The sequence below is a fragment of the Anomaloglossus baeobatrachus genome, chromosome 5 (genome assembly GCF_048569485.1).
Source record: "Anomaloglossus baeobatrachus isolate aAnoBae1 chromosome 5, aAnoBae1.hap1, whole genome shotgun sequence".
NCBI lineage: Eukaryota > Metazoa > Chordata > Amphibia > Anura > Aromobatidae > Anomaloglossus > Anomaloglossus baeobatrachus.
In genome coordinates this window covers 538,730,322-539,018,679 of record NC_134357.1, presented here as the reverse complement: position 1 = coordinate 539,018,679, position 288,358 = coordinate 538,730,322, and the positions used below count along the sequence as shown (strand labels likewise).

The 288,358-nt window shown below is 47.7% G+C and overlaps 2 protein-coding genes across 2 annotated transcripts; both read right to left on the bottom strand.

The window, feature by feature from the left end:
• Positions 1 to 59,854: 59,854 nt before the first annotated feature.
• Positions 59,855 to 193,524, bottom strand: LOC142312933 (uncharacterized). Its single transcript, XM_075351920.1, has 15 exons — positions 193,270 to 193,524; positions 193,064 to 193,187; positions 192,883 to 192,980; positions 192,595 to 192,685; positions 184,977 to 186,225; positions 148,886 to 148,931; positions 148,666 to 148,820; positions 106,377 to 106,449; positions 106,068 to 106,247; positions 105,835 to 105,987; positions 91,636 to 91,815; positions 91,439 to 91,562; positions 91,250 to 91,347; positions 90,962 to 91,052; positions 59,855 to 62,987 (listed from the first exon to the last, which is right to left on the bottom strand). The coding sequence occupies exons 1-15, from the start codon at positions 193,522 to 193,524 to the stop codon at positions 61,039 to 61,041; spliced, it is 4,866 nt and encodes a 1,621-aa protein (XP_075208035.1). The 3' UTR covers positions 59,855 to 61,038.
• A 51,887-nt stretch (positions 193,525 to 245,411) lies between these two features.
• Positions 245,412 to 287,281, bottom strand: LOC142310444 (uncharacterized). The gene is made up of 7 exons (XM_075347969.1): positions 287,232 to 287,281; positions 262,764 to 262,898; positions 262,455 to 262,634; positions 262,250 to 262,373; positions 262,069 to 262,166; positions 261,781 to 261,871; positions 245,412 to 245,678 (listed from the first exon to the last, which is right to left on the bottom strand). The coding sequence occupies exons 2-7, from the start codon at positions 262,857 to 262,859 to the stop codon at positions 245,542 to 245,544; spliced, it is 726 nt and encodes a 241-aa protein (XP_075204084.1). The 5' UTR covers positions 262,860 to 262,898; positions 287,232 to 287,281; the 3' UTR covers positions 245,412 to 245,541.
• Between the last annotated feature and the right edge of the window lie 1,077 nt (positions 287,282 to 288,358).

The following is a 288,358-nucleotide window of genomic DNA, read 5'->3' as shown; positions in this document are numbered from 1 at the left end:
TGACAGCGCCACAAAGTCCGGGTCACATGCTCCGGTCACATGAAAGCATGTGACCGTCGTTTGTCGCGCTGCCACTGTACTATATACACTGTACTGGAGTGCGACGCATCCGCTAAACCAGTGAAAAGACGGATGTGTGAAACCGGGGTCCCTCTTGCAGACTCTCTCTTATTGCCAGCTGCAGCGTGTGCACAACACAGCGCATGTGATGAATATGAAAGTGTTTTGAAGCAGCTTCAACAAGATCATCTAATCCTAAAGTATCAATTTGCTGTTCTTCTGTTGTAATATCTGTTTGTTCCTCAGTTACATGAACAGCACTGTGGCCTTCTATCTCACACATACTGAATCCTAAATTTTCTTCTAGCTGTTGTTCATTACTCTCATTCATCAGTTTAATTGTACTTATGTTTGAAGCATTGTTCATTACAATGGCAAGAACCTGTTCCTTTTTGCATTCCTAATCTTGCAGACCTTTTTCCACTAAGGCCTGGAGAAACTGGCTGGTGTGATGAGCTTTAGTATCTTTACTGCCAGTGCTTTACTAACAATTTCTTTCTTGTCACAAAAATATCGAACATTGATGGCAAAATAATTCAGTGAAATGCAGTGACTCCGGCATCCAGCAAAGGCAATGGGTGAAAAGATAGGACATTCAGACACAGCGTTTTGTGAGGATCCTCACACAGAATGAGCAGTCAGTTTCTGGCGTTTTTCTAATCTGCTTTTGCTATTGAAAGCATTATTTATGAGCTCAAAAACCTTTCAGGTGATGCGGTTTTTTAAAAAGCTGATCTGCTTTTGCAGCTGAAAAACGTATCCTGAAAAAAACACAGCAAAAACGCTGTGTGTGAATGTAGCCTTAGATCAGGAATAGAACAGCCATTTATAGGACATTTCATAAGTTTCGTAAATTCCTATGAAAAAATATTCATCACACTCTGCATTGCACTACTGACCCCAATTTATTATATATTTTAGGAGTCAGAGTCGGTGCATTTTATACCGACTCCACCAAAATGAGCTCCGACTCTGACTCCACGACTCCGACTCCACAGCCCTGGATTTTACAATTGCAGACAGAGACTGCAGAACAGTATAAGTGACTATGCTCTAAGATTACAAGCAGCACTGCGGACCTTAAAGCATGTAGACCCCATCAGTGCCCAGGAAGGGAACAAGATGATGATTGAACAGGTCCTGTAGGGGTTACAATCAGTGGAGGACCGTAAACAGCTGTGCCTGTGGGCCCTGGAACATCCTGATGTGGACGATAAAAGCACTGCAACCACAGAGTCTGCCCCTCAGTCATGGCAAGTCAATACCTTACCTCTAACACTAGAACTACTGAGGTAGTCATTTTGACTACTTTGCACCATGTATTTCTATATAGATGTCACGAGTCCAGTAGTTCTAGTGTTAAGAGTGGAACCCTCCTTCTTAACCATTGTAGAGACTAATGGACAGGCTGCGACACCTATGTTCCCAAGTAAAGCAGCTAAATTAGGATGTGGCTATGATCCTAAAAGTGATGCAACACAAGCCAGAACCCAGGTCTTCAGAGAAAATTTAGCTAGCGACTGCCCTGAGGACGTCCCATGGATGCGAGGAAGGAGGACCCCATCATCTCGAGGGAGGAACAGTGACCGCTACGACTCGTCTGGACAACCCATCTGCCGGCGTTGCAACAAGACAGAACACTTTGCAAGAGCGTGTCCTTTAAACCAGCAAACCCTGGGGCCAAGGGCCAATCCCCAGGAATAAGATGACAAGGCCCAGCTGACTGGCGTGAAAGGTATATGGGAGGATGACCAGTCCTGTCCATCACATTGGACGGGATTCCCACAACTGCATTGTTGGACACCGGCTCACAAGTAACAACCATCCTGTATGTCCTTTACAAGAGATTCTGGTCTGATACTGAGCTCGCCAGTCCAGACTCAGGCCTCACCATTTATGCTGTTAATGGATTACCAGTGAATCAAATAGGGTTCAGGGAGGTAACCATAAAGGTGGGGAGGGTAGAGCTGAAGAGCCAAGGATTGATTGTAGTTGAAACTGATGCTAATGAGAAAAATCCACAGATGATTTTGGCTACAAATGTAATTGAAAATTGTCTGGCAGAAGTGCTGTTTTTACTCCAACAGATTACTGAAACTGCCAGCGCTGTGCAGCAGAGGGTACTGCAAAGAGAAATCAGAGCCCTCCTGTAGAGGCAACAGGTAAACCTATCTGGTGGGGAAATTGTTAATGTACGGGTGATAGACTCCTGCCCCATTGTCATACCCCCAAGAAGTGAAATGATGATATGGTGTCAGGCAGCAATAGGCCTCCAAGGACGAGATTACCAGGCAGTGGTGGAACCCATCTACTCAGAGAATTGGTCCACAATCCTGACAGCTCGGGGGGTGGTTGATGTACACAAAGGAAGATTACCCGTACGAGTGTTAAATTATGGGGAGGAGGAAACTAAATTGCCCAGGTACACTACCATTTCCAAACTGTGTTCTGTTAATGATGACTCCATCCAGGCAGTGGAACCCTTGACCCCATCAGAACTGGCAGAGGATGACAGTTCCCAGGAACAGTAAAGGGTACTTTATACGCTGCGATATCGGTACCGATATTGCTAGCGAGCGTACCCGCCCCCGTCGGTTGTGTGACACGGGCAAATCGCTGCCCGTGGCGCACAACATCACTAACACCCATCACACAGACTTACCTTCCCTGCGACGTCGCTCTGGCCGGCAATCCGCCACCTTTCTAAGGGGGCGGTTTGTGCGGCTTCACAGCGACATCACACGGCAGCCGTCCAATAGCAGAGGAAGGGCGTAGATGAGCCGTAACATGCCGCCCACCTCCCTCCTTCCTCATTGCCGGTGGACGGAGGTAAGGAGATGTTCATAGTTCCTGCGGTGTCACACATAGCGATGTGTGCTGCCGCAGGAACAACGAACAACATCGTACCTGCAGCAGCAACGATATTAAGGAAATGAACGACGTATCAACGAGCAACGATTTTTCACGTTTTTGCGCTTGTTGATCGTCGCTCATTGGTGTCACATGCTGCAATGTCGCTAACGGCGCCGGATGTGCGTCACTAACGACGTGACACCGACGATATATCGTTAGCGATGTCGCAGCGTGTAAAGCACCCTTTAGGGATTGGTGTCAGAAACTACATGTAGGCACTGATTCCACTCCTTCACACCAGAAATAGGGAGTTTATCGGGTAGCACAGGATTATGAACAGGTGTTCAGCAGGCATCCATTAGAATTCAGGAAGATAAAAGTGGTACAACACCGCATACCCAAGTGAGACCATCCCCCCATTAAAGAGAGATATAGACCTATACCACCAGCTCACTATCAGTGTGCCAAAGAAATGTTGCGGGACATGAGGGAGGCCGGGGTTATCAGAGACAGTTGTAGCCCCTGGGCAGCTCCACTGGTCCTAGTGAGAAAGAAGGATGGCACAATGAGGATGTGTGTGGATTATAGGCAAATAAACCGCATAACACAGAAGGATGCTTACCCATTACCCCGCATAGAAGATTCACTTGCTGCTAGAGATGAGCGAACCGGTCGCGGTTCGGCTCGAGGTTGGTTCGCCGAACGGACCTCCCGTTCGAGTTCGGTTCGTCGAACGTTCGACGAACCGAACTCGAACTGCATAGGAAACAATGGCAGGCAATCACAAACACAGAAAAACACCTAGAAAACACCCTCAAAGGTGTCCTAAAGGTGACAAACAACTCAAACACATTGGAAAGTGACAAGGACATATACTCATGCGAAAACAAAACAGCTGGACAAGGAAAAAGAGGAGGACACACAGATATAGGCATGGCACGCCCTTCTAAAATCATGTAAAACACCGCAAGGTGACTCCAAGCGGAGTCTCCCTTTTTTCCAAAAATTGGGCCACACACACACCCACCCCTTCAGTGGTAGCACTTGTGCCCCAGTTGCACACTTCACAGCTACATTTGCATCAAGCACATTGAAAAATACGCCATAATTAACCGTCCCCAGGATGACACCAGGGTAGGTAGCTAAGTCTTTCCTGATCCCAGCTCTGTTCATCTTGGCTTCTTTTAAAAACACATCAAGCAAGGGTTACTCCAAGCGGAGTCTCCCTTTTTTCCAAAAATTGGGCCCCACACACACCCACCCCTTCAGTGGCAGCAGTTGTGCCCTAGTTGTACACTTCACAGCTACATTTGCATCAAGCACATTCAAAAATACGCCATTCTTATCCATCCCCAGGATGACACCGGGGTAGGTAGCAAAGTCTTTGCTGACCCATGACTTGTTCATCTTGGCTTCTTTTAAAAACAATGTAAGCAAGGGTTACTCCAAGCGGAGTCTCCCTTTTTTCCAAAAATTGGGCCCCACACACCCACCCATTCAGTGGCAGCAGTTGTGCCCCAGTTGTACACTTCACAGCTACATTTTCATCAAGCACATTCAAAAATACGCCATTCTTATCCGTCCCCAGGATGACACCGGGGTAGGTAGCAAAGTCTTTGCTGACCCATGACTTGTTCATCTTGGCTTCTTTTAAAAACAATGTAAGCAAGGGTTACTCCAAGCGGAGTCTCCCTTTTTTCCAAAAATTGGGCCCCACACACACCCACCCCTTCAGTGGCAGCAGTTGTGCCCTAGTTGTACACTTCACAGCTACATTTGCATCAAGCACATTCAAAAATACGCCATTCTTATCCGTCCCCAGGATGACACCGGGGTAGGTAGCAAAGTCTTTCCTGATCCCAGCTCTGTTCATCTTGGCTTCTTTTAAAAACACATCAAGCAAGGGTTACTCCAAGCGGAGTCTCCCTTTTTTTCCAAAAATTGGGCCCCACACACCCACCCATTCAGTGGCAGCAGTTGTGCCCCAGTTGTACACTTCACAGCTACATTTGCATCAAGCACATTCAAAAATACGCCATTCTTATCCGTCCCCAGGATGACACCGGGGTAGGTAGCAAAGTCTTTCCTGATCCCAGCTCTGTTCATCTTGGCTTCTTTTAAAAACACATCAAGCAAGGGTTACTCCAAGCGGAGTCTCCCTTTTTTTCCAAAAATTGGGCCCCACATACCCACCCATTCAGTGGCAGCAGTTGTGCCCCAGTTGTACACTTCACAGCTACATTTGCATCAAGCACATTCAAAAATACGCCATTCTTATCCGTCCCCAGGATGACACCGGGGTAGGTAGCAAAGTCTTTCCTGATCCCAGCTCTGTTCATCTTGGCTTCTTTTAAAAACACATCAAGCAAGGGTTACTCCAAGCGGAGTCTCCCTTTTTTTCCAAAAATTGGGCCCCACACACCCACCCATTCAGTGGCAGCAGTTGTGCCCCAGTTGTACACTTCACAGCTACATTTGCATCAAGCACATTCAAAAATACGCCATTCTTATCCGTCCCCAGGATGACACCGGGGTAGGTAGCAAAGTCTTTCCTGATCCCAGCTCTGTTCATCTTGGCTTCTTTTAAAAACACATCAAGCAAGGGTTACTCCAAGCGGAGTCTCCCTTTTTTTCCAAAAATTGGGCCCCACACACCCACCCATTCAGTGGCAGCAGTTGTGCCCCAGTTGTACACTTCACAGCTACATTTGCATCAAGCACATTCAAAAATACGCCATTCTTATCCGTCCCCAGGATGACACCGGGGTAGGTAGCAAAGTCTTTCCTGATCCCAGCTCTGTTCATCTTGGCTTCTTTTAAAAACACATCAAGCAAGGGTTACTCCAAGCGGAGTCTCCCTTTTTTTCCAAAAATTGGGCCCCACACACCCACCCATTCAGTGGCAGCAGTTGTGCCCCAGTTGTACACTTCACAGCTACATTTGCATCAAGCACATTCAAAAATACGCCATTCTTATCCGTCCCCAGGATGACACCGGGGTAGGTAGCAAAGTCTTTCCTGATCCCAGCTCTGTTCATCTTGGCTTCTTTTAAAAACACATCAAGCAAGGGTTACTCCAAGCGGAGTCTCCCTTTTTTTCCAAAAATTGGGCCCCACACACCCACCCATTCAGTGGCAGCAGTTGTGCCCTAGTTGTACACTTCACAGCTACATTTGCATCAAGCACATTCAAAAATACGCCATTCTTATCCGTCCCCAGGATGACACCGGGGTAGGTAGCAAAGTCTTTGCTGACCCATGACTTGTTCATCTTGGCTTCTTTTAAAAACAATGTAAGCAAGGGTTACTCCAAGCGGAGTCTCCCTTTTTTCCAAAAATTGGGCCCCACACACCCACCCATTCAGTGGCAGCAGTTGTGCCCCAGTTGTACACTTCACAGCTAGATTTGCATCAAGCACATTCAAAAATACGTCATTCTTATCCGTCCCCAGGATGACACCGGGGTAGGTAGCAAAGTCTTTCCTGATCCCAGCTCTGTTCATCTTGGCTTCTTTTAAAAACAATGTAAGCAAGGGTTACTCCAAGCGGAGTCTCCCTTTTTTTCCAAAAATTGGGCCCCACACACCCACCCATTCAGTGGCAGCAGTTGTGCCCTAGTTGTACACTTCACAGCTACATTTGCATCAAGCACATTCAAAAATACGCCATTCTTATCCATCCCCAGGATGACACCGGGGTAGGTAGCAAAGTCTTTCCTGATCCCAGCTCTGTTCATCTTGGCTTCTTTTAAAAACACATCAAGCAAGGGTTACTCCAAGCGGAGTCTCCCTTTTTTTCCAAAAATTGGGCCCCACACACCCACCCATTCAGTGGCAGCAGTTGTGCCCCAGTTGTACACTTCACAGCTACATTTGCATCAAGCACATTCAAAAATACGCCATTCTTATCCGTCCCCAGGATGACACCGGGGTAGGTAGCAAAGTCTTTCCTGATCCCAGCTCTGTTCATCTTGGCTTCTTTTAAAAACACATCAAGCAAGGGTTACTCCAAGCGGAGTCTCCCTTTTTTTCCAAAAATTGGGCTTCACACACCCACCCATTCAGTGGCAGCAGTTGTGCCCCAGTTGTACACTTCACAGCTACATTTGCATCAAGCACATTCAAAAATACGCCATTCTTATCCGTCCCCAGGATGACACCGGGGTAGGTAGCAAAGTCTTTCCTGATCCCAGCTCTGTTCATCTTGGCTTCTTTTAAAAACACATCAAGCAAGGGTTACTCCAAGCGGAGTCTCCCTTTTTTTCCAAAAATTGGGCCCCACACACCCACCCATTCAGTGGCAGCAGTTGTGCCCCAGTTGTACACTTCACAGCTAGATTTGCATCAAGCACATTCAAAAATACGTCATTCTTATCCGTCCCCAGGATGACACCGGGGTAGGTAGCAAAGTCTTTCCTGATCCCAGCTCTGTTCATCTTGGCTTCTTTTAAAAACAATGTAAGCAAGGGTTACTCCAAGCGGAGTCTCCCTTTTTTTCCAAAAATTGGGCCCCACACACCCACCCATTCAGTGGCAGCAGTTGTGCCCCAGTTGTACACTTCACAGCTAGATTTGCATCAAGCACATTCAAAAATACGTCATTCTTATCCGTCCCCAGGATGACACCGGGGTAGGTAGCAAAGTCTTTCCTGATCCCAGCTCTGTTCATCTTGGCTTCTTTTAAAAACAATGTAAGCAAGGGTTACTCCAAGCGGAGTCTCCCTTTTTTTCAAAAAATTGGGCCCCACACACCCACCCATTCAGTGGCAGCACTTGTGCCCTAGTTGTACACTTCACAGCTAGATTTGCATCAAGCACATTCAAAATCCACAAGCATTTACTCTCCCCAGGATGACACAGGGGTTGTAAATTCCTTCTGGATCCATGACTTGTTCATTTTGATGAACGTCAGTCTGTCCACATTGTCACTGGACAGACGCGTGCGCTTATCTGTCAGCACACACCCAGCAGCACTGAAGACACGTTCAGAGACAACGCTGGCAGCTGGACACGACAAAATCTCCAAGGCGTAAGTTGCGAGCTCTGGCCATTTTTCTAGGTTTGAAGCCCAAAAGGAGCAAGGCTCCAGTTGCACAGTCATGGCATCGATGTTCATTTGGAGATACTCCTGTATCATCCTCTCCAGCCGTTGACTATGTGTCAGACTTGTTGTCTCTGGTGGCCTTGCAAAGGAGGGTCTAAAAAAATTATGAAAAGATTCCATAAAATTGCTGTTACCAGCACCAGATACGGTCCTACTGGTACGTGTAGACTGTTGAAGATGACGAGACCGTCCCATGTTTGTCAAGTTACAACTGGGAGATTCACTCCCTGCACCTGCACGGTTGTTTGGTGGAAAAGCAGATCTAAGATCGAGTAACAGCTTCTGCTGATACTCCTGCATACGTGCGTCCCTTTCTATGGCTGGAATTATGTCACAAAATTTGGACTTGTACCGGGGATCTAATAGTGTGGCAAGCCAGTAGTCATCATCACTTCTAATTTTGACAATACGAGGGTCATGTTGGAGGTAGTGCAACAAGAAGGCACTCATGTGTCTTGCGCAGCCATGTGGACCAAGTCCACGCTGTGTTTGTGGCATAGAGGTGCTAACCGTTCTTTCTTCCTCTGACATCTCCCCCCAACCTCTTTCAACTGAAATTTGACCAAGGTCTCCCTCATCTGCTGAGTCTTCCATGTCCATGGACAGTTCGTCCTCCATTTCTTCATGTCCTCCTGCACCTTCCTCAACATCTCGCCTGCTACCATGCGCCCTTGTTGATCCCTGTACCCCATGCTCCCATGCCTGGCGCCTTGGTGATGATGAACGTCTGGACCTTGGTGATGTTGTTGTGTCTTGCGCATATGAATCCTCCTGTAGCTCATCCCCTTCCTGTTGTCCCACCCCCTGACTCCGAATAGTGTTTAGCGTGTGTTCCAGCATGTAAATGACTGGAATCGTCATGCTGATAATGGCATTGTCAGCGCTAAACATATTCGTCGCCATGTCGAAACTGTGCAGAAGGGTGCATAGGTCCTTGATCTGAGACCACTCCATCAGGGTGATCTGCCCCACCCCTGCATCTCGTTGGCCCAGGCTATACGTCATGACGTATTGCACCAGGGCACGGCGGTGCTGCCACAGTCGCTGTAACATGTGGAGAGTTGAATTCCAGCGTGTCGCCACATCGCATTTCAGGCGATGAACCGGCAGGCCGAAAGACTTCTGGAGCGATGCAAATCGCTCAGCTGCGGCGCTTGAACGGCAGAAGTGAGCAGACAGTTTTCGTGCCCTGTTCAGAAGGCCATCTAGGCCGGGATACTGTGTTAAAAATTGCTGCACGACAAGGTTCAACACGTGAGCCATACAAGGTACGTGTGTCACCTTGCCCAGGCGAAGGGCCGCACCCAGGTTTGCAGCATTGTCGCACACGGCCTTACCAGGCTGCAGGTTGAGTGGAGACAACCATTTATTAAACTCGGACCGCAGAGCTGACCACAACTCCTCAGCTGTGTGACTCTTATTCCCAAGACATGTCAAGCTAAAGACCGCCTGATGCCGTTGCGCTCTGCTGCCAGCATAGTAATGAGGGGTGCGTGATTCCTTCTGCGCAGTGAGAACGCTGGTGGCCTGACCAGGCAGGCTTGGGGCGGAGGTGGAGGACCCAGATGAGGTGGAGGATGCAGAAGCAGTGGCGGAACTTGGACAGACAGAGGATTGACACACAAGTCGTGGGGACGGCAAGACTTGTGCAGCAGACCCTTCACCATCTATCACCATAGTTACCCAGTGCCCAGTCAGCGACATGTAACGTCCCTGTCCATGCTTACTGGTCCAAGTATCGGTGGTGAAATGCACCCGTTCACACACAGAGTTTCTCAAGGAAGCGGTGATGTTGTGTGCGACATGCTGGTGTAGCGCGGGCACACCTTTCTTAGAGAAGTAGTGGCGACTAGGCATCTGGTACTGGGGCACAGCGACAGACATAAGGTCTCTAAAATCCTGTGTGTCCACTAGGCGGAAAGGCAGCATTTCGGTAGCCAACAGCTTACAGAGGGATAGAGTCAACCTCTTAGCTTTGTCATGGGTCGGAGGAAGTGGCCTTTTATTTGACCACATCTGAGGGACAGAGATCTGGCTGCTGTGTGTAGACGGTGTTGAGTAGGGTGTCCCTGGAAAAATGCAGGTTTGTGAGGAAAGTGCAGGCGGAGACATGATGTTGCCTTCATCCAACGTTGGTGCTATCGATGTCTGAGAGAGCTGTACACACTCACTTGTTTCCCCTTCCAAACCAACTGACGACCTTACAAGCAAACTGCCTGTTGCGGTTACAGTGGTGGAAGTTTTGCGTGGAAAAACAGGTGTGACAGCTGTCCCCACAGTCCTAGAAGATGAAGAGCGCGCGGATGCACTGGAAGGGGCGGGCGGTGGATGGTTCGCTCCGCTAGGCCGCATTGCAGCACGGTGAGCTTCCCACCGGGACTTATGATATTTAGTCATGTGACGATTCATGGAAGAAGTTGTCAAACTGCTGAGGTTTTGACCTCTACTAACAGAATCATGACAAATGTTACATATCACATGAGTTGGGCGATCTTTTTCGATGTGAAAAAAGGACCAGGCTAGGCAAGGCTTAGAGGCCATGCGACCTGTTGATCCACCCCGAATAATGCTCATAGGCAGAGTGGTGGCTGAGGATGCAGTTGTAGACGTGCTACCAGTGCTCCGACTCTGTCCAGGAAGGCGCAAGGTAACTTCGTCGTCGGTTGCATCCTCCTCCACCGCCTCTGTTGACCTCCTCGAGTGCCTGACTGGGGGTTGACAGTAGGTGGGATCTAGAACGTCATCATCAATTGTTGTGTTTGCACTCCCCTCCCCCTCAGACCGAGCCTCTTCTTGCCCTGACCGAATATTTAAGTTGTCATCCCAATCGGGTATCTGCGTCTCATCTTCATCAGTATGTTCCTCATTGTCTATAACCACAGGTGTTACAGTTTGTGACAAAGGGTCAACATTATGCTCAGAAACTTGGTCCTCACGGCCTGAATCAGAGTCACAAAGGTTCTGGGCATCACTGCAGACCATTTCCTGTTCTGTACTCACTGTAGCTTGGGAGCAGACCTCTGATTCCCAGGCTATAGTGTGACTGAACAGCTCTGCAGACTCAGCCATCTCAGTTCCACCATACTGTGCAGGGCTGATGGAGACTTCAGAGCTGGGAGAAATCAAGTGTGATTGGGATGACAACTCAGAGGACTGGTGTTTTTTGGATGCGGTACTTGAAGTGGCTGAGAGGGCACTTGTTGGACCACTTGAGATCCATTCAAGCATTTTCCTTTTTTGCCCATCATCTACCTTTGTTCCTCTTGTTCGTGTCCGTAAAAAAGGGAGCACATCGGATTGTCCACAATAAGTAGTAGACATCTTACTTTTGCTAGTAGATGGTCTATCTGCAGCAGATGATAATGGAGCTTTGCCACCTTCCCCACTGACAAAACCTTTTTTGCCTTTTCCACCACGCCTCTTCCCCTTTCCACCAGCATCTGTCATTTTGCCACTCATGTTGATTGCGACAAGATTGTGGACTGAAAATGTGGTAGTAAAAATTGAGAGGTGGTGAAGATTGCAGTGTTGGTCTAGCTTTATTAACAGCAGAATAATAAAGAATAAATATCCCTGACAATGTAACTTAGTTATAATTAGTTGGAGTGTGCAACGCAGGCAGACGTGCTGCAAATGTCTTGGCACTAGTGGGACTAAAGCAAAGTCCAATAGCCACGTATAGGATGCCACTAGGTACACTGAGTGTTTGCTAGTATAATGGCTTAGTTATAATTAGTTGGAGTGTGCAACGCAGGCAGATGCGCTCTGCAAATGTCTTGGCACTAGTGGGACTATAGCAAAGTCCAATAGCCACGTATAGGATGCCACTAGGTACACTGAGTGTGTGCTAGTATAATGGCTTAGTTATAATTAGTTGGAGTGTGCAACGCAGGCAGATGCGTTCTGCAAATGTCTTGGCACTAGTGGGACTAAAGCAAAGTCCAATAGCCACGTATAGGATGCCACTAGGTACACTAAGTGTTTGCTAGTATAATGGCTTAGTTATAATTAGTTGGAGTGTGCAACGCAGGCAGATGCGCTCTGCAAATGTCTTGGCACTAGTGGGACTATAGCAAAGTCCAATAGCCACGTATAGGATGCCACTAGGTACACTGAGTGTTTGCTAGTATAATGGCTTAGTTATAATTAGTTGGAGTGTGCAACGCAGGCAGATGCGCTCTGCAAATGTCTTGGCACTAGTGGGACTATAGCAAAGTCCAATAGCCACGTATAGGATGCCACTAGGTACACTAAGTGTTTGCTAGTATAATGGCTTAGTTATAATTAGTTGGAGTGTGCAACGCAGGCAGATGCGCTCTGCAAATGTCTTGGCACTAGTGGGACTATAGCAAAGTCCAATAGCCACGTATAGGATGCCACTAGGTACACTGAGTGTGTGCTAGTATAATGGCTTAGTTATAATTAGTTGGAGTGTGCAACGCAGGCAGATGCGCTCTGCAAATGTCTTGGCACTAGTGGGACTATAGCAAAGTCCAATAGGCACGTATAGGATGCCACTAGGTACACTGAGTGTGTGCTAGTATAATGGCTTAGTTATAATTAGTTGGAGTGTGCAACGCAGGCAGATGCGTTCTGCAAATGTCTTGGCACTAGTGGGACTAAAGCAAAGTCCAATAGCCACGTATAGGATGCCACTAGGTACACTAAGTGTTTGCTAGTATAATGGCTTAGTTATAATTAGTTGGAGTGTGCAACGCAGGCAGATGCGCTCTGCAAATGTCTTGGCACTAGTGGGACTATAGCAAAGTCCAATAGCCACGTATAGGATGCCACTAGGTACACTGAGTGTGTGCTAGTATAATGGCTTAGTTATAATTAGTTGGAGTGTGCAATGCAGGCAGATGCGTTCTGCAAATGTCTTGGCACTAGTGGGACTAAAGCAAAGTCCAATAGCCACGTATAGGATGCCACTAGGTACACTGAGTGTGTGCTAGTATAATGGCTTAGTTATAATTAGTTGGAGTGTGCAACGCAGGCAGATGCGTTCTGCAAATGTCTTGGCACTAGTGGGACTATAGCAAAGTCCAATAGCCACGTATAGGATGCCACTAGGTACACTGAGTGTGTGCTAGTATAATGGCTTAGTTATAATTAGTTGGAGTGTGCAACGCAGGCAGATGCGCTCTGCAAATGTCTTGGCACTAGTGGGACTATAGCAAAGTCCAATAGCCACGTATAGGATGCCACTAGGTACACTGAGTGTGTGCTAGTATAATGGCTTAGTTATAATTAGTTGGAGTGTGCAACGCAGGCAGATGCGTTCTGCAAATGTCTTGGCACTAGTGGGACTATAGCAAAGTCCAATAGCCACGTATAGGATGCCACTAGGTACACTGAGTGTGTGCTAGTATAATGGCTTAGTTATAATTAGTTGGAGTGTGCAACGCAGGCAGATGCGCTCTGCAAATGTCTTGGCACTAGTGGGACTATAGCAAAGTCCAATAGCCACGTATAGGATGCCACTAGGTACACTGAGTGTGTGCTAGTATAATGGCTTAGTTATAATTAGTTGGAGTGTGCAACGCAGGCAGATGCATTCTGCAAATGTCTTGGCACTAGTGGGACTAAAGCAAAGTCCAATAGCCACGTATAGGATGCCACTAGGTACACTAAGTGTTTGCTAGTATAATGGCTTAGTTATAATTAGTTGGAGTGTGCAACGCAGGCAGATGCGCTCTGCAAATGTCTTGGCACTAGTGGGACTATAGCAAAGTCCAATAGCCACGTATAGGATGCCACTAGGTACACTGAGTGTGTGCTAGTATAATGGCTTAGTTATAATTAGTTGGAGTGTGCAACGCAGGCAGATGCGCTCTGCAAATGTCTTGGCACTAGTGGGACTATAGCAAAATCCAATAGCCACGTATAGGATGCCACTAGGTACACTGAGTGTGTGCTAGTATAATGGCTTAGTTATAATTAGTTGGAGTGTGCAACGCAGGCAGATGCGTTCTGCAAATGTCTTGGCAGTAGTGGGACTAAAGCAAAGTCCAATAGCCACGTATAGGATGCCACTAGGTACACTGAGTGTGTGCTAGTATAATGGCTTAGTTATAATTAGTTGGAGTGTGCAACGCAGGCAGATGCGTTCTGCAAATGTCTTGGCACTAGTGGGACTAAAGCAAAGTCCAATAGCCACGTATAGGATGCCACTAGGTACACTGAGTGTGTGCTAGTATAATGGCTTAGTTATAATTAGTTGGAGTGTGCAACGCAGGCAGATGCGTTCTGCAAATGTCTTGGCACTAGTGGGACTATAGCAAAGTCCAATAGCCACGTATAGGATGCCACTAGGTACACTGAGTGTGTGCTAGTATAATGGCTTAGTTATAATTAGTTGGAGTGTGCAACGCAGGCAGATGCGCTCTGCAAATGTCTTGGCACTAGTGGGACTATAGCAAAGTCCAATAGCCACGTATAGGATGCCACTAGGTACACTGAGTGTGTGCTAGTATAATGGCTTAGTTATAATTAGTTGGAGTGTGCAACGCAGGCAGATGCGTTCTGCAAATATCTTGGCACTAGTGGGACTATAGCAAAGTCCAATAGCCACGTATAGGATGCCACTAGGTACACTGAGTGTGTGCTAGTATAATGGCTTAGTTATAATTAGTTGGAGTGTGCAACGCAGGCAGATGCGCTCTGCAAATGTCTTGGCACTAGTGGGACTATAGCAAAGTCCAATAGCCACGTATAGGATGCCACTAGGTACACTGAGTGTGTGCTAGTATAATGGCTTAGTTATAATTAGTTGGAGTGTGCAACGCAGGCAGATGCGTTCTGCAAATGTCTTGGCACTAGTGGGACTAAAGCAAAGTCCAATAGCCACGTATAGGATGCCACTAGGTACACTAAGTGTTTGCTAGTATAATGGCTTAGTTATAATTAGTTGGAGTGTGCAACGCAGGCAGATGCGCTCTGCAAATGTCTTGGCACTAGTGGGACTATAGCAAAGTCCAATAGCCACGTATAGGATGCCACTAGGTACACTGAGTGTGTGCTAGTATAATGGCTTAGTTATAATTAGTTGGAGTGTGCAACGCAGGCAGATGCGCTCTGCAAATGTCTTGGCACTAGTGGGACTATAGCAAAGTCCAATAGCCACGTATAGGATGCCACTAGGTACACTGAGTGTGTGCTAGTATAATGGCTTAGTTATAATTAGTTGGAGTGTGCAACGCAGGCAGATGCGTTCTGCAAATGTCTTGGCACTAGTGGGACTAAAGCAAAGTCCAATAGCCACGTATAGGATGCCACTAGGTACACTAAGTGTTTGCTAGTATAATGGCTTAGTTATAATTAGTTGGAGTGTGCAACGCAGGCAGATGCGCTCTGCAAATGTCTTGGCACTAGTGGGACTATAGCAAAGTCCAATAGCCACGTATAGGATGCCACTAGGTACACTGAGTGTGTGCTAGTATAATGGCTTAGTTATAATTAGTTGGAGTGTGCAACGCAGGCAGATGCGCTCTGCAAATGTCTTGGCACTAGTGGGACTATAGCAAAGTCCAATAGCCACGTATAGGATGCCACTAGGTACACTGAGTGTGTGCTAGTATAATGGCTTAGTTATAATTAGTTGGAGTGTGCAACGCAGGCAGATGCGTTCTGCAAATGTCTTGGCAGTAGTGGGACTAAAGCAAAGTCCAATAGCCACGTATAGGATGCCACTAGGTACACTGAGTGTGTGCTAGTATAATGGCTTAGTTATAATTAGTTGGAGTGTGCAACGCAGGCAGATGCGTTCTGCAAATGTCTTGGCACTAGTGGGACTAAAGCAAAGTCCAATAGCCACGTATAGGATGCCACTAGGTACACTGAGTGTGTGCTAGTATAATGGCTTAGTTATAATTAGTTGGAGTGTGCAACGCAGGCAGATGAGTTCTGCAAATGTCTTGGCACTAGTGGGACTATAGCAAAGTCCAATAGCCACGTATAGGATGCCACTAGGTACACTGAGTGTGTGCTAGTATAATGGCTTAGTTATAATTAGTTGGAGTGTGCAACGCAGGCAGATGCGTTCTGCAAATGTCTTGGCACTAGTGGGACTATAGCAAAGTCCAATAGCCACGTATAGGATGCCACTAGGTACACTGAGTGTGTGCTAGTATAATGGCTTAGTTATAATTAGTTGGAGTGTGCAACGCAGGCAGATGCGCTCTGCAAATGTCTTGGCACTAGTGGGACTATAGCAAAGTCCAATAGCCACGTATAGGATGCCACTAGGTACACTGAGTGTGTGCTAGTATAATGGCTTAGTTATAATTAGTTGGAGTGTGCAACGCAGGCAGATGCGTTCTGCAAATGTCTTGGCACTAGTGGGACTAAAGCAAAGTCCAATAGCCACGTATAGGATGCCACTAGGTACACTAAGTGTTTGCTAGTATAATGGCTTAGTTATAATTAGTTGGAGTGTGCAACGCAGGCAGATGCGCTCTGCAAATGTCTTGGCACTAGTGGAACTATAGCAAAGTCCAATAGCCACGTATAGGATGCCACTAGGTACACTGAGTGTGTGCTAGTATAATGGCTTAGTTATAATTAGTTGGAGTGTGCAACGCAGGCAGATGCGCTCTGCAAATGTCTTGGCACTAGTGGGACTATAGCAAAGTCCAATAGCCACGTATAGGATGCCACTAGGTACACTGAGTGTGTGCTAGTATAATGGCTTAGTTATAATTAGTTGGAGTGTGCAACGCAGGCAGATGCGTTCTGCAAATGTCTTGGCAGTAGTGGGACTAAAGCAAAGTCCAATAGCCACGTATAGGATGCCACTAGGTACACTGAGTGTGTGCTAGTATAATGGCTTAGTTATAATTAGTTGGAGTGTGCAACGCAGGCAGATGCGTTCTGCAAATGTCTTGGCACTAGTGGGACTATAGCAAAGTCCAATAGCCACGTATAGGATGCCACTAGGTACACTGAGTGTGTGCTAGTATAATGGCTTAGTTATAATTAGTTGGAGTGTGCAACGCAGGCAGATGCGCTGTGCAAATGTCTTGGCACTAGTGGGACTATAGCAAAGTCCAATAGCCACGTATAGGATGCCACTAGGTACACTGAGTGTGTGCTAGTATAATGGCTTAGTTATAATTAGTTGGAGTGTGCAACGCAGGCAGATGCGTTCTGCAAATGTCTTGGCACTAGTGGGACTAAAGCAAAGTCCAATAGCCACGTATAGGATGCCACTAGGTACACTGAGTGTGTGCTAGTATAATGGCTTAGTTATAATTAGTTGGAGTGTGCAACGCAGGCAGATGCGCTCTGCAAATGTCTTGGCACTAGTGGGACTATAGCAAAGTCCAATAGCCACGTATAGGATGCCACTAGGTACACTGAGTGTGTGCTAGTATAATGGCTTAGTTATAATTAGTTGGAGTGTGCAACGCAGGCAGATGCGTTCTGCAAATGTCTTGGCACTAGTGGGACTATAGCAAAGTCCAATAGCCACGTATAGGATGCCACTAGGTACACTGAGTGTGTGCTAGTATAATGGCTTAGTTATAATTAGTTGGAGTGTGCAACGCAGGCAGATGCGCTCTGCAAATGTCTTGGCACTAGTGGGACTATAGCAAAGTCCAATAGCCACGTATAGGATGCCACTAGGTACACTGAGTGTGTGCTAGTATAATGGCTTAGTTATAATTAGTTGGAGTGTGCAACGCAGGCAGATGCGTTCTGCAAATGTCTTGGCACTAGTGGGACTAAAGCAAAGTCCAATAGCCACGTATAGGATGCCACTAGGTACACTGAGTGTGTGCTAGTATAATGGCTTAGTTATAATTAGTTGGAGTGTGCAACGCAGGCAGATGCGTTCTGCAAATGTCTTGGCACTAGTGGGACTATAGCAAAGTCCAATAGCCACGTATAGGATGCCACTAGGTACACTGAGTGTGTGCTAGTATAATGGCTTAGTTATAATTAGTTGGAGTGTGCAACGCAGGCAGATGCGCTCTGTAAATGTCTTGGCACTAGTGGGACTATAGCAAAGTCCAATAGCCACGTATAGGATGCCACTAGGTACACTGAGTGTGTGCTAGTATAATGGCTTAGTTATAATTAGTTGGAGTGTGCAACGCAGGCAGATGCGTTCTGCAAATGTCTTGGCAGTAGTGGGACTAAAGCAAAGTCCAATAGCCACGTATAGGATGCCACTAGGTACACTGAGTGTGTGCTAGTATAATGGCTTAGCTATAATTAGTTGGAGTGTGCAACGCAGGCAGATGCGTTCTGCAAATGTCTTGGCACTAGTGGGACTAAAGCAAAGTCCAATAGCCACGTATAGGATGCCACTAGGTACACTGAGTGTGTGCTAGTATAATGGCTTAGTTATAATTAGTTGGAGTGTGCAACGCAGGCAGATGCGTTCTGCAAATGTCTTGGCACTAGTGGGACTATAGCAAAGTCCAATAGCCACGTATAGGATGCCACTAGGTACACTGAGTGTGTGCTAGTATAATGGCTTAGTTATAATTAGTTGGAGTGTGCAACGCAGGCAGATGCGTTCTGCAAATGTCTTGGCACTAGTGGGACTATAGCAAAGTCCAATAGCCACGTATAGGATGCCACTAGGTACACTGAGTGTGTGCTAGTATAATGGCTTAGTTATAATTAGTTGGAGTGTGCAACGCAGGCAGATGCGCTCTGCAAATGTCTTGGCACTAGTGGGACTATAGCAAAGTCCAATAGCCACGTATAGGATGCCACTAGGTACACTGAGTGTGTGCTAGTATAATGGCTTAGTTATAATTAGTTGGAGTGTGCAACGCAGGCAGATGCGTTCTGCAAATGTCTTGGCACTAGTGGGACTAAAGCAAAGTCCAATAGCCACGTATAGGATGCCACTAGGTACACTAAGTGTTTGCTAGTATAATGGCTTAGTTATAATTAGTTGGAGTGTGCAACGCAGGCAGATGCGCTCTGCAAATGTCTTGGCACTAGTGGGACTATAGCAAAGTCCAATAGCCACGTATAGGATGCCACTAGGTACACTGAGTGTGTGCTAGTATAATGGCTTAGTTATAATTAGTTGGAGTGTGCAACGCAGGCAGATGCGCTCTGCAAATGTCTTGGCACTAGTGGGACTATAGCAAAGTCCAATAGCCACGTATAGGATGCCACTAGGTACACTGAGTGTGTGCTAGTATAATGGCTTAGTTATAATTAGTTGGAGTGTGCAACGCAGGCAGATGCGTTCTGCAAATGTCTTGGCAGTAGTGGGACTAAAGCAAAGTCCAATAGCCACGTATAGGATGCCACTAGGTACACTGAGTGTGTGCTAGTATAATGGCTTAGTTATAATTAGTTGGAGTGTGCAACGCAGGCAGATGCGTTCTGCAAATGTCTTGGCACTAGTGGGACTATAGCAAAGTCCAATAGCCACGTATAGGATGCCACTAGGTACACTGAGTGTGTGCTAGTATAATGGCTTAGTTATAATTAGTTGGAGTGTGCAACGCAGGCAGATGCGCTGTGCAAATGTCTTGGCACTAGTGGGACTATAGCAAAGTCCAATAGCCACGTATAGGATGCCACTAGGTACACTGAGTGTGTGCTAGTATAATGGCTTAGTTATAATTAGTTGGAGTGTGCAACGCAGGCAGATGCGTTCTGCAAATGTCTTGGCACTAGTGGGACTAAAGCAAAGTCCAATAGCCACGTATAGGATGCCACTAGGTACACTGAGTGTGTGCTAGTATAATGGCTTAGTTATAATTAGTTGGAGTGTGCAACGCAGGCAGATGCGCTCTGCAAATGTCTTGGCACTAGTGGGACTATAGCAAAGTCCAATAGCCACGTATAGGATGCCACTAGGTACACTGAGTGTGTGCTAGTATAATGGCTTAGTTATAATTAGTTGGAGTGTGCAACGCAGGCAGATGCGTTCTGCAAATGTCTTGGCACTAGTGGGACTATAGCAAAGTCCAATAGCCACGTATAGGATGCCACTAGGTACACTGAGTGTGTGCTAGTATAATGGCTTAGTTATAATTAGTTGGAGTGTGCAACGCAGGCAGATGCGCTCTGCAAATGTCTTGGCACTAGTGGGACTATAGCAAAGTCCAATAGCCACGTATAGGATGCCACTAGGTACACTGAGTGTGTGCTAGTATAATGGCTTAGTTATAATTAGTTGGAGTGTGCAACGCAGGCAGATGCGTTCTGCAAATGTCTTGGCACTAGTGGGACTAAAGCAAAGTCCAATAGCCACGTATAGGATGCCACTAGGTACACTGAGTGTGTGCTAGTATAATGGCTTAGTTATAATTAGTTGGAGTGTGCAACGCAGGCAGATGCGTTCTGCAAATGTCTTGGCACTAGTGGGACTATAGCAAAGTCCAATAGCCACGTATAGGATGCCACTAGGTACACTGAGTGTGTGCTAGTATAATGGCTTAGTTATAATTAGTTGGAGTGTGCAACGCAGGCAGATGCGCTCTGCAAATGTCTTGGCACTAGTGGGACTATAGCAAAGTCCAATAGCCACGTATAGGATGCCACTAGGTACACTAAGTGTTTGCTAGTATAATGGCTTAGTTATAATTAGTTGGAGTGTGCAACGCAGGCAGATGCGCTCTGCAAATGTCTTGGCACTAGTGGGACTATAGCAAAGTCCAATAGCCACGTATAGGATGCCACTAGGTACACTGAGTGTGTGCTAGTATAATGGCTTAGTTATAATTAGTTGGAGTGTGCAACGCAGGCAGATGCGTTCTGCAAATGTCTTGGCACTAGTGGGACTATAGCAAAGTCCAATAGCCACGTATAGGATGCCACTAGGTACACTGAGTGTGTGCTAGTATAATGGCTTAGTTATAATTAGTTGGAGTGTGCAACGCAGGCAGATGCGCTCTGCAAATGTCTTGGCACTAGTGGGACTATAGCAAAGTCCAATAGCCACGTATAGGATGCCACTAGGTACACTGAGTGTGTGCTAGTATAATGGCTTAGTTATAATTAGTTGGAGTGTGCAACGCAGGCAGATGCGTTCTGCAAATGTCTTGGCACTAGTGGGACTAAAGCAAAGTCCAATAGCCACGTATAGGATGCCACTAGGTACACTGAGTGTGTGCTAGTATAATGGCTTAGTTATAATTAGTTGGAGTGTGCAACGCAGGCAGATGCGCTCTGCAAATGTCTTGGCACTAGTGGGACTATAGCAAAGTCCAATAGCCACGTATAGGATGCCACTAGGTACACTAAGTGTTTGCTAGTATAATGGCTTAGTTATAATTAGTTGGAGTGTGCAACGCAGGCAGATGCGCTCTGCAAATGTCTTGGCACTAGTGGGACTATAGCAAAGTCCAATAGCCACGTATAGGATGCCACTAGGTACACTGAGTGTGTGCTAGTATAATGGCTTAGTTATAATTAGTTGGAGTGTGCAACGCAGGCAGATGCGCTCTGCAAATGTCTTGGCACTAGTGGGACTATAGCAAAGTCCAATAGCCACGTATAGGATGCCACTAGGTACACTGAGTGTGTGCTAGTATAATGGCTTAGTTATAATTAGTTGGAGTGTGCAACGCAGGCAGATGCGTTCTGCAAATGTCTTGGCACTAGTGGGACTAAAGCAAAGTCCAATAGCCACGTATAGGATGCCACTAGGTACACTAAGTGTTTGCTAGTATAATGGCTTAGTTATAATTAGTTGGAGTGTGCAACGCAGGCAGATGCGTTCTGCAAATGTCTTGGCACTAGTGGGACTAAAGCAAAGTCCAATAGCCACGTATAGGATGCCACTAGGTACACTAAGTGTTTGCTAGTATAATGGCTTAGTTATAATTAGTTGGAGTGTGCAACGCAGGCAGAGGCGCTCTGCAAATGTCTTGGCACTAGTGGGACTATAGCAAAGTCCAATAGCCACGTATAGGATGCCACTAGGTACACTGAGTGTTTGCTAGTATAATGGCTTAGTTATAATTAGTTGTAGTGTGCAATGCAGGCAGACGTGCTCTGCAAATGTCTTTGCACTAGTGGGACTATAGCAAAGTCCAATAGCCACAGATAGGATGCCACTAGGTACACTGAGTGTTTGCTAGTATAATGGCTTAGTTATGAGTTGGAGTGTGCAGAGGACAAGAGGGTACAGTGGCAGGATTGTGGTGCTCTGGGTAGAGGAATGGAAGCCTGCCTTTCTATTCCCTCCTAATGGTGAAATGCAGGGAGGAAATCCCTGACCTTGGCTGCACAGACGCTGGCGCTGTTTTCAGGACCTGTCACCTTAACTCTGACCCTGCCGGTTTGAGCCCTTAAAAGGACTGCTATAAAGTGCTCTCCCTATGCTGTCTAACGCTGTGTATGCAGCGCATACAGCTGTATCGGCTATAGGACTCAGGATGACGGAGCTGCGACAGTGATGTCTGACACCCAAGACGCAGAAGGCAGATAATGGCGTCCGTGAAGAAAATGTCCGGTTTTATAATGCAGGGACATGTGACATGCAGATCCTATCACACATGCCGTTGCTTCTCTGGCTCAAAGTCCACTTAGCTGTGTGTGTGTCTGTGATTGGCTGACATGCTGGCCCGCCCCACAAGACGCGCGCGCTTAGGGAAGGAAGACAAGAAAAAAAAAAAAAAAATGGCGATCGCCATTATAGAAACAGCAGTGATCTGAAGGCGCTGTTCACGCACACTATACACTGAAATGTGATAATAGTTTGATTCACAGAGTGACTTACACTATTACAGCAGAAACCAAGCTATGATTTAGCTGTTTTTTGGCTGCTAGAACCGTTCTCGAACGTTTCTAGAACTATCGAGCTTTTGCAAAAAGCTCGAGTTCTAGTTCGATCTAGAACATGCCCCAAAATCACTCGAGCCTAGAACTGGAGAACCACGAACCACGAACCGCGCTCAACTCTACTTGCTGCACTGAAAACTGCTAACTACTTTTCCACTCTAGATCTCACTAGTGGGTATTGGCAGGTCTCTGTGGCAGAAGAAGACTGGGAGAAGACTGCATTTGCAACACCAATGGGCCTGTGTGAGTTCAACAGCATGGCATTTGGACTCTGCAATCCACCAGGAACGTTCCAAAGGCTGATGGAGTGTTGTCTGGGACACCGCAACTTAGAGAGTGTGCTACTCTACATGGATGATGTCATAGTGTATTCAAAAACCTATGAAGAACATCTGAAACATCTGGCTGAAGGATTTGAAGCATTGTCAAAATATGAAATGAAGCTGAAACCTTCAAAATGCCATTTTCTGAAGCCAAAGGTCCAGTATCTCAGTCATGTGGTCAACGCAGAAGGGGTAGCACCAGACCCAGAAAAGATCACTGTCATCAAGAACTGGCCCAGACCAACCACCTTCAGAGAGGTACGCCAGTTCCTGGGCCTGGTAGGGTACTACAGGAGATTCATAAAGGGCTATAGGAAGATGGCAGCACCTTTGCAAGAACTCCTGGTAGGCCAGGCAAAGAAGGGCAAGACCACTGGTCCTCCATTTGAATGGGGTGAGAAAGAAGAAAACTCCTTCAGACAAATGAAGTGGGCACTGACTGGTGAAGAGATTCTGGCTTATCCTGATTACCATTTGTGCTGTATACTTATGCCAGCAACGTGGGATTGGGAGCAGTATTGTCCCAAGTGCAGAAGGGCAAGGAACGTGTGATTGCCTATGCAAGCAGGAAGCTCCGTCCTACTGAAAGGAACCCCGAAAACTACACTTCATTCAAGTTGGAATTCCTGGCACTAGTCTGGGCTATCACTGAACGGTTTAAGCATTACCTGGCGGCTGCCAAGTTCACTGTCTTCACAGACAATAACCCTCTAAAGGCCACTTTACACACAGAGATAAATCTTTGGCAGATCTGTGGTTGCAGTGAAATCATGGATATATTGTTCCATTTGTACACAGCCACAAACCTGGCACTGATTGTCCACAATTTCACTGCAACCACAGATCTGCCACAGATTTATCTCTGCGTGTAAAGTGGCCTTTACTCACCTCGATACCGCCAAGTGCACTAGAGCAACATTGGGTGCCCCGGTTGACAAACTATGGCTTCACCATCAAGTACCGGGCTGGTCGCAAGAACGCCAATGCGAATGCACTGTCAAGGATGCCTCACTTACCAGATGCGGGAGAAGATGTGGATGAACTAGAAGAAATAGAGTTGTCAGCTTTTCACCGCCACAGAACATCCCAATCCCAACAATCTTGCACCAAACGTCAAGAAGCGGTGCTGAACCCGTTACCTTAGCATGAGTGGAAGAAAACCCAGGATGGTGATCCAGCAGTCGGTTTGGTTAAAAAGCGGATAACCCAACCAGACTCATGCCTAGGTCCAGATGCCCCACTTGAAGCGCAACACCTATGGAAAGAGAGTAGCAGGCTGTTCATCCATCAAGACAAGCTGTATAGGTGTGTTACCAACCCCCTAAAACTCACGAGAGGGTGTGGCAAGTGGTGGTACCCAAGAGGGATGTCCAGATGGTGCTGGAGGCATATCATGATCAAGCAGGACACTTTGGATGGAATAAATTGGAGACACAGTTACATGAGAGGTTTTATTGGGTTGGCAGGAGAACCACCATAGAGAAATGGTGCAGAAATTGTGGTCCTTGCAACCTAAGGAGAAAAGACCGTGACAGCCAAAAAGCCCCGCTACAGTCAATTGTAACCAAGCAGCCATTGGAAATTGTAGCCCTGGACCATGTGAAGTTAACACCCAGTAGGAAAGGTTATACCTATGCTCTTACAATGGTAGACCATTATTCCAGGTTCCTAGTGGTAGTTCCTGTAAAGGACTGAACAGCACAAACTGCAGCAAGAACCTTCCAAGCCTACTTTTGTAGATCACCCAGACCAGGTACTAACAGATCAAGGCCCAGTATTTGAAGCTGAAGTATTCCAGGAATTCTGTAACTTATATGGATGTAAGAAAATTTGGACCATGCCCTATCATCCACAGACCAACAGCATGTGTGAGAAGATGAACCAGATAGTCATCAACCTGTTGAAGACCTTGCCATTGGAAGAAAGAAACATGTGGCCAGAAAATGTATCTGACTTAGTGCTTATGTATAACAACATCCCTGTGAGTTCCACTAACTGTACACCAGCATATCTCATGAGAGGAAGACCTAGAAGACTACCAGTTGATCTTGAGATGGGAATTGAAGTTCCTGAAATCAATTCACCAGATGCTGATTGGGACTCTAATCGCCAAGCACAATACAGAACAGTACAAGAGTGTGTAGAAAGAAAGTTAAACCAACATAGAGAGAAAGAAGAAAAGGATTACAACAAAAATGCACCAGCTGTTCCATTGACACCTGGAGAAATAGTTAAAAAAAAAAAAAGTGTTCATAAACTTGATGTCCAGTAGGAAGCAGAACTTTACACTGTACTATATTCTACTTTTGATAACAAGAATACCTGCTTAATTAGCAAAGATGGAGGAAAGACATCAGCAACAGTCTCAAGAGATCACCTAAAGAAATGTTCAGAACAAATGAAACCCAAAGAAGAAATTCCCTGTATACCTCAATTGAAAGACAAGAAAGACAAGGTGATTCATACAGTAATTGGAGACTTTCCTGAAAATTGGCCTCAGTACAATGGGGCCCATGATAATACCAGTAATTACTTTCCCACAACCAGATGTACAGGAAAGAAGGGAAGAACCTGTTCAAATTTAAAAAGCGTTACCTATGGTAGCGGAACCAGAGGAGCCTGTACATAGTGAACCTTTCAATCCTGCAGCGAGACTAAGGAGTCGCAGAAAATTACCCAGTCTACCCGCAACACTTCGGTCTACCCAGAGCATAGACACTAGAGGGATACTTACACCAGACACCAGAGTACAGCAGGGACAAGCTGAGACACTTGAGTTACGTTGGTCAAGTCGTAGCAACTTTGGTCAGCCCCAGCTCAGGTACAGAGAGTAAGTGCCAAAAAGGTATCTGTATGTGAATAGACTGTAAATAGTAGTGTACAGAAGGGTGGTGGAACTGGGCTCAGCCCCGTGGAACATTAAGTTACGAAAGTAAGTTTCTGTGGTTAGGAGCTAGAAATCAGGACTCCTAAGCCGAGACACCCATACGGATCCATAGAAAAATAAGAATGGTTATAAAAGTGTAAATGTTTATGTGATGTACTAGTTCTACAGAGACTTCCATGTTGATATATTAATATTATTGATAAAAATGGACGACAAGCTACTGAACTGGTAGTGGCAAAAACTTTCATGTAAATAGTAGCACCAGTTGTGCAAACCACCAGAGTAAAGGCCCTGTCACACACAGAGATAAATCTACAGCAGATCTGTGGTTGCAGTGAAATTGTGGACAATTAGTGCCAGGTTTGAGGCTGTGTACAAATGTAACAATATGTCCATGATTTCACTGCAACCACAGATCTGCCAAAGGTTTATCTCTGTGTGTGACGGGGGCTTAATACTGCAGCAAAGTCTTTTGAAGAGGACCCTAATACTGCTGCAAAGTCTTTCGAAGAGGACCCTTAAGGGTGCTTTATATGCTGCGACATCGCTAGCGCTCTCGTTAGCGATGTGACACGCCAGATCGCAGATAAGATTTGGCGAGATTGCACATAGGTCATTTTTGTAGCGCCTGTCACATGTGCGATCTCGGCAAATCGTATGTGCGATCTAGCGTGTTACATCGCTAACGAGATCACTAGCGATGTCGCAGCGTGTAAAACACCCTTTATTCTGCAACACAGTCTTTCGAAGAGGAGACCAGGGACTCTGGGTGACGGGTGGTGGAAACGGGTACCTCAATGTAAATATATTGTTTTTTACTGAAACATTTAAAGAAAGTGCCTCACTTGCAAGAGAAGAAAGTTTAAAAAGTTTCTGCATTAAAAATGTGGTAATTGTTTATGTTGCAGCCCGAGGACGTGCTGAGATTTATCAAGAGGGAATGTGGCGCCCCTGTCAAGTCAGGTGCCACAAGGTATTGCATCAAGTCATAGATGAAATGCTAACCTTGGCTTCCTGGAAAACCAATGCTGGTAACACCAAAACACACATAGTCATGACCATTTTTCCCTCCAGACTGGGTGACAGGCTGGAGACGGACCTGTGGATAGCCACATATGGTGGAGACTGATCCAAACCCACTAGTCAGAAACCAGGAAAGGGGGAGGGGCCAGACAGTGAGTGAGCAGTTGACAGTAGTCAGGCATGGAGTGAGGAGGCCTAACAAGAAGTGTGGAGTTACTGACAGAGTGAAAATGAGTACAGTCGCTGGGAGAGTACGGGTAGTATTCACAGGACCAGGCACCAGAGGGATGTAGAACCCTAGGTCAGACAGACGCTCCAAGCTCATCTGATAACTCTGCCCGGTGAGGAGATCTTCATGGTTCCTCACCAATGTGAGCGCCCGGAGCACAGCAGCAAAGGGAGAACCCAGGGAGCTGAGACAGAGGTCCAACCCAGACAAGGTTCACACTGCCTGCATTTGGGCCAAGACTGAGGGACCAGGAGGGGACCCTAAAATGCTACAGGCTAAAGGGACCCACAAACTAGAGACGGGTGCAAGTAAGAAAAGCTCACCAGGACACAGAGCCGGCACTGGGACAAAGGAATACCGAGGCCCCATTTGGGACAGACCAGTACCAGCCAGGCTGCTGCTCACCAAACCTGTAAGTAAAGACCAGTTAAACCGCAGCTCTGGTGTTGCCGGAGTTCTTCTCGTACCTGTTTACCCTATTTTCCTCTGGGGCTCAGCCCTACTTGCAGAGGGCCACTATGCCTAAGCTGCCAAATACCACCAGCCCAAATTGTGAGAGACTCTGCAGCAGCGGATTCCCTCACCTAGACGCACACCACAAGTGGTGTCATGAAATATTCCTTTATTTTTATTTTTACCTTTTAATCCCCTTTTTTTAAACGACCCCATCATGGAACCGGGCATCGGACAGTAACCGTGACGACATATCCCCTGAAATACTGGGCCCGGGACAGAGTACCCCATAGCCCTGGGGTGGGACAGCTTTATTTAAAAGTACAGCTCGTTACGCAAAAAACGAGCCCTCACATGGCAAGATTGATTGAAAAATAAAAAAGTTACGGCTCTCGGAAGAAGGAAGGCAAAAAACAAAAAAACGGTAAGAACAAAATCGGCTGGTCGTGAAGGGGTTAAATGTATAAAAATCATTAATGTCCATGAGCATATAGGGGACTTTTTCATATTCGCATTTCCAATATAGTACAAATGTATAAGTATGAAAATATATCACATAATTAGTGTCATAAATAATCAGCCCATGAAATATAAACAATGACCAAAAAATACTCCTAAAACCTGATAATTAAACCATAACTAGCAGGTAGTAAATGTTCTGTAAATCGCTGCGGTAATTCAAACCGTCCGGGTGATGTGCATTCAGGGCCAGGATCCAGAACGCGTCTCTCATCAAGAGTAAGCATCCCCAATCTCCTCCTCTAGGGGGCCTGAAAACCCTTTCTATCCCCTTCACTCTAGGACAGTGATGGCGAACCTTTGGCACGCGTGCCACCAGGGGCACGCAGAGCCCATTCTGCTGGCACGCGTGCTGTCGCCTGATCCTGCAGGTTTGATCTGCTGGTGTGATCGCTCCAGCAGATCAAATCTGTGTTGGAGCGGAGGAGAAATTTCTCCTCGCTCTGACACTCCTGCTCTCCCAGGCCGCAGGTGTGTTGCCTAGGAGACGGAGGAGCGTCAGTGAGCAGCGCCGGTGTAATGACGTATTCTGGCCGCGTGGGAACTGAGGAACCAGCGGCGCGCAGCGGGAGAGTGTGTGCAGGAAGGTAAGTTGTGTGTTGCTTTTTTTAAATTTTTTTTTATATAACTCGTGTGCGGCTGTGCCAAGGTGGGGATGGGAGGGCCAGCGCCAGCATGGGGTGGGGGAACGCACATGGCAGCGTGGGGTGGGGGTGGGGGAACGCACATGGCAGTGTGGGGTGGGAGTGGGGGAACACACATGGCAGCGTGGGTTGGGGGAACGCACATGGCAGCGTGGGGTGGGGGTGGGGGAACGCACATGGCAGCGTGGGGTGGGGGTGGGGGAACGCACATGGCAGCGTGGGGTGGGGGAACGCACATGGCAGCGTGGGGTGGGGGAACACACATGGCAGCGTGGGGTGGGGGTGGGGGAACGCACATGGCAGTGTGGGGCGGGGGAGGGGGAACACACATGCCAGCATGGGGGAGGGGCATGCATGCCAGGATGGGGAACAATGCATGCCAGGATGGAGGAAACATACATGCCAGGATGGAGGAAACATGCATGCCAGGATGGAGGAAACATGCATGCCAGGATGGGGAAACATACATGCCAGGATGGAGGAAACATGCCACGATAGGGTACATTTGCCAGGAAGGGGAACATTTGCCAGGAAGGGGAACATTTACCAGGAAGGGGTACATGCTAGGAAGGGGGACATTTACCTGGATGGGGGAACATTTACCAGGAAGGAGGTAAATTAACCAGGATTGGGAACATTTACCAGGATGGAGGACATTTACCAGGAATGGGGTACATGCCGGGATGGGGGAACATTTACAAGGATGGGCAATGTGTCAGGATGGGGTACATTTGCCAGCATGGGGGAACATGCCAGAATAAGGTACATTTACCAGGATGGGATACATTTACCAGGATGAGGTATATTTACCAGGATGGGGCCATGATGGGGACAAATATACCAGAATGTAGGAAATATATATCAGGATGGGGGACATGTTTACCAAGGAAGGACATAACTACATAATGAAAGGGGAGGATAGCAACTCGCACGTCTTTATGGGATTTCAAGATGTTCAGACTTTGAACAGACTTTGAAATGTAGATGTGGATTACAGGGTGAAATCTGATTGCTTTCCAGGCTAAAATCTCTGTCTAATATGCTGCAATTTTTTCCAGAAAGATCAATCCAACTGCTGTGTCTGGAAAGGGCAGGGGCTAAGCTCCAATGTGTGGTAAGCATGCATGAGCGTGATGCCCCCTGCTGAAGAGAAGACTGCAAAGGTAAGATTAAAATCAATTTTTTACATAATAGGATTGATTGGCACTTCGGAAAAAAAAATGGGTTTAGGGCTACAGTTTGGGCACTCGGCCTGTAAAAGGTTCGCCATGACTGCTCTAGGACCACTCAGGTTACCCCCGTGTACCTCAATAAATGCTTGGATAAGCCAGAAGTAAGATGTTGGGAGCTGCCAAAATCGAGACTAGATGTGGTAATGTGCTCAGACAACCTTTTTTTAATTGTACTTGTATTGCAACCTATATAATATACAGTAGATCGCAATCCACACACGTTGCCATACGGACAACGTGTGTGGTATTACAATTGATGTAACTTTTGATTATGTGTTTTTTCCCCAATTTTTATTTAAAAAAAATCAGTCTTATGAATGAAGCTGCACAAACCGCATCTACCTAGTCCACATTTATAGCAACCTTTATGTTTTAACCATGTCGGTTTCAATTTTGCACTACAGAAGGAGCTAGGTGACAGCAAGCTACCCATGTCTCTAGATTTAATGGCAATGCATCGGACGCCCCGGACAGTATTTTAGACAAAATTGTGTCCTGGCGTAAAATAGGGGAATATTTGTGAAACAGATAGGTAATATCTTTGTAATTCACACTAAAGGGTATGGGGAAAGTCAGAGGGGACGAAAGATTACAAGGACTGGAAATTGTTCTTTTTATCTTCCAATGACATCTTTTCATTTTTTCAGACTCCAAAAAACATAACTAAAGGAGTCCATACAGTTCCTTCTTGCCCTAGTTAGCTCCGCTACAGTCAAATTACAAATCATGTGGGGTTGATGATAACTATCAGCACGTAACAGTTACTGCTGATAGATTTCCTATACATGTGGACTGTATCCTACCTCTGGCAACCTCACCAGTCAAAAGGACATCCAAATACAGCGTTGTGGACCCATAATTCTCAATGGTAAATTGAAGATTCATATTGTTATTATCTATATATTGAATGAAATGGGAAAAGGTGGTACCGGGTGATACAGAGACAAACCCGTCCCAAATGAGGATAAGGTCATCTATGTATCTCCCGTACCACCTTCTAGATGACACAAAGAGATTATCCATGGTGTGAATGTATTTAGATTCCTACACGGCCATATAAAGATTCGCCAGAGAAGGGGAAAATTTGGCCCCCATGGGACAGCCGCATATCTATAAAAAAAATTGTCAAATTTGAAAAAAAAATATTTTTTCAGTAAAAACTCAACTGACATGACAATAAATTTTTCATGTCTGATGAATAAAGAGTCACATCCGAAAAAATAGAAACCAAAGCTTGCAGCACTGTCCCATGGGGGTGTAACACTTCTGCGGTACGTGGAAGCCCAAACCCCAGAATATCCGTGCCAGTAAGAACACCAGCACCTTCAGACCACATACACAACCCCGACACTAACCTGGGAGACTGCCTGGTAATATGTAAAAGGGGAGGGCACGGATTGGATGTAGCCACCCAGCCTGTAGGGAGAGACTCAGTGAGGTGGAGGGTCAAGTAGTCAGTTGGGAAGGTGGGAGGAAGTGGTGTTCAGACAGTCTGTCAGAGGAAGTGAAGGAGAGAGTTAAGTACTGGAAAGGGATCTGTAGAGACAACAAAGAACTGTAAAAGCAGTGAGAACTGTGGAGTACGGAACCAGGACTCCAGGCACCGTGGGTTACCTGTGGAAGCAGCAGACTCCAGGAACCAGGGCGGCCTGTGGAAGTTCGGAACCAAGGCTCACAGGACTCAGCACAAGGCGGGGTGCAGACCCTAGGACAGTGGGACACTTTATGATCAGTTGTTAACTATGCCGGGCAAGAAGATCTCCAGGGTCAATCGCAAACCTAAGAAAGCCTGAAGCACAAGGAGCAAAGAGGGGACCAGGGACTGAACCCCTTAAATAGTTCAGGCTGCCTGCATTAGGGCCCAGAGAGAAAAGAAGAAGGAACTTCCAAGTAGCTCCAGGCCACAGGAGTCCAATCACAACAAGTGTGCACAGCCATCCCAGGTCTAGCTGGCACAGAGAACAAGGGGAGTTGGTACACTTGGAACCGGCACCCGTGGTTCCAGTACCAAAGTAAACAAGGCAAGTTATACTGCAACTCTGGTGTGGACTGTTTCCTTGCATGCACTCACATAGACTGTTCCCCACTACAACCTCTATCATCCACTGCTGGGGCCTGTCCCTGCATGCCGAGGGCTCTAACCATCCAGGCTGTATCACTCCATCAGCCCCAGCAGAAACCTGCAGCGGCGGCTCCAAATAACCTGGCCACACACCGCAAGTGGCGTACACTCATGGCCAAAAGTTTTGAGAATGACACCAAAATTATATTTTAACATGATCTGTTGCCCTCTGTTGCAATCATATTATGAGTACCAAAAGGTTATATTGACAGTTAGAATGAGTTAATGCAGCAAGTCAATATTTGCAGTGTTGACCCTTCTTCTTCAGGACCTCTGCAATTCTCCCTGGCATGCTCTCAATCAACTTCTGGATCAAATCCTGACTGATAGCTGTCCATTCGTGCATAAGCAATGCTTGCATTTTGCCAGAATTTGTTGTTTTTTATTTGTCCACCCGTCTCTTGATGATTGCCCACAAGTTCTCAATGGGATTAAGATCTGGGGAGTTTCCAGGCCATGGACCTAAAATCTCTATGTTTTGTTCCATGAGCCATTTAGTGATCACCTTTGCTTTATGGCAAGGTGCTCCATCATGCTGGAAAAGGCATTGTTGGGCGCCAAACTGCTCTTGGACAGTTGGGAGAAGTTGCTCTTGGAGGACATTCTGGTACCATTCTTTATTCATGGCTGTGTTTTTAGGCAAGACTGTGAGTGAGCCGATTCCCTTGGCTTAGAAGCAACCCCAAACATGAATCGTTTCAGGATGCCTAACAGTTGGCATGAGACAAGACTGGTGGTAGCGCTCACCTCTTCTTCTCCTAATAAGCTGTTTTCCAGATGTCCCAAACAATCGAAAAGGGGATTCATCTGAGAAAATGACTTTACCCCAGTCCTCAGCAGTCCACTCCCTGTACCTTTTGCAGAATATCAGTTGGTCCCTAATGTTTTTTTTTCTGGAGAGAAGTGGCTTCTTTGCTGCCCTCCTTGAAACCAGGCCTTGCTCAAGCAGTCTCTGCCTCACAGTGCGTGCAGAAGCACTCACACCAGCCTGCTGCCATTGCTGAGCTAGCTCGGCACTGCTGGGTAGTCCGATCCCGCAGCTGAAACAGTTTTAAGATATGGTCCTGGCGTTTGCTGGTCCTTCTTGGGCGCCCTGGAGCCTTTTTGGCAACAATGGAAGCTCTCTCCTTGAAGTTCTTGATGATGCGATAGATTGTTGACTGAGGTGCAATCTTTGTAGCTGCGATACTCTTCCCTGTTAGGCCATTTTTGTGCAGAGCAATGATGGCTGTACGTGTTTCTTTAGAGATAACCATGGTTAACTGAAGAGAAACAATGATACCAAGCACCAGCCTCCTTTTTAAGTGTCCAGTGGTGTCATTCTTACTTAATCATGACTGATCGCCAGCCCTGTCCTCATCAACACCCACACCTGTGTTAATGGAACAATCACTAAAACAATGTTAGCTGCTCCTTTAAAGGCAAGAATGCAATGATGTTGTGTTTTGGGGGTTAAAGTTCATTTTCTTAGCCAATATTGAATTTGCAAGTAATTGCTGTTAAGCTGATCACTCTTTATGACATTCTGGAGTATATGCAAATTGCCATTAGAAAAACTTAAGCAGTAGACTTTGTAAAAATTAATATTTGTAGCATTCTCAAAACTTTTGGCCATGACTGTAGTCGACAAAAACTTTTATTATTTTCTTTTATTTTCCCCTTTTATTTTATTTTACCAAAACCCCCTTTTTCTTTCCTGAGGGACGGCACTTCAAGGGCCACGGTAACGGGCCGTGACCACGACTGACCCCACCGAGCACTACAGAGCCCGGGACTAAATACCTCACAGCCCTGGGGCTTCACAGAGGATACAAGAGTACAAAGAAATGACATTGCATGTAATCCACTCTGAGTTATTAGACCAATTCACATCCTGCAAACTGCTCAGGAGATGCTTAGTTTCCCTGACAAACCCAATTAAATTAGTGACCATTGGTTATAATTTGTTATCCACCCATTCAAATAATCTCTCATGCAAAGACCCAATTGAGGCTCACTTCATGGGTTATGACATTTTATTCTGCATAAATGATTTTTGAATAAAGAACAATAAATATTTTACAAGAAAGAATCTGGTGCCGGACTTTATCCTTTATTCTTTCCCCTGGAAATGTTTCTGTTTAGGCTTATGGATAACGAGGCTTTCTGCAATCACATGGCGGCGGCCGTCCCGCGCTAATCAGTCCCCAACCACCACAATTTCTCCCAATGTGCAGTCTCTGCCTTAGACAAGCACGTGTTCCGTAACATCATCCGTACCCTGACTTAAGTAATTAATAGGAAGGTCCACTTAACCACTGATACTTGGACAACTGCTTATTGCCAGGGATGCTATATTTTCTTGATGGCAAATTGAGTGAACTTTGTGGAGGCCGGAACTAAGTCGGACTCTGAGATGGTACACGTGTTAACGACACCTAGGATTCCAACAGGGTTCCCCCCAGCTCCTACACCAGTTCTTGCACCTTTTCCATCTTCGAATTGTTATCCCTATCAGTCGCAAGCTGGAAGCACTGCCTCGGTGAAGCGGCAACAGGCTCTGCCGAAACTGATATCTTTACGTGACAAACAACACACCGTCGGAGAGTTGTTGAAAGGTCTAACAGACCAGACAATTATGTGGTTCTGTGCTGAACCTCCAACCAGGCATGGTCGTGTGTGATAACGACAGTAACATGTTGGTGGCTCTGATACTTGCAAGCTGCCACACATACCAAACCTTGCACATGTGCTCAATATAGTGGATCAGCAATTTCTAAAAACATACCCTGATTTGCCTGAGATATTTGTCAAGGTGCACCGCATGTGCACCTATTTCCACAAGACACTCACAGCTGCTGCCAGGCTGGCAGTGCTGAAGCAGCACTTACAAGTGCCTGCTCACCAACTGGTTTGCAACCTGCCCGCACTCTGGAACTTAATATTACATATGTTGGCAAGGCTTTGTGAGCAGCTGAGGGCAGTAGTTGAACACCAGCTCCAAAAATGCCCGTTGGTGTTCCAGTCAGCTTTCACACATAAGAACCAACGAGTTGCCATGGATATCTGACATCTGGTTCTCCAAAATTTTGAGAAATCAACTAAGATGGAGAATGGCAATGATGCCATAATCAGCTAATCAGCGTAATCATCCCGCTTCTGTGTCTACTCAATCGCTGCTCACAATTGAAGAAGTTTTGCATGCAGACCAGGTCGAGAAGGAGAAAGAAAATACACAGGGTGTTACAGACCAGCCTCATGTCATCTTCTCAGGATGGATTGGGTGATAATGAGAAGGAGAACTAGAAATAGAAGATGGTTGCCTGTGCTACAGAGGATACTACCAACACCAGCTTCTCGTCTATTCAGCATGGATGGCTTGACGTGGAGGAGGAAGAGGATGAGAGGGAGGTGAAGGAGATGGAGACTCGTCCTTCTGTTGGAGACAGGGAAGTCTTTCCTGTGGGATATCTGACACACATGGCAGACTTTATGTCCGCTGCCTTTCCCATGACCCTCGTATTATATGCATTTTGACCAACACTGATTACTGGTTGTGCACCCACCTTGACACTCATTACAAGGAGAACTTTCCATCTCTCCTTTCTGCAGTGGAGAGGGCTACTAAAATGGTGCAATACCCAGGGCCAGATTAAGGTTGGTGGGGGCCCCTGGGCAGAAAATCTGGTAGGGGCCCAATATCGTCAACATTTTTAGCCATAACAGTAGAGCGTGAAATGTAGCATTTAAATATAAATCTAATGAGCATGTATCTTATCCTGTTCTGACACATTCAGATTTACAGTACTACAATACAGATACTGTACAATCCAGGATTGCTCACAGCAGTCACTTATACACAGAAAGTAGAGTTACTCACATATTTTTTATTGATCCCAATGTTAAGACAGCCAGGTCCAGGCTCCAGGTTTTTGTGGCCCCCGGGCGGAAGAGTCTCCGTGGGCCACATTCACACACAAACACGCACATACAGATGCATACACATACAGGTATACGTACATATACATATTTGAAAACAAAATCACAAAAATACATATAAACAGAAAAATCTATACAGTGTGTCCACCCATATCCTGTCCACCGCCATTAATTTGAGAACAGCGGCAGCTATAGGCATAGAAGTGGTGTCTAGGTATAGTATAGTAAAGTAGCCATGCGCTACACAATGAAACCACCTATTGCACCAACTGGTGGAAAACAACGGAGTTAGCATTTTTATCTCGAAAACGGAACGAGATAGAGAAAAAAAGTGAATTACAAAGTTGTAGGGCATCATCAATTCAATACGAATCGACACCTTGCATATAGAAATGCTATAATTAGAATGTGTAAAACTCACAAGGCTGCGGACGTGAAGCGATACCTCATGGAGACCTTGCTACAAGACATTGGGTATGGTGGCTGTGTGGAGTGGCCTCCACGCTCACCTGACCTGATTGGACTTCTTTCTGTCAGGCCACATCAAACAGCAGGTGTTTGCGACCCCTCCACCAACATTTCAGGACCTACGACGACGTATCAAAGATGCTTGTGCAAACTTGTCACCTACCATATTGCACAACGTGCAGCAAGATACAGTATGCTGTGCAGAGTCCAGATGTGCATTGCAGCTGACGGTGGCCACTTTGAGCATCAAAGTTAAATGAGCGCCATATGCGTGACCAGCATTCAATGTTTTGGGGGGTGGTAATGTGTTTCATATCATAGCATTTCTATATGCAAGGTGTCGATTCGTATTGAATTGATGATGCCCTACAATTCTTTAATTCACTTTTTTTCTCTATCTCGTTCCGATTTCAAGAAAAAAATGCTAACTCCGTTGTTTTCCACTAGGTGGCGCTATAGGTGGTTTCATTGCATAGCGCATAGCTACTTTACTATACCTAGACAACACTTCTATGGCTATAACTGCCGCCGTTCTCAAGTTAAGGTGGTGGATAGGATACAGGTGGACACACTGTATAGTGAAAGATATCTAATGTGCCAAAGCAATAAGGACTAAGTTGTGGTTGAACCATAAATCCATTTAGTGGTCCTATGATGTGTACGTCCTCATACATATTATACTCATAAGTAATTTATTTCACTCGACGCGTTTCCCCCTAAAACGGGTTCATCAGGATTGTTATGATATTAACTTATCTGACCAATAATGCCCTGTGACATGTTCACTGCACCCTGTTGCTGTCACAACTCACTTTCCCTGATCAGATTGTTTCTCCTGATCAGAGCGATGTTGAAGCAGTAGAAGCGATCAGGTAGTGCATTCATAATGTCCCCTAAGGGGATTTGTAAAGTCAGTACAAAAAAAAATGAAACAAAGTTTAAAATGCCCGATCTGTCACAATATAAAATCAATCTGATAACTAAAGGACGTATTGAGAAAAAAAATTCCAAACGGCAAAATACATTTTTTGAGTCAGCCCAACATTACAATGCAATAACAGGCAATGAAAACATTACATCTACGCAAAAATAAAAAAATGAAAAACATAGGAATGGTGAGTCCTTAGTACCGCAAGGAGAGGGGTAGAGAATCCCATCTTCAACAAGGAAGAGAACCAGCAAGGCAAAATCCAGAGGAAATAGTAAGGTATCTTGTGCTTAAAAATATTTTTAAAAATATTATTAATCTACTTTTAAAATGTCATTCCAGTTTTTTTAGGTAGAGCAAATAGGAAGATCTGTGCAATCTAGCAGCGACAACGTGGTTTCGGTGCTGTGTGCCTTAATCATAGTCTAATGTGCACTGTCTACTAGTTCCACTAAAATACTGCTAATGCTGCTTCAGTAGCAGCTTTAGCAGTATTTAGAGGAACTAGTAGACAGCGCTGAAACACGTTGTCACTGCTTCTTTTCTCTATCGCTTCATTGGGGGACACAGGAAACCATGGGACGTTCCAAAGCAGTCTCTGAGGGTGGGAAACCTTGAACGGTAATATTGTTTATTAGTTTACGTTGACTGCTGTTCGCAACACCTTTCTGCCTAAACTTGTGTCAGCTGATGAGTAGGTGTTTACTTTGTAGAACTTGGAAAAGGTGTGTAGAGAGGACCAAGTGGCCGCTTACCAGACCTGTAATGGGGAAGCTTGATGTCGGACAGCTTAGGAGACTCCCACTGCTCGTGTGGAGTGAGCCTTTACCCCTGAAGGGGGTGTTCTTTCTTTTATTCTGTATGACACTATGGCAGAACGCATCCACCTGGCGATGGTTGATTTTGAGGCAGCTAGGGCTTTGCGGTGTCCGCTGGGGATGACAAAAAGGGAGTCTGATTGTCTGAAGTCTTTGGTTCTGTTGAGGTATATGTGGATTGCTCTGACCAGGTCAAGTTTATTAAGTGCCATCTCTGTGGGATTAAAAGCAGCAGGGCAGAACAAGGGAAGGATCATTTCTTCGTTTAGGTGAAAGGAAGAGACGACCTTGGGAAGGAAGGAAGGTACCAGTCGTAGTAAGTTCTAACACTTGGCGTATGGACATAATTACTACTTTCCAAGATGGTATGAGCAGTGTTGTGGTATGAATAGACTCAAAAGGCGTTTTTTGTAGCGCATTGAGGACTAGATTAAGATCCCAAAGTTCTAATGGAGGATGATAAGGAGGCCTAGAATGGGACAAGGGCAAAAAGCTATGTTTCTCTGGAGAGTGCTGAGACTTGCCCTTTGAGGGAACTGAGACCTAGTCCTGAATCTAACTCTGACTGTAGAAAGGCTAGTAGGTTAGCCGAATGAATAAGGGAGCACCTTCTTTACCTCACACGAACTGAAAAAGGCTTTCCAGGTTCTGTGATAAATCGTTGATGTGGATTGTTTTCTTGCTTTTAAGATGGTTTGTATGACTGCATCTGATAACCCTAAGTCACTTAGAACGACGGCTTCAACAGCCATGCTATTAAATTGAGAAACTAAGAATTCTGATGGTAGATTCGACCTTGTGAGAGTAGGTCTTGACCATCTGGAAGTTTCATTGGACATTGGAGCGTCCACTAGCATATTGATGATTTCTGCGTACCAGGACCTTCTTGGCCAGTGTGGTGCTATCAGTATGATTGATACTGACTTTGCCTTGATCTTTTTTACTATCCTGGGAATTAGTGGAAGTGGAGGGAAGAGGTACGGTAGCTTGAACTGTGCCCACGATATTGCTAGGGAGTCTGACGTCACTGCAAGAGGGTCGGATGTTCTTGAGACAAAGCAAGGAACCTTGTTGCTGTTGTTTATGGATGCCATCAGGTCGATGTCTGGCTTGTTCCAATGTTGGCATATTTTGTTGAAGTCTAAAGGGTGTAGAGACCATTCTCCCGAAGCTAGACCCTTGTGGCTTAGGTAATTGGCAGCCCTGTTCTCTACGCCAGGGATGTGGATTGCTGAGATCTGTGGTACATGGTTTTCTGCCCAGGCTAATATCCTTGATACTTCTGCCATGACCTTCATTCTCCTTGTGCTTCCTTGGTGATTTATGTACGCTACTGCTGTGGCGTCTGCTTGAATGCGAATTGGTCTTTTTGATAGAAGTTTCTGCCAATGAAGGAGAGCTAAGTATATGGCTCGAATCTCTAGGATGTTGATTGAGAGCGAAGTTTCGTAAAGCCCTGTGCGCACTAAAAAAAGGAATTTTCTTAAGGAAATTCCGGAGGCTCAGTAAGATTTTCACACCTGCGGGAAAATACCGCACCGATATCCGCATAGAAATCCGCATGCGTTTTGCTGTGTTTTGCTGTGGATTTGTTGCGGATTTGGTGCGGAAATGCCGCAGCCAGCGTCGGACTGGCTACTGGAGGAATCTCCAGTAATACCAGGCCTGGCCGCGGTTACTTGCACTGAAGGTGGGAGCTCCGGAGTGCAGCCTAGACTAAACTGCGAGCGCCGAGTGATTGATTCCCTGGCGATTGCAGCCTAGACTAAACTGCGAGCGCCGAGTGATTGATTCCCCGGCGAATGCCGTTTAGTTCAGGCCGGGATGATCTCCGGAGCTCAGGTGACAGCTCTGCAGTGCAGCCCGGCCTCTCTACAGCTGTCACCTGAGCTCTGGAGATCAGCCCGACCTGAACTAAACTGCAATCGTCGGGGAAACAATCACTTGGCGCTCGCAATTTAGTCTACGCTGCACTCCGGAGCTCAGGTGACAGCTCCGGAGTTCAGTGCAGGTAACTGAATCCAGGCCTGGCATTACTGGAGATTCTTCCAGTAACCAGTCCCGCAGCTACCTGTGGAAAAGTGACATGCAATTGCTTTTGCTGCGGGAATACCGCAGCAAAACAGGCAGCTGTCAAAATCCGCTTAGTGTGCACTGCATTTTTTTTTCCCATAGGATTTGCTGGTGAATCACTGCAGAGATGTTATGAACATTTTCTGCAGCGAAACATGCAGCAAATCCGCGGGTAATACGCGGGAAATTCCGTCTAGAGCGCACAAGACCTTAATCTCCCAATGACCTTGAACAGTGAGGTTTTGAAAACTGCCCCCCAGCCTGATAGGCTGGCGTCTGTCATAATTAATAGCCAGTGACCTGGAAGTAACAAACGTCTATGTAGGATAAGTGGTGAGTGCAGCCACCATGTCAAGGACTGTTGTACCTGTGACGGTAGATGTATTGGTAGATCCAGTGATGGCATTGACTTGTTCAACAGAGACAAAAGGGCTATCTGTAGGGGTCTGCTGTGAAATTGGCTGAACGGAACTGCTTCAAAAGCAGCTACCATCTTTCATAATATCTTCATGCAAGTCCAAATGGGTACTGAGCTTGACTGTATGAGTAGGCATGTGTCCTGTTTCTCTTCTGTTAAGCCCGCTTTACACGCTACAATATATTGTACGATGTGTCGGCGGGGCCACGTCGTAAGTGACGCACATCCGGCATCGTAAGTTACATTGTAGCATGTAACAGCTACGTGCGATTGTTATTGAACGGTAAAACGTTCATCGCATAGACGTCGTTCATTTCCTAAAAATTGAACGTCAGGTTGTTCATCGTACCCGGGGTAGCACACATCGCAGTGTGTGACTCCCCGAGAACGATGAACAGATCTTACCTGCGTCCTGCGGCTTCCGCCGGCAATGCGGAATGAAGGAGGTGGGCAGGATGTTTACATACCGCTCATCTCCGCCCCTCCGCTTCTATTGGCCGGCTGCAGCGTGACGTCGATGTGACGCCGAACGTCCCTCCCACGCCAGGAAGTGGATGTTCGCCGCCCACAGCGAGGTCGTATGGATGGGTAAGTACGTGTGACGGGGGGTTATTCGATTGTGCGACACATTCAACAAATTGAGAGTGTCGCACATACGATGGGGGAGGGTACGATCGCATACGATATCGTATGCTTAATTGCAAGGTGTAAAGCGGGCTTAAGTAACACTCTGGCTCATACCATGTCAAATAACATGCCTAGAAATGTCAGACGTTGTTTAGGAATCATGGAGGATTGTTTCCTGTTGATTATCCAGGTTAGACGTGATAGAGTGATGGTGGTGATGTAGAGGCTTTTGAGACATGCTTGATGTGACGGTGCCTTGATTAGAATGTGGTCCAGGTAGGAGAGTAATATGATTCCCCTGGCTTGTAGAATGGCCATTGTTGCTGCCATGACCTTTGTAAAGACCCTTGAAGCAGTTGCAAGACGGAAGGGTAGTGCGATAAATTTAAAGTGTGCCTGGTCTACGGCAAAAGGCAGGAACCTTTAGTGTCTCTGATACATGGTGTGTGTAGATACACATCTTGGATATCTATTGAGCACATGAATTCTTGGGGCTTCATAAATGAGATTACTGCTTGAAGAGACTCCATCTTAAAGTGGCGTAGTCTAACTGATTGGTTTAGTACCTTGAGATCCAGAATAGGGCATACCGCTCCATCTGTCTATGGTACCACGAACAGGTTTGAATAAAAACCTGTGAAACCTTCCTGCGAGGGTACTGGACGATGACTCCTGCTTTTTGGAGAGTGGAGATGGCTGAGTAGTAACCCTGTATGAGGACTTTTGCTTTTGGTGCTCGGGATAACACAAAATGATGTTGTGATGGCAAGTTGAACTCTAGTTTGTTTCCGGAGGTGACAATTTCCTGGATCCATAAGTAACTGACTTCTGAAAGCCCCACCTCCTTGAAAAGCTGAAGTCGACTGCCCACTCTGAGATCTCTTTCCTGTTTTTGTCATGCGGTACTGAATTTATTGTTGTTGAATCTTGATGTTCACTGTCCGTTCTAACGTGGTCACTGTTTCCAGACTGGCGTTAGTTTGAATGAGGGCTTTTTATTTTTTTGGTGTGAAAAAGTCTTCTCCTAGCCACCATTTTTGTTGGGAAAGTGGCAAAAGGACCGAAATGTTGGGAATTTCCATCTGTTGGAAGGTGCTCGATGATCTGGTCAAGGTGGTCTCCAAACAGCCGGTCTCCAAGGAAGGGTAGACTGGTGATGCCTCTTTTAGATGGTGTTCGTGTTCCATGTTCCGAGCCATAGGACTCTGCAGATAGCTACCAAGTTGACCGCTGCTAAGGCAGAACAGCCAGCAATGTCGAGGGAAGCTGAAAGTAGATATTTTCCTGTATAAGCTATTTGGCTGGTGAGGTTTGCAAGTTCTTATGGTGGAGCTCCATTATTGATGCTATCTCAGAGGTGTTTGGACCATGCAGAGACAGATTTGGAGACCCAGGAAGATGAGAAGGCAGGGCCTAGGACTGTTCCTGCTGCCTCAAAGGTGGTTTTAGTTAAGGTCAGGGCCGCCATCAGGGCATTACTAGTGTGACTCCTGTATCGGGCTCGGTGAAAAGAGGGGGGCCCGGCTGACAGCCCGGGCTCCTCCCCTTTCATTCCTCTGCTCACCGGGCCCCATAGGCAGGGGGCGGGGACGTTGAACTGGCAGACATATCGCGGTGCAGCACCTGCAGTTGCACAGGGGCCCCAAGCGGGAGCGGGCCCCTAGAGCCTGAAAACGTTTTACCCCTTAGCGTCCTATGACGTACTGGGTACGTCATGGCTCCCTGGTACTTAAGGACCCATGACGTACCCAGTACCCAATACGTCGTGGCGAGATTGTGGCCCCGGAGCCCCGGTGGATGCGATCGCTGCAAACATCTTAGATTCGGGGAGGAGGGGCCCTCTGCCTGACCTCAGGAGGGGTGGTGTCTCCTCCCCAGACCTAAGGAGGCTGTGATTGGCTGACCAACGCCGCTCAGCCAATCACAGCCACTGTAATGTTTCAGCCATTGAAAATGGCTGAAATATTGAAATCCAGCCATCATCAGTGCAGCTGTAGCACTGATCATTGGCTGGAGCTGGGTGACCTCAGTTTCACCCGCCCCCAGCTGTGATTGGAGAGATTGGCCTTGTGACCGATCTCTCCAATCACTGTGGATTTGGGGCCGGAGACCGCTCCCCTCAGCTTCACTCCGGCATCTGTGGAAGCTGATGGGAGCGATCGGTAAGTTATAGACACTGTCTCCTTTCAGCCGCCGGCTATAGAAGTCACTGCCCCCCATCCACCGCCACTGAACCCATCTGCTTCCTCCCCTCCATCTGCCACCGCTCTCCCCCATCTGCCGCTGCCCCCCTCCCTCATCTGCTGCCCCCTCTCCCACCTCTCACCTTCCTCCACCTGCTATGATCCCCCCACCTGCTGTGAACCCCCACCTGCTGTGATCACCCCACCTGCTGTGATCCCCCCACCCGCTGTGTGATCCCCCCACCTGCTGTGAGACCCCCCACCTGCTGTGAGACCCCCACCTGCTGTAAGATCCCCCAGCTGCTGTGAGACCCCCCCAGCTGCTGTGATCCCCCCACCTGCTGTGTTCCCCCCCACCTGCTGTGACACCCTCCGGCTGTGATCCCTCCACGTGCTGCGATCCCCCACCTGCTGTGATCACCCCCCCACCTGCTGTGATCACCCCCCCACCTGCTGTGATAACCCCCCACCTGCTGTGATCACCTCCTCACCTGCTGTGGTCACCCCCACCTGCTGTGATCCCCCCACTATCTATCTATCTATCTATCTATCTATCTCTATTCCTCTATCTATTTATGATTCTGTCTATTTATCTATGATTCTGTCTATTTATCTCCTATCTGTAGCACCCACAGTGCATGGGTTAAATGTTACTCGTCGCCGGACCGGTGATGTCGGGTCAGGGATGTCACAGGTGGCCCTGCCCGGCTTCGTGGCCCCAAGGTGGACAATAAAAGGGGATTTGGATGATGGTGGGGAGTGATGAGGATGATAGTCTTGTGACGCCACCTGTGGTACGTGGCCAGGGATTAGCCGCCGCTGCTGTCGCTGTCCTTCGGGGCGGATGGTGTTGCAGCAAGGATGGTTCTGCTCCCCACAGGTGGAGTGAGGCCCCGGGGAGGATGATGAGAACAGTAGTGGCCACTGGCGCCGAAACGCGGGGCGACGGCAATCAAAAGGCTGAATCAGCTGCTGTGGTTCCAGCCGTGATGGGCCTCAGCCGATCCCGGATCCGTTGGAGGTTAGAACCAGTACGGTGGTCGATGGGCCCTTCCTTGTTGCGCCTTTAAAGATGGATCCCCATGGCCTGAAGCTGCTTGGGGACTCCGGCTTGTGTACTGTAGTGTTAGCTCCTGTCCCATGTGTAGGTGACGCGGGGCCGCTGTGGGACTTGACTGTAATCACGACTCCGGACCCTATGTGGAACTGTGCTCCGGGATCTCGTGGTGGTCAGAGGGACATGCAATCCCCCTGTCCTGCAGATTCTAGTGATACAACATGAAGTCTGTTCCACCCTAATGCTCTACACCCTGAACCGCACTGGTCCCGCTCCTGTTCTCTACTGCTGTAGAACACTCTAACTGTTGTGTAAGCTCCTAACTCCCCCTGGTGGCTGGTGCTCCCCCGGTTCCCTGTCACTAGTGGGTGGCTGCCGCATGTTTGGTGACTACCTTAAGACCTGACCCTAGCCCGGTCCCCAATGGGGAGGGCAACCTGGTTGTGTGTATGAGTCTCTGTTGTGGAACTTGTACCGACCTCCTCTGGATCCAAGATGAGTACTGCACCTTAAGTGAGGTGCAGTACCCTGTGGTGACTGAAGCCACAGGGGCGCCACATATCTATCTATCTATCTAGCCAACTATCTAGCCATCTATCTATCTGCTGAAAGAGCCTTAAAGTGAATCTGAGAGCAGCATAATGTAGAGACAGATATCCTGATTCCAGCGATGTGTCACTTACTGGGCTGTTTGCTTTCATTGTGATAAAATCAATGTTTTCTCTGCTGCAGATCTAGCAATTATACAGGCCTCATGAATATGCTGGACTACCTGCAGCATGACAAGTAGCCCTGTAATGATAATCTCATGCTGATTAACCCTAGAACGCATACCTGGGGCCTCGCAGGCCTGCTAGGTCATTTGTTTTCTATGGTAGATTGAATTGCTTGCGCGTTCTAGGGTTAACCAGTGATGTCATCAAAACTACACTAAGCAGCCCAATAAGTGACAATCGCTGGAATCAGGATCTCTTCCCCTGTTATGCTGCGCTCAGATTAGGTGTTAAAAACCTGGTGACAGATTCCCATTAAAGGGGTTGTTAGGTCTAAATCCACAAGTCAGCATTATTACAATTTGGTTTCAATTAGCTTAAAAACTGTATGTGACACATTCCCTTAAAGAAAAAAAATAGATATACAAAAAATAAATATATACCAAAGAAGTTAGATTAAAAAAAAAAGTTAGAGTAGGGCCCTGCCAAAAGAGTCTACCTTGTTGTGGTGGCAGGCTTAAAAAAATCTTTTGGCCGAAACAAAATCTGATGGCTGTGTGTGATATACAGTTTTCAATGTGAAGGGTTACTGTGTGATTGGTGAGGTTGTAGTGCAGAAGTGAAGTTTTTCCAAGAGTGGCGGTGGGACTGTGGAAGATTTGCGGGGTGGAGGCGGAGCTGGGGTGGAGCCTCAAGGGGGCCCCAAACTTTTGCCAGTATGGGGCCCTGAAATTCCTAGTGGCAGCCCTGGATAAGGTTTCCACTTGTCTATCAGTTGGTTCTTTGAGAGTAGCTCAGTCTGATAACGGGAGGATGATACACTGGTGGATCAACTGAAGGCGTTTTGGTCCATATTTTTAAGTCTCTGAAGCAAAGCGATACAGGATGCCCATTCACCCTTCGTTTGAATCGTCTGTCAGGTTGTCCCCATTCTCTATCTAGAAACAGAGGAAATTCCAGCGTCTCCAGGAGGATTGAAGAATATTTAAAAGTAAATTCTTTTTATTACATCCTTAAAAACATCCATCATAGATACAAAAAGAGGCACATGGGGACAGGACAGAGGATCTTTCCTACGCGTTTCTCAAAATAAACACACTTATTTTAACCTGTTTCAGGACGTGCATTGAATTTAAATAATTCCCTTTTGAGACTTTTTGCACATTCCATGATTAAGACCTTAACAGGTCAAAACGCGTAGGAAAGATCCTCTGTAATGTGCCCATGTGCCTCTTTTTATATTTATGATGGATGTTTTTAAGGATCTAATAAAAAGAATTTACGGTACCTTTAAATATTCTTCAATCCTCCTGGAGACGCTGGAATTTCCTCTGTTTCAAGGGATTTCCCACCTGGGTCAGGGCGTTTCCGTGTGCCGGTGGTGTGTTCTGGAGTGTAGAGGGGTGAGCTGAATTCCTTCTATATTTTCCATTCTCTATCTAGTACCTCTTGGAATTCTTTTTGACCTGAAAAGAGGACTGGTGTTGGTTTGTTTTTCCTGAGATAGACCTCTTTTCCTTAGGGGGATTAGTCTCTGTAATGTTTAAATGTTTGGTTAACAGCCTGAACTAGACTGTCAACCATATCTCTTATCTTTGAGGACTGATCTAAGTCAGAGTCTGACTCTGAATCCGATTCCTGACTGGACACGGATTCTTGAAATGTATGCATTTCTACTGTGGCTGATGGCCCCTCTGAAGAAGTGGATGGAAATGGTGAGGGAGATCTGGAGGGTGACGCGTTACAGTTTGTTTCCTAGAAAAACTGAGCCATCCAGTAACCTTGATTCGCCCTTAGAGGAGATCAGTGTTCCGGGACTGGTGTTTTGTAGAGGTAGCTTTTGCATAACCATAACCATGATCAGTGATACTCTGGTTAAGTTGGCTACAGACTGTGAAAGAGCTGAGGCCCACTCTGGAGTAGAGGACCCACTCTGAATTTGTCTGTTGGTGGGGGGCTGTAGGGGGGTTGAGCCAGTGGACTTAGTACAGGAGGGACAAAGGGATGTGTCTTGGCCAGATGGAAACCTGGATTTGTAGGCTGAGCAGGCGTAGTAGGAAACTATGGCTGTTTGGGGGGCCTATTTTCCCTTGTATTAGACATAGTGAGAGACAATGCAGTGAGCAGTAAGAAAATGCAGAAAGTAAATGCAGTGATGGAATGCAGAAAGTAGGTAGACTTTGAGGAGGAGGCCGTGCGTCGCTAGTGTAGCAGATCCTACCCAGATTCAGATGATGGATCCTGCTGCGGAGCGTGTCCCACATATGTCTGTGATAAGATCCAGCCAGGAAATAGGAGTAGCTGAACCGAGCAGGTGAGATTAAATTACTGGATGGCTGTATTGTGTGGATCTGCGGCTGTTCTCTACTGTGATTGGGCTGCACGCTGTAGGCTGAACTCTTATGAATCACGGGAAAAAGCAGGGCTGGCAAGGAAGGCGTGTCCAGCCTCTCTTACGCTGAGGAAGACCAAGACATGTGCTGGCCAAGATGGCTGCAGGGGGGGGCGTGTCCAATGTTTCCTACTGTGAGGAAAAATGAGACACGCGCTGGCCTAGATGGCTGCGTGGGGCGTGTCTTAAACTGGCCTGCATGGTTGTGCAGATGAACAGAGTGACATGTGCTGGGTAAGATGGCTGTGGGGGCATGTCTATAGTCCGGCGTGTGTGTATGTGCTGCGTTCTAACGCAGCGCCGTCCAAGTGTAGAATGGAAGGAAGGACTGGAGGACATGTGCCGGGTCTATGGCAGTGATCATACCGCTATGCGGTAGAAATTGAGAACTATCTTTGTGAGAGCGGTGTTTGCTGATGGTGCTAAGTATGTGCTCGGGTGAGTGGGAGCAGGAGCCCCTATGTCGAGGATGAGACAAGGAGGGTTAGAAGGCCAAGAACAGAAGCTTACCTTGTCTTCACAGTGTTAGGAGTACCTGGTCTGTTCCCCTGGAGCGCTTTCTTGTTGTCCTCTTCTGTCTCCTGGCCATGTGTCACTGTGGTGGGTGAGCGGGCTGGAGAATTGTGGATAGGATCGTTAGGTCACCCCATCCGAACCCTAAGCGCCGATGCATTAGGCTTATACAATCCTGCCTTCCAGACCTGGGACACAACAGTGAGACTGTTTCATCCTGTGCTCTCGGTCTCTAGGTAGGTTGACAGTGACTCATTACACTCTGTTTCCCTCACAAGACGCTTGCTTTCTGAAATAGAGAAGCATAGAGAATATTAATGCAAAAAAACGACAATTGTGGAAAAAAGTGGGGCTGATGAAAAAAACCCTGAGTCCACCTCCTCCTGACACTAAGCAAAAACTGAATAACTTCCTGCCACTAGGTGGGTATATATTGCTGAGGAGGAGTTAACTTTTATTTTTGCCTAGTGTCACCTCCTAGTGGCAGCAGCATATACATACAGTGCCTTGGGAAAATATTCTGCCCCCTTGAATTTTTCAGCCTTTTCCCACATTTCAGGCTTCAAACATAAAGTTAAAAATGTTAATGTTATGGTAAAGAATCAACAACAAGTGGGACACAATTGTGATGTTGAACGAAATGTATTGCTTATTTTAAACTTTAAAAAAAAAAAAAATGAAAAGTGGGGCGTGCAATATTATTCGTCCCCTTTACTTTCAGTGCAGCAAACTCACTCCAGAAGTTCATTGAGGATCTCTGAATGATCCAATGTTGTCCTAAATGACTGATGATGATAACTATAAGCAACCTGTGTGTAATCAAGTCTCCATATAAATGCACCTGCTCTGTAATAGTCTCAGTGTTCTGTTTAAAGCGCAGATAGCATCATGAAGACCAAGGAACACAACAGGCAGGTCCGCGATACTGTTGTGGAGAAGTTTAAAGCCGGATTTGGTTACAAGATTTCCAAAACTTTAAACATCCCAAGGAGCACTCTGCAAGTGATCATATTGAAATGGAAGAAGTATCATACCACTGGAAATCTACCAAGACCCGGCCGTCCATCTAAACTTTCATCTGAAACAAGGAGAAGACTGATCAGAGATGCAGCCAAGAGGCCCATGATCACTTTGGATGAACTGCAGAGATCTACAGCTGAGGTGGGAGAGTCTGTCCAGAGGACAACAATCAGTCGTACACTGCACAAATCTTGCCTTTATGGAAGTGTCGCGGGCGGGGGCGCAGGCCACGGCCAGTGGGGAGCTACACAAGGCGCTCGGATCCGGGATCGTGGCTGTGGCTCGAGTGGCAGCCGGATCCGGGGCTCGTGCAGCAGCCAGTCGCCCACAACGTAATAAAGGGGGTATTTACAGGGGAGAGTTCGTCAGTGACGCCATCCGTGGGTTGCGGTGATAGTTTGGTGACACCGCTGCTGCCTTGGTATGGGGGCACCCGGGGCTGATGGAGCGGGGCAGCAGGATTGTATCCCATCCACGGGTAGGGGAGGTGTTGTCTCGGGGCCCAGGTGTAGGTGGAGTGCAGTGCTGGGGCGCAGTCTGCAGGCTGGACCAGATGACACCGGTGTACTCACTGTTGTTGAATAAACCACACAAAGTCCAAGTAGTAAACCAAATGCCGGATACCGGTAGCCTCCGGAGGGTTGTGCTCGGGTCCCGCACACCGGTGAACAGATCAGTGGCCCTTCCTCCTGCACTTCTAGTTTTGTGTCTTGTGTGTTGACTAGTCCGCATGGAATGGGAAAAGTCCACTTCTGGTGTCTTTGCTGTGGGAGCTGTGGCCCGCGAGATCTGACCCTTGGGATCTTTGTAGGCACTTGCAGATGCCCTATCCCCCGCGTTGGGCTTCCGTCTTGCTCTATCTGGGCTACTCGTGGGACAAGATCTGGAACCTTGTCCCCTGCTAATTTACAAGGTGCTTGTAGCTGTCCTCGCCCTGGGGTCCAGGTACCCCGACTGTGCACGGCCTCCGGACCGGATTCCCGCTGTCGGCACCGCAGGGCTACAACCCTGCCCCGGTCCACTTAAGGTCTCCCACGACCAGATCTCCGTCGCCTGTGGCCCTGCTCTGCCGTCTGCCACCTAGTCGGCTCAGGTTGTCCGGTAGTCCGGGAGCTACAACCCCTGACTACCACTTCACTCCTCTCACTTCCACTGTCTCTGCTTAACTAACTGTCTTGTCACTGTGTTCCCTCCCCTTACACCTCAGAACCCTTAGGTGGGCGTCACCATCTGCCTGGCCCCGCCCACTGGTGTGTCCATATTGTCCTTGGGGGGGTGACTAGGCTTTGTGGCTGGTGTTGGACCAGTGTGGGGATGTTTTGGTAGGACAAGAAGGAGGGGATCCTGCATCTTGAAGATGGATGCAGTCTCTTGTGACAACCTGATTTTGTCAGGGCATCACAGAAGAGTGGCAAGGAGAAAGCTATTTCTCACAGATATCCATAAAAAGTGTTGTTTAAAGTTTGCCACAAGCCACCTGGGAGACACACCAAACATGTGGAAGAAGGTGCTCTGGTCAGATGGAACCAAAATCGAACTATTTGGGCACAATGCCAAATGATATATTTGGCATAAAAGCAACACAGCTCATCACCCTGAACACACCATTCCCACTGTCAAACATGGTGGTGGCAGCATCATGGTTTGGGTCTGCGTTTCTACAGCAGGGACAGGGAAGATGGTTAAAATTGATGGGAAGATGGATGGAGCCAAATAGAAGACCATTCTTGAAGAAAACCTGTTGGAGTCTGCAAAAGACCTGAGACTGGGACGGAGATTTGTCTTCCAACAAGACAATGATCCCAAACATAAAGAAAAATCTACAATGGAATGGTTCACAAATAAACATATCCAGGATGCTAGAATGGCCAAGTCAAAGTCCAAACCTGAATCCAATCGAGAATCTGTGTAAAGAGCTGAAAACTGCTGTTCACAAATGCTCTCCATCCCACCTCACTCAGCTCCAGCTATTTGCAAAGGAAGAATGGGCAAGAATTTCAGTCTCTCGATGTGCAAAACTGATAGACACATACCCCAAGTGACTTGCAGCTGTAATCGCAGCAAAAGGTGGCAACAGCGTCGGTCTGGCGTGCCGGGGAAACCCCCGGTAGGCCCCGACCTTGTTTTCAAACTAAGTTGTCCCCGTCAGCCTGCAGGGCCTCCCCGTCGGGTGTAGTACAATGACCTGCGGCCGCGGCTCCTTACACTGTCGGGCCGCCGACGCAGGTCTGTATGTGGCAGATTAGGATAGTTCCAGCAGCTAAAGGGCGTGCAGAGGGGGCGGTCCTGACCTGGAGGGGGCACCTGCAGCTTATAAGCTGCAGCGCGGCGCGGGCAGAACACAAGCTGCTTCAGAGAGGAAGACAATGCATCCTAGTGGTGGATCTGCCAGGACCTGCGATGACTCATGTCCATGTGACCGTGTGGGAGGAGCCGGGCAGGAGCTGCCGACCGAGCAAGAGAGCAAGATATACCCGAGGAAGATGTGTCCGGTGAGGGGGGCATGGAGAGTGACATATCATAGTATCATAGTTTTTAAGGTTGAAGGGAGACTCTAAGTCCATCTAGTTCAACCTGTAGCCTAACATGTTGATCCAGAGGAAGGCAAAAAAACCCCAATGTGGCAAACAAGTTCCAATGGGGAAAAAATTTCCTTCCTGACTCCACATCCGGCAATCAGACTAGTTCCCTGGATCAATACCCTGTCATAAAATCTAATATACATAACTGGTAATATTAAATTTTTCAAGAAAGGCATCCAGGCTCTGCTTAAATGTTAGTAGTGAATCACTCATTACAACATCATGCGGCAGAGAGTTCCATAGTCTCACTGCTCGTACAGTAAAGAATCCTCGTCTGTGATTATGATTAAACCTTCTTTCCTCAAGACGTAGCGGATGCCCCCGTGTTCCAGTCGCAGGCCTAGGTGTAAAAAGATCTTTGGAAAGGTCTCTGTACTGTCCCCTCATATATTTATACATTGTGATTAGATCCCCCCTAAGCCTTCGTTTTTCCAAACTAAATAACCCCAAGTTTAATAACCTGTCTTGGTATTGCAGCCCACCCATTCCTCTAATAATCTTGGTGGCTCTTCTCTGCACCCTCTCCAGTTCAGCTATGTCCTTCTTATATATCGGTGACCAGAATTGTACACAGTATTCTAAGTGCGGTCGCACTAGTGACTTGTACAGAGGTAGAACTATATTTTTTTCATGAACACTTATACCTCTTTTAATACATCCCATTATTTTATTAGCCCTGGCAGCAGCTGCCTGACACTGTCCACTAAAGTGAAGTTTACCATCCACCCATACACCCAAGTCTTTTTCTGTGTCTGTTTTACCCAGTGTTCTACAATTAAGTACATAATCATAAATGTTATTTCCTCTACCCAAGTGCATGACCTTACATTTATCTACATTAAACTTCAATTGCCACTTCTCAGCCCAATCCTCCAATTTACATAAATCTCCCTGTAATATAAAATTATCCTCCTCTGTATTGATTACCCTGCAGAGTTTAGTATCATCTGCAAATATTGAAATTCTACTCCGCATGCCCCCAACAAGGTCATTTATAAATATGTTGAAAAGAAGCGGGCCCAATACTGACCCCTGTGGTACCCCACTATGAACTGAGACCCAGTCCGAGTACGTACCATTAATAACCACCCTTTGTTTCCTATCACTGAGCCAGTTTTTAACCCAGTTACACATATTTTCCCCTATCCCCATTATTCTCATTTTATGTACCAACCTTTTGTGTGGCACCGTATCAAAAGCTTTTGAAAAGTCCATATACACAACATCCACTGCATTTCCCTGGTCCAGGCTTGAACTTACCTCTTCATAGAAGCTGATCAAATTAGTTTGACAGGATCGATCCCTCATAAACCCATGTTGATACTCTGTCATATGGTTATTTTTCTTGAGGTACTCCAGTATAGCATCTCTCAAGAAACCCTCAAGGATTTTAACAACCGTAGAGGTTAAACTTACCAGCCTATAATTTCCCGGCTCAGTTTTTGTCCCCTTTTTGAATATTGGCACCACATTTGCTATGCGCCAGTCCTGCGGTACCGACCCTGTTATTAAGGAATCTGAGAAGATTAAAAATAATGGTCTATCTATCACAGAACTCAATTCCTGTAGTACTCTGGGGTGTATGCCATCCGGGCCCGGAGATTTGTCAACCTTAGTGATTTCGAGGCGGCGGCGTACTTCCTGCTGGGTTAAGCATATGAGGGGTCTAGACTGTGACAGAGGGGTTGAAAGGGATACTGTGTGTGTGGAATATGGGGTTTCAGTGTGTTTCAGAGAGGGATAATTTGGGGTACAGCCAGCCTGTGTGAGATATGCAGGATATGAGGGAACTGGGTATGTGTGATTTGAGGGTGCAGGCATTAGTCCCTGCTGCGTGACGTGGGTGAAGTCCACACGGTAACCATATAGCAGTAGGGATTAGGAAAAGAGGGATAAGGAGCAGTCAGAGAATGGGATAGGATTGGGAAAGCTGGGTGCTGAGCTGAAAGAAAGGCGCTTTCTTAGGTGTAAAACACACGGTGAGAAAAACGGTACGAGTGGAGTACGATAAAACATCGCATTTCACTCGGACCAATATTAGCCTGTGTGTCAGCACACATGAGCAATTATTTTCTCAGCCGTAATCGGACCGAGAAAACAATCGCAGCATGCTGCGACTGTAATGCGATCCTTGTTTCTCTCGCACTCATTCAAGTGTATGGGGCGAGAGAAAAATCGCACTGCACTCGCAGTACACCAGTATACCGCGAGTGCAGGGTGAGAATGGCAATAGCTGGCAACGGAGAAGAGGGGGAGATAAATCCCTCCCCTCCTCAGCACTGGCCCTCGCCTCCTCAATGCTGGCCCACCCCCCGCAGCTGAGGTCCGCTCGCACGATCGGACCTCAGTCGCAGGCACACTCGCATGACACTTGGCTCTGCTGTACTGCCAGCGTGAGCAGAGTGCCATGCGAGGGGATCACAGTAATCCCCGTGTGGCCCCGTCCTAACTCGTTACCCAGCTTTTCTATATTTTGATATCCATCTTGTCCTCAGCTCCCAGCTTTCCTATTTACTAATATCATGGGAAAGCTGGGTGCTGAGCACAAGATGGTTATCAAAACATAGAAAAAGCTGGTGCTGAGGAAAAGAACCAAAGTGTCCAAAGTAATAATCCTGTACCCCAAGTGTCTTATCCTGTACCGAGTATCAAGTGTCATTATCCTGTACCCCCAGTGTCAGTGTCATTATCCTGTACCCTCAGTGTCATTATCCTGTACCCCAGTGTCAGTGTCATTATCCTGTGCCCCAGTGTCAGTATCCTGTACCTCCAGTGTCATTATCCTGTACCCCCAGTGTCAGTGTCATTATCCTGTACCCCAGTGTCATTATCCTGTACCCCCAGTGTCAGTGTCATTATCCTTTACCCCTAGTGTCAGTGTCATTATCCTGTACCCCCAGTGTCAGTGTCATTATCCTGTACCCCCAGTGTCAGTGTCATTATCCCGGACCCCCAGTGTCAGTGTCATTATCCTGTACCCCCAGTGTTAGGCCGGGGCCACACGGGGATTACTGATATCCCCTCGCATGACACTCGACTAACGCTGGCAGTACAGCAGGAGCAGAGTGTCATGCGAGTGTACAACCAAAACAAATGTATACAAGGAGTGTTCATGAAGAAAAACCAAAAAGAAAAAATACTAAGAACAATATTTATTAGGGTAAAATATTAAAAATGCTCAGAAATACAGAGCATAATAACTCTTATATTATAGAAAGTCTTTAATTAGTCACGTGAAGTGAGTGGGAGGACAGGAAGTGTACAAACCAGCTAGTGAGGGAAGGGGCTATTATAATCTCAGCGTTTTATAGGTGAGCCCTAGGTAGCATGGCTCCAAATCTTTGTAAAAATAAATTGATAGCCTATTGTCCTTAGGGATATATCGGATTGGTCTCTCCCTCCCTTATAGCTACCTACCAGCGGAGGTGCACCTGGCTTTGCGTCTCAGTCACCTGGGTCACTGTACCTAGAGGATGAATTGGGAATACCTACCAGACGACTTGCCTTCCATCTTTGGCCACTGATGTCTGCTTACGTCACGAAAATCAATTCTATTAAGATACAAAAACTTATGGATACTATGAAATCCTTGGTTCTTCTTTTCCCCTGATGAACCCCTAAGATAAGATTTTTAGGGGGGAAACGCGTCGGGATTCTGGACTGTTACCAGTGACCTCAGCAGATAAGTTCCCTGCTGGGATTATATGTTGTATTTCTATGCATCCTTGGTACATTGGTATCTTTATATCATCCTATTGGGATTTTTGACTGCTACCAGTTACTCCAGCAGATTAATTCCCTGCTGGGTGTATATGTTGTTATCTCTATACATCACTGGTATGCTGGTATCTTAACATTATCTTGTCTAACTGTGCTTAAAAATATATATGAGCAGTGAAAATTGGCTATTATAGCATTTAAGAGCATAGGAAAAAACTGTGTATGGATTCCCATTGTTTTGAGGCAATAACATATCATATATTAGTTCGTATTGCCTTTCTGTCCTTATTTAAGGATAAGTTGTATTATGGTCACTAATTCTCTTGGTGACCAATTTTTGACAATGACCTATTGACTACTGTGCACTTATATTCTTGGTGGTGGGTCTTATGCGACTTGCGGGTCAAAGGGACAGCTTAGGGAAAGCCGACGAGGAGCGGGGGGTACCCAATACTTTAAGGTGCACCTCCGCTGGTAGGTAGCTATAAGGGAGGGAGAGACCAATCCGATATATCCCTAAGGACAATAGGCTATCAATTTATTTTTACAAAGATTTGGAGCCATGCTACCTAGGGCTCACCTATAAAACGCTGAGATTATAATAGCCCCTTCCCTCACTAGCTGGTTTGTACACTTCCTGTCCTCCCACTCACTTCACGTGACTAATTAAAGACTTTCTATAATATAAGAGTTATTATGCTCTGTATTTCTGAGCATTTTTAATATTTTACCCTAATAAATATTGTTCTTAGGAGTATTTTTTCTTTTTGGTTTTTTTTGTCATGCGAGTGTCCCTGTGACTGAAGTCCGACTGTGCGAGCAGACCTCAGCTGCAGGGGGCGGGGTGGCGTTGCGGAGGAGAGGTCCAGTGCTGAGGAGGGGAGGGATTTATCTCCCCCTCTCCTCCATTGCCGGCTATTGCCATTCTCTCCTTGCACTCGCGGTACACCGGTGTAATGCGAGTGCAGTGCGATTTTTCTCTCGCCCCATAGAATTGAATGGGAGCGAGAGTCTCACATTACACCCTCAGCATGTAATGTCAGCCCTAATCAGACCGAGATTGTTTTCTCGGTCTGATTAGGGCTGAGAAAATAATCGCTCATGGGTGCTGACAGGTTAATATTGGTCCGAGTGGACTGCGATGTTTTATCGCACTCCACTCACACCGTTTTTCTCGACATGTGGCTTAGGCCTCAGTCCTCAGTATCCTGTACCCCCAGTGTTAGTGTCAGTATGTTAGGCTATATGTAATTACTCTTCAGGGGGGCCTCTATATCTGATGATAGTACAGGAGGGGGCTCTATATGTGATGATAGTACAGGAGGGGCCTCAATCTAAGTGTATGTAAAATAAAAAAAAAGCCTGATCTGCTTATAGAGCAGTATTGTTAGAATAGACAGGACTAGTAAAGGGTTTATCCACCATGTTAGACTGTGTGTGCACGTTGCGTTTTTTCTTATGTTTTTGTCGCGTTTTAAACTGCAGTGTTTCAATGACAAAGTGAATGCGTTTTGCTTCCCCAGCAAAGTCTATGAGAAGTCCAAAACGCAAAAAAAACGCAGGGAAAACGCATGCATTTTTACCTTGGTTTTTTGTCAAACACAGTGTTTATATTAGTAAAAAGTCTGCCAGAGGGTGCAGTTTTGTTGTCAAACCAGAACGCAGTGTGCACATATACCCTATAACTAATGTGGAAACCATAGTGCGGCTTTTCTAGGCCTCTGTCCCCACGGAATGACTGTCCACATCCAGTACAGACACTGGGGGCCGATCATTACTGATAATTATGTAATGTGTAAGGGTGGAAAGAGAAGAGAATTCACCAGTCTCCAAATAGAAGAGTGTATGGAGGGTAATGCTTCACACCTCCACATACTGACTCTACAGGCGATTTCCCTATATGGTGGATAGAGGGGAGCAGAGGTGGATTAATATTAGTAATCTTTTCCATCTGAAGATGCTGGATAACGTCCTGCTTCTCTTTGAATATTTATTTGGCTGATGGACTTGATGGTTTCCTAGGACAAGGAATGTCCGTGTGTAAGAAAAACTGCGACTGACTGTAAATAATAGATTCAATTATTAACTACAATAAATAAGATACTACAAGAAATCCTGTGATATATGCAGAGCACAATACAGGTCTCTTGTGCGCACTGTAGAGTTTGCTAAAAGGCGCACGTTATACTGAGAGAAGCCGAAAATGATCAAGTAATAAAAACGTTTATGGTAGCTATAGTGTAGGCCCCCAAAGTCAATTTCCCCGGTGGGCCCCTCACACCCCAGTCCGACCCTGGGTGGCGCTACAAAGAATTAACTTAAAGAGGATGAATAATATTTCACGCCCCACTTATCAGTTATTTATTTTTTAAAAAAGTTTAAAATACAGTGCCTACAAGTAGTATTCAACCCCCTGCAGATTTAGCAGTTTACACATTCGGAATTAACTTGGCATTGTGACATTTGGACTGTAGATCAGCCTGGAAGTGTGAAATGCACTGCAGCAAAAAAGAATGTTATTTCTTTTTTTTTTTTTTTAAATTGTGAAAAGTTTATTCAGAGGGTCATTTATTATTCAACCCCTCAAACCACCAGAATTCTGTTTGGTTCCCCTAAAGTATTAAGAAGTATTTCAGGCAAAAAGAACAATGAGCTTCACATGTTTGGATTAATTATCTCTTTTTCTAGCTTTTTCTGACTAATTAAGACCCTCCCCAAACTTGTGAACAGCACTCATACTTGGTCAACATGGGAAAGACAAAGGAGCATTCCAAGGCCATCAGAGACAAGATCGTGGAGGGTCACAAGGCTGGCAAGGGGTACAAAACCCTTTCCAAGGAGTTGGGCCTACCAGTCTCCACTGTTGGGAGCATCATCCGTAAGTGGAAGGCTTATGGAACTACTGTTAGCCTTCCACGGCCTGGACAGCCTTTGAAAGTTTCCACCCGTGCCGAGGCCAGGCTTGTCCGAAGAGTCAAGGCTAACCCAAGGACAACAAGGAAGGAGCTCTGGGAAGATCTCATGGCAGTGAGGACATTGGTTTCAGTCAATACCATAAGTAACGTACTCCACCGCAATGGTCTCCGTTCCAGACGAGCCCGTAAGGTACCTTTACTTTCAAAGCGTTATGTCAAGGCTCGTCTACAGTTTGCTCATGATCACTTGGAGGACTCTGAGACAGACTAGTTCAAGGTTCTCTGGTCTGATGAGACCAAGATCGAGATCTTTGGTGCCAACCACACACGTGACGTTTGGAGACTGGATGGCACTGCATACGACCCCAAAAATACCATCCCTACAGTCAAGCATGGTGGTGGCAGCATCATGCTGTGGGGCTGTTTTTCAGCCAAGGGGCCTGGCCATCTGGTCCGCATCCATGGGAAGATGGATAGCACGGCCTACCTGGAGATTTTGGCCAAGAACCTCCGCTCCTCCATCAAGGATCTTAAGATGGGTCGTCATTTCATCTTCCAACAAGACAACGACCCAAAGCACACAGCCAAGAAAACCAAGGCCTGGTTCAAGAGGGAAAAAATCAAGGTGTTGCAGTGGCCTAGTCAGTCTCCTGACCTTAACCCAATTGAAAACTTGTGGAAGGAGCTCAAGATTAAAGTCCACATGAGACACCCAAAGAACCTAGATAACTTGGAGAAGATCTGCATGGAGGAGTGGGCCAAGATAACTCCAGAGACCTGTGCCGGCCTGATCAGGTCTTATAAAAGACGATTATTAGCTATAATTTCAAACAAGGGTTATTCCACAAAATATTAAACCTAGGGGTTGAATAATAATTGACCCACACTTTTATGTTGAAAATTTATTAAAATTTAACTGAGCAACATAACTTGTTGGTTTGTAAGATTTATGCATCTGTTAATAAATCCTGCTCTTGTTTGAAGTTTGCAGGCTCTAACTTATTTGCATCTTATCAAACCTGCTAAATCTGCAGGGGGTTGAATACTACTTGTAGGCACTGTAAGTAATACATTTCGTTCAACTTCACAATTGTGTCCCACTTGTTGATTCTTCACCATAACATTAAAATTTTTATCTTTATGTTTGAAGCCTGAAACGTGGGAACAGGTTGAAAAATTAAAGGGGGCCAAATATTTTAACAATTGACCCCACACTAGCACCTCTAATGAAACCACACTCTAGCTGAGTGCACACCAATACCCTATAACTCTGAAAATATTTTAACAAGGCACTGTACCCATGGTTTCCTGTGTCCCCCAATGAAGCGATAAGAGAAAATGAAAACACTACGGGTCTCCGAAAATGACAACAAAAGCGCAAATTTTTTTTCAAAACATCTGAAATGTTTTTCAACACTTAGATACCAAACATGTATAGTTTTACATATATATCAATCTATCAACTCGTACTGACCTTGGGAATCATAGTGTCAAGTCAGGTTTACAGTGAGCATGGGGTAAAGGGGGAAAAAAAATTGCGCAATTGCACTTTTTTTTTTCCAATTTTACCGCTCTTGGAATTTTCCCCCAATTTTCAATACAATATGGGGCAGAATTAAGGGTGTCGTTAAAAAATACAACTTGTCCTGCACAAATCAAGCCCGCATATGGCTATATTGATAGAAAAAAATAATAAAAATTATTGCTCTTAGAAGAAGGGGAGGAAAAAACAAAAACTGATAACTGCCAGGGTGTGAAAGTGTTAAGCGGGCTTTACACGCTACGATATCCTTAATGACTTATCGTCGGGGTCACGGTGTTTGTGACGCACATCCGGCTTCATTAATGATATCGCAGTGTGTGACACTTATGAGCCACCTTAAACGATTGCAAAAGCGGTCAAAATAGTTTTCCGTGGAGAGGTCGTCCTGAAACAAAAAAACGTTTAATGCTTATTAGCGATGTTGATCCTCGTTCCTGCAGCAGCACACATCGCTGTGTGTGACACCACAGGAGCAACGAACATCTCCTTACATGCCTCCACCGGCAATGCGGAAGGAGGTGGGCAGGATGTTACGTCCCGCTCATCTCTGCCCCTCCGCTACTATTGGACGCCTGCGGTGTGACGTCGCTGTGACGCCGGATGAACTACCCCCTTAGAAAGGAGGCGGTTCGCCGGCCAGAGCGACATCGCAGAGCAGGTATGTGCGTGTGACGCTGCCGTAGCGATAATGTTCACTACGGCAGCGATCACCACATATCGACCATACGTCAGGGGCGGGTGCTATCGCGCTCGACATTGCCAGCAAATTCTAGCGATGTCGCAGCGTGTAAAGCCCGCTTTAAGCTGCAAATTGCATTCCCTTTCTTTTTTGCCTATTTGACTTTATGTTGACAGTCTCGGTCACATGTCTTCTTGTACAATTTGCACCTTTCCACGTGTTTGTTTTTTTTTTTTTGCAGCAACAAAATATGTTGTTCAAGTAGAACATTTCTGATCTTCTAGGTTTGACAAAGAATTATTCCCTGTGTGAGTTCTGTTATGTGTATTAAGATCTGATATATTTGTAAAACTATTTCCACATTCTAAACATGAATATGATTTCACCCCTATGTGAGTTATTTGATGTCTAACAAGACTTGATTTATATGTAAAACATTTCCCACATTCAGGACATGAATATGATTTCACCCCTGTGTGAATTATTTTATGTCCATCAAGAGTTGATTTCTTTGTACAACATTTCCCACATTCTGAACATGCATGTGGCTTCTCCCCTGTGTGAATTAATTTATGTCCATCAAGATTTGATTTCTTTGTAAAACGTTTCCCACATTCTGAACATGCATGTGGCTTCTCCCCTGTGTGAATTATTTTATGTTCATCAAGATTTGATTTCTTTGTAAAACGCTTCCCACATTCTGAACATGCATGTGGCTTCTCCCCTGTGTGAATTAATTTATGTCCATCAAGAGTTGATTGGTTTGTAAAACATTTCCCACATTCTAAACATGAATACGATTTCACCCCTGTGTGAATTATTTGATGTCTAACAAGACCTGATTTCTGTGTAAAACATTTCTCACATCCTGAACATGAATATGGTTTCACCCCTGTGTGTGTTATTTGATGTCTAACAAGACCTGATTTCTTTGTAAAACATTTCTCACATCCTGAACATGTATAGGGTTTCACCCCTGTGTGTGTTATTTGATGTCTAACAAGGTCTGATTTCTTTGTAAAACATTTCTCACATCCTGAACATGAATATGGTTTCACCCCTGTGTGTGTTATTTGATGTCTAACAAGACCTGATTTCTTTGTAAAACATTTCTCACATCCTGAACATGAATAGGGTTTCACCCCTGTGTGTGTTATTTGATGTCTAACAAGGTCTGATTTCTTTGTAAAACATTTCTCACATCCTGAACATGAATATGGTTTCACCCCTGTGTGTGTTATTTGATGTCCAACAAGGTCTGATTTCTTTCTAAAACGTTTCCCACATTCTGAACATGCATGTGGCTTCTCCCCTGTGTGAGTTTTTTTATGTCCATCAAGAGTTGATTTCTTTGTAAAACATTTCCCACATTCTGTACAGGCATGTGGCTTCTTCCCTGTGTGAATTATCCTATGAATAACAAGGATTGATTTCTGTTTAAAACATTTACCACATTCGGAACAAAAATATGGCTTCTCCCCTGTGTGTGTTCTATGATGATTCACAAGACTTTCTCTTATGGCAAAACATTTCCCACATTCTGAACATGAATACGGCTTCTCCCCTGTGTGACTTCTCTGATGTCTATCAAGATGTTGTTTCATTCTATAACATTTTCCACATTCAGAACATGGATATGGCTTCTCCCCTGTGTGAGTCCTCTTATGGATCAAACAAGCTGATCTGCGTTGAAAACATTTTCCACATTCAGAACATGAATACGGCTTCTCCCCTGTGTGAATTTTCTTATGGATATAACACCCTGATTGGTGTTTAAAACGTTTCCCACATTCTGGACATGAATATGGCGTTTCGCCTGTGTGCATTCTCTCATGTTGTACAAGCTTCGATTTCTGACTAAACCTTTTCCCACACTTTGAACATGAAAATTTTTTCTGTGTGTGAATTTTTTCATTCTTTGAAGAAAAGCTTTTTCCATATTCTGAACATGAAAGTGGCTTATTTTCTGCGAGATCATTTTGGTTTTGAACACTTCTTTTGTGATGCTTAGTTTTCTTACTAGTCTTTGATGAATTAAAAAATTGGACTTGTTTAACAGGATCAGATGATAGATCTTTGCTGTGGAGGGAGGCTGGTATATCTGGAATAATGGAATACACTTCTACTATATCTTGTGTTATTTCAACATCATTTGATTTAAAAATTGAAGACATCAGATGTCCTTGTGATCTCCTGTTACCATCATCTGCCAAGAGTAAAACCAATTATTATTTTCAAATAAAAATAACGTTAAAATACATACTTTCACAACATTTCTATATGAAATATTCATAGAAATTAGAAGACATTTTCAAATTTTCAATCTGACAATAGACCTCAAATCAAGAACCACTAGATTCTTAGAATAGGCAGCGCAGGAAGAAGTTAATAAGGTGCTATTGGAGAAAGTACCTAGGAAGCAGGCTTTTCAAAAAGAGAACTTTTATGCGGAGGGAGAAAAGGTGGAACATCTGTTGTCGGTGGTGATGGCAACCCAGAGACAATCATCCTTTGTGCATTGCATTCGCACCACAACGGGAGATTTGGTTACGAAGGGGGTAGATATTCTGGACACGTTCGCAGCCTTTTATGAGAAATTATATTCCACTAGAGGGGAGACGAGACAGAGCGACCTAGAGGCTTTCTTAGGTACAATGACATTACCCAAAATTACAGAGACAGAGAAACACAGTCTAGAGGGCCCGATCACACTTGAGGAGATAGAGAGAGCTTTGCATGGCATGGCAAATGAAAAAGCCCCGGGGGTAGATAATCTACCGGTGGAGGTATACAAATCTTTGGAAGAAATACTCTTACCCAATTTGCTGAGTGTCTTGTCGGAGGCAAGGGAGAGGGGGATACTGCCAGAGTCTATGAGGGAGGCGATAATAACAGTAATACCTAAAGAGGATAAGGATCCAAAACTCCCCGAATCATACAGGCCCATCTCACTGTTAACGATGGATGTAAAAATTTTGGCCAAAGTACTCTCTAATCGATTAACAGAAGTGATATCTACCCTAATTCACCAGGATCAGTCGGGTTTTATGCCTAATAGATCCACGGTAAAAAACATACGACGATTATACCTTAACATGCAACTGCCGGTGGACAATCCGGGACAGAGAGTAATAGCTTCATTAGATGCTCATAAAGCATTTGACGGTGTGGAATGGGGATACCTGTGGGGAGTGTTAAGACATATGGGATTTGGCCCTAATTTTATATCCTGGATACAGCTGTTATATGCTAGACCAGTAGCTAAAGTGAGGATTAATGGAATGTTGTCACACACGGTGGATCTACAAAGGGGTACTCGCCAAGGATGTCCTCTCTCGCCTCTCCTTTTTGCTCTGGCAGTGGAACCACTGGAGGCTGCTATACGGCAGAACAGAGACATAAAGGGATTTGTATATGGCCATATAGAAGAGAAGATAGCCTTCTATGCAGACGACATTCTATTGTTTCTGGGAGACCAAGGGGCATCGTTGAGCTGTGCCATGCAGGTGATCGAGCGGTACGGGGGGGATCTCTGGACTGACTATCAATTGGACCAAATCGAATCTGTTTCAGGTGGACGCGGGAGTGGATAGGTCGATCCTGGGTGATGAGGTCAACAGACTGCAGGTTGTGCACCAGTTTAGATATCTGGGCATTCAGGTATCCATGCCAATTGGGAATTACATTACTATTAATCTAGTCCCTTTGCTGAAGCAACTGCGAAGTAAGATAACTGCTTGGAATAAGCTTTATCAGTAATAGGACGGATTAATCTTATTAAAATGGTGCTTATGCCCAAGATACTCTATGTGTTGCACAATTCTCCTGTTTGGATCCCTCAGAGTCACTTTAAGGAGATTGATTCCATGTTCCGTGCTCTAATATGGAAGAACAAACAAGCCAGACTTAAACTCGAGACGCTACAGAGACCGAAGGATGAGGGGGCTAGCACTACCAAATCCGGGAATATATTATCTGGCAGCTCAAAGTCAACATTTCAGGGGATGGGCAGATTTAGGGGTGGTAGACCAAGCATCCAGACTGTTAGGGCATGTTCTGCATCGGAAGCCATTAGTGTTCGGACTGGAGGATGGATCATTTGGGAGAATAGGAAAAACGAGCCCCAAACTTAGCCTGATGAATAGAATATGGAGGAAGATCAAGCAAATAAGAGGGATTACAGCAATAACTGAATTCTCTCTGTTGTGGGACAATGAAAACTGCTCTGAGATATACAAGATAGGCAAAATTAAGGAATGGGCACGTAAAGGTATATGGGGCAAATTCTTAGCTAGGGACGTCTGAAATCGTTTACACAAATACAGGATGAATTTGTGATATCCCCACTTGGATGGTACCAGTACAAACGGTTGGTGCATGCAGTGGTGGCTCAGGGGGTTAAGCAATCATTGCTGGTACAAGCAGACCTAGTACTGAAATATGTGTGTAGTAGTGGACCCACAAGAGGAATCATATCTACTATATATAGGGACCTACTGCAAACATATTTGCTTGATCACCCTGTAAACATTAGGACTAAATGGGAGGCAGAGATAGACGGGATCACTGATGAGGTATGGGATAGTGTTTTGGAAAACATACCGAAATTATCAATGAGTGAACCAGCAAGATTATCCCACCTTTACGTGGTGCATAGGGCATATAGATCCCCGCTAATTATGTGTAAAATGGGATTGGAGGAGTAAGGCGGGCTTTGCACGTTGCGACATCGCAAGCCGATGCTGCGATGTCGCATGCGATAGTCCCCGCCCCCGTCGCAGCAGCGATATGTTGTGATTCCTGGCGTAGCGAACATTATCGCTACGCCAGCTTCACATGCACTCACCTGTCCTGCGACGTCGCTCTGGACGACGATCCGCCTCCTTCCTAAGGGGGCGGGTCGTACAACGTCACAGCGACGTCACACGGCAGGCGGCCAATCAAAGCGGAGGGGCGGAGATGAGCAGGATGTAAACATCCCGCCCACCTTCTTCCTTCCGTATAGCCGGCGGCAGCAGGTAAGGAGATGTTCTTCGCTCCTGCGGCTTCACACACAGCGATGTGTGCATCCGCAGGAACGAGGAACAACATCGTATCTGTCGCGGCAGCGTAATTATGAAAAAGTCGGAGCCTACACCGATGATATGATAACGACGCTTTTGCGCTCGTTAATCGTATCATCTAGGATTTACACACTACGATGTCGAAAGTGACGCCAGATGTGCGTCACTTTCGATTTGACCCCACCGACATCGCACGTGCGATGTTGCAACGTGCAAAGCTGCCCTAACTCCGACTGTCCTAGATGTAATGGAGAAGGTGCCGGCATTTTCCACATGATGTGGATGTGCCCCAGGTTGGCACCCTTTTGGATAACTGTTCTTAATAGAATAGAAGGAGCTTATAGATGTAAACTTCCCAGACAACCCCTGATATATCTTTTAGGTTACGTGGAAGAAATTAGAGTAGACAGCAATTTTAAAATAGTGATAGCCAGACTGCTGTATGCGGCAAGGAAAGTAATTGCCAAACACTGGATGCAGGGGGACCCACCGACTAGAGGGGAATTTGTCGCATATGTTAATCATATTGTTCGAATGGAGAGAAGCATATATGGGAAAAGGAAACAACTTGCACTTTTTGATAGATTGTGGAATCCGAGGCTGCAATATGGATAAATATTAGAGTTGGGAGATGTTGGACTAGGGGCAGAGATAGTTAGTTCTATACATTCCAATATATGCTATTGATGGGTTAAAATGTAAGATCTTTGATATTGATATAGGTAATATGTACGCTGAGGGGGAGGGGCAGGGGATGTTGGGGAGGGAAAGTTTATAGTTCTGCTCGTTATTGCTGAAAATATAAACACATGTTTTGTATACTTGGTGAAAAATAAGAATGTATCTGATTAAAAAAAAAAGAACCACTAGATTCTGATGTTAGGCCACTATCAATTTTCCAATTTTGTATTGAAGCCAGCATCTTCATAAGTTCATGTTTAAATTTGTTTGTCACTAGTAATTTGTAGTGAAATGCTCATAAGAGAATCATAAAGGGACCCATCAGTGCTATTATGTGGTGTCTGTCACAATCAATGATAGTTACAAGTCCATTTGTGAAGAACAGATGATCGTTCCCAAAGAAGCCATGGCTTTTAAGATAATGAAAAATTGTTAACCCAGTCTTACAGTAACTGCCCCACATAGAAGCAAGTGCTCACCTTTCTGACCAGACAAAATATTTGAAGTTCAACTTAATGTGGTAATAACTTTGGAATGTTTCTACGTATCCCAATGATTACTTGAATGTTTTGGGGTTTTTTTCAACTCATTTTAGTAGTATATTCAGATTGATAAAATTTGTACTTAATTAAAATATTGGGACTTTGGAAAAAAAATGAAAACTTAATTCTGGAATGCTTCTACATATCCCAGTAATCCTGAAATGCTACTTTTGGGACACATTTTACATTATGTTAATGGTAAATTTTATCTCATAAAAATTGTTACCCCCTTAATGACCAATGACTGACATAGCTGCGACACAAGGCCCTGTCACACACAGAGATAAATCTGCGGCAGATCTGTGGTTGCAGTGAAATTGGGGACAATCAGTGCCAGGTTTGTGGCTGTGTACAAATGGAATAATATGTCCATGATTTCACTGCAACCACAGCTCTGCCAAAGATTTATCTCTGTGTGTGACGGGGCCTACAGTCCCATCAGTGGAAAAATATAAAAGCTGTAGCTCTCAGAATACAGCAATGCAAAAACAATGCTTTTTCTATTAAATTGTTTATATTGTGTAAAAGTGACAAGAATAAAAAATATATAAATGTGTTATCATACCGACCTGAAGAATCAAGCTCTTATCACTTTACCAAAGGGTGACTAGCATAAAAAAAACCCTAATTTCTGAATTGCTGCTTTTTGTTCATGCTGCATCCCAAATTGGAATGGAAAGCAATAAATATATTATGTGCCAGTGAATGGTACCAATAAAAATGTCAATCCAGCATAAAACAAGCCCCCATGAGTCTTTGGCAAAAATATAGAAAGAAGGGAATTTTGTTTACTTACCGTAAATTCCTTTTCTTCTAGCTCCAATTGGGAGACCCAGACACTTGGGTGTATAGCTATGCCTCCGGAGGCCACACAAAGTATTACACTAAAAGTGTAAAGCCCCTCCCCTTCTGCCTATACACCCCCCGTGCCTCACGGGCTCCTCAGTTTTGGTGCAAAAGCAAGAAGGAGGAAAAAATTATAAATTGGTTTAAAGTAAATTCAATCCGAAGGAATATCGGAGAACTGAAACCATTCAACATGAACAACATGTGTACACAAAAAACAGGGGCGGGTGCTGGGTCTCCCAATTGGAGCTAGAAGAAAAGGAATTTACGGTAAGTAAACAAAATTCCCTTCTTCTTTGTCGCTCCATTGGGAGACCCAGACACTTGGGACGTCCAAAAGCAGTCCCTGGGTGGGTAAATAATACCTCATAATAGAGCCGTAAACGGCTCCGTCCTACAGGTGGGCAACCGCCGCCTGAAGGACTCGCCTACCTAGGCTGGCATCTGCCGCAGCATAGGTATGCACCTGATAGTGTTTCGTGAAAGTGTGCAGGCTCGACCAGGTAGCTGCCTGACACACCTGCTGAGCCGTAGCCTGGTGCCGCAAGGCCCAGGACGCTCCCACGGCCCTGGTAGAATGGGCCTTCAGCCCTGAGGGAACCGGAAGCCCCGAGGAACGATAAGCTTCGAGAATTGGTTCCTTAATCCACCGAGCCAGGGTCGATTTGGAAGCTTGTGTCCCTTTACGCTGGCCAGCGACAAGGACAAAGAGTGCATCCGAGCGGCGCAGGGGCGCCGTACGAGAAATGTAGAATCTGAGTGCTCTCACCAGATCTAACAAGTGCAAATCCTTTTCACATTGGTGAACTGGATGAGGACAAAAAGAGGGTAAGGAGATATCCTGATTGAGATGAAAAGGGGATACCACCTTAGGGAGAAATTCCGGAACCGGACGCAGAACCACCTTGTCCTGGTGAAACACCAGGAAAGGGGCTTTGCACGACAACGCTGCTAGCTCAGACACTCTCCGAAGTGAAGTGACTGCTACTAGGAAAACCACTTTATGCGAAAGGCGTGAGAGAGAAATATCCCTCATTGGCTCGAACGGTGGTTTCTGAAGAACCATCAGCACCCTGTTCAGATCCCAGGGTTCTAACGGACGCTTGTAAGGAGGGACGATGTGACAAACCCCCTGCAGGAACGTGCGTACCTGTGGAAGTCTGGCTAGGCGCTTCTGAAAAAACACAGAGAGCGCAGAGACTTGTCCCTTAAGGGAGCCGAGCGACAAACCCTTTTCCAATCCGGATTGAAGGAAGGACAGAAAAGTGGGCAAGGTAAATGGCCAGGGAGAAAAACCCTGAGCAGAGCACCACGACAGGAATATTTTCCACGTCCTGTGGTAGATCTTGGCGGACGTTGGTTTCCTAGCCTGTCTCATAGTGGCAATGACCTCTTGAGATAATCCTGAAGACGCTAGGATCCAGGACTCAATGGCCACACAGTCAGGTTGAGGGCCACAGAATTCAGATGGAAAAACGGCCCTTGAGACAGCAAGTCTGGTCGGTCTGGTAGTGCCCACGGTTGACCGACCGTGAGATGCCACAGATCTGGGTACCACGACCTCCTCGGCCAGTCTGGAGCGACGAGGATGGCGCGGCGGCAGTCGGCCCTGATCTTGCGTAACACTCTGGGCAACAGTGCCAGAGGAGGAAACACATAAGGGAGTTGAAACTGCGACCAATCCTGAACTAAGGCGTCTGCCGCCAGAGCTCTGTGATCTTGAGACCGTGCCATGAATGTCGGGACCTTGTTGTTGTGCCGGGACGCCATTAGGTCGACGTCCGGCATGCCCCAGCGGCAACATATCTCCTGAAACACGTCCGGGTGAAGGGACCATTCCCCTGCGTCCATGCCCTGGCGACTGAGAAAGTCTGCTTCCCAGTTTTCTACGCCCGGGATGTGAACTGCGGATATGGTGGAGGCTGTGGCTTCCACCCACAGCAGAATCCGCCGGACTTCCTGGAAGGCTTGCCGACTGCGTGTCCCGTCTTGGTGGTTGATGTATGCCACCGCTGTGGAGTTGTCCGACTGAATTCGGATCTGTTTGCCTTCCAGCCACGGCTGGAACGCCTTTAGGGCAAGATACACTGCCCTTATCTCCAGAACATTGATCTGAAGGGAGGACTCTGTCTGAGTCCAAGTACCCTGAGCCCTGTGGTGGAGAAAGACCGCTCCCCACCCTGACAGGCTCGCGTCCGTCGTGACCACCGCCCAGGATGGGGGCAGGAAGGATTTCCCCTTCGACAGAGAAGTGGGGAGAAGCCACCACTGAAGGGAAGCTTTGGCTGCCCGAGAAAGGGAGACGTTCCTGTCGAGGGACGTCGACTTCCTGTCCCATTTGCGGAGAATGTCCCATTGAAGTGGGCGCAGATGAAACTGCGCAAAAGGAACTGCCTCCATTGCTGCCACCATCTTCCCTAGGAAGTGCATGAGGCGCCTCAGGGGGTGTGACTGACCTTGAAGGAGAGATTGCACCCCTGTCTGTAGTGAACGCTGTTTGTTCAGCGGAAGCCTCACTATCGCTGAGAGAGTATGAAACTCCATGCCAAGATATGTCAGTGATTGGGCCGGTGTCAGATTTGACTTTGGAAAATTGATGATCCACCCGAAACTCTGGAGAGTGTCCAGAGCAATGTTCAGGCTGTGTTGGCATGCCCCTTGAGAGGGTGCCTTGACAAGTAGATCGTCTAAGTAAGGGATCACCGAGTGTCCCTGAGAGTGTAGGATTGCCACCACTGTTGCCATGACCTTGGTGAAGACCCGTGGGGCTGTCGCCAGGCCAAAAGGCAGTGCCACGAACTGAAGGTGTTCGTCCCCTATGGCGAAACGCAGGAAGCGCTGATGCTCTGGTGCAATCGGTACGTGGAGATAAGCATCTTTGATGTCGATTGATGCTAGGAAATCTCCTTGGGACATTGAGGCGATGACGGAGCGGAGCGATTCCATCCGGAACCGCCTGGTTCTCACATGCTTGTTGAGCAGTTTTAGGTCCAGAACGGGACGGAAGGATCCGTCCTTTTTTGGCACCACGAACAAGTTGGAGTAAAAACCGTGACCCCGTTGCTGAAGAGGAACAGGGATCACCACTCCTTCCGCCTTCAGGGTGCACACCGCCTGCAGAAGAGCCTCGGCTCTGTCGGGGGGCGGAGATGTTCTGAAGAAACGCGTCGGAGGACGAGAGCTGAACTCTATCCTGTATCCTTGAGATAGAATGTCTCTCACCCATCGGTCTTTTACTTGTGGCAGCCAGGCGTCGCAAAAGCGGGAGAGCCTGCCACCGACCGAGGATGCGCTTTGAGGAGGCCGAGAGTCATGAGGAGGCCGCTTTGGGAGCGGTTCCTCCGGCGGTCTTTTTAGGACGTGCCTTAGACCGCCATGAATCGGAGTTCCTCTGATCTTTTTGAGGCCTTTTGGACGAGGAAATTGAGACCTGCCCGCGGTCCGAAAGGACCGAAACCTCGATTGTACCTTCCGTGGTTGAGGTCTGTTTGGTTTGGACTGGGGTAAGGATGAATCCTTTCCCTTGGATTGTTTAATGATTTCATCCAATCGCTCACCAAACAAGCGGTCGCCAGACAATGGCAAACCGGTTAAGAATTTTTTGGAAGCAGAGTCTGCCTTCCATTCACGTAGCCACATGGCCCTGCGGAGTACCACCGAATTGGCGGATGCCACCGCCGTACGGCTCGCCGAGTCCAGGATAGCATTAATGGCGTAGGACGCAAACGCCGACGCCTGAGTGGTTAAGGACACCACTTGCGGGGCAGATGTACATGTTACTGCATTAATCTGCGCCTGACAAGCTGAAATAGCTTGGAGTGCCCATACGGCTGCAAATGCTGGAGCAAAAGACGCGCCGATAGCTTCATAGATGGATTTCAACCATAGTTCCATCTGTCTGTCAGTGGCATCTTTGAGTGAAGCCCCATCTTCCACTGCAACTATGGATCTAGCCGCCAGTCTGGAGATTGGAGGATCCACCTTAGGACACTGAGTCCAGCCCTTGACAACCTCGGGGGGGGAAGGGATAACGTGTGTCCTTAAGGCGCTTGGAAAAACGCTTGTCTGGACAGTCTCGGTTTTTCTGGATTGCCTCTCTGAAGTCAGAGTGATCCAGAAACATATTTAATGTACGCTTGGGAAACCTGAAACGGAATTTCTCCTGAGAAGCAGACTCCTCAATTGGAGGAGCTGGGGGAGAAATATCCAACACCTGATTGATGGTCGCTATAAGGTCATTCACTACTGCGTCACCTTCAGGTGTATCTAGGTTGAGAGCGGCTTCAGGATCAGAATCCTGATCTGATACCTCCGCTTCATCCTCCAGAGAGTCCTCCTGCTGGGACCCTGAACAGTGTGATGAAGTGGAGGGAATTTCCCAGCGACCCCGCTTGGGCGGCCTGGGACTGCGGTCCGTGTCAGAGACCTCACCCTGGGACCTATGGGTTACCCCAGGGGTACTTTGCTGTTCCAATTGAGGGGGACCAGGGGTCAAGGATTGGACAGTGCCCAGGGCCTGAATCACCGGTCTGGACTGCAATGCTTCCAGTATTTTAGCAGACCATTTATCCATACTCTCAGACAGTTTGTCAGCAAAGGCTGCAAACTCCGTCCCTGTCACCTGGACAGTGGTAGCAGGTGGTTCCACCTGGGCCACCAGTCGCAGAGGCTCCGGCTGAGTAAGTGCCACAGGGGCCGAGCATTGCACACAATGAGGGTCAGTGGAACCTGCCGGTAGTACAGCTGTACATGAGGTACAGGTTGCAAAGTACGCCTGTGCTTTGGCACCCTTGCTTTTTGCGGATGACATGTTGTCTCCTCTGAGAACAATCCAGGAGGGTATATAGCCAAAAATCAACAGAGCGACCGTACAGTGCAAATGTATAGCCTATAAGCCTATATATATATATACACTTCGGTACTCAGTGGGGCCAGCACCACAGGTGCTGCTTACCGACCGCTCAGAGCGGTTGTGTGATCACCAGATTCCCTGCCTGGGTCTCCCTGTGTTGTCTCTCCTCTCCAGCGTCTGAATCGCTGACAGGAATGGCTGCCGGCGTTCTGTGGGGAGGAGGGGACCGTGGGCGTGCCCAAGAAAAGTGCGGGAATCTAGTGCCCCAGTGTACTGAGTGAGGAGGGAGGAGGATACTAATGTATGCTCCAGCCCTCAGCGCTGACGATCTGTGCAGCGTCCCGCCCTTCCCCTGACTGGCAGGCCTGTGGGCGGGAATATACGACACTAGGCCGCAGAAGCCGGGGACTAAAGTTATAAGCGCGGCCGGCAATAAGCGCGGCCGCGCGGTAGTCCCCGGCGCACTAACACACCCAGCAGTGCTGCAATGTGTATGGCACAAGCGCTCCATGCGCGGTAGTCCCCGGCGCACTAACACACCCAGCAGTGCTGTAATGTGTATGGCACAAGCGCTCCATGCGCGGTCCCCACGGGGACACAGAGTACCTCATAGTAGCAGGGCCTTGTCCCTGACGATACCCAGCTCCTATCCAGCAGATTCCCAGGGGCTGCGGAGGGAGCACGGTCCCAGTGCCTGGAGACCGATCCAGATCCCACTTCACCCAGAGCCCATTAAGGGATGGGGAAGGAAAACAGCATGTGGCTCCTGCCTGTGTACCCGCAATGGGTACCTCAACCTTAACAACACCGCCGACAAAGTGGGGTGAGAAGGGAGCATGCTGGGGGCCCTGTTATGGGCCCTCTTTTCTTCCATCCGACCTAGTCAGCAGCTGCTGCTGACTAAGCTGTGGAGCTTATGCGTGGATGTCAGCCTCCTTCGCACAAAGCATAAAAACTGAGGAGCCCGTGAGGCATGGGGGGTGTATAGGCAGAAGGGGAGGGGCTTTACACTTTTAGTGTAATACTTTGTGTGGCCTCCGGAGGCATAGCTATACACCCAAGTGTCTGGGTCTCCCAATGGAGCGACAAAGAAAATATAGCTCTCTTCCTTCCATCACTGTCCTCCTTCCCAGCTCCGTGTGGATGATGCGTCCTACGTCGTCTACAGAGTCCTCCATTGCTCCTGCGCACGCACATTTCTCTCTGTCCTGCTGATGGCAGATAAAAGAATTTTAGTGCGCATGTGTGGGCGGTCTGCCTTTTCCCCATGCCTACGCACTACAGTTCTTTGCTCTGCCCTCAGCAGGGCAGAAAAATGCATGTGCGCAGGAGTGCAATGGAGGCCTTTGTGTGGATGACATAGGATGCATCATCCACATGGAGCTAGGAAGGAGGACAGTGATTGCAAGAAGAGAGGAGGCGCCGGACCGAGAGCAGCGACACCCAATAGACCTGACCGCCTTGCAGGAGAGTGTAATAAAATACTTGTTTTTATGTTATACAAAATGGCCTAAGCACTTATATACAGTATTCTAGAATGCTGTATATAAGAGCCTACAGGTGTTGGCCGCAGCTTATAGGGGAAAATTTGGTGACAGGTTCTCTTTAAGGGGTTACTTTATTAAAATATTAGAAACGTGGATTAAATTGTAAAAAATATTGTAAAAATTTATACGCTATGAATTTTATGAGCTTATGTCATATTACACAAAATATTTAATAAATAACTCTTTACATATGGCATGATTTTTCAACAGTTTTTTTTGGGGGGGGCTTGTTAGGATGATAGAAGACTTAGGGCAGCTTTGCACATTGCAACATCGCACGTGCGATGTCGGTGGGGTCAAATCGAAAGTGACGCACATCCGGCGTCACTTTCGACATCGTACTGTGTAAATCCTAGATGATAAGATTAACGAGCGCAAAAGCATCGTTATCGTATCATCGGTGCTGGCTCCGACTTTTTCATAATTACGCTGCCGCGACAGGTACGATGTTGTTCCTCGTTCCTGCGGCAGCACACATCGCTGTGTGTGAAGCCGCAGGAGCGAGGAACATCTCCTACCTGCCGCCGGTGGCTATACGGAAGGAAGAAGATGGGCGGGATGTTTACATCCTGCTCATCTCCGCCCCTCCACTTTGATTGGACGCCTGCCGTGTGACGTCGCTGTGACGTTGTACGACCCGCCCCCTTAGGAAGGAGGCGGGACGCCAGCCAGAGCGACGTCGCAGGACAGGTGAGTGCATGTGAAGCCGGCGTAGCGATAATGTTCGCTGCGCCAGGAATCACGAGATATCGCTGCTGCGATGGGGGCGGGGACTATCGCATGCAACATCGCAGCATTGGCTTGTGATGTCGCAACGTGCAAAGCCCGCCTTAAAAGTTTAGCAGGAAATTTTTATTTAAAATAAATTGACAAACATGATTGTTTTTAAGGACCACATCATATTTGAGGTGTTTTTAATGAGCTTCTACGTCAGAAAACACAAAAACAAAACTTCTTTTTAAAAATTGCAGCAATCAAGTTTGTAAACTCTGCAGGAACTTCACAGGAATTGTTGCAAATTCTAAAGAAAAATTGAAAAATTAAACTTTTGTTTGTTATGATGTTACTTTTCATTTTCACAAGATCTAATAAGGAAAACTGATCCCCAATTGATTAGAAAATACTGTTTAGGTTCACACTAGCATTTGGAAGGGAAGGAGGGCTAACGGACCTTTGGCTGCAGTCACACTGGTCGGTGGCTCTCCTGGCAGGGGCGAGTCAGCTTCATGTACTTCAATGCAGCTGACATGCTCCTGAGCCAGTGTGATGAGATCTTCGCGCGAGTCACATACAAGTGTGACTCCAGCCTTTGAAGCATAATTTTGGCAGGAATAGATTGCAGATGTGATCTCTTATTTAAAGAGCCCCGAGTGGCAAACACAGAAACCCCCAACAAGTGACACAGTTTCTGAAACTATACTTCTCAAGGAATTCATCTAGGAGTGTAGTGTACACACTGAACCCACAGGTGCTACAAAGAATTGTATAACAAAGACCCATGAAATAAAAAAAAAAAAAAAAAATCTCTTAAAATGTTACTTGCACCCATATTTTTCATTTTCACAAGGGTAAAAGGAAAAAAAAGTACATGGCGGATATCGGATGGGAAGGAGCAGGACTTTTCTAGCATAATTTTCCTCGAGTAATTTGTGGGTATTATTTGCAAACCCCATAAAAGGTGCCAGAATATCAGAAACTCCCCTAATACGAATATAAAATGGAAAATACTCCCCTCCTGATATTTATCTACAGGTGTGGGAGCATTTTACAATTGGCAAAACTTTTTTCTGTGATTTTAACCATTTTTTTATTCTTGTATTTTTAAAATTCTTTAACTTTTTACTTAGTCCTTCTATGGAACTTGAACACTTTACAGATTGATTAATGGTGTAATAGCCTTAAAAACTTACTAAATTACTATATCTCCATGCTGTGTATTCTGTCAGAACACAAACGTCATAAGAGTCTAATAAGAGTTAATGCTTGTTACGTTCCACAATGTGGACAGTAGACGATGAAGAAATAATCAGCCTCATTCACACAGGAATATATAATATCCACATTGTAAATTCAGAAAATGTATTATAAGTAGTGATGAGTGATCGCTTCCATGTTCAGGTGCGCCGTACTCGCAACAAGCTGTTTGATGTTTGGATGTTTGGATGGGCGAGACTCAAGTACCCGAGTATAATGGAAGTCAATAGTGAACTCAAACATATTTAAAGAAGTGGTTCATCCATATTTATTATTTGCTAGATCGATATTATGTTGAGAAACTAGAAACTATGTTTCTCTCAAATACCTTATATTGACAATAGTGCCTGTGAGAGGCACTATTGCAGTCCGCTCTTCCCCATCGCTTGACCCCCAGGCTGCATGACCTCGGGATACGGTGAGGTCACGTCAAGTTCCGGATCACGTGACATCACCATGGCTGGCCCCAGTCTTCCTGAGTCACTGGGCTGTGGACGGTGCACACCGCTCGTCACAGCCCAGCGTGTCTCCTGCTTGGAGCGCTTTGCTGTGAGGGAGGACGGAGAAGGGAGCTGATGGGCTGTCACGCTGGGCTGTACTGAGTGGTGTAACACCGCCCACAGGCAATCACTCACGGAGACTGCGGCCGGCCACAGTGATGTCACGTGATCAAGAACTTGACGTGACATCACCGGATCCCCGAGGTCACGGAGCCCGAGGTCAGGCGATGGGGAACGCAATATAGCCTCACACAGGCACTATTGCCAACATAAGGGATTTGAGAGAAACATTGTTTCTCAACATGACATCGATCTAGCAAATAATAAATAAGGATAATAAGGAAGATTTTATCAAATGCTTGAGTTCTCCATTAACCTCCATTACTCGTATACTCGGGTACTCGGATTGTGCCAATCCAAGCATCCAACTGTTCGTTATGAGTACCCGAGCATGGTAGTGTTCACTCATCACTAATTAGGAGCTGTAATAGTATCATATTTAGAGATGAGCGAACCTGTTCGGTAAAGATTCACCAATTTCAAATTTGGAACGAGCATGAGCTTGTTCGTTCGGGCTCGTCGAATCCAAGCCCGTCCCCCAAAAGTCGGTAATGTTAGTTTTCTGCCCCTGAACGCTGGCTGTGTTTCTAAAAATGCTTATTTAATAGCATTTTTTATTTTTGGTTAGGATTGTGGTGCTGTTTGATGTGGGGATGTGTAAAATCAGTGGAGGAGGCGGAGAATATGGACCAGGAAAAATCAGACGTGTGCGGCGCCATTTTTTTTTTTCAGAACTTTATTTGAGGACGTTTCTGCAGCCAATCATGGCACAGCAAACATCCACAAGGTTCAGACAGGACTTCTGTGATTGGTTGCCTAAGCCACAAGTCCGTGTGCATATAAAATCGCCGACATGTTGCCTTGGTGCCATTTTATGAATGTGAAACGTTAGAGAAGATGCTGCCGCCGGGGTTGCTAGACAGTCAGCTTTGCTAGGGGAAATAGTTTAGCTAGTTCAGATAGATAGGAGAGCGATAGTTTACAATAGGGACATGCAGCATAGGGGAGCTTAGCTACGGGTTTACCACTGCGTAGATCACATAGATAGGAGAGCAATAGTTTACAATAGGGACATGCAGTGTAGGGAAAGGTGTGTGTGCCACCTATCAGCACATTTCATGATCAAAATAGGGATTGAAACTTATAGTGCCTGCTAAAGAGTTGTCAGTGAAACATGTAAATAAGTATTGCTACGTATTACTGACTGCAAGTATGCAAATACAGTCATAGGTCTTGTTACTTGATAGTGCGTGGCCTAAAAAAATAGCAAGTGAAGGGTCTTAAAAGTGGTTCTTGGCAATTTTAATTGCCTGGTGAAAATTACGCAAACACATTTCTAGGTATTTGTAGTTAGCCGTGCATAGCCGAAAAAAAAGCTAGGGAAATATCTAAAAAGTGGTTCTTGCCAATTGCCTGGTGAGAAATCTGCAAACACAGTTATAGGTATTGTTACTTGTTAGTGCCTGGCCTAAAAAAAAATTCTAGGGAAGTATCTAAAAAGTGTAACTGGGCAATTTTAGTTGCCTGCTGAAAATTACGCAAACATATTTATAGGTACTGGTAGTTAGCTGTGCATGGCCAAAAAAGTTGCTAGGGAAGTATCTAAAAAGTGGTTCTTGTCAATTTTAATTGCTTGGTCAAAATTCCGCAAACACAGTTATAGGTATTGTAGCATGTTAGTGCCTGGCCTAAAAAAGATGGTAAGGAAGTATCTAAAACGTGTGCATCAAGTGGTCTCTTCTCTTCATCACACACACTTCATTCCCTAGGGGTGCCAACCCAATTACACTTGTTTGCGCCCGCATCACAAATTTCAAACCAGAAAACTGAGTGTGGGGAACTAGACATAGGCGAATCTGCAGAGCTGTTCACACATTCTATCCCATGGGCATCACAGATCCACTTCAAACATTCCCAGACTCTTGAGGAAGAAAGCATCTGCACTGATGCCCAAAATTATTGTGAGTTGGATCCTGGTTCGGAAGAAGTAGACTCCCAGCAAGATCCCGACTCTCGTCAACTGATGTTAACCCCTGGGGGTGGAGGTGATGATGATGCGACTTAGATACCTGAAGCGCACGTGTTCTGTGCTATGATGTCAGGTCAGGAAGAGGAGGGGAACAACATAGAGCATGACGACGAAGTTGTAGATCACACTTTGTGTGAACCCAGAGGCATGCAGCCGAGTAGCTCAGCAGATGACGAGGAGTAGGAAGCCGAGAATGTTACGGTGGCGATTCCTGCACAAACACGTAGTTATGCAGCCATGAAAATCACTGCATCCTCAGCCACAACTCTGGCTGTTGACAGTAGCGGTTGCAGGTCTGCAGTTCGCAGGAAGGGTTGCCTAGCCTGGGCCTTTTATGAGACCGCAAAAGATGATCCAACTACTGTTATCTGCCAACGTTAAAAACAGTGACTGAGTAGAGGGAAAAATTCAAATAATTTGAGAACTATCGTGTTACTCCAAAAATAAGACACTGTCTTATACTTTTTTTGCCCCCCAAAAAGCACTAGGGCTTATTTTTGGAGGAGGTCTTCTTCTTTGAGAAATATGGTTGGGGGGTACGTTTACCCCCAAAAAAAGCGGACCCCCACTTCCCAGGAGACTCAAACTTACCAGACCCGGACGTCTGCGTCACTCCCAGATCCTTACACACACACACACACACACACACACACACACAGCGTTAAAGAATGCTTCTGGCCGCAGGGAATGATGGGAGGAAGTCACGTGTCCGCAGGTCCTGTAAGCTAGCATTGTGGCAGGTCCTTGTGCTCCACTGCACAGCCTCTCAGGATTCTGCCAGCAAGAAGAAATTGGTTTCTGCTACATATGGAGAGTGTGTGTGTGAGATGTGGTGAGTGTGATTTGATGTTTGTGTGTACGATCCAATGGTTCTGCATGTGATCTGATTGTGTGTGTGTGTGTGTGTGTGTGTGTGTGTGTGATCAGATGTGTGTGTGTGAGATTGGATGTGTGTAGGTGTGCGATCACTGCAGGTCCTCTGCTCAACGTCTGGTGAGTGTGATTGCGGGGTGTCCGCTCTCTATAATGAAGTGTCCTGAAGTATTCTTTAACTTTTTTAGCTGCACGGACACTTCTAGGGTTTATTTTTGGGGGAGGGCTTATTTTTGGAAAAACATAGTACATGCATGAACAGGAACATGTATAACCAACATGAATTACTGTGGGAATCTCACTGCGCTAAAATGCGGACTAACGGGCCTACCCAGCCATCGGGCCGCCAAATCAACATCGTCTGGCACTTCTTCCTCCTCCTGCGTCACCGGCAAAATATTTTAACACAGGTCTTGGACCACAGAACCTCCTCTTGTGTACCCGCTACAGTGGGGGTGAGTGAGGGGACCATCAGGTGTTCCGGAAGTGACCAAGCCTGGTGTTTTTGATTCATGTGAGACACTGAGCACACCACAGGTTTCTTAATCCAGCATTTTATTTTTCACTACATCTCCTTCCCGGTCCACTGCTTGGTTGTGTACACCTTACTGCACCCTCTCTCTGCACAGCAGCCAGTCTTCGGTCCCGCAGTTTTGGTCACCTAAAAGAAGGATTTTTGTGTACTCACAGTAAAATCTCTTTCTCTGAGTCTTCATTGGGGGACACAGGACCATGGGTGTATGCTGCTGTGACTAGGAGGCTGACACTAAGTAGACATAAAAAAAGTTAGCTCCTACCTAGCAGTGTACACCCTGAACCGGAGGCGGATCTTTGCCAGTTCAGTGTACAAGCAGTAGTAGGAGAAAACTGAACAACCATAACTAATCAAGGTAATAAGAAACACACAGTATCTTATCTAAACCTATACTGTATATATATGTATGTATGCATGTAATATATATATATATATATATATATATATATATATATATATATATATATATATATATATATATATATATATATATATAACATAAATAAGCCGGGTACAGAGGAACGTGTTTCCATAAAGAACCAGAAACATCCGGCAACTAAGAGCAACCCAATATCCAAACAGGGTGGGTGCTGTGTCCCCCAATGAAGATTCAGAGAAAGAGATTTTACGGTGAGTACACAAAAATCCTTCTTTCTCTATCGCTTTCATTGGGGGACACGGGACCATGGGACGTCCAAAAGCAGTCCCTGGGTGGGTACAGGAGTAATCATACAGATTCAAAACATATCCAAAACTCTAAGAATGCTCGGTGCAAAAGTAAACCGGCCTATCATAGGTGTGCGACAGCCCCTTGCTGTATCCTGGACACCCTGGAAAAGGAAGAAAAGCTTGACTACACGGCGGCTCTGTAGACTTGCTTGGCTGACGCCTGGCGTCTGATTGTCCTAGATGCCCCAATTGCACAGGTGGAAAGGTTTGTACACCCCTCGGAGAAAACCTGACTCTAATCCTGTAGGCCTCTGAAAAGGTCGGCCTGATCCAATTCGCCGTGGTAGCCTTGGACGCCTGCATGCCCCTCCTGGGTCCAGTAGACAGGACGAATAGGCCCGTCCAAGATGCAGACGGGCGCGGATCTCGAAACGTAACTCCTCCGAGCTCGCACTAGATCCGGTGTAATCCGTGACCTCTCCAAGGATCGAATGGAGGCTGGACCGAAGGATGGAAGCACAATCACCTCATTCAGATACTACGTCCAGTAGGAAAAAACCTGGGTGCCGAACAATCTCGTCTTGTTGAAAAAAACAAGAAAAAAGTGACCCGCATGAGAGGGCTGACAGAGCAGACCTTCCTCCGATTGAAGTGACTGTCCTCAACCAAGCCACCTTCCCGGATAGGCGTGAGATTGAGGATCAAACGGAGCTAATTGACGAGACCCTAGAGCCAGCTGGAGGTCCCATGGTTCTAGCGGGGAATGATCTAGCGGTGCCAGATGGACGACTCCTTGGATGAACGTCCTGACTTGCGGCCGAGATGCAAGATTCCTCTGGAAAAGAGAGATAGAGCAGACACCTGCCCTTTGAAGGTTGCTGGCGAGAGACCCGCCTGTAAGCCTGAGTGTAGGAAGGCCAGTAACACTGGGAGTGACAGATCCAGTGTAGATGAGTTGACGATTGACCTGACACTCTTGAAAGGAGGCCTTTCCGGTGCGGTAGTAGATGTTTGAAGACGGAGGCTTCTGAGTACTGACCATGGTCAGTAACACCTGTGGGATAAAGCCTGCCTGGGCTAGTAGCCATGGTTCCACAGCCATGTGGTCAAATTGAGAACCCCAGAATATTGATGGCAAAGAGGACTTTGCGACAGGAGGTTCAGACGATCTGGAAGACACCCTGGGGTGTCTGATGAGCTGCGTGAGTTCTGCCAACAACGCTTGCCTGGGTCAATCCATGGCAATGAGAGTCACTGGGATGCCCTCTGCTCTGAGTTCTTGAGGACTCTTGTGACTTGATTGTGGAATCGAAAAGCCATCAGGTCCACATTCGGAATATCTCATCTGAGGCAGATCCATTCGAAAGCCTTTCTGTTGAGGGATCATTCGCCTGCCGCCAGACCTTGCTGATATAGTCTGCTGCCCAATTCTCCATGGCGGGGAAAATGATTGCGGACAAAATCTGGAGTGGTGAGGCTATGCCCACTGTAAGATCTTCTTCACCTATGTCATCGCCATGACGCTCCTTGTTCCGCCCCGGTGATGACCGACTGGATTCTGGATGGCGATTCTTGTATGAAGGGCTGAAAAAATCTGTAGGGCTCGGAGAAAAAACTCTGATCCCTAAAAGAAAATTGATAGGCAGACGGCTCTCCTGGGAGGACCACCGACCGTGAGCCGTGTGTTTTGGAACACCGCTCTCCAGTCAGAAGACTGGTCTCGGTGGTGACTGCCTGCCAGTGAACTGGTATGAAAGACATTCCACTGGACCGATGAGGGCCGCTGGTCCACCATAAAAGCGAGCGGCGGGTTCCCGGAGTCAATTGGATCCTGCGATTCAAAAGTGAATAGAGTCATCTTGCGGGGTAGCACTGTGATCCGGATGTCGTCGTCGATAGCTGGCGTGGCTGAGAAACGCCAGAAAGGGCATGTGTTGAGGTACGAAATCTACCTGTTCCTCTGCGGGGACGTGGTTTTCTTGTGAGTGTGGAACCGAAGCTCCCGTGATCTCGTCGATAACCTGATCCAGCCAGTCCCCAAACAAACGACCTCTTGTAAAGGGGAGGGCTGTAAGTGATATCCTAGAAGCCGCGTCCGCATACTAGTCTCTGAGCCAGATTGCCCGACAGATGGTCCCCGTGCTGCTAGCCGCTTTTACTGGGCAGTAAGCTGCTGACAGAGATGCAATGAGTATGTACTCACCCGCTAGAGCAAACTGTGTGCCAGGTTGCGAACTCCGGATTGCTCGATCCCGCGCGAAAAACCGTTGTGGAGGTTATCGGACCCGGACATCATGGGTGCTGCCAGCTAGATGACGGCGAGGGCAGTAGGAGTACCGTGTCTGCCGTCTGAAGAAAAACTGAACGGGCAACTCTCTCGGTGTTTTGAACTGTGGCGTCTCGGAGCGATGCCCCGTGCGGGAGAGATAGTACTGGAGGATGACCGCCGGAAAAAAACAGCAGGGTGACCATAGGCAAGCCTGCCCATTCCTACCTGAGAGCCTCAGGAAGCGGGAAAAAGAAAATCAAACGGCTTACCCTTGTTGAATATCTTGACCGGTTGTCTGTGCTTGTACAGACTTTCAGCAACGACAAGATGGTCACCGAATTGCCTGTGTGCCCGCTTAACCTGTTTTAAGGAGACATGCAAGCAGTGGGTAGCCACAGAGCCTGTCTGGAACTTTAGCGTATGACTTACCACTTTGGCCGGACTATCCACCCTACCTCTGACATCAGCCCTCTGATCAGGAATCAGCATCGAGGCTGCATCCGACTCTTCTCCTGAGAAAAGGGTCGGCCGGTATCGGAGATGAGGAACACTCGGGGCCTGGAGGTGATGAGAACTCCGGGAGGGCTTGAAAGGAGGCCCAGCAGGTCCCCTTCTGCGCTCCAGTGGTAGGGTCTGGATCAGACCGACTGTTGTCCAGAGCCAGCTGGACTGGGGGAGCATGGCCGGGCGTAGGAAGCGACTGCAAAGCCTGCGCGATGGTCCTAGACGCCCTTGAGAGAGAGTCCACAGACTGGGATAGAGGGTCTACCCCTCCGGATAAGGGAGCGCAGCGGAGCTCGGGTGCTGGCGGTGACGTGGGGCGCAAGCCGAGCGGGGGGTGTAGCCTGGATTGGGAGGCTTTTACCTAGCAGGCTGTGCATGCCTAAAAAAAAACTATAAGGTGCTTATAAAAAAACCCACTAGTGACGCTGGGGGGAAAGACAGGAGAAAAAGGGGTAAAAAAAGTTAAAAGAGATATCGTCTGTTCCTAAGCAGGAGCAGCACTCACCCAGGTCCTGTGTCCCACCCAGGTCCGCAGAGGTCTCAGAACCTGCGGGGGGCAGCATTGCTGAAGAAGAAAATCAGCCCTTCATTATTTTTTTTTTAGAGTAGGGGGGCTGGCCAGCTTGGGACCGGGCAGGACCTGCAGAGGTCATGCCTGGGAAAAAAAAATGGTCTGAGGTAAGCCGAAGCAGGGGGCAGGGGACTAGATTAGTGAGCGGCCCGCCGGAGGCGCAGCGCCGAGCGCAGAGAGATCTTACCTGCGTTCTGCCGGCGTCGCTGTGATCCTCGGTCCCATCCTGCCTTGCATGGAGAGTTGCCGAACTGCTGAGCGCTCCTGCGCTGTAACCATGATCCCCTGTGAACACTGGGGAGGCCTGGTGTTGCTGAGCGCTCCTGCACTGCAGCTGTGATCCTCTCCCTGGGTCCTGTATGGTAGGGGACGCTGGGAGGAAAAGGGGGCGTGCTGCAGCAGTGAGCTGGCTGTCGGCGGGCAGAAGTCGAGGGGGGCGTGGCCCGAAAAGCGCGCACGCCCGCAAACAGGGGGGCGGAGCGCACCGGCCCGAGGTAGGCCCGAAGCCGGGAGCTAAATTAGTGAGCGGCCGCCGGGAGCGCAGCGCTGCTGGAGAAGATCCTACCTGTGTCCTGGCGGCGTCGCTCTGATCCACGGCCCCATCCTCTGATGCTGCGGCTGCCGGTGAGTCCAGTCTGCCCTTGGGAGACACCAGGGGGAAGCGCTGGGGAGCTTGGGGAACGCTGCAGAGCGCTCCTGCGCTGCCTGAAGAAATTCATTGCCTGGGCCCACGGTAGGAGGAAGAACGCTGGGGGAGGCCTGGTGCTGTGAGCGCTCCTGCGCTGCAGCCTGCGATTGACATCGGGTCCTGGTTAACAGAGATCCCTCGTCGCCTCCACCAGAAGCACCCCTTGGGACGGTACCATAGGGGTCGACGGGGAGTGTGTGCCCTTAAAAAATTAACAATGTCGGTCCACAATCAGCCCCTGGGGTGGTACCATGGGGCCGGAGGGGGATAGGGCCTGGCGTCTCGAGCCTCAGACAACTCTGGGGACGGTACCCCGTGGGGGAGGAGAAGGCAAGGGTTCTCTCTGATGCAGGGACTTTAACCCTGCAGAAGAGACAAAAAACCTAGAAGAGATGAGAGGGCTGAGCGGCGCCGTATATTACGAAAAAACGGAAAAAAAAGCAATAGCCTAGGCTGAGGTTGGCCCACAGAGATATGGGCCCACTTCAGCCTCCTATGACACTAAGCAAAAAACTGGCATAGATCCGCCTCCGGCTCAGGGTGTACACTGCTAGGGAGGAGCTAACTTTTTTTATGTCTACTTAGTGTCAGCCTCCTAGTCACAGCAGCATACACCCATGGTCCTGTGTCCCCCAATGAAAGCGATAGAGAAAGACCATTTTCTCCCACACATGGCAAAGTGAAGTGCTTGAACTTCACCATATCAAAACTGTTGGCCATTAAAATGCTGCCTTTCCGCCTGGTGGATACAGAGCGTTTACAAAACCGGATGGCCGTCGCAATCCCCCAGTACCAGTTTCCTAGTCGCCATTACTTCTCTAACACAGCTGTGCCTGCGCTACATCATCATGTCACAGCCAAGATTACCTTTTCCTTGAAAAACTATCTCCCAGGGTGCATTTCACCATTGACAACTGGACGAGCAAGCATGGCCAGGGGCGCTACAATTCGTTGACTAGGCACTGGGTTACTCTGGTGGCTGTGGGGGCAGGCGGGAAGGGGTTGCTTCCAAAGTGTTGAAAGCCCCAAGGCTTTCGGAACAAAGTTCTGGATCTACTGCTTCCCCTTCTGCTTCCTCCACTGCCTCTAGGGTCTCCGCCTGCGCCATTAATGTAACATACGTTCAGAGAGTTCAGAGAGAATCCCCCCACCTCCGTACAGCCCAGCTAGGGCTCAACACAATTAAGGAGTGCTAAAATTAATGTGCACTGGAGAACGTACTCACACAGATGCAGATTGTGGACCATTATCTGGGTCAAATTTGATCAATGGCTGTCTCCAGTGAACCTGGAGCCAGGGAAGGCCGTGTGTGACAATGATGCAAACTTGTTAGCGGCCCTATGCCTGTGTGACATCCTACAAGTGCTTTGCATGGCTCACGTCCTAAACCTGGATGTCCAGAAATTTCTAGCCCACTATCCCGGGCTAGATGCGCTGCTGCACAAGGCAAGGCTGGTGTGTGCTCACTTCCCCAGTTCGCACCCCGTGGCTAATCGCCTTGCAAGGCTACAAAGTACTTTCGGCCTACCAGCTAACCGGTTTATATGTGATGTGCTGTGATGTGATGTGCTGCACATGTTGCAGTGACTGTGCCAGCAGCAGCAAGCCCTAGTGCCCTATGTCATTATGCACAACCTTGGACAACGTAGTGGGGATTTGGGGCAAATCACGATTGCGAAGTGGGGAGAGATGAAGGACCTCTGCAGCCTCCTGCACAGTTTCGAAATGGCTATAAAGATGGTTAGCGCTGACGATGCCGTCATCAGCATCCCTATTCCGTTCATCTACATGTTGGAGTGCAATTTAAATAGTCTGCAGAAGGAGGTGGGGGTCTCAGAGGAAGGAGGAAGCAGAGGACCATGAGGAAGGGATACCATTTCCTGTAAGGTCCAGACATTTGTCGCACCGGCGGGCGCATCGGCAGGTGTCACAGGAGGGTAGAGTTCATCGACCGAGGTCAGCTCATAGTAACAGAAAGTGGTAGTGAAGGTGCAGGAGCTGAGGAACAAATTGAGGAGGAAGAGGTGATAGGAGCAAAAAATTCTTCAGATCAAGACGATATTGATCCCATGTCTTATGTCCGTGGATGGTGGGAGGGGATGGAGGAGGCAAACTTGAGCGTTAACCCACCACCAACACAACATGAACTTGGACCGCATAGAAAAATCCGACACATGAGAGCCTTCTTGCTTCAGTATTTGGAACATGATGTACGTATCGTTACTATTAGAAATAGTGCTGACTACTGGGTTGCCACTCTTTTAGATCCATGGTTTAAGAGTCAATTTAATAAGATGCTTCCACCCCTGGAAAGGGACACGCAGATGTTGGAGTATCGAAACAAGCTTGTAGACCATCTTAACAGTACTTTTCCACAAGACAGCAGTAAGGCATAAAGCGTGAATCGTAGTTCTAGAAATCCAACTACGGGAATGTTGCCTGTTCAATGCAGAAGAATTAGCACCAGCAGTTCAAGCACCAGAACCAGTTTCTGTGATTTTTGGCACATATTTTTTAGACCATTGCATGCACCTGCGCCATTGCATGCACACGCAGAACAAAGTAGAAGTCTGACACATAGTGAACGACTGGATAGGTTGGTGCAGGATTATCTACAGCAGAACATAGAGGCCATAAGGGGGGGGGAGCTTTGGACCCTTTTGGATTTTGTTCTTCTAAAATGGAAGAGTGGCCTGAGCTTGCCAGTCATGCCTTGGAAGTTTTGACCTGCCCGGCAGCCAGCATTCTCTAGGGACATGTCTTCAGCGTTGCTGGCAGTGTATTGACTGATGAGCGCATCTGTCTGTCCTCTAAAAGTGTAGACCACCTAATGTTCATAAAGATGAACAAGTCATGGATGTCCAGTGACTTTGCCACCCAAGTCCCAGACAGTGCAGATTAGGTGATGGTGTACTGCCAAACTTTTGTGAACAAGAGGTCTACGCCTGACTGTCATGCATCTGTTGATTGTTCACATTTAAATGCCAAGTCACATCCAGTGTGTTGCATGGACCGTACCTCCTTGCTCTTTTAATGCCCTATGGGGAGCGGGGCAATTGATGGTACTATACAGCTGTCTACCTGAAAGGATTTTTAAGATACATGTTTTCATATATTTTGTGAATAATACAAACATTAACAAACGGTAAAAATATAAAACTATCTTTAAAAATGCTCTGTCAAAGTTTTTATTCTTAACACTATTGACCTAAATATCCTTCAAAACAATGGTCAAAGAGGGGCTGCTGCTGGTTTAGTGTTTGGAGACGGAGACTATAAATTATTGTTTTGTTCAGCAATACCCTGCAGGTTATTTAACAGAAAACACAGATTATTCATCAGCTGTGGCATACCCACTTCTACCACCACAGTGATCTGCTGCCCCATAGGTGGCAGCCTTTATTCTTCCATCTCCTTCTCCTCCCTTTCCCCATCTACTATATAAGTAAATATGTCATCAGGAATATCAGCTACTCCTCTACCAGTACACTGGTGACTGGTGAATGGCTGGCTCCACAGAACCTGGAGCTAGGAAAGGCCATGCGCTATTAGGGTGCAAACCTAGTGGCGGCACTACGGTTGAATGACATCACATATGCACTGCATGGATCAACCTGGTTGTACAGCAATTTCTATGGTAGTGTTATGTCCTGGATGCGCTGCTGCAGAAGGCACAGTCGCTGTGTGCTCACGTTTTCAAATTAAAATGCCGACCCACAGCCTGTGTGTTGCATGGACCATACCTCCCTGCTCTTTTAAAAGCCCTTTGGGGAGGGGGCAATTGATGCTACTGTACCGCTGTGTCCCTGAAAAGATTTTAATGTCAAGACTACTATATACAGTTAGGTCGAGAAATATTTGGACAGTGACACAATTTTCGCGAGTTGGGCTCTGCATGCCACCACATTGGATTTGAAATGAAACCTCTACAACAGAATTCAAGTGCAGTTGTACCGTTTAATTTGAAGGTTTGAACAAAAATATCTGATAGAAATTGTAGGAATTGTACACATTTCTTTACAAACACTCCACATTTTAGGAGGTCAAAAGTAATTGGACAAATAAACCAAACCCAAACAAAATATTTTTATTTTCAATATTTTGTTGCGAATCCTTTGGAGGCAATCACTGCCTTAAGTCTGGAACCCATGGACATCACCAAACGCTGGGTTTCCTCCTTCTTAATGCTTTGCCAGGCCTTTACAGCCGCAGCCTTCAGGTCTTGCTTGTTTGTGGGTCTTTCCGTCTTAAGTCTGGATTTGAGCAAGTGAAATGCATGCTCAATTGGGTTAAGATCTGGTGATTGACTTGGCAATTGCAGAATGTTCCACTTTTTTGCACTCATGAACTCCTGGGTAGCTTTGGCTGTATGCTTGGGGTCATTGTCCATCTGTACTATGAAGCGCCGTCCGATCAACTTTGCGGCATTTGGCTGAATCTGGGCTGAAAGTATATCCCTGAACACTTCAGAATTCATCCGGCTACTCTTGTCTGCTGTTATGTCATCAATAAACACAAGTGACCCAGTGCCATTGAAAGCCATGCATGCCCATGCCATCACGTTGCCTCCACAATGTTTTACAGAGGATGTGGTGTGCCTTGGATCATGTGCCGTTCCCTTTCTTCTCCAAACTTTTTTCTTCCCATCATTCTGGTACAGGTTGATCTTTGTCTCATCTGTCCATAGAATACTTTTCCAGAACTGAGCTGGCTTCATGAGGTGTTTTTCAGCAAATTTAACTCTGGCCTGTCTATTTTTGGAATTGATGAATGGTTTGCATCTAGATGTGAACCCTTTGTATTTACTTTCATGGAGTCTTCTCTTTACTGTTGACTTAGAGACAGATACACCTACTTCACTGAGAGTGTTCTGGACTTCAGTTGATGTTGTGAACGGGTTCTTCTTCACCAAAGAAAGTATGCGGCGATCATCCACCACTGTTGTCATCCGTGGACGCCCAGGCCTTTTTGAGTCCCCAAGCTCACCAGTCAATTCCTTTTTTCTCAGAATGTACCCGACTGTTGATTTTGCTACTCCAAGCATGTCTGCTATCTCTCTGATGGATTTTTTCTTTTTTTTCAGCCTAAGGATGTTCTGCTTCACCTCAATTGAGAGTTCCTTAGACCGCATGTTGTCTGGTCACAGCAACAGCTTCCAAATGCAAAACCACACACCTGTAATCAACCCCAGACCTTTTAACTACTTCATTGATTACAGGTTAACGAGGGAGACGCCTTCAGAGTTAATTGCAGCCCTTAGAGTCCCTTGTCCAATTACTTTTGGTCCCTTGAAAAAGAGGAGGCTATGCATTACAGAGCTATGATTCCTAAACCCTTTCTCCGATTTGGATGTGAAAACTCTCATATTGAAGCTGGGAGTGTGCACTTTCAGCCCATATTATATATATAATTGTATTTCTGAACATGTTTTTGTAAACAGCTAAAATAACAAAACTTGTGTCACTGTCCAAATATTTCTGGCCCTGACTGTAGGTCTCCAAGTTGTGTCTTGTTTGCACTGGCAGGGGTACGGGAGCACAAGCCGTACACCTGTCCCTCATCCACCTTTATATTTCTTCTGTCAATAGCCTAGGAAGCTAATGGCTATGCCAAAACAGTAGTGCTGCACTGTAAAACGTACTTTAGCTGTTTTGGAAGCTTTTGGACCCACCTAAAGGTGTTTTCTGTGCATTACTTTTAGCCTCCCATTTAATTCCAATGGGGTTCGGAAAGATTTGATAAAGCTTTGAAGTTTGGTTCGATAAAGGCGAACGTACAAGTTGTTCGGTTTGGTTATGTGAACCAAACCGCGGGGGTGTGTGGGAGGGTTGTTCACTTATGTCTAATCATACTTACATCCATTTTTAATGAGTATTTTGTCTTAAGTGGAAAGATACACAAGTAAAATATTGTCATAAACGTGTATACGACTAATGTATTAGTAATGTATTTTCTGGATTTAGTGGTTACTACTCACCTGGGTAGCCATATTTAGGAATCTCCTCTTTACTCCACTCATCTCCCCTCACATATGTCTCTATAGTATTAATATGGGTCAGATCTTCAGCCTGAAACAAATATTGTAAAAGTCACAGACTGATGGAGAAATCACATCTATGTTCAGCTCTAATCCTGCCATCTCCACCGTTCTCATTACACAAGTATAAAATATATAATACTGGTGGATAAAACAAGACTGAGCACAAGACCTTCACAGCCGTCTACACATCATAGGGAGATTTCATGGCACATTCTCTCCATCTACCTGATGATCATGAGGAACATCGGGATCTTCTTGTTTACAGTCCTGTTGAAGAAGAGGATGGGGACATCTCTTTGGTGTTGTCCTCTTACTGGATAGAACTGGAGGAATGGAGGAAACACATACAGGGACTGAATTAATTTTTTACATACAGATAATTATAGGCCGTGTGTATTTAGTCCTGTCTAATACCTGGTGATGTGAGGGGCTGGGGATCGTCGATCATGATGTCCTTGTACAGATCTTTGTGTCTTTCTAAATATTCCCACTCCTCCATGGAGAAATAGACAGCGACATCCTTACACCTTATAGGAACCTGACACATACAATGATACCGTCATTCCCCGATCCCTTCCTACCGTTACTGTATAATTTCCCAGCAGTGTCACCTCTCCAGTCAGCAGCTCAATCATCTTGTAGGTGAGTTCTAGGATCTTCTGGTCATTGATGTCCTCATGTATCAGGGGGTGAGGTGGAGACCCCGTGATTGGGCTCAGGGGTCTTCCCCATCCCTCAGACACAGGGTCCTGACAGCTCTCAATAGAGGTCTTCTTCACTACTGTGTAATCCTGGTTATGGAGACAGACATTAATAAATCTCACTACAGACATTTCCAGAGTCCTCACTAGTGTTGAGCCACCCCCCTAGTATTAGAGTTCGGTTTGATTCGTCGAACGGCGGCTTAGTTCGACGAACACCTTCGAACACCATTGAAAACAATGGCAGGCAAACACAAACACATAAAAACACAGTATACATATACACATACAGTTAATAAACATTGCCAGTACACTTACAGGTCCCCGCGACGCGTCCTGCACTCTGTCTTCTGCCGCTTTTCCTTCCGATCATCGCTGCGCCCTCCCGGTAACCAGCACTGGTGATAGGACCTTCCGTGACGTCATCATAGCATGTGACCAGTCACGTGTCTATTATCTCATTGGCTACAGACTGGTCACATGGCTAGACGTCATGCTAGGTCCTGTCAGTGCATCTCTCCGCTACGCGGTCCTCGTTTGAGCATTTCCGTGTACCGGTGAGATGCTTGGGCACATGCTTGGCTCCTCATTCCTGCATGTCGGCGCTCTTTACAGAGTCAGCCCACATGCAAGGACTGGATGCCACAGCCGGTGAATGGCGGCACCGGGAATCACGTGATCGGAGATCACCGTTGCTATAGTAAGATTACTATTTCAACGGTGGCAGCGGTGACATCACAGCTTACAACCCGTAGCATCTGCTCACTCACTGAGGGATTAGACTGCATGGGAGCAGCAGCGTCTTCCTCCCATGCAGTGCTGTCTGATGTAGCAGAGCTGCATGGGTTGAAGGAGAAAGAAGACAGAAGACCAGGATCGTGGAGGGGTGATAGGGAGTAATAAACATGGAGTCTCTAAGGGTGTCTGTGTATTTATTTCTATTAAAGCATTTTTTCTCTGTGTGGTGTCTTTTTTTTAACCCTTTATTGGAGATTCTTAATGGCCGGGTCAAACTTGCCTGACATTAAGAATCTCTGGCTTAATACTAGCTAGTAAAACAAAGCTAGTATTAACCCATTATTACCCAGTGAGCCAGCCGTCACCAGGGCAGCTGGAAGAGTTGAATACAGCGCCAGATGATGGCGCTTCTATGAAAGCGCCATTTTCTGGGGCGGCTGCGGACTGCAATTTGCAATAGAGGGGCCCAGAAACCTCGGGCCAACCTGTGCTGCGGATTCCAATCCCCAGCTGCCTAGTTGTACCTGGCTGGACACAAAAATGGGGCGAAGCCCATGTCGTTTTCTTTTTTTTAATTATTTCATGAAATAATTAAAAAAAGGGCTTCCCTATATTTTTAGTTCCCAGCCGGGTTCAAATAGGCAGCTGGGGGTTGGGGGCAGCCGTACCTGCCTGCTGTACCTGGCTAGCTTACAAAAATATGGCGAAGCCCACGTCATTTTTTTGGTGGGCAAAAAACTCCTGCATACTGTCCTGGATGGAAAAAAAAAAGAGGGGAGCCAGCACTGCTTATGAATGGCATGCAACAATGAAGAAAATAAAAAGTGTAATATTCACAAATTCATTCCTACTGTAACAATTCAATGAGATTTTTTGCAAATGATTGATCAATGATTTGAGCCCCCCTGCCCAGTCACGGCAACTCTCTATAGGGGGGTCCCTAACGCTATATTATAAATTATTATTGTACCATAAGGTCACATATAATGAGCAGGACCATATGAAAATACCACTTACCCGAGACATGTCTGAACCGCTCCCATGCTGCCAGGACTGACAACTGTGAATAAAGGCAGCCCAGGTGCCAGCGTGTGTGGCAGAACCACACACACCAGCACAATGTCAGGACTGGCCCTCACAGTGCCAGACCAGCAAACATGGATGAGGGCGGAACAAGGTTCAGGCAGGTGGTTTTTAAATAATGATGCCTTGGAGCAGGAGGCGGTGGCTGTGTGTGAACAAGTCCTGACATTGTGCTGGTTGGAGTATGCTGAGCCTTGTAGTTCTGCAGCTGCTGTCTCCTCTCCTCCATACAGACAGCAGACTGCAGCTGCAGAACTACAAGGCTCAGCATACTCCATCCAGGACTGAATAGTAAAAAGGTTTTTTGCCCAGCTCACCTGTGCAATGGAAGCCAGTAATCCTGGGCTGTGCACGGAGAAGAAATTTGGAGAGCCAGTCCATGTGCATAGGAAGTGATTAAGGGATTTCACCAGCACAAAACTCCAGGCATTTTGTTCTTTAAAATAAAACCTTCTTTATTTTCTTATCATTAAAAAGTCCATGCTATAATGGTTAGCCCATGTCAGAGAGGACGCGTTTCGAACATCCAGTTCTTATTCAGTCTCTAAACCATCTAGTCACAGAACTGTTTAAAAAGGGCTGAACTCAAACATGTGATCAAATGCAAGGAGAAAGCAAGACAATTACAAAAACATTAACCCATTATGTTGGATCACTCCATATAGTGCCATAACACTTATATACATACATAGTATTTAAGCAAGATTAATATGCAAACATCAATTCATTTCTTTTATTTAGACCCTTAGGAAATCTTGTGCCCATTAAAAACATCCATTTTATTTCTCTCTGAAAAAGGATATCTTTCAAATTTCCACCTCTTCTAGGTAGTTTGATTTTTTCAATGGCATTAACTTTCATGCCTTTCAAATCACCTGCATGTGCGTCACGAAAATGTTGAGACGCTCCTGATAATTTTCTCGTGGTGGCATTATTCACATCATAGATGTGTTCAGATATCCTTTTTCTGAGGGAACGACAAGTGCTGCCTATATATTGTAACTGACAAATAGTACAAGATATTAAATAAACCACATGGTCTGAACTGCAGTTTATGAGTGACATTATTTTATAAGTTTTTTTGTCAGTGAATGAGGAAAATTCTTTTACATTTAACATATAACCGCATAGTCCACATGACCTGTGGCCACATTTAAACGAACCTATACTAGGTAACCAATTGCCGGTATTTTTTTCTCCATTAGTGGAACCGCACCTGTTCATGTGATCACTAGGTGATAACATGGATCCCAATGTAATGTTCCTTTTTGAAACAAACTTAACTCCATTTTTTAAGATTTGATATAATGTGTCATCTGTAGATAAAATGGGTAAATATTTTTTGATAATTTTAATTACATCATAATAGTTCTTACTGTATGTTGTTGAAAAAACAACTGACAATTCTTTCTGGGAACTGTCCTTGATTTTATTCATGTCCAAATATTGTGACCTACTCACTTTATTCGCCTTGGTTTTGGCTTTTTGGAGATTTTTCATTTTATAACCTCTTGCTAAAAACCTTTTTTCAATAATGTTGCATTCCACCTCAAAACCATTTTGGGTGTTGCAACACCTCCTGGCACGGACATATTCACTTGTAGGGATGTTATTTATAACATGCTTTGGATGGCAGCTCCCCGCATGTAACAGCGAGTTGCCTGATATGGGTTTTCTATAGAGGCTGCAATTAATTTCTCCATTATCACCCTTCCCATGAAATTGTATATCCAAAAAATTAATTTTTGATACATCATGAAAAAAAGTGAAAAAAAGATTATGGGCGTTATTATTGATGTAAAATATGAAATCCTCAATTTTTTTGTTTGGATTTTGCCATACAATAAGTACATCATCTATGAATCTCAGATATAATGCTATATCCGAGAAAAAAGGATTACATTGATTAAAGATATATTGTTCTTCCCACCAAAACATGAATATGCCCGCTAATGAGGGGGAAAATCGTGCGCCCATTGAACATCCCTGCAACTGAACATATCCTTTATTTAGAAAGGTGAAATAGTTGTTCTTAAGTAAAAATTCAGTCACATCCACCAAATAATTTTGTAATTCAAGTGAGTAGTCAGAATATCTGTTGAGCAAATCCCTCAAGGCCAAAATGGCAAGAGAATGTGGAATGGATGTATACAGTGATTGCACATCACAAGTTAACCAACTGTAATTATCCTGCCATTTCATCTGAGAGATAATATTCAACACATGTTTGCTATCCAATACATAGCCAGGAGACATTTTGGGAAGAAATTGGAGGTGGTTATCCAACCACTCTGCCAGATGTTCAGTGTAAGAATCGATACCTGAAACAATTGGTCTCATTTTTGGGGGAAATTGGTTTTTATGTGACTTGGGTAAGGCATGTAATAGTGGTATTAAACAATGAGAGGGATTAAGATAATCTCTCAATTTTTCATCCATTAAACCCAAATGTAAGCCTTCCTCTAAAATTTTCTCCAAAGATATTTTTATGCCTGCAGAGGGGTCATGATCGACTCTCCTGTAGGTATCGCAATCCTGTAACATAGTCAATACCTCCCTTTCATAAAGTCCTGTGTCCAAAACTACGACTGCCTCCCCCTTGTCAGAATTTTTTATTATGATGTTCAAGTTTTTTTGTAGAGAAATAACCGCATCTTTTTCAGTTTTAGACAAATTTTGAACCATAGGTTCTTGTAAATGAGAAAGAGCAGTTAATTCTTTTTCTACTATATTCTGAAAGTCAGTCATCTGATCACACCTCGAGGGGATGGGATAAAAACTTGGATTAGGAACATTAAAATGGGAAACCGCACAATGTGAATTAGGTCTGGTACCACGGTCACTTGATAAATCATGCAAACTTTGTAAAGCCATTTGTTCTTTGAATGACATAGGAGAGAAAAATGTGTCGGCTGATGCATCTGAAACATTAGGAACATTAGACCCATTTTCATCTTGAAAAAAGTGTTTTTTTACTGTTAATTTTCGAATGAACTTATTAACATCTAATATTGTTTTAAAAAGATCAAACCTCTTATTGGGAACAAAATTTAAACCCCTTTTCAAAACACTTATTTCACTACTGTTTAAAATGCATGCCGACATATTTATAACAGAAAAATTATTATTATCAATATTCATTTCCTCTTCCCCCTCGTATAATGATTGTGTTGATACACATGACTTTCTATGTTTGCGGCCGCTCCTCCTTGTTTTTTTCGATTTTTCTGGAAAAACGGCTGATTTTTCAAGTTTTTTGACACACTTGATGAAGTAGATGGAGTGTCAAAATTAGTATCGGACGTGTCTGTATTGTAATCTGTAGAGTCCACATCAGTCGTTTCAAAATCTGTAGAAGAAAAATTTACACGAGTGGAATTGTTGCGTCTTTTGTTATTTTTCAATATGGATTTAGGACCAGCTTGGAAAAATCTCCTAGAATTGTGCCAATTGTAGATTTTATTATCCTCATAGTCCCGCAAATATCGAACAAACTTTTTTTCTTTAAATGCAGTGATTGTATCCTCAAGGGCAATGATTTTGACATTTATCTGATCTTTCATGATCTTATAAGCGTCTAGACCTGAATATTGTGCAAGGGAAACTTCAATTTCTTTAATCTTGTTCTCCAACACACCTATTTTATTTCGTTCTTGTTCTATAATTAATTGAATAAGTTTTTTGGAGCATTCAGATAAGATTGTATCCCATTTTGCAACAAATTCTTGATTAAATTCTACTGTGGGTCTTTTGTTCAGGCGAAGTCCTCTGGGAACCATGCTTTTGTCAAGATATGCTTGCAAGGTTTTGCTGTCCCACCAGGTACGAATTCTCGCTGACATTACTTTTTCTAATTCCCACATAATTTGGTTCATTTCTGTATGCGTTTCCAAAAGGGTATCTTGCTTATTTAGTGAAAACATTTTTGCAGCTCTCTCCATTCGTAATCTGTCTGAAGTAACAAAGCTTTCACAATTCTGATTGCTATTAGCATCATTCATCTGGTCTTCCATTTTATGACACAATCTTGTAAGGAACTATAAGTCATGCAATTTCATCATATATAATATACAATGTCTCTTTTTGAAAAGATCCAAGGCAATAATAATTGACTTACTGAAAAGTTCCTGATTGTAGATCACAGGGAGCACGGGTATAGCAGCTCAGGATGAATAGTAAAAAGGTTTTTTGCCCAGCTCACCTGTGCAATGGAAGCCAGTAATCCTGGGCTGTGCATGGAGAAGAAATTTGGAGAGCCAGTCCATGTGCATAGGAAGTGATTAAGGGATTTCACCAGCACAAAACTCCAGGCATTTTGTTCTTTAAAATAAAAACTTCTTTATTTTCTTATCATTAAAAAGTCCATGCTATAATGGTTAGCCCATGTCAGAGAGGACGCGTTTCGAACATCCAGTTCTTATTCAGTCTCTAAACCATCTGGATGTTCGAAACGCGTCCTCTCTGACATGGGCTAACCATTATAGCATGGACTTTTTAATGATAAGAAAATAAAGAAGTTTTTATTTTAAAGAACAAAATGCCTGGAGTTTTGTGCTGGTGAAATCCCTTAATCACTTCCTATGCACATGGACTGGCTCTCCAAATTTCTTCTCCGTGCACAGCCCAGGATTACTGGCTTCCATTGCACAGGTGAGCTGGGCAAAAAACCTTTTTACTATTCATCCTGAGCTGCTATACCCGTGCTCCCTGTGATCTACAATCAGGAACTTTTCAGTAAGTCAATTATTATTGCCTTGGATCTTTTCAAAAAGAGACATTGTATATTATATATGATGAAATTGCATGACTTATAGTTCCTTACAAGATTGTGTCATAAAATGGAAGACCAGATGAATGATGCTAATAGCAATCAGAATTGTGAAAGCTTTGTTACTTCAGACAGATTACGAATGGAGAGAGCTGAAAAAATGTTTTCACTAAATAAGCAAGATACCCTTTTGGAAACGCATACAGAAATGAACCAAATTATGTGGGAATTAGAAAAAGTAATGTCAGCGAGAATTCGTACCTGGTGGGACAGCAAAACCTTGCAAGCATATCTTGACAAAAGCATGGTTCCCAGAGGACTTCGCCTGAACAAAAGACCCACAGTAGAATTTAATCAAGAATTTGTTGCAAAATGGGATACAATCTTATCTGAATGCTCCAAAAAACTTATTCAATTAATTATAGAACAAGAACGAAATAAAATAGGTGTGTTGGAGAACAAGATTAAAGAAATTGAAGTTTCCCTTGCACAATATTCAGGTCTAGACGCTTATAAGATCATGAAAGATCAGATAAATGTCAAAATCATTGCCCTTGAGGATACAATCACTGCATTTAAAGAAAAAAAGTTTGTTCGAGATTTGCGGGACTATGAGGATAATAAAATCTACAATTGGCACAATTCTAGGAGATTTTTCCAAGCTGGTCCTAAATCCATATTGAAAAATAACAAAAGACGCAACAATTCCACTCGTGTAAATTTTTCTTCTACAGATTTTGAAACGACTGATGTGGACTCTACAGATTACAATACAGACACGTCCGATACTAATTTTGACACTCCATCTACTTCATCAAGTGTGTCAAAAAACTTGAAAAATCAGCCGTTTTTCCAGAAAAATCGAAAAAAACAAGGAGGAGCGGCCGCAAACATAGAAAGTCATGTGTATCAACACAATCATTATACGAGGGGGAAGAGGAAATGAATATTGATAATAATAATTTTTCTGTTATAAATATGTCGGCATGCATTTTAAACAGTAGTGAAATAAGTGTTTTGAAAAGGGGTTTAAATTTTGTTCCCAATAAGAGGTTTGATCTTTTTAAAACAATATTAGATGTTAATAAGTTCATTCGAAAATTAACAGAAAAAAAACACTTTTTTCAAGATGAAAATGGGTCTAATGTTCCTAATGTTTCAGATGCATCAGCCGACACATTTTTCTCTCCTATGTCATTCAAAGAACAAATGGCTTTACAAAGTTTGCATGATTTATCAAGTGATAGTGGTACCAGACCTAATTCACATTGTGCGGTTTCCCATTTTAATGTTCCTAATCCAAGTTTTTATCCCATCCCCTCGAGGTGTGATCAGATGACTGATTTCCAGAATATAGTAGAAAAAGAATTAACTGCTCTTTCTCATTTACAAGAACCTATGGTTCAAAATTTGTCTAAAACTGAAAAAGATGCGGTTATTTCTCTACAAAAAAACTTGAACATCATAATAAAAAATTCTGACAAGGGGGGGGCAGTCGTAGTTTTGGACTCAGGACTTTATGAAAGGGAGGTATTGACTATGTTTCAGGATTGCGATACCTACAGGAGAGTCGATCATGACCCCTCTGCAGGCATAAAAACATCTTTGGAGAAAATTTTAGAGGAAGGCTTACATTTGGGTTTAATGGATGAAAAATTGAGAGATTATCTTAATCCCTCTCATTGTTTAATACCACTATTACATGCCTTACCCAAGTCACATAAAAACCAATTTCCCCCAAAAATGAGACCAATTGTTTCAGGTATCGATTCTTACACTGAACATCTGGCAGAGTGGTTGGATAACCACCTCCAATTTCTTCCCAAAATGTCTCCTGGCTATGTATTGGATAGCAAACATGTGTTGAATATTATCTCTCAGATGAAATGGCAGGATAATTACAGTTGGTTAACTTGTGATGTGCAATCACTGTATACATCCATTCCACATTCTCTTGCCATTTTGGCCTTGAGGGATTTGCTCAACAGATATTCTGACTACTCACTTGAATTACAAAATTATTTGGTGGATGTGACTGAATTTTTACTTAAGAACAACTATTTCACCTTTCTAAATAAAGGATATCTTCAGTTACAGGGATGTTCAATGGGCGCACGATTTTCCCCCTCATTAGCGGGCATATTCATGTTTTGGTGGGAAGAACAATATATCTTTAATCAATGTAATCCTTTTTTCTCGGATATAGCATTATATCTGAGATTCATAGATGATGTACTTATTGTATGGCAAAATCCAAACAAAAAAATTGAGGATTTCATATTTTACATCAATAATAACGCCCATAATCTTTTTTTCACTTTTTTTCATGATGTATCAAAAATTAATTTTTTGGATATACAATTTCATGGGAAGGGTGATAATGGAGAAATTAATTGCAGCCTCTATAGAAAACCCATATCAGGCAACTCGCTGTTACATGCGGGGAGCTGCCATCCAAAGCATGTTATAAATAACATCCCTACAGGTGAATATGTCCGTGCCAGGAGGTGTTGCAACACCCAAAATGGTTTTGAGGTGGAATGCAACATTATTGAAAAAAGGTTTTTAGCAAGAGGTTATAAAATGAAAAATCTCCAAAAAGCCAAAACCAAGGCGAATAAAGTGAGTAGGTCACAATATTTGGACATGAATAAAATCAAGGACAGTTCCCAGAAAGAATTGTCAGTTGTTTTTTCAACAACATACAGTAAGAACTATTATGATGTAATTAAAATTATCAAAAAATATTTACCCATTTTATCTACAGATGACACATTATATCAAATCTTAAAAAATGGAGTTAAGTTTGTTTCAAAAAGGAACATTACATTGGGATCCATGTTATCACCTAGTGATCACATGAACAGGTGCGGTTCCACTAATGGAGAAAAAAATACCGGCAATTGGTTACCTAGTATAGGTTCGTTTAAATGTGGCCACAGATCGTGTGGACTATGCGGTTATATGTTAAATGTAAAAGAATTTTCCTCATTCACTGACAAAAAAACTTATAAAATAATGTCACTCATAAACTGCAGTTCAGACCATGTGGTTTATTTAATATCTTGTACTATTTGTCAGTTACAATATATAGGCAGCACTTGTCGTTCCCTCAGAAAAAGGATATCTGAACACATCTATGATGTGAATAATGCCACCACGAGAAAATTATCAGGAGCGTCTCAACATTTTCGTGACGCACATGCAGGTGATTTGAAAGGCATGAAAGTTAATGCCATTGAAAAAATCAAACTACCTAGAAGAGGTGGAAATTTGAAAGATATCCTTTTTCAGAGAGAAATAAAATGGATGTTTTTAATGGGCACAAGATTTCCTAAGGGTCTAAATAAAAGAAATGAATTGATGTTTGCATATTAATCTTGCTTAAATACTATGTATGTATATAAGTGTTATGGCACTATATGGAGTGATCCAACATAATGGGTTAATGTTTTTGTAATTGTCTTGCTTTCTCCTTGCATTTGATCACATGTTTGAGTTCAGCCCTTTTTAAACAGTTCTGTGACTAGATGGTTTAGAGACTGAATAAGAACTGGATGTTCGAAACGCGTCCTCTCTGACATGGGCTAACCATTATAGCATGGACTTTTTAATGATAAGAAAATAAAGCAGTTTTTATTTTAAAGAACAAAATGCCTGGAGTTTTGTGCTGGTGAAATCCCTTAATCACTTTCCATCCAGGACTGTATGCAGTTTTTTGCCCCTCAAAAAAATTATGTGGGCTTCGCCATATTTTTGTATGCTAGCCAGGTACAGCAGGCAGCTACAGGCTGCCCCTAACCCCCATCTGCCTATTTGTACCCGGCTGGGAACCAAAAAAATAGGGAAGCCCCTTCTTTTTTTTTTTTTTTTTTAATTATTTGACGAATTTTATGAAATAATTAAAAAAAAAAAAAAATGACGTGGGCTTCGCACAATTTTTGTGTCCAGCCAGGTACAACTAGGCAGCTGGGGATTGGAATCCGCAGTGCAGGGTGCCCAAGCTTTCTGGGCACCCCTGCTGCGAATTGCAGTCCGCAGCCACCCCAGAAAATGGCGCTATCATAGAAACGCCATCTTTTGGCAGTGTATCCAACTCTTCCAGCTGCCCTGGTGACGGGTGGCTCGCTGGGTAATAATGGGGTTAGGGCTAGCTGTATATTATCAACTGGTCCTAAGCCCGAAATTCATGGTGTCACGCCAATATTAGACATGGCCACCATGAATTTCTAGTACAGATAAAAAAAAACACAACACACAGAAAAATATTTTTATTAGAAATAAAACACAACACAATTAGTGACTCCATCTTTATTGAAATAAAGAACACCCCTCCACAGTAATCCTGGGTCAAGGGTCCCGCGCTGTCCAATCCGGATCCAATATCATCTGATCAGTTTGCTGGAAGGCAGAGCGATCAGATGATGTGTCAGGTTCAAGGGCCTGAATCACATGACAGCAGCTGATTGTATAAATGGCTTTTTTACAATCAGCTGATGCATCTGTGCAAAAAAAACCCCAAAAAACTACACACTTCTGTGCAGACTCCTGTCCGACAGCATCAGCTGATAGTTTAGCCGACCGGGCGGTAAAAAGCCGGCCTCACCGCTCGACTTATTCCGTCACGTGACTGCATCAGCTGATCATCGCCAGGTCTGAGAGGAGAGAGAGAGGAGAGAGAGGAGAGAGAGGAGAGAGAGGAGAGAGAGGAGAGGGAGGGGAGGGAAGAGAGGGAAGAGAGGGAAGAGAGGGAGGAGAGGGAGGAGAGGGAGGAGAGGGAGGAGAGGGAGGAGAGGGAGGAGAGGGAGGAGAGGGAGGAGAGGGAGGAGAGGGAGGAGAGGGAAGAGAGGGAGGAGAGGGAGGAGAGGGAAGAGAGGGAAGAGAGGGAAGAGAGGGAAGAGAGGGAAGAGAGGGAAGAGAGGGAAGAGAGGGAAGAGAGGGAAGAGAGGGTAGAGAGGGAAGAGAGGGAAGAGAGGGAAGAGAGAGAGAGAGAGAGAAGAGAGAAGAGAGAGAAGAGAGAAGAGAGAAGAGAGAAGAGAGAGAGGAGAGAGAGAGAGAAGAGAGAGGAGAGAGCAATGCAGCCTCATTCCGTGAACTGCTCCGATTTTAGAGGTGTGTCCCGCGGGCTCACAGCTAATGTCCGGCTCCTCCCCTCAGTGCATAATTAAATTAAATTATAGTTATAAATAATAATTATAAATTTAAAATTATAAATAATTTAAATTCTTTACCGGGACGGCCGGGACTCGAACTCGTGAACTAATTCTCCTTAGTCAGTAGCTCTACCCATTGAGCCACTGTCTGTAATGAAAAGCATAGGAAGATTTGGTAATCTTGACCTCTGTATTGCAGTAGAGAATCCAGAAGTAGATTATTCAGCTACAAGGATGGATGGAAGGATGGAGGGATGGAAGGATGGAGGGATGGAGGGAGGGAGGGAGGGATGGATGGATGGATGGATGGAAAGATGGATGGAGGGATAGAGGGATAGAGGGATGGAGGGATGAAGGGATGAAGGGATGAAGGGAGGGATGAATGGATGGAGAGATGGAGGGAGGGATGAATGAATGGATGGAGGGATGGGTGGAGGGATGGATGGATGAATGGAGGGATGGGTGGATGGATGAATGGATGGGGGGATGGATGGAGGTATGGATGGATGGATGGATAGAGGGATGGATGGAGGGATAGAGGGAGGGATGAAGGGGGGATGAAAGGATGGAGAGATGGAGGGAGGGATGATGGGAGGGATGGAGGGAGGGATGAATGGATGGATGAAGGGATGGAGGGATGGATGGAGGAATGGAGGGATGGATGGAGGGATAGAGGGAGGGATGAAGGGAGGGAGGAATGGATGGAGAGATGGAGGGAGGGGTGAATGAATGGAGGGAGGGATGGATGGATGGATGGAGGGAGGGATCGATGAATGGATGGATGGATGGATGGATGGATGGAGGGAGGGATGGATGGATGGATAGAGGGATGGATGGAGGAATGGAGGGAGGGATAAATGGATGGAGAGATGGAGGGAGGGATGGAGGGAGGGATAAATGGATGGAGGGATGGATGGATAAATGGAGGGATGGATGGATAAATGGAGGGATGGATGGATAAATGGAGGGATGGATGAATGGATGGAGGGATGGATGGATGGATAGAGGGATGGATGGAGGGATGGATGGAGGGAGGGATGAATGGATGGAGGGAGGGATGAATGGATGGAGAGATGGAGGGAGGGACGGACAGAGGGAGGGATGAATGGATGGAGGGAGGGATGGAGGGATGGAGGGAGGGATGAAGGGAGGGATGAATGGATGGAGAGATGGAGGGAGGGATGGATGGATGGGAGAGAAAACACCGGCACTACCGCACTCATCACTGCACACACGCAGGCACTATCGCCCCAATCATCACCGTACACGCAGGCATTACCTCAGTGACTTCCCCGCTGACAGCGCGGCTCACTTCAGTTCCTATGTGGATCTGACACAGAGCGCTCATGTTCTACTGCCGCTCCTGTCAGCTTCATGTAGCAGAGCTGATAGCGTCGTAGGACCTCTACGGATTACGTCGGACCTGGAGAGGTATTTGGGGATTTTAATAACATGGTGAAAGAGGGTGCTTTTTTGTCTTTTATTCCAAATAAAGGATTTTTCGTTGTGTGTGTTTATTTACTTTTACTTACAGGTTAATCATGGAAGGTATCTCGGGGAGACGCCTGCCATGATTAACCCCTTATTACCCCGATTGCCACCGCACCAGGGCAATTCGGGATGAGCCGGGTAGAGTCCCGGGACTGTCGCATTTAATGGAAGCGGCAATTCCGGGCGGCTGCTAGCTGATATTGTTAGGGTGGTGGGCTCCCCATAACGTGTCGCTCCCCATCCTGACAATACGAGCCTCCAGCCGTGTGGCTTTATCTTGGCTTGTATCAAAATTGGGGGGAACCGCAGTTTTTGCTTTTTTTTTATTTTTTACTATTTATTTATTTTACTGCACGATAAAGACCCGCCCGCCAGCGGCTGTGATTGGTTGCAGTGAGACAGCTGTCACTCAGCGTGGGGGCGTGTCTGACTGCAACCAATCATGGGCACCGGTGGGCGGGGAAAGCAGGGAATACCAGATTGAATAATGAGTGGCAGCCATTTTCAAAAGAGGAAAAGCCGCCGCGGCTTTGTGACAGCCGTGCAGCGCCGAACCCGTGATCAGTGAGTAGGAAAGAGAGGTATTGGGCTGGGGACGCATGCAGATACGCAACGTGCACACATATAGCCTTACTGTGAAAAGCATAGGTTTTGGTGATTGAACAGTTATCGAACGGTAACTCGAACTGCCGAACTTGAAGCAAATCGTTCGAGTTCGTCGAACGACTCGAACACCGCCCAAAATCACTCGAATTTGAAATTGGCGAACGGTTCGAATTGAACATCGCTCATCTCTAGTCCTCACCTCTCCAGCTCTGTCCATCTGTTATTCCCATAGATAAGAATAATGTATGTGACATCATCAGAATCTCTCACCTCTGCAGTAAGCCGGAAGAGGATCTCTAGGGTGAGGTGTAATATCCTCTCCACCATCTTATTGTTCTCCTTGCGCAGAGATGTGTGTCCTTCTAAATACTCCCACTCCTCCATGGAGAAATAGATGGTGACATCCTGACATCTTATAGAAACCTGAGACAATACAATGATACCGTCATCCCCCGATCCCTTTATAGTGTTACTGTATTATATAGCATTCCCAGGAGTGTCACCTCTCCAGTCAGCAGCTCAATCATCTTGTAGGTGAGTTCTAGGATCTTCTGGTCATTGATGTCCTCATGTATCAGGGGGTGAGGTGCAGATCCCGTGATTGGGCTCATGAGTCTTTCCCATCCCTCAGACACAGGGGCCTGACAGCGCTCACTAGAGGTTTTCTTCACTACTGTGTAATCCTGGTTATGGAGAGACACATTAATAAATCTCACTACAAACATTTCCAGAGTCCTCATCTCTCCAGTTCTGTCCATCTGTTATTCCCATAGATAAGAATGATGTAATGTGACGTCATCAGAATCTCTCACCTCTCCAGTAAGCTGGAAGAGGATGTCTAGGGTGAGGTGTAATATCCTCTCCACCATCTTGTCCTTATCCATCCTTCACGAATCAATCAGGAAAATTGTCTTATATAGAAGATCTCCACTAAGATATTGTAGGGATCTGAATGGGGAGAAGATGGAAAATCATAAAGATTCAATGTAATAATACAATTCCTGTAGATAAGAGTAATCGTGTAGATCACGGGTGCACAACATTATTTGGTCCTAGGGCCATATTGCCATACTGAATCAATCCCAAGGGCTGCAAAAAATCCAAGATGGTGATAATTACATGAATACATCACCAGAACCACCATCAGTAAAGGCCCGGTCAAACACGGAGATAAATCTTTGGCAGATCTGTGGTTGCAGTGAAATCATGGACATATTGTTCCATTTGTACACAGCCACAAACCTGGCACTGATTGTCCACAATTTCACTGCAACCACAGATTTGCCGCAGATTTATCTCTGTGTGTAACAGGGCCTTTAATCAACAGAACAAAGTTTTAAGTATTTGAAGATGATTTACAGAGCTTCTGCTAAAAGAAGTCAGAGTGAATACAAGCTAACTTAAAGGTAATATGTGTCACCAGGTTTTTAACACCTAATCTGAGAGCAGCATAACATAGAGGCAGATATCCTGATGCCAGAGGTGTGTCACTTACTGAGCTGCTTAGTGCATTTTTTTTATAAAATCACTGTTTAATCAGCAGTAGATTATCATTAGAGGACTACTTGGCATGCTTCCAGGTAGTCCAGCATATGTATAACTGCTATATCTGTAGCAGAGAAAACATTGATTTTATCACAATGACAGCAAACAGCTCAGTAAGTGACACATTGCTGGAATCTGGGTCTCTGTCTCTACATTATGCTGCTCTCAGATGAGTTAGCAAAAACCTGGAGACAGATTGCCTTTACAGCACCACTACAGTAGTTTTGGGTTCTTTTTACTGCTGTGGTGGGGCTTTAAATGAAAGCCCCATGTTATACTCATCTTCCGGTGTTTTCATACTTTACTGACGCAGCTCCAGTCCCCCAATGCCATCTTGTGCCTGTAGCTTCTAAATGGCAGGAAGTCAGAAGTTACATCACAGGCACTCAGTGCATCTTGATGAGAAACAGAAAAAGAGACGCCCATAAAGATGCATTGAAGAATGACCTCCAGCGCGCTCAATGAAACACCAGACCTTACGGCTAGTCACTTTCTAAACGCCGTTGGAAAAGGATCAAGTTGCTGTAAATAAAGTATAAGACAGTACTTCTCAGTTACTTAGACTTAAAGAACCAGTACAGTGGTACAGTAAATAAAAAAAAAACACTTTGGTGGTGCTTTAATCTGAGTTTTTGAAGCAGAAACTCACCAAATACTCCTCACAAAAATAGTGAAAACTTAGAGGTTTGAGCATAGGTTTTAACAGTGTCATGAAGCATGTTATGGATTGCTACATTTGTAGAAGATCACAACCACCGTCACAACATGAGTGGGGCCAAACCACAATCTGTACAGGAACGCAGCACCAGAACTACTGTCAAGTCATGAATGCAGTGCCAGAGCAATAGTCAGTACATGAGTGCAGTGTCAGAACCATCGTCAGTACAGGACTGCTGCATCAGAACCATCGTCACTATATGAATGCACCACCATCAGTACATTAATACACTGCCAGAACCAATATCACTACATGCATGCAGCACCAGAACCATGAGTCACGGCTGTCAGTGTTCCCTGGAGCATGGCCGGTGGGAGGGGCCCCCCGTCGTGCCTCGTTCCTGGGATCACGGCGCCTTATCAATGGAGCATTTCCGTTCATGTGGCACCAGTTATAATTCTGCTCTGCAGTGTGCCGCTGGACCCTGTAAGTTCTGATCCTGCCTACCGTCCTGACTACTTTCATCCTCCCTGCCTCCCGTCCTTACTGTGTTTGTTCTCTCTGCCTCCCATCCTGACTGTCCGTCCTCCCTGCTTCCCGTTTTCACTACCATTTCTCTCTGACACCCTTCCTCCCTCCTCTGTTGTTCCATCCTCTGTATTCCATGCTATTACCTGCTCACCCGGCTCCCGACTTCAGCTTGTCATTAAACTCTTTTTTCCACGCTCCCCCGGTCTTTGACGTTCTCTCTCGGTTTTCTGACTTGGCTCTCCCTTGACTCTGTCTCCGTCTGATCCCTGGTACCTCATCGATCTCCTGGCTCTGACTCCGGTCCGTACAACCATCCACCCCTTCCACTAGGGAGACTAGTGCCATCTAGTGGAGAGTTTCTGCCTAGCACTCTCCTGGTGTTCCAGCTTCCCTGCTGGTTCATTACAGTATAACTGGCCTCAAACATTTTTTCTTTCCCTTATGAACCCGCTCAGTACTCCATGTGAACAAGTAGCCAATCTCACCCAGTTGGTGCAGGATTTGGCCGCTGAACATCGTACCTTGGTGCCCTCTCATAATCAGGTACAGGAGGTCTCTTCCACTGTCAAGTCCTTTCAGAGAACCCCAGCACAGCAGGCTACGGGACATATTAACCCCACTGACTTTTTAGTTAGTACTCCTGAACCCACGGTCATGCTTCCCGATAAATTTTCTGTGGGAAAAAAAAAACAGTTTCAGACTATTAGGGAAAGTTGTAAGCTCCTTTTTACACTTCATCCCCATTCTTCTGGGAATGAGGCTTAGCGGGTGGGGATCATCATGTCATGCTGAGATGGGGTCCCCAGACATGGGCATTTTCATTACCTCCAACTGCTCCGAAAAGGTTTTTTATGGACTGTTTCTTTGACTCCCTGGGGGAAATATATGATGAACCGGAAGGTGTACAGGTGGCTAAGGACAGAATCATGAATCTTCTTCAGGGTTACCACACTGCTGAGCTGTATTGCTCAGAATTTCGGCAATGGTCCGCTCAGGTGCAGTGGAACAATTCCGCACTTAGGTGTCAGTTCCGGAAGGGACTGTCGGATTCCCTCAAGGACGCTTTGGTCCTTCAACCCCCTCCCAGTTCTTTGGATGAGGCTATGATACAGGCCGTCCGCATGGACCGAAGACCTCGACTTCGGGAAAGACAGGGGAACTCTGCAAGATACTTCATCTTCTGATTCTCCATCTGCTGCTAAGCCCATGGAAGTTGGAGCAGCCAGTCTGGGTGAAAAGGAGAGGAGATGTTGCTGGGATCACAAGCTTTGTTTTCATCGTCGCCATCCTGGACACTGGAAGTAGGACTGCCCGGTTTGTCCGGCTGCTAACAAGCCATCAGGAAACAACTAAGTCTGGGTGATGGTCGAGGATGTCACCAAGACTCCCAGGTATCGTTTTTCTCCTCTAATAAGATCCTTCTTAATGTTGACCTGCAGGTCGCGGCTGTCAGTGTTTCATGAAGCGTGGCCGGTGGGAGGGGCCCTCCGCCGTGCCTCGTTCCCGGGATCACAGCCCCTTATCATTGGGCATTTCCATTCATGCAGCGCCAGTTATAATTCTGCTCTGCAGTGTGCCGCTGGTCCCTGTAAGTTCTTTTTTTCCAATTTAAGATTTTATTAAGTTTCAAAGGAATTACAAAATTAAAACATACATCCATATTGTACCAAATGATACAAATCAGAAATCCCAAGTCACTGCTATACCATGCCTTCGCAGGCTTCGTGATATTCTATGGATAGTAGAAATAATACCTGGGTAAACATTTAAAACCTTAGATGATAATGTAACAAGACGAAGAGATTAAGTTGAGTGATAGTCACAGAATCCAAAGAAGGAGAGGTAAGTCAGAGGAAAGCGGAGAGAGATAGAAAGCAGGGTGGGGCGACCGGGGCTGATACCTCGTCCATTGAGCTAAAATTTGTCGAGAGGATGGTGTGTACAGTCTAAAAGAGAAAAAGCCAGGGTGCCCCCGATCCGGAGATTAAATTAGTTCAGGAAGTTTCTCACTGGACAGGAAAGACTCCCACTGGAACCACTTAGTGGCTGTCTCCACTGTTTGCCCTCGTGATTGGGCCATCACCATCTCCATGCGATGGATCACATTTACCTCTGTTACCCACTCATCAAATGTCGGGGGGGTAGAGTCTTTCCATCGCCGTGGGACCACTGTCTTGGCGGCCTGAAGAAGGTGACCCAAGATAGATTTTTTAAAAACCTTTTCCGGTACGTTAAAGATATACAGTAAAGCTGCCTCCGGGCGGCTGGGTACTACGATCCCTGTAACCTCTTTTATGGCTACCAGTACTTTGTTCCAAAAGATCGACAAGCCCGGGCAGTGCCACCAGATGTGAGACATGGTGCCTCCTGAGGCCCCGCAACGCCAGCACGTGTCCGGTATTTCGGGGCACCACGCATGAAGAGACGCCGGTACCCTGTACCACCTGGAAAGTATTTTATAGCTGGTTTCTTGCATCCTAGTGGCAACTACCGACCTGTGGGTCAGGCGGAAACAACGCTCCCATAGATTTCTGGGAATCGTTTGGTTGAGTTCCAACTCCCAAGCTCTACAAAAGCGAGGAAGCGACCCCTCTGCTGCACTAGTCATAAGCTTATACACCCTTGATATTGCATGACGCGTGTCGGAAGGCCCAGTGCAAAGGTTTTCAAAAGGAGTTTGGGGTAGGGAAAGAGCCCTGGTAGTGTCCTGAGAGGTTAGGAAATGCTTGAGTTGAGCATACTCAAAGTTAAATCGCATTTTGAAATTCCGGCCCTCCACTATCTCCAGGAGTGGGATGAGAGACCCGCCCGGAGCCACCCGATTTAATCTTAAAGGAGTCAGTTTCGTGCTTCCCAGGAAATTATTAGATGACGCTCCCGGTAAAAACCCCGGGTTATCGGTTAGTGGCATAAGGGGCCCTCCCGGCTGAATCATGAGATTGCGTGATGACACAGAGTGGACCGTTTTCAATGTTTGTTTAGTACTATAAGACATCTCAATCTTATGTCTGGTGAGGAGCGGCCAGGTCCAGGGTATGGTCGGTAACGATAAGGGGCACATATCCTGTGCCATGCAGACCCAAAGCTTAGAACCAGTATTATGTAAAAGGTCCAGGATCCTGGCATAAGCGGCTGCTAAGTAATACCGCCTACAGTCAGGTAGTCCTGTCCCTCCCGCATTCTTGGTCCTAGTCAGGACGCTACTCCCTATACGGGCACGCCTTCCGGACCAAGCAAATTGATTGAATATGCGCTGCATCTTGGCCCAATAGGATGCTGGAACATAAACCGGAGCTGTCTGTATCAAGTACAGCAATCTCGGCAGCGCCGTCATCCTGAGTGCGCTGATCCTGCCGAACCATGAAAGAGTGCCTCTGTGCCACCGGGCTAAATCACTCTCGAGTCGTGACAGGAAACTTTGGTAGTTTAATTGAAAGAGCTTGGACAAGTCAGATGGGATCTTGATGCCCAAGTACCCAATACTACCATGGGGTGGCCATCTAAAGGGAAAGTTTGGTTTTATAACATTCACAGTTGTTTGGGGTAGAGAAATATTTAAGGCTTCTGATTTATCAAAATTGATTTTAAAATTGGACCATTTGCTAAAGCGGTTCAGCTCCACCATTAAGGATGGGAGAGAGGTGATGGGGTTACATAGATAAATAAGGAGATCATCAGCAAAAGCAGCACATTTATGCTCCCGGTTGGCGATTTTAATTCCCTTTATGTCCGGATTGGCCCGGATGGCCGACAACAAGTGTTCCATGACTAAAACATACAATAAAGGTGACAAGGGGCATCCCTGTCGAGTCCCGTTACGAATGGAAAAGGGTTTCGATAGAGTGCCATTGATCTTAAGGTGAGCAGTCGGGGCATGGTATAAAGCCATAATTTTGGATGAGAAAACCGGTCCCAAGCCTATGTGGTCCAAGGTCTGTTCAATTGACTGCCAGGAGACTCTATCGAAAGCCTTCTCAGCGTCCAAAGATAGCAGCATCATCGGCAGTTGTTTAGTATGTGCGTGTTGAATTAAATCCAAGGTTTTTATGGTGTTGTCCCTTGCCTCTCTACCCGGGACAAACCCGACCTGGTCCAAATGGATCAAGTCAGGAAGCAAAGGACCAAGTCTATTTGCCAAAAGCTTGGCATAAATTTTTAAATCTACATTAAGAAGTGATATTGGTCTAAAACTACCACACACCGTGGGGTCCTTTCCAGCCTTACTGAGTAATGAGATGTGTGCTGTGGTGGAATGGGGTGGAAAGTGGACAGAGTCCGAAATCGAATTAAAGGAAAGGAGCATTAGGGGTGCTAACTGATCCGAAAAGGATTTATAAAATTTAGCGGGGAATCCGTCGGGGCCAGGGCTCTTGTTTCCAGGTGTGTCGCGAATCACTGCCAGCAAGTCCTCCAGTGTAAATGGGCTTTCCAAGTTGTCAATTATAGAGCTATCGAGACGTCCAAAAGGTGAGGGCACTAGAGGGCCCTCATCACTCGACCTGGGGGGCTCAACCGGTAAATTATATAACTTGGAATAATAGTCGTGAAAAGTATTCGAGATTTCTGGGGTGGCATAGAGTATTTCGTCGCGTGGGTTCTTGATGCAAGGTATGAGGGTATGAGCTCTTTCTTCTCTCAGCGCGTTGGCCAACAATCTGCCGGGTTTATCCCCAAACTCGTAAAACCTCCCCCTTCCCACCTGTATTAGACGCTGGTATGAGGAATCGAGCAGTTTTTTAACCTGGAACCTAGCTTGTAAAAGGGCTTGTAGATTTGTGGCCGATAAGGCTCGCTTGTGGATGAGCTCCAGTTCAGAGACCTTCTGGAGAGCTTTTACTATGCTTTGGGCCTTTTCTTTCTTGATTCGGGACCCGTGTTTAATAAAAATACCTCGTAGGACACATTTCAGTGCTTCCCACTTATATGTGGGGGCTGTGTCATCTACTGAGTGGTCCTCCATGAACCTAGTAATAGAGGTCTGAATGTCAGTGACACAAAGCTCATCCAGTAGCAACGACTCATTCAGCCGCCACGACCCCCTAGGAGCCGAAAGAGAGGGGATCTCTATTGTGCAATACACCGGCGCATGGTCTGACCACAATATAGTATCCATTCCCGTATGTTGGATCCATGGGAGAGCGCTATGTTGAATTAATATGTAGTCAAGACGACTATAAGAGTCCTGAGTGTGTGAATAAAAACTATAGTCTCTGTCCGAGGGATGCTGTATTCTCCAAGCATCAAACAATTGAATGCGCAGTAGAGCTTTTTTGATACGTTTAATGGTGGTGTATGCAATACTAGATTTTCCTTTGGAATTATCTAATGTGGGGTCGAGGGTGACATTTAGGTCGCCACATAAAATCACCGTGCCCTGCAGCAAGGGGATCGCGACGTCAATCATACGGGAAACAAAGCTGTCCTGTTTTTGATTTGGGGCGTAAGCATTAATTATTGTGAAAATGTGGGTTCCCACCCTCAGTGAAAGTATAATATATCTTCCGAGACTATCTGTCGTGCACTTTAAGATTTGATGTGGGAGGGATTTATGGATGGCTATTGCCACGCCTTTAGAACGGGAGTCCGGGTTGTCCGAGGAAACCCATGTCTGGTAATACTTATTTTTAAGAGTAGGGGCATGTCCTTGTTTGAAGTGTGTCTCCTGGAGGCACGCTATTCTCACCTTCCGTTTATGAAGATGATACAGTATCTGTGTCCTTTTCTCCGGAACATTGAGGCCCCTGGCATTGAAAGAAGCAATGGTTAGATCCGCCATCTATAAAAGAGTAGTACATTAGAGATATATAAGAGAGGGTAACGAACCCTATCAGCCCGGCCGCTGAGAATAGAAAGAAGGGAAGACTGGAGGTAGGTAGGATATAGTGGGGAGAAGAGGAAAAGAGCAACGAAAACATGGAGAACAGCAGGCAAAAAAAACCTTGCACAGTAAACTAAATCCGAACAATTGTTCCTAGGGAACATATCCGCCTGATCTAGGCAGGACAGAGGATCCCGGCCTATTTGGGGAAAAAGGATGTCAGACATAACCAAGCCGAGCTCCGTGCATGCAAGAAAAACATTAAAGATAACCACAGGAACCGGCAACAATATCAAATATTCATGTAGTACGGGCGATGAATAAACTTAAAGGCAGCATACATTCCGCCACTGAGCACATCTATATCGGTCACCGAGGACGACCCGTCCCCCGACCCCGCCTTTCTCTCGGGGGCAGCCCCCTGCCGGACACAGGGGGTGTAGACCGTCCAGAAGAGGCCTGCCGTCCCCTAGGTACCCACTGCTGGAGTAGGGTAATCGGCCAGGTTGCAATAGTGATTGTAGGTAAATTCAGGCTCTTAGTAAAGGCCGGGAGGTCTTCTGGGGATCGCAAGACCATCCATCGGGAGTCCTTCCGCACCGACAGGGAGAATGGAAATCCCCATCGAAACGGTAGACCCCTCTCCTTCAAGGCATCAAGGAGGGGCTTAAGGGTCGCACGTTGGGCCAGGGTGTGGCGTGAGAGATCCGGCATTATGCGTATGGTAGAGCCATTAAACGACAAGTTTTGTTTCCCCCTGGCTGCTTGTAGGATGGCCTCTTTGACAGCGAAAAAATGCACTCTGCACACGATATCCCTCGGGCGGGGGTCCTCTGGATCCGGGGGACGTAGGGCTCTATGGGCTCTATCGAGCTCGAGGGGGGGCCCCTGGTGGCCTCTTTAGCAGATTGTTGAAGATAGAACGAAGAGCAGTAGGTATATCAGGAGCGGCAATAGATTCCGGGATACCTCTAATACGTAAATTGTTCCTTCTATTTCTATTCTCTAAGTCGTCTACATGTTGTTGAAGGGCAAATAGTTGCTTGGATTGGTTTTCTACAGTCTCTTGAATAGATTGAATAGACGTCTGAGAATTTGATTGTTTCTCTGTCAGGGAATTGACTCTGTGAGTAAGTGAGGAGAGATCTTGCCGTAGTTGGATAAACTCTTGTTTACATTCCGCCACCACTTGATTAGCCAGTGCTGCAATGTCGTTCTTGGTGGGGATCGCTTGCAACAGTGACCGTAGGTCTGCCAGGGAGGCCGGGCGGTCCTCGCCCATCGAGGTGACAGCGTGAGACGCATTGGGGTATGAATAGAAAGAGTCCTGTATAGCTGGACCGTATATTAGTGTTTGCGTTTGCGTGCTTTGGGGGTTTTTCATATCGTCCCATATTAGTGGCATGGACATATGGCGCATTGGGGGTGTTCCCACTGCTCTTGGCCCTCCATCTCTGGGAATCAAGATGCCCTTTTCTCTGACCGAGACTGTCGGGCTCTCAGCCCAGGAAGAGCCAGTGGACCATCGATCTGGAGAGGGAGGGGTTGCTTCCCTCTGAGGTGTCCCCCAGGATTTGTTGGCTGCTACCCAGGATTCAGATGGCTCCCCTGCATTTCCAGCTTCCCCTGCAGGTCTTTTAACCCCTGGTGCATACGCCTGGCTGGTTACTTCACCTCCCTCTCTGGTTGGAGTCCCGCTCCCCAGGCCTTCCCGCGGCCCCCGTACCTGTGTCCTTTCTCCCAGCAGACCTTCTGGGCAAATCGCTGCTCCCTCCTTTCCTCTGGCTGCCGGGCCATTGTATGCAGACAGGGGCAGTAGTGCCTGCAGCGCGGCTTCCCCGTGCAGCGCCTGCTTCCCCCGTGCCCGGGCCTGCCACGGTGATGCTTCTTCTGGGCCCAGGCACCCGTGCACTCCGTGCACGCACGCCGCATTACTCTCCGCTCCCCTGATGCCGGCCGCCGGTGAGTCATCCGGATTACCCGGCTCCAGCAGAGATGTCGCGGGACGTGAGGCAGGTAGGACGCCTGCTGCGGCCGACCCATCTTCCTTTCCCAGTCTGCTGGATGGCGTCTCCGTGGCGCGGCCGCCATCTTGGAATGGCGCCGCAGATGATGCCGCTTCCTCCACCGCAGGGGGTCCACTGATTCCCGCCGTCCCCGGGTGTTCTTTGGGGGGTCCGTCCTCGTCATGTGAGGACCCTGCCGCCTCACCCCTTCTCTGGGTCTTCGGGCCCATCGCCCCAGCGGACACCGGTGCAGGGGCCCCTTCAGGCTGTAGTTCTCTCCCAGGCTGAGAGGCAGTCCCAGGCTCCCGGGAACGGGTGAGGTACACCCCAATCGTGCCCTGAGATGCAGAAAGTTGCCCTGATGTATTGGGCTTGTTTTTCTTGGTGGATTTGCCCATTATATATATAGTAAACCGGCCCTTTGGAAGGATATTTAGAGGAGCTCTAACAAGCAGCTTCCTCACTCGGCCATGTCCAGCTCCGCCCCCCCGTCCCTGTAAGTTCTTATCCTGCCTCACGTCCTGACTGTGCTTGTTCTCCCTGCCTTCTATCCTGTGTACGTTCTCCCTGACTTGGCTCTCCCTTCACTCTGTCTCCGTCTGATCCCTGGTACCTCGTCGATCTACTGGCTCTGACTCTGGCCCATACGACCATCAACCCCTTCCACTAGGGAGACTAATGCCATCTAGTGGAGAGTTTCTGCCAAGCACTCACCTGATGTTTTAGCTCCCCTGCTGATTCATTACAGTTAGTACATACTGTATATAAAGCAGCAAGTATAGTGCAGCCACCAATTGTGATGTGATGTCAGCCCCACATATGTGTTGCTTGAACCTACAATTGCCAATATGTCATCAACAATGGTAAGGAAATACTGGGAGATGCTGCTATCAGCCATTATAAAAGCAGACCATAGAGGAAAAATAGTACTGATGAGATGTAATCAATATCACACATAAAAATTTCCGTACAGGTACCTTTATAGATGACCTTTCTGATTGAAGTCGTTTCCGTCCCTTTATCTCCATATAATACAGATGCCTTGATGAGATTTCATGCCTAGAGTTCGTCGCTGCAGACTTCTCTCTTCTCCATCTTCAGCAGCTTTTCTCGACATGGTGCCCATAAGCATAAAATTATAATTATAATAATAATAAAAAAAATTTATCACCATACAGCTCAATAAGTAAATATATCTCCCATGTTGCACCCCTGAAAAAATAATTGCCCCGCCCTGTGCTTTCTGCACAAAAAGTTCACCACACAGCCACTCTCCATAATGTTTCTCCCACACAGCCCCTCTCCTTAATATCCCTTTCTCCATACACAGCCCGTCGATAATGTCCCCTTCCCCAACACAGACCATCCACCATAATGTTCCCTACACACAGCCCCTCTTTATAATATCCCCTTCCCCTGCACAGCCCCTCTCCAGAATATACTCTTCCCACGCACAGCCGCTCTCCATAATATCCCCTTACAACGCACAGCCCTTCATCATAATATCCTCTTACCATGTACAGCCCCTTTCCATAATATCCCCCTCCCACGCACAGCTCCTCTCCATAATATCCCCCTCCCACGCACAGCCCCTCTCCATAATATCCCCCTCCCACGCACAGCCTCTCTCCATAATATACCCTTCCCCTACACATGCCTTCTCCATAATATCCCCTGCCCCCACCCAGCCCTTCTAGATGTTCCCACCTCCCACCCAGCCCCTTTCCATAATATCCCCTTCCCCCACACAGCCATTCACCACATTATCTCCTACCACCACACAGACCTTCTAGATAATATTCCACCTCCCACACAGCCCCTCTCCATAATATCCCTGCCTCGCAGAATGCCCCATGCCATAATGTCCCCCCACACCACCTCTCCATAATATCCCACTCCCCTCATACTGCCCCTCTCCATAATATCCCACTCACCCACACTGCCCCTCTCCATAATATCCACTTCCCATTCACAGATTCTCTCCATAATATCCTCTTCCTCCACACAACCCCTCTCCATAATATCCCCTTCCCCTACACAGCCCCTTTCCATAATATCCCCTTCCCCCACAGAAATTCACCATAATACCCACTTCCCCACACAGCCCTTCACCATAATACCCACTTCCCCACACAGCCCTTCACCATAATATCCCCTTCCCCCACACAGCCCTTCACCATAATATCCCCGTCTCCCACACAGCCCCTCTCTATAATATCCCCTTTCCTCACACAGCCCTTGTAGATAATATCCCCCTACCATACAGCCCCTCTCCATAATATCCCCTTCCCCCACAGCCCTTCACCATAATATCCCCTTCTCCCACACAGCCCTTAACCATAACATATCCTTCCCCCACACAGCCAATCACCACATTATCTCCTACCACCACACAGCCCTTCTAGATAATATCCCCACCTCCCACACAGCCCCTCTCCATAAAATCCCTGCCTCACAAAAAGCCCCATGCCATAATGCCCCCCACACTGCCTCTCCATAATATCCCACTGCCCTCATACTGCTACTCTCCATAAAATCCCACTTTCCCACACTGCCCCTCTCCATAATATCCCACTCCCACTACACTGCCCCTCTTCGTAATATTCCACTCCACACTGCTACTCTCCAGAATATTCCACTACCCCCACACTGCTCCCCTCCATAATATCCCACTCCCCCCACACTGCCACTCTCCATAATATCCCTCTCCCCACACTGCCCCTGACCATAATATCCTACTCCCACCACACTGCCCCTCTCCATAATATTCCAGTACCCCCACACTGTCCCTCTCCATAATATCTCACTCCCACCACACTGCCCCTTTCCATAATATCCCATTCCCACCACACTGCCCCTTTCCATAATATCTCACTCCCACCACACTGCCTCTTTCCATAATATCTGTCAGGAACATGACTGCTCTCTAGCGCCCCCTTATTGTCAGGTCAATTTCGGAACTGCCTGACAATATGTAAATGAGGCCGCTGAGCTACGATTATGAAAGCAAAAACCAAGTATAGCGGACCTCATATTGCTAGTAGTATACATGAACCCCATAGATACATATGATAACCAGTGAAGAAAGGGAAGTATTTACCATGTTTGCAAGTAAGACTACTGTACCACAATTGTGAATAAAGTAGTATACAATTTATATTGTTACACAATTATATAAATATTAAAGTCACATGTGATAAACAGTTCATAAATTGACATACATGTTTAAAAACCAACTAGATGAGACAAAAGGAGGAAAAAAGGTCCCAAGGAGGGAGACAGACTACCCCTAAAACAGGATTAGAGAAAAGGAGAAATATCTTTAAGTCCTAAGGGGCCATATAAAAGTACACCATAGCGAATTACCGTAATGGTATGTCACCTGAACAAGTAATATCATGGAGTGTTTATACAAAAACACAGTAGCCACCAGGATAAGGTCTAAATCAGGGCCAATGTAAACAACATGAATAAACCACCAATAATACATAACATGGTTACAACCAGCATATAAAGATCATATAGTGGTGGAAAAAAATGGCACCTGAAAGACCTACCCGTGGTATGTATAGCACTCAAGGAGGAAGTCTGTCAGCCTCACATGTGGACCCGGTCCCGACACGTGTTTCGCGTGTGCTTCAACGGGAGCTACTATTATGCCATATATTGAAAGTCTCACAATAGGGGTAATGTATATATATATCCCCGATTCCCGCTAATGGAATATATATATATTACACCTCAGTAACCGTGCTGGTAGCCCCACAATATTCCTAAACAAAAATAATATCGCTGCCACCACCAAAAAACTTTACAGGTAGTTTGGAGACCCGTTTCAGATAGCATAAGGCGTTTCTGGTTCTTATATAGAGGGACCCGACTAGTTCCATACTACCGGGACCAACAGAGGGGATAACAGCTCTTTCACATCAGCCTGTTAGGCTCTGGGTGCTACTTGCTCCTCCCCTGTAATACCTTAGGAGCAATGCTAATCAAGGGGCAGCTACCACTGGCCATGTCACCATCCACTGTGACACAGCTGCATATAATTACCTTCCTCACGGTCCCCATGCCTGCCTCCATCTCCGTTAGTGCAGACACCTACTACCTTGGGGAAATCCTCAGCAGTGTCACCCCACTGTGGCATGGTTGAGGTTCCCTGCAAACTCCTCCACTTTATTACCATGCACAACATTAGTAATCACATTCTGATCATCAACCCTTGGGTCACACAATTCATCAGACTCGGCAGGATTGTCAGATAAAAATTGCACAACCATCTGCCCCAGATCAGTTCCCAATAAAACACCGGCTGGGAGGTGCTGGGACACCCCCGCATCTTTCCATAGTCTCCCAGTACCCCAGTCCAGGGAAACCCGGATCATTGGGAAAGAGTGGCGAACACCCCCTACCCCAGTGACAGTCAGGAGTTTTCCTGGGACAAAGTTGTCAGGGGGCACCAGTTCAGGGTGGTTCAGGGTTCGGATGGCTGCAGTATCCTTGAGTCCCATAGTGACGGCAACGGAGTGTAGGTTTTCACAGGCTCTCCCCCACCAAAAAAACAGCTGCACCAGAACCTTGGGCCTTGGATGTGGGGTTCTTCTTCTACCTGTCTGGGCAAGTAGAGCTGAGGTTTCTAGGTCAGTTGCAGGAAAAATACCTGCGTGTGTCAGAGGTGGGGCGTGAACTGGTAAATGGGACAGGACTTCCGGGAACACGGCTGACAGGGGTAGGGGTTATAGTTGTCATCTTACCCCCTTTCCAGCTGGCGGTGGATGGCTTCCGCACCTCCGACGCACGATTGGTGTCAGCAATCTGTGCTGCCGTAACAGTCTCCTTTGGTTCCCGGTTCCGATCACGAACTGTCGCACGTCCACAGGACAAAGGTGTAGGAATTGGTACTTTACCATCAGGTCCTGTATTTCATCAGCAGTGGTGGCTGACAGTCCTTGGACCCATTGCTCACAGTTGGTCCGGAGCCCATCCACAACGTCCCTGTAACTGTCTTGTGGTCCACGCTGGAGGATCCGAAATTTTTTGCGGTACATCTCTGGACTCAGCTTATACTTCCGTATTAGGGCCTGCTTTATGGCCTCAGTCTCCACTCTGCTCTTGAGGGAGACTGGCAAACACGTCCAGGGCCTTGCCTCGCAGCTCTGGGGTTAAGTAATGTCTCCGTCGTACTGCAAACAAGTCTTTGCAAATCCACTCAGAAAGGTGTCCAAGTCCCCGTCCTATTCCAACACAAGAACGTGCTCAAGCTGTTGGCATTATTGGACTCACAGTTCAGTGAGGAGGAAGTCTGCTGCTGGAGTTGGAGGACCTCCAGTTCATGGTCTCTCTGGGCTTGGTACTCTCTTAGCCTCTCTCTTTGCTTAGGCGCTCTTGCTTGGCTCTCTCAGCCTCTTGATATTGCTGAATAAGCTTCAGCCATCCACCACAATCATCTGCGTCAAGTTGCTGTAGGGCTATCTGAAGGTAGGAGTCAATGCTGCCCTAGCTTGAAGGTATAGGAGAAACGCTCACAGCAGCATTGTCTAGGCTTTGGCTTGCCTCGCCTTCATCAGATCAGGGGGAACGGACTTTCTTTGCGACCCACTGCAACACTTCTTTAATGATGTCTGGCTTGTTTTTGCCATTGGCATCAATCTGCCTGGTCGTGCAGATGGCAGTAAGAGTCTCCTTCGTCAGCTGGCCATACTAGGCTTCGGTAATCACAGCCATAATTGTCAAATAAAAGATAGGATCGAAAAACAAGGAGAAGGGAGGGGAGTAACTGCTAAAATTACAGTATTGTTCCAGGTATATTAAACACTGAGTTCAATTCTCAAAACTTATGCACAGAATCCTCGCAGGGACCCTGTAGTTTGTAGTGTAAGGAATGATTGCTCAAACCAGTTCACTAAAGCCCGCTTTACACGCTGCAATGTATCTTACGATGTGTCGGCGGGGTCACGTCGTAAGTGACGCACATCGTAAGGTACATTGCAGTGTGTAACCGCTACATGCGATTGCGAATGAACGGTAAAACGTTCATCGCACGCATGTCGTTCATTCCTCATGAATTGAACGTTAGGTTGTTCATCGTACCCGGGGTAGCACACATCGCAATGTGTGACACCCCGGGAACGATGAACAGATCTTATCTGCGTCCTGCGGCTCCCGGCCAGCAATGCGGAAGGAAGGAGGTGGGCGGGATGTTTACGTCCCGCTCAGCTCCACCCCTCCGCATCTATTGGCCGGCTGCCGCGTGTAGTCGCTGTGACACCGAACGTCCCTCCCACTCCAGGACGTGGATGTTCAACACCCACAGCGAGGTCGTATGGACAGGTAAGTATGTGTGACAGGGGGTTACTCGTTTGTGCGGCACATTCAATAAATTGAACGTGCCGCACATACGATGGGGGCGGTTACGATCGCATACGATATCGTATGCAGAATCATAACATGTAAAGCAGGCTTAGTACTCTATATCCCACCGCTGCCACCAATCTGTCAAGAACACGACTGCTTTCCAGCACCCCCTTATCGTCAGGTCAATTTCGGAACTGCTGGACAATAAGTAAATGAGGCCGTTGAGCTACTATTATGTCATATATTGAAGATCTCACAGCAAGGGTAAAGTATATGTATCACTGACTCCCGCTAATGGAATATATATATACTTCGGTACCCGTGCTGGTAGCCCTACAATAATCCTATGCAAAAAATAATATCGCTGTCACCACCTAAAAACTTTACAGGTAGTTTGGAGACCCATTTCAGATAGCATAAGGTGTTTCAAGTTCGAGGTTCGTATATAGAGGAAGAGGAAAGAAGCTATTAAATTTTATATATTAAATCCAAAATAAAAGGTAGTGTTTATAAAATATACAGGAATTTACAGAAGGAAACAATACAAATACAGTGCACAGTTACATAAAATAAAATGGGAAAGCTTAAAGAATCTACTACACCTGTTCGCAGATACGGCTCAGATATTGGGGAGAGGAACCCCAGGAAATTGACAATCCCATACACAGAATGTATTCCTCTAGGCATTGACCCAGAGTGTAATGAGGCATTTGCTTATATTAAGCTCTGCCACATCCACAGCCCCACCTTTGCTGACATCGAATAGGGGAGGTGACTTCACTCTTACAGAAGTATAGAATTCTCAACTTCCCCCATATCTCTGCCTGGGTGCTTCCAATGCGGAAGATATTGACGTCATATTTCATGTTACGATTTTAGCAGAATGTGGATACTAAACAAGGGACGTATGTTCTGGATGGCAGATACTAATTTGTGGCTCTTCCGCATGTCCTACGAATAAGCGAAAATATGTCTGATGTGCGTCATGGAATCATCAGATCAGCGAGATACTCGCAAATTTGGGTGATGTATGTGTCTCGCAATATTAATACTTTCCTTACGGCTCCAAGTCGGCTGCTAAAGTCTATTCATCAGAGGAGCTGTCTTCCTGCAGGAAATTTTGACTCCGCCGCTGTGTATACAAATTGTTGTCAGACAGTCTCTTAGCACGAAGGGCGGTTCCTGACTTCAAAGATTTTTGTATCCTTTTCTTAATTTAAAGGGTCACACATCTGCTAGGTGAACATTTAAAAACATATCTGCTTATTATATTTTCATTTGTGTATAGCACTGGTATTTAAAATTTAACCTTTATTAAATTCTCTATTAAAATTATACTAGGACCAAACAGGTGATACCACAAGGTAAAAAAACACAAAGTACAGATTGGATGTATACAATATATCAACAGGAGTTATATCCAATTCCCTCACGGTCCTCCCAGTTCAGATATATACATCCAAATGATTAAAGTGCCATTGTGAAAAAACCGTAATCCTCCCAAAATTGCACTCTTGCCCTTAGGTTAACATTCTTTTTAAAGTGGCTACGTGCAAATACAAAGATTATCCACAGATCACAGAAAACGCTGGGGTATAATCAGGGAAGAAAATCAATGGTTTTTGTGAAACTGGTGCTCAAAAAGTGCAAAATAGTGCAATCATTGGTGGTAGTGGGACTTATGCTCACCGTCTATCCCACTATTCACCAATGAAACCATATGTTACCTTACAATATGCGGGGGGGGGGGGGGGGCGACTCACTAACGCACCACACAGTACCCCTAAGGTAACAAACTCAACGTCCTCCTTCCCGACGCGTTTTCTCAAAAGCGATTCATCAGGGGATAGGGAGGCTGTATTGTCAGAGGCATGTTGAGCTAAGAAATGAGAAACCAAGTGATAGCTTGGAGGTGTGAGACTTATAAAGTGCCTTGTACCGCCCACAGCATCAATCATGCCACACCTATGAATCAGGTGAGCTTTAGATAACATGACGTCTATGTTAAACCTTAATTGTAGAGGGTGGAGCTGGCTCTATAGTGTTTGCATAATGCTCACATCCACCTAACAAAGGGGTGGGGGCGTTTCACCCGGTCATGTGACCAAAACAAAACAACACGTCCTCAACCCCTTTGTCATAACATATCCATAATCATGTGAGCAAATGGTATTCTGCGGGCGTATCAATAAATAGCGACATCAACGCTAAGTCACCTAGACAAAACATATCCTCATATAGTCGGCAGGAGGGAGTGAAGACCCCGTGATCACATGACCAAAACACGGACGCATGTTATCGCCACACCCCCAACCTGTTACTCATCACAATGCGGCCAATTGCCGATTACTACCGCATGACGTACAAGGAGGGGGGAGGCGTCTCCATCGGTCAAGTGTCAGTGCATCATCGTCATGTGACCCTAAACACCATGATCACATGACCAAAACACGGACGCATGTTATCGCCACACCCCCAACCTGTTACCCATCATAATGCGGCCAATTGCCGATTACTACCGCATGACGTACAGGGAGGGGGGAGGCGTCTCCATCGGTCAGGTGTCAGTGCATCATCGTCACGTGACCCTATACGCCACCCCAAACATGGTGGCGTAGCTTAGTAGGATATAATGTTGAAGGGACATTACATGCCGTTAGGTGACAGATAAACGACAATGCGTCATTATCACATAACTGGTCGTACATTCACCTTATGGAAGACATCCTAATATGAGTGCAGTTAAAAGTGTATTACGTGGCCACGTGATCAAGCAAGGAAGCATATCACCGCCACATCCATCAGCCCATCACTCATCACTATGCGACCAATTGGCAGTCTATTACTGCGTGACGTGCAAAGAGGAGGAAAACGTCCCCACAGGTCAGATGACCGACATGTATTAGCATGTTATCGCCACACTCCCAACCTGTTACTCATCACAATCCGGCCAATTGCCGATTACTCCCGCATGACGTACAGGGGGGCGTCTCCATCGGTCATGTGTCAGTGCATCATCGTCACGTAACCCTATACGCCACACCATACATGGTGGCGTAGCTTAATAGGATATAATGTAGAAGGGACATTACATGCCGTTAGGTGACAGGTAAACGAAAATGCATCATTATCACATAAATGGTCATACATTCGCCTTATGGAAGACGTCCTAATATGAGGGGCAGTTAGGAGTGTATTACCTGGCCACGTGATCAATCAAGGAGGCATATCACCGCCACAACCATCAGCCCGTCACTCATCACAATGCGACTGACTAGCAGTCTTCTACTGCGTGACGTGCAAAGGAGAGGGAAGCGTCCCCACCGGTCAGATGACCGTCATGTATTAGCACATATGGAGACGCAGCCTATTACTCATTCTCCGCCGACCTATCTTGCTCTAGAAAACAGGTTCCTTATATTGATGATAGGTATATGTATATTATTTGTATATGCAGTGTTGTCAATAAGGTGATATTTACTAAGGCACAATGGAACCCAAAAAAGGATCCATAAGGTCTCACATCATGGTCAAAATTAATGTTAGAAGGACGGAATTTTACCGTCTGACCAACTGTTCTTATCAAAAGAAGAGGATATTTTAGTATTTTTTGGTATTTTTAGGCAGGATCTGATACGGGTTGGTGCCAAAAGAAGGTATCCAGAAGTTTGGGAACGTATCTCGTGTAATTTCAAAGGTAAAAATGTAAATGGTCTATCCAATAATGGAACATCGAATATGGGGATCTGATAGTCGATAAAAAGGGGGGGGGCTTCTGAAGTCATCTCTTCCCAGCTATCCCTCCATACGCCCTACCTTGCCCTACCTGACCGCGGAGGTTGGCACCCTACCGTCACGTCATGGCGCCCCCACTCGTCGTTGTCTTCCCCTATGTCACCCTTATCTTACCCTATCACAAGAAACACCCATAAGTGAGTGTTTCATTCAGACCCATAGGGGCCTGAGTTTTTAGAGTAAATATCCAGTAGGCCTCCCTCTGCAAAAGGCGCTTGTCCCAATTCCCGCCGCGGGCGGGAGGTGTGATGGATTCTATGCCAATAAAAGGTCAGACCTTTCGTGTTTCCCCCATGGATGGAATTAACATGTCTTGAAAGGGGGGTATCCTTTTTGTTTACAATGTCTTGTAAATGTTCCCCCACTCTACGTCTCAGTTCGCGTTTAGTTTTCCCCACGTACTCAATAGAGCAAGAGCATGTAGCTTTGTAGATCACTCCGATGGTCTGACAGTTAATGAATGATCTAATAGCGAAGGTCTTCTTCAGGTTGGTGCTTGCAAAATTCTTTCCAGTGAGTATTACGGGGCAGGCCAAACAACCGCTACATCTAAAGGACCCCATGATTTTTGAGGTGAGCCAAGTAGTAGTTTTTGGTGGATCAAAATGGCTGTGTACGAGTCTATCTTCCAAAAAACTTTTCCGACGATAAGTACAGTGGGGAAAATCGCCAACCAGATCACCAATATCAGAGTCCATTTGTAGGATAGACCAATGTTTTTTCAGAATTTTAAATAAGGTGTGGGACCCATTGCTGAAGGTAGTAATGAAGCGAAACTGTGCTTCATCTGTTTTTTGGAGGGAAGGAATCAATAGGCTCGTCCTATCCCTTCTGCTTGCCTCCTGGTAGGCCTTCCTCAGGATACTATCAGGGTACCCCCTCTCTCTGAACCGTCTCCGCAGATCTGCTGATTGTTCCCTAAAGTCTCTATCCGTGGAGCAATTACGTCTTAATCTAAGGTACTGGCCTTTTGGGATACCACGTTTTAGAGGGACGGGATGGTTACTCTCCCACCGTAAGAACGAGTTTGTGGCGGTTGGTTTTCTATAGGTTTTCGTGCTGATGCCGCCAATTTCATCTCTGGAGATAAGAACATCCAGGAACGGGAGTTGATTAATATTACTCTCACTTGTAAAAGACAAACCAATGGCGTTTTCGTTAAGGCATGCGACGAAGTCCTCGAAACTCTGTACATCACCTTTCCATATCACAAAAACGTCGTCGATATATCTCGACCAAAATGTGATATTGTCGCAACCCGGTGGACCATTCTCACCGAACACGCATGTCTCCTCCCACCAGCCCAGGAGCAAGTTAGCATACGTGGGGGCACAGGGGCTCGCCATCGCGGTGCCCCTGAGCTGGTGGTATATGCGTCCGTCAAAGAGAAAGTAGTTGCGGGTGAGACAGAATTCAAGGATCTGCATCACAAACTCGTTATGTTGCCGAAATTGGCATCCACGTGTTCCCAAAAAATAACCAACCGCCTGCAGTCCCATTGAGTGTATGATGGAGGAATACAGGGACTCCACATCTATACTACAGAGAATGGTATCAGAGTCAAGGGTGATCCCTTCTAATTTACGCAATAGGTCTGTAGTATCTCGTGTGTAAGGGGCACTTTGCACACTGCGACATCGCAGGCCGATGCTGCGATGCCGAGTGCGATAGTGCCCGCCCCCGTCGCAGCAGCGATATGTGGTGATAGCTGGCGTAGCGAACGTTATCGCTACGCCAGCTTCACACACACACTCACCTGCCGTGCGACGTCCCTGTGGCCGGCGACCCGCCTCCTTGTTAAGGGGGCGGGTCGTGCGGCGTCACTGCGACGTCACACGGCAGGCGGCCAATCAGAGCGGAGGGGCGGAGATGAGCAGGATGTCAACATCCTGCCCACCTCCTTCCTTCCGCATATCCTACGGAAGCCGCAGTGAGGCCGGTAGGAGACGTTCCTCGCTCCTGCGACTTCACACACAGCGATGTGTGCAGCCGCAGGAGCGAGGAACAACATCGGACCATTGCGTCAGCGTAATCATGGATTACGCCGACGCTGCACCGATGATATGATTACGACGCTTTTGCGCTCGTTAATCGTATCATCCAGCCTTTACACACTGCGATGTCGCATGCGATGCCGGAAGTGCGTCATTTTCAATTTGACCCCACCGACATCGCACCTGCGATGTCGCAGTGTGCAAAGTGCCCCTAAGAGTTGAGGGAGCTCACAAAAGGGCTAAGGACCTTATCGAGATATATACCTACATTCTGGCAAAGACTATCCACCCCTGACACAATTGGCCTCCCTTTAAGGGGGTTAAGCCCCTTATGAATTTTCGGAAGGCAGTAGAAAGTCGCTGTAACTGGATGAGTGGGTAACAAGAAATCATATTCACTCTTACTGATGAGATTATCAGCCAGACCATTTGAAAGCAGGGTTTTCAGTTCGCCCAGAAACAGTCTGCTGGGATTCGAATTCAGTTTGGCATACCCTGTACCATCACTAAGGAGGGCATAACACATGTCTCTATATTGTGTCCAATCCATGATCACGACATTGCCTCCCTTGTGCGAGGGTTTTATGGCAATGTCGTGATCATGTTCCAGCTCAATCAAGGCCTCCATTTCCTCAGGGGAAATATTGAAGTCAGTATGTTGTGACTTAGAGAGGCGTTGTTCTATCTCCTCTGAGACTAACTGTGTAAACACGTCTATAGCTGATACGTCGTTCTGAATGGGTGGCAGTCGTGTACTTTTAGATTTAAGTTCAGTGAACGGACCCTCACCCCTAATGCCTGGATCGTCATCTGCCAATCCCATCAAGAGACGGATATCAGGGAGTAGATCCTCTGATATGCCCAATTCTCGACATTGGAGTCTGTCATTGCGTATGAAGTGTTTTCGCCACTTAAGTTTCCGGGTAAACAAATGTAGATCTTTCACAGTGTCAAAGATGTTTATCCCGGAAGTGGGCACAAAAGACAGACCCCTACTGAGCACACACATCACTGCTGTGCTCAGTACTTTAGAGGACAGATTTATGGTCTGGGTGGTTCTCCCAGATTCGTGTTGTGGACCTGCTGCCTGCTCCGTAGGAAGTGAGGATGGTCCAAAAAATGTGGTGTGTAAGGTCTACCTCCCCGACCTCTATTGAAATTCCTGTTCTTGTTTTTCCCTTTTTTAGGGCGTGTATCGTTTTCTGAAAATTCAGTGTCTGTAGAGGACAGATCTGTCTCGGGTGGTGGGGCAGTAGCTCTATTAGCAGGAAAAAGATAAGCTTTCTTGCTTAACCTTCTCTTCCTCAAGCAGGATCTGCATCAAACGTAACGAGCTTGAGGTAATCTCCTTTTCCCACTTGTCTGACAGTGCTTGATTCCTGTACCGTAGGCCCGGGGTGAGAGTAATGCGTAGATGTCGTGGCACAATGGATGCTTTTATATAACTCTCCAAGCTCTGCACCTCCCACCAAGAACAGATCTGATCCTTGTAGACTTTAGTCAATTCTTTAAAGACTGAACTATAGGCCGGAGTATATCCTGGTTGGATGAACTTACTGTCTGAGAAAACGTCCCTTGCCTCGGATATCCAGCTGTTGACATCCAAGCCCGTTGCCAGAAAACCTGCCATACCAATGAGTCTATATATATAAGGGGGTAATACCAATATAAGAAGTTGTGTATAGCACTGGTATTTAAAATTTAACCTTTATTAAATTCTCTATTAAAATTATACTAGGACCAAACAGGTGATACCACAAGGTAAAAAAACACAAAGTACAGATTGGATGTATACAATATATCAACAGGAGTTATATCCAATTCCCTCACGGTCCTCCCGGTTCAGATATATACATCCAATCTGTACTTTGTGTTTTTTTACCTTGTGGTATCACCTGTTTGGTCCTAGTATAATTTAATAGAGAATTTAATAAAGGTTAAATTTTAAATACCAGTGCTATACACAACTTCTTATATTGGTATTACCCTATTATATTTTCATGACAATATCCCACTCCCACCACACAGTTCCTCTCCATCATATCCCATTCCACCACACAGCCCCTATCCATGATATCCCACTCCTCCCACATGGCCCCTCTCCATAATATCCCACTCCCCCCACACTGCCCCTCTCCATAATATCCCACTCCTCCCAAATTGCCCCTCTCCATAATATCCCCCCAGTGCCCCTCTCCATAATATCCGACTACCCCACATTGCTCCGTTCCATAATATCCCATTCATCCCTTCTCCATAATGTCCACTGCAACACAGCCCCTCTTAATATCCCACTCCCACCACACAGTGCCTCTCCATAATATCCCACTCCCACCACACAGTGCCTCTCCATGATAACCCCCTCCCACCACACAGTGCCTCTCCATGATAACCCCCTCCCACCACACAGTGTATCTCCATGATATCCCACTCCCCCCACACTGCCCTTCTCCATAATATCCCAATTCCGCACATTGCTTCTCTCCATAACATCCCACACAGCCCCTCTCCATAATATCTCACACAGCCCCACTCCATAATATTCCACTCTCCCCCCACAGCTCCTCTCCATAATGTACACCTCCACACTGATCCTGTTCATACTATCAGTCCCTCACACTGCCCCTCTCCATGATATTCCTCTCACACTGCCCCTCACTATACTGCGCCCTCTGTACAATCTACCCTCCCCCTGTTTTGTGGATTATCAGTAAAAGCGATGACAGAATTTTTGCCCTTTTTTATTCCCCAAAAATAGTCGATCAGTTCCATTATATGTATTCAACAATGGCACCAAAATACAACTCGTCCAATAATAACCAAAACCTGATACAGAGATATGGGAGGAAAGAGGAAAGGTCACAGAGCGAGAAATAAGGGAGGCAGAAAGCAAATAGCCTCAGAGCTGAAGGGGTTAATGCCCCTAGTAATGGGGAATCTCCACATACCTCCTCCTGCAGAGCCGCACACTAGATATATGGCTGCTCTGTGCTTCCAGGACCTGTGATGATGTCACATGGAGGGGAGGAGTCAGGGGGTCACATGATCAGCTCCTCAGTGTATGCAGGACTCTGCTGTGCTGGGTGTCATGGTGCTGGATGAGGGGAAGGTTATGTGTGGGGTCAGGAGGGGTTTACAGTGTGGATGGAGCAGAGCCCTGTGTGTACGGAGCGGAGCCGTGTGTGTATGAGGTGTACGGAGCAGAGCCGTGTGTGTATGAGGTGTATGGAGCGGCGCCGTGTGTGTACGAGGTGTACGGAGCAGAGCCGTGTGTGTACGAGGTGTACGGAGCAGAGCCGTGTGTGTACAAGGTGTACGGAGCAGAGCCGTGTGTGTACGAGGTGTACGGAGAAGAGCCGTGTGTGTACGAAGCGTACGGAGCGGAGCCGTGTGTGTACGAGGTGTACGACATATATGTCACGCTTCACGGTCCCCTGGCCCCGTCCTCCGGTTCCCGTGGCCCGCTCCCCGCTCCCCGGAGGCGTTCCCTACTTACCACTCCGGTCCCGGTCTCCTCTTCCCCGCCTGCGGCCTCCATGCGTCCAGCTCCCCGCTCCCGGCGCTCCTCTGTGACATGGGACTCCCAGCCGGGCGCTCCTGCTTCCTCCTCACCGCTTCCTGGACTGGCTTCTGGCACACGGGCCTCGCGCATGCGCATTAGGGCGCGCGCGCGGTCATTGACCCTTTCTTAAAGGGCCAGCACCCAGAAACAGGATATTGCATAGACAGGTACAGGGTATATAAGGGTTCTCTTTCCTGGTGGGTGGGGCCTGTTCTACGTGTTTAGCAAGCTAGTGTTCAGGTCCCCGTATTGCTTTGCCCTGTGCTTTGCTTTGTATTAACCCTGTCCTGTCTCGTAGAGCCTATCCTGCCACGCCAGTCGCTCCGAACCAAGTCCATCCCTGGACCCTGACAGTGACTTCGGCGGATGTCCCACCACCTCTGCAGCTCCGCCAGTCTCCAGTCTCTGGCTCCGTTCGGTGACCCGTTCCATCGCTCAGCAGGTTCCGGATCCCGCCCGACTCTACAACCCAGCCTCGGACCCTGAGCCTCGTCACCCGGACTACCGTCCAGAACTCCGTGGGTTCAGCATCATCCAACTTTCCTGCTTCTCTACAGACTGTCCAGCTACCTATAGTGCTCTGGCTGCCGTGCATCAGGACCCTCTGGCGGGGTGACCAGCTTGGCTGCCTTCTCTGGGGAAATCGGTGTACGGTCCAGTGCTTTCACCACCCGGACGTAACAGCTAGAACAGGCCATGGATCCCGCCGAAGCACTAGCGGCCTTGCAGCAGGAACTCACACGCCAGCGTGAGACCCAGACCCGCATGCTGAACTTCATGTCTTCTGTGGACGCCCGCCTGAACACGCTACAAGCGTCGGCCACATCCTCGGCATCTCGAGCTTCCACTGTACAATCCACGGCCACTGCTTCCGTGGCAGATTCCTCGGATGCTTCCAGACTTCGTTTGGCCTCACCACCCCGGTACGCCGGAGATCCCAAGACCTGCAGGGGATTCATCAATCAATGCTCTCTCCATTTCAAGCTGCTGCCGCACTTGTTTGCCTCCGACCAAGCCAAGGTCGCGTTCATGATGTCCCATCTAGAGGGAGAGGCATTGGCCTGGATGAACCCCTTGTGGGAGAAGGAGGATCCGGTGACCACCAACATCCAGGAATTCCTGCAGGCATTTCGTGGCACCTTTGACGAGCCCGGACGCGCCTCCGCGTCTGCCTCATCTCTCCTCCGGCTACGTCAGGGGACTCTGACGGTGGGCCAATATGCCATCCGTTTTCGCACCTTGGCTTCGGAACTCGGGTGGAACAATGAGGCACTAACCGCCGCCTTCTGGGAAGGACTCTCGGGTCGTATTAAAGATGATCTGGCTGGACGTGATGTGCCTTCCACCCTGGATGCCCTGATTGCCCTAGCGACTCGAGTGGATCTTCGCTTTCAGGAACGATCCAAGGAAGTGTCCCGCGAGAGGCGTCCGATACGGCACTCCTCCCCACCACAGAAGTCCATCGCTTCCCAGTTGGCGTCACCTGGCGTGTCTACCTCCGAGCCCATGCAGATCGACCGCCTGAAGCAGTCGGAACAACGCCGAGCGGAACGACTAGCAAAGGGTCTCTGCTTCTACTGCGGTGGTGGCACACACCTGCTACGCTCTTGTCCAGAGAAGCCGGGAAACTCCAAAGCCTTGGCTTGGTAGGAGAGGCCACCCTAGGTGCTGGGACTCTCTCAGACTCCGTTACCTGGACTATACAAGTCACTACAGAAGAGACCCGATTCATGGCAGAGGCGTATCTCGATTCCGGAGCAGCAGGCAACTTCATCCAGCAGGCCACGGTGGATAAGTACCAGGTGCCTGTCCTCCCACTAGAGAAACCGCTGGTGATCGCCTCTGTTGATGGGAAACCCCTCTCTGACACCGTCTCCCTGGTCACCAAGCCTGTGGAAGTAAGGATCGGTGCTCTGCACACCGAGAAGATCACCTTCTACGTCCTTCCGCGCATGTCTCATCAGATCCTGCTGGGACTTCCATGGTTACGGACACACGAACCATCGGTCAGCTGGAGTACAGGTGAAATCACCTGATGGGGCTCCTCGTGTCACGAGAGATGTCTGAAATCCATCCAGCCCGTCCGACGCCCTCCGGTTCCAGAGTCTCTACCAGGACTGCCTTCTGCCTACTGGTCCTTCACGGACGTGTTTGATAAAAAGGAGTCAGAGGTGTTACCACCTCATCGTCCCTACGACTGTGCTATCGAGTTACTGCCAGGAACTATGCCCCGTCGAGGACGGATATACCCCTTGTCCCCTGCTGAAACACGAGCTATGTCTACCTATATCACCGAGAGCCTAGCTAAGGGGTTCATTCGGAGGTCCTCGTCCCCTGCCGGAGCGGGGTTTTTCTTCGTCAAGAAGAAGGAAGGTGATCTGCGCCCTTGCATTGACTACCGGGGATTAAACCAGATCACCGTAAAGAACAAATACCCTCTGCCGCTTATCCCTGAACTATTCGATCGGATCCGAGGGGCCCGAGTATTCACCAAGTTGGACCTTCGTGGGGCCTATAATCTGGTTCGCATTCGCTCTGGAGACGAATGGAAAACTGCATTCAACACTCGGGATGGGCACTATGAGTATTGTGTCATGCCCTTTGGTCTGTGTAACGCTCCGGCCGTCTTCCAAGAACTGGTGAACGACGTGTTCAGAGACCTCCTCTATGTCTGTGTCGTGGTGTATCTGGACGACATCCTGGTCTTCTCTCCGGATCTACAAACCCATCGAGGGAACGTGCAGGTAGTTCTCCAGAGGCTTAGAGAGAATCGTCTGTACGCCAAGTACGAGAAATGCATCTTCAAAAAGTCGTCTCTTCCCTTCCTGGGTTATGTAATCTCGGACACTGGCCTGCAGATGGACCCAGAGAAAGTGTCTGCCATCATCAACTGGCCTCCTCCTTCCGGACTGAAGGCTATCCAACGCTTTCTCGGCTTTGCGAACTACTACCATCAGTTCATCCCGCATTTCTCTGCCTTGACTGCACCTCTCTCTGCCTTGACTAAAAAAGGAGCTAATCCTAAGGACTGGTCTCCGGCGGCCGATGCCGCGTTCTGCTCCTTGAAACAGGCGTTTGCTTCTTCCTCAGTTCTCCATCGCCCTGAATTGAACCGACAGTTCACCTTAGAGGTGGATGCCTCCTCCTCAGGAGCCGGGGCAGTGTTGATGCAGAACTCCCCCTCCGGAAAGATGGTCTCATGTGGATTCTTCTCCAAGAGCTTCTCGGCACCCGAATGCAACTACACCATTGGGGATCGGGAGCTACTGGCCGTGAAGCTGGCCTTGGAGGAATGGCGCTACCTCCTGGAAGGAGCTGTATACCCTGTAATCATATACACGGACCACAAGAATCTGGAGTACCTGCGGTCTGCCCAAAGACTGAATCCACGACAAGCCCGCTGGTCCTTGTTCTTTGCTCGATTTGATTTCCAACTCCATTTTCGGCCTGCGGATAAGAACGTGCGGGCAGATGCTCTGTCCAGATCCTTCGTGCCCGTGGAGTTGGAGGAGGAGACATACCAGCCCATCATCAACCCCAGTAAAATCATTCTGGTGACTCCTGTCGCTCTAACTCAGATACCCCCTGGGAAAACCTATGTCTCAGATACTGACAGACAGAGAGTCCTGCACTGGGGCCATGCTTCTAAGATCGCCGGCCATGCTGGTCAGAAGAAGACTTGGAGCACGATTATCCGTCACTACTGGTGGCCGTCCCTCCGTAAAGACGTCGCAACCTTCGTCTCGGCCTGTCCATCCTATGCCCGGAACAAGACACCCAAGCACCTACCCTATGGACGTCTTCTGCCTCTGCCCATTCCTTCCGTTCTGTGGCAACATATCGCAATGGACTTTATCACGGACTTACCCTTATCCTCCGGACATACGGTCATATGGGTTGTGGTGGATCGCTTCTCAAAGATGGCCCACTTCGTTCCCATGGCTGGACTGCCCTCTGCCCAGGAGCTAGCTGACTCCTTCATACAGCACATATTCCGATTACATGGCTTCCCCACACACATAGTGTCTGACAGAGGAACTCAGTTTACCTCGCGCTTCTGGAGGGCTCTCTGCAAACATCTAGGAGTGTCCTTGGACTTTTCTTCGGCCTACCATCCTCAGTCGAATGGCCAAGTGGAACGGGTCAATCAGATCCTGACTTCCTTCCTGCGCCACTACGTCAACATCCATCATGACGATTGGTCCACGCTCCTACCTTGGGCTGAATTCTCCCATAACCAGCACATCAGTGAGTCTACCTCCAGCTCTCCCTTTCAGATCGTGTATGGATTGCAGCCTTCTGTCCCGTTGCCAGTATCCTCGGCTTCCGACGTCCCCGCAGCAGATGCTCTGGTTCGGGACTTTTCAGCTATATGGAACTCTGTCAAGTCATCCCTAGAATGTGCTTCATTGCGGATGAAGAGACATGCGGACAAGAGGCGCCTGGATCCCCCGTGTTTCTCCCCAGGTGATCTGGTCTGGCTTGCATCCAGATATGTCCGATTGAAGTTACCCTCGTACAAGTTGGGTCCTCGCTACATCGGGCCGTTTAAGATCATCAGCAAGATCAATGCAGTCTCCTACAAGCTGCAGCTCCCGGCCACGATGCGGATACCCAACTCCTTCCATGTCTCCTTACTCAAGCCTGTTGTCCTTGGTCCCTTCTCCGCTGAGGTCGGTGCTGCTCCCCCTCCTATTGCTGACGATGACATCTATGCGGTAAGGGATATCGTGGCCATGAAGACCGTGCGAGGTCGGCAGTACTTCTTGGTAGACTGGGCGGGTTATGGTCCCGAGAATCGGTCCTGGGAGCCCCGGGAGAATGTTGGCACTCCTCTGATTCGTGCCTTCCTGTCCCGCTTGCGGGAGGGGGGGCGTGGGGTAGGGGGTACTGTCACGCTTCCCGGTCCCCTGGCCCCGTCCTCCGGTTCCCGTGGCCCGCTCCCCGCTCCCCAGCGGCGTTCCCTTCTTACCACTCCGGTCCCGGTCTCCTCTTCCCCGCCTGCGGCCTCCATGCGTCCAGCTCCCCGCTCCCGGCGCTCCTCTGTGACATGGGACTCCCAGCCGGGCGCTCCTGCTTCCTCCTCACCGCTTCCTGGACTGGCTTCTGGCACACGGGCCTCGCGCATGCGCATTAGGGCGCGCGCGCGGTCATTGACCCTTTCTTAAAGGGCCAGCACCCAGAAACAGGATATTGTATAGACAGGTACAGGGTATATAAGGGTTCTCTTTCCTGGTGGGCGGGGCCTGTTCTACGTGTTTAGCAAGCTAGTGTTCAGGTCCCCGTATTGCTTTGCCCTGTGCTTTGCTTTGTATTAACCCTGTCCTGTCTCGCAGAGCCTATCCTGCCACGCCAGTCGCTCCGAACCAAGTCCATCCCTGGACCCTGACGGTGACTTCGGCGGATGTCCCATCACCTCTGCAGCTCCGCCAGTCTCCAGTCTCTGGCTCCGTTCGGTGACCCGTTCCATCGCTCAGCAGGTTCCGGATCCCGCCCGACTCTACAACCCGGCCTCGGACCCTGAGCCTCGTCACCCGGACTACCGTCCAGAACTCCGTGGGTTCAGCATCATCCACCTTTCCTGCTTCTCTACAGACTGTCCAGCTACCTATAGTGCTCCGGCTGCCGTGCATCAGGACCCTCTGGCGGGGTGACCAGCTTGGCTGCCTTCACTGGGGAAATCGGTGTACGGTCCAGTGCTTCCACCACCCGGACATAACAATATATGAAGCAGAGCTGTGTGTGTACGACATATATGAAGCAGAGCCGCGTGTGTACGGAGCGGAGCCATGTGTGTACGAGGTGTACGACATATATGAAGCAGAGCTGTGTGTGTACGACATATATGAAGCAGAGCTGTGTGTGTACGGAGCGGAGCCGTGTGTGTGACATGTGCGGAGCAGAGAACACTATTGTAGCTGCCACCAATTTTATGTTCCCCAAATCTGGTGGATTGTAAAGTGCACAATCTGCTGTATACAGTGGGCATGATGTGCTGTATACAGGGGGTCACGATTTGCTGTATACTGGGCAGGGCCGCCACTAGGAATTACAGGGCCCCATACTGGCAACATTTTTGGGCCCCCTTGGGACTCCACCCAGGCTCCACCCCGACTCTGCCTCCACCCCTCAAACCTCCTACAGTCACACTGCCACTCTTGAAAAACGTGTTTTATATATATTTTTATATATATATATATATATAAAAAGAAGCCATCGTGATTACTCGCTAATCCCGCCCCCCACACATTAGCTCCGCCCACCCCGCCCACATGCAGCTCCACCCACACCCTGCCCCGCTCACACAAGGCTCTGCCCCTCACATTGCCACATGAGGCTCCACCCACACATTACCGCACAAGGCTCGGCCCCCACACATTACCTTAGTTGAAGTGGTTTAATTTAATAGAAAAGAAGTGCCGCGTGTGGTAAACATACATTTAATTGCATCTGCATTCTCCCAAATAAAATGAGCCAAGAAGAGTCGCCAGGTCCATCTCACAAGCCGCAGGGAAATCCGGACAACGATGTAGTAGCTGCTCGACAACAACAACATCGACAAAATCGTAGGATTGCTTATCAACAACGAACACCTGAGCACATTGATAAGGACAGAGAGAGATATCACAAGGTTTATATCAACCGAGTGACAGAAAGAAGGGAAGCTGATATATTTACCCAGCGTCAACCAAGAATGAATTTGACACCTGCGAAAGTTGAAAACAACAGTGACCGTTGACGTAAACTGCCACCATCTTCGAGGTATGCAGCAAGAAATCCAGAGAATATACCCAGTGAACACCACATGGGAAAGCGAGACGTCACGTGTAGTGATTGCATCTCACTTTTGTAAAGGAAAATTACACAGTGCAAAGTTTGCGTCGTGCTGCGGAAGTGGTACCATACACTTACGTACATTAAATGAATATCCTCAACAATTTCAAGCGTGGTTAACTGGAGATACGAACGAGGCAAAACATTTTAGAAAGAACATCAGAAAGTACAACAGTGCTTTTGCCTTTGCAACCTTTGGATTTCAGTTATTATTATTATTATTATTATTTATTATTATAGCGCCATTTATTCCATGGCGCTTTACAAGTGAAAGAGGGTATACGTACAACAATCATTAACAGTACAAGACAGACTGGTATAGGAGGAGAGAGGACCCTGCCCGCGAGGGCTCACAGTCTACAGGGAATGGGTGATGGTACAATAGGTGAGGACAGAGCTGGTTGCGCAGTGGTCTACTGGGCTGAGGGCTATTGTAGGTTGTAGGCTTGTTGGAAGAGGTGGGTCTTGAGGTTCCTCTTGAAGCTTTCCACGGTAGTGGAGAGTCTGATGTGCTGAGTTATTTACATTTTCCGGTGGCCCACCCGTTTTAGTCATTCACAAGTGTACCACCGTATATCAACTTCTCTGAGGTAAAAGACCAAAACACAATTAAATGTACGTTTTTAATTTATTCCTGCTCTTTTTTAATAATTAAACATATATTTGTGCTTTCTGTAGATCTGATACTCCTTCATGTTCACAACTCTACATATTGGATCCTGAGTATGCAAACATTCAACGATTAAATAACGAGCAAAATGAAGGATGCAAGAGGGATATAATGAATACTATTGACTGTTTACTCAGAGACATCAACCCATTTGCTCAGGATTTCAAGATGTTGAAGGATTTGATTGATCAGCGTGGCTACGACCATCATAAAATCGAAATGTGGATAACAAAGTATAGACAACACGACCCTCGCCGATACAACTTGCCGACAGCCAATGAAGTTGCAGCCGTGTTTGTCTCCGATGATGGAGAGCCGCCGATCAAAAGAGAAATTGCCATTCATCCCGTTGGGCAGCGAGGACTACAGAATATTGTGTACCATAGCCCAAACTGTGATCCTCTTTCCATATGGTGAACATGGCTGGCAACCTGTAATACAGAAGCAAGGGAGAACTGCAAAAAGGAAAAGTCATGAAATGGAGGATGGTGACGATGAAGAACAGGAAGATATCAGTCACGATGCAAGGGAACAGGAAAAAAAAAAACAGGAATGTGTCGATGAGGGAATTCCATGCATACCGCCTTCAGGATTGACAATCCTTCAACCCGCTGTCACATTCCTGCAAGCTCGTGGAGAGGACTGTGGAGAAACCAAGCGCAAATAGGGTTTTACCCCAATATGTACGGGGTGGGGAGGGGGGAGTGAGAATACTCACCAAATGTAGTTGTGAAAGTCACAACTACTATAAACGCATGTATTGCGGATCCCAGGCAGCAGCCACCAGCAGACAGCAGATCACAGAGAGTAAAGGAGGAAGGTGTTCACTTGCTGCGCCAAAGAGATCACTCCAGCAGATGTTCAGATTAATGTCACTTTATTAATCATATGGGTCAACGCGTTTCCGGAGCCTCTGCCCCCTTCATCAGGACCATCAAGAACAAGAAACATCAAATCTGTCCCAGTCGGACAGAGACCTACATTATATAGTATATATGACGTCATTAAAGCAAAAAAACAGGCGGGAAGCACAGCCACGCTGTCAAAACGTGACGTACTTCAGCCAGCCTACTCAATTAAAAAAGAAATAACATGTGTCGCCCATCAGAAAGCAGGACCAATGTGATGACACCACCACCATCTGAACCAATTGAAATTGAAAAAAAAATATATATATATATATAGATAGGTGGAAAATCCAACAAAATATAATAGTGAACACACAATTCACTAAGTGTGCAATTTGGGGTATAGTGTACAAAAACCGTATACATCTCAGTTATAATGTCTCCAAACTCGAAAGTGGAGAGGTACACGAACTTAGGAAGCACTCGGTCTGCAAAGGTGGCAAAGGTGGGTGCTGCCCTAGAGCCCATGGCAACGCCACAGCACTGATGATACACCGTATCCTGGAAACTAAAGAAATTATTTTCAGAAATAAATCTCATACTGTCAAGGAGGAATCCCTTTTGTGCAACCGGTAGGCGGTCAAAACCAAAAGTGACCCCAATCGAACAAATACCCCCATTTGTTCCTAACAGGATGGATACCCTAAATAAAAAAGAAACTTATTGGATATATAAGTTGAATACATTAAAGCCCCAGGGTCTGAATGAGGTTACTGACTTATTTCATTAATTTTTACTTGAGTGATCAGTAATCTATTTTAGTCATTTTTATGGTCATATTTATACATTTTTTAATACTATTAAATATATTGATTTTTTAATCTTTTAGGGATATTAGATGATGTCACTTCTTTGTTGATTTTAATATCATATTTATGCGGTTTTTTTTATTATGAGATCATACCATCACATGGACCTGGTTTTATCATGGATATTTTATATGTTTTTATTTGTATTGAAGGTAATATATTATTCGATGTGTATATGTATATTTTTCTATATGTGGTTTTGAATTTAACATATCACCCTGATTGTCGAGATATTCTGTTATATTTGTGAGGATGTTCCAAAGATTCATGGGCTCCCTTATATCCTTATATATGTATATATATTTATATATATATTTTATTTTTTATTTTTATTTTCACTTCTAAAATGATTTTCCTTTATTGGTGATTGTTGGTTTACTCTAATCCTTGATTTCATTATTTAACATTACTGTGCAGGAGTTATGTTTCCTCCGGGGATCCACACCTTTTTCTTTTTCACTTTATTGGCTCAGACTGAGATATATACTATCTTTCTAAGGCTCCTCGGATACCCTTTTGCACTCGGTTAATGGGTTGCTTAGTTTTTCCTTTGATGGGTTAAAAGGTTCTCTTCACTTTCACTCCCACGCATGCGCGTTGAGGTTTTTCCCACGCTCTTGCCCTCCATTGAACCCTAGTTCTGGCTCCATATCACTGACGCATGCGTCCTCTTATTTTTTCCCACGCTTCTGAACTTCCTTGAACCCTGCTTGGTTTGCTGATCTGTAGCGGGTTTCGTGCTCCTGCAGATCCATTCACAGATACACTTCACTTTCTACGGGAGTTACACTTTTTTCAATGGGAGGATTACACACGCTCGGGTGGCGGCATGAGCTCAGTCGTGTATCCCTGTTCTAATGGGATCTGCAGACCGAGTGCTTCCTAAGTTCGTGTACCTCTCCACTTTCGAGTTTGGAGACATTATAACTGAGATGTATACGGTTTTTGTACACTATACCCCAAATTGCACACTTAGTGAATGGTGTGTTCACTATTATATTTTGTTGGATTTTCCACCTATCTATATATATATATATATATTTTTTTTTCAATTTCAATTGGTTCAGATGGTGGTGGTGTCATCACATTGGTCCTGCTTTCTGATGGGCGACACATGTTATTTCTTTTTTAATTGAGTAGGCTGGCTGAAGTACGTCACGTTTTGACAGCGTGGCTGTGCTTCCCGCCTGTTTTTTTGCTTTAATGACGTCATATATACTATATAATGTAGGTCTCTGTCCGACTGGGACAGATTTGATGTTTCTTGTTCTTGATGGTCCTGATGAAGGGGGCAGAGGCTCCGGAAACGCGTTGACCCATATGATTAATAAAGTGACATTAATCTGAACATCTGCTGGAGTGATCTCTTTGGCGCAGCAAGTGAACACCTTCCTCCTTTACTCTCTGTGATTCCTGCAAGCTGACACAACAATACATAATTGATGCCTACCTAAAGGTTGAAGCGCAGCGACTTGACTGGAACAGACAACACCAAAAGAAACTCAGAGCAGAATTATATGTTGGTTTTATGGATTATATCAACAGTAGGGCTAAACAACAAGATCTGAGACCAGGTCGCATCGTCATACTTCCCTCTTCTTTTACCAGTGGAAAACGTGCCATGATACAAAATTACCAAGATGCGATGACTTTGGTAGCAAAATTTGGAAAACCAGATTTATTTATTATGTTCACTTGCAACCCAAAGTGGGAAGAAATTCAGTCCGGCCTTTTACAACATGAAGCAGCAATAGCCCACCCAGATTTGGTATCTCCAATTTTTAACTTACAGCTACAAGAGTTACTAAACGACTTGATTGCAAAAAAGGAGGAGTGATGGGAAAAGTAAAGGTATACACCTACGTCATTGAATTTCCAAAAAGAGGTATTACGTAGATTCATCTGAATGTTCGTAACCGTAATGTTAAGAATAGAATGATTAATAATGCAGATTTAATGCATCCATTTATTGTTTCAGGTCTTCCTCATTGCCATATGCACTTAATTCTGGACGACGAAGACAAGTTTTGAGAAGCTATCGATTGTGACAATGCTGTTTGTGCTTCTCGAAACTTGTCTTCGTCGTCCAGTCGAATCACGGAACACGGAGGGACATGTGCGGTTTTTACACGTCAGTGAAGAACGTCTGTGTTTTTCATGACATTAAGGCCCGTTTCACACGTCAGTGAAAAACACAGACGTTCTTCACTAACGTGTAAAACACGCACATGTCCCTCCGTGTTCCGTGATTCACGGCACACGTGGCTTGTCCATCTGCAATCCGTGATCCATGATTGCATATGGACATTGCTCACCTGCCTTCGCTCCTGCTGTCCATGGTGCTGAAGTCTCCAGCTCTGCAGCGTCCGCCCATCACTCTCAGCACCTACTTCATGTCCGGGTTTTCCTGCTCTCATGAATATTCATGAGCCAGGCAGAAGCTGCGAGAGCGGAGGCTCCAGAGCGAATTGCAGGCAAGGTAAGTTGAAAATATTTAATATTTAATATGTCCGTGATTTTCTGGTACGTGTTTCACTGATCACACATGGATCACACCATAGTGTGGTCCGTGGGTCATCAGTGATGCCAGAAAAAAACTGACTTGTCTCCGTGTAGAATCACGGCCACGCGTGCACGCCGCACGGAGACACGTTCAGTGAAAAATCACTGATGTGTGAGCAGACCCATTGATTATAATGGGTCTGCTGCGTATGTCAGTGATTCTGGTATGTTTTAAAAAAAGCACAAACGTATCAGAATCACTGACGTGTGAAACAGGCCTAATAAGGAGCATTACGTTGTTGTCACCAGCTGCATAATTCATGGGCCCTGTGGAGAACACAATAGAAATTCACTGTATATGGAAGATGTAAAAGAAATCTGGACATGCTCCAAAAGGTTTCCCAAAGACTACAGGGAAGAAAAAATTATTAATGTGGATGGTTATCCAGTATACCGCAGATGAAAAGATGGGATTAAGCTCAAGATTAGGGACGTGGAAGTTGACAGCCGCTGGGTTGTACCATACAACCCCTACCTCTCAGAAATACAACGCACACACAAATGTGGAAATCTGCTCTTCCATCCAGACCATCAAATATATTTTCAAGTATGTGTACAAAGGGCATGATGCAGACATCGTTCAATTGAACGAAGCCAGCAACACCGGCACCTACCACTGAGACGAGATTAAAGCCTGCTTTACACATTGCAATTTCGCATACGATATCGTATGCGATTTGCAACGCCCCCATTGTATGTGCGGCACGTTCAATTTGTTGAACTTGCCGCACAAACGTTTAACCCCCGTCACACGTACTTACCCGTCCATACGACCTCGCTGTGGGCGGCGAACGTCCACTTCCTGGAGTGGGAGGGACGTTCGGTGTCACATCGACGTCACGCGGTAGCCAGCCAATAGAAGCGGAGGGGCGGAGATGAGCGGGATGTAAACATCCCCCCCCACCTCCTTCCTTCCGCATTGTCAGCCGGGAGCTGCAGGACGCAGATAAGCTGCAGTTCATCGTTCCCGGGGTGTCACACACTGCGATGTGTGCTACCTCGGGAACATTGAACAACCTGCCGTTCAATTTTAGAGAAAGGTACGATGTGTATGCGATGAACGGATTTTCGTTCAATCGCAATCGCACGTACCTTTCGCACACGGCAATGTACCTTACAATGCCGGATGTGCGTCACTTACGACGTGACCCCTCCAACACATTGTAAGATATATTGCAGCGTGTAAAGCGGGCTTAAGACTTACATCGACACATAATATTTGGCATCGTCTGAAGCAATGTGGTGGCTGAGACAATGTGAGATGTCTGCATGTTCCCATGCTGTAGAAAGACTTCCGGTACACCTACCTTTCCAACAATCAGTTTACTTTGAGGATGGAGTGGAGCAGTGTTCTCTGGAAAAAGCTCAGAGTGATGGCATAAAACTTACCAAATGGTTCGTTCTAAACCAAAATGATCCGTCAGCACGTCAGTATTTATATTGTGAAATACCCTACCATTATGTCTGGACAAATAAGTTTTGGAAGACAAGTAAAAGAGGTGCTGACAAGATCCTTCCAAGAATGTACTCTGTCTCTCCACAAGATATTGAAAGATTTTCTCTGCGCCTACTCCTGATGCATATCAAGGGTAAGTAATATTCATCTAATTGTCCATTATTAGATCATCCTGACTTTTTTATAAGTTTTAATTATTTTCTTTATGTTGTTTACAGGTGCTGCATCATTGGAAGATCTGAGAACAGTGGAAGGACACACATATGAAACATATTCTGGCAGCAAGGGCCATGGGATTATTGCATGATGACTCAGAGTGGGACATGGAAGAAGCATCTTTATTTAGAATGCTCGGTGAGCTTCAACAGCTATTTGCTGCAATCCTGAACCACGCCAACATCACAAGAGGACTTGATTTATACAACAAATATAAAAATAACACAATGGAAGACTGACTCACAGCAAATACATGGCCGAGCAGCAAACACTTGCTGATATCGAAGACCACTTATGACAGTTTGCTAAAGATTGCAAAAGTTGTGAACAACCTCAGGGGTGGGATTCAGCCGGTTCTGTCCGGTTCTGGAGAACCGGTTGTTAAAATAGCAGCCGGTTCCCAGAACCGGCAAGAAACAGCTGTGGCGATCCGGTTCCCTGTATTCATTTGTGTTAGTGTCTCTTTAAGACACTAGCACAAATGAATCCCGTACCTCTGCGCCACACTTCCTGGTTCAGTAAAGCCTGTCGGCTCCCTGATCCAGCGTGCAGCGACGCGATGACGCTGCAGACAGGAGCTCCTCCTCCTGCCGTCTGTCAGAGTGCAGAGTGCCGCGGAGGAGGACGGGAGACACAGGAGAGGCCGGTGCTGCTTGGATCAGGTAAGCCGTTCAGTGAGCCGAAGGTGCAGGGAGAGGGGCCGCATAAGATGGGAACGGTTACTATATGTGGCTATATGGGCAGAGGAGGCCATAATGGGATGGTATCTGCAGGTGAAAGGGGCCATAATAGGATGGTATCTGCAGGGGGAAAGGGGCCATAATAGGATGGTATCTGCAGGGGGAAAGGGGCCACAACAGGATGGTATCTGCAGGGGGAAAGGGGCCACAATGGGATTGTATCTGCAGGGGGAAAGGGGCCATAATAGGATGGTATCTGCAGGGGGAAATGGGCCACAATAGGATGGTATCTGCAGGGGGAAAGGGGCCATAATAGGATGGTATCTGCAGGGGGAAAGGGGCCATAATAGGATGGTATCTGCAGGGGGAAAGGGGCCATAATGGGATGGTATCTGCAGGGGGAAAGGGGCCATAATGGGATGGGATCTGCAGGGGGAAAGGGGCCATAATAGGATGGTATCTACAGGGGGAAAGGGGCCATAATAGGATGGTACTTGCAGGGGTTAAGAGTCCACAATAGGATGCTACTTGTAGGGGGAAAGAGGTCACAATAGGATGGTATCTGCAGGGGGAAAGATGCCACAATAGGATGGTACTTGCAGGGGGAAAGGGGCCATAATGGAATGGGATCTGCAGGGGAAAGAGGCCATAATGGGATGGGATCTGCAAGGGGGGAGAGACCACATGGGATGGGATCTGTAGGGGAAAGCAGCCACATGGGGTGGGATCTGTATGGGGAAGGTCGTCCGTTCCAATTTTAGCAGGGCTCCTTTAGTAATAATTTTTAAAAACTGTAGAAAAACCATTTAATACAATAAGAGTGACAATGATGGGAACAACTGATACTGGACAGGAGAGTGAAGGTAGAGGAGTGGCAGAAGAGGAAAGAGATTATACTTTAAATTACTTGTATTTTTGGTTGAGGAAAGTGCATGAAAATGGGTGTGGCTAACAAAATGGGTGTGGTTACAGAATGGGTGTGGTTTTTAAATGGGCGGGGTTTACAGAGAACCTGTTGTTAAAAATTTGAATCCCACCCCTGGACAACCTTCCCCATCAGATGCATATCAAATGTGTGACATTGTTGATGTGGAAAGGGAGAAACATGAATCTGAACGACTGCAGTTTCTGATGAACCTAGAACAATGAGGCGCCTTTGAAGCAATCATGAATGCAGTTAATAATCCAACCACGTCACCGCCGAGCCGCTCGGATCTGTGCTCGTACTGCGGGTGGTGGCTCGAGCCTCTCACGTCGCCCTGCAAGGGAGTTGGCGCTACACGTGGGGACTTGGGTGAGGAGTTCCACGGCCGGGGCCGTGGCGTTTTGGTTTGGATTGTAAGTTCGTGACGCGACCCGCGGGTTGTGGTGATTGTAGGCACCACCGCTGCGGTGAAGGTATGGGGTCTCCCGGGAGCGGTGTAATGGCGCAGCTAGGTGTTGACCCCTCCGTGGGTAGGGGATGTTGGTCCCGGGGCCCGGTTGGCGAGGGCCGGGGTGCAGGGTGAAGTGTTGCGGTGCAGTGCCTGATGGCACTGGTGTACTCACTCTGACACAACACACTGGAGTCTCTGGTAAACCAAACGGACTGATGAACAGGGCCCGCAGCTGCTGCAGCTTCTCCCGGAATAGGTTGGTGGTTTCCGCACCTCTGTGTGTAAATGTTTGACTCCTATGCCTAGACACCGGTAGTCCGCTCCCCGACTTGTATATGCCGTAGGAGCCCGTTTGCCCACAGACGCTGGCCCTTTGGGTCTCTATGCCTTGGCGGTGGCTTTACCCTGTATGGTTGGGCTGTTGTCTTTTACTGGGACTTGTGTGGGATAGGTCCTAAAGTCCAGTCCGCAATCAGTTGATTTGACTCGGCCCTGTCGGTTCAGGGCTTTGTACTGGGTCTGACTACCCCTCCTGGTGCTCCGGTTTCCAATCGGTTCCCCGGTTCGGTACCGACGGGCCACCGCCCGACCCCGGTCCCTACGGTTCCACCGGCTGTAATCCCAGCTCCTGCAGGCGGCCACCACCGTCTGCCTCTTTGCCAATGGTGACTGGGCTCCGACCCAGCCACCCAGTAGTCTCTTGGCAGGCCTGGACACAGGACTGCCTGTGAACTTGACTGCTCTCCAGCTCCTTCAGACTACTCTCCACTAGAACCTGAACTGTTCTGTGTGTTTTCCCGCCCCCAGGCCTGTGAACTCCTCGGTGGGCGGAGCCCACCGCCTGGCTCCACCCCCTGGTGTGGACATCAAACCTGGATGGTGGGGATAAGGCTTTTAGTTTGACTGGTGTTACCTAATCGGGAGGGGGTGTGGTATTGTGTGTGACTACCTGGGAGAACCTGACTAGTCCAGGGCATCACATATAAGGCTTTGACATCTACTATACTTGGGAATGGTGGCATTGTAAAAACAGTTGCTCCTACCGGTTTGGCAGCTACATTACTAAAAGGTAATTTTAATTACGATTACAGAATACTGAAAAGCATAGATTTAAGATGTCTGTATTGAGGATTTTTTTTGTTTTACGCAGGCGGTAAAACAGTCCACTCCGGATTTGGAATTTCAATTCATTTGAATGAGAGAACTTTATCAAGTATTAAAGAAGGAACCTCAGTCTGCCGAGAGCTTCGGGATACTAAGCTTATTATATGGGATGAAATTTAAATGTCTCACATTCATCTTTTCAATGCCGTTGATAGAAGCTTACATGTTCTCCTTCACAATGAAGAACCTTTTGGTGGGATCCCGATTGTTATTGGAGGAGATGTTTGTCAGGAAGCTCCAGTTGTACTTCACGGAAATTGCATTAGTATTGTAGAGGTATGTGTCAAGAGCAGTCCAGTCTGGAAATCCATCAAGGAACTGAAATTAATTAGGAACGTGCGAGTCAATCCTGATGAGGTAGAGTTTTGTGAGTGGCTGCTAACTGTTGGATCAGGAGTTGAAGATGGGAATCCAGTGGATTTTGTGAAGCTGAACAAAGACATGCTGACTTATGACGTTGTGACGAGCATATTTGGGAATGACCTGGACTCTCTCACTCCTGCTGATCTTGCTTCCAGAGCAGTATTATGCCCTAAAAACTGTGACAAGCTGACTGTCAATCAACATGTCTTGAACATGCTTGGAGGTCAGACTAAATCATACTTCAGTGTCGACAAGATTTCATCCTGTGGACAGAAGAAGAAAGAGCTCAGTACCCCATCGAATTTGTACATTACCTGACTTCTATGGCCCTCCCTCCTCATATGCTGAACCTTAAAGGGGTTATCCGGCTTAATTTGACTTTTTTTTTATTATTACCCTATTGGGCTACATTGGGGCAGGTAAGTAGATAGTGACCACTTACCTGCCCTGCTGTCAGCACCTCTCCCCCGGCTCAGAGCGGTCATGTGACTGCTCCTGCCGTGATTTTGCTGCTTCCGGTCATTTCATGTCAACATGGGCAGGACCATGTTGACATGCAAATCTGGGCACAGCTTGTTGCTGCCCTGCTGGCCGGCTACAGTGCGTGGAGTCCCCGCCCCCTTCCCTGCACCCTCCCACACATTCCACCGCACTCTGTACTCTCCCCGCCCACGGTGTCACCGCCAGCACCTCAGGAGAGCAGGAGTGCCCGTGCAGTCTGTGTCCCGCTCCAGCCCTGCGGCTGCTCGCACTGCAGGCTCAACAGCTTCTCACCCTGCAGCGCAGACAAACGCGGGGGGTGACGATCACTGCCATCAGGATGTTAGATGAGATCATTACCTGCTGTGACGATCTTTGCTTCACTCCTGTCAGCGCTGTTACTGCCTTCTATGCCTGCTGCGTTCTCACGTTACTAGTGGTGACGTCACGGGTGATACTGCTGAGAACGCGGCGGGCATAGAAGGCAGTGACAGCGCTGACAGGAGTGAAGCGAAGATCGTCACAGCAGGTAATGATCTCATCTAACTTCCTGGCAGCAGCGCTCGTCATCCCCTGCAGTGACCTGGGCTATTGATGTTAGCTCAGGTCACTGCATTACTCTCCCAGCCAATGGCGAACATTCTGTTCTTCATTGACTGGGACAGTGACTATGGTATGGATTGACGTGGGACCCCCTTATTGGATTAGGCTGGACCCGGATTTGTTTTTCTTTTCAATAAATTGGTGAAAGAGGGATTGTTTTGGGGAGTGTTTTTTCAAATAAAACTTTTTTTTTGTTGTCAATTTTTTTATTACTGACTGGGTTTGTGATGTCAGGTATCTGATAAACACGTGACATCACTAACCCCAGGGCTTGATGCCAGGTGACATTACACATCTGGCATCTACCCCATATATTACCCCACTTGCCACCGCACCAGGGCAACGGGATGAGTTGGGGCGAAGCACCAGGATTGGCACATCTAATGGATGCGCCACTTCTGGGGCGGCTATGACCTGCTATTTTTAGCCTGGGGAGTGTCCAATAACAGTGGACCTCCCTAGTCTGAGAATTCCAGACCACAGCTGTCCGCTTTACCTTGGCTGGTGATCCAATTTGGGGGGGACCCCATATTTTTTGTTTTAAATTATTTATTTAATTTAAAATAACAGTGTGGGGTGCCCTCTGTTTTGGATTACCAACCAAGGTGAAGCTGCCAGCTGTGGTCTGCAGGCTGCAGCCGTTTGCTTTACCCTAGCTGGCTACAAAAGTATGGGGGACCCCACGTCGTTTTTTTTTTTAATTATTTATTTATTTTTTGGATAAATACAAGCACCATTTAATGCCAAATGAAAGTCACTAAAGGGTGCCAGCTTAGAATATGCAGGGGGGTAGGACATTATATGTCTTTCTCATCTATCTATCTACCTACCTATCTATCAATGATTCTATCTATCTATCTATCTATCTATCCCTCTATTCATTAATTCATCCCTCTATCTCTCTGTCTCTATATCTATCTATTCATCTCTATATCTACTCATCTATTTATCTTTCTTGCTGCTTCCGTTTTTTGCGGTCCGCAAAAAAACGGAAGGCACACGGATGACACACGGATGCATCCGTGAAAAAATGGACCGTTTTTTGCGGACCGCAAAAACGGAATGGTCATGTGAATGTAGCGTGTGTTCTGTGTGTGTGTGTTGTGTGTGTGTGGCGCAGAGCCCGATGTGTGCGTGTATTGTATGTGCGTATGTTGTGTGTGTGGCGCAGAGCCAGATGTGTGCGCGCGTGCGTTTGTTGTGTGTGTGTGTGTGTGGCGCAGAGCCTGATGTGGGGCTGTTATTTCCATTGCTAGAGTGATAACAGGTCAGGTGCTGGGGCAGAATACTGACAGGGAATGTGTGTGCAGAGGGCGGGGCTGGCAGGGGGCGGGGCTTGACACTGAGGCCGGGCGGTGCCAGCTCTGACTGTGAGGTTTTGCATAGGAAGTGGTCAGTTTGCTGGAGCAAAATGTAAACAAAGAGCTGCAGAGAATAAAGGGATAATTCAAGAGGAACAAAAGTTAGAAAACAAAAAATAACAATGTAGGGGTGTTTTATATGACAATACAGCACAGATAAACTCAAAATTTTTTGGTTAGCTAATGTCGGAAAACCCCTTTAAGAAAGGCTGCTGTGTCATGCTACTCATAGTTACATAGTTACTAAGGTTGAAAAAAGACCTAGGTCCATCTAGTTCAACCTTCCTCCACCAGTTCTACATTTGGTCACAAAGTCATTTATAACCAACAATGTTGTGTGTACTGAGGAAATCATCCAGCCCTTTTTTGAAAGCTGTTATAGTATCTGCCATTACTACCTCTTGTGGTAGGGCATTCCACAGTCTGACTGCTCTAACTGTAAAGAACCCTTTCCTATTTAGCTGTCGGAATCGCTTTTCTTCCACTCGCAGTGAGTGCTCCCTGGTCCTTAGTATTGTCTTTGGAAGAAATAAGTCATGTGCCAGTCCTTTATATTGACCACACATGTATTTATACATATAAATGAGATCTCCTCTGAGACGTCTTTTTTCTAAGCTAAACATATCTAACTTTTTTAACCTGTCATCATATGGGAGGCCTTCCATTCCTTGTAGTAGTCTAGTTGCCTGCCTTTGAACTGACTAACTTTTGAATGTCCTTTTTAAAATGTGGAGCCCAAAACTGAATCCCATATTCCAGATGTGGCCTTACAAGTGATTTATAGAGGGGTAACAATACGTTGGGATCACGGGATCTAATCTCTCTTTTTATACACCCTAGAATCTTGTTTGCTTTTGCAGCTGCTGCTTGACATTGAGTGCTGCTGCTCAGCTTATTTGTAATGAGAATACCCAAGTCCTTCTCCTGTTCTGTAGTCCCGAGTTTACTTCCATTTAATGTATACGTAGTTATAGGATTACTCCATCCTAGGTGCATTACTTTACATTTATCAACATTTAAATCTCATTACTCCGCAATCTAAATCCTAACAAAGGACTGTGCAATGGTACTCGATTAATCGTAGAAACTCTTGGCACAAATCTCATATTTTTTCTGGGGAGCGTCGTGATCAAAAGGTTCTTATTCCAAGAATACCATTGGACACTAGCAAAAATTGCGATATCCCAGTTAAGCTAACAAAAAAAACATTCCCACTTCATCTGGCTTATTCCATGACAATTACAAAATCGCAAGGACGATTCAATAATATTGGAGTTCTCCTACCTGATCCTGTATTCACACATGGTCAATTATACACAGCATTCTCTAGAGTAACAAGTAGTAAAGGTCTTACAGTTCAAATTGTACCTGGTAGAAGTCAAGGAAAGATCTTTGAAATTGAGGAAAATGACTATACATTTAATTTTGTTTACAGAGAAATTTTAACTTATGTTTCGTTATGAAATTTGTTTAGATGCTGGAATGAATAAAAAAATGCACATCTTATTGAATACAGCTTGTTTTCGATTTTACACTGTAAATAAAATGTATCATTAGTATTATTCACATTTTTGATGATTATTATTGTTATTAACTTCATTTTAATTTAAATATCACCTGCGTAAGTGCTACTGAATGTTGTCATTATTAACTTTAGTTTAATCACCAGCAGCGTTAATTAGATAGCAATGAGCGTGCTGAGTGTTAGCTGGCTGGAAACAGCTAGTATATACATATACACAGTCATGGCCAAAAGAGTTAGCACTCTTGAAGTTGTTCCAGAAAATGAGGTATTTCCCTTAAAAAATAATAATACACCCCACACATCGACCCTCTCCGTAATATCTCTCCCACACTGCCTCTATGTATAATATCCACACACACACTGGACTATTGTATAATACCCCCCTCCCCCTCACACACACACTGCTACTTGCATCACTTTGTTAAGAAAGAAGTAGTGGGCTTCACAATGTAATAAATATAAATAAAGGGAGGGGTGCTAAGAAAAAAAAAATATGGAAAAAAAATTAATTATAACATGAGAGGAAAAAAGCTGCAAAGTAAAAATGTTCACATCCAGCTCTTTATATATAATCATGGCTTTTATTGATACAAAACATAAGGCTGACAAAAACAAAGGCTAAAAACACAATTATCAAGAGAAAAAGAATGGAAGAAATAGGGGGATGGATATAATAATCCTGTACTTATCCCCAAGGAAGTATCAGGGCACTGATAATAGAACGCACAATAAGTATATAAACAATACCTGACTGTAGAGCCTCATGTTAAAGGTAATGTGGCAGTAAGTCAATAGAGGATTGTTTTGTCAGCCTTACATCTTTTATATCAATAAAAGTCATACGTATATACTGTATATATACATTTGGTGGCAGACTGCACGGCTACTATGGGGCCAGTGAGTCAGGGGGCCCGGTGCCAGTGCCAGCCCCTCCTTGCCCGCAGGTCCTCACCCATCATCACACAAAGCAATGATGAGAGAGGGAGCGTGGCGCTCCGCTCCATCCTTCATCATTCTTCCCCTGTGCCTGCATTTGATGTCTCCGCAGCACAGTGAGGGGAGACCCAATTAGAAAGTCTGCAATGTGGCCGCATGATTTTTATGTACGCCCTTGGCTGCCACGTACAACCAACAGTTCTTTTCAGGGCTATTTCAAATATATTATATTCTCTAATAACACTGCTCATAACTGCAATTAGTGCAGGGAGAGCAGCTGGAATAGGAATAGTGTATTAGAGGATTCTAGTCAGGGGTAATTGCCTTACAGTCCTTGGTATTGCCACATGCAATCAAAAGTCCTATCAGGGCCAATTTAAATAGATTCTATTCTCTAATAATACTGCTCTTACCTGCGTACATAAGTTAAAATGTGCAAGTGTGCGGTAACAGATAGAGAAGTGGACGTCCCGCTGGTGGTAGTGCACGCAGAGGGCATTGGCCAGGGTAAACTGGACCTGCTGTGGTAACACAGCAAACACATGCATCATCTAGACCAGGTGTCTGTAAGACATGGGCTGCATACCATCCCTGAGGCTGCCTCCTGCGGCCTGCTAACACGTGGACCCCGACGATCATGGCCGGTGCAGGGGCCAGGGTCATCAGTGGTTTTTTTTTCAGATTAATGATTTGCCAAGCTCACTACACAACTATTCCAAGCTTAAGCTTAAGATACCTTCACTGACGTTGGGATCCCGGTTTATTGGTCAGAACAAAAATCACAGCAGTCATTATCTGGTTGCTTTCTGCCTGCCGTTACCGACATCTTACAAGATTCATAATGTTTTCCATAGACCTCTGTTAAAGAAATCTGAAATTCATTAGAATTTCAGGTGATCAAAATTGGTGATTCTTGTTTTGTTCGCCGATCTTTACAGTATCTGGTTCATTGGCGAGATTACAGTCCTAAGGAGAGGACTTTGGTATCAGCTTCACATATCCATGATGAGCGGCTAGTTAGGATATTCCATAGTCTCCATCCTGAGACAGCATAGGGCCTCCTAGTTTGAGGGACAGCTTCGGAGCCCTGCATTTCTGCTATACCATAGTCAGCTTGACACTTACATTATACTTGTTACATGAGACGAGAACCCGAGCAGTCCGATTTGCTCGATACAAGTACCGAGTACCTGATCATTTTAGTATTATTATTTTGCTCATCACTATTAATAAGAAATTCTGAAGATAGCACATGATATATTTGTTTTTATGTAAAAAAAAAAGTCTATTGTTAGGGAGAAATTTTCTGTTTTTGGATGCTCTGGAGTTTTTATGGTCAGAGTCGTCACTCTCTAAACACCAGTGATACGTTTGTGGGTACAGACCCTTTGTACCATAACACAGGCTCAACCTGGAGGGGTATAACTAAGTGATTACCTCATCTTCACTAGAGCCTCTGATGGTGAGGATAGGCTTCTGCTGGATGGTAGTCGCCAGGTGCTACTCCAGGGAATCAAGGCACTGTGGCAGCTGACCCCAGGTCAGACAGGAACAGTCTCTGGTGCAGGCAGGATGATGGGTACAGCGGGCACAGCTAGTATGGCAGGTACAGCAGGTGCTGCTGGTATTGCAGTTGCGGCAGGTACAGCGGGTAAAGCAGGTACGTCAAAACATGTCTTCCGCAGCTCAGGATCACAGGCTTGAGGAGAAACACATGGAAGAAATTGGGGATTTAGAAGCTTCGTTTTGTATGACACGGCACTGCTGGAGCACCTTGAAGGGAACAATAAAGCAAGGACCCAACTTCTAGAAAGGCATCTTGAGACTAAGGTATCTGGAAGAGAGTCATACCATGTCTCCAGACCGGAATGAGGACGGATCCAGCCATCTCTTATCCACATGCTGTTTCAATCAAATAGAGGAGCGCTCAAGAGAGGCCTTTTTCTCTGCCCAGATTTCAGAGAAGCTCTTGATGAGAACGTTGGCCGCAGGGTTACTGGAGGTGGTAACCACAGGGAAAGGAATTTTGAGCTGTTGTTCATGTACTATGAAGAATGAAGAGTTAGAGGAGGATTAACTCATGTGATTTTTATAGGAGAACTCTGCCCATGGAAGATGTTTGACCTAATCACTGTGATGATCGTTGACAAAGTGCCACAGCAAATTCATCAAAATTTGGTTGACTCGCTCTACTTGACCATTGGACTGCAGTTGGTAGGCCAATGAAAAGTCCAAGTTGACATCCAGCAGCTAACAGGTGTCCCTCCAGAATCGTAATGTGAAATAGACACCTCTATCAGACACAACGTGGAGAGGTAGACCGGGAAGGTGGTAGACAAGTTGGATAAAGTACTCAGCGAGCATGGCCACAGAACTGAACTGGGCCATTTTAGACAATCTTTTCACTAATACCCAGCTGATGGCGCAACCAGTGGACACCGGTAGGTTAGTGATAAAGTCTATCTGGATGTGCTGCCAGGCAGTGAGAAACACAGGTAGATAGTAGTTGCCCAACACACTATATAGAGAAAAAGACATGGATCGCACATCCCAAAAATACAATGATCTAAAGCCGCTAGGCAAAAAATTAAATAATAAAACATGAGGTTCTTTGTTACCATTCTGATCAGATTCTATTAAGCCCACTGCCACGTCAAGCGAACCTCTTAGTGGGTCCCTATTCTAAACCTTGTGGTGCGGCACTGTGCACTAACCGTTTCTGCATGCTGCAAAGCGAAACCCCCATGGCTCCAGGCCCTACCACCCCAGTGACACGAAACCACCACAACAGCAGCCACCACACAGTACTAGCACACTGTGAGAGGCGCTGTGCACTCACCTCCCAATGGCTCCCATATGTGAACTGGGAGCAAAAAAGGCTGACCCCTCCTGCAGTCTCCTGCTGATTAAAATCGCCTATGCCAAATTGGGGGAGTGCAGATCCAAACAAAAAGCAGAGGGGGGATAGAATGTTGTTTAACACACTTTATAGAGAAAAAGACGTGGATCGCACATCCCAAAAATACAATGATCTAAAGCCGCTAGACAAAAAATTAAGTAATAAAACATGAGATTCTTTGTTACCATTCTGATTAGATTGTACTAAACCCACTGCCACATCACGACGAACTTCTTAGTGGGTCACTATTCTCAACCTTGTGGTGCGGCACTGTGCACTAACTGTGGAGAGGTAGACCGTGAAGGCAGTAGACATTTTGGATAAAGTGCTCAGCGAGCATGGCCACAGAAAGAAGATTGGACAAAGTGGCGTGAAGTGGGCCACTTTAGACAATCTTTTCACTAATACCCAGCTGATGGAGCAACCAGTGGACACCGGTAGGTTAGTGATAAAGTCTATCTGGATGTGCTGCTAGGCAGTGGAAAGCACAGGTAGATAGTAGTTGCCCAGCACCAAGCTACTTAGGGGTCTTATTACGGACACATGAAGGATAGGCCAAAACAATGTCCACAATGTCCTTGTGTAGGGATGGCCACCAGTAATGCCACAAGATAAGAAAAGTCGTTTTCTTGTGGCTGGCGTGATCAGCCAACTTAGAGGAGTGACCCAACTACAGCACCTGCTTCCCATCGGCTTCAGCAATGAAAGTCTTTCAAGGTTTGATTTGTTTCAGGTTCACCGACTTTCCCGGTGTTTGCCAAACAGTTTGTAGAACATATCATAGCCCCAATTAAATCAATGGGAGGAAAAACCAAAAGGTATAGACAATACCTTCAGGGGGCCAAAAAGCTGCCAAAACAGCTGGAAGCACAGCCATTAGCTTCCTAGCTACTAACCCAAGAAATATTGAGGTGGATGTGTGACTGGTGTAGGTCTGCTGTGTTGGGAGCCCACTTACCTCAACAGCTCAAACTGCTTTTCTGCTCAGCTGTACTCAGGTGGCAACACTATTGGCATCAATTGCCCCAGACTACCAATAGAGTTGTGGCGCAGCAGTCAGGCATGGGCGATGCATGAGACAAGGTCTGGGCCAACATTTACAGCTTTCAAATTGGGTAGGTGACTGACTGGTGCAGGCCTGCTGTGCTCTGAGTCCCCTGCCATTACCGGCAACACACAACATAGCGACCCAACTTGAAGTCTCCACATTTAACCCCTTCAGCCCCAGAGCGTTTTCCGTTTTTCCGGGTTTTTTTGCTCCCCTTCTTCCAAGAGCCGTAACTTTTTTCTTTTTCCGTCAATCTTGACATATAAGGGCTTGTTTTTTGCGGGCCAAGTTGTACTTTTAAATGAAACCATAAGTTTTACCATATAGTGTACTGGAAAACAGCACACAAATTACAAGTGTGGAAAAACTGCAAAAAAAAGTGTGATTGCAAAATAGTTTTTGGGATATTTTATTCACCATGTTTTCTATATGGTAAAACGGATGTGTCGGTGTGATGTCTGAGGTCGGTGCGAGTTTGCAGACAGCAAACATGTATAGGTTTATGTCGCGGGCGGAGGAGGGGACGCCGCGCTCTCCCACTGCTCGGGTCCGGCTGCCGCTGCGGCTGCTGCGGCCTGCTGCTGCTGCTGCTCGGTGGCTCGAGCGATGGGCCGGATCCCGGGGACTCGAGCAGCGCTCCTCGCCCGTGAGGGAAAGGGGATTGGGTTTTGGGATAGTTTATTGTCCGTGACGCCACCCACGGCTGTGGTGATTAAGTGGACACCACCGCTGCTCTGTCTGGGGAGCCCGGGAGTGATGGTACGGAGCAGCCAGTTGTTTTTTGTTTTTTTTAAATTCTTTATTTATACAACAGACCCTTACAAACCATAAAGTAATCAGTTGGCAAAATAAACAAAAACAATTGAACAGAGTTTGGGAGAATACATCTCAATACAAAGTCACCAACATCTGAGCCAACCCAACAAGTTATCGAACGGGTCCGTTCTTTTACAATTTTTATCAAAGGCAAGAAGGAGAAGTACCAAAGGGAGGCAAGAGTGCCTGAAGATCATTCAGACATCTCTCAACAAAGAGTTGAGCAGCCAGTTGTTGATTTGCCCCTCCGTGGGTAGGGGTTTTGGTGATCCCGGGGCCCAGTGATGGGGTTGGTATGGTGGACAGGCGGGTATGGGGCCTGTGGAGGTGCAGGGGCGCAGGGGCAGCGCTGTGCCGCACGGCACGGAGGTACTCACTCAGCCAGTAAACACGACACAGTTCTCGGTAAACAAACGGCTGGTTGGACGGGTCCCTCGGACGGTTACGGTGCTGCGGTTCCCTGCAGTTAGCAGTGACGGTCTCTTCCTTACCCCTATGTAAAGTCTCTTGGTAGCGATGGGTCCCCACCGGTTACCCACTCCTCGGCTTCAATCTGGGCCGAAAGAGCCCTACTTTGCCCGCAGGTGCTGGCCCTGGGAAACTGGTGCCCTGGCGGTGGCGGTGTCTCCCCTTCACGGTCGGACTGTTGCCTTCAATCGGGACTTGGTTGATAGGAGACAGAGGTCCCCTTCACTGACGGATTTGGCAAATTATGGCGACTCCTAGCCTTGCCGGGATCCGAAAGGCCCCTGCCCTGGTGCTGACAGTCCTTCGTATACTGCTCCGGTACCGCCGGGTCACCACCCGTCCGCGGTCCTTCCAGCAACCTCCAAGCAGTCCCCCTGCAGACTATCACCGCCGTCTGCTGACCTTGCTGTCTCTCAGTCCGGGGCACACACCCGGACCAACTTCAGGCTTTCTTAACTGTTCCTTTTTACTTCTTCACTCAAGCTCCTCTCCTTTGCTCCTCTACCACTTCACCTCCTTCTACTTTCACTTCCTAAACTGTACTCCTTACTGCTTCACTTCCCTAGCTTAACTGCCTGGTTTTCCCGCCTCCAGGGCTGTGAACTCCTCGGTGGGCGGAGCCAACCACCTGGCCCACCCCCTGGTGTGGACATCAGCCCCTGGAGGAAGGCAACAAGGATTTTAGGTTAGCTTAGATGTATCTGCCGGGAATGTGGGGTGCATGTGATGTTGTGACCTGTGACCCCTGGCTTGCCCAGGGCGTCACATTCCCCCTTAGCAAAACGCAGACCGTCCTCGGGCTGCCCGTCCAACACCGGTTTTATTTTACTTTTGTTTTTCTGTAAAGATAAAACGGTAACATATATACAATTTATGGCATCATCCCACATCGGGAGGTTCGGTTCTGAAACGTTGCAAACATTAAAACGGTTAACGGTTACGGTCTCCGCGCTCTCCCACCCAAGTAACCTGGCCCTGATGCTGCCCCTAAAACCCAGGCAGCACCCCTTGACCCCAGTCCTGAACCAGTTACCCGAGCGGGATCTGTCCTTCCCCTCCAGAGGGTAGCCACCGGTTCCTGTGGTGGCTGGGCCCCAGCCTGCTCTGTTGTGGGCCCTCCCTCCAACCTGCCTCTCCGGAGGCGGCAATTGCGGAAACGGTAATGGTAACACAACTTATTTACAAGCCACTAGCATCTGTGGTTGCCCTGCAAGTTCACGGGCTTGTCCATAGGAGTTCCTATGCATATTTTTCAAACGGTCCCCACGGGGACAACGGTGGCGGCAACGGCCGGTTTCAATCACAGTAGAATCAGATGACTTTTCGGTTCCATTTCACTTATCATCATTTTCAACTTTTAAATAAACACACTGGTGGTCCCAACGGGGACGGTGCAACGGTGCTCCGCTGCCATCACTCGGAGTCTTTGGCTTCACCTGAGGGAGGGGGTGCAGCACTCACACGGGCCTCTTGGCTGCCCCTCAACTTCGCATCTAGGGCAAACCACCCCATCTCTCCATAGTGCCGGGTGTACTGCACTATGTCGCCCGGTATCAGGTTACGACCGGGGTGCTCCTCGGGCAGGTGGGCATTCACATCCCACCGGGCTACAAACACTTCGGCCTCCAGGCCTGGTTAATAAATAAATCCATAGCCCCGGCGGACATCAAACCGCCTCACCTGTCCCTCATACAGCGGGCCCCGGACACGGAAAGTCGCTTGTCTCAGACTCTCTTTTTCTCTGATTGCACGGGCCACCAGCTCCGCTTTCTTCCTTTCCCTCTCACCGATCTCCAGGCCCAGCGGTACCGGCTCCCTGTCCCAATACGGCGCTGCTGCGAGCTCCGGCGCACGGGTCGGGCCCCGCGGGACATTCTGGACGCTGCCCACTGTCAGGGATCTGGGCGGCAGGTCCCGCGGCGTCTTGGCCTTGGGCGCCGCCTTGCAGCGGCAACCCGGCGCAACCTCAGCTGAGGTGTGGGGGATGGGCACAGGGGCTTTCTGCGGCTGGGCCTTCGGCACGGAACAGGTTATCAGCTCCGGCTCGGGGGACTTCTCAGGGGATGCCTCCGGTTCAGACTTCGGGGTCTTCCAGGGCAGCACCTCCGGTTTGCTACGGGCTCCGGCTACAGGTCGGCCCGCTGGGGCGGGCAGGCTGGGTATCGCTACCGGTTGCGGTGGCAGCGGGCCTAGTGGCGGGGTCACGGCTTCTGAGACGGGTGGCGAGGGAGGCAGCAGAGGGAGAGGGTTTGGACCGGGTCCCGCAGCCGCGATGACCGGCCCTTCAAGGGCATCGGGGCGTGGGTCACTCACCCTCCCTTCCTCCGCTTCCTCCTCGCGTCTCCGCACAGTCGCTATGACATCCGCCATGTCGGTCTCCCACTCCTCCATGAGGAGCTGCATCTTGACCTGCAGCCTCTGGTAGAGCTGCGCGGTCCGGATCTCCACCCACGCCGCGGTTCCAGGCGCGGGGGCTACGGTGCTGCGGGACGGCATCCACATGTTGCTGGCGGCTTCTCCCAGGAACAAGATGTCTGCAGAGTCCAGGCGTCCCTGCTTTTATAGCCGTGGCTACATGCGACCAGTCGCCATTTCGTCCCCCTTAGCCTCTTTCCGGCCCCTCCTCTATCGGGGCGGGGTTTTGGCCTTCGCGCCTCTGCTACTCGAGAAGGCGCTCGAGCGGGAACTTTTCGCGCTAAAGATGGCGACTTCTGAAATTTTCCGGCCGGATACCTCCGGCGGTCACAAGGCGCACCTCTACCCAACGGCAGAGCGGTAAGATCCTGTTTGTGACGCCAAGTTGTCACGGGCAGAGGAGGGGACACCGCGCTCTCCCACTGCTCGGGTCCGGCTGCCGCTGCGGCTGCTGCGGCCTGCTGCTGCTCGGTGGCTCGAGCGATGGGCCGGATCCCGGGGACTCGAGCAGCGCTCCTCGCCCGTGAGTGAAAGGGGATTGGGTTTGGGATAGTTTATTGTCCGTGACGCCACCCACGGTTGTGGTGATTAAGTGGACACCACCGCTGCTCTGTCTGGGGAGCCCAGGAGTGATGGTACGGAGCAGCCAGTTGTTGATTTGCCCCTGCGTGGGTAGGGGTTTTGGTGATCCCGGGGCCCAGTGATGGGGTTGGTATGGTGGACAGGCGGGTATGGGGCCTGTGGAGGTGCAGGGGCGCAGGGGCAGCGCTGTGCCGCACGGCACGGAGGTACTCACTCAGCCAGTAAACACGACACAGTTCTCGGTAAACAAACGGCTGGTTGGACGGGTCCCTCGGACGGTTACGGTGCTGCGGTTCCCTGCAGTTAGCGGTGACGGTCTCTTCCTTGCACCTATGTAAAGTCTCTTGGTAGCGATGGGTCCCCACCGGTTACCCACTCCTCGGCTTCAATCTGGGCCGAAAGAGCCCTACTTTGCCCGCAGGCGCTGGCCCTGGGAAACTGGTGCCCTGGCGGTGGCGGTGTCTCCCCTTCACGGTCGGACTGTTGCCTTCAATCGGGACTTGGTTGTTAGGAGACAGAGGTCCCCTTCACTGACGGATTTGGCAAATTATGGCGACTCCTAGCCTTGCCGGGATCCGAAAGGCCCCTGCCCTGGTGCTGACAGTCCTTCGTATACTGCTCCGGTACCGCCGGGTCACCACCCGTCCGCGGTCCTTCCAGCAACCTCCAAGCAGTCCCCCTGCAGACTATCACCGCCGTCTGCTGACCTTGCTGTCTCTCAGTCCAGGGCACACACCCGGACCAACTTCAGGCTTTCTTAACTGTTCCTTTTTACTTCTTCACTCAAGCTCCTCTCCTTTGCTCCTCTACCACTTCACCTCCTTCTACCTTCACTTCCTAAACTGTACTCCTTACTCCTTCACTTCCCTAGCTTAACTGCCTGGTTTTCCCGCCTCCAGGGCTGTGAACTCCTCGGTGGGCGGAGCCAACCGCCTGGCCCACCCCCTGGTGTGGACATCAGCCCCTGGAGGAAGGCAACAAGGATTTTAGGTTAGCTTAGATGTACCTGCCGGGAATGTGGGGTGCATGTGATGTTGTGACCTGTGACCCCTGGCTTGCCCAGGGCGTCACATTTACTAGTATCTAAGGGGTTAGAAAAAATTCACAAGCTTGTACAATAAAAGTGGCGTATGTTTTGTGCCATTTTCCGAAACCCGTAGCGTTCTCATTTTTTGGCATCTATGGCTCAGTGATGGCTTATTGTTTGCGCCTTGAGCTGACATTTTTAATGGCATCATTTTTGCGCAGATGCTACGTTTTGATCGCCTGTTATTGCATTTTGCATAAAATTTGTGGCGACCAAAAAACGTAATTTTGGCGTTTGGAATTTTTTTGCCACTACGCTATTTAGCAATCAGATTAATTGATTTCATATTTTGATAGATCGGGAATTTCTGAACGCGGCGATACCAAATATGTGTATGTTTTTATTTTTTTTTAACCCCTTAATTTTCAATGGGGTGAAAGGGGGGTGATTTGAACTTTTAGGTTTTTTTTATTTTTTAAAACTTTTTTTACTTTTTTTTTATTTTACTAGTCCCCCTAGGGGGCTATATGGATCAACAATACGATCGCTCTGCACTATCTGCTGATCACCGCTATAAACAGCAGATATGCTCACTTTCTGCTTCACTTGGCTCCGGGCCAAGAGAAACCAAAAGTGACTCATGTTAGCAACAGGCGTCATCACATGACCCTTTGCTACCATGGCAACCACCGAAAGTCACGTGATCACGCACGTGACTTCCGGTGGGGGCGGTGGTAAGTGAAAATAATGGCCGTGCGCATATACATCTCGCTGCCAGACTTTGGCAGCAAGATGTAAGGGGTTAAATGTTGCGGGTGGAATGCGATTCCACTCGTAACATGCAGGCACACATGTCAGCTGTTGAAAATAGCTGATATGTGCGCGGATCACGGCGACCTGCCCTCGGCAGGGGGAGGGGATTAACCTCACACGATCCGATGAAGGGGTTAAAAAAAATTGGGGGCAGACACCATTAAAGTGGTGTCAATTGCCCCAGAGTACAGGTAGTATAATGGCGCAGTATGGATGCATGGAACAGAGCCTGGAACAAGACCTGGCCCAGCATTTCTAGCTTAAACATTGATCAGTAAGAGGTGCATGAGTGACAGTTGTATGTCTGGTGCTCTGAGACCCCTGCCACTACAGGAAACACACAAGGAGACCTAAATAAGAGTTTCTATTTACAAAAATATTAGCTTGTCATGCCTTAGGAGGAAGCAAAAGGAGGAGGATCATTAGGTGCTTCATACATACAAAAAAGCCAAATTTTAAAATGAACAGTTGACACACCTTTTGATTGTTGCGTCACCAAGGCAGTTGTTAGTGTGACGTCCTGACAAAATCAGGTTGTCACAGGAGACTGCATCCATCTACCAAATGAAGGACTCTCTCCTCCTAGCCTACCAATATCACCCACACACACAGGTACCAACACCAGACACAAAGCCTAGTCACCCCCAAGGACAATAGGGACACACCAGTGGACGGGGCCAGGCAGCTGGTGACGCCCACCTAGGGGCTCTGAAGTGTCAGGAGAGGGAACAAGTCAGTTGAAGAGAGAAGATTAGTCTGGACAGAGGAAGAGAGAGGACAGTAGAAGTCTGTAGTCGGGGGTTGTAGCTCCCGGACTACCGGACTACCTGAGCTGACTAATTGGCAGATGGCAGAGCAGGGCCACAGGCGACGGAGATCCGGTCGCGGGAGACCTTAAGTGGACCGGGGCAGGGTTGTAGCCCGCCGGTGCCGGCAGCTGGAATCCAGTCCGGAGGCCGTGCACACTCGGGGTACCTGGACCCCAGGGCGAGGACAGCTTCAAGCACCTTTCTGATTAACCAGCAGGAGACAAGATTCCAGGTCTTGACCCACAAGTAGCCCAGATAGAGCGAGACGGAAGCCCAATGCGAGAGATAGGGCGTCTGCAAGTGCCTGCAAAAATCCCAAGGGTCAGATCTTGTGGGCCACAGCTCCCACAGCAAAGACACCGGGAGTGGACTTTTCCCGTTCCATGCGGACTAGTCAACACACGAGACACCAAACTAGAGTGCAGGAGGAAGGGCCCCTGTTCTGTTTACCGGTGTGCGGGACCCGAGCACACCCCTCCGGCGGCTAACGGTATACGGCACTTGGTTTACTACAAGGACTCTGTGTGATTTATTCGAAAACTGTGAGTACACCGGCATCATCCGGTCCAGCCTGCAGACTGCGCCCCAGCATTCCATTCCACCTACACCTGGGCCCCGGGACAACACCTTTCCTACCCGTGGAGGGGATACCATCCTGCTGCCCCGCTCCATCAGCCCTGGGTGCCCCATACCAAGGCAGCGGCGGTGCCACCAACCATCACCGCAACCCACGGGTGGCGCCACTGACAAACTCTCCCCTGTAAATAACCCCTTTTATACAGTTGTAGGTGGCGGGCTGCTGCATGAGCCCCGGATCCGGCTGCCACTCGAGCCACAGCCACGATGCCGAATCAGAGCACCTAGGGTAGCCTCCCCTCCTGTGGTCCGTGTCCCCACCTGACACATTAGTATCATCATCAGCAGTAGCAACAGCAGCCACAACAAAGGTGTCACAGACTGCAATAACACGAGATCAATGGAGCACACTGAAAACTACCCCACTGCCTAGTCTGCGATTGGGATGAAAAAGTTATTGAAGATCCATAACTTGTTCATCTTGATGAAAGCTATGCAGTCTACACTTTCAAGGAAGAACTGTATGAGCATATCTGTCAGGACACCAACCAGCTGCGTTGAAGACATGTTCTGAGAGAAGGTTGGCTGCCATGCATGACAAAACTTCCAAGGTGTGACTGGCAAGCTCAGGCCACTCTTCCATTTTTCAAGACCAAAATCCAAAAGGGTCCAAACCTCCACCCTAAAGGCATCAATGTTGAGCTCTAGATACTTCTGCACCATCGTCTCCAGTTGTTTACTATGTGTCAGACTTATACTCTGCGTTGCTAATGCACAGGATGGACTAAAAATGTGTGCCACAGCTCATAGAGATTGCTTCTGCCACTTGAACTTCTACTGCTAATGTTCCTGTGATGACTCAACATTACTGGAATTGGAAGTTTAAAACTGTGATGCACGCTGTGTGTCTGACTTCTGTCTTGGGAAAAAACATTTTTAAGATTGTGTACAGGCTTATTTCGAAACTCCAGCATGCGTGTGTATCATTCCAGCAACTTGCAAAATTTACTCTTGTGCCTTGGATCTAACAGAGTGGCATCCCAGTTGTCAGCACTATTTCTAATCATAACAATTTAGGTATTATGTTGCAGATACTGTATGAACGCTTCCATGAGGTCTAAATCCATTGTTTGTTGGTGACAGGCTAACACTCAAGCTTGCTTCCTCCGTTGCCTCTCAACCACAAACAACAAACGGGATCAATATCTTCTTCATCTCCTGACTGTTGTGTGCCCATCACTTCTTCCTTGTCCTCCTCCATTTGTTCCTCCACTCCTGCACCTTCACTAACAGTTTGTCTCTTACCATGAGCCCCCCTCGATCGCTGTATTTCACCCATGCCACCCGCCTGTGCGACGACAGTCCGGACCTTAGAGATATTGGTATCCCTTCCGAATCCTCCTCTTCCTCTGGGAACCACCACCTCCTCCCGCTGACTATTGAAAGTGTTCTACAGCATGTAGATGACCAGAATAGTTGATGATGACATCGTCAGCACTAACCACCTTAGTAGCCATTTTGAAACTGGGCAGAAGGGTGCAGAGGTCCTCCCTCTGTGCTCACTTCGCAAGTGTGTTTTGCCCCACGATCGGACTGCGTTGGCCTGGCTATGTGTCATGATATACTGCACCAGGGCTCATCGCTGCTGCAACATGTAAAGAGTGTAATTTCAACGTGTCGGCACATGACATATCAACCGGTAGGCCGATGTAGCGATGCAAGTTGATCAGCCATGGGTTGTGAATGGCAGAAGTGAGCACACAGCGACCATGCATTCTGCAGCAGTGCATCCAGGCTGGGATATTGGCCTACAAATTGCTGTGCAACCAGTTTGAGGATGGGAGCCATGCAAGGTACGTGTTCCTCTGGCATAGAGCTACCACCAGGTTCACATCGTTATCGCACACTAACTTCCCTGGCTCTAGGTTCAGTGAAGACAGCCATTGCTGAAACACTGCCTGGATAGCGGTCCACAACTTTGCTGGTCTGTGTGACTGTGTTCTCCGATGCATTTTAATTTCGAAACTGCCTCAATAGGGTGAGCCCTGGCTGCACAGCACAGATGTGAGTGGGATTCTCTCTGCACTGTTGAAATACGTGTCACATTAACGGAGAGTTTGAGGGCACAGGTGAAGGCCCTAGAGGAGCTGGAGGAGGCAGAAGCAGTGGAGGACGTGATAGATACAGAGGTTTGGCCCGCAAGCCTTGGGGATTTCAAGACTTTTGGAGCAGCAATTTCCCTCCACCTGCTCCCGCAGCCACCAGAGTCACCCAGTACCCAGTCAGAGAAAGCCCCTCACCATGTCTGCTTGTCCAAGTGTCAGTGGTGAAATGCACCCTGTCAAGAGTTTTACAAGGAACGAGTGATGTTGTCTGCGATATGCTTGTGTAGCACAGGCACAGCTTTATTAGAGAAGTAATGGCGACTGGGCCACTTGTACTTGGGGACTGTGACAGCAATCAGCTTTCAGAAGTAGTCTGTATTTCTGTGGCCAATAGATTGGATATGATATAGTTCAAGCTCTTAGATTTGGCATGTGGAGGAGAAAATAATGTTTTACGTGACTACAACTGCAGGACCGAGGGATGGCTGCTGTGCTGAGAGAAGGTGGCGTAGGGTGTGCACAACAAACTGATGGACTGTGTGGGAGATGCAGGCAGAGATGTTTTGGTGGATTGAGAAAGATGCTCGGTGTCTGAGATCAATGAAAAATAGTGGGTATGCCCATTTCCTTAACAGCTGACGGGTTCTCACTCACCTCGAATGTAGTGCGAAAACAAGTGGAGCTTCTGCAACAGGAGACCTGTGTAAGAACATTTGCCACGGTTACGGAGGAGGAAGAAGCAACAGGTGCGGTTGATGGGGTGGCCGGTGGTTGGTGAGGCCAGCTAGGCTATGTTTTTTTTTTTAAATCAGGTTCATTTTTATTTAACAGCAAAATTATACAACACATAAAATAAATTCCCCCCATAGAAATATCACAGAAAGGGGAAAAACCTTTAGTCAATAAGAAAACCCACACAAATAACATAATAAACAATGCACCCGCAGTCCACGTCTCATTTCAATATGGGTCTCAAAGTGCATATTATTTCCCAATATATTCTCCATAGTATAGCTTACCCAGCATCATTATGACATTATATATATATACACATATACATACATACACGCACGCACGCACGCACGCACACACATATACATGCACACACATATACATACACACACATTCCAGCAGTACGCATATCACCCTATTTGAGGAAATTTGTTAACCGGTCAGAAGGAGAAGGACCTGGTCGCTCACACTGTCCTGCAGTAACGCCGAGGAGGGAAGGCCTGGGGTATCCAACCATGCCCCCCAGATCTTATAGAACTTTTTCAATGCATTTCTTTTAAGGTATACTCCTCTCTCCAGTCGAAGTATAGCGTTTACTCTTTCCCTAAATCCCCGATGACCGGAGGCGCTGGGTCCAACCAGTGGTAGGCCAACAGTTTCCTAGCCTGGTACAAGAGACGTGTAATACCGACCATTACCGGCGAACTCAAGTCCACCCCCCCTTCCAGTAGACCCAGGATACATATAATAGGTCTTGGCTGTAGACGGACATTGAAAACTTGTCTAACCAATTCTAGTACTGCCCTCCAGTAATCTTCAATGTTCCCACAGGACCACATCATATGCATCGGATTAGCACCCTCCTGCCCACACCTAGGACACAGATCATCCATCCTAACTCCCATCTTATGCAATAGACTAGGTGTCCTATATACTCTATGTAACAGGAATAGCTGTGACAGTCGTTGGCCTTCAGATACAGCAAGGCTTGGAGTCTGAGACAGGACCTCACCCCACTGTTCCTCTGTCATAGGGCCTAGGTCCCTCTCCCACTTCTCTCTAGCCTGCAAAGGGAATTTGTCGAGGTGTCTAGATAACATCACTGTATATAACCTAGAAATAATACCATAGGAGCAGTCAGATGTCAACAAATCAGTAAGAGTGTGATTCCGCTCTATCCTAATGTCCATACAACGTGTCTGTGTCTCATAGGCATGACGGAGCTGCAGGTATTGGTTTAAGGAACTGTGCGGTATCCCAAACTCAGCTTGAAGCTGGTCAAATCTTTTAAGTATATTATTCTGAAGAATCTGAGACACCTGATGCACCCCCCTGCTCACCCACATTCTCCAACCCGGGAGTCTCTGCAGCTCCGCCAGTCCACGATTATGCCATAAGGGACAGTACTCAGTCATTCCTGATATTCCCAGCAACTCCTTCCCTCTATCCCACACCTTGTACATCAATGATAATGTTGGATATAATGGTCCTCCTCTGGGTGAGTATCCTGCGTCCAAAAAAGCCACTGGGTATCCCCATTCTGCAAGGCCCCTCACCAATTTGCCCCCAGCGTCATATGCCTCATCCTTTCCCCACCCCCTGAAGTGCTGCATCTGTGCCGCAACATAATAAACCCACGGGTTGGGGACTGCCAGACCCCCATCCTCCTTCCCTCTCTGTAGGGTCTCAAGGCGGATTCTAGCCTGCTGCTTTTTCCACAAGAGTTCCCGAAACAAAGTGCTGATTTTACGGAAAAATTTCCAGTGGATCCATATTGGGGCGTTGTGGAGAAGATACAGAAGTTTGGGCATCAGTACCATTTTTAGTAGATTAGCACGGCCAATAAGGGACAGTGGGAGTCGACACCAGGCATCTATCTTGTTCCTAAACTGAGCCAGCACTGGTTCCAGATTTTGAGAGTAGTAATCACGCGGTCGGGCACTAACCACAGCTAGGCTATGTTTTAAGGCAGTAAGATTCCCAAAATAATGCATGGCTCATTCGTATGTAACGTAAATTGGATCTTCCTTTGCGTTCTCAAAAAAAAAAGGCCCAGGCTCGAACTGCAGACCCGCAACAGTTGCTAGGCATAGCCAGAGTTGTGGTTGAGGAGGCAGTGCTAATCATGGTTGCATAACTCCATGTCTTGCAGGAAGCCACAATGTAAACTCATTTTCCTCCTCCTCTGCTGAGCTACTCAGCTGTGTGCCTCTGGGTTCACACCATGTGGGATCTAGAACCTCATCATCACCCTCTCTGTTATCCCACTCACCGCTCTGAGAGTCAACCTCCTCCACTTTCTGCCCCGACAGCACAGCACAGTACGCATGCGCCTCAGGTATCTCAGTCTCATCCTGATTTCATCCACCTCGGGGGTTAAGATCTGGTGACAAGGGTCTGGACCCGGATCCAACTAAGATTTTGGGCATCGGTGCAGATGCTTTTCTCGAGTCTGTGAAACTTTGAAGCAGACCTCTAATGCCCATGGTATAGAATGTGTGAACAGCTCTGCAGAATCACCCATCTATGGTTCCCCACAGTCAGTTGGGTGGTTGAAGAGCTGTGACATGGGGGGAAACAAGGGTAATTGGGTGTCACCTATGGGGACTACGGTGTGTGTGATGTTCAGGCGGAGAAAAAGGAGGAGAGGCCACTTGATGCAGCGCTTGCCATCCATGCTCTTTCTGGTCCACATCAACAAGTTGTACCGCTGTGTGTCTGCCAAAGAAAGGGAGTTGAGTAGCCCATTCAGTAACAGAAGTTGTCAGTTGTCTTTGGATAGGATGAGCCAGTGTTTGTTCAGTAGAGCTTTCAGTAACATTATCACCTACCCCACGTACACCTCAAACACCACGCCTATTCCCCCTTCCGCTATGACCTCGGGATTTCCCACTCATGTTTGATGTACCCTTCCCCTCTTTTAACGAGCTGTTTCACAACCCTAGGCTCACATTGTCACTAAATTAACAATCAGTATTTCTTTGTTGAGATAGTGTGGTAGCCTGAAATGTCTATTTGTGAAAGGCCACAGACTTAGCTATCAGAATGTAGATGCGATAATTTCAATGGCTGGCAGGACCACAGAATTTTCAATCAGTATTTAGATGCTGAAATGTCTATTTGTGCCAGGAGCAAAGAGTTATGAATTTGTATTTATCTGCAGTGATATATATATATATATATATATATATATATATCTGTAGCAGTCTCAAAATTGTGTCCACTTCTTATATGCAGAGGGACATGTGACTTAACCAGCCAATTACACAACCCTTGTGTATGAATGTTGTGGATGGTTTATGCGCCTTGATTGGCTGCTGGAACATCCCCGCATTAAGAAGAAAGAAAAATAAAAACAGTCCGCCATTCTTCTGACCTCTCCCCACCCTCTTCCTTCATCAACCCCCCCACCCCACCACCACTCCTCATACAGCAGCACTATCCTAGCCAAATTGATAATAAGGGAATAAAAAAGCATTAGTGCAAACAGAAACAGTTACCCATCAAAGGCCAAATTTTACCAATTTTGAGAAAAGTGCTTGGGAATCTGAAGGGCGAAGGCTGGTGCAAAATTTGAGATTTCCAAACCTTTTTCAAATATGTTTGTTCATCTCTACTAAATTAAACTAAGCTAAAGAATTAACTCTGTGTGAAAGACTTTTGACCCCGGGCTGTGTGAGATTTACAGCTTGGGAGTATATATTTCCTCCACATGTGCATCTCAGTTTGTCCTACGTGCAGAGGTTACTATATGTACGAAAGCTGAAATTATTTTTTTGTGCTTTTGGATAGTGGGGCGGGGGCCAATATGGTGGATTTGTGGTTTACCAAGATGTATGGTTTCTCTTGCAGTATTTTGGCGAAACCTATCCCCATATTTGGTATCAACTCTAGGACGGGGTGTTTGACGCAAGTTGTGCATAACTGGAACATTCGCATTAGGGTCCCTAACAATAAACTTATTTTCTGTCATGATCTTGAAGGCCTTCCTGCCCCTATAGTACTTGGCCTCCCCTGGTTAGTTAGACATCTATCTGATGTCTGATGAGCGGTCTTAGGTAGAGTCATTTCTGTAGGGAGAACTGTCTGAACACTCTATTCTCTACCGACTCTACTGTGTGCTTGGATCTTGAGGGTGAAGTATTAAAGGCTCAGTGGGACGCCCCTGCTGCTTGTCCTTCAGGGAAATTATTTGTGCCTTTACATTTACGCCTCAAAATTTTAAAGGACCATCATAAATTGGTTCTTGCGCATCACCCAGGTAGTAAAGTGACCTTGGATTTCCTTTCTCATCGTTTTTAGTGACCAAGGTTGGATCTAGACGTGCTTAATTTTTGTGTCTTCTTGTAATATTTGTGCATAATCTAAGATCCCACATATGCATCTACCCGGGTATCTGCTACGGTTGGCAATGACTGACAGACCATGGACATATTTATCCATGGATTTTTTTCTACTGACCTCCCTTCATCCACTAGAAAAACTGTAATTTTACTAGTGGTTGATAGGGAGAGAGGTTACGGCAATGAAGTGCACTTACACCTATGTGGTGTAAGATTGGGGGACCCAGATTGTATCTAAATTTTGGAGAGCATTTTGTTCTTGTCTGGGTGTACATTTTTCTTTTTCTTCAAAAAAAGAAACAAAACGCCAGCTTACCGCTAATAATAATGTATCCGCTCCTTCAAGGTATCTGGCAATCTTGCTCCGGACCAGGACGGGAGTTCACATATAAAGACATTTCAAAAGAAAAAAGGAAGTCCAGTAAGCAGGCAAAAAATATTAAAAATTAGGAACATGGCAGTAGCGGAATAATAATCTGACAATGTCAAAAATTATTAAACGACTACGCGTTTCGGCTGAGGAGTCTTCTTCTGAGGTCATACAAACTTTGTGTTACTGATGGGGTTACTTGTTGCTGCTGTTGGCTCATGTTTAACATCTTTGGCATTTAGTGATTTCATGTGTTTTTAATTCATGTGTGTTTCATATCAATAAAATGTAACAATTAATTGTGATTGTTGGTGGTATGCTCCTTCTATGCTTTGTCTTTTCTCAATCTAACTAGATGATAGTAGAGGAAAATTGCATGGCAAGGGGTAACATTTTAAACACCTGGACCAATGAGACTGAATTAAAAACCTGAATTTATTGATTTAGAAGTGTCAAAATACTTTTGTGCATATAGTGTAGATAGAAGTAACATTTTATTATTCTATAGTGCCAAGACATTTGGCAGCACTTTACAATTAATTGGTGATATATACAGACAGTAAAGTCAATACTAATTAAGAGAGTTCAACAGTTATATGAGTGGGGGTCCTGCTCACAAGCTACAATATATAAAGAAATAGAAGAGGCTTACCATTATAATGAATAGGGGTTTTCATACAAAGCTGCATGATTCTGTCATCAGCCACTATCTACCTACGAGCAGTTACCATGTGCTATTGGGTGTATGGAGAATGTAAAGACAGATGAAAAGGAGGGGGCAGGTTGTGAGGAAAATTTAGAAAGAGGGAACATTAAAGAGTTATATTAGTGAAATGAGGTTGTAGATGTCTTGTTAAAGCACACTTAAAAATGCTGGGGCTAGATATTAGTCGGATCATCTAGGATAGTGCATTACAGAACACTGGCGCAGCATGAGAGAAGTCTTGGAGATGGAGGAGCGAGGTTCAGACTATTGAAGATGTTAGTCTTAGATCAGTTGCAGAATGGAGAGCACAGGTAAGTGATAGGATGGTGGAGAAAGGTGGAGAATTTTGTGGTGAGAGAGATAAGTTACATAGTTACTTGGGTTAAAAAAAGGACCTAGGTCCATCTAGTTCAACCTTCCTCCACCAGTTCTACATTTGGTCACTAAGTCATTTATAACCAACAATGTTTGTATTGTATTCTGGAGCAAATAGGTAACCAGTGTAATGACTGGCTGTAATACTATTGTATGTTCTGAGGATTTCGATAGCGTTAGGGCAATGACCACCAGAGACGAGTTCTTGGTACAAGATGTTTATAACATGTAACCACGGTAGATACACAACGGAACAAATACAGTAGAACACACACACGAAATACCTTCCCGAAACGGAGCGAAGGGGATTCCCGGGACCACGCACCGGACTCCCCCAGGGAGACCACCAGAGCGAACCCCTATACAGGGACTGTCCGGCAATCACCCCGGAAGGCCTAAATGCGCAGCAGCCGGGACACAAGGGGCAAGTGGTAAAAGTCCAGGAGTGTCCGTACGGGATGATAGTCCAGAGTGGTTACGAACCAGAAGGAACCGGGCAGAAGTGCTGACAAAAGGCGGCAGACGGAGTCCGGGCACAGCTTGAAGCAACCGGGTATGGTCCAGAGTCGGTCGGTAGTCTTTTCAGAAGGATCCAAAAAGCAATCAGGAAGTAGAAGCAGCAAAGCAGGAGCACACAGCAAGCAGTATACTCAGGCACTGGACTAGGCTTAGAGGCGGCCTTTTAAGCAGCTGGACAGGAAGTAGGGCAACAGAACATTAAACTCCATGTTAACTGAGGGCAAGCTCTTTCAAAAGAGAACTGGAAAACCCGGAAACCTGACATTACTCCCCCCCCCAGAAACGGCCTCAGGACGGATCAGGGCCTGGTTTGTCCGGGTACCGTCGATGAAACTGAGCAATCTTCCGGGGTGCCCGAACGTTACCCACCGGTTCCCAGGAATCGTCCTCGGGGGCGTACCCCTGCCAACGTACCAGGTACTGAAGCCGACGACGATGGAGCCGGGAGTCAAGAATGTCCTCAACCACGAACTGCTCCTCGCCGTCGACCATCACAGGCGGAGGAGGAGGCACGACACGACCATGAAACGTGTTAGGAGAAACAGGTTTGAGGAGAGAAACATGAAAGACCGGGTGTACCTTCAGATGGTGCGGTAACCGCAGCCGACAGGCCACAGGGCTCACGATCCCGGTGATCTTAAATGGACCGATGAATTTTTGTCCCAGCTTCTGCGAAGGGACACCCAATCTCAGGTTTTTGGTGGATAACCATACAGAGTCTCCTACCTTATACATGGGGGCCGGTTTCCGGTGAGTGTCTGCCGACCTCTTGTAACGCTCCTGAGCCGTAGCCACAGTGTCCTTTAGAACCTCCAGATTGTGTCGTAGCTCTGTCAATCTGTCCTCCACCGCAGGCACCGAAACCGCAACCGGTGACCTAGGCAAAATAGTCGGATGGTAACCCAAGTTCGCAAAAAAGGGCGTTACCTTAGTGGAGCTGCTCTGAGTGTTGTTATACGAGAACTCCGCCAACGGAAGCATCTTCAACCAATCGTCCTGCAGATGGCTGACATAACATCGAAGATATTGTTCCAGGGTTTGATTAGTCCGTTCGGTTTGCCCATTCGTCTGAGGGTGGTATGCAGAAGACAAACAGACATCAATCTGGAGTGCCGTACAAAACCCCTTCCAGAATCTAGACGTGAACTGCACGCCCCGGTCAGAGATGATCTCGTCTGGTACCCCACGCAATCGGAATACGTTCTGGATAACCAAATCCACTGTCTCTGCGGCTGAGGGAAGACCGGTACACGGAATAAAGTGAGCAGCTTTAGTCAACCGATCCACCACCACCAAAATGGTACTGTGACCGCCTGAGACTGGCAACTCCACAATAAAATCCATGGAGATAGACCCCCAAGGGCGAGATGGCACGGGTAACGGTTGGAGGAGTCCCGTAGGAGCCACACGAGGGACCTTGCACCGGGCACAAACCACACATGAGTGGACATAGTCCTTTACATCCTTTAAACAGGTAGGCCACCAGAAAAAACGGCTCAGAAATTCCTGCGTCTTCTGTACCCCCTATGACCAGCCAGCACGGAGTCATGGACCAACTTGAGAACCCGAAGTCTTACGGCCTCCGGGACATAAATGCGTCGTTCTCTAAACCACACACCATTCCGAAGAACAAGAGTTACATCATTCGGGGGGGCAGCAAGAAATACGTCACCATCATAGGCCAGCTTGATGTCCTTCCACAAGTCCTGGTAATGGATTACTCCAACGAAATTGGCATCTGATAACACGGTCTGAGACGGGGTTCCAGGCACGGAGTCCACGGCATGGATTCGGGACAAGGCATCGGCTTTCCCATTACGTGAACCTGGACGGTATGTAACGATAAAATTGAACTGGTTAAGGAACAAACTCCAACGGGCTTGCCGTGGAGATAGGCACCTGGCAGACTTAAGAAATTCCAGATTACGATGATCTGTGAGTACTATCACTTGCTGCGCGGCTCCCTGTAAGTGGTGTCTCCATTCCTTGAAAGCTGAAATAATCGCTAACAATTCCTTGTCCGCAATGTCATAGTTCCTTTCTGCAGGGGACAACCGGCGGGAAAAGAAAGCACACGGATGCAAGAGACTCTTGTCCCCAGTCCTTTGAGAAAGGATGGCCCCTAATGCGTAGTCGGAAGCGTCGACTTCCACGATAAAGGGAAGTGCGGGATTCGGATGTACCAATATTGGCGCTGAGGTAAAACAAACCTTGAGACGATGGAATGCTTCCTGGGCCTGGGCGGACCACACAAACTTCTGTCCTTTCTTGGTTAACAGAGTGATGGGACGAACGATCTCTGAAAAATTACGGATAAAGCGTCGGTAAAAGTTGGCAAAACCGACAAAGCGTTGTACCTCTTTGATGTTTCCCGGTTCCGGCCAGTCTAGAATTGCTTGTATCTTGCCAGACTCCATGTTCAGTCCCTGAGGAGAGATGACATAACCTAAGAATTGTATTTGTGAGGAATGGAATTCGCATTTCTCCAGTTTAATGTACAGGTGGTTTTCCCTCAGCCGGGTAAGTACGGTCTTGACGTACTCCTGGTGTTCCTGTAGGGAATCAGAAAAGATTAGGATATCGTCCAGATAAATCACCATGAATTGGTCCATGATATCCCTAAAAATATCATTAACTAGATGTTGGAAAGCCGCGGGAGCGTTACAAAGTCCAAAAGGCATCACTAGGTACTCAAAATGTCCATACCGACATCGGAACGCGGTCTTCCACTCGTCTCCGGGACGTATGCGAAGTAGATTATATGCCCCACGGAGATCCAATTTGGTGAATATTTTTGCCTGTTGGACCCTCTCCAATAGCTCAGGAATCAACGGTAACGGATACCGGTTCCGGATGGTTATTTTATTCAGTTCCCGGTAGTCAATACAGGGTCTCAGAGTCCCCTCTTTCTTTTTCACGAAAAAGATGGGTGCCCCTGCTGGTGAGGTAGACGGGCGAATAAATCCCTTGGCTAGACTTTCCTCAATGTACTCCTTTAATGCTTCTAGCTCAGGTGCTGCCAACGGGTAGACATGACCAAACGGGATCTCCGCCCCTGGGAGTAAGTCTATGGGGCAATCATACGGTCTATGCGGGGGAAGCCGATCGGCTTTTCTTTTGTCGCATATATCAACAAAGTCATTATAAACCGGGGGTAGAACAGGTACCTGTACAGTGCCCTCCGCAGACGGTGTTACTGGAACCGGAACAGTTGGACTAATGGTCGGACCACTCTGCGGTGGGAAGGATATTTCCTTAGTCTCCCAATCGATGACTGGATTTGTAGACCGTAGCCACGGAATACCTAAAATAATCGGAAAATGAGGAGAAGAAATTATCATGAACACAAGGGTCTCCTGCTGACCTGGCTTCATCACGCATTCTAGCGGTACTGTTTCCCGATCAACTGGTCCAGAGATTAATGGAGATCCGTCTACCGTCTCCATGGTAACCGGTGAGGATCTTTGCTGAGTCCGGATACCGTGTTTCCTGGCAAAAGAGGAGTCCATGAAATTTCCCCCTGCCCCAGAATCTATCATTGCAGAGGTAGGTATTAGCTGTCCCTCCCACCGGATCTGAATGGGGAGCGAGCAATGGGTATATTTCCCTTCTGAGTCCTTCGGTGAGGTGGACATTACAGTCAAGGGAAATACCGCATCCAGGTGTCCACTTGCCTCAGAGATATCGGACTCTGCGTCCGTGTTGTCACACTCTGCCATGGCTGCCAATACCTTATTTGGGCGATTCGGACGTTTCGGGCAGTCGATCAAGAAATGGTCTGATTGACCGCAATAGAAACACAAACGCTCACGGAGCCGGTGTTCACGACGTTCGTTGGTCTCTCGCTTTTGCAGAGAGTCCACTTGCATAGGAACGTCCTCGGCCTCCCGTGGCGTCCTGAGAGCGGGTTCTCTGGAAGGAAACGCAAAGTTGTTTACACGGTTTACAGCTGCCCATTTTTCCTGTCTACGTTCCGTCAAGCGGGTATCAATACGCACACAGTGCTGGAGAAACATTTCAAAATCCCCTGGAGACTCGGAACGAGCTAACTCGTCCTTGATGGTACCGGACAAACCTTTTCTGAAAACAGACAATAATGCATTGTTTCCCCAGTCGGTGTCTACCACTAACCTCTTGAACTCAGTGGCGTATTCAACGACAGAACGCTTTCCCTGACGTAAGGAAAGGAGAGCCGATTCAGCGGTAGCACGGCGATTCGGATCATCAAACATTTGCGCCATTGCGGTCAGAAAGTCATCCAGGTGGTTTAAACGGATGTCCCGATTCTCTATCATAGGATTAGCCCAAGCCAGTGCTCGTGAGGTTAATAACATGATTATACATAACACTTTGGACCGGTCAGAACGGTAATAATCAGCATGTACATCAAAAAATAGTATACATTGGTTCACAAATCCACGAAACTGACTACGATCACCATTGAAACGGAATGGGGGTAACCTAGGCATACCGGCAGCTGATACGGACGTAGTGGGGACGGCTTCCTGAGCCTCCACTCTGACTTGCAAATCCTGAATAGCCGGACCCAGTACCTGGTGATCATGGCCCAGCTGTGCCTCCACATCTCTAAGTTTAGTTTGTACAGCCTCCATCTCCTGCTGTAAGGAGTTAATCATGGAAAAGAGCTGATCTACTCGTGTCTCAGTCATTGCCCCAGCGAAATCCTCTTATGGCCCGAGTATAATGTAATACTATTGTATGTTCTGAGGATTTCGATAGCGTTAGGGCAATGACCACCAGAGACGAGTTCTTGGTACAAGATGTTTATAACATGTAACCACGGTAGATACACAACGGAACAAATACAGTAGAACACACACACGAAATACCTTCCCGAAACGGAGCGAAGGGGATTCCCGGGACCACGCACCGGACTCCCCCAGGGAGACCACCAGAGCGAACCCCTATACAAGGACTGTCCGGCAATCACCCCGGAAGGCCTAAATGCGCAGCAGCCGGGACACAAGGGGCAAGTGGTAAAAGTCCAGGAGTGTCCGTACGGGATGATAGTCCAGAGTGGTTACGAACCAGAAGGAACCGGGCAGAAGTGCTGACAAAAGGCGGCAGACGGAGTCCGGGCACAGCTTGAAGCAACCGGGTATGGTCCAGAGTCGGTCGGTAGTCTTTTCAGAAGGATCCAAAAAGCAATCAGGAAGTAGAAGCAGCAAAGCAGGAGCACACAGCAAGCAGTATACTCAGGCACTGGACTAGGCTTAGAGGCGGCCTTTTAAGCAGCTGGACAGGAAGTAGGGCAACAGAACATTAAACTCCATGTTAACTGAGGGCAAGCTCTTTCAAAAGAGAACTGGAAAACCCGGAAACCTGACACTGGCACATTGTGGAGGCATCATTGAAGCAGCTGGACTGAAATACAACTATGGCTGCCAAATTCAGGATGAATTAGGGAGGATAAAGTTTGGTTAGATGGAGATTGATCAATAGAGAGTTGCAGTAGTCGAGATGAGAATGTATAAGAGGGACAGTGAGAAGTTATGCAGTTTCAAAGGTGAGAAAAGTTCGTATTCTGGAGATGTCTTAAAGACGCAGGTAACATGAGCGAATGAGCAATTGGATATAGGGAATAATGGAAAGTTCTGTGTGAAATATGAGCCCAAGACAGCGAGCGAGCTTCTTGTAAGTTATGGTTGAACCACTCAAGGCAATTGCAATATCAGGTACAGGTACGTTAGTAGAGGGAGAAAATAACTTCAGATTTAGAAAGATTCAATTTCAGATACTGAAGGAAATGATGTTAGAGACATTGGACAGACAATAATTGGTATTATGTATTGGTGATGTCAGGAGAAGAGGTTTATAATTAGTTGTCAGATAAAAAGGTGGGGTGATCAACCTCCAATTTATGTTGCAAAGAAGAAATCGGGTGCTTATTCCTATTATTACTGTGACCACCCTATTCCTCTACAGTCCCTGACAGAAGTTCTGTCGCTTATCTATGTTATGTAAATAAAAGCTTATAACCTGACTTTAAATTCATCCATTGGTTTTATAAATTACTCTTTTGAAAACTGAAACCCTCGCAAATTTGGTTTAGGTTATGAAAATAAAGTTGCTGCAAAGCTGAAATATTGACCATTTAATGAACACAGAAAGGTCAGATTTTGGCAAGACAAAAGTTTTGTCGCCTTGTCATATAATGCGCCCAATCCTAGTTTACATCCTCACCTGTACTCACTAAATGATCGGTTAATTAGTGGGTGTGTATAAAAAGAAAATCAGCACCCCAGACCTTCAGTTGAACTGCAACTTGACCTCTGACTACATGCCAAAAATCCACCCTGCGACCAAAGCCTTGATTATCAAGAGGCTGAAGACCAGATCCACTGCAGAGGTGGCTGGCACTTTTAATATGTCTCAGCATCAAGTACAAAAAATTAAAAAAAGATTTCAAGAGACTGGAGATGTTTTTGACAAACCCAGGTCCAGAAGACGCCGCAAAACAACTGCTCAGTAGGAACGTTTGTTGGTTAGAAAATCCAAAGCCAGCCCCTCTTCCACTGGAGCAGAGCTCCAAAAGGTCTGGTCACCTCAAGTCCCTGTGTCAACTAGAACAGTTTGTAGGATTCTGTCTCAAAATGGCCTCCATGGTCGAATCAGTGCCCAGAAGCCAGCACTAAACAAAAGGCAATAAAAAAAAAGTGTGGCATTTGCCAAGCCCCACAGCCTGCTAAACAGATGGAGACCTACTGGAGCCTGTACAGATCTGGAAAACAGTTAGGTTTGGTGCTGGAAAGATCATGGTCTGGGGTTACATTCAGTATGAGGGTGTGCAACACATTTGCAAGGTGGAAGGCAATATCAATAGCCTAAAATATCAAGACGTATTAGCTATCTCTTACATTCCCAATCATAAAAGGGGTCAAATTCTGCAGCAGGATGGTGCTCCATCTCATACATCCATCTCTACAACAGAGTTCCTCCTGGCAAAGAAAATCAAGGTGCTCAAGGACTGGCCAGCCCAGTCACCAGACATGAACATCATTGAGCATGTTTGGGGTAGGTTGAAAGAGGAAGCTTGGAAGACACAACCAAAGAATCTAGATGAACTCTGGGAGGCATGTAAAGCTGCATTCTTTGCTATCCTGATGCCTTCATCAATAAATTGTATGAATCATTGTTGAACTGCATGGATGCAGTCCTTCAAGCTCATGGAAGTCACACAAATATTAAATATGGCTCTAATAGCAACACAACTTCATTCACCAATGTTATGCAACATATCTAGTATTAGAAGTTAATTATTTGTTTGAATTTCACATTACTTTCTGTGGGTGACAAAACTTTTGTCTTGCCAAAATCTGACCTTTCTGTGTTCATTAAATGGTCAATATTTCAGCTTTGCAGCAACTTAATTTTCATTACCTAAACCAAATTTGGGAGGGTTTCAGCTTTCAAAAGAATAATTTATAAAACCAAAGGATGAATTTAAAGTCTGGTTATAAACTTTTATTTACATAACATGGATAAGCAACAGAACTTCTGCCAGGGACTGTATATCCACTGCATGTTGTAGCACTGGGTTATTTCTCCTATGGGGAACAGTCATTTCTACACTCTCTTTGATCTTTAGACAGCTCAGTGATTCCCTCCCTTTGTATACTGGCACAAGGGTATTTTTTCACCAAATAAGATAAGGAGAGTATATTTTTTATTCTAGCATCACTGAAAATGTACACTTAATAAAATATCACTTTTATTATTTATGAAACAACAGTGTTAAAGTGTATATATATATATATATATATATATATATATATATATATATATATTTGTATAAATCAGCAAAAAATACAAAAACCGCAATTGCAAAACACTGCCTAGGGCAAATGTGAAAAATGTGTTGACTCCTCTGTCCAATGTCCGTACAAAAAAGGGGGGGGGGCTATTAAGGGCTTTTCTCAACCTATATCTCTCTTCCTTAGTGTGGAGGTTGACATCCTATTAGTCGCAAATGGCGCCCGCACTCTACAAGGACTGGCCCTAATAGGCGTACAAAAAAAACACCATTACTAACATACTATAATGCCACCATTAATTGTTAGGCTACATTGACTAATCTGGAGGCCATTAGTTAACAGTGTGTCCTGGTATACATACAAATACAGATATAGGTGACCTTGTTATACACTGTACTCACCCTAATCTTTCCCTACCTACTGTGGACGTTCGCACCCTAATATGGAATATCAAAAATAGAGTTTAATTATGAATAAGCAATAATGGACATGTCATATCAAGGTGGATAACAACATCTAGTCCACTAATCAAACATAGGGGCACAAGATCACAGGTAGATATGCAATTACTGTTGATGCACATATGACCTAAGCTACCGCCATATTATAGATGGATAGATAGATAGATGGATAGATATCTAATGTGCGAAAGCAATAAGGTCTAAAAGTCGTGGTTGAATCATAAACTCTTTTACTGCTCCTATGACGTGTAAGTCCTCCTACATATTATACTCATAAGTAATTTACTTCACTCAACGCGTTTCCCCCTAAATCGGGTTTATCAGGATTGTTATATTATCATCGTATCTGACCGATGATGCCCTGAGAAACGATCACTCGGCGTTAATGGGTTGCCATGACAGAGCGGGGTCAGATGATGACCCCTGTCGCTATCGCGACTCACTTTCTGTGAAAGCCAGCAGAGCGCCGGCACTCACAGGAACACAGCATTTCTCCTGATCATAGCGATGCTGACGCAGGAGAAGCGATCAGATAGTGCAGTCATAAACTTCCCTAAGAGAACTAGTAAAATCAATAATGAAAAAAAGTGCAAAACAAAAAGTTTAAAAAAATCTAAAAAACAACAACAAAACCTTTTGCCCCATTAAGAATAAAAAAAAATATATATAACACATGACCCATATTTGGTATTGCCGTCTCCAGAAATGTCCAATCACAATAAAAAAATCAATTAATCTGATCAGTAAAGATTGTAGCAATAAAAAAAATTCTAAACGCCAATATTACGTTTTTTTTGGTCACTGCAACATTGCATTAAAATGCAATAACAGGCACTCAAAATATCACATATACGCAAAAATGGTATACTGTATTTTTCATTTTATAAGATGCACCCCAAATTTAGAGAGAAAATAAGGTAAAAAAAAATATATATCTGATCCGATTCATAATCTGGTGGTGTCATACTGGGGGGCAGCAGCCTTGGTGGAGCGGGGATCATAAGAGGCATCGGCAGAGCTGAAATATGGCCATGCTGTGGCGGTGCAAAGGGGGACTCAGATGTTTCCTGGGACAGCTGGCGCTGCTGTGTACCTAGGCACCTAGGTAGCGGGTGCTGCTCTGTTGTGCGGCGGGCATTGAGGTCTGTGCGGCGGGCAGCGGCTCTGCCATGCGGTGGGCAGTGAGGTCTATGCAGCAGGCAGTGAGGTATAAGCCATTCTGAAAATGCTGGCGGTGCAGGCTTCAAAGAAATGGCAGTCGGAGTCGGTGTGTGCGCACATGAGAACTTGAGCTGAGAGCGCCATCTGCGCACGTGCAGACTCTGGTTGCCATTATTTGAAGCCCTCACTGCCAACATCTTTAGAATAGCTCATACCTCACTGCCCACCGCACAGACCTCAGTGCCCGCCACATAGTGCCACACAGACCTCACTGCCTGCCCGCCATGCAGACCTCACTTTCCACCGCACAGACCTTACTGGCTGCCGCACAAACCTCACTGCCTGATGCACAGATCTCACTACCCGACGCACAACAGAGCCACTGCCCGCCGCACAGACCTCACTGCCTGCCGCACAACAGACCCACTGCCTGCCAGAACATTCCCCCGGCCTCCTGTGACCCCTCTCCACCACCCCCCCGGTAAGCTACATTCGGATTTTAAAACGCACCCCTAATTTTCACCCAAATTTTGGGAAAGAAAAGTACGTTTTATAATCTGAAAAATACGGTAACTAAAAACGCCAGCTGAAAAAACATTGTAAAATGGCAACAAGAGAGCAGTTTTTTTTTATTTTTTTTACAGACTTCTGAAATATTTAGATAAAAGTAAACCTATACATGTTTGGAATCTATGAACTTGTACTGGCCTTGGGAATAATAATGCCAGGTCAGTTTTACCATATGCAATTGCACTTTATTTGCAATTTCACTGCACTTGGAATTTTTCTCCGTTTTTGCAGTTCAATATGGGGCAGAATAAATGGTGTTGTTCAAAAGTACAAATTGTTCTGCAAAACTGAAGCCCTCATATGGTTATATTGACGGAAAAAAAAAAAAAAAGTTACGGCTCTAGTAAGAAGTTGAGGAAAAAAATGAAAACTCGTCAGGGGGTGAAGGGTGTTAAGCTCCAAATTGTTTTTTCCTTTTTTTTTTGCTTATTTCACTATAGGTTGACAGTCTCGGTTACATGTCTTCTTGTACAAATTGCACCTTTCCACGTGTTTTTTTTTTGAGCAACACACTATGTTGTTCAAGTACATTTCTGACCTTCTAGGTATGGTAAAGACTTGTTCCCTATATGAGTTCTATTATGTGTAACAAGATCTGATATATTTGGAAAACCAGTTCCACATTCTAAACATAACTATGATTTCACCTGTGTGTGAGTTATTTGATGTCTAACAAGGTCGGATTTTCTTGTAAAACATTTCTCACATTCTGAACATGCATGTGGCTTCACCCCTGTGTGAATTATTTTATGTTCAACAAGACTTGATTTCTTTGTAAAACATTTCCCACATTCCGAACATGCATGTGGCTTCTCCCCTGTATGAATTAGTTTATGTCCAACAAGAATTGATTTCTTTGTAAAACATTTCCCACATTCTGAACATGAATATAACTTCACCCCTGCTGTATGACTCATTTGATGTCTAACAAGGTCTGATTTTTTTGTAAAACATTTCTCACACTCTGAACATGCATGTGGCTTCCCCCTTGTGTGAATTATTTTATGACCAACAAGAGTTGATTTCTTTGTAAAACATTTCCCACATTCTGTACATGCATGTGGCTTCTCCCTTGTGTGAATTATTTTATGTGCAGCAAGAGTTGATTTCTGTTTAAAACATTTCCCACATTCTGTACATAAATATGGCGTCTCCCCTGTGTGTGTTCTATGATGATTCACAAGACTTTCTTTTATGTGAAAACATTTCCCACATTCTGAACATGAATATGGCTTCTCCCCTGTGTGACGTCTCTGATGTCTATCAAGATGTTGTTTCATTCTATAACATTTTCCACATTCAGAACATGAAAATGGCTTCTCCCCTGTGTGAGTTCTCTTATGGATCACACAAGCTGATCTGCGTTGAAAATATTTTCCACATTCAGAACAGGAATATGGCTTCTCCCCTGTGTGAATTTTCTTATGTATATAACAATTTGATCTGTGTTTAAAACGTTTCCCACATTCTGAACATGAATATGGCTTTTCGGCTTTGTGCATTCCCTCATGTTGTACAAGCTTCGATTTCTGAGTAAACTTTTTCCCACACTTTGAACATGAACATTTTTTTCCCTTTGTTTCAATTTTTTCATGCTTTGAAGAAAAGCTTTTTCCATATTCTGAACATGAAAGTGGCTTATTTTCTAATAGATCATTTTGGTTTTGAACTCTCCTTTTGTGGTGCTTCATTTTCTTACTAGTCTGTGATGAATGAGAAGATTGGTCTTGTTTAGCAGGATCAGATGACAGATCTTTGCTGTGAAGGGACGATGATATATCTGGAATAATGGAATATACTTCTATTGTATCTTGAGTGATATCAAGGTCATTGGATTTAAAAATTGAAGATATCAGATGTTCCTGTGATCTCATGTCACCATCATCTGCCAAGAGTAAAACCAATTATTATTTTCATATAAAGTAACCTTAAAATACATTATTTTACAACATTTCTATATGAAAGCTTCTAATTTCTATGAATCTATTTCCAAAATTTCAATTTTTCAATCTGACAATAGACCTGAGATCAAGAACCACTAGATCCTGATGTTAGGCCACTAGCAGTTCACTAGCAATTTTCCAATTTTGTATTGAAGCCAGCATCTTTTGAAGTTAAAGTTTAAGTGTGTTTGTCATCAGTAATTTGTAGTGAAATGCTCATTAGAGAATTATAAGGGGACCCGTCAGTGTCATTATGTGGTGTCTGTCTGATATAATCAAGACAGTTGCAAGTCCATTTGTGAACAAGAAAGGAGCATGCCAAAAGAAGTCATCATTTTTGAGAAAGTGTAAGACTGGGTTAACAATTTTTTTCTTAACCCCTCCCCATAGAAGTAAGTGTTCATCTTTATTGACCAGACCAAATTTTCGAAATTCAACTTAATGTGTGTCACGCACACACTGGCTGGCAAGTGATGTGGGGTGTGCCTGCCAGGGTTAATTTATCACTCAATCTCTGTTGTAGGCTATCAAGTGACTTGATAGCCAAGTGAATCACACCTTGGCTACACCACACACTGCCACCACTCATGAAACACACGGGGTGATGAGACCCAAAATACACCCTGTCTGAAAATTAACAGGATCACACACACTTATATACTGTGACTGTCACACTGCCCCTAATAAACTACACACTGCCCTCCCTTATAAATTATACCCACCACACCTTCCTCAATTATGAAATATGATCTGCACATTGACCTCACATCATGCTGCCCCCTCCTCACAATGTCCCATGCATGCTGCCCCCTCCTCACAATGTCCCATGCATGCTGCCCCCTCCTCACAATGTCTTATGCATGCTGCCCCCTCCTCACAATGTCCCATGCATGCTGCCCCCTCCTCCCAATGTCCCATGCATGCTGCCCCCTCCTCCCAATGTCCCATGCATGCTGCCCCCTCCTCCCAATGTCCCATGTCTGCTGCCCCCTCCTCCCAGTGTCCCATGCATGCTGCCCCCTCCTCACAGTGTCCCATGCATGCTGCCTCCTCCTCACAATGTCCCATGCATGCTGCCCCCTCCTCACAATGTCCCATGCATGCTGCCCCTCTCCATGAGCTCCTAATGCTGCCTTCCTCTTTTCCATAATGACACCTCCATGCTGCCCCATTCATCATACTAAGACCACTACACTAACGCTTATGCTGAGACCCCCCCCCCCCCACACACACACACACACACACACACACACACACACACACACACACACACACTACCCCACTCTTGATATTGACTCCCCTACATTGCTCCCCTCCATACTGAGCCCACACATGCTGCCCCTTCTCCATAATGAGCTCCCAATGCTGCCCCCCTTTCATTCTGAGTCCTTACACTGCCCCCCATCGATTTTGTCATTGCACTATCCCTCAACCCTTGTCCTCTGTCTCTAGCATTGGCCCCTCTCTCCCATTCCCCCAGCAGCAGCCTCTCTCCCTCGTCTCCAGCAGCAGCCTCTCCCCCAGCATCAACCTCTCTCCCCCCAGCATCCCCCAGCATCAGCCTCTCTCCCCCCAGCCTCCCCCAGCTTCAGCCTCTCTCCCCCAGCATCAGCCTCTCTTCCCCAGCATCAGCCTCTCTCCCCCAGCTTCCACCAGCATCAGCCTCTCTGAACCAAGCATCAGGCTCTCTGCCCCCAGCATCAGCCTCTCTTCTCCCAGCCTCCCCCAGCATCAGCCTCTGTCCTCCCAGCCTCCCCCCTCCCAGCCTCCCCCAGCATCAGCCTCCCCCCTCCCAGCCTCTCCCAGCATCAGCCTCCTCCAGATTCAGCCTCTCTCCTCCCAGCCTCCCCCAGCATCAGCCTCCCCCAGCATCAGCCTCTCTTCTCCCAGCCTCCCCCAGCATCAGCCTCCCCCAGCATCAGCCTCCCCCAGCATCAGCCTCCCTCCTCCCAGTCTCCCCCAGCATCAGCCTCCCTCAGCATCAGCCTCCCTCCTCCCAGCCTCCCCCAGCATCAGCCTCCCCCCTCCTAGCCTCCCACAGCATCAGCCTCTCTCCTCCCAGCCTCCCCCAGCATCAGCCTCCCTCAGCATCAGCCTCCCTCCACCCAGCCTCCCCCAGCATCAGCCTCCCTCCTCCCAGCCTCCCCCAGCATCAGCCTCCCTCCTTCCAGCCTCCCCCAGCATCAGCCTCTCTCCTCCCAGCCTCCCCCAGCATAAGCCTCCCTTAGCATCAGCCTCCCTCCTCCCAGCCTCCCCCAGCGTCAGCTTCCCCCCTCCTAGCCTCCCCAAGCATCAGCCTCCCCCCTCCCAGCCTCCCCCCAGCATCAGCCTCCCCCAGCATCAGCCTCCCTCCTCCCAGCCTCCCCCAGCATCAGCCTCCCTCAGCATCAGCCTCCTTCCTCCCAGCCTCCCTCAGCGTCAGCCTCACCCCTCCCAGCCTCCCCCCTCCTAGCCTCCCCCAGCATCAGCCTTCCCCCTCCCAGCCTCCCCCAGCATCAGGCTCCCCCAGCATCAGCCTCCTCCCTCCCAGCCTCCCCCAGCATCAGACTCTCTCCTCCCAGCCTCCCCCAGTATCAGCTTCTCTTCCCCCAAGTCTCCCCCAGTATCAGCCTCTCCCCCCCCACCACATGCGCAGATCTCCGGTCTGCATTAGAGACACCCCCACGCTCCTTATGAATCTTCAGCTCTGCGAGCACTTACCTGCTCCAGGGCCCGCCGTCATCTTCCTGGCTCATGTGAGTATCCTCTTCTGACATCGGCTTCCATCGCGGCGTCCTCTACGGCGTCCTGCTGTGAGCTCTGCATGTGATGTCCACACAGCATTGGACGCAGCACAGAGGAAGGAGCTGATTGGAGCGCCTGTGACCCCCGGAAGTGCAGGCGCCGGCAGTTCCGAGGTCAATCGGCTCTCTGTGCCCTGCCGCCGCAGTTTGTCTGCATTCGCCTCTTAATTGACGCGGATACAAATAAATGGAGGTGTGCCTCTCCCCCCTCCCTCCTCCGAAAATACAGCGGATTTAATGGATGTGTAAAAAAATATATATTTTTTTTTTATTACTGCTAGAAGGTGCCGCCCCCCCGCATCCTGCCGCCCCAGGCACGGAACCACGGGTGCCTAATGGTAAAGACGGCCCTGGGGGAGTACATTGCATATTGAATACCTTGATTTTCCTAGCTTGCCCATCCCATAGCAAATGGAGAATATTAGGCCTAGCCACAAGGGACCATTTGTTCAGACTTTGATGCTCCGCAGAGGTGCCACAAATGACACCCTCTGTATTTTCAAGCAAACCACCCTTGGTTCTGAGTTCCTGTAATTAGAATGCCTAAAGGTTATGCCCTTTGTGTAGAGATGGCAGACTTAAACCAGTGTTATTTTACTGCTGCCTACTGCTGTAATACATTTATCCATAGAGTTACATATTTCCTTCACACCTTCCCCCTTTCCTACGTGCATGGGAGCGTGACTTACTGGTCAGTTCCCGAGCACCTCTCCAGTTCGAGCCTCCCTTGGCGAGATAAACCATCAGCGTTGCCATGATCAATTATTTTTTTATGTTGAATTCGAAAATCATATTGCTGTAAAATCAGGCTCCATCTGAGCAGTTTCCCATTATCTCCAACTACTTGGTTGAGCCAACTCAGTGAGTTATGATCTGTGATCACAGTGAAGTTGCGTCCATAGAGGTTTGGCTGTAGTTCTTGCAGAGCCCATGCTATTGCTAATCACTCCTTTTCGATTGTGACATTAGCAACCTCTCTGGGCAGAAGCTTCGTGCTTAGGAAGAGAATTGGGTGCTCTTCACCTTGTTAAGAACTGCACCTAGTCCATAAGTGCTGGCATCAGTCTGCACCACAAACCTGGCTATCTGACATTCCCTGTCTTAACAGTCAGGTCTGCTATGTTAAAGGGAACCTGTCACCAGTTTTTTCACTATTAAACTAAAAGTATCACCTTCTGCAGCTCCTGGGCTGCATTCTATGAAGGTGCACCTTGTTCCCTGACTGCCCTTGTAGACCCCAAAAATAACTTTATAAAATCTGACCACCACGTATGCCAATTACCTGATCTAGTTGGATGGGCGTCCTCTTTTTCGGCTCCTTTCCTCCCTCCTGTCGCTGTTCGCCTCCTCCTTTCTTGACTTGACGTGGATGATGCCTCCATCATCATCCACGTTGCTCTTTGAAATCTCGTGCCTGTGCAGAGTCATGTCCACTCGCACAGGCGCAGTTCGATCTGCCATATCGCGGGCAGAGCAGAATGCATAGTTGCCCTCGCGCGCCGGTGAGCTAAATGCGCAGGCATGTGGAGTAGGTCGGGTATGAGGATGACACAATGCACAGCGCCCACCATAATCTAGTGGCTGCCCAAATAGCTCACTGGCACGCCCGAGGGCAACTATGTTTTCTGCTCTGCCCGCGATATGGCAGAGCGAACTGTGCTTGCGCGAACAGAGATGACTCTGCACAGGCGCGAGATTTGAAAGTAATCCACGTCAATCATCAAAAGAGGAGGTCAACAGCAGCAGGAGGGGGGACAGGAGCCGAAAAGAGGACGCCCATCCGACTAGATCAGGTAATTAGCATACGTGGCGGTCAGATTTTATAAAGTTATTTTTGGGGTCTACAAGGTGCACCTTCATAGAATGCAGCCCCGGAGCTGCAGAAGGTGATACTTTTAGTTCAATATGGTCACCCTCCCCTTCCTCCTGCATACAGGCAAGACACAGGCCTCCCTGTCATGATGAGCTTTCAACATATTCACATGAATAATTTTCTGATGCTTTGTATGTTGAAGCAGGTTCACAACATAGTTAACATCACTTAACCTCTTCACGACACATGACGTATTGGGTATGTCATGGATCGTGTCAGGATAATCATCGCCGGGTGCTGCGTTGAGCCGACGGTGAGTAATGCACATTGCAGCGAATTTGAACAGCTGACATGTGCGACAATCAGGCGCAAGTGATTTTTCCCCTTTTTATTTTTAGATTTTTAAAATTTGTTAACTTTTTACTTAGTCCATCTATGGAACTTGAACACTTTACAGTTTGATTAATGGTGTAATATCCTTCAAAACTTACTAAATTATTATAACTCCATGCTGTGTATTGTCAGTACACCAACATAATAAGAGTCTAATAGGCGTTAAAGCTTGTTACTTTCCACAATCAGGACAGCAGATGAAGAAATAATCAGCCTCATTCACACAGGAATATCTAATGTCCACATTGTAAATGCACAAATTGTATTATGAGTAGTGATGAGGGAGCACTATCATGCTCGGGGGCTCGGTACACGTAACAAGCTATTGGATGTTCGGATGAGAAAGACCTGAGTACCCGAGTGTAATAGAAGTCAATAAGGAACTCAGACATATTTATAAAAGATTTCCCGGAAAAATGCACAAGTTCCCCATTGATTTCCATTATACTCGAGTATTTGAATAAGGCCGATCCAATTGTTCAACTGCTTGTTACGAGTACTGAGCCTTCAAGCATGGTAGTGTTCACGCATCACTAATTAGGAGCTATAATATAGTATCATAACTACATCTACTTTTAAGGCCCCCTTCACACGCACGTGTCTCCGGTACGTGCTAGTTCTGTTCCCGCATGTACCGGAGACACGGGCACACGTAAACCCATTAAAATCAATGGGTTTATGTGCACGCACGTGTTTAGCCATTGGCCCGTGCCTCCGTGTGGAGCACACGTGAGCCCGTGTGCTCCACACGGATGCATGTCTGTGTTTCTCCGGCAGCATGGGTGTCACATGGCCTGCACCCGTAGCACACGGATGTAGTGTGGATGTGGGCCCACGTGACACGCGCCGGAGAAACACACGTGTCATGTTAAAAATAAAAAAAACACATACTCACCCCCACCAGCCCTGCAGTCTCTGCCGCGGCTGTCACCTGCATCCGACCTCCAGTGAATTTGAACAACGTATCTTCTTCACTGGGGGCCGGAAGCAGCGTCAGTGGGGCGTGGCCTGGGCCAGACAGTGTCATTCAGAACCACAGACAGCTCCGGAAGAAACAGGTAAGGCGGGGCTTTCCGTTCTCCGTGTGTTATTACGTATAACACACGGAGAACACACGTATTGCCATAAACACGGCACACGTAGGGGAAAAACGCACCTTTGACACGTCCATGAAACACGTGCGTGATTTTCACGGACGTGTGAATGGGGCCTAAAGAATATTTTGTTTGAAATGGAAAGATACACAAGTAAAATATTGTAAAAAAAAAAAAAGTGTATACAATTAGTTTGCTTACTCTCTAGTTTTAGTAGTTTGTACGCACCTGGGTAGCCATATGTAAGAATCTCCTCTTTACACCACTCATCACCTCTCACATATGTCTCTGTAGTATTAATATGGGCCAGATCTTCAGCCTGAAACAAATATTGTGAAAGTCACAGACAGATGGAGAAGTCACATCTATGATCAGCTCTAATCTTGCCATCTCCACCATTCTCATTACACAAGTATAACACATATAATACTGGTGGATAAAACAAGACTGAGCACAAGACCTTCACAGCCGTCTACACATCATAGGGAGATTTCATGTCACCTTCTCTCCATCTACCTGATGATCCTGAGGAACATCGGGATCTTCTTGTTTAAAGTCCAGTGGAAGAAGAGGACGGGGACATCTCTCTGGTGTTGGCCTCTCACTGGATAGAACTGGAGGAGACACATACAGGGACTGAATTCATTCTTTACATACAGATAATTATAGGCCGTGTGTATTTAGTCCTGTCTATTACCTGGTGATGTGAGGGGCTGGGGAACCTCCATCATGACGTCCTTGTACAGGTCTTTATGTCCTTCTAAATACTCCCACTCCTCCATGGAGAAATAGACGGCGACATCCTGACACCTTATAGGAACCTGACACATACAATGATACAGTCATCCCCCGATTCCTTCATAGCCTTACTGTATAATGTCCCAGCATTCCCAGCAGTGTCACCTCTCCAGTCAGCAGCTCAATCATCTTGTAGGTGAGTTCTAGGATCTTCTGGTCATTAATGTCCTCATGTATCAGGGGGTGAGGTGGAGGCCCCGTGATTGGGCTCAGGGGTCTTCCCCATCCCTCAGACACAGGGGCCTGACAGCGCTCACTAGAGGTCTTCTTCACTACTGTGTAATCCTGGTTATGGAGAGACACATTAATAAATCTCACTACAGACATTTCCAGAGTCCTCACCTCTCCAGTTCTGTCCATCTGTTATTCCTATAGATAAGAATGATATAATGTGAAGTCATCAGAATCTCTCACCTCTCCAGTAAGATGGAAGAGGATCTCTAGGGTGAGGTGTAATATCCTCTCTGCCATCTTGTCCTTCTCCATCCTTGATGGATCAATCAGGATAATTGATCTCTACTGAGATATTGTAGGGATCTGAATTGGGAGAAGATGGAAAATCATAAAAATCCAACGTAATTGCACGCTGTACAAAGGCTAGTAAGACGTAGTACAGCGTAATCCCCACTAGGTGGCAGCAGAGCAGTGAAGGAGAGACAAAAAACACTGTAACTGAAAGGCAGCTGTAGTATAGCAGAGTAACTTCAGCAGGCAGTTAACAGGCGAACCACCAGGTGGCAATAGAGTAGTAAAACAGTCAGGATCTAGCCAGGAAAATCGAGTCACTGCAAAGGGAGAATCAATATCAAAGTCAGAAAACAGAACAGAGTCGGAAACGGCAGATCAGGAACGCAGAGGGAAACACAAACAACAGACAAAAAGAGGGAAGTCAGGGACCGGGACAGGCAGACGAATGAGGGAGGGTCAAAGTCAGGACACAGTAGCAGGAAGACAGAATAGATCGGAAACACTCACCAGAACCAGTATACAAGCTGCATGGCATAAATATCACTGGCACTGAGCCATAGGTAGAGAGGCAATATCTAGTGTCCTGGGAACCAGAACGAGGCAAGGAAAGTTAACTCCTTACATGACCAGGCCAGAGCTGTGTGTAACCAGCAGCAGGGAAAAGTTGTCCTGGATCATGACAGTAATAATACAATTACTGTAGATAATAATATCAGGGGTGCACAACATTTTTTGGTCCAAGGGCCATATTGCCATACTGAATCAATTGCAAAGGCCGCAAAGAAATCTAAAGTGGTAATTAAATGAGTACATCACCAGACCCACCATCAGCACATCAGCAAAACAAAGTTTTAAGTATTTGAAGATTATTTGCAGAGCTTCTGATCAGTTTCTACCAAAAAAAAATCAAAGTGAATATAAATTAACTTAGAGGGGATCTTTCACCAAGTTTTTAACACCTAATCTGAGAGGCGCATAACATAAGGGCAGAGATCCTGATTCCGGCGGTGTTTCACTTAGGCCTGTTTCAGACGTCAGTGATTCTGGTACGTATGTGCTGGTTTTTATACGTACCAGAATCACTGACATACGCAGGCCCATTATAATCAATAGGTCTGCGCGCACATCAGTGATTTTTCACTGACCGTGTCTCCATGCGGCGTACACTCATGTCCATGATTGCCGCTCGGAGACATGTCCGTTTTTTTCTGGCATCACTGATGTCCCACGGACAATGCTATGTTGTGATCCTTGAATTATGTACCAGAAAAAAACGTACATATAAAATAAAAAGCATTTTAAACTAGCCTTTCCAGCGACGCTCTGTACAGCCTGTGCTCTCTGCAGCTTCCTGGTTGGCTCATGCATATTCATGAATGCAGCCAGAGCCGACCCGGAAGTAGCTGCAGAGAGTGGTGGGCGGATTCTGCAGAGCTGAAGACTTCAGCACCATAGACAGAAGGAGCGAAGGCAGGTGAGTAATGTCCATGTGCAATCACGGAGTACGGATCACGTATCACAGATTGCACATGGACAACTACCGTGTGCCGTGAATCATGGAACACGGAGGGACATAGGCGTTTTTTACACGTCAGTAAAGAACGTCTGTGTTTTTTACTGACGTGTGAAACAGGCCTTAGTGAGCTGCTTAGTGTAGTTTTGACAAAATCACTATTAATCAGCAGTAGGTTACCGTTAGAGGATTACTTGGCGTGCTCCAGGTAGTCCAGCATATTCATGAGCTTTGTACAACTGCTAGATCTGCGGCAGAGAGAACATTAATTTTATCAAAATGGCAGCAAACAGCTCAGTAAGTGACACATCGCTAGAATCAGGGTCTTTGTCTCTACATCTTGCTACACTTGATAGGGTAGCAAAAACCTGGTGAAAGATTCCCTTTACGGCACCACTACAGCGGTTTTGGGGGGGTTTCACCACTATGGTAGGGCTTTAAATGTAAGCACAACCCCCCAAGCCCTCCCCTGTGTCTTATAATCATCTTCTAATTAAAAAAAGGAAGAAATGTGCAAAAGGTGGGATCACCAAATATATCAATAAAAATATGTCTTTATTAGTAAACACCAGGACACAAACATGTATTAAAAACAATTAAAAAAGCCGAAGCTTACAAAAATACACACATAAGGTGTCAATGGTATATGACACCAAAACACTTCACACCCTATTTAAGCCAAAACCCCATACAGACAGAGGGCACAATATCAAATCAAGGGGCAAGCCCAAAGATATTTAGTCTGTAAACATGAATAAAGTGTCCATAAACAAACCAAAGAGTATATTACAGTAATAGGTAAACAGGTTTAAATGTGACAAACATATCACAGTAAGAGGCAGATCAGAGGTTCAAGTAGCCATAGAACATAAACCAGCAGGCTCACAAATAAACCCTTAAGCCTAACAAACCTGTAAGGTGACAGCAAAAACCTGTTAGTGGACACAAAGGGGTTAAGGCAAAAAGAGATGAAGGGGTGCAGTGACTACCCCACGCGTATCGCTACCGACAAGGTGTAGCTTCCTCAGGGGAAATTGTGTAATGCTGCGTCCAGTGTGTCTTAAATATCCAGCTATAATTATCTTAATTGCCTACCGGCATGGAGACAGGAGGGGAGGGAGGGATGCCATGGAGACTAGTAACGCTGGTGGAAGCCGCCATGTAGCCATGTGATCCAGTCACATGATTTCACAACGTGATCTGCACATTGTGAGTAATGCGCATGTGCAAGTAAAACAGCATAACAAATGTTCGAGAATCTTTACTAAATACCAAAAATAACGTGATTTGCGTAAGTATGCGCATGCGCAGATGGAATATGGTGCTATGATAAACACCATACTTCCGATCAATGGGTATGACGGTATATTGAGACAAGAGGACTCCATGTTTTACCATTTAAATTACAATGTACAGTATTTTAGTTCGCAGAGGTCCCAGAATGGCATGTAGTGAACACAGTATGTAACAAAGTTGTATAAATATACATAATGTATGCTATGTGCAAGGTGCTGGCAACTGTTTTTCCAGGGACTGTTGCGACCAAAGTATACTCGAATTGTCGGACCAGGAATGTTGTGTATCTAATTATTTGTGGCTGTCCTAAACGTTATGTTGGGCAGACCACGCAGTAACTTCGGCGTCGGATCCAGCACCATTTTTGCGATATTGGACGAGCAAAGAAGGATCAAGCCCAAGGTAAGCCCATCACTTCGGTGGCTAAACATTTTTTGGACCTTCATGATGGCTCATATCGCAAAGTTCGGATTTTGGTGTTGGAATCTGTTCCCTCGAGTATTCGAGGGGGAAGACTATCTGACGAATTATTGAGAAGAGAAGCGAGTTGGATCTATCAACTGCAGAGCCTAAAGGGCTCAATGAGGAACTTTTGTTCACCGGCTTTTACAAAAAGTAAAACTTTCTGCCATGAGGCATACAGTGGGTTCTATTCTCTTTTGGGATACTCTTCCATGTGCAATAGGGTATAATGGAATGAGCTCCCCTCCCCCTTGTTTTTGGGGGGCTATTCCTCTTGCTTGATTGATGGTAGGAGTCTTTTCCCACTGCTGCCTCCTTACTCTCTTGTTTTTTCTTCCTTGGGTTTTCTTACAGCTTTTTTATTGTAGATATTTCCATTGGAGCACGACATTTTTGGTCCAGAATTTTGGAGAAACCATTCTATGCTGTGAGAGAAAACGTGTACCCACTAAGAAGATCTTGGAGTCCGCGCTATGGGATTCATCACCATCTACCCCATGGACCAGGGTTTTGGAGTAGTACCCTCTTATCATTGGGATTCAGAGATTTCTTCCAAAGAAGATTGCTATTGAACATGAACTCTTTTTTGTTTTCTTCGTTTTTTGTACAATATACATTTCTGAAGGTTTTTGGCTTGCACATTTCTATAATTATTTATCTCTTGGCCGCCATTTTCCCATGTGATCCAGTTAACATTTAAGATCTGGGTAATGAATGTTTCCTTGATATTAGGGACTCCCTTTTCTTTATTTTTATTTTTCACGCAGGTGTACAGATTGGTGTGGGTGAATGTGTGCGAGTGCTCGTATATGTGTGCATTTGTGATAAACCTTTATTAATGGAAACTATATAAAAGAATATTGATGGGCGGAGAATATATATGTTATCCGATGTGCACCTTGACAAATTGACCTGTCAAATTTTATGCACTCGCTCTTTCTGAATCTTTTGCATACATACCTATTTATCTTTGTGCCATTGGGCATGGTGCACTGCATATTTCAAGTCTGTCATGATATCCTATTTTATTTTATCTTGTATGCGCAGGGATATTTTCAGAACGAAGCATTTTTTTGCGCATGCGCAGTTGCCAGCAGCTTGCACATAGCATACATTATGTATATTTATGCAACTTTGTTACATACTGTGTTCACTACATACCATTCTGGGACCTCTGCGAACTAAAATACTGTACATTGTAATTTAAATGGTAAAACATGGAGTCATCTTGTCTCAATATACCTTCATACCCATTGATCAGATGTATGGTGTTTATCATAGCACCATATTCCATCTGCGCATGCGCATACTTACGCAAATCACGTTATTTTTGGTATTTAGTAAAGATTCTCGAACATTTGTTACGCTGTTTTACTTGCGCATGCGCATTACTCACGATGTGCAGATCACGTTGTGAAATCATGTGACTGGATCACATGGCTACATGGCGGCTTCCACCAGCGTTACTAGTCTCCATGGCATCCCTCCCTCCCCTCCTGTCTCCATGCCGGTAGGCAATTAAGATAATTATAGCTGGATATTTAAGACACACTGGACGCAGCATTACTTGCCAGTAGCGATACGCGTGGGATAGTCACTACACCCCTTCATCTCTTTTTGCCTTAACCCCTTTTTGTCCACTAACAGGGTTTTGCTGTCACCTTACAGGTTTGTTAGGCTTAAGGGTGTTTATTGTGAGCCTGCTGGTTTATGTTCTATGGCTACTTGAACCTCTGATCTGCCTGTTACTGTGATATGTTTGTCACATTTAAACCTGTTTACCCATTACTGTAATATACTCTTTGGTTTGTTTATGGACACTTTATTCATGTTTACAGACTAAATATCTTTGGGCTTGCCCCTTGATTTGATATTGTGCCCTCTGTCTGTATGGGGTTTTGGCTTAAATAGGGTGTGAAGTGTTTTGGTGTCATATACCATTGACACCTTATGTGTGTATTTTTGTAAGCTTCGGCTTTTTTAATTGTTTTTAATACATGTTTGTGTCCTGGTGTTTACTAATAAAGACATATTTTTATTGATATATATTTGGTGATCCCACTTTTTGCACATTTCTTCCTTTTTTTTTTAATTACAAGTCTTCTACAAATGCGCTAGTGGTTTCTGATCCCTCTTTTTGCTAATTGTCTCTGGTGCCCTCCCATATTTGTGTTTTTAAAGTTCCTCCAGGAGTGAAGGCTTTCCCTTCTTTTCTGGGAGTGTGGCACAGTGTATGGTATATTTCTCATTGGCTGCTTCTCAGCATGGATTTGGAGGCAAGGGAGGCAGCATGGAACAATCAGTCTGGCGATTTGTTTGGTTCATCTTCTGAGACACTGGTACAGGACTCTTTCCAACAGTTGTCCATAGAACTTACCAACTTACATAAGGCGATGACCAAAAGATGGTGGAATGTTAAGACTCTGGAGGAGTATCTTAAAATGGGGATTGCACCCAGAGGTTTGAGAGTTCAAATCTTCCCGGCTTGGGAGCCCGATGCTGGGTTTAAGAGTACATGGGAAACAGGTATTTTGAAGTGTTCAGATATTATTTTGAATATGCTGATTGAACATGACAAGATTCTTCTCAACAGCATTAGAGATAAAATCAGAACATGTGAATCTAAGTTGAAAACTTTTGATCTTAGTACACAGGTTCTCCCTTTTAAACAGCAACTAAAGGATTCTATTGATAGATACGAGAAGGACATTATTAGAGGAAAAAAAACAAAGTTTTTTAGAAATAAAGATTTTGAAAATGGTTCTGCCTTTAGATGGACACATCATGGCAACCAGAGGTTCCGGAGGGCTGTTACAACAGGCCAAATTTCATCAAACATTACCACTAGGCATTTGTCCTCAAGTGATTTTTTGTCCTCGGACAACAGCGATCGAGAAGGTCCACCAGACGAGGGAGACGTAAATCTGCCAAGTGTATCAGGCGGTGGGCAGAATCAAACAAGACGCAAACAGTGGACCACGACATCCAACAGAGTCATGAGGCACAACAAGAAGAAATGGTAATAGAGGAGCATGTTTGTCATGACGATTCGGCAACCAACTTGCAAGGTAATCTTCAAATCATCAATTTATCTAATTATCAGCTTTCTAATGATGAAGTAAGCCTGTTGTCAAAAGGTCTTTCCTTTTCACCTACCAAAGTATTGGATAAATTTGAACTCACAAAAGATGTGTACCTATTCTGCAGGCAACTGGTTTTTAAACTTATGTATCATCAACCCGGGGTCATTGACACCTTACCTGTGGAGGATCGACAAGCATTTCGGAACCTGTTGGAACTCTTTGAAGAAAATGACGGCTTTCGAGGTAAGAAGACACCATTTACATCTCGACTTCCCTCTCAAGCCACACCTTCCTTCTCTCTGTTCCCAGCGGTACAGATTTTTTATGAGTCTATGTGTAGAGATATTCAGAAACTCAAGATTCTACCTTTTCAGCAGAATAATCTTACTGCTGTAGAACAGAGGGCTTTCTCCAATCTCAGAAAGAATACCACCTTCATTGTTCGGGAAGCGGACAAAGGCGGGAATGTGGTGCTGTGGCCTGTTGAACTATATACCAAAGAAGCGCACAGACAACTCAGAAATTCAATTTTCTATACAGTTCTTCCCTCGGATCCCACTGACTCTTACAAGGTTAAGGTTGATAGACTTTTGGGTCGAGCATTTGAAATGGGTATTATTACTAAGCGTGAAATGGATTTTCTTACCACACGCTTTCCCATAACTCCCACCTTCTATATGCTCCCGAAGGTCCACAAATCTTTGGTGGACCCACCAGGAAGGCCCATAATATCGGGCATAGGTGGCCTGTATGAACGCCCATGTGTATATCTAGACTTACCTGCAGCCTTATGTGTTTGCTCTTGACTATTACATCAGGGACTCATCACATCTAATTACCCAACTGGAGAAAGTGGAGCTACGAGCCGGAACACTGCTTGTTACCATGGACATCGAGTCTCTTTACACATGTATTCAACACAATCTGGGAATCCAGGCGGTCACCTATTTTTTGGATCGATGCTCTACAGGTGACAGAAAACACGACTCTTTTCTTTTGGACTTATTACATCTTGTTATGCATAACAGCTTCTTTGTATTTGATCGTGTTTTCTATAAACAAGCATCCGGTACCGCAATGGGTGCCCGGTGTGCCCCCTCGTAAGCCAACCTTTTTTTAGGTTGGTGGAAGGAGACACATGTAACGCTCATCGCCGCCTTTCAAAATAATGTGACATACTGGTATAGATACATTGATGATGTTCTATTTTTTTGGTCAGGTGACCGTTCGTCTTGTGAGGACTTTATCGCCCAACTAAACAACAATCCGTGGCACATCAGACTTTTCATCAAATGAATCAACTGTATCGGTGGAATTTCTTGATTTGAAGATAACATTGGAGGATAATCGAATCGTCACCTCCCTGTTCCGCAAACAGACTGCGACCAATAGTGTGTTACACTACACTTCATTTCACCCCAAGCATGTGCGGGATGGAATACCCAAGGGCCAGTTCCTGTGGGTACGTCGCAACTGTACTAATGTCACTACATTCAGGGATGAGGCACAAGATCTCACTACACGATTTCTGAAGAGGGGATATCCACATAAAGTGGTTTTAAAAGCCTTTCAGCACTCAAATACACCGCGGCCTGATACATTTCAGGGCAGACAAAGAATGGAGCCAGGCACCATCAATCTCGTAACCACGTATAACAATCACTGGGACAGGAAACGGCAGGTGTTGGCAAAAAATTGGGACATTCTCTTTAGCGAGTCTCGACTGATCCCATTCATTAGCACTGGCCCCAAACTCACGGCCAAACGGGCAAAAAATCTTAAAGATCTCCTCTCCTCTAGTCACTTTAGGAGACCTACAATCCCGTTGGGTCGTGGACAGAAATTAATTGGCTCCTACCCCTGTGGTGATTGCTCAAGCTGTCCTTTCTTAGCTGCTGATAGTTGTGTACAAATTTCTGTTTTCCAAGGGACTGTTGCGACCAAAGTATACTCGAATTGTCGGACCAGGAATGTTGTGTATCTCCTTATTTGTGGCTGCCCTAAACTTTATGTTGGGCAGACCACGCAGGAACTTCGGCGTCGGATCCAGCACCATTTTTCCGATATTGGACGAGCAAAGAAGGATCAAGCCCAAGGTAAGCCCATCACTTTGGTGGCTAAACATTTTTTGGACCTTCATGATGGCTCATATCGCAAAGTTCGGATTTTGGTGTTGGAATCTGTTCCCTCGAGTATTCGAGGGGGAAGACTATCTGACGAATTATTGAGAAGAGAAGCGAGATGGATCTATCAACTGCAGAGGCTCTCCCCTAAAGGGCTCAATGAGGAACTTTTGTTCACCGGCTTTTACAAAGAGTAAAACTTTCTGCCATGAGGCATACAGTGGGTTCTATTCTCCTTTGGGATACTCTTCCATGTGCAATAGGGTATAATGGAATGAGCTCCCCTCCCCCTTGTTTTTGGGGGGCTATTCCTCTTGCTTGATTGATGGTAGGAGTCTTTTCCCACTGCTGCCTCCTTACTCTCTTGTTTTTTTCTTCCTTGGGTTCTCTTACAGCTTTTTTATTGTAGATATTTCCATTGGAGCACGACATTTTTGGTCCAGAATTTTGGAGAAACCATTCTATGCTGTGAGAGAAAACGTGTACCCACTAAGAAGATCTTGGAGTCCGTGCTATGGGATTCATCACCATCTACCCCATGGACCAGGGTTTTGGAGTAGTACCCTCTTATCATTGGGATTTAGAGATTTCTTCCAAAGAAGATTGCTACTGAACATTAGTGTTGAGCGAGTATGCTTGTCACTACTCGGTGCTCGCACGAGTATCACTGTACTCGGGCTACTCGGCGGGGACCGAGTAATCTCGCGATACTCGTGCTGTACTCGTGGTCTTCATCCCTGCATGTTGGCGCTCTTTTGAGAGCCAGCCCTCATGCAGGGATTGGCTGGCAGACCACTGCAATGCCACAGCCCTGTTAGTTGTGGAATTGCAGTGATTGGCCGGCCCGCACAGCGTGACCGAGCCTTTATACCGGCGGGCGCGCTGTGCTCTGCACACAGCCATCCAGACAGTCAGTGCAGGGAGAGTGTTGCTGCTTCAGGGAAAGGTTTGCGGTCCTTTATAGTTATTTCCTTAGCAGGGCTGCAAACAGTGTGACCAGAAGTCCTTCTCAGGACTATTGTAGTTGTATATAGGCAGGCAGGGTATAGCCAGGTCGGAGTACAGGAGAAGAGTCCTTCTCAGGACTATTGTTGCTGTATACAGGCAGGGCAGGCTGGGTATAGCCAGGTCGGAATACAGGCTAGTGACCAGAAGAGTCCTTCTCAGGACTATTGTAGCTGTATACAGGCAGGCAGGCAGGGTATATAGCCATTCCTAGTGGTGACCGTATACAAGCCTTCATGATATCTGGGGCTGGTGTACACAGTCTAAAACAGTCCTAATAGTGTCAGACTTCTCAGTAATTGTCGCTCCTAAAAAGCTGTTAGGTTCTTAATGCGTCCGTGCTTGCATTTAAAAACCGCACGTGTGTGCCTGTCGGTGGCAGCGTACAGGTGCACTTGTGTGCGTTTTGCACAAACTTGGATATAACGCACAAGTCTAGTGAATACACGTCAGCACAGCATTGCAAAATGCGCAAGGGCGTTGGCAACGAACAAGGAAGTGGACGTGATGGTGGTGCAGGCAGAGGCCGAGGTCGTGGGCAAGCTCTAATTTCGCCACAACAAAGGGCCACATCTACTCGCTCGCACGTCCTGTCCCAAATTCTTGGGGACCGCAGCAGTACACCGCTCTTGAACCAAGACCAGTGTCAACAGGTTGTTAGTTGGATAGCGGATAATGCTTCCAGTCAGATTGGCACCACCACAAACACTCTGTCTTCCACACAGTCAAGTGTCAGTAGCCGTGATACTGCACCGCACATTTCAGAACCTGATCCTCCTTCCTACCACCAGGCTGAGTACACGTCCACGGACATTACTGATCCCACACTTGGACACTCGGAAGAGCTGTTCACGTTTCCATTCGCACATTCTGGCCTCTCGCCAGTTCCTGTTGAAGTGGGTCATGAGGAGATCGTATGTACAGATGCCCAAATATTTGAGCAGCCATGTTCTCACGAAGTTGGCAACGTGTCTCAACAAGGGGTGGACGATGATGAGACACAATTGTCAGGAAGTCAGGAGGAGGAGCAGGGTGCAGAAGAGGAAGACGACGTGGTGGATGATCCAGTAACTGACCCAACCTGGCAGGAGGATTTGCAGAGCGAGGACAGCAGTGCACAGGGGGAGGGAGGCGTAGCATCCCAACAGGCAGTAAGAAGCAGGGTGGTGGCCCCAGGCAGAAGTCAGGCAACCGTTCCCCGGAACAACAACACGGCACAAGGTGCCTGTACAAATGTTAGGTCTTCCCGAGTCTGGCAGTTTTTTAAGTTGGCTCCAGATGATTCTAAAAAGGCCATTTGCAACACCTGCCATGCCAGCATCAGCAGGGGTACCAAAACTAGCAGCCTGACCACCACCAGCATGATCAGGCACATGTCAGCCAAGCACCCGACTTTGTGGGATGTACAACAGAGTCGAGGAGCAGTGCTTGCTGATGTCACTGCTACGTCTTCGCTTGTTGTGCATGCAAGCCAATCCCCTGCCCATGCTGCCTGCGAACAAGCCTCCTCCGGCCCTGCACCTGCAGTTGCTTACGCAGAAATAACACCATCATCAAGCACGTCCTTGTCCCAGCGCAGCGTTCAGTTATCCATTCAGCAAACCTTTGAACGCAGGCGCAAATACACTTCCAACGCCCCACATGCCACAGTTCTAAATGCTAACATTTCGCGACTGCTTGCGCTGGAAATGTTGCCTTTTAGGCTGGTGGAGACAGAAGCATTCCGCGACCTGATGGCGGCAGCTGTCCCACGTTACTCGGTCCCCAGCCGCCACTATTTCTCCCGGTGTGCCGTCCCCGCATTGCATAACCACGTGTCACAAAACATCACACGTGCCCTGAACAACGCTGTTTCAGCCAAAGTCCACCTAACCACAGACATGTGGACAAGTGCTTGTGGGCAAGGCCGCTACATCTCGTTGACGGCACACTGGGTTAATATTGTGGAAGCTGGGACCCAGTCTGAGCGAGGGACGGAACACGTCCTTCCCACACCAAGGTTTACAGGCCCTACCTCAGTCAGGATTTCACCCACACTCTACAGCTCCGGAATGTCATGCTCCTCAGCACCCTCATCCACTTTACCCTCCACACCAGTCCCAAGCTGGAAGCACTGCAGCACTGCCTCGGCGAAGCGGCAACAGGCTGTGCTGAAGCTAATCTGCATAGGTGACAAACCCCACAATGCAGAAGAGGTGTGGACAGCTCTGAAACAGCAGGCAAATCACTGGCTCACACCTCTGAACCTAAAGCCAGGAAAGGTCGTGTGTGACAATGGCCGGAACCTGGTGGTGGCTTTGAGGCGAGGCCAGCTGACACATGTGCCATGCGTAGCCCATGTGCTCAACCTCGTGGTTCAGCGGTTTCTAAAGTCATACCCAGAGCTGTCTGATCTGCTGGTAAAAGTTCGCCGCCTGTCTGCACATTTTCGAAAGTCACCTACTGCTTCAGCCGGCCTTGCCGGCTTTCAGCGCCGTTTGCATCTTCCGGCTCACAGACTGGTGTGTGATGTCCCCACGCGTTGGAATTCAACTCTGCACATGTTGGACAGGATATGTGAGCAGAAGAGGGCAGTTGTTGAGTACCTGCATCACCTAAGGCGTCGGGAAATGGTCAAACTCCACACATAACACCTGAGGAGTGGAGATGGATGTCCGACCTATGTACCATCCTCCAAAACTTTGAGGACTCCACCAGGATGGTGAGTGGTGATGACGCCATTATTAGCGTCACCATACCGCTTCTCTGCCTTCTAAAACGGTCTCTGCTCAAAAACAAACATGATGCATTGCAGGCAGAGCGCGATGAGTTGGAGCAAGAAACAGTAGTGGGTGTGGGTGATAACACACAGCCCAGCCTCGTCTCATCACAACGTGCAGTGGAGGACTATGACGAGGAGGAGGATGAAGACATGGAGCAACTCTCCGGCCAATTTGAGGATATGACATGCACACCAGTCATATCCTCGGTTCAGCGTGGCTGGCCAGAGGACAGGGTAGATGAGGAGGAGGAGGAGGACAGCATGTTCAGTCATCGTGTTGGTCAGGATACTGAAGTACTGGCTGTTAAGAGTCTGGCGCACATGGCTGACTTTATGGTAAGCTGCCTGTCTCGTGACCCTCGCGTTAAGAACATCTTGGCCAACAATCATTACTGGTTGGTAACACTGTTAGACCCACGCTACAAGGAGAACTTTATGTCTCTTATTCCCGAGGCGGAGAGGTCAGCCAAAATGCAGCAGTTCCGGAAGGCCATAGTCACGGAAGTAGGCAAAGCATTCCCCTCACAAAACGCTAGCGGCATAGGTCAGGAATCAGTGGATAACCAAGGCGTACAGCCGAGAGGGGCACAAGTCCAATCCGCCAGAGGTAGGGGAACAGTCTTTAAGATGTGGGACAGTTTTCTCAGCCCCTCACATACCACAGCCCCTGAGGTGTGGGGTAGTGCCACAAGAAATCCTAAGTATGCCCAGATGCTCAAGGAGTACCTTGCAGATCGAACAACTGTACTCCGACATTCCTCTGTGCCTTACAATTATTGGGTATCCAAGCTGGACACGTGGCATGAATTGGCTCTCTACGCCTTGGAAGTCCTGGCCTGCCCTGCCGCTAGCGTTTTGTCAGAGCGTGTTTTTAGTGCCGCAGGTGGAATCATTACAGATAAACGCACCCGCCTGTCAACTGAAAATGCTGACAGGCTGACTCTGATCAAGATGAACAAGGGTTGGATTGGGCCAGACTTCACCACACCACCAGCAAATGACAGCGGAATTTAAAGTTTGTAACGGGAATTTGCCATGTACCTCCACTCACCCATGGGTACACACTTCTGGACTTTGGATAATCGCTGGACTGCTCCTCCTTCTCCTCATGCACCACCATGATGACCGTTACAATAGTTAGGCCGTTGTTTCAGGTATACCCCCAGTGGTACATTTTTTCGCCCATTCTTTCAGAATGGACATTACAACGACAGGAGACCCGCTCCTTTGCAATGGGAACAATGTTTTGAGGCCCTCATGCACGTCTCTATCCAGGAACAATGTGGAGCCTCCCAATTTTTGGCTGCCCTGCCAAAGGGCTATACTACAATAGACCCACTTCCTTACAATGGGCACTTCAGGTTTACAGGCCATCATGCACGTCTCCATCCAGGGACAATGTGGAGCCTCCCAATTTTTGGCTGCCCTGCCAAAGGGCTATACTACAATAGACCCACTTCCTTACAATGGGCACTTCAGGTTTACAGGCCCTCATGCACGTCTCCATCCAGGGACAATGTGGAGCCTCCCAATTTTTGGCTGCCCTGCCAAAGGGCTATACTACAATAGACCCACTTCCTTACAATGGGCACTTCAGGTTTACAGGCCCTCATGCACGTCTCCATCCAGGGACAATGTGGAGCCTCCCAATTTTTGGCTGCCCTGCCAAAGGGCTATACTACAATAGACCCACTTCCTTACAATGGGCACTTCAGGTTTACAGGCCATCATGCACGTCTGTATGCAGGGGCATTGGTGAACCTCACAATTTTGGACTTCCCTGGCAAAGGAAAATACTACAAAGACTCACTTCCTCAAAATGGGCACATTAGACTCAAGAGGCCTTCATGTACGTCTCTTCTCAGGGACATCGGAGTGCCACACAATGTTTTCACGTAAAATCTTTCATGTAATCTCAAAAAGTAACATACACCAGCTCTATCTCACTATTGGGTATGTGCCCTTAACATTTCCGCCATGAAAATTCATTTTGGTGTCATTTTGGAAGGTTTTCTGGTGAGTCCGTAAAAATGGCGTAAAACGCAGACAAAATTGTTCACAGCTGTGACTTTTGAGTGATAAATGCTTCAAGGGTTCTTCCCCATGCTGTTGCCATGTCATTTGAGCACTCTTCTGGGACTTTTGTGACATTTCTAGGGTTTCTACATGCTGCCGGGGGGTCATTTCATAAAAATACTCGGGTCTCCCATAGGATAACATTGGGCTCGGTGCTTGGGCCGAGTACACGAGTATCTTGGGATGCTCAGCCCGAGCCTCGAGCACCCGAGCTTTTTAGTACTCGCTCATCACTACTGAACATGAACTCTTGTTTTCTTCGTTTTTTTCTACAATATACATTTCTGAAGGTTTTTGGCTTGCACATTTCTCTAATTATTTATCTCTTAGCCGCCATTTTCCCATGTGATCCAGTTAACATTTAAGATCTGGGTAATGAATGTTTCCTTGATATTAGGGACTCCCTTTTCTTTATTTTTATTTTTCACGCAGGTGTACAGATTGGTGTGGGTGAATGTGTGCGAGTGCTCGTATATGTGTGCATTTGTGATAAACCTTTATTAATGGAAACTATATAAAAGAATATTGATGGGCGGAGAAAATATATGTTATCTGATGTGCACCTTGACAAATTGACCTGTCAAATTTTATGCACTCGCTCTTTCTGAATCTTTTGCATACATACCTTTTTATCTTTGTGCCATTGGGCATGGTGCACTGCATATTTCAAGTCTGTCATGATATCCTATTTTATTTTATCTTGTATGCGCAGGGATATTTTCAGAACAAAGCATTTTTTTGCGCATGCGCAGTTGCCAGCAGCTTGCACATAGCATACATTATGTATATTTATACAACTTTGTTACATACTGTGTTCACTACATACCATTCTGGGACCTCTGCGAACTAAAATACTGTACATTGTAATTTAAATGGTAAAACATGGAGTCCTCTTGTCTCAATATATCGTCATACCCATTGATCGGAAGTATGGTGTTTATCATAGCACCATATTCCATCTGAGCATGCGCATACTTACGCAAATCACGTTATTTTTGGTATTTAGTAAAGATTCTCGAACATTTGTTATGCTGTTTTACTTGCGCATGCGCATTACTCACGATGTGCAGATCACGTTGTGAAATCATGTGACTGGATCACATGGCTACATGGCGGCTTCCACCAGCGTTACTAGTCTCCATGGCATCCCTCCCTCCACTCCTGTCTCCATGCCGGTAGGCAATTAAGATAATTATAGCTGGATATTTAAGACACACTGGACGCAGCATTACACAATTTCCCCTGAGGAAGCTACACCTTGCCGGTAGCAATACGCGTGGGGTAGTCACTACACCCCTTCATCTCTTTTTGCCTTAACCCCTATGTGTCCACTAACAGGTTTTTGCTGTCACCTTACAGGTTTGTTAGGCTTAAGGGTGTTTATTGTGAGCCTGCTGGTTTATGTTCTATGGCTACTTGAACCTCTGATCTGCCTCTTACTGTGATATGTTTGTCACATTTAAACCTGTTTACCTATTACTGTAATATACTCTTTGGTTTGTTTATGGACACTTTATTCATGTTTACAGACTAAATATCTTTGGGCTTGCCCCTTGATTTGATATTGTGCCCTCTGTCTGTGTGGGGTTTTGGCTTAAATAGGGTGTGAAGTGTTTTGGTGTCATATACCATTGACACCTTATGTGTGTATTTTTGTAAGCGTCGGCTTTTTTAATTGTTTTTAATACATGTTTGTGTCCTGGTGTTTACTAATAAAGACATATTTTTATTGATATACTAGAAGGTGGCCCGATTCGGGTATTCTAGAATTTACGTATTGTGTAGTTAATGTATGATTTTTGTTATATATATATATATATATATATATATATATATATATGTTGTTGTGTATAGTTACCAAGTGTTTGTGTAGGGGCTGTACATGTTCTGGGTGTAGTCTGGGTGTGGCGGGGGGTGAGAGCGGTGTTTGTGTGTTGCGTTGTGTGTGTTGCGTTGTTTGTGGAGCGCTGTGTGTCTGTAGCGTTGTGTGTGTGTGTTGCGCGGTTTGTGTGAGTGTGGGAGGTATGTTTTGTGCAATGTGTGTGTTGTGTGGCATGTGCATATATTTGTGTGTGCCGCGGTGTTTGTGTGTTGGGTGTTGTGTGTGTGCGGCGTTGTCTGTGTGTGTGGGTGTCTGGGTAGGGCGGTGTTTGTGGTTCCCAGTGTGTGTGTGGTGTGTTATGCAGTGCGTGTGTGGCGGTGTGTGTGTGTTTTGGGGGGGAGGTGTGCAACCCCCATCGTGCTCCATCCCCCATGCTGCGCACCCCCCATCGTGCTCCATCCCCCATGCTGCGCACCCCCCATCGTGCTCCATCCCCCATGATGCGCACCCCCATCGTGCTCCATCCCCCATGCTGCGCACCCCCCATCGTGCTCCATCCCCCATGCTGCGCACCCCCCATCGTGCTCCATCCCCCATGCTGCGCATTCCCCATCGTGCTCCATCCCCCATGCTGCGCTCTCCCAAACGTGCTCCATCCCCATGCTGCGCACTCCCCATTGTGCTCCATCTCCCATGCTGCGGATTCCCCATCGTGCTCCAACCCCCATGCTGCGCACTCCCCATCGTGCTCCATCCCCCATGCTGCGCATTCCCCATCGTGCTCCATCCCCCATGCTCCATCCCCCATGCTGCGCACTCCCAAACGTGCTCCATCCCCATGCTACGCACTCCCCATTGTGCTCCATCCCCCATGCTGCGCATTCCCCATCGTGCTCCATCCCCCATGCTGCACACTCCCAAATGTGCTCCATCCCCCATGCTGCACACTCCCAAACGTGCTCCATCCCCCATGCTGCGCACTCCCAAACGTGCTCCATCCCCATGCTGCGCACTTCCCATTGTGCTCCATCCCCCATGCTGTGCACTCCCCATCGTGCTCCATCCTCCATGCTGCGCATACCCCATCGTGCTCCATCCCCCATGATGCGCACTCCCCATTGTGCTCCATCCCCCATGCTGCGCACTCCCCATCGTGCTCCATCCCCCATGCTGCGCACTCCCCATCGTGCTCCATCCCCCGTGCTGCGCACTCCAAAACATGCTCCATCCCCCGTGCTGCGCACTCCCCATCGTGCTCCATCCCCCATGCTGCGCACTCCCCATCGTGCTCCATCCCCCATGCTGCGCACTCCCCATCGTGCTCCATCCCCCATGCTGTGCACCCCCCATCGTGCTCCATCCCCCATGCTGTGCTCCCCCCATCGTGCTCCACAGTCACACATCAGACAGTATACACGCACACATCTGATCGCATACACTCACACCCTACTTCTGCCTGTGCCCTCCGGTGTGCGGTCCCAGCAGCTGTGCTGCACGCAGTGCTCCTCTGCCTTCTGCCAACACGCACACATCCGATCGCATACACGCACACATCCTATCGCATACACGCACACATCCTATCGCATACACGCACACATCCTATCGCATACACGCACACATCCTATCTCATACACGCACACATCCTATCGCATACACGCACACATCCTATCGCATACACGCACACATCCTATCGCATACACGCACACATCCTATCGCATACACGCACACATCCTATCGCATACACGCACACATCCTATCGCATACACGCACACATCCTATCGCATACACGCACACATCCTATCGCATACACGCACACATCCTATCGCATACACGCACACATCCTATCGCATACACGCACACATCCTATCGCATACACGCACACACACACACTGACGATATCGCACATACGCGCTCACACACTCACAACATCCGGAGATACCACATGCTTCTGGCCATGTGATTCTCCGGCAGGTCCTGGAAGGTCACTGCACGCACATATCGCCGCCGAGAAGCAAGCGATATCACGGGATGATGGGAGTGTGTGGATGCGATCTGATGTGTGTGTGAGGTGTGTGTGGATGCGATCTGATATGTGTGTGAGGTATGTGTGGATGCGATCTGATGTGTGTGTGAGTGTGATATGATGTGTGTGTGTGTGTGTGTGTTCTTATGTGTGTGTGTGCGCTCCGCCGCTGCAGGACCTTGATGCGCTCCCTGGGAGCCGGTGTACGCTGGTAACCATGCTACACAGTATTACATGGTTACCAGCGTACCCCGCCCCCCGCTCGCACGGGAGCCCACACCAGCGTACGCCGGCAACCCCAGCAATGCGAGGGTATGTGTCGGCTGGGTTGGCGGCGTACGCTGATGTGGGCTCCCGGGGGTACAGCACTCACCTGGGAGTCGGGGCTCCGTGTCATTTCGGGGAATGCGTGCAGGGGGCGGGGCCACAGCGAGAGTGCAATGCGTGAGGGGGGCGGGGCGTGGCCGAGTTGCCAATGCGTGCAGGGGGCCGGGGCGAGAGGCCAATCCGTGTGGGGGGCGGAGCCTGGGCGAGCGGCCAATCCGTGCGGGGGGCGGAGCCAAGGTGAGGCGAACGGCCAATCCGTGCGGGGGCGGAGCCGAGGTGAGGCGAAAGGCCAATCCGTGCGGGGGGCGGAGCCGAGGCGAGCGGCTAATCCGCTGTTTGTCACCGTAAGGACACAATTTTGGAGCAAGACAGACAGACAGACAGACAGAATAAGGCAATTATATATATAGATTTGGTGATCCCACTTTTTTCACATTTCTTCCATTTTTTTAAATTACAAGTCTTCTACAAATGTGCTAGTGGTTTCTGATCCCTCTTTTTGCTAATTGTCTCTGGTGCCCTCCCATATTTGTGTTTTTATAATAATCTTCTGGCGTTTTCACACTATACCGACGCAGCTCTGGTCCCGCAGCGTCATCTTGTGCCCGTGACTTCTGACTGGCTGGAAGTCAGAAACTACATTACAGGCATTCAGTGCCTCTCTATGAGAGCCAGAATGAGGCTCACAGAGATATGGAAGGAAAAAAGGAGGATTCCAGATGAATAAAATTAGGTTTTATTAGTGAAAAATATTTTAAAATCCATACGTGCAGATTACATAGTTTATTCAAACACATTTGAGCCCTTGTTCACTGAATAATATTACACTATTACAGCAACTATTTAAAAACGTGAAGTGCCAATCCTAGAAAAGCTAAACACAATAAGAGCCTATTCATTACAAATGTGAACCACAGCATCTCTCAGTTGAAATAATTATCTAATTGGAAACTAAAATATTTTTCACTAATAAAACTTGAAGAATTTTATTCATCTGGAATCCTCCTTTTTTCCTACCATTGATTACCGCAGGTCAGCAGTGTAGGATGGTTATCCAGTTTTTTTAACCACCCTGGGTGTTCAAATACTACAGTAACACAGTACATTTTTTTGTGTTTTTTCCTCCTATAGAGATACACCTCTGGCATGCTCCATGAAACACTGGAACTGCCGGCTAGTCACTTTTCAACACAGACCGAGTGAAGCGCAACTGGAAAAGGATTAAGACGGTGGAAGGTAAGTATAAGACAGGGCCCAGGGGACATAGATTTAAAGCACCACTACAGCGGTGCAATAAATATAAAAAGGACATTGTAGTGGTGGTTCAAACTTGAGTTTTTGGAGCAGAAACTCACCAAAACCTCCTCATAAAATACTCAAAACTCAGAGGTTTGAGCATAAAAGTTTAAACGTAGCCATGATGCATGTTATGGATTGCTACATTTGTAGAAGATCAGAAACACTGTCACAACACAAGTGCGGCACCAGAACCATCATCAGTACATGATTGCAGCATCAGAACCACAGTCAGGACATGAATGCAGCACCAGAACTACTGTCAGTCCATGAATGCAGTGCCAGAACACCCAACAGTATATGAATGTAGTGTGAGAACCATCGTCACTATATGACTGCCCTATCAGAACCACCATCAGTACATGAATACACTGCCAGAACCACCATCAGTACATGAATGCAGCACCAGAACCATTGTTAGTACATGTATACAGCACTAAGCCTAGTGCAGCCACCAATTGTGATGTGATGTCAGCCCCATATATGTATTGCTTGAACCTAAAATTCCCAGTATGTCTTCAAAAATGGTAAGGAGATATTGGGAGATGCAGTTACCAGCCATCATCAGACGGCGGACCATACTAGAACCATAGTACTGATGAGACGTAGTCAGTGTCACAAATAAAGGTTTATGTACATGTATTTTTTATAGATGACATTTTCTCTGATTGAAGTCGTTTCCATCCCTTTTATCTCCATGTAATACAGATGAGATTTCATGCCTAGAGTTCGTTGCTACAGACTTCCCTCTTCTCCATCTTCAGCAGCACTTCCCAACAGAGTGACCATAAGCATAAAAGTATCATCAAACTGCCCCATAAATAAATATATCTCCCGTGCTGCATCCCTGAATAAATAATTGCCCCTCATTGTGCTTCCTGCACAAAATGTTCACCACACTGCCCCTCTCAATAATATCCCTCTCTCTATAATAGTCCCCTCACACTGCCCCTCTATATAATCTCTCTTGCCATAATGTCCCCCTATGCACACGTTCTCCATAATATTCCTCTCACACTGCCCCTGTTACGGGGGGCTGTCTGATAATAACCTAAAGGAGTATCAGACAGTCAGGGTCCACCGTGCAAAGACTCTGCTGCAGACTATGGCAGAGTGCAATACCTCTTTTAACTCACAGAAGGATATAATAAGTAAGTAAAGCAATTCCTCCCTTACTTGGAGGGTGTGTGGAATGATCTCTGTTAATAATCACAGAGACAAAGGCAATGTGTGCGAAATGGCACCTACCTAGGTCCGCTCTTCTAGTGGTGCAAAAGAGACGAACAGCAGCGTAAGCCGCACAAAGCTCCTACCTCTGTTCGCTCCCCTAGTGTGCGAGGATACGAACAACTGCCAGACGCAGTATAAGGAACGTTACCCTAGCGGCAACGTCCACCTACGAGTAGAATCACTATGTCCGCTCCCCTAAGAGGTAAGGATACGGACAGCAGCCGAAGCTGTAAGGTATAAGAACGCTACCCTGCCGGTAGCGCTCACCTAGCATAGACAGAGGAATGCCTAGAGGAACGCGCACAGAGCGTCTACTCTTATGCATGAACCAAGAGGACTGAGCGCCATGCGGCGTGCGTCAGGGTCTTATATAGACTCTGTGCCTCATCCAAGATGGAGGACACCAGAGCCAATCCGCTGCCAGAACGACAGGAGTGACGTCATGCTGGCCTATCACCGAGCAAGGCATCACAAGCACATGACCAGCGACCAATCAGCATAGAAGGTGTCAGAGACATGTGACCTCGTGTCAGCGATGATGTCACCCGCACATGTGCAATGGCTCCAAGATAGGACTTAGTCTCCGGCGCTCGCACATGTGCAGTAGCAAGAAATCCGAACATAGTCTCCAGTGCTCGCAGCAACCGTAACAGCCCCTCACTATACTGCGCCCTCTGTAACAAACCCCCTCCCACTAATTTGGGGGTTGTCAGTAAAAGTGATGATAGAATTTTTACCCTTTTTCCATTCCCCAAAAATAGTATTCAACAATGGCACCAAAATACAACTGGTCCAATAATAACCAAAACCTGATACAGAGATATGGGAGGAAAGAGGAAAGGTCACAGAGCGAGAAATAAGGGAGGCAGAAAGCAAATAGCCTCAGAGCTGAAGGGGTTAATGCCCCCTGCCCCAGTAATGGGGAATCTCCACATACCTCCTCCTGCAGAGCCGCACACTAGATATATGGCTGCTCTGTGCTTACAGGACCTGTGATGATGTCACATGGAGGGGAGGAGTCAGGGTCACATGGTCAGCTCCTCAGTGTATGCAGGACTCTGCTGTGCTGGGTGTCATGGTGCTGGATGAGGGGAAGGTTATGTGTGGGGTCAGGAGGGGTTTACAGTGTGGATGGAAAAGAGCCGTGTGTGTACGAGGTGTACGGAGCAGAGCCGTGTGTGTACGAGGTGTACGGAGCGGAGCCGTGTGTGTACGAGGTGTATGGAGCAGAGCCGTGTGTGTACGAGGTGTACGGAGCAGAGCCGTGTGTGTACGAGGTGTACGGAGCGGAGCCGTGTGTGTACGAGGTGTACGGAGCAGAGCCGTGTGTGTACAGAGCGGAGCCGTGTGTGTACAGAGCGGAGCCGTGTGTGTACAGAGCGGAGCCGTGTGTGTACAGAGCGGAGCCGTGTGTGTACAGAGCGGAGCCGTGTGTGTACAGAGCGGAGCCGTGTGTGTACGAGGTGTACGGTGCAGAGCCATGTGTGTACGAGGTGTACGGAGCAGAGCCGTGTGTGTACGAGGTGTACGGAGCAGAGCAGTTTGTGTACGAGGTGTACGGAGCGGAGCCATGTGTGTACGAGGTGTACGGAGCAGAGCAGTGTGTGTACGAGGTGTACGGTGCAGAGCCATGTGTGTACGAGGTGTACGGAGCGGAGCCGTGTGTGTACGAGGTGTACGGTGCAGAGCCATGTGTGTACGAGGTGTACGGTGCAGAGCCATGTGTGTACGAGGTGTACGGAGCAGAGCCGTGTGTGTACGAGGTGTACGGTGCAGAGCCGTGTGTGCACGAGGTGTACGGAGCAGAGCCGTGTGTGTACGAGGTGTACGGAGCGGAGCCGTGTGTACGAGGTGTACGGAGCGGAGTCGTGTGTGTACGAGGTGTACGGAGCGGAGTCGTGTGTGTACGAGGTGTACGGTGCAGAGCCGTATGTGTACGAGGTGTACGGAGCAGAGCCGTGTGTGTACGAGGTGTACGGAGCAGAGCCGTGTGTGTACGAGGTGTACGGAGCAGAGCCGTGTGTGTACGAGGTGTACGGAGCAGAGCCGTGTGTGTACGAGGTGTACGGTGCAGAGCCGTGTGTGTACGAGGTGTACGGAGCAGAGCCGTGTGTGTACGAGGTGTACGGAGCAGAGCCGTGTGTGTACGAGGTGTACGGAGCAGAGCCGTGTGTGTACGAGGTGTACGGAGCAGAGCCGTGTGTGTACGAGGTGTACGGAGCAGAGCCGTGTGTGTACGAGGTGTACGGAGCAGAGCCGTGTGTGTACGAGGTGTACGGAGCAGAGCCGTGTGTGTACGAGGTGTACGGAGCAGAGCCGTGTGTGTACGAGGTGTACGGTGCAGAGCCATGTGTGTACGACATACAGGGCCGGCGTCAGAACCCAGTAAACCCGGTCAAATACTGGGGCTGCCGGGGGGGCCCACTCGCGGTGGCAGGAGTGGCGTACCGCTACTCAGGGGGTCACCGCCCTCCCTGCCGAGGATCGCGCTTTCAATTGTATCGGTATCGCAGTTGCCGATACAACTGAAAGCAATGATGAGAGAGGGAGCAGCGCGCTCCCTCTCTTATCATTCTCCCCGCTCTGACAGCTCTGCAGCGGAGCGTGGTGATGTCACCACTGCGCGCCTGCAGCGAGGTCAGAGCGAGCGACAGCAGTGCATGTGCTGAGGAGACCAAAGCAGCGAGAGAACGAGGAGAAGTGAGTATGCACTAGTCACTGTGGCCAGACGACCATGGGGGCTGTATACTACATGAAGGTGCCTAATGGTATCTGGGTCTGTACTGTGCTATATGGGGCTGTATACTATATGAAGGTGCCTAATGCTATGTGGATCTGCACTGTGCTATATACGGGCTGTGCACTACATGAAGGTGCCTAATGCTACCTGGATCTGCATTGTGTTATATGCGGGCTGTATACTACATGAGGGTGCCTAATGCTATCTGGGTTTGCAGTGTGCTATATGCTGGCTGCATGCTACATGAAGGTGCCTAATGCTATCTGGGTCTGCACTGTGCTATATGCGGCCTGTATACTACATGAGGGTGCCTAATGCTATATGGGTCTGCATTGTGCTATATGGGGACTGCATAATGTTATTTGGGGGTTGCATAGTGCCATATGGGGGCTGCATAGTGCCATATGGGGGCTGCATAGTGCCATATGGAGCTGCATAGTGCTACATGGGGGCTACATAATACTATATGGAGGACTATAGGGGCTTCATAACACTATATGGAGGAATATGGGGGCTGCATACTACTCTAACCCCAGAGTTTTTTGTCCCCTTCACCCCAGAGCTGTATACCCCCTCAGAGCTGTATGTCCCCCCCACCCCAGTGCTGTATACCCCCCAGAGCTTTTTGTCCCCCTACCCCAGAGCCACTGCCCCCCTCTAGAGCTGTATACCCCCATTGCTGTATACCCCTTTCTTCAGTATTATGTATGCCCCCCCAGTAATGTGTATATTACCAACCTCTCTTGTGATGAATATACAGCAGTGTTAGTGTTCTCTATGTGCGGCCATGTCTGTTAGTGACTGCCCCAATCAGCGTGGCACCGACACATGCCCAGGAGGAGCTGGATGGACTCTAGCGGGGAAGTGACTGAGGCTGTTGCCAGCTTCCTAATATTAGAAATATCTCTAATGTGTCTGTGTGTGCATGTATGATGTGTATCTGTGTATGTCAGTGTATATGACTGAGTATAGATTTATGTCATATATATATATATATATATATATATATATATATATATAATGTGTGTTTTTGTGAATTTATAGTTAAATATGTATGTGTACGTATGCCTGTATGTGTATGTATCTGTGCATGTCTATGTGTGGATGGGGCCCACTAAGACTGTTTCGCCCGGGGCCTACAAAAACCTGGAGCCGGCCCTGACGATGTATAGGGAGCAGAGCCGTGTGTGTACGACGTGTATGGAGCGGGGCCGTGTGTGTACGATGTGTATGGAGCGGGGCCGTGTGTGTACGATGTGTATGGAGCGGAGCCGTGTGTGTGTGAGGGGTACGGAGCAGAGCGTGTGTGTACCAGGTGTATGAAGAGCAACTGTGTGTGTATGAAGCAATGCCACATGTGTACTACATGTAGAGAGTGGAGCCAGGTTTATACAACTTATACGGAGCTGAGCTGCATGTGTATAACATGTATGGAGTGGAGCTGTGTGTGTACGTCGTATACAGAGCGGAGGCGTGTGGGTATGATGTGTAAGTCTAGCGCCCCTGAATACATCATGGTGCTACAGGGAACTGCATCCTGTTCCCTCAGGATACAGGACCTACCCCCCATGGTTCCAAGTTCACAGAAACCAGTGTCACCTCCATCAGCACCACAAATCCCAATCAACACCTCGCATCATGACCTGTCAGACACACCAATGGGTTGGTCCAGCTGGAAAAGGGCCATCCACCTAGGGATCAGGCAGATTGGTAGGAGGAACAAAGAGAGTCTAGTGAGAGCCCTCAAAGAGAGAGGAGCTGGGGAGTGAGAGCTCCCAGGGAGCTAGAAGGACCGAGGTTGGTTCGCAGACAGTGGTCCGGGACCAGAGGAGTGGGGGACCGGTGGCAGTGACATTGGATCAGGGTGCGACGGACATAGTCTTGGGGGACTGTCGGCACAAGAAAGCCCAAAAGAACTGACCGGTACCGAGCACAGCGAGGTACAGGACCCTAGGTCAGGAGCCGATTCAACGTCCTGACAATTGACCTGCAGAGGAAGGGGACCTTCAGGGACCTTCCCAGAGAGCTCAGAAGCTGAGGGCATCAGCACACCGTGGGGAACATGGTTTTCCACAGAAAGCAACCCGTCAAAGTAGCAAGTGCCAGCCCTTGGGAGCAAGTCTTCACTTAAAAACTGAAGAACGGGATCTTATAGTTTCAAGCTAAAGAGACCCACATGGACACGAAACTGTACACGGAGGCAGGCTCCGGATTACTGACACCGGTGGGACCACGTACTTGGATGTGCTCCCCACAGGCGGCACACAGAGAATTTGGTTTACCTGCAGCGTGTGTGTCTCCTTTATAATCCTCATCCAGCACCATGACTACCCACAGTGAGTACCTTGGTCCCATGCACCCTGCGCTCCCAAATAGCTACCAACACCCCTGAGCCCGGGGCCTTCCCTACCTATGGAGGAACTAACATCAGGCTGCTTAACTCAATCTGCCCAGGTACTCATTAGAGCAGCTGTGGTACTCCCATTACCACAACCCACAGGTGGCGTCACAAACTTATCCCCTGTAAATACCACCTTTATACGGATCAAAGTGTCCGCCAACATGGGTCCGGACCCCCTTGAGCCACGATCCCGGGTCCGAGCAGCCCGACTAAGACCTGGGCGGTACATAATGAGCGGAGCCGCATGTGGATGGAAAAACGTCGCGTATGTACAATGTGTATGGAGCAAGCTTTGTTGTGCGGATCTGGTTGTGTACCCCATATACTGAGCGGCACGGTGTGTGATCGAGGTTTACGAAGCGGAGCCGCATGTGTACTATTTGCATGGAGCAGAGCCGTGTTTATACAACATTTTCTGAGTGGAGCTGTGTGTTTACAGAGCGAAGCAATGTGTGTACTATCTGTACAAAGAGGACCCATGTGTGAATGGTGTACTAAGCAGAGATGTGTGTGTATACGACAGAGTGGAGCTGCTTGTGGACGGTGTACTCAACAGAGCCGTGTGTGTATGTGTACTGAGCAGAGCCGCATGTAAAGAGCAGAACTGTTTGTGTATGACATGTTGAGCAGAGAACACTATCGTAGTTATCACCAAGATTATTTTTCCCAAATCCGACAAGTGACTTCTAATTAGAGATGAGCGAGGTTCGAGATTAGCCAATTTCATGTTCGAGTGATTTTGGGGGGTATTCGAATCGTTTGACGAACTCGAACGATTTGGTAAAAGCTCGGAAGTTCGAGTTACCATAAGCTCACCATAAGATCACCATAAGCGTGGCTTTTCACAGTAAGGCTAAGTTCACACAATGCGTTTTTTTGATGCTGCGTTTTTGTTCGTTTTTTTTGACGCACAAAAACGCACCCGCGGCAAAAACTCATGTTTTTTACTGCGTTTTGGTGCATTTTTTGCTGCGTTTTGCTGCATTTTTGCTCACTGTGTTTTTATGCGTTTTTTTTTATCAGTGAACATTGCCATTAAAAATTCTTGAAAAAAAAAAAGAAAAAAGGTCTGATGTCATTTCCTTCTTCAATATGTTCTTCATTCTCCACTAGTGTATGCAGGAGAGCAGACAGCTGCAGAACTACAAGGCTCAGCATGCTCCATCCAGGACAGTATGCTGGATGAAGAGTCAAGGGGAGTAGACCTACAAGGCTCAGCATACTTCATCCACTAGTGGATGCAGGAGAGCAGACAGCAGCTGCAGAACTACAAGGCTCAGCAACCTCCTTCCAGGACTGTATGCAGGATTTCTTTGCCCCCCCAAAAAATGACGTGGGCTTCGCCATATTTTTGTATGCTAGCCGGGTACAGCAGGCAGGTACGGGCTGCCCCCAACCCCCAGCTGCCTATTTGTACCTGGCTGGGAACCAAAAATATAGGTAAGCCCTTTTTTTTTAATTATTTCATGAATTTAATGAAATAATTAAAAAAAAAAAAAAATGACTTGGGCTTCACCCAATTTTTGTGTCCAGCCAGGTACAACTAGGCAGCTGGGGATTGGAATCCGAATACAGGGTGCCCAAGCTTTCTGGGCACCCCCGCTGCGAATTGCAGTCTGCAGCCACCCCAGAAAATGGCGCTTTCATAGAAGCGCCATCTTCTGGCGCTGTATCCAACTCTTCCAGCTGCCCTGATGCCGGGTGGCTCGCTGGGTAATAATGGGGTTAGGGATAGCTGTGTATTATCAGCTGGCCCTAAGCCCGAAATTCATGGTGTCACGCCAATATTAGAACACACAGAAAAATATTTTTATTAAAAATAAAACACAACTCAATTAGTGACTCCATCTTTATTGACATAAAGAACCCCCCTCCGCAGTAATCCTGGGTCAAGGGTCCCACGCCGTCCAATCCGGATCCAATATCATCTGATCGGTTTGCTGGAAGGCAAAGCGATCAGATGATGTGTCAGGTTCAAGGCCTTGAATCACATGACACAGCAGCTGATTGTATAAACGGCTTTTATACAATCAGCTGATGCATCAGTGCAAAAAAAAACAAAAAAAAAAAACCACACACTTCTGTGCAGCATTGGACTGGCTACCGGAGGAATCTTCAGTAATGCCAGGCCTGGATTCAAGTACCTGCACTGCACTCCGGAGTTCTCCCCTGAGCTCCAGAGTGCAGCCTAGACTGTACAGCGAGTGCCTAGTGATTGATTCCCCGGCAATTGCGGTTCAGTTCATGACAGCTGCAGACATCCCGGGCTAATCTCTGGTGCTCTCACCTGAACTCTGGAGATCACCCCGGCCTGTCTGCAGCTGTCATGAACTGACTGCATATAGAGGTACACTGCACACTCAATGTGATGAATAATGTATTAATTTATTGAAAATTCAAAAAAAACATGCAAAGGAAATGAACTAAAGACAGAAAATAGCTCTGACGTTGCGGCCACAGGCCTTGTTCACAGAGTCTGTTGTGAAAAATAGAGTACAAACAAATACAATTAGTACAAAACAAATAATATTATGCTACTTTGCGAATTTAGAAGAAAGTGAACATGAATATCGTCAGTGATACTTGAAAGATGTATGTACATACATACATGCACATATACATATACGCATACATACATACTTAGGTTTCCCCTCTTCTCTTTCTCTTTCCCCCTCTCTCTTCCCGCCCCTCTCCTCCCCCTTTTCTATCTTTTAGTGTCAGTTTCGTTACATGGCATCTTGCTGTATCTTCCACACAGAGGCTAGCGTCAGTACACACACATACATTGTGATACCATACACCATTACACAAGGGGTTGTTGACCGCGCAGGCGCGCTAGGTCATTTCTCTTCTTGATCACCACGCATGCGCAGATGCGCGGCGTCAGTTTTGTAACATGGCAACCTATTATTAGTTTCATACAGGGGCGGGAGTCAATACCACACGTGGTGACGCTACGGCGTGATCCCTTTGTCTATATATACATTCTCCTGTCCAAGCTCTGAGGAGATGATGTCTGCGCCTGCGCGCAGCGTCATCTCCTCGGCAGTGATACGATTTGCCGTTGACCGCGCAGGCGCGCTAGGTCACCTCTTCCCCTGATTCTCGGCCACCACGCATGCGCAGACATGCGGCGTCGGCTTTGTAACGTGGCAACCTGTTGTTACTTCCCCATAGGGGTGGGCGCTAGTGCCGTGTGCGGTGACGTCACGGCGCTATCCCTCCTGTCCATATATGCACTTTCCTATCTGGGCTCTGAAGAGATGATATCGGCGCCTGCGCGCGACGTCATCTCCTTATCTTCTTGCCAGTGTTATGTTACATCCCTACACATGAGGCCGTTGACCACACAGGCGCAGTTGGTCATACCCCCTCTTTTGATTCTTGGTCACCACACAGGTGCTGCATACTAATGACCAGATCAGATGAGAGCTTACCACGTGAGCTCCGTGACGTCGACCCCCCTCCCATTTCCTCTGTATTTAAAGTGCCACAATACAGCTGACATTAGCCGTCCTATACAGCCAAGGCACGTGAGTGCCGGCGTCCACACAGGCTCAGGTAAGACTATATTGTCTAAATTTCCTTACTCTATGTTTTTACTGGGCTAATTTCTGTATTCCTTCTCATACATAGAGAATACATCCCAGGCGTTCCTGTTATCCCATCCATACCCTATATGCAACTACTACCCCTATATTGATCCAGGTAACTTGTCTGCCTACACCATTTCCTCTATACCTATATACTCCTATCTCTATATATACATATATCTATATTTTATTTTTTATTTTTTAGCATTCTCCCTGGAATACAGAACTATTAGTGACAGGTAGTATACCTGCTTTTTTCCACCACCTTAATCCATTTTTCTACTACTTCGTGCTGATACCAGTCCCTTTAAAAAAAAAAAACCTCCCCTTGCTCCACTTTCCTTTGCCTTTGTTCCCATTTTTATGTACCTGCGAATACGCTTGTGACAGACATAATCTGTATCCTTGAGTTATTGTACCTGACTGCATCAGGTGATCACCGCCAGGTCCTGCAGCTATCGTACGTGCCTGGGAGCCAGCACACAGCCAGAGCGGGGGTGGCGGTACCGGGAGAGGAGCTGGGAGCGGACATGGCACCGGGAGCCTGCAGACAGGTGAGTATGACATTTTTCTACTGTTCACTTTTGATTTAGCAGCCGCTTCCACCTCCCGCATGGGAGCGAACATGGCACCGGGCGGGAAATGGAAGCAATGGTGGTGGTACCGGGAGGATTCACGCTTCTGTGTTTACTGACAGAAGGAATCCTCTTCCTGTACATGTCACTTTTCTACCCACCCCTTGCGGTTATAGCTGCGTTTTTAGTCATAAAAACACACTAAAACACAGCTATATTTGCAATTTGCGGTTTTCATTGCGTTTTTGAACATCTCATTGAACTCAATGGGTGGAAAACGCAGTGAAAAACGCAAAAATAATTGACATGCTGCGTTTTTGTGGTCACCACAAAAACGCAGCTAAAAAAAAACGCTGTGTGCAGACAGCAAAAATGAAAACTCATAGACTTTGCTGGGGAAGCAAAGTCATGCAGTTTTCTGAGCAAAAACGCAGCGAAAAACGCACTGTGTGAACTTACCCTAATACGCAAACCCCTGGGAATCATTCTGCTATTCACATAAGCCTGCAGGGTTTTGTGGTCCCACCACACCCTTAAGCCTAGGTTACACGTAGCGATGCAGCAGCGATGACGACGACGATCTGACCTTATCAAGATCGCTGCTGCGTCATTACATGGTCGCTGGTGAGCTGTCAAACAGGCAGATCTCACCAGCGACCAGTGACCAGCCCCCAGCCAGCAGCAACGAGTGGAAGCGATGCTGCGCTTGGTAGCTAAGGTAAATATCGGGTAACCAAGCAAAGTGCTTCGCTTGGTTACCCGATATTTACCTTGGTTACCAGCGCACACCGCTTAGCGCTGGCTCCCTGCACTCGTAGCCAGAGTATAACATCGGGTTAATAAGCAAACCGCTTTGCTTATAGTTACCCAATGTGTACCTTGGCTATGTGTGCAGGAAGCAGGGAGCCGGCTTCAAGAAGCTGCGGACGCTGGTAACGAAGGTAAATATTGGGTAACCAAGCCTATATTTACCTTGATACCAGCGTCCGCAGAAGCCGGCTCCCTGTTCCCTGCACATTCAGGTCGTTGCTCTCTCGCTGTCACACACAGCGATGTGTGCTTCACAGCGGGAGATCAACGACCAAAAAATGGTCCAGGACATTCAGCAACAACCGGCGACCTCACAGCAGGGGCCAGGTCGTTGCTGGATGTCACACACAGCGACATCGCTAGCAAGGTCGCTGCTACGTCACAGAAAATGGTGACATAGCAGCGACGTCGCTATCGTTGTGTGTGACATGACCATTAGTCTAGAGGGCATATGCTTTTCAAGTTCCCACATAAGCGTTTTCAAGTCTGTTTCCTCCTCAGGTGAGTCTGAATGGAATGTTAGAGAAGATATTCGCAGCCTTGTTTAGCCGTTGCCGACTCTTTACATTGAAAAATTCATCATGGATATTTTCATTAGTAATATCATTAGTGGTCTCTGAGTCCATAATTACTGACTTATTTTGTATATAAGGTTTTTCATTAAATGATAGTGGAGCACGGAAGGTAGGAGATCCAAGCAACACTTAAAGTAGAGAAAAACCAGCTCACCCACAATAGAGACCACAGAATGCCTGATCGGTGCATGGATGGGAAAACAGGATCCCTCTGCAGCAGAACGTAGTATTGGAAAAATTCCAGCATCCAGATCAATAGGTTTTCTTAAAAAATAGCTTTCCTTTATTCCAAATTTAGTTAAAAGCAATAATATCCTTCATCATGATGAAGAACGCATCACACAGGCGTGTTACATTGGACACGTTTCGGACAAAAAAAACTGTCCTTAATCTGAGACAACACATAATACATCTGAACCCTTACTCTTAAAAGGAACCACAGGAAGCTGTGAGACAATCAAGGCTAAACAAGGCCACCTGGTACAGCAAGTAGTGAATCACAATAACATTTACAAAACATTCAAAATTTAATTTCTTATGTTCATACCTGTTGGTGTTCTACTTTTCAAAATCAACATCCATTTCGCCTCCCTGCGTAATAATAAATCATTTAAATCTCCTCCTCTCATTGTATGAATTTTCTCTATCGCATTCACCTTAACATGACTCAAATCTCCCCCATGTATGTGCAAGAAATGACGGGAGGCAGCAGACAAGCTCCGATATACAGCGTCTTAATGTCCGTGAAGTATTCCCCACATATTGGATGTTGCAATCCGTGCACGTTATGACATAGATCACACCAGCAGAACCGCAGTTCATCAAAGACTGAATTTTAAACTCTTTTTTGGTAACCGAGGAAACAGTTTTATCTGTATTCCACATAAATCTACACAACCCACAGTTTTTTTGGCCACACTTAAAGGAGCCACGAGTAGGTAACCAATTTTTGCAGCTATTTCATTACCTAGATTGTTTTTATTTTTATTCTTTTTAGAATGGTCACTGGGGGATATTCCATTGGCAATTGTTTTGTTTTCCTGGACACAAATTTTACTCCATTTTTTAATGTTTTTTAACATGTCATCTACATATAGAATCGGCAAGAATTTTTTAATGGTGTTAACAATCTGGTAAAAATCTGTACTATATCTAGTAGAAAACACAATAGGGGTATAATTGTCCAGGGAAGAAAATTTTTTGGTGTTTTTATTGCTAGTTTTAAGATAATCTTCCCTAGTTTTTTCATCCGTGTTTTTCTTTGCCATCATAATATTTTTCTCAGAATATCCTCTCTTCCTAAAACGCTCTCCAATTATTTCACATTGTTTTTCATAAACATGAGATACAGTACAGGTTCTCTTGGCTCTTATAAACTCGCCTGGATGATCTTTATTTACAGGTGCAAGGTTGTTCTATGGGTTCGAAATTTTCTCCTTACCTCGCCAATATCTTTATGGCTTGGTGGGAGGAGGAGTATATTTTTTCCGAAAAAAATCCTTTTGCGTCTAATATTTTTCTTTTTTTGAGATTTATTGATGTTATAATCATATGGGATGGAGAGTTGGCTAACATAGAGGGCTTTGTCTGCTATTTGAATAATAACCCATGTAATATACGATTCACATCTATATATATATAATTGCCTTATTCTGTCTGTCTGTCTGTCTGTCTTGCTCCAAAATTGTGTCCTTACGGTGACACAAAGCTGATTGGCCGCTGGGCTCGCCATGGCCCCGCCCCCCCGCACGGATTGGCCGCTCGCCCAGGCTGCGCCCCCACATGGATTGGCCGGCCGCTCGCCCAGGCACCGCCCCCGCCACAGATTGGCCTCTCGCCCCGGCACCCTGCAGGCATTGGCAACTCGACCACGCCCCGCCCCCTCACGCAATGCACGCTAGCTCTGGCCCCGCCCCCCCCACGCATTCCCCGAACGGACACGGTCACGGAGCCACGACTACCAGGTGAGTACTGTACCCCTGGGAGCCCACATCAGCGTACGCCGCCAAACCAGCCGACACATACCCTCGCATTGCTGGGGCTGGCCGGCGTATGCTGGTGTGGGCTCCCGTGCGAGCGGGGGACGAGATGCGCTGGTAACCATGGTAGCATAGTTACCAGCGCATCAAGGTCCTGCAGCGGCGGAAAATACACACACATAACAGCACACACACACACACATCAGATCACACTCACTCTCACACACACATCACACACACATCACATCGCATCCACATACTCACAACATCCTGGGATATCGCTTGCTTCTCGGCGGCGATATTGTGCTGTGAGCTTCCAGGACCTGCCGGAGGATCACATGGCCAGAAGCATGTGGTATCTCCGGATGTTGTGAGTATGAGCGCGTATGTGCAATATCGTCAATGTGTGTGTGCGTGAGTGTATGCGATCGGGTGTGTGTGTGCGTGAGTGTATGCGATCGGGTGTGTGTGAGTGTATGCGATCGGGCGTGTGTGAGTGTATGCGATCGGGTGTGTGTGAGTGTATGCGATCGGGTGTGTGTGAGTGTATGCGATCGGGTGTGTGTGAGTGTATGCGATCAGGTGTGTGAGTGTATGCAATCGGATCTGTGAGTGTCGGCAGAGGAGCACGGCGTGCTGGAGGAGGCAGGGAGGAGAGAGGCTGATCCTGGGGAAGGCTGGGATGGGGAGGCTGAGAGAAGAGAGGCTGATGCTGGGGGAGGCTGAGGCTGGGGTAGGCTGGGAGGAGAGAGGCTGATGCTGGGGACTGAAAAGGCATCAGCTGGGGACAGAAAAGGCTGATGCTGGGAGGAGAGAGGCTGATGCTGGGGACAGAGAGGCTGATGCTGGGGACAGAGAGGCTGATGCTGGGGACAGAGAGGCTGATGCTGGGGACAGAGAGGCTGATGCTGGGAGGAGAGAGGCTGATGCTGCGGGCAGAGAGGCTGATGCTGCAGGTAGAGAGGCTGATGCTGGTGCAGCATGGGGGATGGAGCACGATGGGGGGTGCGCAGCATGGGGGATGGACCACGTTTGGGAGTGCGGAGCATGGGGGATGGACCACGTTTGGGAGTGCGCAGCATGGTAGATGGAGCACGTTTGGGAGTGCGCAGCATGGCGGATGGAGCACGTTTGGGAGTGCGCAGCATGGCGGATGGAGCACGTTTGGGAGTGCGCAGCATGGCGGATGCAGCACGATGGGGAGTGCGGAGTATGGCGGATGGAGCACGTTTGGGAGTGCGCAGCATGGCGGATGGACCACGTTTGGGAGTGCGCAGCATGGCGGATGGAGCACGTTTGGGAGTGCGCAGCATGGCGGATAAAGCACGTCTGGGAGTGCGCAGCATGGGGGATGCAGCACGATGGGGAGTGCGGAGTATGGCGGATGGAGCACGTTTGGGAGTGCGCAGCATGGCGGATGGACCACGTTTGGGAGTGCGCAGCATGGCGGATGGAGCACGTTTGGGAGTGCGCAGCATGGGAGATGGAGCACGATGGGGGGTGCGCAGCATAGGGGATGGAGCACGATGGGGAGTGCGCTACATGGGGGATGGAGCACGATGGGGAGTGCGGAGTATGGCGGATGGAGCACGTTTGGGAGTGCGCAGCATGGCGGATGGAGCACGTTTGGGAGTGCGCAGCATGGCGGATGGAGCACGTTTGGGAGTGCGCAGCATGGGGGATGGAGGACGATTGGGAGTGCGCAGCATAGGGGATGGAGCACGATGGGGAGTGCGCTGCATGGGGGATGGAGCACGATGGGGAGTGCGCTGCATGGGGGATGGAGCACGATGGGGAGTGCACTGCATGGGGGATGGAGCACGATGGGGAGTGCGGAGTATGGCGGATGGAGCACGTTTGGGAGTGCGCAGCATGGCGAATGGAGCACATTTGGGAGTGCGCAGCATGGCGGATGGAGCACGTTTGGGAGTGCGCAGCATGGGGGATGGAGCATGATGGGGAGTGCACAGCATAGGGGATGGAGCACGATGGGGAGTGCGCTGCATGGGGGATGGAGCACGATGGGGAGTGCGCTGCATGGGGGATGGAGCACGATGGGAAGTGTACACCTCCCCCCAACACACACACACACACACACACTGCACAACACACCACACACACACACACTGGGAACCACAAACAACTGCCCTACACAGACACCCACACACACAGACAACGCCGCACACACAAATATACGCACAACACACACATGGCACAAAACATACCTCCCCGCAAAACACACCACACACACACACAAACCGCGCAACACACACACAACGCTACAGACACACAGCGCTCCACAAAGAACGCAACACACATACAACACCGCTCTCACCCCCCCGTCACACCCAGACAACACCCAGAACATGTACAGCGCCCTACACAAACACTTGGTAACTACACACAACAACATCATATATATATATATATATATATATAACAAAAATCATACATAAACTACACAATACGTAAATTCTAGAATACCCAATGCGTAGAATCGGGCCACCTTCTAGTCTATATATATAATTGCCTTATTCTGTCTGTCTGTCTGTCTGTCTTGCTCCAAAATTGTGTCACCGTGACAGTGTCACCGTGACAGTGTCGTTAGAGTGACAACTGTTGGATTGGCCGCTGGGCTCGGCCTGGCCCCGCCCCCCCACGGATTGGCCGCTCGCCTCGGCCTGGCCCCGCCCCCCGCATGGATTGGCCGCTCGCCCCGACCCTCCGCACGCATCGACCGCTCGGCCACGCCCCTTCCCCCGAATTCAAACGAAGCCCCGACTCCCCCAGCCCAGACATAACCTTGCGATGCTGGGATCGTGACGGAGCCGGTGTACGGTGGTAACCATGATAAACATCGCGTAACTATAGGAAGCGCTATGTATCATGGTTACCAGCGTACACCGGTGCGGTCAATAATGAAGTGTCATGCAGCAGTGAAAGAGTTAAAGACACTGCAGGACACTTCATTATAGGCAGCGGGCACCCCCAGAAGAGAGAAGACAGAAGAAAGAAGACCCCGCAGTCATACTCACCAGACGCCGACCGGGAGCAGGTGAGCACATCAAGGTCCTGCAGCGGCGGAACACACTCACACGCACACACATAAGAACAGACACACACACATCAGATCACACTCACTCACTCTCACACACACATCAGACTCACAACATCCAGTCATATCGCTTACTTCTCGGCGGCGATACTGTGCGTGCAGTGACCTTACAGGACCTGCCGGAGGATCACATGGCCGGAAGCATGTGGTATCTCCGGATGTTGTGAGTGCGTATGTGCGATATCGTCAGTGTGTGTGTGCGTGTATGCGATCGGATGTGTGCGTGTATGCGATCGGATGTGTGCGTGTATGCGATCGGATGTGTGCGTGTATGCGATCGGATGTGTGCGTGTATGCGATCGGATGTGTGCGTGTCGGCAGAAGGCAGAGGAGCACGGCGTGCAGCACAGCTGCTGGGACCGCCCACCGGAGGGCACAGGCACAGGGAGAAGTGGGGTGTGAGTGTATGCGATCAGATGTGTGCGTGTATACGGTCTGATGTGTGACTGTGGAGCACGATGGGGAGTGCGCAGCATGGGGGATGGAGCACAATGGGGGGTGCGCAGCATGGGGGATGGAGCACGATGGGGGGTGCGCAGCATGGGGGATGGAGCACAATGGGGGGTGCGCAGCATGGGTGATGGAGCACGATGGGGGGTGCGCAGCATGGGGGATGGAGCACGATGGGGGGTGCGCAGCATGGGGGATGGAGCACGATGGGGGGTGCGCAGCATGGGGGATGGAGCACGATGGGGGGTGCACAGCATGGGGGATGGAGCACGATGGGGGGTGCGCAGCATGGGGGATGGAGCATGATGGGGAGTGCGCAGCATGGGGGATGGAGCACGATGGGGAGTGCGCAGCATGGGGGATGGAGCACGATGGGGGGTGCGCAGCATGGGGGATGGAGCACGATGGGGGGTGCGCAGCATGGGGGATGGAGCACGATGGGGGTGCACACCTCCCCCCAAAACACACACACCGCCACACATGCACCGCACAACACACCACACACACACTGGGAACCACAAACACCGCCCTACACAGACACCCACACACAGACAACGCCGCACACACACAACACCCAACACACAAACACCGCGGCATACACAAATATACGCACATACCGCGCAGCACACACACACTGCACAAAACATACCTCCCCCAAAACACACACACGCACTCCACACCCACAGCACCACAAACACAGAACGCTGCAGACAAACATTGACCAGCCCCAGGGCCGTGGGGTACTCTGTTCCGGGTGTTGGTTAATGGGATTATGTCACGGGGGCCTGTGCCCGGTTCCGTGGCCCTGGTGGTTGCTGAAAGTCAATAAATAATAAAAATAAAAAAAAATAATAAAGAAAAAAAAAATAAATAAAGTATTTCGTGACGCCACTTACGGTTCCAGTATGGTTACTGGGGCTGCAGGTCAGACCTCTGGGATGATGGTTAGGCAGCCAGTTGTTTACGCTTCCCGTAGGTGAAGCGGGGTCCCCAGGGCAGTTTTAGTAGTACACAGATATGGCGGTTTTTCTTCACAGCCTTTTCAACTGTCACTTTAGTGCAGCAGCCTATGGCTCCTCAGATGAAGAAATAAAGTGCGTCACACCAATTCATTAAATCTGACCAGATTTTACTTGCAGGTGTTAAAAAGGGGTTCAGTTTCTGATGTTACAGTTTTTGGTGATCTGGGAACAGTTCAGGATCTCTGCACCAGGTCAGTTGTGAGGCCTCCCTGCTGCGCTATGTTTCTCCTTGGTACTAGGCTGCCTGTAGCTATACCTTGTCCCTCTCTCACTGTCTTTACCTGTATGGCAGGCGGCGGGAGCTTCTCTAAGGGGCACTGCTGTACTCACTGTGATCCCTAAGCTCTGTGTAGCGGCTTTGCCTTCAGGTGCTGCTGCGGCCAGGAGATCTGCAGTCTCCCTGGCCCCCAGTCTTTATTGCTGGGCAGATTAGATCCCTCACAATCTCGGACGCCGGTGTCCGATAATCAGCGCTGTTCCTTGGGGATGAACCGGTCTGGCTCCACCTCCCCGGTCACTCCTCTTTTGCCTCACTCTTGATCCCTCAGGCGGTCACACAGTTACTTGTGCGGGCTAAGCACTGCCCTCTCCATTTTGATGTCTTCCCTCACTCTCTGCTCGCACAGTCTCCTTTTCTCCAACTGTCAACTGTCTCTCTGACTCCGCCTCCAAACCTGGCTTTAAAGGGGACCTCACCTGAACTCAACTTGTAGAGCTCCCCCTCCAGGCTTGGAGTGGAAATGTTGTATGTGGGATTACCTGATGTGGAGATCCTTCCCTACCCAGGTACAGGTATATTTGTGGCAACTGAACCCTGGGGTGCCACTACAGCGCTCCACAAACAACGCAACACACACAATGCAACACACATACAACACCGCTCTCACACACCCCCACCCAGACAACACCCAGAACAGTTACAGCGCCATACACAAACACTGGCAACTACACACAACAACATCTATATATATATATATATATATAACAAAAATCATACATTAACTACACAATACGTAAATTCTAGAATACCCGATGCGTTAGAATCGGGCCACCTTCTAGTATCAATATAATGTCCAAACAATTCCTTTTTTGGATATTCTGTTGACAGTGAATCAGGAGGATAGAAAAATTGAATGTGATATTTACAGAAAAACAATAGCGGGGAATTCATTATTATACGCAACCAGCTGTCACCCACGCCATGTAATATGTAATATACCTTCAGGCGAGACGTTAAAAAACATTAAAAAATGGAGTAAAATTTGTGTCCAGGAAAAACAAAACTATCGCCAATAGAATATTCCCCAGTGACCATTCTAAAAAGAATAAAAATAAAAACAATCTAGGTAATGAAATAGCTGCAAAAATTGGTTACCTACTCGTGGCTCCTTTAAATGTGGCCAAAAAAACTGTGGGTTGTGTAGATTTATGTGGAATGCAGATAAAACTGTTTCCTCGGTTACCAAAAAAGAGTTTAAAATTCAGTCTTTGATGAACTGCGGTTCTGCTGGTGTGATCTATGTCATAACGTGCACGGATTGCAACATCCAATATGTGGGGAATACTTCACGGACATTAAGATGCCGTATATCGGAGCACGTATATGACATTGGTCACACCACCACACGCAGCTTGTCTGCTGCCTCCCGTCATTTCTTGCACATACATGGAGGAGATTTGAGTCATTTTAAGGTGAATGCGACAGAGAAAATTCATACAATGAGAGGAGGAGGAGATTTAAATGATTTATTATTACGCCGGGAGGTGAAATGGATGTTGATTTTGAAAAGTAGAACACCAACAGGTATGAACATAAGAAATGAAATTTTGAATGTTTTGTAAATGTTATTGTGATTCACTACTTGCTGTACCAGGTGGCCTTGTTTAGCCTTGATTGTCTCACAGCTTCCTGTGGTTTCTTTTAAGAGTAAAGGCCGCTTTACACACTGCGGTGTACCGATATCGCCATCGTGTGTACCCGCCCCCATCGGTTGTGCAACACAGGCAAATCTCTGCCCGTGTCGCACAACATCGCCCGGACCCGTCACACTACTTACCTTCCCTGCGACGTCACAGTGACCGGCGAACCGCCTCCTTTCTAAGGGGGAGGTTTGTTCAGCGTCACAGCAACGTCACAGCAGCGTCACTGAAACGCCGCCCAATAGAAGCGGAGGGGCGGAGATGAGCGGGACGAACATCCCGGCCACCTCCTTCCTTCCGCATTGTGGCCGGGACTCAGGTAAGGAGAGGCTCCTCGTTCCTGCAGTGTCACACGGAGCGATGTGTGCTGCCGCAGGAACGAGGAACAACTTCGTTAATGCTGCAGTAACGATATTTGAGAATGGACTCCCATGTCACCGATGAGAGATTTTGCACGTTTTTGCGACGATGCAAAATCGCTCATAGGTGTCACACACAACGACATCGCTACAGCGGCCGGATGTGCGTCACAAATTCCGTGACCCCAACGAGATCGCTGTAGCGATCTCGTAGCGTGTAAAGCCTGCTTAAGGGTTCAGATGTATTATGTGTTGTCTCAGATTAAGGACAGGTTTTTTTGTCAGAAACACGTCCAATGTAACACGCCTGTGTGATGCGTTCTTCATCATGATGAAGGATATTATTGCTTTTAACTAAATTTGGAATAAAGGAAATCTATTTTTTAAAGGGGTTATCCGGCTTCTTTTGACTTTTTTTTTTTATTACCCTATTGGGCTACATTGGGGCAGGTAAGTAGATAGAGACCACTTACCTGCCCTGCTGTCAGCCCCTCTCCCCCGGCTCAGAGTGGTCATGTGACCGCTCCTGCCGCGATTTTGATGCTTCCTGTCATTTCATGTCAACATGGGCAGGACCATGTTGACATGCAAATCTGGAACAGCATGTTGCCGCCCTGCTGGGCGGCTACAGTGCGATGAGGCCCGCCCCCTTCCCTGCACCCTCCCACACATTCCCCCACACCCCGTACTCTTCCCACAGCCTCCCCCTGCACTGCTGTGGGGTCCGTGACCTGGGGGAGGGGCCTGGCGACGGCTGCCGTGGTGTCAGCGCCAGCATCGGGCCCCCTGCTGAGGATCGCACATTCAAATCAAATGTACCGGCATCACAGATCACAGATGCCGGTACATTTGAAAGCGCTGATGAGAAGCAGCGCAGCGCTGCTTCTCATCACTGCCCGGCTGTCTGTGCTCTCTTCAGCACAGCGGTGACGTCACTACTGTGCTGATATGTCCAGAGCACAGACAGCGCACGAACGTGCAGGAGCGGCGGGGACCGAGGACGGGTGAGTATGTACTCCCTACATGAGTTCCCTATGGGGATAGGGGAGTCGGTACAGAACGCCGTGTGTGCGTGCGGTGCAGAGCCATATGTGTGCGGTGCAGAGCCATATATGTGTGTGTGTGCGGTGCAGAGCCATGTGTGTGCGGTGCAGAGCCATATGTGTGTGTGTGTGGTGCAGAGCCATATGTGTGCGTGTGCAGTGCAGAGCCATATGTGTGCGTGTGCAGTGCAGAGCCATATGTGTGCATGTGCGGTGCAGAGCCATATGTGTGTGTGTGTGTGTGTGTGTGTGCGGTGCAGAGCCATATGTGTGCATGTGCGGTGCAGAGCCATATGTGTGCGGTGCAGAGCCATATGTGTGTGTGTGTGTGCGTGTGCGCGGTCCAGAGCCATATGTGTGCGTGTGCGGTGCAGAGCCATATGTGTGCGTGTGCGGTGCAGAGCCATATGTGTGTGTGTGCGGTGCAGAGCCATATGTGTGCGGTGCAGAGCCATGTGTGTGTGTGTGCGGTGCAGAGCCATATGTGTGCGTGTGTGGTGCAGAGCCATATGTGTGCGTGTGCAGTGCAGAGCCATATGTGTGCGGTGCAGAGCCATATGTGTGTGTGTGCGGTGCAGAGCCATATGTGTGCGTGTGCGGTGCAGAGCCATATGTGTGCGTGTGCGGTGCAGAGCCATATGTGTGCGTGTGCGGTGCAGAGCCATATGTGTGCGGTGCAGAGCCATATGTGTGTGTGTGGTGAAGAGCCATATGTGTGCGTGTGTAGTGCAGAGCCATATGTGTGCGTGTGGAGTGCAGAGCCATATGTGTGCGTGTGCGGTGCAGAGCCATATGTGTGTGTGTGTGTGTGTGCGCATGTGCGGTGCAGAGCCATATGTGTGCGGTGCAGAGCCATATGTGTGTGTGTGTGTGAGCGGTGCAGAGCCATATGTGTGCGTGTGCGGTGCAGAGCCATATGTGTGCGTGTGCGGTGCAGAGCCATATGTGTGCGTGTGCGGTGCAGAGTCATATGTGTGTGTGCGGTGCAGAGCCATATGTGTGCGTGTGCGGTGCAGAGCCATATGTGTGTGTGTGTGTGTGTGGTGCAGAGCCATATGTGTGCGTGTGCGGTGCAGAGCCATATGTGTGCGTGTGGGGTGCAGAGCCATATGTGTGCGTGTGGGGTGCAGAGCCCGATGTGGTGTGGGGTGCAGAGCCCGATGTGGTGTGGGGTGCAGAGCCCGATGTGGGGCTGTTATTTGCAATGCTGTATTGATAACAGGTCAGGTGCTGGGGAAGAATACTGACATGGAATGTGTGTGCAGGGGGCGGGCAGGGGGCGAGGCTGGACAGTGAGGGAAGGCAGGGGGCGAGCCTGGACACTGGGGAGGGGCTGGACACTGAGGCTGGGCGGTGCCAGCTCTGACTGAGGTTTTGCACAGGAAGTGGTCAGTTTGCTAGAGCTGAATGTAAACAAAGAGCTGCAGAGAAGAAAGGGTGAATTCAAGAGGAACAAAAGTTAGAAAACAAAAAATAACAATGTAGAGGTGTTTTATATGACAATACAGCACAGATTAGCTTAACAAAAATTTTTGAGTTTATGTCGGACAAGAAAATCTATTGATCTGGATGCTGGAATTTTTCTAATACTACGTTCTGCTGCAGAGGGATCCTGTTTTTCCATCCGTGCACCGATCAGGCATTTTGTGGTCTCTATTGTGGGTGAGCTGGTTTTTCTCTACTTTAAACAGGATAATACTATGTAGTCCAGCCTCATGTCATCTGCTCAGCGCAGATGGGGTGGTAATGAGGAGCAGGAGGAGGAACAGGAAATGGTTGCCTGAGCTACAGAGGGTACTACCAACACCAGCCTCTCAACTGTTCAGCGTGGATAGCCTGAAGAGGATGACCAGGAGGATGAGAGGGAGGAGGAGATGGAGAGTCGTCCTTCTGATGGCGACAGGCAAGTTATTCCTGTTGCGAGTCTAGCACACGTCAGACTATCCCGTAACCCTCTTATTATATGCATTTTGGCCAACATTGATTACTGCTTGTGCACCCTTCTTGACCCATGATAGAAGGAGAACATTCCATCTATTCTTCCTGCAGCAGAGAGGTCTACTACAATAGTCCACTACCAAAAGGCCATAGTTGAAGGATTGGTCAAAAAATTCCCTTCTGAAAACGATGGCAGGAGAGGTCAGAGTACTTTGGACAAACAAGGAGTAGAGACACACAGCAGGATCAACAGAGACAGGGGAACACTATCAAAGGTCTGGAACAGTTTCATTGGACCCTCCTAGTGCCCAGGCTCAGATGCACAGGTTACTCTGACAAGGAGGGAGAAGTTTATGAAGATGGTGAAGAAGTACCTAGCCGACCTCAATATCATCTTCCGTTATTCATCTGTGGTGTAAAGCTATTGGGTATGTAAGCTGGAGACGTGGCATAAATTATTCCACTACGACTAAGAGGCGCTGGCCTGCTCGGCTGCTAGTGTTTTGTAGGAGCACGTTTTTAGTGCCGCAGGAGACATAATAACTGATAGACACACATCCACCTGTTATCTGAAAATGCTGACAGTCTGACTCATCCAAATGAATAAATTATGCGGTAACATCACTCAGCTCATTTGCGGTGTTTTGAAGGTTAATAAAGGGGTGAAAAAGAGTGTCAATTTTTGGATTTTATTTCAAATAAAAGGATTTATTTTGGTGTTTGTGTTCTTTTCACTTGCAGATTAGTAATGGAGGGTCTGATGGACGCCTCTCATTACTAATCTGGGGCTTAGTGGCAGCTGTGAGCTGTTATTAACCCCAATTGCCACCGCACCATGGCAATCGATATAAGCTGGGTTGGATGCAATAATCCTTGGTGGCTGCAGGCTGCTATTTTTAGGCTGGGAGGGAACCAATAACCATGGGCCTCCCCAGCCTGAGAATACCAGCTGTCGGCTTTATCATGGCTAGTAAACAAAATTGGGTGGGACCACATACTGTTTTTTAAAATTATTTAAAATTTTTTAAAAAGTCGCATGCAGTTTCTCTTATTTTGATATACAGCCAAGATAAGTACACAAATGGGGGCTGCAGCCTGTAGCTGTATGCCTTATCTGTGCTATTCGGCAATAGCCGAAAAAAATCAAGAAAAAACAACCATGCATGCACAAAAAGGTAACCTAAGTATGCATTGTAGGCAAGTAGGAAGAACAATAAGTGCACGGGTTGAGGATATAGTTTTGACCAAACGGAAATAATGATCAGAACAAACCAAACAGAAAACCGAAAAATGGTCATTTATAAATATAACATCTTTTTTAGTTAAAATATGTGACAAATATGGTTACAAAATTGGGGCGTTAATGCACTTTTGTCACTTATTTTAACTAATAAAGATGTTATATTTATAAATTACCATTTTTCGGTTTTCTGTTTGTTGGTTTTATCTGTGCTGGGTATCATAATATGGGGGGAATTCTACACCAATTGTTTTATTTATTTATTTTTACACCAATAGAGAAACACACACAGCGCCTCTGATTGGTTGCAGTCAGCCACGCTGTCACACCAACCAACCAATCAGAGACGCCATGACTGCTGGTGGACGAGGGAAGCACTGCATATGCATGAAGATAATGAGTGGCCCCAGAAGTAGAGTGAGCGGCCTGGAAGCAGAGTTATAGCTGCGCGGAGACAGGTAAGGATAAAGCACTTGCTTTATTCTTATTTTCTTTCTTTTTTAATGTTTAATTTATTTTATTACCCGGGTGGTCGGACCTGAATCGTTACCTGGAGTTTCTTGAGAACTCCGGGCCCAGGGTCAGTGCTCGGGTTCTTCTGAACCTGTGTGGATCTGGACTTCAACAGTCCAGGTCTGCCCATCATTAGTGATTAGTGCAGGTTGTAGAGCAAGAAGAATTGAGGAGCCTGGTAATTTCTTCTTCTATAACAGGTTTAAAGGTGGAAAGTGAGCTTGAGGTGCGGAAGGGAAGGTGATCCAGGCTCTGAGGGAATTGGGCAGATATGTCATGACACATATAGTTGATATTTTCTAGAAAATAAATGCCCAGATTGTCAGCACTGAGGTTAGTGACAAGGGCCAGTACTTGGCACAAGAGAGAGTGGAAAGCTTTGAAGAGTAATTTTGTATTGTTGACTAGTGATGTGATGAGGGTGGTGAAGTAGACTTATTTGGCCAGATGGAGAGCAGTTAAAAGTTAGGAGCATAAACTTATAGAAGAAATCTTCTGCTGAAAGGTAATTTCTCCAATGACGCTCGGCACACCTTGAGCAACGCTGGAGAAAACAAGATTGCAGCGTGTGCCAGGGCTCTGGTCATCTGTGTTGTTGGATTATTCTGCATTTAGAAGGTGCTTCTACATCCAGGGCTCTCTGCAATCATGTCTTATAATAATGTGACAATGAGGAGTCTGGACAGAAGAGGGAGATCAGCGCTAAAGATGACTGTAGAGATTGTTCATAAGCTGATGGGTATTGATGGCACATAGATTTCTATATGTGTATTAAGTGGGGGGCATCCTCAGCTGGGAGACCATTCTTAACATAGAATAAAAGAAGGGTATGGTCAGAGAGCACAGCGTTAGTAACCTTATAAACTGATAAGACCTGGGAATAAAATACTCAATGCACATTGATTATTACTTTTTATTTTCCTTTTGGATGTCATCTTTCAGTAACTATATACTGTTGTTAATCTTATTTACAAAGGATCTTTGATCAAATTTTCAAGGTTCAACTGTACACATGTAAGACCTGTTAACATTTATATATATATATATAGGTTAAAAGACTGTTTGGTGGACTTCCTTGTGTTATGCTGCCACCTTCTGTCAAAACAGAGAACAGCGGGCAAAAGCCCCTGCTGCTCGGAGTGACTTGGTACAGTCTGGAACAGGAGGAGGAGGGGTCTACGTGTGGCTGTTTTGCAGAGAGACACAGATCCAAAGAGGCTGGATGTGGAGCGAGGAGCCAGACAGCACGTGCAAGTTACAGATCTGGGACAAAGACTGAACTTTACAGGTTATGAAAAAAAATCCCAATGGATGAGTCATACGGTGAACATGCAGCCAGCGGCATGTGTGCACTACTCACAATCAATGCATAAACAGAGGACAAAAATTAGTATCTGTGCAATAGAATAGATTTTATTAATTGACAAACAAGCAAAACAGCAATGCATGCTGTCACGGCCGGGCGGTCGGGCAGACCCAGGAGGTGGATCCACTGGACCGAACTCTAAGATGGAGGTAGGGAGTCCGGCAGCTGAAGCACTGAAGGGCAGCAGGATAGTCCGTGCAAGTGAAGACAGCGGAGGAGTCCCTGGGACCACGGAGTCACAGAAGGTAGTCTTGGTGACGTAGCTCAGGTTCGGAGGCCGAGATGATATCAGGCGGAGTCCGGAACCTCTGGAGCAAGATGACGGGTCACCGCAGGGATCCGAGATGGCAGGTGCTGTCGGATGGCAGACGGACAGCGTGCGGGGTTCGGGATACGGCAGACTGGATGGCGAGGCAGGTACGGCTCTACAAAGAGAGATAGGTGAGTACAGGCACATAAACACCAGGAGACCTGACTCCTAGCTCAGGGAACACGAAGATCAGGCCCCGCCCCCTTGGACAAGAACCCCCTTTATACCCTGAACCTGACTAACCTCATTTCCTGTTACTGGACGCTGGCCCTTTAAGACAGGGTCAGTGACCGCGCGCGTGCCCTAATGCGCATGCGCGCGGCCCGGGTGCCAGAAGCCAGGGAAGGAGGCTGCGAGGAGGACGCAGGAGAGCCGGCCAGGGCCTGGGAAGATGTCGGACGCCGGGATCGGCGACCAGAGGACCTATGGAGGACGGGCACCGGAGGCTGGGACGAGGGGAGCGTGGCAGGTGAGCCGGGGAGCGGGGCTGAGGACCCGGGGAGGGGAGCCGAGGACCCGGGGAGCGTGACAGTACCCCCCCCCCCACGCCCCCCTCCCCGCAACCGGGACAAGAAGGCACGGATAAGAGGAGTGCCTACGTTCTCCCTGGGCTCCCAGGACCTATCCTCAGGACCATACCCTTCCCAGTCCACCAGGAAGAACTGCCGACCTCGTACGGTCTTCATGGCCACGATATCCCTTACCGCATAGATGTCATCATCGGCAATAGGTGGAGGAGCTGGACTGGCAGCAGCGGAGAAGGGACCAAGGACCACCGGCTTGAGCAGGGAGACGTGGAACGAGTTGGGTATCCTCATCGTGGCCGGGAGCTGCAGCTTGTAGGAGACCTCATTGATCCTGGTGAGGACTTTAAACGGCCCAATGTAGCGAGGACCCAGCTTGTATGAAGGTATCTTCAGGCGGACGTACTGGGAAGAAAGCCAGACGAGGTCTCCAGGAGAGAAACACGGAGGATCCAGGCGTTTCTTGTCTGCGTGTCTCTTCATCCGCAGGGAAGCACGTCCTAGAGACACCTTGACAGAGTCCCAAATGGTGGCAAAGTCACGGGCTACTGTATCTGCAGCAGGGACATCCGAAGAGGGGGATACAGGCAATGGGATGGAAGGCTGAAGTCCGTAAACAACATGGAAGGGAGAGCTGGAGGACGACTCACTGATGTGGTGGTTGTGGGAGAATTCAGCCCAAGGTAGAAGAGCGGACCAGTCGTCGTGATGGGCGTTAACATAGTGACGTAGAAATGAGGTCAAGATTTGATTGACCCTCTCTACTTGGCCATTAGACTGAGGATGGTATGCAGATGAAAAGTCCAGAGTCACTCCCAGATGGTTACAGAGAGCCCTCCAGAAGCGGGAGGTGAACTGAGTTCCTCTGTCTGATACGATGTGTAATGGAAAGCCATGCAAGCGGAAGATGTGTTGTATAAACGCGTCCGCGAGTTCCTGAGCAGAGGGCAGTCCAGCCATAGGAACGAAATGGGCCATTTTTGAGAACCGGTCCACCACGACCCATATGACTGTGTGCCCGGATGACAATGGCAAGTCCGTAATAAAGTCCATTGCTATGTGTTGCCACGGAATCGAAGGTATCGGCAGAGGCAGAAGGCGGCCATGTGGGAGGTGTTTGGGCGTCTTGTTTCTGGCACAAGAGGAGCAGGCAGAGACAAAGGCGGCGACGTCCGTGCGAAGAGATGGCCACCAGTAATGGCGTACAATTGCACCCCATGTTCTCTTCTGGCCTGCATGGCCGGCTGTTTTTGAGGTATGACCCCAGTGTAAGACCGTTAGCCTGTCGGTCTCCGAGACATAGGTCTTCCCAGGTGGTATCTGGGCCAGAGTGACAGGAGCCACCGGAACAATCTTGCTAGGAGAGATGATAGGCTGGATAGTCTCTTCCTCCTGTTCCATGGGCATGAGAGACCTAGACAAGGCATCAGCGCGTACATTCTTGTCCGCTGGTCGGAAGTGGAGCTGGAAGTCAAACCTGGCAAAGAATAAGGACCACCTGGCTTGCCGTGGGTTCAGTCGCTGAGCGGACCGCAGGTATTCCAGGTTTTTGTGGTCCGTGTAGATAATCACGGGGTACACTGCTCCTTCCAGGAGGTAGCGCCACTCCTCCAGAGCCAGTTTGACCGCCAGTAGTTCTCTGTCACCGATGGTGTAATTACGTTCGGGTGCTGAGAAGCTCTTAGAGAAGAAACCGCAGGTCACCATCTTCCCGGAGGAGGATTTTTGCATGAGCACTGCTCCGGCTCCTGAGGAGGAGGCATCCACCTCCAAGGTGAACTGGCGGTTTAACTCCGGTCGGTGGAGTACAGGGGCGGAGGCGAATGCTCGCTTCAAAGAACAAAATGCGGCGTCTGCCGCAGGTGACCAGTCCTTAGGATTAGCCTCCTTTTTGGTCAAAGCGGAGAGAGGAGCGGTCAAGGCAGAGAAATGCGGGATAAACTGGCGGTAGTAGTTGGCGAATCCCAGGAAGCGTTGGATTGCCTTCAGTCCAGAAGGCGGAGGCCAGTTGATGATGGCGGAGACCTTCTTGGGGTCCATCTGCAGTCCAGTATCAGAGATGATGTACCCCAGAAAGGGGAGGGAAGACTGCTCAAAGACACACTTCTCATACTTTGCGTACAGGCGATTCTCTCTCAGTCTTTGTAAGACCAGCTGTACGTTTTCTCTGTGGGTTTGGAGGTCCGGAGAGAAGACAAGGATGTCATCTAGATAAACAACCACACAGATGTAGAGAAGGTCCCGAAACACGTCGTTCACCAGTTCTTGGAAAACGGCAGGAGCGTTACACAGACCGAAGGGCATCACGCAGTACTCATAATGTCCATCGCGCGTATTAAACGCGGTTTTCCATTCGTCACCAGAGCGGATGCGTACCAGATTGTAAGCACCCCGAAGATCCAGCTTGGTGAACACACGAGCTCCTCTAAGCCGGTCAAATAATTCGGGAATGAGCGGCAGGGGGTATTTGTTTTTCACGGTGATTTGGTTGAGACCCCGGTAGTCTATGCATGGGCGTAAGTCGCCCTCTTTCTTCTTGACAAAGAAGAAACCTGCTCCAGCAGGAGAGGAGGATCTCCGAATGAACCCTCTTGCTAGGCTCTCTGAGATGTACTCTGACATGGCCCTGGTTTCGGCTGGAGATAAAGGATATATCCGTCCTCTAGGTGGGGTTGTCCCTGGAAGCAGGTCAATGGCACAATCGTATGGACGATGTGGCGGCAGTACCTCGGATTCCTTTTTGTCAAAGACATCGGCAAAGGACCAATAGGCCGAAGGCAGCCCCGTTAGGGTCTCAGGAACCGGAGGTCGTCGGAGGGGTGGTATGGACTTTAGGCACCTCTCATGACACGAAGAGCCCCAACGGGTGACTTCGCCAGTACCCCAGCTAACCGATGGTTCATGTGTCCGCAACCATGGGAGTCCCAACAGGATCTGGTGGGACATGTGTGGGAGAACGTAGAGAGCGATGTTCTCGGTGTGAAGAGCACCGATGCGTAGTTCGACAGGCCTGGTGATCAAGGAGATGGTATCAGAGAGAGGCCTCCCATCCACCGAGGCAATCACTAGGGGTTTGTCGAGTGGCATGACAGGCACCCGGTACTTGTCCACCGTGGCCTGCTGGATGAAATTGCCTGCTGCCCCGGAATCGAGGTAGGCATCAGCCGTGAACCGCGTCTCTCCCGTGGTCACTTGCACTGTCCATGTAACTGGGTCAGAGAGGGTCCCAGCACCTAGGGTGGCCTCTCCTACCAACCCTAGGCTTTGGAGTTTCCCGGCCTCTCTGGACAGGAGCGTAGCAGGTGGGTGTCCTCACCACAGTAAAAGCAGAGGCCCTGCGCGAGCCGCTCTGCTCGACGTCGTTCAGACTGCCGCACTCGGTCGATCTGCATGGGCTCGTGGACGGGAATCCCAGCTGTTGATGACTGAGGAACGGAGGACTTCTGCGGCGGAGGAGAATGCCGTACCGGGCGTCTCTCCCGAGATAGCTCTTTGGAGCGCTCCTGAAAACGTATGTCCACACGAGTTGCTAGGGCGATCAATGCATCTAGGGTGGAGGGCACGTCCCGACCCGCCAACTCATCCTTGATGCGACTCGAGAGTCCTTCCCAGAAGGCGGCTGTTAGGGCCTCATTATTCCACCCGAGTTCTGAAGCCAAAGTGCGGAAACGGATGGCGTATTGACCCACCGTCAGTGTCCCTTGACGTAGGCGGAGGAGTGATGAAGCAGAGGCAGAGGCGCGTCCTGGCTCGTCAAAGGTACTGCGGAAGGCCTGTAGGAACTGTTGAAGATCCTTGGTCATGGGGTCCTCCTTCTCCCACACGGGGTTCATCCACGCCAGCGCCTCGCCCTCTAGGTGGGACATTATAAAGGCGACCTTGGCTTGGTCGGAGGCGAACAGATGTGGCAGCTGCGTGAAGTGAAGGGAACATTGGTTTATGAAGCCCCTGCAGGCCTTGGGATCTCCAGCATACCGAGGAGGTGACGCCAAACGGAGTCGGGAAGCATCTGAAGAGGCTGCCACTGGTACGGGAGCCATGGCTTGCCTGGCGGGGGACCTGGGTGCCGCAGGCGTCATTGATGCTTGTAATGTGTACAGGCGGGTGTCCACGGAGGTCATGAATTGCAGCATGCGGGTCTGGACTTCACGCTGGCGTTGGAGTTCCTCTTGCAGGGCCATTAGTGCAGCAGCGGGATCCATGGCCTGATCTTACTGTCACGGCCGGGCGGTCGGGCAGACCCAGGAGGTGGATCCACTGGACCGAACTCTAAGATGGAGGTAGGGAGTCCGGCAGCTGAAGCACTGAAGGGCAGCAGGATAGTCCGTGCAAGTGAAGACAGCGGAGGAGTCCCTGGGACCACGGAGTCACAGAAGGTAGTCTTGGTGACGTAGCTCAGGTTCGGAGGCCGAGATGATATCAGGCGGAGTCCGGAACCTCTGGAGCAAGATGACGGGTCACCGCAGGGATCCGAGATGGCAGGTGCTGTCGGATGGCAGACGGACAGCGTGCGGGGTTCGGGATACGGCAGACTGGATGGCGAGGCAGGTACGGCTCTACAAAGAGAGATAGGTGAGTACAGGCACATAAACACCAGGAGACCTGACTCCTAGCTCAGGGAACACGAAGATCAGGCCCCGCCCCCTTGGACAAGAACCCCCTTTATACCCTGAACCTGACTAACCTCATTTCCTGTTACTGGACGCTGGCCCTTTAAGAAAGGGTCAGTGACCGCGCGCGTGCCCTAATGCGCATGCGCGCGGCCCGGGTGCCAGAAGCCAGGGAAGGAGGCTGCGAGGAGGACGCAGGAGAGCCGGCCAGGGCCTGGGAAGATGTCGGACGCCGGGATCGGCGACCAGAGGACCTATGGAGGACGGGCACCGGAGGCTGGGACGAGGGGAGCGTGGCAGGTGAGCCGGGGAGCGGGGCTGAGGACCCGGGGAGGGGAGCCGAGGACCCGGGGAGCGTGACACATGCAAGTTTAAAAACAACTACCATAAGATCAAAAGGGGCATGGAGTGCGAGTATAAAGTATAAAACAAAATAACCAATAGCCGTGGGAGAGGCGGAAAGAGTTCACAAGATGTACTGAGAACGTTCAAGTAGAAATGATGAACAATACCACCTTCAATAGCCGTGGGAGAGGTAGATGGAAGTATACAGACATGGGCCAGTGGATGTGTGATTCACACAGTGGAGCATGATGGGCAATATCTAGCCGTGGAGGAGGTGACCGCTATATGATGTTGCAGAAATAGCCGTGTGAGAGGTAAAAAATAATCACAAATAACTACAACATAAAGCGGTCATAGATGGAATGTGTGAAATAATGACAACACAATGCCCCAAAGTGTGGTCACCAAGACTGATCCAAGGTGTACACCAAGGTAATTAGGGATACCTGAAGAGGTTTAACATAATTCTATAAAAAGTGCAAATGCATTGGAGTAGAAGGGCAGGCACCCAAAAATACCTGCCCTTCTACTCCAATGCATTTGCACTTTTTATAGAATTATGTTAAACCCACCGGGGCTATCAGTTCTGCCTTGTGATGACAGATCACTTTTCCAAATTTGCGGTGGTGACGCCCACCAGAGATCAGACGGCTGAATCAGCTGCTCGAGCCATCAGTGATGACTTTATCCGGGCTGCCCCAAAAGAATACATTCCGACCAAGGGGCTTGCTTTCAGGGTGGTGTCATGAGAGAGCTGCAAAGGATTTACGGAATGCAGAAGTCAAGGACTACGCCTTATTATCCACAGGGCAACGGAGCCTGCGAGAGATTTATCCGGACCCTCCTACAAATGCTACGCACGTTGGAGGATGATCGTAAGAATCACTGGCCTGGCTATCTTGCAGAACTCGTGTGGGCGTACAATAATCGTGTCCACTCCACCACTGGGTACACCCCATACGTGCTACTGTTCGGAAGAGCCGGAGGAGGCATTGAAGAGCTAAACCTGGCTCCCCCCAAGATCAGTGAAGGTCAGAGCGTAGGTTCCTGGGTTGACTGTCACCGTCGACGGCTGGAGATTATCCATCGAATTGTTACCAAGCGGCTGCAAGAAAAGACACACCCGCAGCGGAAACCTGTGTGTGAAACCCCGTTCTTGCCAGGAGACCGAGTACTAGTTGCAGAGAAACACCCGAGATACAAGTTGAGCGAGCGCTGGAAAACAGAGCCGTACATTGTGATCATAAGAATCTCGCACCATGGATCAGTATACGAAGTGAGAGGCGAGCAAAGAGACGGCACCCTCATCCTGCATCATAATATGCTGAGGCCCTGCTATTCAGAAGACAGGACCAGACAGAGTACCTCAGAGACGGTGCCCGTGCCAGTTCCTGTTACCTTCGAAGAGGGCTCTGACGATGAAGAATGGTGGCGGGCCCCGACCAACCCAGCAGACTGGGAGAGATCCACCCCCCATCTGTTCAAGACACAGGTGCCACCCCTGCAGAGCAGGAGTCACCAATCTCCAGAGATGGGGACGAGAATACTGTACTCCCTGATACGGTGCCGACGTCTGGTGAGTTAGCCATAGTGCCACGCCGGACTGAGCTGGCTAATGCTGGTATTCCCCCGATCGGTACTTGGCAGATGAATTTGTGTGTTCTGTCACTGAATCCTGTTTTACGTCATTGGCTCCCAAGCAACATGTTGTGAAGCAGGGCAGGAGTTGCCACCGTGTGCCCCTGTGCAGAGTGCCTCAAGAGTGTATCGGCCGGGAAGGTCGAGGTTAAAGAGGGGGGGAAATATAAGACCTGTTAACATTTATATATATATATATATATATATATATATATATATATATATATATATATATATATATATATATATATATGTTAAAAGACTGTTTGGTGGACTTCCTTGTGTTATGCTGCCACCTGCTGTCAAAACAGAGAACAGCGGGCAAAAGCCACTGCTGCTTGGAGTGACTTGGTGCAGTCCGGAACAGGAGGAGGAGGGGTCTACGTGTGGCTGTTTTGCAGAGAGACACAGATCCAAAGAGGCTGGATGTGGAGCGAGGAGCCAGACAGCACGTGCAAGTTACAGATCCGGGCCAAAGACTGAACTTTACAGGTGTTTGCCGGCAGAACACGGGCCCCAACGGTGACGAGGTACCCCACCCCACGCTGAAACCTGCAGTTAAGTGTGCACACTACTTTTAGTTAGGTACAGATAGAAAAAGATTCTGCACTATGTTATACGAGTAAGGTAACAAGGACCCTGCGTTGTTTTTCTATTCAAAGTAGTTGTATGTATATTACATTATCTCTACTGCTGTGCACCTTCTCGCTTTTCTCCCCTTCCTTTCCCGCATTTTTCCTCCACCTGTGTTGTGCAATACATTATTAAATTTGCATTCATTAACCCCCGTGGTTCCATGCAGTCCTTGCGTATCCCGTTACCTGCAGGTTATTACACACACAGTGTAATAATGGCTGCAGAGCAAAATATATTTTTTTCTGTTGCAGAGATGTAATTAATCAAACTATTTAGCACATAACTCAATTATTGTTACGTCCAATAACAGTAATTGATATGGATGATATCAGAGTTTTCACTTGGTGAGTGCACATCTTCCAAATGTATGAAGTTGACTAGTTGTAAGAAGGCAGCAACACTCAGGGGGAAGAACAGATTCACCCACCATAGCTTGCAACAGGCTTTCTCCTATGTAAGATGTAATGACAACTTAATCTCAATGCACAACGATTGCAAGTTGCCATGAGCAGAACATATACTATTATTTCATTTCTGGACAGGAAATGTCGGGAAGAAGAAATACAAATGAGGTGGCAGACCTATAAATGGAGAATTTGTAGAAAGGATAATATGATACAGCTAAACTCAGCTGTGCTTCTCTTTGCCACAAGGTCTGTCAGGAGATTATAGTTCAAAAGGTGTCAGTAATGACATTCAAGTCTGCAATCAGGGCCGGGACGAAGGGTAGGTACCTGCCTAGGGTGGTACCTCCGGCCTACCCGAGGGAGACCAATTTCTGGGGGAAAAAACCCCCCTGCCTGACATTGATAAATGCCTGTGGCCACCCTTCACCTTCTTCTGGCCGCAGACATTCAGCATAGTGATGGCCGTGGGCAAAAAGGGTAGCAGTGTCAGTCACTGACACCGCTCACCCCTGCCTGAACCCTGCGGCCGCCACTCCGTCCCTGCACTCAGCACTACCTTGGACAGGAGCATAGAGGCTGTAATCAGCTCCCCTCTCCGTCGGGAACTCTGAGACGCGCAAGGGACGTCGGACAGCGCAATGTAGTGACGTCATCACGCCATCGAGCACCCAATGATGCACCAGATGGAAGAGGAGATGAAACTGTGTGAGTGATTTTATGCCTAACAAGATCTGGTATATTTGTAAAACAATTTCCACATTCTAAACATGAATATATTTTTACCCCTTTGTGACTTTTTTGATGGTTAACAAGACCTGATTTCCTTGCAAAACATTTCCCACATTCTGAACATGCATGTGGCTTCTGCTCTGTGTGAGTTTTCATATGCAAAACAAGACCTGATTTCCTTGTAAAACATTTCCCACATTCTGAACATGCATGCAGCTTCTCCCCGGTGTGAATTCTCTTATGCACAACAAGATTTGTTTTCTGTTTAAAACTTTTTCCGCATTCGGAACATAAATATGGCTCCTCCCCTGTGTGTGTTCTTTGATGATTCACAAGTGTTTCTTTTATGGGAAAACATTTTCCACATTCTGAACATGAATACGGCTTCTCCCCTGTGTGACCTTTGTAATGTCTATCAAGATTTGCTTTAATTCTAAAACATTTTCCACATTCAGAACATGCATATGGCTTCTCCCCTGTGTGAATTCTCTTATGGATAAAATAAACTGAACTGTGTTTAAACTTTTTCCCACATTCTGCACATGAATATGGCTTTTCCCCTGTATGCAGTCTCTCATGTTCTACAAGCTTTGATTTCTGACTAAACTTTTTCCCACACTTTGAACATGAAAATCTTTTCTCATTTGTGTCAATTTTTTTAAATATTAAAGAAAAGCTTTTTCCATATTCTGAACATGAAAGTGGCTTCTTTTCTTCAAGATCATTTTGGTTTTGAATACTTCTTTTGTGATACTTATTCTTCTTACAAGTATTTGATGAATCAGAAGATTGGACCTGTTTAACAGGATCAGATGATAGATCTTTGCTGTGAAGGGATGATGATATATCTGGAATAATGGAATACACTTTTACTGTATCTTGTGTGATATCAAGGTCGTTGAATTGAAAAACTGAAGATATCAGATGTCCCTGTGATCTCCTGTCACCATCTTCTAGCAAGAGTAAAACCAATTATTATTTTCAAATAAAATAACCTTAAAATACATACTTTTACAACAGTTCTACATTAAAAGTCCATAGAAATTAGAAGCCATTTACCAAAATTCAATTTTTCATTCTGACAATAGACCAATGATCAAGAACTGCTAGATCCTGATGTTAGGCCACTAGCAGTTCACTGGAAATTTTCCAATTTTGCATTGAAGCCAGCATCTTCATAAGTTCATGGTTAAGTGTAGTTGTCGCGGGCGGGGAGGAGGGTGTCAGCACACCGCGCTCACCCCTTCTGCTCGGGTCCGGCAGTTGCTCCTGGTGGCTCGAGCTGCGGGCCGGATCCCGGGGTGTCTCGAGCGACACTCCTCGCCCGTGAGTGAAAAGGGGGTGTTTGTTGGGATTATAGTTCGTGACGCCACCCACGGTTGTGGTGATGGCACCACCGCTGCTCAGTGTGGGGGTCCCGGGGATGGTGATGGGAGCAGCCAGGTGTTGTGTTGCCCCTCCGTGGGTAGGGGTTGGTGTTCCCGGGGCCCGGTGAAGAGATGTGAAGGGTAGGGCCTGGAGGGCGCAGGGACGCGGGGGCAGCGCTATGCCTTGCGGCACTGTGGTACTCACTCAGCCTGAGACACGGACACAGTTTGTACGGTAAACCAACGGCTGGTAGGACGGTCCCACAGACGGTTGCACCTGCACTCCCGGTAGGTGACGGTGACGTCTCTCTTCCTTGCACCTGTTTGACTGATGGTAGCGGTGGATTCCCTCCGGTTACCCGCTCCCCGACTGCAATCTGGGCCGGAGGAGCTCTACACTTTGCCCGCAGGCGCTGGCCCTGGGGAAACTGGTGCCTTGGCGGTGGCGGTGTCTCCCCGTTAATGGTCGGGCTGTTGCCGTCAATCGGGACTTTGGTGCTGGGGGATCTGCGTCCCCTTCACTGACGGATTCGGCAAATTGGGCGACTCCTAGCCTTGCCGGGGTCCGAGAGGCCCCTGCCCTGGTGCTGACTGTCCTTCGGAACACTGCTCCAGACCACCGGGCACACAGCCAACGGGGTCCTTCCAGGAACTTCCGAACTGTCCCACTCCGGACAGTCACCGCCGTCGCTGACCTTGCTGTTCTAGCCCTACACACAGCTGGGCTCTCAGGCTTCTCCTTCTCTCTGCTCTGTCACCACTTCTTGCTTTCCTCCTTCTCCACTTTCCTTTCTTTCACTTTCACTTCTGGTTGTTTTCTCTAGCCCCTGCCTGGGCTACTCTGCTGTTCACTCGTTCATGTCCCTGACTGGACTCCTGCTCCTCCCTGAGCTTTCTGCCTGGTTACTCCCTGCCTCCAGAGTTGTGAGCTCCTTGGTGGGCGGAGCCAACCGCCTGGCCCACCCCCTGGTGTGCATCACAGACTCCTGGAGGGAGGCAACAAGGATTTCTGGTTAGCAGGTGTGCCTACCTGGAGTGTGGGGTGTACTGGTGTTGTTATCTGTGTCCCCTGGCTTGCCCAGGGCGACACATTCCCCCTTAGCAAGATGCAGACCGTCCGCGGGCTGCCGTCCTACACCGGTTTTATTTTTCTGTAAAAAAGGGGATAACAGGGTTAAACATAACATAAGCATTTTCAATCAACTCTTCCCAAGACGGGAGGCACATTTTACTTTTAACGTTGCAACGGTGTACGGTCACGGTTTCCGCTCTCTCCCACCCAAGCAACCTGGCCCTGATGCTGCCCCTAAAACCCAGGCAGCACCCCTTGACCCACAGTCCAGCACAAGTCACCCGAGCGGGATCTGTCCTTCCCCTCCAGAGGGTAGCCACCGGTCCCTTTGGTGGCTGGGCCCTGGCCTGCTCTGCTCAGGGCCCTCCCTCCAACCTGCCTCTCCGGAGGCGGCATTGCGGAAACGGTAACGGTACCCAACATATTTACAAGCCACTAACGTTTGTGGTTGCCCTGCAGAGTTCACGGGCTTGTCCATGGATAGTTCCCATGCATTTTAAACGGTCCCCACGGGGACAACGGTGCCGGCTCCTGCCGGTTGCAAATCACTGCAGCAAATCAGGTAACAAACTTGGGTAATCATCTTTCATCATTGCAGAACTTTCAAACATCAAACAACAAGCAGGTGGTCCCAACGGGGACTGCTGCAGCGGACATCCGCTGTCTTTTGCGGCTCAACAGTCCATTCTCACTCGTGGGGCTCTAGTGCCACCTTCACATGGTGCACCGCTCTGGACCCCAATGGTAGCTCACTGCAGGCGATCTTCTTCCATATACATGCGGGCATGCACATCCGCTCTACACCCCTCTCGGGCATCGATCTTCCTGCGCAGCTGCTGTTGCCGCCGCTCCCAGCCGGGAGCACTCCCTGTTTGCTCCGGTTCAGCGTGTGCGGGGGACGGACCCAGCCAGAGTCCCTCCGTGTCGGCTACGACCGGCACCTTCAGTAACAAGGGACCCCGCTGTGACATGGCCTCCTCTGCCTCCTGGCAGCTGCATCCCCGCCGTGCCTCCGGTGCATCTTTGCTGACGGCCTCAGCCTTCGGCTTCTCCCAGGGGAGTGTATCAGAATGGTCACGAGCTTCTGCTGCAGGTCGGTCCGCCGGGGCGGATTGGCAGGGTACCGCTACCGGTGGTGGTGGTAGCGGGCCTAGTGGCGGGGCAGCAGCAGCAAACACGGGTGGCGGGGGAGGTAGCAGGGCGAGCGGGTATGGACCGGGTCCCTCAGCCGCGATGACCGACCCACTAGGGGCACAGGGGCGTGGGTCACTTACCCTCCCTTCCAAGACTCCCTCCACCTCGCGTCTCCGTATGGCCGCCACCACTTCCACCATGTCGGCCTCCCACTCCTCCAGGAGGAGCTGCATGCGGACCTGCAGACGGCTGCTTAGCTGGACGGTCCGGACTTCCAACCGCGCCGCGATGCAAGGCGCGGGGACCACGGTGTTGTTGGTCGGACTCAGCATCCTTAGCAGCGGCTTCTTCCAGGAACCAGTAAATGGCCGTAGAGTCCTGGCGTCCCTGCTTCTGTAGCCGCGGCTACATGCGGCCAGCCGCCATCGCGTCCCCCTTAGCTCTTTTCGGCCCCTCCTCTCTCGGGGCGGGGTTTTGGCCTTCGCGCTTCTACTGCTCGAGAAGACGCTCGAGCGGGAGCTTTTCGCGCCAAAGATGGCGGCTTCTGAAAATTTTCTGCCGGATATCTCCGGCGGTCACAAGGCGCACCTCTACCTGATGGCAGAGCGGTAAGATCCTGTTCGTGACGCCAAGTTGTCGCGGGCGGGGAGGAGGGTGTCAGCACACCGCGCTCACCCCTTCTGCTCGGGTCCGGCAGTTGCTCCTGGTGGCTCGAGCTGCGGGCCGGATCCCGGGGTGTCTCGAGCGACACTCCTCGCCCGTGAGTGAAAAGGGGGTGTTTGTTGGGATTATAGTTCGTGACGCCACCCACGGTTGTGGTGATGGCACCACCGCTGCTCAGTGTGGGGGTCCCGGGGATGGTGATGGGAGCAGCCAGGTGTTGTGTTGCCCCTCCGTGGGTAGGGGTTGGTGTTCCCGGGGCCCGGTGAAGAGATGTGAAGGGTAGGGCCTGGAGGGCGCAGGGACGCGGGGGCAGCGCTATGCCTTGCGGCACTGTGGTACTCACTCAGCCTGAGACACGGACACAGTTTGTACGGTAAACCAACGGCTGGTAGGACGGTCCCACAGACGGTTGCACCTGCACTCCCGGTAGGTGACGGTGACGTCTCTCTTCCTTGCACCTGTTTGACTGATGGTAGCGGTGGATTCCCTCCGGTTACCCGCTCCCCGACTGCAATCTGGGCGGGAGGAGCTCTACACTTTGCCCGCAGGCGCTGGCCCTGGGGAAACTGGTGCCTTGGCGGTGGCGGTGTCTCCCCGTTAATGGTCGGGCTGTTGCCGTCAATCGGGACTTTGGTGCTGGGGGATCTGCGTCCCCTTCACTGACGGATTCGGCAAATTGGGCGACTCCTAGCCTTGCCGGGGTCCGAGAGGCCCCTGCCCTGGTGCTGACTGTCCTTCGGAACACTGCTCCAGACCACCGGGCACACAGCCAACGGGGTCCTTCCAGGAACTTCCGAACTGTCCCACTCCGGACAGTCACCGCCGTCGCTGACCTTGCTGTTCTAGCCCTACACACAGCTGGGCTCTCAGGCTTCTCCTTCTCTCTGCTCTGTCACCACTTCTTGCTTTCCTCCTTCTCCACTTTCCTTTCTTTCACTTTCACTTCTGGTTGTTTCCTCTAGCCCCTGCCTGGGCTACTCTGCTGTTCACTCGTTCATGTCCCTGACTGGACTCCTGCTCCTCCCTGAGCTTTCTGCCTGGTTACTCCCTGCCTCCAGAGTTGTGAGCTCCTTGGTGGGCGGAGCCAACCGCCTGGCCCACCCCCTGGTGTGCATCACAGACTCCTGGAGGGAGGCAACAAGGATTTCTGGTTAGCAGGTGTGCCTACCTGGAGTGTGGGGTGTACTGGTGTTGTTATCTGTGTCCCCTGGCTTGCCCAGGGCGACACATATTTGTCACCAGTAATTTGTAGTGAAATGCTCATTAGAGAATCATAAAAGGACCCGTCAGTGCCATTATGTGGTGTCTGTCTCACACACTCAATGACAGTTACAAGTCCATTTGGAAGAAGAGAGGAGCATATCTAAAGAAGCTACGACTTTTGAGACAGTGTAAGACTGGGTTAGCAATTTTTTTTTAACCCCTCCACATAAAATCAAGCGTTCACCTTTCTGACCAGACCAATTTTTGAAATTCGACTTAATGTGGTAATAACTTTGGAATGTTTCTACATATCCCAATGATTCTTAGAATGTTTTTTGTAACACGTATTTTATTTTACTGATAAATTCAGATCGATAAAATTTGAAATTCCTTATTAAAATATTGGGACTTTGGAATGCTTCTACATATTCCAGAGATTCTGAGATGCTAAATTTGGGCCACATTGTACGTTATGTAATGCTAAATTTAAAAATTGTGTTAACGCAGCTGAGGAGGATCTTTGACTATATTCAGAAAATCAGTGAATATTCGGGGTACAGGATTAACATCAACAAAAGTGAACTTCTAGGATTAGGAGCCAAAATACCTCAGGAGCAATGGGTCAAGCTAGGTCTGGACCTACGTGTCTCAAAGTCATACATAACGTATTTGGGGATAAAGATAGGGAGGAGACCAGATCAACTCTATTCACTTAACTACACCCCCCTTATAGGTAATATATTGGGGGAACTGCAGCGGTGATATCACTTACCAATATCTCTTTTGGGTAGATGTCACCTGGTTAAAATGGTTAGCTTTGTCAGGCTCCTATACCCCTTGCAAACCCTGCCCTTGATTTTAAAACATTTAGACATAAATAGACTGAAGAAGGCCTTTACACATTTTATTTGGACAGGTAAAAGATCCAGAATTGCACTAGAAAAACTGATGCTACTGAGAAGTGAAGGCGGGGTTAATTTTCCAAATATACGTGCTTATAATATCGCCTCTTTATTTAGACATGTATTGGACTGGATACACGACACTAGTTGCTACTCAAACACCCATCTAGAACGACAATTAGCCGCCCCTTGGGATCTGACCGCACTTATCCACACTAGACAAGCTAAACTGCCACAGATAGTGAGATCCTCCTTTTTACTAAGGGACACCATAGTATGTTGGAAGATAGTGAGGAAGGCCTATCAGCTTCCCTTTCTGGTTTCCAAACATATGCCAATATTTGGTCACCCCGAGTTCTCCCAGGGAGCTGAAATAAAGAGGGTCATTGATCAGAGCTGTGATCAGTTGCAGACACCGGGGTCAATTATGTGCCGGGAGGAAAAACGGTGGATGTCTCCAAAAGAAATTAGGGACAAATTCAAGATACACGGGAAACATTTCATACAGGTCCTGCAGCTTTATTCTTTTTGTCAGTCCAGACTCAGAAAGTTGGAGAGGGAATCTGTCTCTCATGCCTTAGATGACAGTACAGGCCTGTACACCCAAATGGCGAGTATCACCTCATTTTACAGCACCATGAGGCACAAATTTGTTAAATTAAAACAGAGCAAAATGTTCAGAACATGGGAGAGGTCGACAGGAGATGAGGACATAGCGAAGACACTATTACAAGGGTGGGAACGGGTGAGAAAATCCATCTTGTGTGAGAGATGGAGGGAGACTTATTTCAAGCTCATGCACACAGCGCTATATGGCTTTAACATCCCGACTTCCCATAGCTGCCCTGGCCGGATTACAGTGTGTCCTAAAGGCTGCTTTACACGCTGCGATATCGGTACCGATATCGCTAGCGTGGGTACCCGCCCCCATCTGTTGTGCGACATGGGCAAATCGCTGCCCGTGCCGCACAACAATCGCCCAGACCCGTCACACTACTTACCTGCCCGGCGTCGTCGCTGTGACTGGCGTACCGCCTCCTTTCTAAGGGGGCGGTTCGTTCAGCGTCACAGCGACGTCACAGCAGCGTCACTGAACAGCCGCCCAATAGAAGCGGAGGCGCGGAGATGAGCGGGACGTAACATCCCGCCCACCTCCTTCCTTCCGCATAGCGGCCGGGAGGCAGGTAAGGAGGACTTCCTCGTTCCTGCGGAGTCACACAGAGCGATGTGTGCTGCCGCAGGAACGAGGAACAACCTCGTTACTGCTGCAGTAACGATTTTTGAGAATGGACCCCCATGTCAGCGATGAGCGATTTTGCACGTTTTTGCAACGATGCAAAATCGCTCATAGGTGTCACACGCAACGGCATCACTAATGCGGCTGGATGTGCGTCACCAATTCCGTGACCCCAACGAGTTCGCATTAGCAATGTCGTAGCGTGTAAAGCCCCCTTTAGTGTGGGGTGCCCTTTACGAATCTGTGGCATGGGGTGTAGGAGTGCACAGAAGTAACAACATATTGGAAGCGAGTAAGGGACCAGATTCAAGCATGTTGGGGAACGAAACTTCCACAAACACCACAGCCTCTGCTCTTCCACCAATTACGCCCCCCCGAATCTGAATCTCAGAGTATGGTACACAAAGTAAAGATTCCTAGAAACATCCACACATTTTTAGTGGTGGCTCTTCAGGCTTTGTTTAGTGAGTGGCTTAAACCAAACACTCCATCGATGGGAGCAATAATATCTCAGATGAAACATCTATTGGGACTGGAACTGATAGAAGCAGAAAGGAGTAAAAAAAAGTCAGCAGGGAAAGTTTTTCCGCTGTGGAAAAAATTCATTGATTTTCATTATAGTCCTCAGGAAATCCTGAAAATAATTAGCCCTTTCCGCCACACAGAATGGCATTGTCTGGAAGACCTGGGAGGGACGTTGGGGGTTTTGGGACCATAATTAGACACTTAGCATGTACCATATGGAGATGGTAGTCGACACCATAGCAAGAACATAATTGTGGAAGGGTTCACACTCACATTCTTATTCTTTTGTGATACTACCTTTTATTCTTTCTTCCTTTGCAAGGTTTACAGTTACAGTTGCATTGACGAACAAATCAATCTCGTGTATGCTGATGTTTACTATTTGACTATGGAATTGACTGTTTAATTTTTTTGTTATGTTTAAAAATTTGAATAAAAAAGATGTTTTAACCCCTTCACAACCGGCCGATTTTTCGCTTTCCGTTTTTTTTTTTTCGCCATTCTTTTTCTGAGAGACGTAACTTTTTTATTTTTCAGTCAATATGGTCATGTGAGGGCTCATTTACGAGCTGTACTTTTAAATCCATCAGTTTTACCATATAGTGTACTGGAAAACGGCAAAAAAATTCCAAATGCAGAAAAATTGCAAAAAAAGTGCGATAGCACTATGGTTTTTGAGATATTTTATTCACTGTGTTCACTATATGGTAAAACTGATGTGTGGGTGTGATGCCTCAGGTCAGTGCGAGTTCGTAGACACCAAACATGTATAGGTTTACTTTTATATAAGGGGTTAAAAAAAAACAAAAAACGGACGTTTGTCCGAAAAAAGTGGCGCACGTTTTACGCCATATTCCGTGACCCATAGCGTTCTCATTTTTTGGGATCTATGGCTCAGTGACGGCTTATTTTTTACGTCTCGAGCTGACGTTTTTAACGGTACCATTTTTGCGCAGATGCTATGTTTTGATCGCCTCTTATTGCATTTCGCACAAAAGTTGTGGCGACAAAAAAACGTCGTTTTGGCGTTTGGAATTTTTTTGCCGCTACGCCGTATACTGATCAGATTAATTGATTTTATATTTTGATAGATCGGGCGTTTCTGAACGCGGCGATACCAAATGTGTGTATATTTTTTATTTTTTTAACCCTTTAATTTTCAATGGGGCGAATGGGGGGGTGACTTGAACTTTTAGATATTTTTTGTTTTTTTTTAATTTTTTAAAAAAAAAATTTTAACTTTTTTTTTTATTTTACTAGTCCCCCTAGGGGGCTATTGCGATCAGCAATCCGATCGCTCTGCAGTATCTGCTGATCACAGCTACAAGGCTGTAAACAGCAGATACGCTCTCTTTCTCTTTTGCTGTGCCGCTGGCACAGCGAAAGTGAAAGCAAGTCAGGTGTAGTACAGGAGTCATCACATGACCCTGTGCTACCATGACAACTATCGGAAGTCATGTGATCGCGTCACGTGACTTCCGGTATCGGGCGGTAAGTAAAAGTTTACCACGATCGCGCTTATAATGGCGCTGTCACATATTGACAGCGCCATATAAGGGGTTAAACGGCACGAGCAGATAACGATTCTGCTCGTGCCTAGCAGGCACACATCTCAGCTGTGAAAATCAGCTGAGATGTGTGCTGATCGCAGCATGATGCTGCCGGCAGACCGCGGGCAGTAACGTTATGACCGCAAGGACGTAATTTTACGGCCCGCGGTCGTTAAGGGGTTAAAAAAAAAATCTGCATATCCATTGTGAAGCCAGCAAAGTCTATGAGAATTCAGAAGTGCTGTACCCACATTGAGTATTTTTCCCTTGCGTATTTGGTGTAGCTTTCTTTTTTCTGCACCAAATCTGCAGCAAATATGCAAGGGAAAACTAAGCAACGTGGGCACAGCACTTCTGAATTCTCATAGACTTTGCTGGCATCCCAATGGACATGCAGATTTTGCTGCAGATTTCTGAAAATTCAAGTCAAAACTACACAGCATGGGCACGGGGCCTACTACTGCATGGTGAAACTCTTGACCTGCTGCTGTTAATTAATTCATTCTACTTCCCAAAGATTGCAGTGGGGCTCGGCTCACAATTATCCTGTGCTTTACGCTGAGCACTTACACTGGGGTTTCCATGTAAATCTCTGACATACGTAATTCAGTCAGAAACCCCAAATGGAACATTCACAAAGGGAGTAATTTTGGATTCTCTTTGCCCTATGATCCAGTAGTGTCCGCCTTTTTAGTAGTGCATAAAATTGCCATTGACCATCTCTTTTCTGCACATCTGAAAGCTAGACACTGCTTAACTGAAGCCACACAGAGTCCAGAGTATCTCTGCTGCCTCATTACTAAATGGATCCGTCAAGGGTTTCATCTAAATCATGTATTTTGTAGATTTAGATGGAAACCCTGATGTAAGTGCTCAGTGTAGAGAACAGGATAAATGTGAACTGATCCAAAATGTTCTGTACCCCAAAATGCCACCAATAAAAGCTTCTACTCAACCCACATAAAGCAAGTCCCCACTCAGGTTCATCATCTGTTAACAGAAATATAGGGGGTATCTATGTTACTGGTAGCACAGAAGTTCTTGGAAAGTGCTATGGCTTCTCGCCCCCCAAAAGAAATTCAGTGAAATCTGTGCTCCCAAATCCAAATGTCTCCCTTCCTTCAGAGCCCCCTCACTGTGACTAAAACTGCAGTAGCGGCTACATTTAATGAGCCCCTGAGTTCCGAAACAACAGAAACCCCCACAAGTGACCCCATTTCTGAAGCAATACTCTTCAAGGAATTCATCCAAGGGTGTGGTGTACACATTGAACCCACAGGTGCTATAAAGAACTTTATAAAAAAGCCCATGAAATTAAAAGTTCACAGTTTTCTTTTAGTAAAATGTTACTTTCACCCAAATTTTTCATTTTCACGAGGGTAATAGGAAAAAGTACAATTTCTCCAGAGTATGCAGAAATTAATGTTTGGGCACACGGCAGATCTCGGACGGGAAGGAGCACTATTTGACTTTTGTAGCACAGAGTTTCCTGGAATAATTTGTGGGTATTATTTCAAAATATGAAAACCTCATAAAGTGCCAGAACAGCAGAAAGCCCTGCTAATACGAACATAAAATGGAAAATACACCCCTCCTGGTATTTATCTACCAAGGTAGAACAAATTTTAGAAATCAGCAAAATATTTTTTTGAGATTTTTACCCTTTTTTATTTCTAAAATTAGTAATATTTTTTTCTACTTAGTCTATGGAACTTGAACACTTTACAGATTGATTAATGATCTAATACCCCTCAAAATGTAATAAATTATTATATCTCCATGTTGTGTATTCTGTCAGGACACCAATGTAATAAGAGGAGTTAATCCTTGTTACATTTGAAAATCTGGACAGCAGATGATGAAGAAATAATAAGCCTCATTCACACAGGAATATATAACGTCCATATTGTAAATGCACAAAATGTATAATGAGTAGTGATGAGCGAGAACTACCATGCTCAAGTGCTTGGTGCTCATAACGAAAGTAATGACAGTAACAGAAGTTCTCACGAAACGTACGTTGGAAGCGTGGGTGTGTGACAGAGGTAAATTATGCTACTTGTAAGCCTTTTACTCTTATCTTCATTGCGCCAGGATTTATAATCTGCTTGCTCGCTCTAATCGGCGGTCTCCTGTCTTACTTGCACTTCTGCACAACTTAATATTGGTGTACTTATATAGCTTAGTTGTCTTCGCCTGATTTCTGTATGAGCTGGTAATTAAACCCTTCTGCTGGTCTTCTGCTGCTAGAGCCTACAAACTGCACTTTATTTTCCTGGTTGTTTGGGATAAAACAGCTCTGTTTATTCATCCAGGCTATTTTACTGGCACTCTGCACTTTCACTAATCTTTATAAACTCTGGATGTATTTATTGGATTCTTTCTATCCCAAATATTTATATTTATACGCATAATATATATGTATATATATTCATAAATCCTCTGTCTCTCCCATAACTGTTGGCACCTTGTTTTTTATGCTTTAATGTGATCTTAAATTACTTGTTCAATAAAATTGATATTTTGTGGCCTTATACTGTGTGCTTTCGTTGTCTATACAATTTAAATATTGTCAAAAAGTGTATATAATTAATGTAAAATTAATTTGTTTATTCTCTGGATTTAGTGGTTACTACTCACCTGGGTATTCATATGTATGAATCTCCTCTTTACACCGCTCATCACCCCTCACATATGTCTCTGTAGTATTAATATGGGTCAGATCTTCAGCCTGAAACAAATATTGTAAAAGTCACAGACAGATGGAGAAGTCACATCTATGATCAGCTCTAATCCTGCCATCTCCACCGCTCTCATTATACAAGTATAAAACATATAATACTGGTGGATAAAACAACACTGAGCACAAGACCCTCACAGCCGTCTACACATCATAGGGAGATTTCATGGCACCTTCTCTCCATCTACCTGATGATCCTGAGGAACATTGGGATTTTCTTGTTTACAGTCCTGTGGGAGAAGAGGACGGGGACATCTCTCTGGTGTTGTCCTCTCACTGAATAGAACTGGAGGAGACACATACAGGGACTGAATTAATTCCTTACGTACAGATAATTATAGGTCGTGTGTATTTAGTCCTGTCTATTACCTGGTGATGTGAGGGGTTGTGGATCCTCCATCATGACGTCCTTGTACAGATCTTTGTATCCTTCTAAATACTCCCACTCCTCCATGGAGAAATAGACGGCGACATCCTGACACCGTATAGGAACCTGACACATACAATGATATCGTCATCCCCGATCCCTTCATAGCGTTACTGTATAATGTCCCAGCATTCCCAGCAGTGTCACCTCTCCAGTCAGCAGCTCAATCATCTTGTAGGTGAGTTCTAGGATCTTCTGGTCATTGATGTCCTCATATATTGGGGGGTGAGATGGAGGCCCCGTGATTGGGGTCAGGGGTCTTCCCCATCCCTCAGACACAGGGTCCTGACAGCACTCACTAGAGGTCTTCTTCACTACTGTGTAATCCTGGTTATGGAGAGACACATTAATAAATCTCACTCCAGACATTTCCAGAGTCCTCACCTCTCCAGTTCTGTCCATCTGTTATTCCCATAGATAAGAATGATGTAATGTGACGTCATCAGAATCTCTTACCTCTCCAGTAAGCCGGAAGAGGATCTCTAGGGTGAGATGTAATATCCTCTCTGCTATCTTGACCTTGTCCATCCTTGATGGGTCAATCAGGAACATTGTCTTATATAGAAGATCTCCACTGAGATGTTGTAGGAACTTGAATGGGGAGAAGATGGAAAATAATAACGATCCAATGTAATAATAGAATTACTGTAGATAATAAAGTAACCATGTAGATTAGGGGTGCACAACATTTTTTGGTCCAAGGCCCACATTGCCATACTTTTTTTTTTTTTTTTAATTCTTTATTTATACAACAGACCCTTGCAAACCATAAAGCAGTCAGTTGACAAAACAGACAAAAACAGTACAACAGAGTTTGGGAGAATACATCTCAATACAAAATCACTAACATCTGTGCCAACCCCACAAATTGACAAAAAAATCTTTTTCAGTTTTTATCATAGACAAGAAGAAAAGTACCGAAAAGGCGAAAAGGAGGCAAAAGTGCCTAAAGATGACTCAGACATCTCTGAGCAGGGAAGGGTTCGCACCAGCTGAGAAAAAAGAAAAGGGGGGAATGTAGAGGAAGAGTGGAACGGGACAGGGATAAGGCAGAGCGGAAGGAAGGTGGGAAAGGAGGAAGAGAGAGGAAAAGGAAAGAGAAAAATGGGGATAAGATGAGAGAAGAGGAGAAGGAGGGGAGAGAGTATGGGGAGGAGAGGGAAGAAAAAAAAAAAACACCCCTTTTGATTTGAGGGGGTAGGTTTGCCAGGGGGGGGGGGGGGAGGCCAGCGACAGAGGGGGTGCGCTCCTCCTACGCATCACGCAGCAGGAGGTCGTATTCACTAGAGAACTTAAATTGCAACCAGGGAAGCCAGATCCCGTGGAAGCGCTCATACCGATCATGCAGGGAGGAGGTCAATTCCTCCATCTGTAGAAGCTCATTGACCCTGGAGGCCCAGAGGGACAGAGTAGGGGGGGTGTCCGACTTCCACTTCAAGGGGATGCATGACCTGGCCGCCATCACTAGAAAGTGCAGAAGCGACTGTTTGTATGCAGAGACAGACATCTCAGTCAATTGAAGGAGGAACAACTCCGGACCCAGGGTCTGCGTTGTTCCAGTCACGTGTTTAATCACCTCCCCCACTCCGCTCCAGAACCCTCGGAGGGCCGGACACGACCAGAATATGTGCACAAAGTCCCCCTCAGCCGTCTCACATCTCCAACAGCGAGGGTCTACGCCAGGAAACATCTTGTGTACTCTGGTTGGGACCCTATACCACCTCGACAGGAGTTTGTAATTGGATTCCTGAAGTCTGGAGCTTATTGAGGTCTTATGGGCAAGCGCCAAAATTTTATTCCTTTGCGTATCTGTCAGGGAGAGGCCCAGGTCTTGTTCCCAGTGTGCGAGAAATGTGTGTGTGTGTGTGGGGGGTGGGGGGGTCGCCAGGGTCCGTCAGCATCCTGTACACCAGGGACAGAGAGTGCCGAAGCACTCCCTCCCGGGTACACAGCGCTTCAAACTCCGTGGGGCGAGCTGTATATAGCAAGTGGTCAGGGAGAGAGCTGATGTAGTGTCTGAGTTGCATGGACCTCCAAGCTCCCAACTGTCTCGGTGTCTCGCATTCTGTAAGTGCCCCGAGTGAGGGCCAGCCCCCGTCAGTTATTAGGTGACATGCCCGGAAGCGCCCCCCCTCTATCCTGCGACGAAAGACAGGATCCGTCAGACTCGGATAGAAATCTGGGGAGCCAATTATGGGTGAGAGAGGAGAGGGGACTGGAAGTAGTAATCTGCGGACCTGTCTCAGGGAACAGCACTCCAGGGTGGCGCCAATTGTGGGATGGTGTCTCAGGCTAGCGGGAAGGGGGCTCGATATCCAAGGGGCTGCGGTAAGACTGATCGCAGAGAAACTTTGTTCCAATGCCACCCAGGGTTTCGTCTTGGCGTGGCGACACCAGTCGATAACTCTGACCATATGTGAAGCCCAGCAGTATACCTTCAGGTCTGGGATTCCCATCCCCCCCCTCCTCTTGGGTCTGCACAGTAAGGAGCGGGAGATTCGAGCTGGCTTGTTGTCCCAGATGAACTTGGTTTGTAGAGCAGCCAGCTCCTTAAAAAAGGAGCTGGGAATCCGTATTGGAAGAGCCTGGAGAAGGTAAAGGATGCGAGGGAGGACATTCATTTTAAAGATGTCACATCTACCAAACCAAGTGAACCAGCCTTTCGCCCATCTCGTACAATCCTCCCTGATAGTCCCAAGGAGGGGAAGAAAGTTCAGTTTGAAAAGCGAGTTAGTGTCAGCCGCCAACCGAACCCCCAAGTACCCAAGAGATCCAGAGGCCCATTTAAAGCTAAAAGATGATTGGAGTGAAGTAACCATACCCGGAGGCAGGTTCACGTTCAGAGCTTCAGACTTGGTCATGTTTATTTTAAAATTGGATAGGCAGGAATAAATCTCGAATTCCCGGAGCAGGTTAGGCAGGGAGACCAAGGGGTTCGTGAGGAAAAATAGGAGATCATCTGCGTAGGCTGCAACTTTGAATTTGTGAACCTCAGTGAGAGGGCCAGTAATGTCACGGTTTCTTCTAATATGACACAGTAGGGACTCCAGGGTCAAAACAAATATTAAAGGAGACAGGGGGCATCCCTGCCTGGTCCCATTATTAAATCGGGAACCTGTCGGAAAGAAGGCCGTTCACCCTGACCGCTGCGGTAGGACCACTGTAGAGAGAGCCAATCCAGTTCAACATAGACCTGCCTAGCCCAATCGCTCTCAAGGCCTCCGTCATGAAAACCCAGTTAACACGATCGAAGGCCTTTTCGGCATCTGTGGAGAGGAGCATCAACGGCTGCTTCTCCAGGCGGGCTTTATAGATCAGGTTTAGCGCTTTGGTCATGTTGTCCCTGGCCTCTCTCCCTCCCAGAAACCCAACCTGGTCCGGATGAATAAGGCCTCCCATCAGAGGTGAGAGCCTGTCCGCCAGGATATTCGCAAAGAGCTTTAAGTCCGTGTTTAACAGGGAGATGGGTCGGTAACTCGCGCACTGAGAAGGGTCCTTACCCTCTTTCGGGATGACCACTATGGTAGCCGACAAAGTGTCTCTAGGGATGGGGGACAAGCCGCTTGTTGCAACGTTATTGAAGGCCTGAAGAAAGGGAGTATTTAGCGTTGATCCCAACTTTTTATAATAGGCTAGGGGAAGGCCGTCGGGGCCCGGGGCCTTACCCGTTGGGGAGTTTTTGATAGCCTCAAGTAATTCTAGTTCTGTAATGGGTCTCTCCAGGCCTTCTGCATCCTCCGCACGGAGCCCTTGCATTCCTGAATTACTAATATATTTCCTGATCCGCAGGCATAAGTCTGCTCGGGCAGAATTGGTTTTATCTCCATCAATAGAGTAAAGGGAAGCGTAGAAGTTACCAAAGGCCGTGGCGATATCCCTGGGCAAAGTCGCTAGCCTCCCACCCGGATTTTGGACCCGCTGGACATAACCCCGCGTTCTTTGTAAACGTAGCGCTCTGGCCAAGGTTCTGCCACTCTTATTTCCGAACTCATAGAAATGTCTCCTGCATTTAACCATGGCACTCTTTGCCTTGTGAGTCAATAGGGTGCGTAGCTCTTCCCGTTTTTGGGTCAGACGAGATCTGGACCCAGGGTCACAGGATCTCTTAAGCTGGTGTCACACATAACGACAACGACGTCGCTGCAACGTCACCATATTCTGTGACGTAGCAGCGACCATAGATGATCGTTAGTAAGCTGTCAAACACGTTATAAAAAGCAGCGACGGAGCAGCGATCATAGCGATGTCGACGGTCGTTGTGTGGTTTCAGACGTAGCGTAGCGTCGCTGCTGCGGTGTCAAACACAAGGATTATCAGCTTATCAGCATGGCGCAGCGGGATAGCAGCGATCAAAAAATGACCTGGAGCATTCAGGTGCGAGCAACGATTTTGCAGCAGGGGTCTGATCGTTGTTATGTGTCACACACAGCGACGTCGCTGTTGAGGTCGCTGCAACGTCACAGAATATGGTGACGTTGCAGCGACGTCGTTGTCGTTATGTGTGACACCAGCTTTATGCAGGACCTCTAGTTGGTGAATTTCGGAAAGAAGAGCAGCCACCTCCGCCGCCCGCGCTTTTTTCAGACGCGAACCATGCTTGATTAAAAAGCCCCCGCGCGACGCATTTGTGGGCTTCCCATACCATGTTGGGTGACACCTCCCCAGCTGCATTTTGCCCAAAATATTCCGACAAAGCCGATTGGATCTCATCCATGACTGTCGGATCATTTAGTAGTGAGTTGTTCAAGGTCCATTGGCACTGCCTGTCGACGGGATAGTCCAGGGCAAGTGAGATCGTAATCAACGCATGGTCAGAGAAATGAATGCTTTCAATTGTCGCTGCCAGCAGGGCGTGGAGGTCCCTGTGGCGGACGAAGAGGTGGTCGAGGCGAGAATAACTATCATGAACTGCAGAGTAGAATGAATAGTCCTTGTCTGAAGGATGAAGAAGCCTCCAGGTGTCTATCAGCTCGTTTGATACGTTGCGTTGGATGGAGGAGGAGTAGCTTTGGATGAAGGAGAGTGAGCAAGGGTTTAGGGAGGGGGTAGAAAGGGAGAGAGTGTCCGCCCTGCTAGAGGGAGAAACGGGAACTAACGAGGAGTCAGGGAGTAGAGAAAAACAGAAGTACAACCGAGACTAGGAAAAAAGAGAAAAAAAAAGGAAGGAGAGAGAAAGCACACAGGGTATAGAAGCTCACACAAAGCTCGCAGACCTGGAACCAGCCGCGGGTCCACAAGGAAAATAGGAAAGCGGGTACGAGTATGGAATCACGGAGGGGCCAAAGTCCGGGCCCAGCTATAAAAAGACCGGACTTTACATCCCGGCGCTCCAGCTGGCGCCAGGAAAAGTTCCCCCCCCCCCCGGCCGCACACAACACAAAGATAATTACATATGAGAGAAACGACCTTAAACTTTAAACCCTACAGCACCTAGAAGGTAGACATTGTGCACATGTCAACATACAATACTGTATAGATACCAAGGGGCTCAATGATCAGGCGGGATCAGCCCCGGTCATCCGACGAGGAGGAAGGGCCACCCCCCCCACCCCTCTCCCTCCGCCTCACAGGGGTTGGGGGGTCCCAGGCGAGCCAATCCGGGACAGACATCTCGTCGATCCCCAGGAATGTAAACAGACCCGTTAGATCTGAGGGCCTCCTCAGAAAATAGACGGCAGTTCCTTTGCGGGCTATAAGATGGAAGGGGTGTCCCCAGCGATAGGTGGCGCCCGCCTCTTTGATTCGGAGTAAGAGCGGTTGAAGTAGCCTCCTCATATATAGGGTGCGACTGGAGACGTCTGGAAACAATGACACAAGTGCACCGTCCATCTCCACTGGGCCATGTGCCCATGCCCCTTGGAGAATCCGCTCCTTGTCTCCATAATAATGGAGACGGCAAAGGACGTCTCTGGTGTTGGAGGATGCCCTGGTGTTCGGGCGGGCCACCCTGTGGATCCTGTCGAAGAGGTAGGTCGCGTCAGGAGGTCTGCCTGTGACAATATTAAAGATAGCCAGAACGTTGAAGCGTAGGAGTTCAGGTGACCAGTCCTCTGGAATGCCTTTCAGTCGGACATTGTTTCTCCTGCTTCTGTTTTCTTGGTCGTCCAGAAGCAGGGCCATGTCTCTGATACGTAAGGTAGAAGCTTCCCAGCCTTTCTCCAGGTGCTCCAGCCTGCCCTCCATTGATCCCTGGACCTGCTCAGTGGCCGTGATCCTGTCCTCCAGAACCCCCATCTCCTCCCTCACTGAGGACAGTGCTGACAGCTGGGCCTGTTCTATTCTAGAGGCCACCTCATCCAGATCCTTTTTGCTGGGGAGGGCGGCGATGAGCTCCCTCAGGGTCTGAGTGTCCAACATGTCAGAGGGGGCATCCAGGTTCCCAGAGTCACCGACCCTCAGGCTGGGGGCACTAAGGGGCCTGGAAGCGGCCTGCGGCTCCATTATGAGGGTGCCTCCCGGGGTCTGCTCCCCCTCTTTTCTCTGTGGGGGCCCCGCTGATTTAGAAGTGGCATGGCTCCCTCTATGAGCGGCAGTGCCTCCAGCCGCCTCCTCCCCCCCTCTCCCCTTCACTTAACTGGCGCTGCAGCCGTGCCGCTTGCGGGGACTTCCCCTCCACCACGCTCCCAGCTCCAGCCGTCGCCATCTTGCCTGTGCCCGCGCTGTGAGGAGCCGCTGCTGGTGAGGAGAGAAATCTTGCCAGGCCTCCGGAGGGTCGTCTGTCAGGTGCCGGATCTGATACCGTAGGTGGCCGTTTCTTTGGGGGCATTGTGTCGGCGTGCAGCCGGAGGGGGAGAGTATGTGAGGTTTTGGGCCCAGGAGCTCCGGCTATGAGCGTCCTCACTCCTCCATGTCCAGGACACGCCCCCTCACATTGCCATACTTAATTAGTCCCAAGGGCCGCAAAAAAAAAAATAAAAAAATCTAAAAGGGTAATTACATGAAACATCATTAGAAAAACCATCAGTACATTAACCTTTTCACCCCCGCGCGATTTTCCTTTTTCATATTTTCCTCCCCTTCTTCCAAGAGCCATAATTTATTTTTCCAACAAAATAGCCATATTAGGGCTTATTTTGTGCAGGACGAGTTGTACTTTTGAAAGACACCATTCATTCTGCCTCATATTGTACAGGAATAGAGGGAAAAAATTCCAAGTGCGGTAAAGTTTCAAAAATAAAATGCAACTGCACAATTTTTTTATTTACCGTGTTCACTATTTTGAAAAACTGACCTGGCATTTTGATTCCCCAGATTAATGCGAGTTTATAGATAGTGTGATAACACGCTCGGGGATCACCTTTGCTGGGTTCAAAGGGCACGTATTCACCTCAGGCAGACAGCCGAATTCAAGGTGTAACTGACGCTTGGTCAGGTTTATTGCAGTGAAGCATAAACAAAAGAAAAACACCAATAAAATAAATCCTTGCCTGTCCGGCGCTAACTATACACGGTGATATCCTAACTACAAACTGACCAGGCTAAGTCACATAGGACCGATACCGGGGTGAGATATACCTGCCCTCATCCACTAATCCCACATGAGTCTCACAATAGGTAAAAGTAAAATTATACTTGTTTACTAAGTGATGAAAAAAATCAGGAGTTTGTAAAAAAAAAAAATAAAATAAAAAAATAACGCTTTTGTCGCCATTTTCCGAGACCCGTAGCATTTTCATTTTTCGGATCTGGGGTTCAGTGACGGCTTACTTTTTGAGTCTTGAGCTGGCGTTATTAATCATACCATCTTTGCGTAGATGCGACGTTTTGATCACCTGTTATTGCATTTTAGTGCAATGTTGTAACGACCAATAAACCGTAATTTTGACGTTTAATTTTTTTTTCTCACTACGCGGTGTACTGATCAGATGAATGGATTTTATATTTTGAGAGAATGGGCTGATCTCTTCGATACAAAATATGTGTATTTTTCATTCTTTATTATTGTTTTATTTTCAATGGGGCAAAAAGAAGATTTTTGTGTACTCACTGTAAAACAGGGGTGGGGAACCTCCGGCCCGTGGGCCGCATGCGGCCCGCCATGACCTTTTGTGCGGCCCCCGGGCAGATTCCCGGGGGCGCAGTACTCCGGCCACCGCCGTGGTTTTACCGGCCGCCGGCCCTTTAAATCTCCACATGTGCTGCTTGAACGCACCAATGAGCTCTTTCGCTGGCAGGTGTCAGCGTGCTCAGAACTCGACTCTGTGGGTGGGTTTAGCGCTCTGCGTGCGCTTCCGTCCCACAGCATTGTGACGCCCCCCTCACCGCCGCTTCTCTGGTACAGCGTGCCCCATCAGTGAAGTGTGCCGCCCGCTCCCCTGCGCCTCCCGCTCACCGGTGCAGCGTGCCCCATCAGTGGAGTGTGCATCTCTCAGTATGTGTACCGCCCGCTCCCCTGCGCCTCCCGCTCACCGGTGCAGCGTGCCCCATCAGTGGAGTGTGCAGCTCTCAGTATGTGTACCGCCCGCTCCCCTGCGCCTCCCGCTCACCGGTGCAGCGTGCCCCATCAGTGGAGTGTGCAGCTCTCAGTATGTGTACCGCCCGCTCCCCTGCGCCTTCCGCGCTCCGGTGTAGCATCGTGCCCCATCAGTGGAGTGTGCAGCTCCCAGTGCTGTCTTCTTTCCAATGCTGTGTACCCCCTAGTGACGTCTGTGCCCCCCAGTCTCCTAGTGATGTCTGCGTGCCCCCCACTTAGTGATGTCTGCGTGCCCCCCACTTAGTGATGTCTGCGTGCCCCCCACTTAGTGATGTCTGCGTGCCCCCCACTTAGTGATGTCTGCGTGCCCCCCACTTAGTGATGTCTGCGTGCCCCCCACTTAGTGATGTCTGCGTGCCCCCCACTTAGTGATGTCTGCGTGCCCCCCACTTAGTGATGTCTGCGTGCCCCCCACTTAGTGATGTCTGCGTGCCCCCCACTTAGTGATGTCTGCGTGCCCCCCACTTAGTGATGTCTGCGTGCCCCCCACTTAGTGCTGTCTGTGTGCCCCCCCACTTAGTGATGTTCGTGCTCGCTGTGCTGCCCTAGTGATGTGTGTGCCACCCCAGTGCCGTCTGTGCACCACAGCAATGCTTACGCCTCCCTGTGACCTAGTTATGTCTGTTCCCCAGCCCCTCTTGTCATGTATATGCCCCCAGCATCTCCTGTCATGGATATGCCCCAGCATCTCCTGTTATGTGTATGCCCCAACCCCTCCTGTGATATATACATCACATTGGAGATGCTAGGAGGCATATACATCACACGCTGGGGTATATACATCACATTGGAGATGTTGGGGCTGTACATATCACAGGAGCGTCTGGGCGCATATACCTCACAGGAGCGGCTGGGCGCATATACCTCACAGGAGGGGCTGGGGGCATATACCTCACAGGAGGGGCTGGGGGCATATACCTCACAGGAGCGTCTGGGCGCATATACCTCACAGGAGGGGCTGGGCGCATATACCTCACAGGAGCGTCTGGGCGCATATACCTCACAGGAGCGTCTGGGCGCATATACCTCACAGGAGCGTCTGGGCGCATATACCTCACAGGAGGGGCTGGGCGCATATACCTCACAGGAGGGGCTGGCCGCATATACCTCACAGGAGGGGCTGGCCGCATATACCTCACAGGAGGGGCTGAAAGCATATACATCATAGAAGGGGGCTGGGGGCATATACATGTGTGATGTAGGTGTCTCCTGTGATGTATATACAGCAGTCCCAGCGTCTCCTATGTGATGTATATCCCAACAGCCCCTTCAGTCATGTATGTGTCTCCTGTGATTTATATACACCAGTCCCTTTGTCTGTTGTGTGATGTATGTAGTCTACCAATATTATTATCACAAAGAGTTGCCTGCGCTCCAGACCGTGACAAACCTGGAAAAGAGAGAAGCAACATAAGTATCACTGAATATCACAGCCGCACAAATCAGAAGCAGCTCCGGCCATTACAGTAAGGGTGAGTTAATAAACTGTTTGACCAAATATAGTTGGTTCATTTTCACATTGATAATTTTGTGCGGCCCCTGAAGGTTGGCAGAAATTTCCAAATGGCCCCCGGCAGAAAAAAGGTTCCCCACCCCTGCTGTAAAATATCTTTCATGGAGCTCTCATTGGGGAACACAGGTCCATGGGTATATGTTTCTAGATCTAGGAGGCTGACAACAGGCAAACAAAAAAGTTAGCCCCACCCCAGCAGTGTATATCTACCAGCTGACAGGAACCAAACTCAGATTAGGCTGGTTTCACACTACGTTTATTTAACATCCGTCCATAACGTTATTTTAGCGGAAAAGCGGATCCAGTGCAAATGCGTTTTCACTTCAATGCATTTGCAATGGACTCGCGTCCACCTGCGTTCACCTGCGTTTGCGTGCGTTATAGTGAGGATCCGGTGACTTGCAGTTTTTTAACATCTTTCAAAAACGCTACTTGTAGCGTTTTTGAGCTCCGTCCAAATACTGCAAGTCACCGGATCCTGACTAAACAGCACGCAAACGCAGGTGAACGCTGGCGTGCTGATAGACAGGATCCTGCTTGCTCTACTGAGCATGCCCAGAACCAGTCTCGTGTGATCTGTCTCTCTCTCCTCCTCCCTCCCCCTCTCTCTCTCTATCTCTGTCTTTCCCCCTTCCTCCCCTCCCTCTCTCTCCCACCTGAGAGCTGCGGACACTCGTAACCAAGGTAAATATCGGGTAACCACTTCTCTTAGTTACCCGATGTTTACGTTGGTTACGTGTGCAGACAGCCCTGCTCCTAGCAGCTGCAGACACTCGTAACCAAGATAAATATCGGGTATCCAAGCCCGATGTTTACCTTGGTTATGAGCGTCTGCAGCTGTCAGATGCCGGCTCCCAGTCTAGTTCCCCTCACTCCCGATCACATGACTCCAATGCCCGCCCCTAAACATCCAGTGACAGGATCCTGCAAAATAAGACATGCGTTTGCATGCGTTTTTTGCTGTAAAAGCAGGATCCGCTTCTGCAGCAAAAAAACGTTCCTGACGCATGTTAAATAATTGTAGTGTGAAACCAGCCTTAGTGGACAAACAGTAGTCTATAGAAAAGGCACAAATCTAGGGAAAAATCTGTGTCCCCAATGAGGGCTCTGAGAAAGAGATTTTATGATGGGTACACGAAAATCTTTTCTCTCTCACCTCATTGGAAGATACAGGACCATGAGACATCCCAAAAATAATAAGGAAGTGGCCCAGCCTGGACTAGTAATGGGCACCCGCAGTCTGCAGAACCTTTCTACTGAGGATTGCAGCTGCAGAGGCGAAGGTATGCACCCAATAAACTTAAAAATGGTGTGTAAGCTAGGGGGGGGAGGACAAGACAGCCAATTCCAAAACCTGTTGTAGAGAGAGGAAATAACTATCAGGAAGGACACCTTCCAGGTGAAAAGGAGAAGAAATTACTCATGTAGGGGCTCAAAAGGTGAGGACTGAAGAGCACTAAAACACAACACAAGGTTAAGGTGAGGACGATGAGTCGGAGGAGCAATATGAGCTACACCCTGGAGAAAGTTTTAATCTGGGACCGGGAAGCCAAATCTTTCTGAAAAAGAATCTACAAAGCCAAAACCTGACCCTTAAGAGTTCTAAGGGCCAAATTGGAATCCAAGGTGATTGTAAAAAGGGAAGAATATAAGGTAGAGGAAAAAATGACAAAGGGGGATATGAATAAACTCGCACCTCTTAAAGCTTTCCATGTCCTGTAGTAAATACGGGACAAGGAGGGTTTCCTGGCGCTAATAATAGTTTGAACCACTCTTTGAGATAACCCAGCCCTTGTCAGAATCGCGGATTTAATAGCAAGGCCATCAAATCCAGAGACTGAGAATTGCAATGGAAGAGAGGCCCCTGAGAGAGAAGCCCGGGACAGTCCAGAAAATTCCAGGGGACGTTCATGAGCAGATTAACCAACTCCACATACCAGGACCTCCTGGGCCAGTCTGGCGCTATTAGGATGACAGGGACCCGCTCCACCTTGATCTTCATGTTTCTTTTGGAACTAAGTTGAGGAGAGGGAATATGTACGAATGGCGAAAGGGAGACCAGGGAATGACAAGAGCATTTGACCCGATCGTAAGGAGATCCTGGCATTGTGACACGAAGTGTGGAATCTTGCAGTTTTGGTGGGATGCCATCAGTCGATATCTGGGGTTGCCCACCTCTAACAAATCTGAGCAAACACGGCTAACTTGAGGGACCATTCGCCTGGGGAGAGCTAATGGTGACTCAAGAAGTCTGCAGTCCAATTCTCTAACCGTGGAATATGAACTGCGGAGATAACGAGGACCTGAACTTTGTCCCAAACCACGATCCGAGATACCTCTGCCATTATTGCCCTGCTGTAGGTCCCCCCAATGGTTTATGTAAGCTATGTGGTGCTGTTGGACTGAACTCTTACCAGGCGACCTGCTAACAGGAGGTTGCAGATGCCACAGAGAAAGAAAGATTGCCTGAAGCTCCAGAGTGTTGGTGGGCAGGTGGGACTCGACGGGAGACCAAAGGCCCTGCACGGTGGGTGAAGGAAGACTGCCCCCAACCCTGGAGGCTCGCATCTGTTGAGACTACTTGAAATCGTAGAGGAAGGAATGATTTCCCAAGGCGGAGAGAGGATGGGTTAGTCCACCAGTAGAGGGATTGCCTTATACGAGGAGAGAGGAGGAATGGACGATCCAGAGAGGAAGGACATCTGTCCAACACAGAAAGGAGGGCCAACTGGAGGGGGCATAGATGAAACAGGGCGAAGGGAAGCATTTTTATGGCTGCCACCTTCCTGCCTTGTACCTTCATGCTGAAGTGAAGAGAACAGTGGGACGACAAGCTGAGGCTGCGAATGCCGAGCAGTGGAGAGATTTTTTCCTGAATCTAGGATCATACCTAAAAAAGTTAGATGACGGGCCGAGGTCAGAGAAGACTTCTGCACATTGACTATCCATCCTAAATGGGAGAGAGTATTGATGGTGATGTGGAGACTTTCTAGGCAACCTGAAAAAGACAGGGCTTTGATAAATAGATTTTCCAGGTAGGGGATAATCTGAATTCCTCTGAGACAAGGGAAGGACATGACACCTGCAATAACCTTGGGGAAGACGTGTGGAGCTGTAGCTAGGACGAATTACAGGGTCGTAAACTGATAGTAAACCCCCAAAATGGCAAACCGGAAAAAACGTTGGTGGACAGTGCAGATAGAGATGAGCAGATAGGCGTCCCAAATATCTATCGAACACATGTACTTCCTTGGTTCCATGGACATAACGACTGAACACAAGGATTCCAAAGGAAAGTGACGGACCCAAACCCACTGATTTAGCATCTTGAGGTCCAGAATGGGTCGGACAGACCTGTCCTTTTCTGGACTGACTAAGAGGTTTGAATAGAAGCCTGTGAAGTGATCGAGAGGAGGAACCTGGATGAGAACTCCTGATAGAAGGAGAGACTGGATGGCCCGAAAAAGACAATGCTTGGGAAAGGGATTTTGGAGGCCTGGACTCGATATAACGTGTTCGGAGGATAGAAACAAATTCTATCTTGTATCCTGTAGACACGACCTATCTGACTTAGGTGTAAATGAGAGCCATTCCCCTCTGAACAGAAGAAGGCAGCTGCGGACTCTGTCGTGGGTCTCGGGAGAAGGCCGCAAGTCATGCGGCGGAGAAACGGGGATTTAGACGTTGAAGATCTTACTTGGCGGGTACATGAGCGCCAAGCCAGTTGTGTCTTAAATGACAAGGTCCTCTTGTCCTGTCAGATTTAGGAGCGATCCTTCTAAGAGACAGGAGTGGAAAACTTTCAAAAATACAGAAAACTGGAAGTGACCCCTTAGTGGAGGACACTTAGCCCTTTGCTGGGGAAGAGACGTACTCTTACCACCCGTGGCATCCAAGTTAATCGGTCCAGTTTTTTGCTAAAAAGATGAAACCCCTGGAAAGAGAGACTAGAAAGAGATTTTTTAGAAGCCAAATCAGCATTCCAAGCCAAATAATCCAGCGGTTCGACACCGCATTGCTGGAAGAAAGAACAGAACAGGATGCAGCATCAAGGGATGCCAATAACAAGTATTCCTAGCAGGGGAAATCTGATCGCCCAAATCAACTAGCTCCGTTGGGGAAGGGGGGGAAAGCTGACAAAATTCTGTGGCGGAGAAGTTTTGCCTAAGCAGATACCGATTTGGCATCCCATACAAAGGCAAAAAAGGGGCAAAGTGAGGCACCGCCTAACTCAAAAATGGATTTTGACAACGCCTCTATACCGCCCCTTCAGCGGTCGAACCACTCAGATCCGGGGGTTACCGTGACTCGAGGGTCTCCGGACCCGGGGGCTTGCGGCCACTTCAAATAGGGGGTATTTACAGGGGATAAGAGTTCATGATGCCACCCGTGGTGTGCGGTAAGAGGGGTATGTGGCGCCCCTGAGGCTTCCGTTGCCACAGGACATTGCACCCCATCCAGCGGTGTGATGCCCCATTCTGGGTGAGGAAGGGAGTGAACACCGGTCCCCTGGTAAATCCACACTACACCCATTGTTAGGAACACACTAGGACCAGGGATAGTGGCAGCAACCCTCCCATGCTGCATGTTGGGAGGGGCCGTAAGACCCATCCCTGTTCCTATAGGGTACAGCTTAGCAACTGGGGAGGTGGGAGGAGCCACCAGAGTGCAGTCAGAGAAAGGAAGGTCAAGTTTGGGTACAAAAGATGAGGATGTCCAGCTCTTCAGGCAAAAAATCACGTCTTTATTTTATCATGCAGACACAAAGAATGACGGGTGAGTGTTTTCACCTGAAACGCGTTGTGCTGGTCATGTCATTCTTTGTGTCTGCATGATAAAATAAAGACGTGATTTTTTGCCTGAAGAGCTGGACATCCTCATCTTTTGCATTATTTTGGGCTGTGGCAGTGCCTGTCCGTGCTCCAGGACGAAATCGAGACTGAGCTTTTTCCACGATGAGCTGATTCATACTATTGATCAAGTTTGGGTAGTCTGAGAGAGAGTGGGGAAGGAGGAGGAGGTCTGCAGGAGGCAGGCAAGGAGGAGAAGTAGAAAAAAGGCTCTAGTCAGTCAGGAGCTGAGAAGAAGAAAGAGACGCTTCCTGGTGAAGATCCTGGGACTCAGAGGGTCCAGGTGACACCAAGCAGAGAACAGAAGGGATTCCAGGGCCACGAATAGCTGTAGAGCTGTGGTAGCCTGTTCCACAGGAACATCGGTGGAGGGATCAAGCTGCAACAGGGGACGGTCCCTAGAAACCGGAGGAGTGCAAAATTATCTCCAAACAGTAAAAACCGAGGCCCAGGGAAAGTTGTAAACTCCCCGGGCCATAGCCCACAGCAGAACCTCTAGAAAGGGGAAAATCATCTGACAGGTGACTCCCCAGCCTGGAGGCTGTAGTGGAGGCCGAGCAGGATCATCCTAAAAGAGCTAGGCTTAGGAAGACAGCTGAAGACAGAGACACCTTAGAGAGAAGGGTACCGGTTTTTGCTCCAGAAATCACCCAGAAACGGCGGAGCTCCCTGACAGTGGGTTCCAGTCGTCTGAGGGCACCAGTAAGCTCCTACCAGGACGTGTGAGTAAAGAACTTGAAACTGCACCCTTGGAGTTGCCTCTGTTATTCCGTCTGCTTAGACTTCCACTACACCATAGACTCTCACGAGCACCCACAATGTCCCCGGGGCACCGCTTCACCTGTGGGGAGCAGTACCACCATTGCTGCCATATCATCACCCCGGAGGCCTTACACAGCAGCGGCGGCTTAATAGCCGCATACCACAGGTGGCGTCACGAACACAAACTTTATTAACCAAGCCACATATAAAACTGACACCCACCAGGGCCACGGAGTCGGGCCCCGCCACCACTGACGACCCCCGGACTAGTCCGGCCCGGCACCGGGTGTCCCATAGCCCTGGGGTGGGCGAGTCAGGTACCGCCGCTGCCGATTGTAGTACCCGTGGTAGATTGAGTGGGGCAGCCAGATGTCGTTCCCTCCACGGGTAGGAGAGGCCCTGGGACACGTGATGGAGTTGTCGCGGGCAGGGAGGAGGGTGGCAACGCTGCGCTCTCCCACTGCTCGGGTCCGGCCGCCGCTGCTCTGCGGCAGCTGCTGCTGCTCGGTGGCTCGAGCGATGGGCCGGATCCCGGGGACACGAGCGGCGCTCCTCGCCCGTGAGTGAAAGGGGGTTTGATTGTTTTGGTGGTGGGCGATTTGGTGATTGTCCGTGACGCCACCCACGGTTGTGGTGATTGTAGTGACACCACCGCTGCTCTGAACGGAGATCCCGGGAGCGGTGACCGGAGCAGCTAAGTTGTTAGTCCTCCCCTCCGTGGGTAGGGGGTTGATGGTCCCGGGACCCGGTGATGGGGTTGGACAGGATGGCAGACGGGTTATGGGGCCTGATGAGGTGCAGGGACGCGGGGGCAGCGCTGTGCCGTACGGCACTGTGGTACTCACTCAACCTGAGACGTTGACACAGTTCACGGTAAAACACACGGCTGGAAAGACGGTTCCCACGGACGGTTGCTGTTGCTTTTCCCCGGTAGTTAACGGTGACTGTCTCTTTCCCTGCACCTAGTACTTTGGTTGGTAGCAATGGGTTCCCACCGGTAACCCGCTCCCCGGCTTGGATATGGGCCGGTGGAGCCCCTTCTTTGCCCGCAGGCGCTGGCCCTGAGAAACTGGTACCTTGGCGGTGGCGGTGTCTCTCCCACACGGTTGGACTTTTGCCTTCAATCGGGACTTGGTTGTTTAGAGACCCGGAGGTCCCCCTCACTGACGGATTTGGCAAATTATGGCGACTCCAAGCCTTGCCGGGATCCGAAAGGCCCCTGCCAATGGTGCTGGCCTCACTTTGTGTACCGCTCCGGTACCGCCGGGCCACCGCCCGTCCACGGTAACCTTGCTGTCTCGGTCCGGGGCACACACCCGGACGCTCTCAGTCAGTCTTTGCTTGCTCAACTGCCACTTTACTCCTCACTCTTCCACTTCCCTAGCTTAACTGCCTGGTTTTCCCGCCTCCAGGACTGTGAACTCCTCGGTGGGTGGAGACCAACCACCTGGCTCCACCCCCTGGTGTGGACATCAGCCCCTGGAGGAAGGCAACAAGGATTTCTGGTCTAGCTTTGGTGTACCTAACCGGGGTGTAGGGTGTGGTGGTGTAATTACCTGTGACCCCTGGCTTGCCCAGGGCGTCACAGAGAGGTGTAGGGGAGCGTGGTGCAGATTGGAAGCAGGGGAGGGCAGCGTACTCACTCAGGCAGTATTGATAGCACTGCGACCGCAAAGCAGACTCCGACACAAAGATAAACCAAGTCTCTGGGTGCCGCTGTCCTCTTGGGGGAGCTCGTCCGGGTGTCCGTCTCCTCTGGTACTGCCGAATGGTCCGGAGCCTGCCTCAGTGCACAAGCTTTAGAATGTTCTGGTGGCCCGTTGGCTTAAAGCTGTCCAGGTCCCTCTCCCTACTTGTTGGTAGTTGAGCTGTGCTCTCAGGGGCTCACACTTGGGATTTATTTTTGCAGGCTGCATGTATTGGAAGGCCCTATCCCCCTCGTTGCGCTAGTGCCCCCGATCTCTGAGCTTCTTGGGGACAGTACGTAAAGACACTATCCTCCACAGGCTAATTGCCGGGTTGCCTGAAGCTACTCCCTGACCTAGGTTCCTGTACCCCGCCGTGATTTCGGTCCCAGACCGGTTATTAGGCTTGAGATGCTGTCTGTCCTCCAAGACCGTGTCTAGGCACCCAGCCTCAATCCCCTGCGACCGGGTCTCTGACTCCTCTGGGCCCAGACCACCGTCTGCGACCCAACCGTCTACATTCAGGGAGCCACTCTTCCTCAGCCCCTCACCTCTTGCGGGCTAACACTCATCTCTCTTCACTTCCCTCCCACCAGCCTACTTGACCCCTAGGTGGGCGGCCCTATTACAGCTAGGCAGCCCACTGGTTTGTCTGACAGGGTGTGGTGTGAGGTGTGGTTGGGATTTGGATGCGGATGGAGGTAGTACCATAGGTTGGGAACCCGGAACCATGAGGGGTTGAGTCCTACACCAAAGATAAATAGGGTGCAGCACCCTGTGACACCCTTACTAGTTCAGGGGCGTCACACCTCTATATGCTTATTGGTAGGATCCTTGAAGGAAGCCCCGTCCGGTAGTGAGAGTACAGTGTTGGATGATAGACGAGATACAGGTGGGTCCAAAACTGGGGACTCCGTCCAATCTTTCAGAAGCTCCGTTGCAAAAGGAGAGTGTGATGCCCTGGCAAAACCAGGTAGTCACACATCAGGCCCCCACATAACACCTTCCCTCACCTAGGTCACATACAGCCAACCTGAAACCCTAGTCACCTTCCCAAGGGCAAGACAGCCACACCAGTGGGCGGGACCAGGTAAGTTAGTTAGTAAACGCCCACCTAGGGGTCTAGACAGCCCGGGGTGGGAAAACAAACAGATGAAGTTGTAGTTCAAGTTGAGAGAAGTGAGGCTTGAGCTAGGTGTAGCTCCAGCGGAGGAGAAGTTCAAGTTGAACAGTGCAAGGGTTGGAGCCCTGATGCCTTGGCTAGGTGGCAGACGGTGGTCTCCGTCAGCAGGAGACGGGAAGACGGCTCAGCAGATCCGAGGTGGACCGGGACAGGGTTGGAGCCTGCCGGTACCGACACCGGAGACCCGACCGGAAACCGTGCACAGGGGGGTACTCAGACCCTGAAGTCAGGACTGGAACCAATGGCCTAGCTAATCAACCGATTGAAGGCAGGATTATATGTCCTGTCCCAACCAAATTCCCAAAAAGCAGACAACCACCCACAGAGAGGGATAGGACAAACACTAGGGCCCATAGATCCCACGGGTCAGCGTCAGCGGGCACGCCTCCTAAGGCACACAGAAAGCCAGGAGCGGACTCCCGTGTTCCATACCAGGAAGTCTAAACACATAACCACATCTAGTGCAGAGGAGAAGACGGCAACCACCAGCCTTGGGGGGGGACCAGAGTACAACCGGCCGTGGCGGCCGGCCACCAGCACCTTGGTTTACCAAAGGACTCGTGTGATTCATTTGATTGTGAGTAACCAAACATCCCCTGGTACATCCGGGCGCGTGAGCCCCTGCCATAGCCATACCCTGCGCAGAAACACTGGGCCCCGGGGCAACCATCCCTATCCACGGAGGGGTTAACATCCGGCTGCCACTACATCTCCCCCGGGTATCCCTCAACAGCAGCGGTGGTGTCCCACTTCACCACACACCGTGGATGGCATCACAAACCGAATACGGTCAAGGCAGTACAACTACGTCCCCCTTTTCATTCAGCGTGTCCGCGTGACCCCCGGGTCCAGAGGATCCCTCGAGCCACACAGCGGGTCCGGATCCAAGCGGCCCGGCTGCTGCGGGCGTGGGGGCGGCACAAGAGTAGAGATCAAGACGCCTCCTGCCCTGTAGCGCTTCTCTGGGTATTCCCCTTTACTTGGAGAGGATAGACTTAAACTCCTCGTGATTGGAGAAGCAACAAGGGGTAGGGCTTCACTTTCTTAAAGGAGACCAAACAATCCAGGAGTGGAGGGTCATCACACCTGAGGGTTTGATTAATTGCAGTAATAAGGCTGTCAACCTTCTTTTGCCTGGCAGAGGACTGATCAGGATCAAAATCTAGATCAGGGTCCGCAGAGGAATTCTGCTCACCAGAGGAAAGGGAGGAGGAATGAGAAGGCAGGGACTATATTGAGGTGGTGGCGGGCAAAGGAGACTCGGAGGATGAGTGACAGTACCTCCGCTTCCTCAGTCTTTTATGTGGCCTGGAATACATCCTACCAAAGGGAGACGCGTGGTCAAAAGGAGGGCTCTGGGATGTAGAGGGCAAGTGCTGTAGAACCTGAACCATGGACTGAGACACCTTGGACAAGAAATCCATGGACTGCGACAAAGCGGTAGCTCACTCCGGAGGAGAGTGTACATTATGAATCTGAACGGAGCATTGAACCTGGGTGGCGGGGGGCTCCTGAGGGGCCTGCATGGCAAGGACAGAATAATTGGGACAGAATGCAGAATCCTGACCTAAAACGAGTTTCTTATTTCAGGAAGTACAGGCAACGTGAGAGACTATAGTGGCCTGGCCAGGATGGGATTTTGTGGAGTTAGGCGTAAAATTGGGGGTTAAACACTGCTGAGAAGAGCGAAGCCTGAATGAGAGAACCTAGAGCAGAGCTTACCCAACCCTGGAAGCATGATCCCCGACAATGGACTGGTCCGATAACGACTGTAGGGGTATGCGGCACTGAGTCTGCACATGAGAGGGATTTTTTTTAAACTGTTTATTTATTAACAGAATTTTGAAGTAAACATCAAAGAAAATTGCATAGATATATAGCATAGTGAGATCCGGGGTAGACATAGGGAGAGAAGGGTACAGAGAAGGCAGGAATGGAAAATCAATATTTGAACTGCATGAGGCATCTGTATGAATCATTGAAGCTCTGTGCTCTGACAACTAGTTATGACTGTCCATGAAAAGATCCCATTGTGTCCATATTTGTTGAAACTTTTCCAACCGATTGTTTATACAAGCAGTAAGGTATTCCATCCGTTTTGTTTCCTGTATCCGTAGTTCTAAATCCTGGGGGGGAGGAAGTGTCTTTTTCCAAAATGAGGCCATCAAACACTTTGCCGAGTTCCATATATGGAGCAGCAACCTGGCCGAGTTTTTTTAGGTCCCTAAAGGCGGTACCATATGAGGGATTTGAGGGTGCAACAGCGTGGAAGGAAAAATGACAACTAGAAGGAAAGGGCTCAGGAAATACAGAAGTGCAAACACAGTGCATAAACACTGGAAGATATAGGTTGATGGGCATGGCTAAAAGAAGGAAAGGGGGCATGCCAGCACCGAAAGAGAAGGTGTGGCCAAGCAAAGGCCTGAAATTGGGGTCTTGTGTTACTAATAGGGCTGGAGAAGGAGCCCCTGCTGCCGGGAGTGGAGGAGGAATGTAGAAGCTGTGGCCAAGTAGCGCAATAGGGTCCTCTGGGAGTGGAGGGACACACAGAGCATGCAAATACCTGGTCTGATGCAGAGCTCACACGCCCCACAGCTAAGACTTGCTGAAGGGCAGGCAGTGCAGAAGGCCGCTTTAGTATCCGGCGCTTCACCTGGATGGGCAGCCTTCCTCCCGGCAACAACTTGCAGGCAAGCAGGCTGAGGGTGCAGCAGGCATAGAACAGATGCCTCTGGCCCTAGACACAAGAGTGTTGCAAGGGGGACCAGCCTTACAGATCAGAGTGGGGATCGAGTGAATCAGACTACCCTGTTCCCTCCATTTCTGAGTGGGAAATCAGGGTAAGGGGTTACACCCTGTTGCCTGAAGAGAAGACCCTGAAAAACAAAAAGAGAAAAGATTACAAAAACACACAAAAAAGGTGGAAAGGGGGTCTGACATAGACACTAGGCAAAAAAACGTTTGGGTTCCTCTCAGCTGGTGGATATACACTGCTGGGGAAAAGCTAACTTTTTTGTTTGCTTTTTGTCAGCCTCCTAGATCTAGCAGCATAAACCCATGGACCTGTGTCCTCCAAAGAGGCAAGAGAGAAAGGGAGGTGATTTGAACTTTTAGGGTTTGTTTTTTTACTGATTTTACTAGCCCCCTAAGGGATTTTACGATTACACTGTCCGATCACTTCTATTCTGCCAGCATTCATAGGAACTGGCATCATCTGACCCCGTACTGCCATGCCAACCAATTGGCAACCTGTGATAGCATCTCGGGGCCGCTGATGGCGTCGGGGAGCAGCACGGTCTTCGCTACATCACGTTATGTCAGAGTTTGACATGGCGATCTAAGGGTTTAAAAGGCGTGGATGGTTAGCCTACCATGTCTCCTGATCAAATCAGCACATAGCCAAGGACCTACCAATACGTCCTTGGTCGTGAAGGGCTTAATACATCAACAGAACAAAGTTTTAAAATATTTGAAGTGGATTTTCTCAGCTTCTGCTAAAAAAAACAAAAAAAAAAAAAAATCAATGGAAATACAAGCTAAGAAATCACCACTTTTATTGTTTTTTCTTCCCTGCTGTAGTTTTGCTTTAAAGGGAATCTGTCACCAGGTTTTTGCTCCCCCATCTGAGAGCAGTATAATGTAGAGACAGAGACCCTGATTCCAGCAATGTGTCACTTACTGAGCTATTTGATGTCATTTTGATGTCATTTTGATATAATCAATGTTTTCTCTGATGCAGATCTAGCACTTATACAGAGCTTGAATATGCATGAATATGCTGCACTCCCTGGCAGCAGGCAAAATAGTCCTCAAATGATAAAATAACTTAACCAGCAGGAGATTATCAAAACTATACTACACTAAGCAGCCCAGTAAGTTACACACAGCTGGAATCAGGATCTCTGCCCCTACGTGATGCTGCTCTCAGATTAGGTGGCAAAAACCGGTTGACAGATTCCCTTTAAATGTAAGCTCTCGTCTTATACTCATCTCCTGGCATTTTCATACTTTACGGCGCCATCTTGTGCCTCTACCTTCTGCCTGTCCGGAAGTCAGACGTTATGTCACAGGCGCTAATTGCATTTCTGTGAGGGTCAGAACAAGGCTCACATAGAGATGCATTGAAGAGTGACCTCCAGCACATTCTATGAATCACTGGAGCTACCAGCTAGTCACTTTTCAGCGCAGACTGACCAGATTGCCACTGGAAAAGGATGAAGGTGGAAGATAAGTATAAGATATAGCTCATGACACTTAGATAAAAAGCACCTCTACAGCGGTGCAATAAAAGCAAATGTGACGCCCCTGGACTAGTCAGGTCGTCACAGGGTCCTGCACGCTCTTTATCTCCCAGTGCAGGACTCAAACCCCCATGGTTCTGGGTTCCTAACCTGCAGTACTGCCTCCATCAGCATCCAAAAATCTCAATCACACCTCACACCCCACCCTATCAGACACACTAGTGGGCTACTGATCTGGAATAGGGCCACCCACCTAGGGGTTAGGCAGACTGGTGGGAGGGGACAGAGTAGTCAGCTCCAGGGGAGCAAAGGGAGAGGAGTTGAGTAGTAGCCCTCGAGCAGTGAGGAGCAAGGGGAGCGTGTGGCTCCCGGGGAGTTGAAGATCGGGTTGCAGACGGTGGTCTGGGCCCGCTCCGGAGTCGGAGACCCGGTCGCAGGATATTGGGACTGGGTGCCTGGACCTAGTCTTGTAGGACGGTCAGCAGATCGAGTACAATAGCTGGTCTGGGACCGAAAGCACGGTGTGGTACTGGACCCTAGATCGGGGAGTAGCTTCAAGCAACCCAGCAATTATTAAAATATGACCTTTATTGGTAAAGATATATTAAGAAAAAAAAACTTAGTTGTCCAATATAAAGATGGGGGGGGGGGCAATTCATTACAGCCTCACAATACCCCTCAATTGGCAACCATATGACCTGATATGCTCTTAGACCTCCCAACACGTTTCATAATATGCTTCAAAAGAGAGCTTCAGTAAAGCAGACCTCCAGCATGTTGTGTCTGGGCCTTGGCATACAGTTGTTTTTTTCTTAATATATCTTTATGAGTCTACAGTGAGCTTTGTCTACATGACCCTACTGTCTCTTGTATATAATTCTGTTTTATGTATCTGACAACTTGTTGATTGTGGTCTTTATTTCTATCACTGTGGTGGGAGGTCCCCCTTCCCCCCCCCCCCATGTGAAGTTTGTCCTTCCTTGGTGATACTAGGAGCTTTACATCTGCTCCAATCTACTTGGTTGTTCTCTACAACCGTAATAGTTGTGTGGTTTGATATTTTTAATTATTAACCAATAAAGGTCATATTTTAATCGTTACCACAGTGTTTACACTACAATTGCTTGGCTGCATATACATAATTTGTGAAGCAAACGACATTTCCACTTGAAACAACCCAGCAATTAACCTGAGAATAGTGACTTTATGGACTGTCCCCACGAAGCTCAGAGTTCAGGGGCACTAGCGCAACGAGGGGGATAGGGCTTTCCAATCCAAGCAGCCCACAGAAATCCCAAGCGTGAGCCCTTGAGAGCAAGCTCCTCTACTAACAATAGGGAGCAGGGCCCGGACAGCTTTATGCCTACGGGCCACTTGGACACTTCTAAAATTGTGCACGGAGGCAGGCTCCGGACCATCAGGCAGTACTGAAAGGGACGGATACCAGGACGGGCTCCCCCAAGAGGACAGCAGCACCCAGAGACTTGGTTTACCGAGTTGTCAGAGTCTGCTTTCATTACCGATGCTGTCTGAGTGAGTATTTGATCATCCCTTGCTTACAGCAAGCCTGCGCTTCCCGGCACACCATCATTCAGAATCCCGAGACCTTCCCTACCCGTGGAGGGAAACGTCATCTGGCTGCCCCCTCATCTCCACCGGCAGCGGCGGTAGTCCACGTTACTGCACACCACGGGTGGCATCACGAACTATAACTCTCTCCCCTGTAAATACCCCCCCTTTTTCATTTGAGTGTGGCCCCTGGCCCCCGGGTCCGGAGACCCTCGAGGCACGAGTAACAATCCTGGACGCGAGCGGTTCGACCGCTGCGGAGAGGCGGCACACAAGCATAGACATGAAGCACGTCATGGATTACTACATGTGTAGAAGATCAGAGCAACCGTCAGTACCCGAGTACAGCACCAGAACCACCATCAGTACACGAATGCAGCATCAGCCTAATACAGGAAAAGTGATAACAGAATTGTTGCACTTTTTCCATTTTCTAAAAATATGAATAGAAGTCAATCAGTTCCTTTATATGTATTCGAAAATGGCGACAAAATACAATTCCTCCAATAATAACCAAAAACAGATACAGAGATATGGGAGTAAAGAGGAAAGGTCACAGAGCGAGAAATAAGCAAGGCAGAAAGCAAATAGCCTCAGAGCTGAAGGGGTTAATGTCGCCTGCCCCAGTAATGGGGAATCTCCACATACCTCCTCCTGCAGAGCCGCACACTAGATATATGGCTGCTCTGTGCTTCCAGGACCTGTGATGATGTCACATGGAGGGGAGGAGTCAGGGGTCACATGATCAGCTCCTCAGTGTATGCAGGACTCTGCTGTGCTGGGTGTCATGGTGCTGGATGAGGGGAAGGTTATGTGTGGGGTCAGGAGGGGTTTATAGTGGGATGTAGCAGAGCCGTGTGTGTACGAGGTGTACGGAGCAGAGTCGTGTGTGTACGAGGTGTACGGAGCAGAGCCGTGTGTGTATGAGGTGTACGGAGCGGAGTCGTGTGTGTACGAGGTGTACGGAGCAGAGCAGTGTGTGTACGAGGTGTACGGAGCAGAGCCGCGTGTGTACGAGGTGTACGGAGCAGAGCCGTGTGTGTATGAGGTGTACGGAGCGGAGTCGTGTGTGTATGAGGTGTACAGAGCGGAGCCGCGTGTGTACGAGGTGTACGGAGCAGAGCCGTGTGTGTACGAGGTGTACGGAGCGGAGCCGTGTTTGCACGAGGTGTACGAAGCCGAGCCGCGTATTTACGAGGTGTACGGAGCAGAGCCGAGTGTGTACGAGGTGTATGGAGCAGAGTTGTGTGTGTACGAGGCAGTACAGAGCAGAGCCACGTGTGTACGGAGCGGAGCCGTGTGTGTACAAGGTGTACGGAGCAGAGCCGTGTGTGTACAATGTGTGTGGAGCCGCGTGTGTACGAGGTGTACAGTGCGGAGGTGTGTGTATGATGTGTACGGAGCAGAGCCGCGTGTGTAGGAGGTGTACGGAGCGGAGCCGTGTGTGTACGAGGTGTACGGAGCGGAGCTGTGTGTGTACGATGTGTGTGGAGCCATGTGTGTACGTAGTGAAGTTGCATGTGTACGGAGCGGAGCTGGGTGCGGAGTAGTGTGTACGACGTGTATGGAGCAGAGCCGCGTATGTATGCCATGTACAAAGCAGAGTACGGAGCAGAGCAGTGTGTGAAAGAAACGCGACCATCCTAGATGACTAATGTGAACGTTATCCCTTATACTTATAGGCATCTATCCCACAGTTTTGAGAAAAAAAAAAACCCTCTTTGAACGATTTTCCCGTTCTCTTTTTCTAGGTACGGGCTCTGTACTCTGTTTCT

Bases quoted from the DNA above. Each gene is read 5' to 3' on its own strand.
- LOC142312933 (XM_075351920.1), bottom strand. From the start codon at position 193,524: ATGGACAGAACTGGAGAGGTGAGGACTCTGGAAATGTCTGTAGTGAGA. The intron at 91,563-91,635 runs GTGACACTGCTG...TGTATGTGTCAG, and splicing joins TTGAGCTGCTGACTGGAGAG to GTTCCTATAAGGTGTAAGGA. The intron at 91,348-91,438 runs GTATTAGACAGG...CCATTCCTCCAG, and splicing joins CCAGCCCCTCACATCACCAG to TTCTATCCAGTAAGAGGACA.
- LOC142310444 (XM_075347969.1), bottom strand. From the start codon at position 262,859: ATGTTCCTGATTGACCCATCAAGGATGGACAAGGTCAAGATAGCAGAG. The intron at 262,167-262,249 runs GTAATAGACAGG...TGTCTCCTCCAG, and splicing joins ACAACCCCTCACATCACCAG to TTCTATTCAGTGAGAGGACA. The intron at 245,679-261,780 runs GTGAGTAGTAAC...CTCTCTTTGTAG, and splicing joins TCATACATATGAATACCCAG to AGCCGTACCTGCCTCGCCAT.